Source organism: Dama dama, chromosome 9 (assembly GCF_033118175.1).
Source record: "Dama dama isolate Ldn47 chromosome 9, ASM3311817v1, whole genome shotgun sequence".
In the NCBI taxonomy this organism is placed as follows: domain Eukaryota; kingdom Metazoa; phylum Chordata; class Mammalia; order Artiodactyla; family Cervidae; genus Dama; species Dama dama.
This window is the reverse complement of record NC_083689.1, coordinates 62,431,606-62,719,963: the sequence shown is the minus strand read 5'-3', so window position 1 is coordinate 62,719,963 and position 288,358 is coordinate 62,431,606. Positions and strand designations below refer to the sequence as shown.

General features: G+C 42.5%; 2 protein-coding genes across 3 annotated transcripts; one reads left to right on the top strand and one right to left on the bottom strand.

Moving 5' to 3' along the window:
* Positions 1–36,503: 36,503 nt before the first annotated feature.
* SH3TC2 (SH3 domain and tetratricopeptide repeats 2) lies at positions 36,504–96,278 on the top strand. The gene is made up of 17 exons (XM_061151682.1): positions 36,504–36,627; positions 52,468–52,566; positions 56,278–56,405; positions 60,262–60,367; positions 62,023–62,166; positions 63,310–63,511; positions 64,292–64,365; positions 66,203–66,398; positions 75,066–75,199; positions 78,063–78,104; positions 78,229–79,926; positions 80,037–80,217; positions 87,374–87,524; positions 89,848–89,970; positions 91,186–91,336; positions 92,660–92,856; positions 94,516–96,278. The coding sequence occupies exons 1-17, from the start codon at positions 36,576–36,578 to the stop codon at positions 94,705–94,707; spliced, it is 3,870 nt and encodes a 1,289-aa protein (XP_061007665.1). The 5' UTR covers positions 36,504–36,575; the 3' UTR covers positions 94,708–96,278.
* Positions 96,279–165,815: 69,537 nt separating this feature from the next.
* ADRB2 (adrenoceptor beta 2) lies at positions 165,816–264,161 on the bottom strand. Of its 2 annotated transcripts, none has more exons than XM_061151681.1 (3): positions 262,749–264,161; positions 167,724–167,779; positions 165,816–165,869 (listed from the first exon to the last, which is right to left on the bottom strand). In XM_061151681.1, the coding sequence occupies exons 1-2, from the start codon at positions 263,935–263,937 to the stop codon at positions 167,760–167,762; spliced, it is 1,209 nt and encodes a 402-aa protein (XP_061007664.1). In that variant the 5' UTR covers positions 263,938–264,161; the 3' UTR covers positions 165,816–165,869; positions 167,724–167,759. The 2 variants fall into 2 exon arrangements, 1 of the variants encoding a protein (XP_061007664.1); XR_009694199.1 differs by lacking the exons at positions 165,816–165,869; positions 167,724–167,779 and adding exons at positions 229,364–229,392; positions 229,542–229,689.
* Positions 264,162–288,358: the final 24,197 nt, after the last annotated feature.

Genomic DNA, 288,358 nt, shown 5'->3' with positions numbered 1-288,358 from the left:
GAGTCATTAGTGGCCCTTTTCTCAAGAATTTCCAGTCGATAAAAGTCTAATTTAATACCTGTCACTTAGAGCTGAATGCATGGTCACGTCAGCCAGCCCAGAGTGCAGCAGGATTTACCATCTTGTTTTCTTACACAGCATGTCTCCTTGTGTAATCTAAATTGCATTAATGTTTGGTAGCCTCATTTACAGATAATTCTTGCTTGGAGACTGAGGGTAAGGCTCTGACATGTTTCTTCTTTGTGTTGTTTTTCGGTCATTTCCCTGCCTGTACTATGTCATTGTATTTTTGAGTGTACTTTGAGTTAAGATTTTTACATGTATTTTATTTGCTTGTTATCTTACTGTGCCATTTCCTTCAGACTTTTTCAGATAATGGTGAATTCTGATTCTGTTTCTGTTCGCTCTCTGTGCCCCCTCACCAATGGCTTTCACCAGCTCATGTGTAGGAGTTCCTCACCAAGTCCCTTGAACATCTCTCAATACTCTTCACTTGGTTCTCTATGGAGTACCCCAGTTTAGTTTGATCTTCATCCAGAAATGAAATGTTTATCCTGGCTGGTCACACACATCTAATTCCTACCTCCTCCAGTCCTTTCTCTAGCCTAAAGCCAGGCTAATCTCTACAAAACAGTTCATAACTTCCCAATGCTTGAAAAGTCAAAGTGTTAGTCGCTCAGCCATGGCTAACTCTTTGCAACCCCATGGACTGTAGCCTCTGTCTATGGAATTCTCCAGAAAAGAATACTGGAGTGGGTTGCTAGTCCCTTCTTCAGGGGTTCTTCCCAGCCCAGGCATCGAGCCTGGGTCGCCCAAATTGCAGGCAGATTCTTTCCAGTCTGAGCCACCAGGGAAGCCTCTACAAAACAACATCCCATTGCCTAAAAACCTACAAAATTTCTATTGTTCATCTCTCTTACATACTCATCAGCATCCATCTAGCCCTCCATTCATTCTCTCAATATTTCTCAGTACCTACTATGCAGTAGGCACAGCTCTAGGCACGGGGGATACAGCAGTGAGAAAAATAATACAAATCCTCTGCCCTCATGGGACTTATATTTCAGCAGATGGATGCAGGTCCTTATGGCTCCCACACCCTTGGCTTCCTGGCCTTTCATTCTTTCACCCTAGTCACACTGCCTCCTGGCACAGGGCCTTGGAGGGAGAGGCTAGTCCTTCTCTCTGGAACTCTTTTTCCTCTTGTCTTTGTAGCTCTTATGTATCTTTCAGATATTAACTTAAAAGGCACTTCTATAGGGCAGCGTTCCTTGATTCCCCCACCCGCCCTCAGATGAAACTCCCCTTTGATGTGCTGTCAGAGCACATTTCTATATAAATATAGAAATGAATTGCTGGGATTACATGACATGTTTGTTTAATGTTTTGAGACCATTTTCCAAAGAAGCTGTACCAATTTATACTTCTCTTAATAGTTTGTGAGGTTTCCAGTTTTCCACATCTCTGTTATTAACTGTCTTTGTCTTTGTGATGGTAGTCAACCTAGTGTGTGTAAAGTAATATCTCATGATCCTGACTTCCATTTCTCTGATGACTGATGCTGAACATTTTTATTTTTGCCTTTTGTAAACCTTCTTTAGAGAAATACCTACTTAAATCTCTTGTCTATTTTTGAGCTGTATTATTTAGCTGTTTATTATTGAGTTGTAGGTGTCCTTTATATGTTCTATGTATAAGTTATTTGCAAAAATTTTCTCTGTTCTTTTCCTTTCTTGATAGTGTCCTTTGCGGCACAGAGTTTTTAATTTTGATAAGGTCTAATTTATCTTTTATCTGTTTGTACCTTTGATGTTACAACCTGCTTTATTTTTATGTGAGCTTCCTCCCTGTCACAGCCCTTTCTGCACAGACATTTCTGTTTCACTCTGATTGACCTCTATGTCCTCGGTGGATGGTGGGTTCTGTGAGGGCAGGGGCTCTGCTTTCACTCAACAGTGCCATGAGTGCCCAGTACAGAGTAGGCATCCACTCAAATTATTTAAAGGAGTGAACTTGTGCCTTCATCCAAGAGTATTAAAATTTGGCCCGGAATGGAATGAGCTGCAACTAAGAACCTGCTCTGAAGAGAGCATCCAAGGAAGCATTAAGTAATTTATTAGTAGTCCTTAAATCAGTCATCAATCTGTCTAACCTTATTTGGATTCAGTCCATATTTTTTCCATCTCATTTGCAAGATCTCATGGGAGGCTTTTCTAAAGTTCAGCTCACTATGTCAACTGCATGCCCCTGCTCTGCTGACTGTCCAAAAAAGCAAATGAGGTTTATTTTATGCAGTTAGAATTCGTGCATAGCCTTAACATACTTGGTTCTCCATCCTCTCACCTGTAAGATGCTGGGCTACATCAGGCAATTTCCTGGATTCCTTCTGACCAAGACTTTGAGAGCCAGGGCTTGGGATTGGCTCACTGATGCTGCTGGGGGTGAGGTGAGATGCCATGCCCACAGCTCCAGCTTCACCCAGACAGCTAAGGGAGGTGTTTGCAGAGAGAGGCTGGGTGGCAAGCCCTTTCCCAGTGGCAGGCGAATCAGTGTGGGCCAAGCCGGTCAGGGAGGGAGCAAACTTTGGATCCTGGGATGCTGTCTGCCCCCCACCCCCCCATACCCTGGTGGCCCCCACTGGTACCAAACTGTGTATCTCAGTCCTAGAATGGGTGGAATGTGCCACAGCCTGATAGGCATGAAGCAATCTGCAGAGAGGCAGGGAGGCGCTCTGCTCCCCAGTCAGAGGCCCGACAGTGCAAGGACTATGGGTCCTGAGGGCTGGGCGGCCCATCCCATCCGCCCCAGGCCTGCTGCCGCAGCCAGGATACCAAAGGCTGCATAGCGCTTTGAGCAGGACTTTGGGTCCCTCATGTTTCTGGTGACCTAGAAGAGCCAACACATTGAAAGAGAATAGCAAAGTAGGAAGACTGACGTCACCTGACTTTAAGACTTACTATCACGCTACAGTAATCAAGATAGTGAGGTACTGGCTAAAGAAAAGACAAGTAGATTAGTGTCAGAGAATAGAGAGTCCAGGAAATAGACCCCCATAAATATGGTTAACTAATCTTTGACAAAGGAGCAAAGGCAGTACAACGGAGCAAAAATATCTCTCTTTTCAACAAATGATGCTGGAATTTCTAGACCTGTATGTGTTCTAGACACAGACCTTACATTCTTCATAATAATTAACTCAAAATGAATCACAAGCCTCAATGTAAAATGTGAAATTACAAAACTCCAGAAGATAACACCGGAGAAAACCTAGATGACCTTGGGTATAGCCATACGGTTTCAGATATAGTACTGAAGATATGATCTGAGAAGAAATAATTAACAAGCTAGAGTTCATTAAATTGAAAAACTTCTGCTTCTGCAAAAGACAACGTCAAGAGAATGAGAGGATGAGCCAAAGCCTAAGAGGAAATATTTGCAAAAGACACATCTAATAAAGGATTGTTATTCAAAATAGACAAATAACACTTAAAACTCAACAATGAGAATCAAACAACCCAATTAAAAAAATGGGCCAAAGACCTTCATGGACATCTTAACAAGGAGGAGATGCAAATAAGCATATGAAAAGATGCTGCACATCATATGTCATCAGGAAATGCAGTTCAGTATACCACTAAATACCTATTAGAATGGCCAAAACCCAGAACACTGACAAAACCAGATGGTGATAAGGGTATGGAGCCCAGGAACTCTCATACACTGATGAGAGTGCAGATAGTCCGACCACTATGGAAGACAGTTTGGCAATTCTTATACAAACTAAACATACTCTTCCTATCAATTACACTTCTGGGTTTTTACCCAAAGGAGTTAAAAGCTTATGTTCAAAAAAAAAAAAAAAGTACACAAAGATGTTCATAGCAGGTTTATTCATAATTGCCAAAACTTGGACACAAACTGGATGGCCTTGAGTAGGTGAATAAACTGTGGCACATCTAGACAACAGAGTGGTTTATTTGGTGCTAAAAAAGATACAAACTATTAGATCACAGAAAGACATGGAGGAATCTTAAATGCATATTACTAAGTGAAAGAAGTCAAATCTGAAAAGACTACATACTATATGATTCTGACCATATGACAGTCTGGAAAAGGCAAAACTAGGGGGACAAGAAAAAGATCAGTGGTTGCAGGGGTGGGGGTGGGGTGTGATAAACAGACAGCATAAAAGATTTTTAGAGTGGTGAAAATATTCTGTATATTTAATGATGGACATTTGTCATGACATGTTGTCTAAACACACAGAATGTATGACACCAAGAGTGAACCCTTGGATAAACTATGAACTTTAGATTATAAAAAATATTTTGATGTGTCAAAGTAGATTCATTCTTGGTAAAAAAATGTACCATTCTGGTGAGTGATGCTGAAAATGGGGGAGGCTATGCTTGTGTGTGGGCAGTGGATGTAATGTGAGAAATCTCTGTACCTTCCTCTCAATTTTGTTTTAAATCTAAAGCTACTCTGGAAAAAATAAATCGTTAAAAAAATGACATGGGGAATGATAACAAAAGGTCTAACATTGTGTAACTGGAGTCCCCAAATGAGAGGAGAGAGAGAATGGGGCAGAATCGTTCCTCAAAGACACAAATGCAAGAAGCTCAGTAAGAGAAACTAGAGAAAACTGTTTCTAATAATCAAACTGTTGAAAACCAAAGGTAAAGAGAAAATGTGGAAAGAGCTAGAGAAAAAGACACTACACATAGTGGAATATGACAGACTCTCTCCTTTGATCAAACTTGAATCAAGCTTCTCTGAGTCCTCTTTTTGACTAGACCCCACCTGTGGTCACTCTCCTGATCCACTTATTGCAGTATTAGTAAGAATCCTGCTGATTCAGTTTAGCAAAATCCCCCACTCAGTCTCTGATCACTCCCCATATCTGATCAAATTCCTCACCCCTTATCCCCAATATCTTATCACCCTAGTGTGGCTTCAGCAAGAATCCCCCCATCCCTGATTTCTCCTCTTAGTAATTTTCCTTTTACTGACCCCATCCTGTTCCTTGGGTATCAATCTCCACTTATCCTTGTTGTATTTGGAGTTCAGCCTGCCCTCTCTTCCCTGCTGCAACCCCCCTCTGTAGTAGTTCCTCCTTCCTGAATAAAGTCTTCCTTATCATCTCTAACAAGTGTCATGAATAATTAAAAAAAAAAAAAGACCTCTGACTTCTCATTACAAACCATGGGAGCCAGAAGACTGAAAAACAACACTACTTAAAAGAGAGAGATTGTTAGAATTGATTTGTAAAAAGTAAGATCCAATTGTATGCTATGCTCCAGATACATATTTTAAATTCAAAGATAGGTTAAAAGCAATTGGATCAAAAAAGATATCATGTAAGGTGTAAGCATAAGAAGGCTGAAATGGTGTATGAGAAGACATATAATCACTAATGTGTGTGCTGATAATTTTTGAAACAAAGAAGCAAGGTGAGAAACAGAAATTCTACAACCACAATTAGGGATTTTAACACTCTCTCTCAGCAATTAAAATGACAACAAAATAACATACAATTGAAAGAACACAAAAAAATCAGTAAAAATAAACATGACATGGAAAACAGTTGATCATTTTGACCTTGTGTTTGACAAACACAATATCCTATGACTAGAGAATAGACATTTTTCTCAAGTATGTAGTATATTTACCAAGACAGATCAAGTTTGTGGGAGAATATGACTCACGTTCAGACTCATACCTCATCTGAAGATGATCTAGACACCACGATCAAATACATCTTTGTAAGGACATTAATTTTCACTGTGACATTTACTTAATTACAAATCTTCCATCACTCTCTGTTGCCTACAAGGTTAATTTAAATCTCTTCAGGCTGACATACAAAAAGTTGCACAATCTGGCTACCATTTCCCCACTGTGTCATGACTCATTATACTCCACTTCATATCATTTATTTTTGGTCACAGTTGAGATGGACTCTGTATTATCTGCTAGACCTACATTGTATATTTGACTGCCAAGCCTTCATCCATTTTATTTCCACTACTTTTAAGCTCTCCCTCACACCTTCACGCAGGTTTGCCTGCATCCTCCAAGGTACAGCTCAGTTATCTTTTCCTTCATCGTGTCTCCTCTAATCAGAGGCTGGAGCTTCCCTCTCTCTCTCTCTGCTGAGCTCAATTCAATCTCAAACTGAATTGAGATTCTGTCACCTGTCACACTGGTTCAATTGGTTGTCTTGATAAAATGACCTGACCTTGAGGAAAAGTGACATTTGGACAATGGCTAGTTATAGTCAAAGTAGAATTCTGGGCAGACATGGAACAGGCAGGCAGAGACAGCCACTTCCCAACTCAGCCAATCTGCAGGACTTGACATTAAGGAATTAATCTGGCTCTAAACATTGTAAGAGGTAAATCCCTGAAGAGGACATTGCTGGTTGGCTTTTGAAACATCTCCACTTGTCTGTAAATAAATAGAAAGTAAATGTTAGCCATTCTTCTGAAATGCCATGTGAAGAATCTGGCTTCCTTGTCTCCAGGGAGATCCTTCTTTATTAGATAACCAGTTAAATCTGGCAAAGAGTTATTGATCACCTACTAAATGCAAGGTACTGAGATTGATGTGTGATTAATAGCTTCTTAAAAATGAGGAACTAGTTTTGAGCAAGAGCAAAGAAGCAGTTTGGAATATAAAAGTACCAGATACTCTACGCCACAGCTTTGGGTAGGAGACGGCACTTCTCTGCTTACAGCAGGCTCAGGCTATAAGGTTTTGCAGAAGCTAAATAAGGATACTGGGGTGGGAAATGGTTCACCTACCCTCTGCATGGAGAGCAACTCATGATAGGAGAGTTACAGTTACAAAGCAAAACGAAGCAAAGCAAGGGAATGCCACCTGATTTGATGCGTCTTTAATATCATCTAGAAAATACTGGCTTCATGCAGATTTACACAGGAAGCAACCTTGTGCAAAGGGTAGAGGGTCAGATGGCTCATGGTTGAAGGAATAAGGGAGAGATTTTTCCATTTGTAGTCTTGGAGATCTTTTGTTTTCCATGCTAAACATCTCTTCCAGTGAATATTACAGATCCTCACTATTCAAAGTGTGGCCCACTGACTAGAAACTGCAGCATTACCTAGGAGCCTGCTAGAAATGCAGAATTTCAGACCCCATTTCAGACCTACTGAAAACAGAACTTGCATTTAATGAGATTTTAGATAATTTTTTTGCATATTAATGTGCGCAAGCAGCATTGTCATAATACCTACCTGAGGGCCAAATCTGGGCTCAAAATAGACAGAACAGAAAAAAAAAGCAAAAATCACATATTTGTTTTTTAGAAATCAAGCCTAAGGGAAAATATCAATACAGATAAATCATGTTTATAACTGTGCTTAGAGGACTAGGGATTAATAGAATATCAGAATTTCATAGTTTTCAGTCTGCTTTTTACAAGAAAAAGCTTACTGGATATAGGATGAAAAGGAACACAGGGCAAGCAAGGATGTTAGAATAAATCCTGGCTCTTGTGTAAACTGTCTGTGATCCCCTTTATGCGAATTTGAGCCCAAGGCAGGAGAACGTTAAGGAAGGCACCAGGAGGCGGCACTCAACATTTTCAGTCTGGAGCACTCCCGTCCTGCATGTTTTAGAAGAAGCTGAATTTGTTTGGACATTTCACTAAGCGTTTAGAGAGACCCATAACATGTTAATGGGGCTTCCCAGGTTGCTCGAACGGTAAAGAATCTGCCTACAATGTGGGAGACCTGTGTTCGATCCCTGGGTCGGGAAGACCCCGAGGAGAAGGACATGGCAACCCACTCCAGTATTCTTGCCTGGAGAATTCCGTGGACAGTGGAGCCTGGCGGGCTACAGGCCATGGAGTCGCAAAGAGTCAGACATGTTACATGTGAGTAACACTTTCATAGCATGTTAATAATGTAAGATATTTTGATGTAAGATAAATGTAAGATGTTTTGAAAGATAATTTCAAAACAATTTATATTTCCAAACTAATGCATGGGAAAACAGATTCATTCTCGAAATTTTCTAGCTACCCACTCCCAGCCCTAACTTTCTCATGTTCTTCTGATCCCACCACCAGGTGGAGCTAGCGTGCAGCCAAGGTAAGAACCACTGTTCTAAACAACCCCCTGACTTTACTGCCTGGGAAAGTGAGGATTCCAGGAGTGAAAATGATGAACCCAAGACCTTGGGTATGGAACCCCAGCGTCCTGATGTTAAATTCAAGGAACTCTTCAACCAAGGTCCTCGTGAAAAGGAGAAAGAATAAAGAGAATGGAAAATAGGGTTGGTGGGGAAGAACCTTGGAGGATGCTTCTATTTACAGAGCAGAGGAAGTAAGCATAGCAAAAGAGACAGGAGCAGGCCAAGAGGGAAAGAACTGGAAAGACTAGAGATTGCTTCAAGAAAATTAGAGACACCAAGGGAACATTTCATACAAAGATGGGCACAATAAAGAATAGAAACAGCAAGAACCTAACAGAAGCAGAAAAGATTAAGAAGAGGTGGCAAGAATACACAAAAGAACTGTACAAAAAAGGCCTTAATGAACTGCATTAAGGATAACTGCAATGGTGTGGTCACTCACCTAGAGCCAGATATCCTGGAATGTGAAGTCAAGTGGACCTTAGGAAGCATTACTATGAACAAAGATAGTGGAGGTGATGGAATTCTAGCTGAGCTATTTCAAATCCTAAAAGATGATGCTGTGAAAGTGCTGCATTCAATACACCAAGAAATTTAGAAAATTCAGCAGTGGCCACAGGACTGGAAAATGTCAGTTTTCATTCCAATCCCAAAGAAGGGCAATGCCAAAGAATGTTCAAACTACCACACAATTCTGCTCATTCCACATAATAGCAAGGTAATGCTCAAAATCCTTCAAGCTAGGCTTCAACAGTATATGAATCAAGAACTTCCAGATGTACAAGATGGATTTAGAAAAGGCAGAGGAACCAGAGATCAAACTGCCAACATCTGCTGGATCATAGAAAAAGGAAGGGAGTTCCAGAAAAACACTACTTCTGCTTCATTGACTATGCTAAAGCCTTTGACTGTGTGAATCACAACAAACTGTGGAAAATTCTTAAAGAGATGGGAATACCAGATCACCTTTACCTGTCTCCTGAGAAATCTGTTTGCAGGTCAAGAAGCAATGGTTAGAACTAGACATGGAATAACAGGCTGGTTCAAAACTGGGAAAGAAGTACGTCAAGGCTGTATATTGTCACCCTGCTTATTTAACTTCTATGCAGAGTACACTATCCAAAATGTGGGGCTGGATGAAGCACAAGCTGGAATCAAGATTGCTGGGAGAAATATCAACAACCTCAGATATTCAGATGATACCACCCTACAGTAGAAAGCAAAAGAGGAATTAAACTAAAGAGCCTCTTGATGAAGATGAAAGAGGACAGTGAATAAACTGGGTAAAATTCAAAAAGCTAAGGACATTGCATCTAGTTCTATCACTTCATGGCAAATCGATGGGAAAAATGTGGAAACAGTGACAGAGTTCATTTTCTTGGGCTCCAAAATCACTGTGGATGGTGACTGAGGCCACAAAATTAAAAGATGTTTGCTCCTTGGAATAAAAGCTATGACAAAATTAGATAGTATATTAAAAAGCAGAGACATCACTTTGCTGACAAAGGTCTATCTAGTCAAAGCTATGGTTTTTCTAGTAGTTGTGTATGGATGTGAGAGTTGTACCATAAAGAAGGCTGAGTGCTGAAGAACTGATGCTTTTGAACTGTGGTGCTGGAGAAGACTCTTGAGAGTCCCTTGGACAGCAAGGAGATCAAACCAGTCACTCCTAAGGAAATCAACCCTGAATACTCATCGGAGGGACTGATGCTGAAGCTGAAGCTCCAATACTTTGGCTAACTTATGTGAAGAGTCGAATCACTGGAAAAGACTCTGATGCTGGGAAAGATTGAGGGCAAGAGGATAAGGGGGGTGACAGAGGATGAGATGGTTGTATGGCATCACTGACTCAACGGACATGAGTTTGAGCAAACTCAGGGAGATAGAAAGCACAGAGAAGCCTGGTGTGCTGCAGTTTACAGGGTCACAAAGAGTCAGACACAACTTAGCAACCGAACAACAACAACAACAAGGCTGAGAGGAAAGAACCAGCCACGGGAGGGGAAGGGATGGTTAACACTGCTGCAGATCTCAGAGAGGTAAAGCAGAGTGGACTAGGGGAGACCTTTGGGACTGGCCATTGGGAGGTCATTTGGATACAGAGCTGCTTAATGGTTGACAGAGTTCTAGAAACAGACTGCCTGAAAGGCACTCTGGGGTTACATGAGAACACCATGTGTCCCCATTAGCTTTCCAGCTCGGTGACTTTGGACACATTAATTTATCTTTCTATGCCTGAGTTTTCTCATCTGTGAAATATTAGTACTTGCCTAATAGGATTGTCATAAATTTAAAAGAGCTAATACATGTAAAGCACTTAGAAGGGTGGTACCTTGCACTGTGTGTGTGTGTGTGTGTGTGTGTGTCTTGTCAATATATACTAGTTTTGTTATTGTTGTGGCTATTGGTGGTGGATGATGGGGGAGGTGTCAGATTTTACAGTGTTGTTACAGTGTTTGCATCTTGGCCAGCATTTCTGCAGAATAATCTCCAAGCTGGCAGTTGCTAAAGAGTTTAGAAAGATAACTACAGCTCTGTTTGGAGAAGTGAGGGAGACCTAACCAGGCCTCACTGAGGTTTATTTGTGATATAATGGACTGTCCACACTGGCACTGCAGCATCTTATACCTCCACCTTGAATTTCAATACTACTACTAGTACTACCAGTACTACTAAATTCATCTGATCAACACATTTTAGCTGGCTGAGTTGTACAGGACACACTGACCCTGCAGAATATCATCCCCCGTGTCACAGAGGCAGTAGGAGACCTTCTCCTTACTGGCACAGAGTCACCTGTTGGCCTCCACCTGGTCCCCTGTGGGACCCCATGCACTGGAGATTGCATATTTGATAGGGAAGGAAGGGGAGACAAAGAGAGGTGGGAGAGGGGAGAGGAGAGGGGAACTGGTTCATTGCATACCCCCAAAGCACTCTCTTAGATTACAGACACTTTCAAAACACAGCAATTGGAGGAAAACCCCACAAACACCCTGCCGCCTGCAGTAGTCAGGGACCAGGAACCAGCATCCCTGTGTGCTGCGCAGTCCCTGTGATCAGGCCACTGGGTGTCACTCTTAGTCTGTGTTCCTTTGGGGTCAGATTTCTGAAGATGGCCCAGCATTTGCTGAAGTCTCCATCTTCTTCCCCCAGCTTCCCTCCCTGTGCTGGTGTGTCTGCTCTGGAAGGCTTTTCTGACCACATGGGCAGTAGACTGAGAGTAAAGCTGCCCTGGAAGCTGACTTCTGATCAGCATATGGGGGAACAGCCTGTCTGTCATGGAAGCAAGCAGAGCCCAGCGTAAGTAACTAAAACAGCAGCAGCAGCTTGAGAATGAGTTCTTAAAATATAGAAATATTTCATTGTTTTTGTCACTGTCATTGTTATTTCCTTCTTTCTATATTCTTTGTTTTTCATTTTATTAATTTCTAGTCTTACATTTTCATTTAACTGTTTCATTCTATAAAATTGAACACTTAGATGAAATGGAAATTAAACCCTGGAAGAAGGATTGGAAGGAAAAACAAGAACAGATAAAACCTTTAGAGAAATAGAAATCATGTTTAAAAAATCTTTTTATTGTTATTTACCCTCTTGAGAAATTAATGTGCTTTTTCAGCCTGAAGAGTCATGCCTTCATTCTGGAATATTATCAGTCATTTTCCCGGTGAATACTGACTCCCCTTCAGTAGTTGCTTCTGGAAGTTCTATTAAATTATGTTGGGATTCTCATTTTCTATTTTCTATTCTATATCTTGCTTAATTCTTTTGTAGTTTCTACGGGCTTCCCTTGTGGCTCAGCTGGTAAAGAACCTGCCTGTAATGTGGGAGACCTGGGTTCAATCCCTGGGCTGGGAAGATCCCCTGGAGAAGGGAAAGGCTACTCACGCCAGTATTCTGGCCTGGAGAATTCCATGGACTGTAAAGCCCATGGGGTTGCAAAGACTTGGACATGACGGAGTGGCTTTTACTTTCACCTTGTTTTTACAGCTATATTCTGGGTTTTTTCCATAGCTCTGTGTTCAGGTTCAAGGATTTTTTTCTTCTGCTATGCTGAATCTTTTGTTTAACCTATCCAGTGAGTCCTTAATTGCAGTGCCTTTTTATTTGTTTGCTTATAGGAGTTGTATTTGAAAATTTATCAAATGTGTTTTCTTTTTTTAAAATCAAATTTGTATTCTGTCAAATAAAATTTTATCAAAAAAATTTTTGGTTGTTCTACCTGGTTATTTATCAAATTTGTCTGTCCATAATGCTCTATTCTTTCATTATAGTTCCTAATTTAAAAATCGTTTAAATAACCTTAAACACTTATTTTAGGGGCCCTTCATTTTCAGTTCTTTTATTTCCCATTTTTTTTGCAATGCTAATTCACTGGCTGGTTACATCTGCTGGTATCCTCTCCAGATAGTTAATTTCCTTGTGAGATTTGTGTCTCTCTAACTGTGAACCACCCTGAACTAGTCTTCAACGTATGTACCCTGCACTGTGACAGTATCCTTATAGAGTAGTGTTTGCAGTTGTTTCTGTTGCCTTCCTAGAGAATCAACATTGAAGGGCCAGTTTTTATCACTTACTTCCCTGACTGGAATTCCTATAGAGCGCAGGGCAAATTCAAATCCTACACCTTCTCAAGTAGTGGTTCTGAGGGTTTGACTTTTCCTCACAGGTGTGTGGTTTTTTTCAGGGTGTCCTTGGAAGGTTGAAGTAAGTTTTCTAATGCCTTTTTGATGGAAAAGCAACACTTTTAGGCTTCAAGCTTCATGCAGGGAGCAAATGTCCAGCTCTCCTGCTTTACACAGCCCCAAGGTCATGTCTAATAAGGGAGGTGGTGGTGGACATTAGAAGACCAGCCCAGCTCTGAGGACCAGTGTTCAGGCTGAGAACCCCCAGGGTCTCCATGGCATCTGCACCCATGAACCCATAAGGCTTTGAATCATGTGCTTGCTTCTGGTTCCCACAGATTTGCCTTTCTTTCTCTAAAATTAAATATGAATTAAAATATTTACCTTTGTCACATTTTATCCTGCCTTGAACTTGAGTGATTCTTGATTTATCTTCAAGATAAACTTGAGTTTATCTTCCGGTTTTCTTATCAAAAGTTTTCAAACAGGGTTCTCTGAGCTGTGAGGGAGAAGAAAAAATGAGAGGGTTGTTGACACCTTCACCACTTGAAACCCTTCCCTCTTCTTGCTTTAAACAGGCAGCTCTTCTTGTACGCTGCTTTATGACAGCCTTGCAGTGTGACCCTGGCAAACAGTTAGCTGTTCTGTGCCTCTGTTTCTCCATCTGTAAAAAGGGAACAATTACAGTGCTGCTTCACTCGGCTGTTGTGAGGATTAAATGAGGTAATATACATGAAGCAGTTGTGTCAGTGCCTGGTTCAAAATAAGCACTCAGCAAGTGGTCTTTGTTAATTATTGAGCTTCAAGTTACATTTCTTTTTAAAAATGATTCTGAACTAAACAAACAAACAAACAAACAAACAAAAAAACCCAGAGTATTTTTACAGCTAAACGGGGTTTTCAAAACTATCCATATACATTCTAGACTGGGTATTTTCTAAAAGATCTTCTAGTTTGAAAATTTTTTACTTCTATATCAACACTATAGTAGGAAGGTTAGTTTTAGCCAAGCTCGGAAACCTAGCCGGGTGGGCATAAAGATCTCTATTGTTTATGATAACTTTCTTCCAGCCCCCTGACATTCCTTCAACCCCACTTCCCATCCCTAGCTATTCTATTTTAATGGTTCACAATGAACTTGTTGTAACAGTTGTACAAGCTTCCTTCTGAGTAGAGTCAGCTTTGCTTCACAGTCTCTAAATGTTGTGTCACCTATTCCTAGATTTTTTGCTAAAATCACCTAACTATAAAGAAATTCCATTTAATGATCTCTCTCTCTGATCTTTACGTATATGGTAACCCCTACTAAATTTCCTATGAAAGTGGGGACCATGTAGTCTCAAGGAATAGATAGGGTTAAGAGAAGAGCTTTGCTTTGTTTGATGAGAGAAGGTGAAATTAGGAGGGGTACTTTCATTCCTGCTCTGATCTACTCAGCGATTGTTCAGCTCAGTTCCACATTCGTGAGTCAGTAACAGCTTTTTTCACTTGGGAGCGTGACTACATTATGAACCAGTGAGATGGCGAGTCAGGGCTGAGCCAAAAGCAGTGAGGGTTGATGGTCTCCCACCACATCCCAGAGGAAAGTGCAGAAAGCAGCGGTTCTGTGGCCTAAGTCAGGGGTAAGAACTCTGCCATCTTCAGTGACAAGGTAGGTCCAGGGAAGAGACAGGAAATCAGAGTGTGCCAGCTCCTCTGCAGGTTGCTCATATTCATACAACATCTGCCTACCACATAACATCTGCCTACCACCTGACTGTACCTTCCTGGTCTCTTCTGAAGGTCCAAGCCCCTCAAGATCAATAGTCTTTTTAATTGTGAATAGGTTGTTCTAATGCTACCAAGAATTTGGAGCTATGGTCACAATTGAGGCTATCACTTAGGTAACAGTTGATGGGTACAGTTGATATAAAACAACCAGAGATACTTAGGGCATGCTGTCAAATGTCCAGTGGAAGTAGTGAGAATATTAAGCCAGGTGCACCTAATCTCTTAGTGCTCCTGTGGTTTGAGGATACAATGTGTTGAGAGTAGGACAGGGGTCTTAGTAACAGAAGGTTGTGATTATGTGAACTCAGACAGGAAACTGATCATATCAGTTTACCATGGAGTATCTCAGCTTACAGTCTCAGCAGTAAGTGTGACATTCTAAAACTTAGACAGGGTGGTCAGAGCCAGTCCTGGGATGTTGTAGATATCATGTCAAAGGCAGGACAGCAGGAAAAGTGGGGGCTCTTTCTTCCCAGCCTTTTATTTTTTTTTTTTTTTTAATTTTTTTTATTTTTTTATTATTATTATTATTATTATTATTTTTTTCCAGTGGGTTTTGTCATACATTGATATGAATCAGCCATGGATTTACATGTATTCCCAATCCCGATCCCCCCTCCCACCTCCCTCTCCACCCGATTCCTCTGGGTCTTCCCAGTGCACCAGGCCGGAGCACTTGTCTCATGCATCCCACTTCTGGGCATACACACTGAGGAAACCAGATCTGAAAGAGACACGTGCACCCCAATGTTCATCGCAGCACTGTTTATAATAGCCAGGACATGGAAGCAACCTAGATGCCCATCAGCAGATGAATGGATAAGGAAGCTGTGGTACATATACACCATGGAATATTACTCTTCCCAGCCTTTTAAACAGCCAAAGCCTGACACTCCTTTCAGAAGGTCAATAGCTGCCTCATTGCCAAATAAATCAGGGCCTCCTTGGTCAAAAGCAAGGCTATGATTCCATCACTGTCAGTTATCTTATACATACAATGTGAGGTAAGGACTCAAATTCATTCTTCTTCATGTGGCCATACAGTTCTCCCGGCACCATTTGCTGAAAGAGTATTCTTTCCTCCATTGATTTGGTATCTTTGTGGAAAATCAATTGATCATAGGTACATGGATTTATTTCTAGACTCTCAATTCTATTATGATGATTTATCTGTAGATAGCACCAAACTGTCTTGATTTCCACTGCTTTATAATAACTTTTGAATATTTATTTTCAAGACTATTTTGACTATTCTGGGTCCCTAAATCTCCATTTGAACTTCAGTATCAGCTAGTCAATTTCTTTTTTAAAAAAGGAAGCTGCTGAGATTTTGGTAGGGATTGTATTGAGTCCGCAGATTAATTTGGGGCATTGTCATTTTAACAATATTACATCTTCCAAATCCATGAACATGAGATGTTTTTCCATTTATTTTTCTCTTTAATTTCTCCGAACAACGTCTTATAGTTTCCAGAGTGAAGTTTTGCACTTCTTTTGTTAAATATATTTCTATGTGTTTTGTTATTATTGGTAACAAATTTGGCAAATTAAGTTGTTTTCTTATTTTCATCTTTGGATTGTTCATTGCTAGTGTATTGAAAACAACTGATTTTTTTAAAAAAAATTATTTACTTTTTATTGAGGGATAATTGCTTTACAGAATTTTGTTGTTTTCTGTCAAACCACAACATGAATCAGCCATAGGTATACATATATCCCCTCCCTTTTGAACCTCCCTCCCATCTCCCTCCCCATCCCACCCTTCTAGGTTGATACAGAGCCCCTGTTGGGAGTTTCCTGAGCCAGACAGCAAATTCCCTTTGGCTATCTATTTTACATATGGTAATGTGAGTTTCCATATTACTCTTTCATACATCTCACCCTCTCCCCATGTCCATAGTCTATTCTCTATATCTGTTTCTCCATTGCTGCCCTGTAAATAAATTCTTCAATACCATTTTTCTAGATTCCGTGTATATGCATTAGAATATGATATTTATCTTTCTCTTTCTGACTTACTTCACTCTGTATAATAGGGTCTAGGTTCATCCACCTCATTAAAACTGACTCAAATGTGTTCCTTTTTATGACTAATAATCCATTGTGTATATGTACCACACTTCTTTATTCAATCATGTGTCAATGGACATCTAGGTTGCTTCCATGTTCTAGCTATTGTAAATAGTGCCGCAATGAACAATGGAATATATGTGTCTTTTTCAATTTTGGTTTCCTCAGGGTACATGCCTAGGAGTGGGTTTGTTGGGTCATATGGTGGTTTTATTCTTAAGAAAACAACTGATTTTTGTATATTGTTCTTTTATTCTGCAAACTTACTAAACTTGTTTATCAGTTCTAATAGTTTTTATTTTTAAATTAGACTCCTTATGATTTTCCACTTAGAAGTTTATGTTACCTGGGACTAGGTATAGTTTTATTTCCTTTCCAACCTGAATGCCTTTAATCTCAGTTTTTGGCCCCAGTTTCCTTTAAATCTTCGGATCTTTCGACTTCACTCACCACCTGGGGGTGAAATAGTCCAGTGTTAGCTCTGTATCCTCAGGTGCCCTCTTGCTTTCTGCTGTCCCTCTCAGTCTGGGCTGTAGCCTCGGGCCTTGAAGGCGAGTGGGCTAATAGCTCGGGTGAGGGCAGGGAGGAGAAGGCGGCAGAGAGGACGCGGGCGCCTGGGTCCGTCCGCTCCTGGGACCTGACTGCCCGGCAGAAGCGAGGCCGGCAGCGCCTGTTGGCGCGCACCCCGACTATTGCAGCCCAGCGGCTCGGGAGCCCAAAGGGGGTGTGGACCACAGGGAGGCAGGGCGGGGGCAGCGCGCTGGGCGCCGGGCTCCGCTGGGCAGCGCGTCCCCGCCCGGCGTCCACGAGCAACGACCCGCCCCGGGACCCACGTCTCGGCCAGCGTCGGGAGCCAGAGGCCCCTGCCCGGGCCCCTGAGACCAGTTCATGAATCCTGGTCCTCGTCTGGAGTCTCGAATTCCAAGGCGAGCAAAGCGAAATAGGAGAGCTCGACATCCATGATGCGGGCTCGCCGGGTGGCTGCGCGGGGGGCGCGGCTGCTCGCTGCTGCCACCTGCTGGACGCGCCGGCGCGCGTCCAGGCCCCGCCCCGCCCGGGCTTCTCTCTGGGTCCTGGGCTGTGAAGGGGAATGGATGGGACCCCGTGTCTTGGGGCGGATGAGGGGGTGCTTGAGTGCAGCTTCCCTCCCTCGATATTCGGGTCTAAGAACTAGACAATGACAGGAAAATAGACCCTCCATGAGAGGGGCTGTGAAGAAAGGATTGGCTTTGCAGGAAGACAGTGTTCACTTCCAACTCTGCTTCTAACCAGCTGGGTGTAGTCTGGTCTTTGAGGGGGTCGCTGCTGGCTTTGCCTCGTGTTCCTCAAGTGTAGAAGGTGGGGGCTGGATTAGGGGTTCCTCCAGTCTCCTAACTCTGTTCCTACCTCCCCCTTCATACCCTTTATCACTGACTCATTTGCTACAATTATTTATCATCTCTCTTTCCCATGAAAATGTTAACTCCATGAAAGAATAGACGTGTCTGCTGACTTTACCACTGTACTTACTTTCCCTCCTAAACTTGTATCAGTGAAGGGCTGCCCCACAGTTGGTGCTTAATCAGTACTTGTTTAATGAAGCCTCCAGGTCACCGTCAATATTTCTTCCACTCAAGGTTCTATAAATGTTGGTTGCATTATTCTTTGCCAAAACATTAATTAGGACAACTTTATGGTGTCCTAGTCAAGAGCCTAGCTCTGTATTCAGCCTGCCGGCTTCTAAGTCATGGCTCTATCACTTGCCAGATGTGTGACCTTTGGAAATTTATTCAGCCTCCCAGGCTTTCAAATTCTTCATCTGTAGATCAAGATAATGATTGTAACTACCTGATTGTATGGTGTGGTGTATTAAACAAGCAAACTAATTTAAAAAATTAGTATAGGGCATCCATATGAAGCACTCAATGTATGTTAGCTATCATATCATTATTTACTTAGACTAATTCATGTGACAAATCCACCATCTAGCTTTCTCTTCTGGCAGGCCTGCTAGACCTTTCCCTCATCCATTGCTGTCTGCACTTTCCTGCCTGGGAATGTGTGGTGAGCTCTGCTGCCATGGGGATTTCAGGGTGTGGTCCTTCCCCTGGGCCAATCACAACGTTGTTAAATGAGGCTGGCCCGTGTCCTTGTTTCCATTTCCTTGCAGAATAGTACTCAGACAGGGACCAGGGAGAGGCGAGCAGGTTATGGTTGCTTCCCTTCTCGGATTCCAGCCACTTTCTTGAAATGGCAGTAAGAATCTAACCCTGCCTCTTTATGTCACAGTCTGTGAGGATCTGACTGAAAGTGCTTTCAAAGCAGCATAAATTCACATACAAAGGTGACATGGTCCTGAGTCCTTTCTCTATATTCCAGGCTGAGACTAACTTCCTTCTCTAGGACTAAACATTTTCCCCAGTTGGGTGAGCTCAGCTTAATGAAACACACCTAGTGCTTCCCAGCACCTCACAACTAACAAAATGCTTCCCAGGATCTTTCTGATTTTCTCCTCCCAACTACTCTGTAAAGCCCACAAGGCAGGGATTACATCTGAAAGCCCAGGAGCCCCACCCTTGCATGGTCAGCTCAGCCTCCCACCAAGGCTCCACATTTGAATTTGATACCCCAATACCTCTTTGTCTATGGCACTTTTCATCTTACCTAGCTGGCTGTGATGAATTAGGCTGTTGAAACCTGGACAATTGTAAAACCCCAAATAACTTCTAATGGGAAAACAATCTTCTTCTCCCTAAATAATTATGAGGACATGAAGAAAGGGGTCAACAGAAATAAGATGCTTCAACCCCCATGAGGACATCCTTATCAGTTGGTGGCCACTGGGAAGGGGCAAGATGAAGCCTGTGCTGGGTTTCTCTGGGAGGCTTGGCTGGGAAAGTTGTCAGAAGACTTGTATCTTGGCTTATTCCTTTCAAGGGAATGAAATTGAGACCTGGGGGCAGAGGATCCTTTTGTTTAGAAGTTTGTTTTGATTCCAGGAAGGGTGAGAACAATTCTTACCCGGAAACAAGGAATTATTCCTAGATGTTGGAAAACCACCTGGAGAAAGCTTTGGCACACACTTCTTCTACCTTCAGCAAGGGAAAACAGGAAATCTCTCTCAACCAGCTTCACCCATGGCCATCACCTCCCCCTTCATGACTGCTGCCTGGGCTGCCCTCTCTAAGGCTCTCTACTCCTTGGAGAGCTCCTATCATTCCTATTTGAGGGGTCCAGTGAAAAGTCAGGTGCAACAGGCCAAGTCAGAGTTGTCATCCTCACAATAAGGGATGATTTCAGTATTGAGAGTGAAGCAGTAAGCAAACTGATGTATGGGATATTATCCTATTTAGGAACATTTATACATAATGTGTATATATAACATATGTATATATAATATTTCTCACAGAAATGGGATCATTTATACAAGTGTCTGGAATGCAGCGCCAGAGGTCTGGAAGGATGCTCAAAATCACCAGTGAAAGGGCAACCCACTGCAATATTCTTGCCTTGGGAATCCCATGGACAGAGGAGCCTGGCAGGCTACAGTCCATAGGGTCACAAAGAGTCAGACATGACTGAAGCAACTTAGCATGCGTGCATGCCTCCAGAGAGGGGACTGAACTTTGGTTAGGGATGAATTGGTTTAAAGGGGACTCACACTTTTACTTCATGTATAGTTTGAACCTTCCCATGCATGTATTACTACTGTAATGATGCCATTTTAAGCAGATTGTCAGTTTTCCTGTAGGACGATACTTGCCTGACTCCCCCCACCTTGCAGGCACTCCCTCTTGCCCTGCACCTTTATAAACACCTCTGAAACTTCCCTCTGTGCTCTCTGCCTTTCAGTTATTGCTCTCCCTGAATCCTCCCAAATATGCTGGAAATTCTTCTCTCATGTCATCCCTATTCTCATATCCCTTTCTACCCATCTTGGCCTCCTCATCCAGCCTGACTCTGAGGCACGCATTTTGGTGACTCTCTCCAGCCACTTATTTTTTCAGCCCAGTGTTTCCCTGCCAGGCCTGCTTTGCCAGCTGGGAACTGCCTGCTGTCCCTGCTTTGTTTGGAAGTTACTGGAAGGAAGACATAAGCTCTCATGACTAGACCCCTGCAAACTCCTAATAGCCAGCCCATCCCACCTCTCACTTTGCCAGCAACCCTCTTACTGCTTTCTAATGTTTCTTTTTTTTTTTTGTAAATTATTTAATTGGAGGCTAATTACTTTACAATATTGTAGAGGTTTTTGCCATACATTCACATGAATCAGCCATGGATGTACATGTGTCCCCCATCATGAAACCCCCCGCCACATCCCTCACCATCCCATCCCTCAGGGTTGTCCCAGTGCACTGGCCCTGAGTGCCCTGTCTCATGCATCGAATATGGACTGGCGATCTATTTCACTTATGGTAATATACTACAGTGGAAGTGAGAAACAGATATAAGGGACTAGATCTGATAGACAGAGTGCCTGATGAACTATGGATGGAGGTTTGTGACACTGCACAGGAGACAGGGATCAAGACCATCCCCATGGAAAAGAAATGCAAAAAGGCAAAATGGTTGTCTGAGGAGGCCTTACAAATAGCTGTGAAAAGAAGAGAAGCAAAAAGCAAAGCAGAAAAGGAAAGATATTCCCATTCAAATGCAGAGTTCCAAAGAATAGCAAGGAGAGATAAGAAAGCCTTCCTCAGTGATCAATGCAAAGAAATAGAGGAAAACAACAGAATGGGAAAGACTGGAGATCTCTTCAAGAAAATTAGAGATAACCCTATATGCAAAACAGAAAAAGAGACACAGATGTACAGAACAGACTTTTAGACTCTGTGGGAGAAGGCGAGGGTGGGATGTTCTGAGAGAATAACATTGAAACAAGTATACTATCAAGGGTGAAACAGATCACCAGCCCAGGTTGGATGCATGAGACAAGTGCTCAGGGCTGGTGCACTGGGAAGACCCAGAGGGATGGGATGGAGAGGGAGGTGGGAGGGGGGATCGGGATGGGGAACACATGTAAATCCATGGCTGATTCATGTCAATGTATGGCAAAAACCACTACAATATTGTAAAGTAATTAGCCCCCAACTAATAAAAATAAACGTAAAAAAAAAAAAAAAAAAAAAAAAACACAATGGGAAAGCACAGAAAAAGAAAAGAAAAGAAAATTAGAGATACCAAGGGAACATTTCATGCAAAGATGGGTTTGATAAAGGACAGAAATGGTAGGGACCTAACAGAAGCAGAAGATATTAAGAAGAGGTGGCAAGAATACACAGAAGAACTGTACAAAAAAGATCTTCATGACCCAGATAATCACGATGGTGTAATCTCTCACCTAGAATCAGACATCCTGGAATGTGAAGTCAGGTGGGCCTTAGAAAGCATCACTACGAACAAAGCTAGTGGAGGTGATGGAATTCCAGTTGAGCTATTCCAAATCCTGAAAGATGATGCTGTGAAAGTGCTGCACTCAACATGCCAGCAAGTTTGTAAAACTCAGCCGTGGCCACAGGACTGGAAAAGGTCAGTTTTCATTCCAATCCCAAAGAAAGGCAATGCCAAAGAATGCTCAAACTACTGCACAATTGCACTCATCTCACACGCTAGTAAATTAATGCTCAAAATTCTCCAAGCCAGGCTTCAGCCATACGTGAACCGTGAACTACCAGATGTTCAAGCTGGTTTTAGAAAAAGCAGAGGAACCAGAGATCAAATTGCCAACATCCGCTGGATCATCGAAAAAGCAAGAGAGTTCCAGAAAAACATCTATTTCTGCTTTATTAACTATGCTAAAGCCTTTGACTGTGTGGATCACAATAAACTGTGGACAATTCTTCAAGAGATGGGAATATCAGACCACCTGACCCACCTCTTGAGAAATCTATATGCAGGTCAGGAAGCAACAGTTAGAACTGGACATGGACCAACAGACTGGTTCCAAATAGGAAAAGGAGTACGTCAAGGCTGTATATTGTTACCCTGCTTATTTAACTTATATGCAGAGTACATCATGAGAAACGCTGGGCTGGAAGAAGCACAAGCTGGAATCAAGATTTCTGGGAGAAATATCAATAACCTCAGATATGCAGATGACATATGTCATATGCCATATTCCTTTATGGCAGAAAGTGTAGAGGAACTAAAAAGCCTCTTGACGAAAGTGAAAGAGGAGAGTGAAAAAGTTGGCTTAAAGCTTAACATTCAGAAAACTAAGATCATGGCATCTGGTCCCATCACTTCATGGGAAATAGATGGGGAAACAGTGGAAACAGTGTCAAACTTTATTTTTTGGGGCTCCAAAATCACTGCAGGTGGTGACTGCAGCCATGAAATTCAAAGACGCTTACTCCTGGGAAGGAAAGTTATGACCAACCTAGATAGCATATTAAAAAGCAGAGACATTACTTTGCCAACAAAGGTCCGTCGAGTCAAGGCTATGGTTTTTCCAGTGTATATATGGATGTGAGAGTTGGGCTGTGAAGAAAGCTGAGTGCCAAAAAATTAATGCTTTTGAACTGTGGTGTTGGAGAAGACTCTTGAGAGTCCCTTGGACTGCAAGGAGATGCAACCAGTCCATTCTAAAGGAGATCAGTCCTGGGTGTTCATTGGAAGGACTGATGCTGAAGCTGCAACTCCAATACTTTGGCCACCTCATGCGAAGAGTTGACTCATTGGAAAAGACCCTGATGCTGGGAGGGATTGGGGGCAGGAGGAGAAGGGGACGACAGAGGATGAGATGGCTGGATGGCATCACCAACTCAATGGACATGAATTTGAGTAAACTCCAGGAGTTGGTGATGGATAGGGATGCCTGGCGTGCTGCGATTCATGGGGTCGCAAAGAGTCAGACACGACTGAGCGACTGAACTGAACTGAACTGATGGTAATATACATGTTTCAGTGCTATTTTCTCAAATCATCCCACCCTCATCTTCTCCCACAGAGTCCAAAAGTCTGTTCTTTACATCTGTGTCTCTTTTGCTGTTTCACATATAGGGTCATCATTACCATCTTTCTAAATTCCATATATATGTGTTATTATACTATATTGGTGTTTTTCTTTCTGACTTACTTCACTCTGTTTAATAGGCTCCAGTTTCATCTACCTCATTAGAACCAATTCAAATGCATTCTTTTTAATAGCTGAGTAATATTCCATTGTGTTTATGTACCACAACTTTCTTATCCATTCATCTGCTGATGGACATCTAGGTTGCTTCCATGTCCTAGCTATTGTAAACAGTGCTGCAATAAACACTGGTATACATGTGTCTCTTTCAATTCTGGTTTCCTCAGTGTGTATGCCCAGCAGTGGGATTGCTGGGTTATATGGCAGTTCTATTTCCAGGTTTTTAAGGAATCTCCACAAAGTTCTCCATAGTAGCTGTACTAGTTTGCATTCACACCAACAGTGTAAGAGGGTTCCCTTTTCTCCACATCCTCTCCAGCATTTATTGTTTGTAGACTTTTTGATAGCAGCCATTCTGACTGGCGTGAGATGGTACCTCATTGTGTTTTTGATTTGCATTTCTCTGATAATGAATGATGTTGAGCATCTTTTCATGTGTTGGTTAGCCATCTGTATGTCTTCTTTGGAGAAATGTCTGTTTAGTTCTTTGGCCCATTTTTTGTTTGGGTCATTTACTTTTCTGGAATTGAGCTGCAGGAGCTGCTTGTATATTTTTGAGATTAATTCTTTGTCAGTTGCTTCATTTGCTATTACTTTCTCCCATTCTGAAGGCTGTCTTTTCACCTTGCTTATAGTTTCTTTCATTGTGCAAAAGCTTTTAAGTTTAATTAGGTCCCAATTGTTTATTTTTGCTTTTATTTCCATTACAGGGTCATAGTGGATCCTGCTGTGATTTATGTCAGAGAGTGTTTTGCCTATGTTTTCCTCTAGGATTTTTATAGTTTCTGGTTTTACATTTATATCTTTAATCCATTTTGAGTTTATTTTTGTGTATGGTGTTAGAAAGTATTCAAGTTTCATTCTTTTACAAGTGGTTGACCAGCTTTCCCAGCACCACTTGTTAAAGACATTGTCTTTTCTCCATTGTATATTCTTGCCTCCTTTGTCAAAGATAAGGTGGATTTATCTCTGGGCTTTCTATTTTGTTCCATTGATCTGTATTTCTGTCTTTGTGCCAGTACCATACTGTCTTGATGACTGTAGCTTTGTAGTATAGTCTGAAGTCAGGCAGGTTGATTCCTCCAGTTCCATTCTTCTTTCTCAAGATTGCTTTGGCTATTCGAGGTTTTTTTATTTCCATACAAATTGTGAAATTATTTATTCTAGTTCTCTGAAAAATACTGTTGGTAGCTTGATAGGGATTGCATTGAATCTATAGATTGCTTTGGGTTGTATACTCATTTTCATGATATTGATTCTTCCAATCCAAGAACATGGTATATTTCTCCATCTATTTGTGTCATCTTTGATTTCTTTCATCAGTGTTTTATAGTTTTCTATATATAGGTCTTCTGTTTCTTTAGGTAGATTTATTCCTAAGTATTTTATTCTTTTTGTTGCAATGGTGAATGGAATTGTTTCCTTAATTTCTCTTTCTGTTTTCTCATTGTTAGTGTATAGGAAAGCAAGGGATTTCTGTGTGTTAATTTTATATCCTGCAACTTTACTATATTCATTGATTAGCTCTGGTAATTTTCTGGTAGTGTCTTTAGGGTTTTCTAATCATTTTCTTATTCCACTGCCCCATATACCCTTCCCCCCATCCCTGTTTATACATGGCCCTACCTGTGACCTACCCCAAATGCCCACCTCTTTCCTCCATATTCTTAATGCCTTCACATATTACATTCTGCAGTTGGCCCATCTCAGAAGACCCCTGTCTCAACATAAACTCTTTGGGTACACCCTCAGGTCCACCTCAGTTTTCCTTCTCTAGACCTTCTGTGTCAGCAATCTTTCTCTTTCTTGAATCTTTAGTCTGTTCCTCTCTGGTTTGTATTGGTTTTACACAGAGCTTTATTCTGGCTTTTAATGGCTACTTTCCCCATAACAACTGATGAAATAAGGTGAGTGTTGTCAAGTCTTCTTAAATTCTCACCCATCACCACTGGCTCATTCCTGCCTTCAGTTCTGGGAAGATTTTGAGGTTGACAGCTCTTTGGGGCTTACAGAGAACTGAAGGCTGCCAACTTCAGGTTGTGCCCCCTTCTGAGGCAGCCTGCCCTCAATGACTGGTTTTCCCAAGAATGTAACCAGTCCCATGACTGGCTGTTACTGGGCACCCTTGGCCCAGTTAAGGACAAACCAGAAGGGCCATGCCTGCTTCTTGTATGAACTAGTGTCTACACTGCAGCCCATGCCTACCTCTCCACCTAGTCTTGTTTCCTTCATCTCCTTTCTGTATGGATCCTGTAAACATGTGCCCATAAGGTTCCTGCCTGAAAATCTTCCAGTTTCCTTTGCAGGAACTAACCTGCTATATATAGCAGGTTTTTCAAATTTGGGGAGAGATCTTGAGCATGGGTGAGAAAGATCAATATTCAGATTGATTTCATTTGCTTGAAACACAGATTCTGGTCTAAGAAGATAGAGCTCCTTGGATCAATGTAAACTTGTATTACATTGTAGCTTAAAAAACTTCAGTTGTACAAAACAAGATGTGAGAGATTCTGGTATTTATTTGAAAAAGAACTGAGTCATTAATTCTGTATTTCACTCATTCATTCACACAGGAGAGCCTGTTCTGTGCCAGGCACTGTGCTGCACAGTGAGGGTGGGGCAGCAAGATACAACATGAGGGAGACAATAAACAAACACCCAGATTTACGCTTACAGTCTGTGAGGCAAATATATGGGGGGCAGGGGGGCAGAAATAGAAGGTGAAAGGGGGTAGCTCTCAGAATAGGTGACATTAAGTAACAAGAATGACAAGGTACCTGTACCATTTTCAGAGGAAAGGAACTCAGGGGTCTGTGGGGTCAATGCTTCCATCCTCTGCCAAGGGCAGGCCTCCAGTCATTGGAGGAACAGTTCTATGGCATTTGCCTATGGCCTCACTGTTCAAAGTGTGGTCCAAGAACCAGCATAGGTACCACAGCACACTCCCAATAGAGTTTCCCACTCCTTCCTAGATGTGGGATTAGGATCTGCATTTGACCAGTTCCCAGGTGTATTCCTTTCCTAGGGCTGATGAACAAATTACAAACTTACTGGCTTAAAACAACAAAATTTTTCCCATCTTAAAGTTTTGATGTCAGAAGTCTGAAGTGGATCTTACTGGGCTAAGTAAAATCATGATGTTGGTTGAGCTGTGTTCATTTTGATGTTTTAGGGGAGAATCCATTCCTTGCTTTTTTCAGCTTTTAGAGGGTTCCCACATTCCTTAGCTTATGGTCCCTTCTTTCATCTAAAACCAGGGTCATGATAGCATATTCAGATGACTTTCTCTGATTCTGACTTCTGCTTCTAGTTCTGCCATCACATCTTCTTCTGACTCTGACCCCCTTCCACTTGCAAGGAACCATGTGATTACACTTGGACAACCCAAACAACCTCCCATTCTCAAATTCCATAAGTTAACTCATATCAACAAAGTCTCTTTAACCAGGAAAGGTAACATATTCACAGGTTTTGGGGGTTAGTGCATCTTTGGGGGCCACTGCTCTGTCTACCACACCAGATAATTCACATCTGTGTTAAAGTCTATGTGAAGCCCTGGCCACCTTATTTAAATGGTTTTTCTTTCCTACTTTCCCTGGGTGCTCACATATGGTTGAAACCTTTTAAGTTATAATGCACATATGACAAACTTGTTTTACTTGTTTGCTTGACCCTTGTACATATGCGGTTCTGTGTAGGTTAAAGTAATTCTAATCCTTTACTATTAGACAGGTGTTGCTTGAGAAAGGGGTTGGAGGTTGGGGCACTGTGTGTTATGTCTGGTTCATGTCTTCCTGGATGTCTTAAGTGGTGAAAGCTACTCTGTGCACTGGTGCTGGCTGGAACATTTGGGAAAGTCCATCTCTGCCAGTTACTAATAGTAAGACCCCAGAAAAGTCATTTATATCACTGACAAAATGGCAGGTCCAACCCCTGTGTCACAGATGGTGTGAGGATATAATGACATGGAGTAACTTGTCAGGAAGGAACTCTTGTACTCCTGTAAGTCGTTATTTGGTTATCTGTGGAGCTTGAGGAATATAAGGGACACTCTCAAGAGTCTTTTCCCTCTCAAAGTGTGTTGCCCCTGCTTGTGCTGCCCTCATATGGTCAAGGCTTTTAATTAACTTTGGCATGGATCAGAAGATTAGAAAGGAGAGATGGGTATGTACACCCCTGAAACACATACCTGCCTGTCCCTCATCCCTGCAAAAGAAACCAGTGGGGTATTGTTTACCAAAATCTCAATGCACAGTAGAATCATTTGGACTGGATCTAAAAGGAGACCTACAATCACTCTGTGTCCAGAGAAAATGATACACTGAGTCTGGGCAAAATCTAGGCATCTGAATTTTGATAACTCTTTCCAAGTGAATAGAATATGAGCTGTATCCTGACTCAGTAAGATAATATAAATGAGATTCATTAATACCAGTACAGTAAGTGAAACAAAGAAGGGAACAATGCCTCAGAGTCATATACGAATTATGAAGCCGTATTGGATGCTGGAGGGAGATCAGGGTACTCTACTTCCAGAGGAACTTGGGCAAAGTCTTCACAGGAGCAAGACCTAAGTGGTGTGGGGACTCAAGGCTACATTACATAAGGAAGAGGGAAAAGCACTGAAGGGGACATGGCTGACTGACTGTCACCCGATGAAATTTATCAGTGAAAACACCAGAAAAGAGAGAGAAAGAAGGAGAGAGACAGTCACATTTCTTTGTGCTTGCAAAGTATTTACTAGGTCACAAAGCCAAATATAATGATGAAAGTAGTACAGCATGAGATTTTGCTTTCTTTCTTAAGTAAACAGCTTGTAAAATTCCTTTCCATTGAAAATGTTAGCCAAGGGAGAGGTAAGGACCGAAATACAGCTAGGGTGGCCTAGGCTGGATGCTTTTGCCTGAAGTAACAGAAAGGAATCGTTCTGATTATCTCTGAAGACAGGCAGATCTGGTTTTACTTGGAACTGAAATTTGTCTCTGTCACAGCTGCCAGGCACATTCTGCTCACTTAGGATGTCCCTTTCTTCTCAGAGTCCTACCAGCTCCAGATGTATGGAGAAAATGCCCAGGACTAACAGGACTGTGATTGTGTGTGTGGATGTGCACATGTGCATGTGCGTGCACACGCACACACACAAAATTTGCATAAGTGAAAAACCAACACCTATAAACACTTTTCTATATCCTCACAACCACTCTGTGAGGGAGAATATTTTTGTTACCTCCATTTAATTATTATTACTATTATATATAATAATTATTGTTGTTGTTGCTATTTGCAAAGGAAGAAATATGCCAAAGAGTATACAGCTTGAAAATGGCAAGAGCCAGGATTCAAACTTAGGTTGTCTAACCACAAATCCAAGTTGATCACTGAGATATAAAAACACAGAGTGGTGGTGAAATTTCTGTTACCTTATTGGCCAATAGCTTGTTCCCCTAGCTCTTCTGCTCAGAGAAGACAAGCCCAGGACTGGGGTTGCTAAGGTGGGGAGGGGCATGCCCCTCTGGGTACCCATGTAACAGACTGTGCAATCTGCTCTCAGGTAAACTGAGTAGAGATGTGGCACCTTCAAGAAAAGAAGAGGCTTGCTCTGTTTCCTCTGTCATTAGTCATGGATCCCAGCACCAAGGAGGGCCCTCTAAATAGGTCGCTGGTCAGGTGGAAGCATGAGGAGGCAGGAGGAGGGAGGCTATGTCTGCAAGACTACATTCCCAGAAGACAGCGTAGCTATTAATATTTTCATGGCAACAGCCGCAGAAGATGATCCTCGGATTAAAAAGTTACCTCTTCTTGGAGCTATAAACAGCTACAGGCAGTGCTCTCTGAAGGCTGTCAGGAAACTGTGAGGAGTTACAGGACTTTGTTACTGGAATATGCCCTCTTACTTTGAAGATGCTGCGGACATTGTGTCCGGCATTCTCCAACTGATACTGTCCTTCCGTGGTGCTCAGTATGAGAGACCCTTCCTCAAGTCAGAGCCAGAGCGTCAACAGCTTTAAAGTCACCCTCTCACAACCTCCCCGACACACTGTGTTTACCTATGCATCTCCCCTCCTCCTTCTCTTTTTTCCCACCTCTATTTGTTCCTACGTTCTGTATTTATTATGACCATGAAACATTCTAGCTGGAAAACTTGCCTTAACACAGAAGTACATAAATAAAAAGACTTCATGTCCCTTGTCCCCTACCCCCACCTCTTCACCTGGCTACAGGAGGCAGGGATGTTGTCTGCCCTGCTCTCTGCTGATCCTCTCATCCAGCCTAGGGCCGGAGGCACAGGGAGACCCTCGGTGAGCATCTGTGGAATAAATGAATAAATCGTCATCATCAGGCTGATGTGACCCCTTTATACATACAATCACATATACGGTATGCTTCTATACATAAATGGGTCCACACCATATGTACTATATACAAGTTTCTTTAGTTTTTGCTTCATAATATATCTTAGAGGTCTTCCCTTGACCCTCTATCTAGACCTGCTTCATGCTTTTTCACTGCTGACTAGATGCACCATCATTATTTGACCACTTCCATATTGACAGGCATTCAGGTTCCTTCCATTTCTATTTCCAACCATGCACCTGGATAGGCTGTGGGTAGTTGGACACCCAAGAAAGACATCTGAAATGGACTCACTGAATGGATGGGGCTCCTCCTTCCTCTCCCATTTCCTGAAAACCTGAATTTTTCTTAAACTGGACAGAGGAGAAATTCTTTTCCTTGGGAGTGGTGGGGAGTGTCAGCCCTAGGGCTTGTACTTGGCATGCACAGTCCAAGTGTGCATACACACACACACACGCACACACACACCCCATTCTATCCTAGCCTGCTCACTAGGGAACTTAATTTTGAAACATGAACTGATTTATCTGTCATGTTCTGTGGAAGCATGAATTGAGAGTCCTGAAGTTTGAATTCTGATACACACTTTGCCACAAAATTGTCTAAAAGTATCAAACAAATGACTCAGCTTTTATGGGGCTCAGCTTCTTTACCTTTAACTGGGGTTGGGGAGTGGACATGTTACTGTAAGGACACTTTTCACTGCTATCCTTCCAGGGTGAGGCATCGGTTGCCTGCCCTTGACTCCGGGTTTGCTGTGGGAGCCAAGAAATAGGAAACTGATGTTTTGGAAAGAGCAGTCAGCAGTTCTGGGTGAGATCAGAGCTGGCAGCGTGGTGACCTCTGCCCTGGTCAGCAGCTCAGCAGCCAGTTCTCCTTCCTGAGCTGCGGGGCCAGTTGCTCAGCTGACCCCTGGCAAGGGCTCGCTTTCACCCCACGCAGAGGGAAGTCTGGGCATCACCTTGCCCATGGTGTGGTGGCCTATCTACACCTCTGACAGCCTCCTGGCTACACGGCACAGACAGGGATCGGTCCTCCTGGCAAAGCTTTGGGCACTAACCAGAGTGGTGAGGACCAGGGCCCTGAAGTCACCCTCCTGGGCCCAAGCCCTGATTCTGCTGTGCTCTGTCAGTGGTGAGCTGGGGTGACTCAACCAGACCTAGTTTGCTGATCTTTAAGTAGGGGGTGAAGGTTAAATGGGGACTTTTCACATGAGCATGAGTTCAGTAAGCATTTATTATTATTAATGTCCATGACAAAAATAGCTGTTAAAGTAGGTGACCAGTAATGTTCAATGAATAAATAGATAAGTGATGAAAGAATCAGAAGTTAAGAGGCTTATACTTGGCTCCCTGCATCAGTCCGGCTCATTCAAATGGAATGACTGTTTCCTAAACTTGTCCTCAGTGCCAACCCTAGCACCTTTGCTAATGGCTTTTCCTCATTCTGGGATTCTCTTCCCATTTAGGTCTGTCTGTCAAAATTCAATCCTTCAAGGCCCTCAGTCACACCACTTCCTCCATGAAGCTTTCTTTGCTTTAATCAATGGGATATGCTAACTTTCTCCTCATGTCTCCAGTATATCTCTGTATACTGATGATTGATTCCAGTAGAGGCCTTTACCTTGAACTCCAGACTTGTGTATCCTACTGCCTGTTCAAGGTCCTCAGGAAGATGGAGAACAGACTTTTCATCCTCACCCTGTCCACCCACCCACTCAGCCAAGCTTACTCCCCCTGCAGGACCCCATCTTTGGTCTTGGCTATCCTGCTTCTTACAGGAGCTTAGGCCCAAACATGGGGAGCATGATTTACCCTTCCTTCTCTCACAGCCTGCATCTCATCCACAGGTAGTTCTGCCTCTACCTTCAAAATAAGCTGGAATCTCACCACACTCGCTACCTTCACTGCTACCTCCTTGACCCAAACTGCCCTCTCCTCTTGCTTGGATTATTTCAGTAGCCTATGATAGCCCCTCTGATTCTTTCAGATCATAAGTCACTCCTCTGCTCAAAACTCTTCAATGGCTGCCATTTCACTCAGAGTGAAAGCCAACCTCCTTAAAGTGGTCCAGTAAGTCCTGCACCCTCAGGACAATGTTACCGCTCCCCTTGTATTGGATAATCTTCAGTTATCCTCTGGAATCCTCTCTCCACCCTTTTCTCCACTGCTCTGGGCCCCTTGGAGGCTGGCTTCTGCAGGTATCCTCAACTCAGCTCTCTCACACTTTGGCTTCCAGTTGTGTTCAGTCAGTGGAAGTTGGGAGGTGAGAGGATGGAGTATTATTCCTCTGGCCCACATGTGCACATGGCCTTGGCTAGGCCACAGCTGTGTTCCACTATTAATAACACAGCGCCTGTTGTCAACCTTGGCCTGCGGCCAGCTCTTGCTAGGTTCCAACAGCCACTTCTTCCTCTTGTCCTTTCAGGCTTCCCTTCAGGATGTTAATGGCTTCTTCATCTTTCTAGCCCTGCAGTGCCTCACCATCCTTGCTGGTTTTCTCTAACTCTGCCCACACTTTTGTAAATAGCTCCTTCTTTAAACTGTATTTAATTCCTCCTTTGGAGGTACCCTCTGCTTCTTGCCCCATGGTTACGCTGCTCAAGTTACACTCTCCCTGGCTCTTCCTCTAGCATGCTGGGTACTCTCTTGCCTCAGGGCCTTTGCACCAGCACTTCCCTTTTCTTGGCAGGCTCTTCTCCTGGATGCCCATGATCCCCTCCACCCCCCAAGTCACTCAGCTGTCACCTTCTCAGTGACCACTCTTTTTTAAAACTAGATACATTTTTTTAAACATTTTATTTTGTATTGGGGTATAGCCGATTAATAAACAATGTGATAGTTTCAGGTGAACAGAGAAGGGACTCAGCCATTTAGTGACCATTTCTTTCTCCACCCTTCTGAAAACTGCAGCTCCTATACTCTGATGGTTCCTTTTTTTTTTTCCTGTGACACTTTCCACTGTCCAACACACTGCATAAATTACTTATTTATTCTGTTTCTTGTCTTTATTCCCTTAGTAGAATGTATGCTACACAAGGGAGAGTCGTTTGTCTGTTTTGTTCACTGCTGTGTCCTTACAACTTAGATCACAACCTAGATTAGTGGGATGCTCTATAATTTTCCGTCCACTGAATAATGTGATTGAATAAGTGGCCTGTTGTTATCTCTCATGTAATCTGCATTTGTTTCCTTGGGCTGCCCTCACAAAGTACCACAAACTGAGCAGCTTAAAACAACAGAAACTTAATGTCTCATAATTCTGGAGGTTAGAGGCCCCAAATCAAGGTATTTGCATGGTCATGCTCCCTCTGCAACCTGCAGGGAGAATCCTTCCTTGCTTCCTCCTAGCTTCTGGTGGTTACTGACAATCCTTGGTGTCCCCTGGCCTGCAGCTGCAGAATGCTAACTTCTCTGTTCATTGTTACCGTCTGTGTATTGCTCCACAGAGTGTTTTTGTTTGTTCGTTTTTTAAAGAAGGTAACCAGTCTTATTGGATTAGGGGCCTATCCTACTCCAGTATGAACTTATTTGAACCTAAACAATTACATCTACAACAATCATATTTCCAAATAAAGTCACATTCTCATGTATTGGGGGCTAAGGCTTCAATATATCACATTTGGGGGCCATAATTCTACCTATAAGATGGTCTTTCAGTTCTTCCAGTGAATTTTAGTATCCAAATGCATATCTTATAACCCAACTAGATTGTAAATTTTATAAGAGAAAGATTCAATTTTTCATCTGATGTAGCAAACTGGCTGGTCTCAGGCTGGATGTGACCTGTAGGCATGTTTATTTGCCCTGAAGTATTGGCCCATGCAGTGATTTGGACCCTTTATAACCACAAGTCAGTCATGTGACACCTCTATTTAGTGTCCTCCCTTGGCTCCTATCTCTGTCAATGTAAAAGCTGAAGTCTTTAGATGGCCTTCAAAGTCCTACACAATTGGCCTTCAGTGACCTCATCTCTACAGCCTTCCCTGCCTCATGAGACTCCAACCACACACGCTTTTCCTTTAACTTTCTAGGCAAGTTCCAGCCTCAGGGCCTTTGTACCTGCTGCTCTCTGTCTGCAAAGCTCTTTGTTCTAGCTAATTCATCTGACTTCCCATAAGTAGAAGAACACTGCTTTCTTGTATCTCAAGAGAAGCAATGACTTTTTCCAAAATGGACCATTTAGTTCAGATTTGCCAAAATGTGTGTCTCAACCGACCACCTGAGGCTGTCCTCTCTGAGGTGGCCTGGGGTTCCTTCCATTGGTTGTTCTTGATCATTTATAATTTCTGACCTCCATCGTTGCACCTGTATAGAAATGGTGTTCAGCCAAGTCAAGGAGAAATGCTAAGTCTGAGCATTCAACATCATTTGCAAATTACACCATGGTTTCTCTTCACCAGTTCTCACATATCCCCCAAAGTTCTGAGTGGTTGCTTTGTAAAAAAAAAATCCTTGCCCTTTTATCTTAGGCCAAAGAAAACATCTGAATTCATACATAAAACACTGTGCTTTGGTGAGGGGAAAAGATATGAGACACATTATGGGAAGTGGATACTTTAAACTGATCTGTGCAGAGAAAACATCTTCCATGGTAGTTCTGTGATCAGAGAAACCCTGTGTCCCTGCATTCCTGGCCCCACCCCAGGCGGCCTCTCCTGGGCCCTCTGTTAAGTGGTCAGCTAAGCTCCAGAGGGCTCAGCATCAGATCACCAAATCCTTCCTCATTGTATTCGTGGAAAGACCCTGACTATTAGAAAAGAAAAGCTCCTGGACTGTGGAATCAACTAAATTTGGCTCAAGCCCTGAATCTAACATTCATAAATGGTGGGGCCTTCAGCAAGTTATACATGTGTTAGCTTCCTCACTTACAAAATAAAGATGATAATGCTAATATTATGAGGCTGTTATGGGACTTAAATTAAGTAATGTATGATGAGAGCCTAACCCGTAGTGAACATTCAGTCACTGGGAATCAAGATGGGTTAGCACTGAAACTGAAGCCAGACTTCGGAGACATGGTGGAGAACCTGTCACCTGGGACTGAGCTGGGGTGTGTGATGGACACCCCCGATCACTCCAGTGAGACTGATGCCTAGTTGCTCCTTCACGTTGTATTACCAGTGCTCCTCTCAGAATATAAAAGTGAACAGGCCACCTCCCTCTTTGAAGTGGTCGCGTGACTGGCTGCAAGCTCAACCTCCGCACAGCAGGACTACTTGCTTTCCCTAGGCTACACCTCCTCACTCTTTGGACTGTTCAGGAGTGACCTTTGCTCTAGGCATTAAGGAAACAATAAGTAACTTATGATCCTTCAGCTTGGTTGCTGGATCAGTCATGCCTCTGTCTAATGTTACTGGCATATGGCCATATTTTCTCCATCTCCCTTAGGAGATGCCATGGGAGGTTTTCTGAAATTCAGCCATACTGTCTCAACTGCATCCTACTGCTGTGCTTCTTATTGTTGTTAAATTGTGTCCAACTCTTTGTGACGCCATGGACTGCAGCATGCCAGGTTTCCCTGTCCTTCACCATCTCTGGGAGCTTGCTCAAACTCATGTCCATTGAGTTGGTGATGCTATCTAACCGTCTCATCCTCTGTAACCCGCCTTCTCCTTCTTCCCTCAATCTTTCCCAGCATCAGGGTCTTTTACAATGAGTTGGCTTTTTGCATCAGGTGGCCAAAGTGTTGGAGCTTCAGCCCCAATCCTTCCAATGAATATTCAGGGTTGATTTCCTTTAGGACTGACTGCTCCTTAAACAAGATGGAAAAGAGTTTGGTCTGGTGTGACCCATTTTGTGTGCATATTTGTAGCCTTAACATACTTACTTGGTCCTCCATCCTCTCACCTGTAAGATGTTGGGCTACATCGGGCAATTTCTTGGATTCCTTCTGACCTTCTGATTTTGGCAGCCAGGGCTGGGGATGAGGTGAAATGCCGTACCCGCAGCTCCAGCTTCACCCACATAGCTAAGGTGGGGTGTTTGCAGAGAGAGACTGGGTGGGGAGCGCTTTCCCAGCAGCAGGAGAATCCGTGTGGGCCAGGCCAGGCAGAGAGGGAGCAAGAACAGAAGCAGCCTTGATTCCTGAGATGCTCTCTGCCTCCTCCTCCCGTGCCACTCCCCCACACCGTCCACCCGCACAAGAACCAAACTGTGTATCTCAATCCTAGAATGTGTGGAATGTGCCACAGCCTGATAGGCATGAAGCAATCTGCAGAGAGGCAGGGAGGAGCTCTGCTCCCCAGTCAGAGGCCCGACAGTGCAAGGACTATGGGTCCTGAGGGCTGGGCGGCCCCTCCCACCCTCCCCAGGCCTGCTGCCGCAGCCAGGATATCAAAGGCTGCATTGTGCTGTGAGCGGGACTTGGTCCCTCGTGTGCCAGGGAGGAGGCGGGAGGAGGGACACCGCTGGGAGGCTGTCTCCTCCCAGTGCTCCTCTGGCTGGTGTTCCCAGGGGCCTCGGCCTGGGGAGGATGGTGCACACATGGGTGGCTGCTTCTGCATCCCTGGGGAGCCAAGTCTGTCCTGGGGCCCAGGTGAGTTTCCTGGGGGGAAGGGGACCCCGGCCTGTGGAATGCCTGAGGCGGTGGTGGGTCCACTGAAGGCTTAGGGATCTGCTGGGTTGTGGAGCTACTCTTCTCAAGATGGGGAGATGGTTGCACTTTCTGGCGTCTTCTCTTCCCTTCCTCTTCCTCACTTAGTATTTGTCATTCTGACATCGTGAAAAGGGGGTGAAACCTGGGAAGCATCTACTTTTCCTAAAGAAAGAGGCTTTGAGCTCACTCTATGAGGAGGAGAGAAGGCTGCTTTCGGCTGCCACTCCCAGGGAGTGACTAAGTCCTTCCTTCCTTTTTTCCCAAGATGCCCCAGTTCAGGAAGAAAGCTCAGGCAGTTGGTTCCTCTGGGGACCAGTGGTGGTCATAAACTTGGCCTTAGTCACTCAACCCTATTTTTGTCAGGGTTAATGTTACTGGAGGAAAACAGGCAGTTTCCTGCCTCCTACCTGCTACAGTGTGTGTGTGTGTGTGTGTGTACGTCAAACTGAGGTCACTCAGCGTTGTTGCTCTTAAGAAATTGTCAAGTCATCTGAGGCTTGACATATGGTGATCAACCCTGCCAGTTTTGCTGGGACCCAGGGCTTTCCCAGGATGCATTCAGTGCTAAAATCAAAACAGTCCCAGGCAGACTGGGGTCACTGATCCCTCTAATGCAAACTCCTTGCTTCTTTTCAGAGGGAAACCAAGGTGAGGCCCAGTGGTCTCACGTATGGCTTTCACCAGGATGAGCTGTGGCTTTGTGGGAAGAGTGTGGATTGCGGGAAGACTCTCTTGGAAGACAAATGAGCATTACACCAAGAAATCATTTCTAACACTTGTTAGGATTCCATGTCTTCCTGGAGCACCACCATGTTTTCTTGGAGGGGGAGCCCAGGAGAACCTCTAGCCAAGGTTTTCTACTCTCTGATAGACAACTTCCCCCTGTAGTTTTGTGACCTGGGCTCGATAAGGTGGAAGGCACCAGAGGTTCCTAAAGCAAATCTGAAGCAGCTATGTTCTGCTTCCTCTGCTTGAAGTTCCAGCCTAGGCACCTTGGTATCTCCAGCAGGGAGAGGCTCCCAGACTAAAACTACCCCAGACCTAAAAATCCCCCAAATAATGCCCTTGGCACTAAATGCATGACCTTTAGCTAGAAAACATTTTGCTTCTCCAAATTTCTTAAATGTACACACTTTTCAGACCCTCCCCCTAAATCTTGCTGTCCTTGTACCCCATGGGAGCAGACATTGCATGGGGGCTGCAAGAATATGAAGGACCACTGGTCTGTAAGGCAGGGACCTTAGTTCTAGATCTGACTTGGTTTATCTCCTCTTAGTCAGGCATCCTCACAGTTAATTGCTGTGTCTTTGAGGTTAGGTCTCATCTGGATTTGATCTCGGTTCTTTGATTTGCCTTGAGCAATTTGTTTATTAACCTTTCTGGCTTCAGTTTCCTCACCTGCAGATTTTATGATATAATTATGCTTTCCTTATAGAGTTGTGGTAGGGATTAAGTCTACACGAAAAACAGTTAAAACAACCTGACACAGTTAATTAAACACAGTAAAAAAAACAAGGTACATTAATCACATCTCTATGACTCTGGCATATCACGCTCTCTCTCTAGGTCTCCCTTTGCTCATCTATAAAATGAGGGGGTTGTAAACTCAGCCTGTGGAGGTAAATCAAGGAGCTCTGCTCCTAGTCCCTGACCCCCCAGGTCCAGCCTGAATATCCCTGCTTCTGTTTGACATCCTGTTGTTTAGCCCAAGATTTCATGTAAAGAATTCTGCAGATTGAAAGAAACAAACCAACACTGAAGAAAACAATCTTAAAGTTCTTATGACACTATCACTCAATTACCTCATTATTTCACCACATTTTTGCTGTTCAATTGGTTAGCATCCTGGATTCACTTTTTCACCAATAGTCAGCCTGATATTTATTTCTGTTGAGGCTTTCATGCCATCTCCCCAGTTTTCTGTACTTGTCAGGGCCTTTCCCTCGGGAGGATGATATGGCATTGTAGGTCTGAGGTCAGTTGTTATAAACATCCCCTTCTAGGTTCCCCTATTTATCCTAGAGAAATGGAACAAGGTATGAGACACATCCTAGGGTGACTTAATAGTATGTGAGTTTGGCAAGTCTCTTGTATTCTTTGAACCTCAGTTTTCCTGTCTCTAAAGTGAATATAATGATAGTATCTGTCACACAGAGCTTTTGTGAAGATTAAATCAGATAATTCATCTCATGGATTTAGCAGGGTCTGGCTTTTGATAGCCGCTCAATAATTGTGGGCTGTTTTGTTGATAACTAATAAGGACCACTGCAACATTCCTTCTCCTAAGCCTGACTCCACTGGAGTAGGAGTTGGTGCTCCTCTTTCTTCGGCTGCTTCTGCCATTGTGTCTGTTTCAGTGGGAGTAAACAGTGAGGATAGCACTAAGCCCTGGACTGCTGCCCAGCTGGTCTGCAGTGGAGTGACAAAATGAAAAACACTGTTCCTGACGCCCCCCAGGTGTGCTGTATTCTCACACACGGACTCTGCCTGCAGCATTTGTTCCCATGATACTTCTTACTTTGGACATGGGCAGGGGGTGCGTTTCTGGTAACTGCCATTATTTCTGACTTTTGGATTCCTGGAAATTCTTGCCACTGTTAAACCACAGTTGCTTAGTTAAGATCACAGGGCAAGTCATGTCAAGATTTGTTGGTCTAAAAGCTTCTAGCACTGCCGATTTATCTTTCAATACTATCTTGAAGAGATCTGGAAGATTTATACCCTTATACAGAGGATGTGGGAGAGATATATTTGCCTGCATTGATTGCTGTTGTTTGTAACTTTCCTTTCAACCTTTTTTGGTAAATATGAATCATCAGTAGAATTATAAGAGATGGAGGGATGAATGCTGACAATAGTAAATCATGATTCACATTTGAGCTTTAACAAACTTGTGAGATATTTTGAATATACTGATAATTGAGAATATGAGAACAATATGAAACTTTCTACTTTATGTCCTATTAGCTTCAGAACTTCTTTATTTCTTTCTTTTACTTTTTGGAAAAATAAAAGATTACAGATACAGTTAGGGTCCCCTGGTAGTTTTTCCCAATCTTACTCCTCACTCTCTCTCCCCCAAACTAATCACATTCATGAATTCAGGGGTTCTGTGCCTTCACTGCATATCTGTATACTCATGAGTGTTCATTAGAAGGACTGATGTTGAGGCTGAAACTCTAATACTTTGGCCACCTGATGCGAAGAGCTGACTCGCTGGAAAAGACCCTGATGCTGGGAAAGATTGAGGGCAGGAGGAGAAGGGGATGACAGAGGATGAGATGGTTGGATGGCATCATCGACTTAATGGACATGAGCTTGGGTAAACTCCGGGAGTTGGTGATGGACAGGGAGGCCTGGCGTGCTGCAGTCCATGGGGTTGCAAAGAGTTGGACACAACTGAACGACTGAAGTAAACTGAACTGAATCATTGTAAAGAATTTATTGTTAAGATTTTAAAACTTAAAGTGATATCATTCAGCAGCCTTTTTTTTTTTTTTAATAATTCAACACTATGATCTAAGATGGGCTTCCCTGGTGGCTCAGATGGTAAAAATCTGCCTGCAATGCAGAAGACTCAGGTTTGATCCCCAGGTCAGGAAGATCCCTGGGAGAAAGGGAATGGCAACCCACTCCAGTATTCTTGCCTGGAGAATCCCACGTACAGAGGAGCCTGGTGGGCTACAATCCACAGGGTCACAAAGAGTCGGACATGACTAAACAACTAACACTACTAAACTGTGATCTAAGATACATTCATGTAGATAAACATAGCTGTAATTCTAATCTGATATTTGTCCCAACAAGGACAATGTGGGTTCACATCATAAAAACTGCTGGTGGTATGATTATCAAGTCAAAGAAATAAAATGTGGGTGGAGAAAAAAAGCATGCAGGGAAATCTATACTGTTTAGTTTTCTTCTTGAATTTGGGAGTGGTGGTGAATAAGTGGGACCAAAGAGAGACTAAGAGAGAAGTGGGAGTATATTCTCATTTCCAGCAAGTTTCTGTGACTGAAATATCTCCTGAGTTGGAGACCTTAGACTTCAGTGTTCTGAAGTTAGGTTTAAATAGTGGAACCAGCAAGATCTACACCCATGATCTAGATGGTATCTGACTCTGTATGACTCTGGTAAAATCACTACTTCTCTCTGGGCCTTAGATTCTCAACAGTAAAATTAGGAGTGGAATTCAATGATCTCTATTTCCTTCAAATATTCATTTTCTGTAATTATTGCCTCTCCTCATTTTTATCTCTCATATTTAAAATGTTAAGATGCCATCTCTTTTCTAACTTTAAAATAGAGTGTCACTTTATTCCCTGTCTTCTCATTTGCCAAGATCACAGTCCACATTCTCACACTCACACTGTGGATTGTCATACAGTCTTCAGCTATCCTCCCTGCCTCTCTTTCTTGCCTCTTCCTGTCCTTTCAGTGCTATCCCAGGTAGAATTTCCACTTTTGCTTTGCCAAACCCACGCTCAAGAATGTTCCATAGCTCCATATTGCTTGCTATATCCATTCTAAATTCCTCCGACTTCTTTAAAATGTTCTTCTTATCCTGACCCTACCATATTTATCAATTTTAGCTTCATCATCCTGACCTCTCCAGTATGTTCTTTGTCAGCTCATGCACATGCAAACATTCGCTCCTGTCCTGCTGATCTCTTTACCAGTAATCCCACTTTTCTACCACCTATTTAAATCTACCAACAAAGAAAAGAGGAAGCCACAGACTGAGAGATAATATTTGCAAATTACATATCTAATACTTGTATCCAGAATAGAAGAAAAATCTTATAACTCAGTAATGAGAAGCTAAACAATCCAATAAAAATTTTCAGATACTTTCATTCAGAAAATATAAGGATGGAAATCATACATGTGAAAAATGCTCAGCATCATTAGCCGTGCTCAGTCACGTCTGACTCATGCGAACCCATGGATTGTAGTCCCACCAGTCTTCCCTGTCCATGGAATTTTACAGGTGAGAATACTGGAGTGGGTTGCCAAGTGGGTTCTCTCTTGGCAAATGAGAAGCCATTCTCTTCTCCAGGGAATCTTCCCAACCCAGGAATTGAACCCAAGTCTCTTGTATCTCCTGAATTGGTAGGCAGATTCTTTACCACTAGTGCCATCTGGGAATCCCTCATTAGTTATTAGGAAAGTGTAAATTAAAACAATGAGATAAAACCACACACCTACTAGAATGACTACAAATAAGAAGACTGATACTAAAGTGGTGTGGATGTGGAGAAACAGGAACTTTCATGTGTAGCTGATGGGAATGCAAAAGGTATAGCAACTTTGGAAAGCAGTTTGGCAGGTTTTTTTGAACTAAGTGTTAGTAATTTTCTGACCAATAATAAAAATAAAACTAGCTTCCAGAAAGTAATTTATTGATTCACAAATGAAAAGTCCAGGGATTGTTTGTTTCAAGTATGTCTGGATCAAAGTATTTAAATGATTTTAACTGATTCCAGGTGAGCTATTTGAAAACCTAAAAGATGATGCTGTTAAAGTGCTGCACCCAATATGCCAGCACATTTGAGAAACTCAGCAATGGCCACAGGACTGGAAAATGTCAGTTTTCATTCTAACCACAAAGAAAGGCAATGCCAAAGGATATTCAGCTGTTACGTTGATTCCAGATGCCTCCCATGTGATTTCATATGCTTCCTTGATTTTACCAGGGCCTTCCTGGTGGCTCAGCTGGTAAAGAATCCTCCTGCAATGTGGGATACCTGGGTTTGATCCCTGGGTTGGGAAGATCCCCTGGAGAAGGGAATGGGTACCCACTCCAGTATTTTGGCCTGGAGAATTCCATGGACTGTATAGTCCACGTGGTTGAAAAGAGTCGGACACGACTGAGTGGCTTCACTTTCACTTTCACATGCTAGCAAGGTAATGCTCAAAAACCTTCAAGATAGGCTTCAATGGTACATGAACCAAGAACTTCCAGATGTAAAAGCTGGATTTAGAAAAGGCAGAGGAACCAGAGATCAAAATTGCCAATATCTGTCGAAACATAGAAAAAGAAAGAGAATTCCAGAAAAAAATCTACTTCTGCTTCATTGACTATGCTAGAGTCTTTGACTGTGTGGATCAAACAAACTGTGGAAAATTCTTCAAGAGATGGAATACCAGACCACCTGACCTACCTCCTGAGAAACTTGTATGCAGGTCAAGAAGCAATAGTTAAAATTGGACATGGAACAACAGACTGGTTCAAAATTGGGAAAGGAGTACATCAAGGCTGTTTATTGTCACCCTGCTTATTTAACTTTATGCAGAGTACATTCAAAATACCGGGCTAGATGAAGCACAGGCTGGGATCAAGACTACCAGTAGAAATACCAACAACTTCAGATATGCAGATGACACCACCCTAATGGCAGAACGTGAAGAGGAACTAAAGAGCCTCTTGATGAAGGTGAAAGACCAGAGTGAAAAAGCTGGCCCTAAAACTCAACATTCACGAAAACTAAGATCATGGTATCCAGTCCCATCACTTCATGGCAAATAGATGGGGAAAAAGTGGAAACAGTAGCAGATTTTATTTTCTTGGGCTCCCAAATCACTGCGGACTGTGACTGCAGCCATGAAATTAAAAGACACTTGCTCCTTGGAAGTAAAGCTATAATAGACCTAGACAGCATATTAAAAGCAGAGATATCACTTTGCTGACAAAGGTCCATATAGTCAAAGCTATGTTTTTTCAGGTAGTCATGTATGGGTGTGAGAGTTGGACCATAAAGAAGGCTGAGCGCCAAAGAACTGATGCTTTTGAACTATGGTGCTGGAGAAGACTCTTTTTTTGGATAAGACTTGAGAGTCCCTTGGGCCGCAAGGAGATCAAACCAGTGAATCCTAAAGGAAATAAACCCTGAATCTTCTTTGGAGGGACTGATGCTGAAGATGAAGCTGCAATACTTTGGCCACCTGATGCGAAGAGCCAACTCATTGGAAAAGACCCTGATGCTGGGAAAGAATGAGGTCAGGAAAAGAAGGGAGCAACAGAGGATGAGATGGTTACAAGCATCACCAACTAAATGGACATGAACTGGGCAATACCCGGGAGATAATGTAGGTCAGGGAAGTGTGGTGTCCTGCAGTCCATGGGGTAACAAACAGTCCGACCCGGCTTAGCGACTGAACAATTCCAACAACCTTTCCCACTCTGTTTAGAAAATTGCTAGCTAGCCAAGTCATGCAAATACTCTTGTATATTTTGCTCCAAGTTTTTGGGTGTCTTTTAAAAAACAAGCACCTAAATAATTCTGATGCAGATGATCCACAAATCACATTTTACAAAACTGTGATTTTTCTTCTCTAAACCTCACATGTTTTTTTAAGAGCTGTGCGCCCTGCCTTCTCCCCCAAATTGAGGTCACCAGCCTGAACTTCCTTCTTCAAGATGGGATTATGCCACAGACCCTCACGGTCCTTAGGCAACTGTCTCTTCTCATGGACACACAAAGCTTGCCAGGACTAGATGTAAATAAGTGAGCTGGCATTCCTGGGGACCATGATGGCCAGAGAATAAATGCTCCTTAGAGGTGGCAGCAACCACTCAGTACCAGCTGACTGTTGCCAGATGAGCATGAAGGCCCCAGACTACAGTTCTTCCAGTTTTCAAAGCAAAGCCAAGCATCTGGGTTATGTAAAACATCCTGATTTCTAAATGATATAGAGCAATTTAAATCTTAAAAGTGCACAGTGTAGAGGGAAAAAAAAGAAAAGAAAAATGGTGGGTTTTTATGGCCCGTGGCCTCTGGTATACCAGTTTTCAAACTCTATCCTAGAGTAGGGAACCAGGCTGCCACTCAAAGTGATTCTAGGACCAGGATTATTACTTGGGAGCATATTAGAAATGCAGAATCTCAAGCTTTCAACTAGTGAGGCAGAATCTGCATTTTATCAATGAGTGTTGATAAGTGTTACTTGCTCAGTCGCATCTGACCCTTTGGGACTGTAGCCGGACAAGTTCCTCTGTCTATGGGATTCTCCAGGCAAGAATACCGGAGTGGGTAGTCATTCCATTCTCCAGAAAAATCTCCCTGACCCAGGGATGGAAAGAGGGTCTACTTCATGGTAGGCAGATTCTTCACCGTCTGAGGCACTAGGGCAGTTTATCAATAGCCCCAGGTGATTCATTAAAGTTTGAAAACCTTATGCAGATAATGTGGTTCTTACTGACTCAAATCAGAGTCATTTGGGAACTTAAGAAAAATACCTGCATCAATGTGGTGACGTCGCGCTCTTCTTGTCTAGGCTTAAGCAGCACCTGGCAAGGAACAGAAGTTCAAGGCAACAGGACCACTCTTCTCATTTGCCCGGGCCCCTCATCTCCCCTTCCTGCCTGTTGGTGGTGTGTGTAAGGCAGGTGCTGTGTGAATCACGTCCCATCTGGGTTTCCTGTCCCCTGTCTCAGGGCATCGGCGAGGCCGGTGGCTCAGACGCAGCAAGGACAGTCTCGCCTCGCTTTCCCGGAGGGTCTCGCGAGGCGTCGCGCCATGCTAGTCTCTCCGTGCGTAAACATCCCACCTGCCCTTGCGGTGCCCATGGAACGCTCGTTTTTCACTCAGCGGGTGAGGCTTCCAGTTCACAGCGAGTCCCTGGGGTTCCCCCTGAGGTGGTGCATCTCGTTGAGCAGCTCTCTCGGAGTGTCGAGATAAGATAAGGGAGGCCCGTGCCGCGTGGTGGTCGTCCTCACTGCGTGCTGTGAGGACTAACTTGGCCCTCGTATTCTCCCTTCGTCGGGGTTGCACGGGGGAGTTTGAGCGACCTTGGAGGGTCCGGCGAGGCGAAGCGGAGCCTCTGTGAGACATTTCAGCTTCTTGTGAGGTAAATGGAGGAAGAAAAGCGGGGGAGGATACAGGGTGGGGTAGAGGCCGGGGCCAACCTGGAGGGTCCCTTGTATCCTGAACAGCCTTGCGTGTCAGGTCTTTTCCTCATGACCTTGTCATGGATGGGATCCTGAATGGCCTTGCGTGTCAGGTATTTTTTTCATGACCTCGTCATGGGTGGGATCTCTGATAATGGCTCCCGGCATCTCCAAAAATGGCTCCCCCTTTTTTATTTTTTAAAACAGCCAGATGAATTTTAGCTGCAAGCTTCCGAGTGCTCTGCCGAAGAGCTCTGACGATACAAGGGAGGATAACAATAATAACAAGAATCAGTGTTATTACAGCAATGTAACTGAGAACAGTAGACAAAATATGTTTGGCAGAAATAAAGTTGGAGAAGGCTTTAAAGAAATCACTGGGAACTCCATCGGCAGTAAAATCCAGTCGGGAATGCTTGATTGTTCAAATCTGTCCATGCAATCTGTCTAAATCTAAACTTATGCTAGAGCTATTCTATACCCCTGAAATGTGATTTTTAATTTTTTCCCAATTGTAATCAGTCTCATTAACCTTTAAGGGTGTTACACAAATCCACCGGTAGTCTGCGTGGCAGGACAGTGCTAATTTTACTTTTAGGGCTTGCAGTTCTGTTCCGATATCCATCACCGCTTCCTCCAGAGCATCCACCTTCATCTCCAGTCCTCTGTCCATGACCTCTCGAGCAGCCAAAGCCAAGGAGACACCCTTTGACATAGTATGCAGTATACACCCACCGGGTTAATGCAACTGCCGCTGGCAAGAAAGTAAAGCAAGCATAGCAATAAAAACCCTTTTAGGAGAGGCTGAAGATCCCTGTAGAGAAGCTATTCTCTGTGCTTGATGGCAAAGCAACTCATTTTGTCCCCATGTGGGTATGGAGGCTTGTTGAGTTGTTTGCACAGAACATCCTGGTTGCAGGTCATGAGGCATCTGATCTTCATCCAAAAATAGATTACTGAGATAAGCTTTAGAAACAAACTTAGAGTGTCTTTTTAAATAACTTAATTAAATCTGTTAGCAATATAACATAACAAGGAACTATCTCAGAAGTGAGTCTTAGTAAACACTAAACCTTAATTAACAAAACTAGAAACTTAGTTTAACAATTTACAAAACTTAACATTTAGTGATTTTTTTAAAATTATGGATATATTAATCCTGTAGCCAGGGAAGGCTTTAACCCATCAAATAAAAATGAGGTTTGTCAGGGAGCTGGGAAAAGCCAAGCGGCCGTCTTGGATTTCCCATAGCTCCGACTCTTTGATTTTCAGCTATTGTTCACCCATTTTTAATTACCCAATTTAGGAGTAGACTGTTGCCATGTTTAAGACATGAGGATAGCACAAGTCTAACAGTGAGGGGTTATTTTTGGTAGAAGCAGAATGAGCTTCTACATGTACCATAGTCTTAAATAACACTTATTTGCTTTACTAAAGTAACAAAAGATTTTAAAAACAAATATAAATAACTGAAAGGCAAAGAAATTCATAATCTGTTATTGAAGATTCATTCTTAGAAAACTTTGTTCTCTTAACATAGAGAGTAGGCTAAATTTCAGTCTGTTACCAATTTACCAGATAGCAAACAAACAAAATTTTTCAGTTAATCTTATAAAAGTCTTTTTTATAAATCTTGAAGAACTAGCAGTATTTTTTTTTTTTTTAAGGCATGAGAGTGAAACCATACAAGGCATGTTTAAAATCTAATTAAATTATAATTAACAAAGTAGCCTGGTCATTGCTGTGACTTGTAACACTTTAACATGATAACTAAAATTATAACTGACAACATTTTACCAGGACATATCAGATTTTCATGAATGTCACATAATTTTTAGGATATCTATATAAGTAACATCAACCATACAATATATCCTGAGGAGATTTATCATTCCTCCAACAATATTTCCCATGCAATTTAACATTTCAAATGAACTCAGGTAGTTTAATAGCTCTTTGGGATGTCTCAGGGGCCCTCTGAAGCATCCCAAAGTCAGCTAGAAGTCTAGCTATTTAGGCAGTTTTGTCAGTAAATATCAAAAGGGTTTATAACACTCAGTCAGAGAGAGTCATATAGATCACTGTGAAATAATATATTCACTTAGCCAAAGTAACAAAGAAGATTTCAAAGGTAAACATAGAACAGATCACTTCAGAGGTAAAGAAACTTAAAATCCATTATCAAAGGCAGTTCAACATCTCAAGAAAACTTTTATTTATACACAAAACTCTTCCCTTGGGGTCTAGTTTCCATAAAACCTTTTAATCACTTTTTGTACCCATTTGTTCTCCCATCCTGGAACAGCCAACTGTAAGTCAGACTTACTTCCTTTTTTCTTCATAAAATGTAACTTCATTTTTCATACCTTCTTTACTGAACACACACATCATACTTTTTTTTTTAAGCAACCAAGAATTGACTTTCATATTAGCATTTTATAGATTGGTGAACATAAATACCAGTGATAATTAAAAAAAAATTCTAACGAACATCTCAGGATGGCATCAAACATTATTCATTTGTAGTCTCAAATCTCTTTAGTTTTTCTGTAAAAGAAAATCAGTGTTTAGTAGTAAATGTCTGAAAATCTTATTTTATTTGGAAATGACCTAATTATTTAATAGACTTACAATACTTAGTTTAGCACAACCCTTAGAAATTTAACTTACACCAATCTGGAGAGACTATTGTAGACAGATATTTTTAAAGAATAATTATTCTTAATAGAGTTTATATACAAACTCATATCTCACTTACATTTTTTAGAAGTTTTTTCACTTGAGGTAATTTCTTTGTTGACAAACTTGTAACAGATATAATATTTAACTTATATTAAACCTAGGCACAATGAAAATATTTTACTTGATGTTAATTACTCTAAGACATGTCTATATTAGATAGGTCAACAAACAAACATTAATATTAGGTATTTAATACTGAATATTTCCCAGTTTACCTGAACCTGGAATTTATTGTTTAATTTAGAATTATTTGATTTGTAAGAACTGCTTCCTTCTGGAAACCAAGGACATTGCTCTTGGACAAACGTAAAAAAGGACTGAACACTGGTCTTTTTAACTTTAATTCCTCTGCAGTTAAGGAGTTGCATATGACTCCAATAAAAAGCTGCCTTTCTTTTGACTAACTGTTGCGCATTTTTGTTAGTAATTAGAAGAAGAAAAAGGAGAGGATCTTAATCTTAGAAAAGAAGGAAGCTGAAACCTACCCACCTTTTTACCCTACCTTTCTTATGTAGGGGGGGCCTGTAGCACCCTAGTGGGGTCTTACCTGAAACCTACCCAGCTATTGGGGTCCTACCCACCCTCCTTACTCTACCTGTCTTATGCAGGGGGGCCGCGATGCCCCGGTGGGGTCCTAGCCGTTCCAAAAACTGGACAATGAGAGACTTACTTTTGGATCCCTGTTTGGGCACCACTTGCTGGGGCCTTTGCCCCAGCAGGATCCAGGGGTACCCTCAGGATGAATGGCGTCGACGAGTGAGAGAGAGAGAGAGAGAGAGAGAGAGAGAGAGAGGGACCCCGAGACCAGACCGGGTGTGCAGCAGAGTCTGGCAGTGTTTTATTTTTCATTGTAGCCTTTATACCCTAAGTTGGTACATTTCTAAGGGGGAGATAAGCATACAGACTTAGTTTAACATTACATCAGCTTGTCCTTCAGGAAACCAGGTGTTCTCTGTATATTTTTGTTTATGAGAGTCTTTTCCATAGATTTTTTTGTACATTACCTTCTGGCCTTGAGCTTAGCAGAAAACAGAAAAGTGGTGATCTCATGGTACAGCAGGTTGCAACATAGTAGAAATACAATCCTGTTAACACAAAGGTCAGTCTTTTTGTGGAAGTTCTCAGCTAAATTTATCTAAAAAGTTTAGCACACAAAGACTCTCCGGCTCTGGTGAGGGAGTCCCTGTTTAGCACTCCTGGTTAAAATGAACAATTATCTTATTGTTTTTACGCTAGGGCTAAACTCTTATTTTTCTGGATCTTTAACTATATTAACAATAGTTTCTACTGCCAACCTCAGCACATTAACAGCAATCAAACATTGATCCAATAACCACTTTTAAAATAATATTTTTTGTGTTCTCTAATAGGGCTTCCTCACCCCCCAAAGGGCTCTGTGCCTCTTAGGGACCTTTTTATGGATAATCTCTATGTATAAAATCTTTTGGCTTTCAGGCCTGTTGACAATTTATGGCTTGCACCTGGTGTAACTTTAAGCAACTTCAGTAGCCAACCCTGTCTTTTTTGTGGTTAATCTATTTTCTTTCTATTAGGTGTCATCTCCAAGGGAACTAGATAGGATTACATTTTTACAGAACAGAAATGTGAAGGATTGCAAAAACAGCAGATATAGCACAAAACAGGCTCTTAGTCTAAAAGTTAACTATCTGCAGGAAGTCACAAGCTAATCTGTATCTAAACTATTTTCTATTAGGCACATTTGTGGCTATTTTATTTGTGGAGCCTTTCTCACCCCGTGGAGGGACCTATGCTTAATGGTTTCTTTTGTTAGCATACTGTGCTTAGGATGTTTAGAACAATCATGAGCATTTTTTGCAATGAGAACAACATTTATCAAACAAGCCAGAATGCCAGCAAAAGGGTTTGAATTGAAGCATTTCCTTCATCCCTGGCCCCTTCATAGGGTACCAGCGTCCAGGGGATTTATTAGTTAGGGTTTTAAGTTGGTCCTCATTCAGTGAAAGAGGAGCAGGAGAGCTCTCAGCAGGCAACACAAGAATCTGCAGCAGGGCAAACAAGAACAACAGCAGAAAAGGGGGGAGGATACAGGGTGGGGTAGAGGCCGGGGCCAACCTGGAGGGTCCCTTGTATCCTGAACAGCCTTGCGTGTCAGGTCTTTTCCTCATGACCTTGTCATGGATGGGATCCTGAATGGCCTTGCGTGTCAGGTATTTTTTTCATGACCTCGTCATGGGTGGGATCTTCCATAATGGCTCCCGGCACTGGGAGAGGGGGAAGAAAAAAAGAGAAGAAAACAAAGGAAGAGAAAAGAAAAGAAAAATATGTGTGACTGGGTAGCATGATGAAGGACATAAATTAACATTTTTGGAGATGAGGCCTAGGCACTGATATTTTAAAAAGTCACTGCTTTTTCAGAAGCCTTTGGATAACTTGAATAGGCAGACAGAGTTGAAAAGCACTCAGATCAAGCCTTCAACTATAATCAGGAAAAGTGAAATCTGAAAAAAAAGGACAGATGAAATATCCTGACCAGTGTCACTTAACCTATGTATGGGAGAATCTGATTTGTGCAAACTCATATCTCATGATTCTCAAGCCAGAACCTTTTCTGCTACAGTTACTTTGGTTCCTGGGGGCAGAACTACAAAATGATCCTGGTAGACTATAGCTCATTACTGCTAGCTTCCAGGTAAGCTGCCTAATTTCAGCACTAACACGATTGCTACATGAAAAGCTGTGAGCTAATGACCCGTCCCACAGCACATTCAAGCCTAAATTCATTTCATTCTCCTAAATTCTGTTCATTACCCTAAAAAAGCGCTAACTGTTCCTGCTATGAAAAAATGGAAGATCCTCAGCTTTGGTCTCAAAATCCCACTGAACAGGCATGGAAGAAGGCAGACTTCTGGCAGCAATATGAGGGTTTGGGTTCAAGGTTAACCAGCCATGATTGGATGGTGCGTGATTACTTCATTCCTTATCACTCTTGGACTGCCTGTGCTTCAAAAGAAGCACAGGTCCAGAATGCATATCTAGTAGATCTGCTTGACTTTGATCCACCAGCATTTTACAAATGAAGAAGTTGGATGGATTAGATGACTGACTGACGATTAGTAGCTGAGCCAAGATTCCTAACCCCTATTTCCAGTATCAGGTATTGCTTACAATATTCTGACCCCATGGTAGAGTTCTTGAGCAGTGTCATGTTCAAAAGAACAGACTAACCAACAATAATGGGTTAAGAACCTGAGTTCTTTTGTTGTATTTTGAGGATACCATGAAAGAGGCCCACATTCCATGTCAATACTTTCAAATTTCCCTTCTGTTCTTTTTTCTATCTACTGCCTTGTGCTTTATAACTGCACTTTTCTTGTCTTTTCAACTCTTTGCCATCAAAATAGCCTCCTCCTTAACCCTAGTATGTGCTATGATCTTCTCTTTTTCACTCCAGTTTTACAGCTGCAAAGACAGGAACATCTTAGTGAGCTGGGGAGGAAAGAAATCCCATAAAGCAACGGTCCTCAGCCTTTTTGGCACTAGGGAGTGGTTTTGTGGAAGACAGTTTTTTGCAGTGACTGGGGGTAGGAAATGGTTTTGGGATGATTCCAGCATATTACATTTATTGTGCACTGTATTTCTATTATTATTACATCAACTCCACCTCAGATCAGTAGACATTAGATCCTAGAGGTTGAGGAATCCTGCCATACAGAAGTCTGTATAGTGGGCAGACAGAAGGATAGTTTGGGGCCAATCATAGATTTCAGGGCCATTACAACCATGCCCCAGTCACCTCCCTCAGGATGTTATTCTCAATTGCTCTGCTCCAGCATTTCCATTTTCCACCTTGCTGTAGTCAGATTTATTATGACCTCGTAGGCCCAGCATATATTGAACATGTAAGCCATGGGACTCACTCTGACCTGTAGGTAGGAAATCTGGTTTTTTTCCCCCTTTTTAAAATATAGTGGAGATACCCAGGCTGCTGTAGCATTGAGATAGCATGCTTTAGTTGAGAAAATAATTCTAAGGCAAAAGTGATAATAATTAGAATTCTTCTGGACCACCAGCCTGGAGAAAAGAATGATTGCTTGACAAAAACTTGTAACCCTTGCTTATGGCTTTCTTACACTCTCACAAATGATCTTTCATTTGATCTCCTCCAGGTAAAGACACTTCTTCCAAGGATCCAACCATATCCAGTGAATTTATATCCTCATCTGAAAACAAGGAAAAATGTTTCCTGCCACAGAACATGATTCCAGGTATCTAAACTCCAAAGACAAAACTTATTTAAAAATATTTTTCATGTAGAATGTTACAGTAACCCCCTTATCAGTCTCATCTATAATTTCCCTCCCTCTGATCCTTCCTAGGCACCACCATTAAATACATCTTTGTAAGCTTGACCTTGACTGTGATATTCACTTGCCCACAAATCTTCCAATGCTCTCCATTGCCTGTGTGATTAAAGCCAAACCATCTCAGCTGACTCTGAAAGCTTTTCACAATCTGGTACATATTAGGAATTCTATACATATTTGCTGTATTTAATAAAGTGTATATCACCAAATAGATTTTAAGGTGCTGAAGGACAGGTGCAATTTTTTGAATAATCAAGTATTCTACACAGTACCTAAAAGAGTTGTTTGTACATATGTAATGGTGCTCAGAAAATGTTTGGTAAATAAACACATGAATGATTGAATAAGTCCATGGAGGTCTTGTTTGTCTTCTATATACCACCTTATACAGAGGTTATTAAATATATAAGGGCATAAAGGGTTGAGTATGTGGGATGAGATTGGCTGAGCAGAAGAGTGTCTGTCTGATTCTTTCAGAATGAAAAAAAAGATTTTGAAATTAACGTAGAAAAAATCTTTTTCTTAATACGTATTTTTCACAATGTTATCTTTAAGAGACTTTAATGAAATTGGCAAAGAGAACCATCCAGAGAGAGAGGTACAACTGAGCTGAAACTTGTACTGGAAATTCTGAGGATAAACCTGGGGAAAACCCAGTTTCTATTATCCAGTAACAGGGACCATTTTTAATGGCAAATCACGTACCAAGCACATGCTAAGTCATGCCTGCATTTACTTTTCATCGTCACATACTCACTTCTAGGAGGTGGCACCACATTCTGCATTTCAAAGGTGGCAAACAGAGACTCACAGAGTGGGGTAAGTTCCCCAGTGCCACACAGTTAATACATGAGGAGAAAGGGATTCAATCCCCAGTCCTTGTTTGTAACCATGATGCCCTGTTGTCTCCCAAGTATGTATTTCTCTACAGCATACAAAATCAAGATTTGTGAAAAAAGATCTGCAGTATGAATGTTTCAAAGGATATGTACTATGTCAACAGATAGTGTATAATGTCATGCCACATTCTTTTTTTTCCCCATTTTAAATTCTGTCAAACTTCTTTGTTGACTATGAAAAAAGACTTGCCTTCTATTTTTTAGCTGTTCTGTCAATCTGCTTATCTGTCTGTCAGCTTGGGCCATCTCTGAAAAGGCTGAATCGCCAGCCATCTGTTGTTTCATGAACACAGTGGAGTCAGCATTTTATCCTATCAGTGAATGAACAAAGGGTACGTGTAGGCGAAACTTAACCTCCCAAGCCAGAACTTGTCTATCTTTCAGCATTTTCTGCTATGATGCTGTTTCCAAGAAGATCATAGTGTAGGAAGGGGAGACTCAGCTCCAACTGCCAACCTCTTCTTCATGAGAAAGAGTCACAGATAGTCAATCAGATACATTATCATGATTAAACCACTAGTTTTCAGAAGGATTAAAAAAAGTGACAAAACGTACTTTGCACTAAAAGTATAGTGAACTTGACTTATTCCCTTGTCCTCAGTGGGCACGGTAGGATCCCACGTTGGCCTGGAGGTGTTGCTCTGAGTATCAGCTCTCACTGGTTGAGATCCAAAAGCAGTCTGCTTGTTTAAATCCAGGTCTTTTGAGTTCCATAACCATGAACTCAAGTGCATGGCAAGGAGATTCACTTTGAAGGGGCCATCACTTATCAGGAGCTTTTCTAGGGGAGATTCTGGAGGGGAGTTTGGATCAGGCTTTGGAAGGACAAGAAGTTTAGTGAAAGGAAATCACAGAATCAGTTAGTGTCAAGGTTAATTACAGTGTAACATGATGAGGGCAGTGAGCAGAAACTGCTGGAGTACTAGGGTAGGGATAGGGGTTTGTGACGGACAACAGCTAACGCTTAATGTGTTTTTTGAATGTTTAGTATGCACCCAACATGGAACAGAATGCTTTATGCACATAATCTCATTTAGTAAGCCTCTTAAAAATTCTGTGGGATTGTACTGTAAAAGCTCTTCAGCTAATGAGAAAAGTCAAGTGTAGAGGGGTAATTAACTGCTCAGGGTGGTGCAGTTAACAAAGGCAGAGCCAAGCCTTGAGCCCAGGTCTGTGTGACTCCTCCTCCCTGGGCTTACCTCCTCCCAGAGATCAGTGTTCAGTGAGGCTACCAGATGAACATTGGACCTGGACTGCTGAAGATGGAGGACTTGCATGAGATTAGAACACAGGCCAGGGAGGAGCAGCGTGGAATAAACATCCACCTGAAGCTCTCACCGATGTCAGGTCAGTGGGTATTGTCATGTTGGAGCTGGCCTGCAGCCACAGCATTTCCGCAACTTCTGCATTAGAGACAAACCTTTTTAAAGATAGAAGTTCAGGCTGCCTGTGTGCTCAGGCGAGCATGACAAGGGCTGTCTTTAATGTGTTCAGGAATTTACAGAAGCCCTGGCAAGTTAAGACTAGAAGACAAACCTCTGTGCTTATCCAGTTGATGCCTTCATGGTTCATTGTGTTTGAAAATTGTTAATGGTATTGCTACTTATTGTCTAAAGAAGACACATGGCAAAGTGCAGTTATAATAATGAACCTCCTCAGCGTGGCCTTTCATGACAGCACTATCCACTCTCTAACAGCTCCATCACTCTGTCTCTTTACCCTATTAACATTTTTTTACTCATACCCCTTTTCTCCATCTGAAATTATTGTGTGCATGGAATTGGTTACTTGCCAAGAACACAAGCTCCATGAGAGCAGGACCATGTTTATTTTGTTCACACTGTATCCTAGCACCTAAAACAGCTTCTGTTCAGAGTGTTGGTTTGAATGAATGTGCATTTTGACGATATTAAAGATAAGCTATAATATATTAACCACTTATCCTGACAAACAATAAATGCATTATCAGAAAGAAGCGTATTAGAGGAAATACATGTGTATAAGTATAATGCATGGGCTTCCCTGGTGACTTAGTGGTAAAGAATCATCTTGCAATGTAAGAGATGTGGGTTCAATCCTTGGGTTGGGAAGATCCTCTGGACAAGGAAATGGCAGCCTATTCCAGTACTCTTGCCTGGGAAATGCCATGGACAGAGGAGCCTGGTGGGCTACAGGAGGCTGGTATGACTCCACGGAGTTGCAAGGGAGTCAGACACAACAATAGCAATGTATAATGCATAAAGTACATGATATTTATTACATATCATAAATCTGACATATAAATACTCTTCTGTAAATATGGATAAATTTCATATTCTTTGGAAACTTTCACAAATCACCCGCAGTAGGAAATATGTTTTAGCTGGTTCTGTGTGGTACTGTTCCTTCAAGGCCAGACAGCTAGGAATATACCATGTACAAACAGAAATAACCAACCCAACTGTAGCAGTTCCTGAGATTCTAGAACATTCTGGGCTTCAGCATATATATATACATAGATAGATAAATCTTTTTTTTTTTTTTTTTGAGAGGGGAGAAGTTTCAAGAATGTGTTCAGAGAATTGTTAAGATTACTTAACAATTACTTAACAATCTCTAATTGATGAGACCACCACTTTAGGGAATGGATGTGGGAATCATTGGGGGTTATCTAATTCTTTCTTCCCTATTAGTGCATTTCCATCCTGATCTTTCTCCCTTTGTTCTCTTTAAGATCTGACACTCTCCTTCAGTGTGAAGAGCCGCTCCAGAAGGTGTGTAAATGGCCCCTTGCAGGAAGCAGCCAGGAGGCGTCTCTGGGCACTGGAGAATGAGGACCAGGAGGTGCGTGCATTGTTTAAGGTGAGCTTCTGGGAGCAGTGCAACCTCATCTTTTGTCCTTCCACTACCTATACTCTCCCCAGAACCTAGGACAGTGCCAGGAACAAAATCCCTCAAGAAAACTTCTAAGTGAATGCACAATAATGTATAGGTTCTCTGCTCAGCAGGAATGGGTCAACCCTTGGAATCAGAGTCAGAGAAAGCTTCATTTTAAATCTATTAATTTTTGATTGCCTGCATACTTCTGTAGAATGGGAATCATATAATATCAAGTATACTTTTTAAAAAATGTTGTGAATTTCACTCTTAAAAATTGTGATAAAATATACATAACATTTTCAGTTTTAATGATTTTTACTGTACACATCAGTGATATTAAATGCATTTATATTATTGTGCAACCATCACCACTATCCATTCCGGAATTTCTCATCATCCTGAACTAAAACACTGTACCCACTAAACAGTAACTCTCCTCTATCCCCTTTCCTCAGTCACTGGTAACCTCTAAGTGTACTTTTTTTAAGTACCAAAGTTACCAATCAAAAATTAATAGCTATAAAATTTAGAATGAGAGGAGGAAAAGACAATAAGATAAGCCAGTTTCTCATCTTTCATAGTAGGTAGATAGTATCTTCAAGTTCTAGACCAAGGAAGGAGGGTATCATTAAATTATTTATATTTTAGGGGGTACTTCAGTCAGTTTAGTCGCTCAGTCGTGTCCGACTCTTTGCGATCCCATGAATCGCAGCACGCCAGGCCTCCCTGTCCATCACCAACTCCCGGAGTTCACCCAAACCCATGTCCATTGAGTCAGTGATGCCATCCAACCGTCTCATCCTCTGTCATCCCCTTCTCCTCCTGCCCTCAATCTTTCCCGGCATCAGGGTCTTTTCCAATGAGTCAGCTCTTCGCATCAGGTGGCCAAAGTATTGGAGTTTCAGCTTCAACATCAGTCCTTCCAATGAACACCCAGGACTGATCTCCTTTAGGATGGACTGGTTGGATCTCCTTGCAGGCCAAGGGACTCTCAAGAGTCTTCTCCAACACCACAGTTCAAAAGCATCAATTCTTTGGCTCTCAACTTTCTTCATAGTCCAACTCTCCCATCCATACATGACCACTGGAAAAACCATAGCCTTGACTAGACGGAACTTTGTTGACAAAGTAATGTCTCTGCTTTTTAATATGCTGTCATAACATAGGTTGGTCATGACTTTCCTTCCAAGGAGTAAGCGTCTTTTAATTTCATGGCTGCAATCACCATCTGCAGTGCATTTGGAGCCCAGAAAAATAAAGTCAGCCACTGTTTCCACTGTTTCCCCATCTATTTGTCATGAAGTGATGGGACCGGATTCCATGATCTTCATTTTCTGAATGTTGAGCTTTAAGCCAACTTTTTCACTCTCCTTTTTCACTTTCATCAAGAGGCTCTTTAGTTCTTCTTCACTTTCTTCCATAAGGGTGGTGTCATAGTTGCTAGGAGAATTAAAGGCAGAAATAGTTAAATGTTGCTGTAAGTTGTTAAAAGAGATGGGGGAAAGAGAACACTGCTTTACATATTAAACTAGCATGTTCTAGTTATTTTACAGTCTCTGTATGAATTTGATACAAATTTAAAAAAGGAACATACTCTCTTAATCAGCCTTATAATAAGAAAGATAGTGTTTGGTTTGTTGGGAGAAGTAAAGGAGATAGTATCTGTAGAGAGCTTGGTGTTGTGCTTGGGTGGTAGGATGTGCTCCAGAAATAGTAGATATATTATAAATAGCAGAATGGTTTTGTTTTTAAATCTCCAGAATTCAAGAATTTGGAGGGATTAGCTACTAACTGGCACCACTGAGTTTCTTTTAATTTGAGTCACTTTTGACATGGGCAAGAACTGGGTTTGGTGGTGTAAACTGGCCTGCTGGGGCTTGGAGTCAGTTGAATCTGAGATCCAGTTTGGGTGTCATGGCTCCCTTGACTTACCCTGTCTGCGCTCTGGCATCCTTGAGTATAAAACAGGAATAATACCATTTCCTATTAAGTCTGAAATGCCATTTGATTATAAATTTATTATTTTGAGAAGGAAAATAAGTGATGACGATTATTTATGATGTCACGCTTCCTCTTCTTTTATTTCAGAAATGGTTAAATGTGATATAAGTGTATTTGGAATGGGTTGACTCCTCTTTTCTAGGGTTATTGTGAAAGTTAAATGAAGCATTGCTCATCAAACTATTGCTGAAGTGCCTGGTGTGCAGTAAATTCCTTGTAAACCAATTTTTACTAAGGACCCTCTTCCCTGACTACCAGGATCCACATCTCCCAAGGACCTGAGGCCTTTTTGGGCCTGGGATGGGAGAATCTCAGAGTTGACTTTGCTGATGTAGGGGTTTTTTCTTTGATCCTTCTGTCTACTTTCTCCAAGGTTGGATTTCAGGGGTTGATAAAATCAACCTATCAGGATAGGATTTCAGGGGTTGATCTTTGATGATAGGACCTGGCCTGGAGGGAGAGGGACTTTCTGATCCTAACTTGTTATTATCAAGTCCAAAAGCTTGGACAAACAGAAGAGAAATGTTTTAGGGGAAAACCAAGTCTGGGCAGTGATTCAGGCCTTTTTATTCAGGTATTTAAAAAGAGGGGGTAAGTGTTGCAGGTCTCTTCTTGCTCTGCTGGTGGGTAAATTTACAGCCTTTTGGAGGGTAGCTTGGCTCCTGTACTTTAGGATTGAAAACATGTATTCCCAATTACACTTCTTGGAATTACTTGTGTCAAAACAATCAAGGATGCAGACAAAGGTTTAGATATGGACTGTTTATCACAGTACTGTTTAGGATGTTAAAAAATTAAAACAACTCAAATGTCTAATCATAATAAATCATTAATAATTAATTATCTTAGTGTGAGAATGGCATAAATAACCATTAAAAATAATGTAGATTATTTAATGACTTGGGAAATGGTTCATAAAACATTGTTTAGTGACAAACTAAATAGTTACATAGAAACTCACATTCAGGATAAAAGGTTCAAAGTTCATAGACAAAGTTGTTAACATTGATGATCTCTAGGAGGAGGGATTATGGATACTTTTTATTTTTGTATGCTTTTGTTTTTCTGTTTGCTAGTTTCATAAAAATAATTATTAAACAGAGATTCACAATTGAATTTACTTCCAAGGTGCCTTCTGTGATGCATTCTTCACCCTCTAACACGTACTTTTTTTTTTTAAACACAAAAGATAACATTTTCTGTGCATAGTTCTACACTTTGGTTTCTTTTTGTTGCTGCTGTTGTTTCATTCAGAGGGTAGATTTGGAGCCTGTATCAATTCACAAAGAGATTTTTTATGGATATATAATATTATAATTTTATAATATATAATGTATCTATTGAATGGATGAATCATAATTTATCTTAACCAGTATCTATTGATGAACATTTAAGTTATTTCCTTTTTCTTTTTCTGGTGATGTAAAAAATATACACCAGAATTGGTGAAAGTGGTTAAAAGGTACAAGCTTCCAGTTATTAGATAAATAAGTGCTGGGGATGTGACATATAGCATGGTGACTGTAGTTAACAATACTATATTGAATATTTGAAAGTTACTAAGAGAATAGATCTTAAAAGTTCTCATCACAAGAAAAAATGAATCTGTAATTATATGAGGTGGTGGATATTAACTAAACTTACTGTGGTCATCATTTCACTATATATATATATATATATATGTTATATCAATATATTGCACAGTAAAAATTAATACAATGTTATATGTCAATTACATCTCAAAATAAGAAGTTCATACACAGCATGTTGTCATATGTGAACTTGTTCACAGAACACTTCTGTCATCCCAGACTGATTCATTATTCTCTTTACTCAGGACCTCTCAGCCAGGTTGGTGGGTATCCAGTCCCAGAAAGCCCAGTTCCTCATCACCTTTAAGACTATGGAGGAAATCTGGAAGTTCTCCACCTACCTGAACTTAGGTATGACATGGAGCAGGCAGGTAAAGGAGCACCTGTGTCTCAGATCAGCCATTTTGTAGAGCTTGACATTAAGGAATTGGTGTGGCTCTGATAATTAAAAAAGATAGCACCTAATTGGATGTTCTAATAGAAATATCACAAACTTCCTGGAACTAAATCTAAAGCAGATACTGCACTGAAATGTCACATGCAGCACTTCTTTGTTTCAAGGAGTGATTATTAGATAATAAGTTAAAATTGCCCAACAGTTATTGTTCATCTACAAAATTCAAAATAGAGATAGATTCAAAATTTATGGTTAAAAAGAAAAAGAAACCAGCCTTAGGTAGAATATAAATAGCTGTTCAAAATAGTTCCAGATCCGTGTTCCATATTTTTGGAAGAGTCAAAGAAAGATATGGGGGAATTGTCTGCTAAAGAGGCCTCAGGATGAAGGGTTTTCTAGAAGGTAAAGAAGAATATTGGGGCACAGCACCAGTACCAGTGTGGGGGGAAATAGTTTACCTACCATCTCCATGGAGAGTAACTCATGATAGGGAAGTTACAATTGCAAAGCAAAACCAAGCAAAGCAGGAGGAGGCCTCTTGAATTGATGCACATGTTTTATTATCTCTTAGACAATGTTGGGCTCCATGCAAACCACAGGAAGTGATTTCATGTAGGGGAGGAGGGTCAAGATGGCTCTTCACTAGAAGCCATAAATTCTTCTCTTATAGTCAAGGTGATTTTCTACTCTCCACTCTACCCATTTGCTTCTGTGACCATTAGAGATCCTTATTATTCAAAGTGTGCTCCATGGACCAGCAGAATCAGCATCAAGTGGGGCTTGTTAGAAAAATGGAATCCTTAGCAAATGAACAACAATAGGCCCCACCCTAAACCTACTGAACCAGCATCTCTATTTTAATAATGTCCCAGGTGATTTTTGTGCACATTAAAGAATGATAGGCACTGTTACAGAAGATACACAGGGCCTAAATCAGTACAGTGGAGAGTCAGAATGGAAAAAGACAGGTTTTGCATCTTAAGAAAGTAAGGAAGTCTAGTGTAGAATCAAAATTTTAATACAAATTGTTTAAATTTATAGGAATGTTTAAAATACTATCCATTATCATTATAGTTTTGCAATTTGCATAGTTTTTAGTCTGGTTTTAACAAGTGAGATCTTACTGGGCATGAGGTAAGGGGAGGGTCAGAGGAATGTTAAAGTAAATCCTGACTCACTTATGGATCATAGAGAATCTCCCTGGCTACTGCATCATCAGGGATATAAGAATTTGGATTTGGTCAGGAGAACTTTAAGGGGGAACCAGGAACCCCCAGAGTCAACATTGTAATCTTGGAGATTCCTCTATGGGTATGTTATAAAAAGGTAGTTTGGTTTGATAATCTTGTTCTGCGTTTATGGAGACTCATAATATGTTGAAAATAAACATGATTTAAAAATGATTTATACTTCCCAATAGATGTTGAGAAGAACTAATCAGTTTTAGAAAATTTCTAGCTACCTCTCTATGCTCTTCTAATTCCAGTTAAATGTAGTCAGGTTAGGGATGAAGGTCTGGGGGAGAAATTCAGGTGGGAAATTGCTCACCCTAATGCTCAGCTAATGATAGGAATCATGTTGTTGAGGAATCCTGTTGGGCTTGACTTAGGCTACGTATCCACATGTCTGGAGCATCTCCTTTTTGACCACAAGTACTGGCTCAACTGCCGACTGGTGGAGGATACAGAGATCCACGTGTCAATAGATGATAAACACCTGGAAACTATATACCTGGGACTCCTGATCCAGGAAGGTGAGTATGGTGTAGGGGTGGGAATGAGGGTCTTACCTGGATATTTGTTATCAGAGTCCTTGCAATAGGATACAGAGGGAGGCAAAAGCCATTCAAACATGAAAATGTTCACAAACGAACCCATCTGTTATAGTATTATTTCAAGCATCTCAGTTTAACATCAATATCACATGAACAGCTGTGTTGGCCAGTCTTACTGATTGTCTGATGTTGGAACTACTTGAGAATTTTTAAGAAGATGCCCATGTCAGGGCTCCACTGGGGTCAGTTTATCTCCAGAAATGGGGGTCAGGCTTTGGTATTTTTCAAAAGTTGCAGATTATTCTAACATGCACCCAAGATTAAGAACCACTATTCCAAGCATGTGATATAATTTGATTGTAAAATAAAATTGCAGATCTTGCAAAACTTGCATAATTTCATGAAATTAAAGAAAGTGATATTAGAAAACTTCTTTGGTGGAACACCCACCAATCTGTTTACAAGAAAGGCTTGATCTAGGCTGCAACCAACTGGTTAACAACTGATGACATCATAGACACAGTGAAAGAGCCAGATTTCTGTAGAATATTTTGCAGAATAATTCTCTTTCTGATTGTATCACATGAATCATACATGAAAGAAAAACTTGCATACTGTATGACTATGAAGTTTAGTTGGAGAAATTATGTTCACCCAAATCAACTTAATTTATTCTTTTTTGATCTTAAGATTAAGCATGAAAGCATGAGGTTGCAATTATAACTGCTGCTGCTGCTGCTAAGTCACTTCAGTCGTGTCCAGCTCTATGTGACCCCACAGACGGCAGCCCAGTTATAACTGAGGTTGCCTTAAATATATTTTCACTAACTTTGTTTCATCTTTTCTCAAGGTGAAGTCCCAATTAAACCTCATTCTTGAAAATTATTTGGAATTTTTGGTGCTTATTTTAAGTGTATTCCCTCTCAGTGTTTTTTTTTTTTTTTTTTTGAACCTGGTACCAACTTCCTGGGGTCACAAAGACCTCCTGTAGCACCTCTCCCTGGACTGTATACTTCATTTTCAGAAAGAAAAGTATTTGAGCTCTGATGGAAATATACATAGTGGATACTCCCTTTTCATTTCCTGCTACTCCTTGGAAAGAGCTTGTCTCACTATCTACAGGTCACTTCTTCTGCAGAGCCATGTGCTCTGTGGATCAGCCAGCTGAGAAGGAAGGGGAGTACCTGACACTTTGCGAGAATGAGTTAATCTCGGTGAAGATGGCTGAAGGCGAGTCTAAGTGGGAAGGCGTGTCCTTGGTGACGGGTCAGCGGGGCCTGGTGCCAGTGTCAGCCTTGGAACCCCTGCTTCTCCCTTTCCACCAGTGAGTAGCCACTCAAATCCTGGGAGAGGGTCCCAGAGCACACTGAAGTCTGCATAGAACAGAGCAGGCACATTTGTAGATACGGACATCCGTGGTGCCAGGGAGGGGACAAACCTGGATGCTTTTTATCTTTTTTGTTCCTTTTTTTAACAGTCAAGATTTGCACAAAAGTTAGATGAAATGGAGGAAACCCAAAATTTCAAATGGACATTGCATAAAAGAAGAAATACACTGCCTGGTCTCCAATGCAGTGTTTGTGGGGACTGGGGACCATTTGTACCAGAGTCAGTTGGGGATTTTACTACAAGTTTATACCCCCTGGTTTTCCTCAGTCTCTCTTGGGGTTGGATCTAAAAATCTTCAATTTATGTAAGCTCCCCTTAAATATCAGGGGATGTTTTTCACACTAAAGTCTGAGAATCCTTGTTAGGAGGTAGTATAAATTCCAGCAGAGTGACAATAAACGTGATTCCAGGCCATGGGCCCTGTGTGTCAAAGAGTCTGACAGTAGAATGGAGTGGGATCTCTTTGTTAGTTATTTAACTGACAAACTAATTGCTGAGCTAGAAAATACCCCATGCCTGTTGAGCTTCCCTCTTTTTCATAATGCTTGATAAAAAGTAAGTTCTCAATGAATGTTTGCCACTATTAAAATAAGAGTAATCCAAATGGCAATAATACTTATCATTATTACCATCATTGTTATTTTAATGAATTATTCTGCTCACTTTTCAAATTTTTTGAAATCCATGTTTGCAAACCCTGTGTTTCCATTGGCAGATGGTTCCTAAAGAATTTTCCAGGAAGCTGTGGTCTTTCCAGGAAGAGAGATTGGACAGGCCCCTATCAGATAGGTATGGCTGAGTTGAAGACAGTATTAGTAGGGAGATAATATTGCTCTACCTCCTACTTTATCCACAGATTTGGAATCAGTTGATGTGAATTCTTGTCTCATCTCTGCTGTTGACTCCACTTGGGGAAGCCAGTTATACCATCCATAGACATTTCCTTGCCTGTGAAGTGAGAGGTCTCAGATCGGGGTTATACTTTAGATATAAATGCCTCCAAGGGCAGGCAGAACACACAGATGCTTGAAGGGCCTGAATGGAAGATGATGTTAGGAGATGGTGGGGACTGTAGGGTTTTAAAGATATGTGGGTGAAAAAGAAGCCCCATATAGGCCAGATGTGGCTTGCAGCCTGCCTGCTTTCAATCTCTAGTCAAAATGTTTTCTAATTTCCCTTAGAATTTTGTGCTTAGGAAGATTAAGAATGCTTGGCACATAGTGGGTGCTCAGTAAATATTTTTTGAATAATGAAATACATGCATACATGTATACATATAAATATATGCATACATTTTAGTTAATCTCTCTATGTATGTGTGGGTATATATGGGCTTCTCAGATGGCTCAGTGGTAAAGAATCCACCTGCCAATGCAGGAGACACAAGAAACGTGGGTTCAATCCCTGGGTTGGGAAGATCCCCTGGAGAAGGAAATGGCAGCCTACTCCAGTATTCTTGCCTGGAGAATCCCATGGATAAAGGAGCCTGGTGGGCTACAGTCCATAGGGTCACAAAGAGCTGGACTTGACTGAGCATGCATGTGATGCACATACTTATATATACATATACACACACAAATATATATACACACACACACATATATACATAAACACATACACATATATCTGTAAGTATATTTATATCTACTAGATAATAAAATTTAATGTTTTCATCTTCATCCTTGGAGCTGCCTTACCACACCTAGCACAAAGTGCAATTTTTAAAGTTCTGAGCTCAGATAACACTTAAAAATATACAGAGGGAATTATGAGATCCAGACATTAGATCTAATCAATAATCGACCATAAACAAGATTTTTAGCTATCTGAGGCAGTATGGCCTTATAGTTAGGAACATGGGGCTGTGAAGTATGTTCTGGGTTCAGATTCTAGCCCTACAACTTAAAAACAGTGTGACCTCAGCCTATTCGTGATGTGCCCTCACTATGCCACAAATTCCTCAATAGCAAATGAGGTTACTGTAAAACCAACTTCAGATTTGTCATGGAAACTAAACTCAGTGACATCTATAAATCACTTAGTACAATTTTGTCACATTGTGTTTAACACATGGTAGATACTATTAACCCCCAAAGCAGTGGGAACTTCTGATTTTGAAGACACAATCAATAGCTACGCAGCTGGACAGTCATAATGGCCAAAGGAGCCAGAAAGAAATGGAGAGATCCTACAGTGGTCCTCACCCTGGTCTGTGGATCTCTGCTAGCCATGATGAAGTGTTTGCATGGTAATGGCAAATAAGACAAAGTAGGACAATATAGTGAGCTTTCCAGTTTTACACAAGCTGCCTTTATTCTGGTTTAAGAAATACCTAGTATTCTGAGTTTATATTTCCTACATTTGTTAAAGTTTCTTTTATACAACAATGGTAAAAGTGGATGGTAGTTCCTTTTTTGAATTTCCTAGATTGGCCAAATGAAAAGCCAGTTGCCCTGGATCATTCCTGCCAATTTCTTTTTCTTTTTTTGAAGAGGGGGGAGAAATTTCACTGGTCCTTAAAGTTCTAAAGTCTTGGGAACACTTCATTTCATATTACATTGGAAGCTAGTGGGTGGCTCAGCTGTTTCTGCCTTATTTGGTTGACCTGTGTGCTGTTTTCCCACAGGCAGAGGAAAATGTAAGGCCTGGAAGGAATATGAGAGGGAAGAAAAGGATGAGCTGAATTTCCACCAGGGAGAAAGCATTGAGATCATCGGCTTTGTCATTCCTGGGCTTCAGTGGTTCATTGGGAAGTCAGCGCTCTCAGGAGAAGTGGGCTTTGTCCCTACCAGGATCATAGATCCTGATTCTTATTCCCCAATGTGAGTATGACAGATAGACCGTCTGGGATGTGCTGGAGCAGGGCCTCTTTTCCCAGTGGTCCTGTCCCATTCTGTGCAGGTTGCAGATGAGCTTCAGGGCTTCCTAGTAACACAAAAAACCCATAAGAGCACATTCTGACAACCTAGACAACATGAGGAGTGATAGGAAGGGAACAATGAGTGACCAGGGAAGGAGTCAGTTCATTTCAGCAGATGGTCACGGAGGCCTTCCTCTGTGCAAGGAGGGAAGCACAACCCTCCAAACTCAAGGCCCGCTCTTAGATCTGTCCACCCAATCAAGGGGCCCCATCAAGGGAGTGCATGCACAAAGACCTGCAGACTGCTGCTGCTGCTGCTAAGTCACTTCAGTCGTGTCTGACTCTGTGTGACCCCATAGATGGCAGCCCACCAGGCTCCCCTGTCCCTGGGATTCTCCAGTCAAGAACACTGGAGTGGGTTGCCATTTCCTTCTCCAATGCATGAAAGTGAAAAGTGAAAGTGAAGTCGCTCAGTCATGTCCAACTCTTAGCAACCCCATGGACTGCAGCCCACCAGGCCCCTCCATCCATGGGATTTTCCAGGCAAGAGTACTGGAGTGGGGTGCCATTGCTTTCTCCGGCCTGTAGACTACTGCTTCGTAAATGGAGAGTTCCCTCTCATGTAGGTCTATCTGCTGAAAGTTCAGTGTGGGACGTCAGTGTTGGCCAGGATGATGGAATGCCTCTTTTACTGTTTCCTGCCTTAAATCCAAAAGGCTTGGTTCTGAGGCACAGAGCTACCATGTGACCAGTCAGCAGCAGGTGGCAAGCCTGCTCCAGCCACCCTGTCAAGAGTCCTAGAATACGTCCACCTCTCTCTGGGTGAGCGTCCTGCACTGGGATAGGAAATAGTGAAAAGCCTGGGTCCAGGAAGTACTAGAGGAAACACAGAGTTGGTGGCTAAACTTGAGACACTGTAGCCCTCCATGTGGGGAAAACATGGCCCAAGCAACACCTTAAGCTCTGAACACTCAGACTGGAACTCCTTCCCTCACTGAAAGAGCCACTAAGGAGAGTGAGCCAAGAACAAGCTTTTTCCTTTGTAGGGAGAGAGGAGAGAAGGTGATTTTCCCCACACAAACGTGTAAGAACCCAGGTACCTCTATAAGAGGAATGACTGACCGAGCTCCTGGAGAGGTATGGACTACAATAGGAGTTTATAAGGAGGTGAACTCCTTCAAGAGAACTTTCCTCAAAAAGGTAACATGTGAGTTCAGCTTTGCATGATATGAGACAGTTCAACAGACATAAATAGGAAAGGAGGTCAAGGGAGATGTTGAATGATTCGTATTGTTAGGAGCAGGTCACGAGGTGGGCCCTAGTGTGGCAAAGGCTCATATGGGCCATGATGTGAAAGATGGGAAATGCCAATGCCAAGGACCTGTCCTTCACCTGGCAGGGAATGAGGAGCTACTGAATGTATCTGAGCAAGGGTGACATGATGTGACTGGGACTTCTGTCTAGGAAGCCAGCTCTGGCTTTGGGCGAGCTATGCATGGTCAGGGGAGAGCCTGGAGGCAAGGGACCAATAAGAAGGCTGAGTTTAGGGGCATTTAGGAAGGAGCAAGGGGACTGGAGAGGAGAGGGCACTGCTAGGACAAGTCAACAGACTTTAGAGATTGTGGGAGCTTTATAAATATGGATCCTTGTGTCCTGCCCCTAGAAGTTCATTCTCATTGGTCTGTTTGGGGCCTGGGCAGCTATGGTTTTAAAAGCTCCCCAGGAGGGGCTAGGGTACAGACTGGGTGAAAACTGCTGCTCTAACTATCCCCTCAGTTTACTGCAGGGGTAGATGAGGATCCCAGGAGTGAAACAGCTGAACCCTCAGCCTTGGTTCTGGAATCCTAGATTTCTGATGTTAAATCTGGGGTTCTCTTTCAACAGCAGAGTCCTGAGGCTCTGATGACAGGGAGAAAGAATAAAAAGAACAGAGACTTAGTGGGGAAGAACCATTTACAGAGCAGAGAAAGAATGTAGTGAAGGAGACAACTGAGAAGGAGGAACTACTAGCCATGTGGGAGATGGGGGGATGGTTAACACTGTGAAAGGCCTTTGAGATTGACCATTGAGAAGTCACTGGCCAGGAGGAGGTCCCTGGTCATTGGAAAGTAGCATAGCTTAGTAATAGTTTCAGAGCCAGATTTCCTGATAGGCATTTATAGCCACAGGAGCACATCCTGTGTCTCTGTTAGCTTACCAGTGGGTGACTTTGGGTATGTTAATTTGTCTCTCTAAGCTTGAGTTTTCTCATCTGCAAAATGCATACAGTGTTAGAATTTGCCCATAAGATTGTCTTGAGTTGAAATGATCTATGTGTAAATCCCTTAGAATGGTGTCTGGCATAGTGTGTATGTGTATGTATTACGATCAATATGCATTAACTCTTATTATTGCTGTTACTGTTGTGGGTGGTAATCTTTGAGAGGCCATTTAAATAGGCTGTTAAGGGTAGGTGTCAGATTTCATCAATTATATTGGACTTCTGTACCTCATACCATGGGCTTCCCTGGTGGCTCAGTGGTAAAGAATCTGCTTGTCAATGCAGGAGACACGGGTTCCAAGCCCGGGTTGGGAGGGAAGCTGCCCCAGAGAAGGAAATAGCAACCCACTCCAGTAGCCTGGCAGGCTACAGTCCATGGGATTGCAAAAGAGTCAGACATGACTTAACAACTAAACAACAACCTCATACCCTGCCTCAAATGACAATAACCCAGTACTACTAAATTAATCTGATCATCACATTTTAGCTGGCTTAGTTGCACAGGATATACTCATCCTGCAGAATATCATCCCCTGTATCACAGAGGTGGTAGGAGACCTTCTCCTTACTTGCACAGAGTTACCTGTTGGCCTCCACCTGGTCACCCGTGGGACGCCATGCACCAAAGATTGCACATTTGGTAGGGAAGGAAGGGAGAATGGACAGGAGACAGAGAAGGGCAGCGATGGGAGAGGGGAGAGGAACTTGTTCATTGCATACCCCCAAAGCACTCTCTAGATTACAGACACTCTCTGCTGCTGCTGCTACTGCTGCTAAGTCACTTCCTTCAGTCGTGTCCGACTCTGTGCAACCCCATAGACGGCAGCCCACCAGGCTCCCCTGTCCCTGGGATTCTCCAGGCAAGAACACTGGAGTGGGTTGCCATTTCCTTCTCCAATGCATGAAAGTGAAAAGTGAAAGTGAAGTCTCTCAGTCGTATCCGACTCTTAGCGACCCCATGGAGGACAGGCTCCTCCATCCGTGGGATTTTCCAGGCAAGAGTACTGGAGTGGGGTGCCATTGCCTTCTCTGACAGACACTCTCAAAACACAGCAATTAGATGAAAACCCCACAACCTGCCGCCTGCAGCAGCCATTGTGTGGACCAGGAACCAGCATCCCTGTGTGCTGTGCTGTCCCTGTGATCAGGCCACTGGGTGTCACTCTTAGTCTGTGTTCGTTTGGGGTCAGGTCTCTGAAGATGGCCCAGCATTTGCTGAAGTCTCCATCCTCTCCTCTCAGCTTCCCTCCCTTTGCTGGTTTTTTATTCTCTGAAGTGTTACTACAACATATGTATGCATCTATGCACACATATATTTTTTGATTTAACCAAATTGGCTGTGTATTGACAATGAAATTTCTCAGAAGCTGTTTTCTGAGTCAAATTTAGCTCATGCCTCTGACACGTGGGAACAGGATCTTGCTTATCCATGGAAGCAAATTTTTGTGGGTTTCTTTTTTTATAGCTCAGATTTCAACATCAGCTACCTAGTTTCACAGCAATAGTAGCTGGAAAACCCGTTCTTAAACCTTGGGCAGGTCTGTCTGAATAGATATAGTCTTTGTATTTGACCAGAGTGACTTTAAAGACTATCACCCTTTTGAGAGTGACAGAAGGTCACATTTGTGCTTTTTGTTTTTTTTTTTTAAATATTTAATGTGTTTGTGTTTGAGTTTGTGTGTGTTTTAAGTGAAAAAAAGTCTTTAGATATAATTGAAGATGCCTTTTACCCCCTCATACTTCCATCCTCTGATCCTGATTCCATCCTTTAGGCCAACACTGTTTGAAATTTCCAGTCCTTATTCTGATATATTTAAAAAATTGACATTTGTTTATAAATGAAAATACTATGGTTTTGTGTATTGAAATTTTATATAACTGTTTTTTCTACAACTGGCCTTTTCCGCAATTGGCATTATAAATTTAAGATTTATTCATGTTGTAAAAGATATAGTTCATTTTCATAAAGTGTTACTTACAAGAAATTTATATACTTAAATGCCTAAATTTAAAAATAAACAAGATTGAAAGATTAATGTACTTGAAACCAGATATAAGAGAATAGGAGAAAAGCCAATATTTCATGGTATTAAATGTTAAAAAAATTTCTTAATCCCTTCTTTTATTCTTATTGTTTGTCTGTTTCTTCTTTATAATTCCATTTCTTGTGGCATCTATTTTTGTCGATGAGAAGTTTGCTGTTTCATAACCATTTCTTTGCAGTAGGTAGCTTTTATCTTGTTTTTGTTAAGGTTTTGTTTTGTTATTGATGTTTTGCAATTGTAGCATAGTATATCTAGCTTTGATATATTCTATTATTTATAGCAAGTTGTCTTCTTCCTGCTCCATCATGTACACCTCAGTGGAGATCTGTGAATTGGTAAATGCTCTCCATCTCTTTAAGATACTTAAAATATACTCTTGAATGATCATTTACATAGGTGTAGAATAATATCTTCAAAGTGTAGAGTGAAAATTAATTATTAATATAAAATTTCAAATCCATTTTGCCAGAGTTTTGTCAATCTTATTAGTCTTTTCAGAAAACCAGTTTTTCTTTTGTTTACCATCTTTATTGTTTGTTTTCTATTTCATTAATTTTATATTTACCTTTATAATTTTTCTACTTTGCTTTTATTTCATTAATTTATGTTCTTATCCTTTATATTTAACTCTTTTATTCCATGATTTGAATAGTTAATTAATTGATAATTGAATCCAGAAAGAATGATTAGGAGAAATAGAAAATCCAAAAAGACTTATAACCTTAATGAAATGGAAATCATGTTTAAATTGTATTATTTTTATTTATTTTGCTTAGGACTTGGTGTGCTTCTTCAATTTGAAGACTCATGTCTTTCTTCAATTCTGGAAAATACTCAGTCATTCTTCCTTTGAATATTGCCTCTCTCTCATTCTCTTTAGTCTCTCTTCTGGAATTCCTGTTAGAGGTATGTTGGACTTGTCATTCTGTTCTCAATCTTGGTTAATCAGTTCCTTTATATTTTTCATCTTTTGTCATGCTAGGCTACATTCTGGATGATTTCCTCAGAACATTCTTCAGTTTCACCAATTTTCTTCTCCACTGTGACTAAACCTGTTGTTTAACTTTACTCATATGGTCCCAAATGTCCATGCTTTTATTTTCACTTCTAAAATTTGTATTTTACTATTTTTCACATATGCTCCTGCTCTTGTAGTCCCATATTTTCATTGTAGCTTCTATTCATTCTTTTTATTTCATTATTTTAACCATGCTTATTATAAATTATCTTCAGATTACTGTTAGTTCTATTGTAGTGTTGATCTACCTATTTGTGCACTTGCTGACTCTCTTTGTCAATAGTTCATTTTCTTGTGTGGTTTGTATTTTCAGTTATGTGAATGAACTTTCAACATTTTAAAAGATGGTCTTTGCCTTAAGCCTTGACTACAGAAAGCATTCCAGCAGAGCAGTTTTGGCCTTTGCTTTCCCTGGAAACTTAGAAACTCAGTGGTTCAGATCTGGTTCTCTGATAGGGTACCTACATTGTGCAGTGTAAATTCATATCCCACACCTTCTAATAATGTAAGCCTAGGTGTTTTATTTTTTCCAGGCACTCAGACAGACAGAAAGCATGTTCTTGGCAGGTTATGAGACGTTTCCAATCCCCTTTTATAGAAGTTGCAGCCCTTCTAGATTTTAGGCCATAGGGAACACAAAGCTATTTTGGGAGCTCCATTCAGCTTCCCTGCTTCACACAGGTCCAAAGTCACATTCTGTCCCTAAGTGGTATTAGCAGGTCAGCCCCACCTCTGAGGGCCAGTGTCCCAGCTGAGAACCGCCAGCATCTCTGGACCATCTGCTCTAACTTAGCAACTTGGCTTTGTTTTCTCCTTTTGTTTCTGGTTCCCAGGAATTTCCCTTTCTCTCTTTAAAGTTAAAGACTATATTAAAATGTTTATCTTTATCAGATTTTATCCATGCTTTGTCTGTGTATATGGTGGCAAGTAGCCCTGTGCTTCAGCCTGCTGTATTTCTAGAAGCCCTACCACACTCCTTCTAAGCCCATCTCCATGCTGGCAAACCCTAATGTAATTTGTCAAGCTTCTTGGACTCTCTCTAAGTATCTGGGACGCAGGGTATTAGCATATTAGCCATAGGCAATGACACAGAGGCAGAAGGCCTCAGCTTCGGTCTCAGCTTTACCACTTTCCAGCTGTGTAAGTTTGAGCATGTCACTAAACCTTCCTGAATCTTCATCTACAAATATGAGTAAAAATACCTATGTCATAGGATTGTTATGAAGAGTAAATGAAATAGTAAGTTCAGGAATGGGATCGTATCATTCTTTTTATCTCAAATGAGTTTAGATGTAGAATTCAATTACATGCTCTTTTAAGGATGGAATATCTTAAACTGCTGGGGAGAATCTGGAGGTCAAGCCAGAGAGATAGGGGTTCCATAAAACAGGGAGGCTTGGTGTACTACAGCCTATGGGGTTGCAAAGAGTTGGACATGACTGAGCCACTGAACTGACTGACTTAAGTATGGTGTCAAGAGCTGTAGATGTCAAGAGAAGCTTTAGTGCCAGTTCTGCCTCTAATCAGAGTTGTGACCTTGAGCAGTTCACATTAGTGGCTAGTTTTCTCAACTAGAATAGCATCTACTAAATTGGCTGACTTTCAAACTGCATTTATCTGAGCTATGGAGACAATGGATAAGTGGCAGACCATGGCACTGCATCCCAGCCCCTCCCTTAACCATGCTTGAAGTAAAGAAGCTCCGCTTACATACTGCTTTATGGTGACCTAACCACAGACTTTATTTTTCTGTACCTTAGTCTCTTCCTCTGTAAAAAGGGGATAAGAATAGTATGTGCATCATAGGGCAACTACATGCATTAAATGAGTATCTGATTCATAATAAACACCCCCCACAAAGTATTAGCTGGTATTAACAGTTGGGCTTCAAAGTTATTTTTGTTTTAAAACTGGATTCTGAAGTTAAAAATATATTGCGCCAGGACATGGAAGCAACCTAGATGCCCATCAGCAGACAAATGGATGAGGAAGCTGTGGTACATATACACCATGGAATATTACTCAGCTGTTAAAAAGAATTCATTTGAATCAGTTCTAATGAGATGGATGAAACTGGAGCCCATTATACAGAGTGAAGTAAGCCAGAAAGATAAAGAACATTACAGCATACTAACACATAGATATGGAGTTTAGAAAGATGGTAATGATAGCCCTATATGCAAAACAGAAAAAGAGACACAGATGTACAGAACAGACTTTTGGACTCTGTGGGAGAAGGCGAGAGTGGGATGTTTCGAAAGAACAGCATCAAAACATGTATATTATCTATGGTGAAACAGATCACCAGCCCAGGTGGGATGCATGAGACGAGTGCTCGGGCCTGGTGCACTGGGAAGACCCAGAGGAATCGGGTGGAGAGGGAGGTGGGAGGGGGGATCAGGATCGGGAATACATGTAACTTCATGGCTGATTCATGTCAATGTATGACAGAACCCACTTCAATATTGTAAAGTAATTAACCTCCAACTAATAAAAATAAATGAAAAAAAATATTGGGAACAAAGAGATATTAAATGTTGTTTAGATAGATACTGGACTGAATACTTTCCACAGCACTTCTGGTTTTCATGTTCTTTGATTTTATGACAGGTATCTAGCCAACAAATTGGTTTTAACAGTTAGTTTATACAGTAAAGTGAATATACAGAGCTCTATTATTTATAATCATTTCTTCTAGCCCCCTGGCCTTCCTTCTACCCATTTCCCATGCCTTCGCCTTCTTTCCCTCTCTTTATGGTGCATAACACTGTTGTGCTGTGTCATGGAATCTGATGTCAATATCAGCTGTGAAAGGTTTCTTCTGACTATAGTCAAGCTTTCTCCATTGTTCCTCTAAATTGTGTCATCAGTCCTGAGTGTTTTCATGAAATAATCTGTCAAAGAAACATCTTTTAATGGTCCTTTTCCAACCCTTGCATTTAAGACAGCCAGTTCCTGTTTCTTTCCTTAGAAATGGTCACCATGTGGTCTCACAGAGTGGGTAGGGGTTGAAGGAAGGGGTTTTGTTTTTCTTGAGAGATGGAGATTTAATTGGAGGGTTGTTTTCATGTGCCACTTCTTCAGCCACCACGTAGGTCGGTTCTGCACAGATGAGGTGCCTCCAGCTCTTCTTTGATGTATAAATAAAAGCATTATACAGCAGCGAGATGAGGAGTCTGATTTCAGCTCTGGCTGTGTAGGCTGATGGCTCCTCTGTGTGCTTCACTGCATTCTAGGGTGAAGAGAGAAGAGGTCGTGTCTGAAACCTTGCACTGATCTGTGTCCATGTTTTCTGCCTCAACACAGGAGCAAGAACTCCGCCTTTTTCAGTGATGAGGAAAAATGCTCTCTGGGGTTCCTGGGAAGTGACAGGAAAGCTGAGTGTGTCAGCTTCCTCCGCACACTTGCTCAGACTGACATAACATCTGTCTACCAGCTTAGTGAGTATTTGCTTCTCAACTGCCCCCCACCACCCCAAGAAAGCCCAAGCTCCTCAAGATTAAGGAATTGTTCCTAACCAAAAAGTACAGTATCTCTAAGTCTAATCACATGCATGTATGTGGGGCTGTGACCACAGTTCAGTTGATGACCTGGGTCATATACGATTAGCAGCATTTTCACTTTGGATTTCAGATGATCTAGAGTCACAAGGGACTTGGTGCCTATAAAGTATGAGATGTAATGAAATCAACTCAGCTACAGAATGGGAGGCTGGCCATATTGAACCTTCCATTATAAACTGGAGAAGAAAACTTCCTGGGTTGTGGCTGAACTTCCTCCTAGAGCTGAAGTAGGTCTGGCCCCACAATAATAAAGGTGGGGCCATAGACCATTATAACTGGAAAGACCTAAGAAATGACTTCTGTCATTTTATAGATTAGGAAGCTGAGGCCCAAGTGGAATTAGTGCCTGAGCCAGGATAAGAACTGCCCTCCCCTGTCCTCTAGTCAGGACAATTCCTACTTCACCACAGTGCCCCTGACGCAAAATGACTTTGGACTGTTGGATATGTCAGCCTTGGGTGAGTGAGGAGCCTCAGTACCTAGCACAGTTTTCAGCGGTGTCTGAATGACTGACTGAATGAATGAATGACATTCCTTTCCCTTACTTTGTGAGGGGTCCCTTGCTCTGTGTCAAGAAGTGCTTCATACATTGACAGAGTTTGAGGAAGGATTCCCGTTTCTCCTATCTCTTCAGTGATGGGGATGCTGCATCCACTCCTTAGTGGCCACATTAGATGGCACATATTTCATGGGTATGGCCAGAGATTCTGCAGAAGGACTCACAGGGTAGCCTATGGAGCAGAAGTGGGAGTTGAAAACTTTATCTAGGCACAGGAACATTTGTGATTAGCACCTTGCCCAGGTATCAGCACCAGCCCAGGTGGCACTTTCTTACTACAGGCAGATCACACTGCTGCACCCAGCTGAACCGTGAAGCTGAAGTTATGAATGCGGCTTGGTAGTCAGGAGCCAAGGTCTGAAAATCAAGGATTAGCGGCCTGCTCTGGAGGTAGGGGTGGCTGCAGACTTGGATCCAGGGTATCTGCCAACTGTTGACCCAGTGGTTGAGGGAGATCCAGGGACAGGTCTCAGGCAGCCCATTAGCTCTTATGTACAGACCAAGGGTGCATCTCTGCTGGGTGCTGGGCTGTACTTCATGGCTTCACAGGTTGTTCCTGGCACCAAGGCAACCAGCAGAAGGGGCATCCTGTTGGTAAGTTCCAACTCCCCCAAGGCCTATGCCCTGTAATTCTTTCTCTGAGAGGAAGCATTATTATTATTAATTTTTTTTGGTAATTCCTGCATTATTTGTGTTCTTGGGGGTCCTGGCCCCAAGAGAAATGGTTGCAGTAAGACAGGCAGGTGTCCCACAACGTCAGTGAGGGACAGGTGCAGGAACCTAGAGTCCAGCTCTCTAGTTCTGCTGTGTTTGGCTGTAGGACCTTTGGGGGTTGCAGATATAAAGTACCTTCAATGACACTCACAGAAGAAACCTTCTCCTGAGAATAGCAAGTGGAGGCTTGACTTGGTGAGGGACCTGCTACCCTCAAAGTTCACTGGAGAGCTCAGAGTTGGGGCACAGGTGGCTGGTTATTGCTTCTTTGCCAGGAAGAGGTAGAATCTTTTTTCTAGCAGCTCTGTTCTATGGAGCATGAACCTGGCCTTCACCTCCACCAGCTCCACTGTGGCTACTTTGGCCAAGGGGATCAACTTCTTTGCTGCCAAGCCCAAGGTCATCTTTTTGGTTCTCACCTTATCTTATTTCACTTTTGTTCACTTTTGAACACAGTGAAATGTGTTCACTTTTGTTATCTTGTCACTTTTGTTCACTTGTTTCACTTTTGTTTCACTTGTGTCACTTTTGTTAGATGGCTGCACCATAAACCACCCTGGTCTCCATGACTCTTCTTTTCTCTGTGCCTTTCCAGTCTCCTGGATTGGCTCTCATCTGCCAGTAAAATGCTGATGTTTTCCCAGCTCATTCGCAAATCCCCTCTAACCACTCCTCCCCCACCTGCTTTGCTTTTCCTTTCAAATCCTTCTTTTGGGACTTTGAGACATTCTTTGTGACCTAGTGTCAGTCACAAATCCATGTTTGCAAGTCTCCACTTTTCTTCTTGGCTGCAGATCTATTTCATTCACTGCTAGAGCTCCTGCAAGTACTACAAATTCAAAATGTCTAAAACTACTAGAGATTGTGCTTTCTCCCACCTCATCCCACCAAAGTACTTCAGGGAACAAGACTTAGGAACCTCAGATGCTTCTTTACCTTCTTTTCTTAATTATTGACATTTGGTCACCTCATCCTATCAAGTTTACAAAGCACATTGTGCACACTGAATCTGTCTGTTGAGTGGGTGGATGACAGAGGAAGGAAGAAGGAGGGTGGTATACATGGCAACGAGAAGCAATGCCACACGCCACAGGTGTGCTGCCCATGGAGTTTGGTTCACGGCTCTGTCATAAACTCACTGAAAGATCTGGGCCTTCAGATTCCATCATCACCCCTGCTCTGCACACTCACACCTCTTGGCATAGAGCTCCTGTTTCTGTCTTTTCTTCTCTGACTCTCTTCTCATTTCTGCCTCTGCTCAACTGTATGGTGAGTGGGTTAGACCAGATAATCTTTAGGTCCCCGCAGCACTGATGGTGAAAGGGAAGTGCTGTCTTGTACCTTAGGGACAGCAGATGGTCTGAAACACAAAATGTCTAAGGGGCCACTGGTCTAGGGAACACATGCAGGCATAGGCATGCCGGACCATTCTGACCTAACTCGGGTCTGTCCTTCATCTCTATCCAGGTGGGTTTGAATCCATCCAAAGTCTTCCAAACGATCTGAGCGGTGAGTAGAGATCATGCTGAACCAGACCTGCAGTCCTGTGGGACAGAATCTTGTCCTCTTGCCAAGAGCTGGCCACCATAGTTGCAGGTACTTAGTGTTGCTCAATTCTGCCTGTCCCTTACAGTGTCCCAGTCCGAAGGCTACAAGGAGACCCGGCCTGGTGGAGCCTGGGAGGAGCATCAGGCTGTGGGCTCCGGACACTCCAGCAGCTCTGAGGACTCCAGTCTGGAGGAAGAGCTCCTTTCAGCTGCCTCAGACACCTATCATCTGCCAGAGCCTGATAACCTTGATGACCCAGAATTGCTCATGAACCTGAACACCGCTCAGGAGGAGGAGGAGGCTGAGAACTTCGCCCCCCTGTTGGCTTTTCTGGATCACGAGGGTTATGCTGACCACTTTAAGAGCCTCTATGATTTTTCCTTCTCTTTCCTCACGTCTTCCTTTTATAGTTACTCTGAGGAGGATGAGCTCATGGCTTACCTGGAGGCCTCGAGGAAGTGGGCCAAGCGGAGCCACATGACCTGGGCCCACGCCCGGCTCTGCTTCCTCCTGGGTCGGCTAAGTGTCAGGAAGGTCAAGCTCTCTCAGGCCAGGGTGTACTTTGAGGAGGCCATCCACATTCTCAATGGGGCATTTAAGGATCTATCCTTGGTGGCTGCCCTGTACATCAATTTGGCAGCCATCTACCTGAGGCAGAGGCTGAGGCATAAAGGCTCATCCTTGCTGGAGAAGGCAGGTACCTTGTTGGCCTGCCTGCCTGACCGGGAGTATAGTGCCATGAGCGAGCTGGATGTGGTGGCTTATGTGCTGAGACAGGGCATCGTGTCAGGCAGCTGCCCCCTGGAGGCCAGGGCCTGCTTTCTGGCCATCCGATTGCTCCTAAGCCTTGGCCGGCATGACGAGGTCCTGCCCTTCGCTGAGCGCCTGCAGCTCCTCTCTGGACACCTTTCCACCTCAGATGCTGCAACCACCATCTTGAGTTTTCTCTATGACAAGAAATATCTGCCACACCTTGCAGTGGCTTCTGCCCGGCTGCGTGGAACTCAGAGTGTCCAAGGGATGACCCTTCCAATTTGGCAGGTCCACCTGGTCCTGCAGAACATCACCAAGCTCCTTGGCATCTCCTCCCCAAGCTGGGGTGAAGTTTCTTCCTTGGCTTGCCCGGCACTCAGGCAGGCACTGACTTACTGTGAGGAACAGGCGGATTGGAGCACCCAGAGGGTCCTGTGTCTCATCCTGTCCAAAGTGTACCTCCAACACAGGTCTCCTGATGGTGCCATCCACTACCTGAGCCAAGCTTTGAGGCTAGGCCAGCTGCTGAGTGAGCAGGAAGCTTTTGAGTCTTCCCTCTGCTTGGCATGGGCCTATCTCTTATCCAGCCAGCCAAAGAAGGCTTTGGACATCCTTGAGCCATTCTTATACTCCCTGAAGGAGACAGAGAGTGTTATCCACAAAGGAGTAGTCTATAACCTCATGGGACTTGCACTTCAAGGTGAAGGCCGGGTGTACAGGGCAGCCAAGAGCTATCTTCGGGCCTTGAACAGAGCCCAGGAGGTGGGGGATGTGCGCAACCAGGCAGTGGCTTTGGCCAATCTTGGCCATCTGACCCTTAAGTCCTGGCCTCAGCAGCCAGCCAGGAACTATCTTCTACAGTCTGTGAAACTCTATTCTACACTCCAGGCCAGCATGGAGACAGACATGGAATTAGTACAGGTGCTTCTCTGGCTGGCCCAGGTCCAGGTGTATGGACGCCAGCTGGCCAGTGGCCGCTTTTGTTATGAAATGGCACTGCTGTTTGGCTTAAGGCATCAACACCTGAAGAGTGAGTATGTCCTGTGCTGCTGAGATGCTTTAAGAGAAAAGTGTTAGAGGACGTTTTTTTCCTTTGTCCTATCTCCAGTCATCTCATCCATGTTCCTGCTTTATGTTCAGGTCAGCTTCAGGTCACCAAATCCCTCTGCCATTTCTACAGCTCTGTGTCCCCAAACCCCACGGCATGCATCACCTACCACGAGCACTGGCTGACACTGGCTCAGCAACTCAGAGACCGGGAGATGGAGGGGAGGCTGCTGGAGTCCCTTGGACAGCTCTATCGGAACCTAAATACATCCAGGTGAGTTCAGGCTCAAGGACGCTCTTAGAAACATGTTTTCTTCCTTAAGGAGAATCAGTATACTTTCCCTCGCAAAGTTAAGTACAAATGTACATGATGTGTTTATGGCATCATGGAAAAGAACATGGTCTTTGCAGCCACCACACATTGTAAACTCAGTGCCACCCATCACTTATTAGCTGTGTGACTTTGGGCAATTTTTATACTTGCCCATGCCTCCACTTCCTTACAAGTTAATGCACACGGGACACTTGGACAGTACCTGATAAGGCTCGATCACGTTGGCTGTGTTATAAGTAATTACCTGTGTGTTTCTCTAACAATTTATCAAATGGACGTGGCTGAGGGTGCATAATTCAGAGAGGTGGCAATTATTATACTGAGGACCATGGAACCCTCAGGAGGTCTTCATTACCTGAGGACAGTTGGTATTAGAGAAAGGACACAAAGTAAATAAATGCACAGGAAACAGGGGTGTAAAATTTCACAGTAAAAAATTTTGATTGGTAACTTACCTTTAAAATGAAACTGGAAATGATGAAACTAAGTTTATTTTCACTTTTTAGTTAAGAAGCTAAAGTTATAACTGCAGCTGTGCTCTAAGTCATAAACTAAACATAACAAAAGAAGTGTTTTATGATTGACTTTTTGGGACTCTCTTAGAAAGGCTCATTTTTCAAAAATATCCCAAAACGTAACTGTTTTACCCAAAGGCTTTTTTTCCCCCCACTCCTGATATTTAAATTATTCTCAAGTGAACTATCCTGCCATCTCTTGCTGATTTTCCTTTCTGTCTCTTCACTGATCAGATCTGCCTGATCCTCATTTGCCAGTGGCATGGCCTGCAGCTTTGCTCTCTAACAAGCCTTTAATTGATTCCATTAAACTCTGCATGGTTTATATTTAATTTCACTTTGCAATAGATTAGCATTGTAGCATTGTATTCAAAATTATGAATGACTTCTAACGTGGGGGAGAGATGATTGCCAGGGTTGAGCAAAGAGAAGTAATTGAGGAAAAAGCATTTAAATGATAATTTTTGCTTTTCTAGGCAATATGGTAACCTTGGGTACCTGATAAATCAGACCACTAATAATCAGATAATGAAATCTTTCTTTGTCTTTATTTCTCCCATTCTGTCTCCCTCTCCCTCATCTCTTCCCTTTCTCACAAGAATCAGGTATCCTCCAAATATCCCATTGTCTTTAGTCCCAGGAATGGAGTTTTGGATCATTGCACTCTGTGAGGGGCCAGGAAGCCTGGCCCCAGCCCCACTCTGTTTCTGTTCTGAACACCTTAGGAATCTGTATAGCTTGGGAGCAGATCCAGAAGGTAGGCTTAAATTAACCTTAGAGATGAGATAGTCATATATTCATGGTAACACATAGTGAGAATGGGCTTTGGGAAAGTTGACTTTTAAGGGACTGGAGTATGGGTGGCAAATATGTGTCAGGTTTATTGCCACCCTCCCCTGTGTGCAACTTCAGTCTCAGATTAATTGCTCTGCCGTGATTAATCACCTACCCAACTGCCATCCTTTGCTCACAGCCTTCCTCCTTCCTCCAGCTGTAAAAAACCACTGAAATTCTAAGGGAAAAGCCAGAGAAAAAGCCCTGGATGCTGTCAACAGAGTGCAGAGGCCTTTCTTAAGGCAATATGAAGGACCACTGGATTTCTTAGGTGTGGGGAGAGATAGAGAGAAGGGAAGGTGTGGAGCTGGAGCTGCTCCAAGGAGTGTCTGGAAGTCAGAGGCCACAGAGCAGTGAGAGAAGAGACTGAAACTGGATTGGGAGTCAGGAAAACTGAGCCTGCCATGAGCTTATAATATGTCCTTAAATAAGTCATTTCTCCTCTTGGTTGCCCCATTTATAAGGTTAAATTGAATAAGGTGCCTTCTAGTTCTAAAATGTTACGTCTAGGACGAGCCAGCTATGCTATGCTACACTGGTAATGGCCCTATTAGTATAAGAACTCCTGCTGCCTCCAAAGAGTCTTGAGTTTTGGAGGCAGATTCTTAAAGTTATGGGCCTTCTAGATCAGAGACCTAAACTTTTGGGGATTTTTAAAGACTCTGAAGTAGCTTCAGAAGGTCTTGATGTAGTGACTGTAAATTCCAAGTGGGCAGACCTAGTGTCTAGCGTAGAACAGAGAGACATACATATTTGCGTGGGCATGAGATGTCTACCCCTTTTCAGGATGCTCAGTTTGTCAGAGAGAATGTGCTATAATGCTCTATTTATTTAGCATGTATAAATCAACTACTCCTGCAAAGCCTTTGTGAAAAAGAATAGAACAAAGACCAGCTAACAGAAATAGATAAACAAGTGTTTCCATGCACCTGGAGGTGGTTACTGTAATTTAGCTCTAAGCTTCCTGGTAGCTGAGGTAAAAAGGGAAAAACCATACGAGGTTCCCACTGTCTGATAAAACAATGTATCTGTTGGAGCAAATTTTTTCCTGGCACTGACTTCTAGGAAGAATTTATTAAGTGGGTTTTGATGTAATGGATACATTTTTTCAACTAAATTCTCCCCATGGGATTTCCATTCTTACAAAGCTCAAAGCCATATCAGGCAAAGGCAGGAAGTGTTCATGGGTGAGATGGCAGGCATCTGCTGGGTCAGGTTTGGAGGGAAAGGAAACAACACTTTCAGCTAAGGGTTGGTGGATCACCTTCATGAAGGTGATAGCATTTAAAGATGCCTTTGAGGGATGAGAAAGATTTTGAAAACTGGAGAAGGGTAAGAGAAGACCTTTTGGGGCCAAGGGTCTAACTGTAGCAATGGAAAGGGGAGGGCACATTTGAAAAACATTCTGTAGATTTAATGGACCGAGTTTGATGTTTCTCTGGATATAGGTACTAAAGGAGAGAGAAGACTATAGCCTACCTCCCAGGGAGGGATGTGGAGGTTAGATGGGGGTGCAGGTGGGCCTCTGGACTGGCACAGTCATAATCCATATTGAAAATGGAGGTCATAATAGTAACAGAGCTTGCACTGATTACCAGCCAATGTGCAATCTCATGATGACCTTATGAGGAGGGAAGAGTGAGTGATTTTCACTACCCATACTGCTTTTCTGCTCATTTACATTCCTCCTATTTGAAAGGTTTTCTCTAGTGTTCAGTGATGGTGAGTAGGAAGGGAGGGCAATAGATGATGAAAACTTTGGTTCAGCCTTCAGAATTTTGTCTTGAGATACTTTGCTATCCCTTTGTTCAGTATATCTTTTGAGTCTTGCTTTCTTTGCCTTCATGGTAATGACTACAGAATCTAGTTTGATGAAGTCTTTCATTCTCTCAATGAGACAGGTCATTAGGGGTCTTGTCTTCTGTTTTAGGGTGACACAATATAGACTTTAGACTGTCTATAGACTCAGCTCTAGAGCTGAACCAGGTGGGTTCCTTGAGAACTTTATGGTTCTATTGGATCAGTTCGACTAATACTTGCTGAACATGTACTATGGCCCAGACCCTATGTTAAAAGCTGACAAATGTCAGCCCAGTCCCTGAGCTGATAATGCTTATCATCTAGTTCAGGAAGTAGATATTACACACATACTCACTGCAAGTATCACATAAATGGTGCTAAGAGACACAAAGAATGTGCATATTATTTTTCAGAAAGAAATGCCTTGCATGCAACAGGCCTTTTCAAAGTAATGATTCTTTGCATGTAATACAATCCCTAGATGCCTAGAAGTCATTTTTCATGGCTTTCATTCTTATTCTTGTGCATCTTACTCCTGTGGAACTGAAAAAAAAATGCTTCAATGTTTGGTTTTCAGTGTAGCTAATATGAGCAATCCCTAACATTTTTGGAATCATAAACAAGGAAAGAATTGCACTTGCTGACATGTTCTCCTTTTATCACAAGCCTAGGATGTACATCACCATCCATCTTTTTCCAATGGGGGCACTTTGTTCAAGGTTTGAGGTTGCTTTATGTCCTTCAAAATTTTGAAGTTGTTAAAGTGGCAAAAGAAACAAAAGTCTTTCCACAAGTTGGTTTCTGAGCCAGAAATTGAGCACTGTTCGAGGGTCTGTGGAGGGGCTCTGGAGTTTGATTCTCAGGGTTAGATCCTTGTTTAAACAGAGTTTATTACCTGGTCTTTATTGCCTACCCTTCAAAGCCTTATTTTTCCCATTTGCAAATGGATACGATAATAATACTGTTTTCTTAGTGCTGTTGTGATGATTAAATGAAATTATGCGTGTCAAGCCCCTAGTGCATGCTAAGGTCTCAATAAATCATAAGTAACAATTATAGTCCATGCTGTTATTAAAGACAAAACAGCAGAGAGCTACACATAAAGCTTTAGAAATGAGGAATGCAAACATGGACAAGTTTTTTAAAAGACCCCTGGGTTTCTTTATTTGCAAAATGAGCTAAGAACTTTCATGGCTGGGGATTTCTTGAGGGTTAAATGAGAGGATGTGTACTGAAAATTTGTATCCCAACACCTGGCCCAGGGTCAGCCCCTGGTGAGTGGCAGTTCTTATTATGGAAATTGGATAAGACCAATTAGTGGAAGCTGGGCTCTGGCCAGAGGTCCAGCATTCATCCAGGCAGGGCAGGGATCTGGAAAACCCCAGCAGGGCTTGGTAGGAGGAAGTCTGGGAATGCAGGTGTACTGAAGTCATCTCACCACAGACTCATGACTGATATCCACACAAGAAGGAAGAAACAAGGATTCAGACACAGAGATTGAATTTTGGGGGCAGAAAAAAATGAGAAAAGGAGATACTATGGCAGGGCCTGGGCATAGCTGGCCAGAATTCATGAGACTTGGGATCAAGACTGATTTCTTGTCTTCCACCAGCTGTTCTCCTTACTTCTTTGATTTGGGAGCTGAGCCACACCTGGAACCTGCAGGTGTTGACTAGAGGAATTGGCATGCTGGGACATTCCAGGCCAAGCTAGTGACTCATCTTGTGGGTGATACGGCGTAGCCACTGGTAGATATAAATACATGGGGTGGTGAGTGGTGGTAGGAAAGAACCAAGGAAGCTGGAGACCACTTCCCAACTTTAGACCATAAGGTGCTTGTCTTACACTGGAGTCATGAATCAGGTATAAGTCTTGGTGGAAGCAATGGTCTTTGGAAAATCCATGCACATAGAGTGTTGATAGAGTTATGTGAGCATCTGGGTCTCTCTAAGTCCTATCTTCCCCCTTGGAGTAATTTTTGAGGAATGCTGACCTCCTCTCTTTCACAGTCATAGTGAACTCAGAGAGAAAAATTCTAAGATCAAAATACCTTCTTGTGAGTTCATTTCTCTGTGATAACCCACATCTTGCTCCCTGGGGGTTTGGAGAAGATAACCATATCCCAAGAATCTCCCAGGATGAGATGTAGGGTCCTGTCTTCATTAATTGTTACAGTGGGAGTAGGGGAGCACTGGAGGCCAGGCTGTAGAACCTGTTATCCCTGCTGGCATTTAAGGGGTGCAGAGTGGGTGAGAAAAGGTCAGGGCTTCCTGTAGTGAAGGAGGCCTGTGGTTACCAGGCCAGGGAGGTTGGTGACCACCTCAGCATTGTGTGCAGCTTCTCGGCTCACAGCACAGTCTCAGGAGCAAGTCTGACATTCTGCTTCTTGACGGAGAGTGGCCACTGCCCATCCTTAATGTCAGTAAATGTCATATCAGAAGCAGGGCATCAGAGAACTAGAGTTCTTTCTTCTCAGGACTTACAAGGACCAAATGTCTAGCAGTTTCTCTGAAGGCTAATAGCCGCCTCGTTGCCAAGATGAATCAGGGCCTTATTAGTCACAAACAATACTTATTTCCATCACTGTGCACAAGGGGGCCTGGGGCCTGGGTTGCCTATCATGAGATGGAACAATGTTTGATAAGGACCTCCTAACTATTTACAGATTTAGTTGGTAATGGTCAGTGTTCCTAGAAGGATTTCCACGGTTTGGTGTTTCCCAAACTTCAGTGCACAGTAGTATAATCTGGGTGTGTCTTAGAAATTCAGATTCCTGGCTTGCTACTGTGATGATTCTGATTCAGTCAGTCTGAGAGATCTCTGGGAGTCTGTTTTTAATAAGCTCCCAGGTAATGTTGGTACAGGTGAGTCATGAGTCACACTATGAAGAATATGGGTATTGTGGGATGGGTCCTGGGCTGAGACTCAGGAGAATGGAGTTCTGGCCTTTGATTTTCCCCCAGTGTGGTGTACAGTCTTGTGCAAGTCACTTCCCATCTCTGGGCCTGTTTTCCCTATGAAATAAGGAGAGAGTCTCAACCCAAGTTGCACAATAGAGTCACAATAGTAACTGATAAGGAGCTTTGACAAAATGCTGCTACCTGAGCTAGAGTGTACCAGGCTAGCATGGTATGTCAACACATTGGGGTGATGACTTTGCCTGTGGATGCATGTTTAAAGAGTTTCTAGGTGATTCTAGTTACTGCTGAAGTTGGTGATGCCCAGTGTTCCTTCTTGTTCTGGAATTCTGAACATGTGCAACACTGTATTACCTATGCCTTGTTTCTTCATTAATCCCTGACGTGAGGGGAAGAGTTTTCTACATGAACAATTTCCAAATAACTGAAGAGTAGTCCGTTAAACACCAAGACTTTCCTCCTTCTTTGATTTTTCTTATTATACAAACATCAAAATCTTTCTAATGATTTACAGTTACCACTATGGTCATTCTTTTGTACATTTACTCAATAAGTATGCATTTATCATTCACTGTGTTAAGTTCTTATGAAAAATGTTATAGTGTCATGGAAAGATGGTTGGATCATGGGCCAGTAATCATAAAAATGATAACTAACATTTAACGTTTATCAAGTGCCTACTCTATGGTAGGCACTGTTCTAAACACTCTATCTCATTTAATTCTCATAACCATCCTCTGAGGCAGGTACAATTATATCCCCATTTTGTAGATGGGGAAGCCAAGGCACAGCGAGATTCTATACTTTCTCAAGGTCTCACAGTTGGTTTAGGCAGATCCAGATCACAGCTGGTTTGGAATGAGGTCACAGCTGGTTTAGATAGATCCAGATCACAGCTGGTTTAGGCAGATCTCCCTGTGTGATCTGAAATAATGTTGTCCACCCACCAGAGCTTCAGTGTCCTCCTGTGCTGAATGACTCTGGGTCTCTTTGAGCCCTCATACCTTATGAGTCCATGTTCATCCCCAGGTCCCTCAGGAGGTCCCTCACCTGCATCAAGGAGAGCCTGCGTATCTTCACTGACCTGGGGGAGAGAGACAAGGCTGCCGAGGCCTGGCTTGGGGCTGGGCGACTCCACTACCTCATGCAGGAAGATGAACTGGTGGAGCTGTACCTGCAGGTAGGTCTCCAGCAGAGCTTATCTGCTGGCCTGGACCATGGGAATGGGGGCAGCTGTACCCTCCAAAGTGGTGAGCTGGAACTAGGGAGAGGTGATGTTCTTGTCAAGCTCTTAGGGGGACAGTCAACTCTGGGTTGCTCCCTGGACTAAAGGTGGAAACCAGGGCAGTCTGATAGGCTGAAAACAAGCAGCTGTGGGCTAGTCCCTGAATTCCATATGCATGTGTGAGCTCTCAACATGATGGGAGACTTGCTCATCTGTCTTGGCACTTTTATCCGTCTTTCTAAAGCTCAACACACAGCTTGACTTCAGGGAGGTAAGGAAGGTTGATGTTTGCAGTATATTAACATTATTATTTTCTTATGATTTTTTTTGTTGTTTCTACACCTTTAACATCTGTAGTATATCATAGTATAGATTAAGTACCTCCGCTTTAAAGGAAGAGGGACCTGGAATCAAATCACAGGGCCATTGATTATGAACTGTGTGACTTATCTGAGCTCTCTGAGCCTCAGTTTCTTCATGAGGGGATCTGTCTTTAGTAAATATTAAGTATAACATTTGCATAGTAAACACATGTACTTAAACATTTACTAAGTACATGGGAATTAGTAAATGCTTAATAAATGGTATTTCATCATCATCATTATCACTGTCTGCACAATACTGACATTATGATGGTAGATAAGAAGATGTACTCTATCAAAAATATGCCTTTTAATCTTCACTTCCTTCCCATTTTTCATTTTCTTCCCCTTTACCCAACTCCCTTACTCTATTACTTATACTCACACAAATTTGCTTCCACTGAGTCTTAATAATGATTGTATAACATGTTTGAAGTCTTACTTTGCATGGGATACTTTGTTAAACACTTCACATGCACGATGTTGTTTCATCCTCATTACAAACTGTGGCAGGAGTTTCTATTGAAATTTACATTTTAAGACAGTACTCAGTGAGGCTGAGTAACTTGCCTAAAGTGATACAGCTAGTAAGTGGTTAAAACTGCTCTCCAGCAGTATGACTTAAAAAGTTTTTTCGTTCAAACTCTATTCTCTAGCCTTGGGATTTTAGAGGTGGAAGAATTATCAGAGAACAGATAATTCGGTCTTGTCTTTCTCTCTCCAGGAGACAAAGGCCCAGAGGGGGCTATTGGGGTTGTTCATTGCTTGGTAGTAGAACTCCTGACTCCAGGATTGCATCTCACTGCCTCTATTTTTGTGTATCTGTATATGCAATAAAAATAACTGAGGGACCTTGGCCCTGTAATTCACAGACCAGAATTGGTCCCAGACACCCCTAACCCTAGACTGCCACCTGACTTGATGTTCTGCAGTCTTTCCCATTGAGGTAAATCATTCTCTACCTAAGGATCTTTGAGATACAGTAGTTGTGCTGCAGTTGTGGTACATGCTTCTCTTCTGTGTCTTCATCACATTTTGTTTAGGTGCAAAATTAAATAGCTTGTTCGAGATAAAGAGATCATAGGGGCCAGGAGAAGGGTAATGGGACCAAAGACACTAGCATTTGTTTGCCACTAACTATTGATGTAAACTTGAAAACTCCTTATTCTGAGCCTGTTTCTCCATCTGGAAACTGTACGTGTTGAATGAAATCACTTTTTCCAAACTTCAGTCATTTATACATCAGGTTTATAGTTTTGCCATATCCATGACCTCTGTACCATTATTTATTTATTTTTCTTTGACTCAACTTCATATCAGCTTAACTTTTTACATTAAACAGTGCTATCTAAAATCAGAGATTTTGATGTATTATTTTTTTAATTTTTAAAATTTTTAATTGGAGGATAATCGCTTTACAATATTGTGTTGGTTTCTGCTGTACAACATTGTGAATCAGCTGTAATACACATATCCCCTCCCTCTTAAGCCTCCCTCCAACCACGTTCCCCATTCCACCCATCTAGGTTGTTACGGAACACTGAGCTGAGCTCCCTGTGTTGTACAAATTTCCCTCTAGCTATCTATTGATGTATTATTAATATTCTTTCTCTGAACACATTAAAATAAATATTCAACTATTACAAGATGTTTGTGCTGCTGAAAACCATTTCTAGGGCTGTCAAAGTAAACTCATCATCTCATCAAATGATCTCATCTCCATGTCATCAAAGGGGAAATGCAGAACTAGGGAATTCTGAAGGCTTCTTACCAGCCTTATGAGTACGGAAGACAATTTAAGGTTCCGGGGACTTAATAGAGGGTTAGCTAGATGGTCAGGATGTCCTTCTTGCCAGGCCTGTGGACATTTCGATGTGCTTCTCTCCGCCTTTGACAGAAGTCTCTGTCCTACCCAGACAGCCATCCAGAAAGCCCTGAAGTCAGAGGAGCCCTCCTTGGCTCTCAAGCTGTATGAGGAAGCGGGTGATGTGTTCTTCAATGGGACTCGCCACAGGCATCGTGCGGTGGAGTATTACCGAGTGAGTCATGGGCTACATAGTCAGCAGTATCTCCAGCCAGGCTGTGGCACAAATGTAGGCAGGTTCACTTGGACTTTGGCCTGAGGCCCCATTCTCCTCTCTTGATGGTGTTTCTTTGTCTGCCCACAAGCTCTCCCTCTCTTAAGTCCAGCAGGCTCTCAAAGAAGGAGCTGATAAACTCTATCACTTTTGGGCTTGATAAATAAAGTATTCTTCCTGAGAGAACATACCATAATAATTACAACTTTTAGCTGCATGGTACCTTACAGTTTGTAGCACGTCTTTGTTGACCAGAATGTTTCTATATACATGGCATGGTGGGAGATGACTGGTCTATGGATCAACACTTTTGCTTTACTATGTTTTATTACGTATTAAAATATACTTTTAAAATTAAAAATGTATAATACCAGTTTATCAAACTCATGATTTCACAGATATTATTGCAAAGAATGAGGCAAGAAAATAAAAGACAGTTAATTTAAGAAATAATATTAATTAAATAAATGTCCATATGTTAAGTAGATATGTAAAAAACCATAATTGCTCATTACAGACTGAAGTTTGGGAAACTTTGTTATCTTATTTGATCCTAAAATTTCGCTTATTCCAATACTTACTCATTTGCTTGTTCAATTGTTTATTCAGTCATCAAACATTCATCAAGCCTGCAATATGTGCCAGGCACTGTGCTAGGAGCGAATGAAAGACATGTCTCTGATTTTTGAGGTTCTCCTGGTCATATACATTTTATAGATGAGAAACCTGAGGCTCAGAGAGATGAAGTGACCTGCCCAACATTCATAATAAAAATAATAGAAATGACTATTTCCTGGGGACTCTCAGACACTATGCACATACTCCATGTATGTACTTAGTAGATTAGCACTGGGTGCGAAGGGACTGCATAACTGGAAGGTGAGTAACTTCCCATGTGGCCTTGAGGAAAGTTGTCTTCTCTTTCCTGCTCTCAGTTTCAGGGTAGCCTGATGACCCTCTAGTTCCTCCACCTCTGAGGGCTTGGGAGAGCAACCAAGAGCAAGGATCAGGAGAGAGAGCTGAGAAAAGCCATGCATGGGAAGTGCCATCTCCCCCTCGGCTTCAGTCATTGCCATCCCTCAGTCCCTGGCAGTAAGATATAATATAACCTCCTAGAATATGGTATATGTTAATGATTCTCGGCTAGACTAAGTTTCCTTGTGCCTCTGTTCTCAGACTGGGGCTGTTCCCTTAGCAAGGAGGATGAAGGCAGTGAGAACCGAGCTCCGGATTTTCAACAAGTTGGCAGAGCTGCAGATCAGCCTGGAAGGCTATGAGAAGGCTTTGGAATTTGCTACCTTGGCAGCCAGACTCAGCACAGTTGCAGGTAGGTGGTCCTAATTGTCTGGGGTACTGAATGGGAGGGGGTGACACTCCCTGAGGGACAACAAAGATGTAAGAGCATACCCTTGGAGTCAGACTCCATAGGTTCAAACTTTAGGTCAAAGTGTCAAGGAGCCCCCAGGTAAGCAAGTTACCTAATTTAATATCTATAAGCCTCAAGTTTGTCATTGGCAAATCAGGATTAAAAATAACATCCACAGCATGCAGTTGTTATGAAGACCGATGATAATCCAGCTGAAACCCACAGCACAGTGCTTGGTATATAATAAGTCCTTGATAAGTGTTACTTGTGCACACTATTATAGTTAGTATCATTGGTATTATTCTGAGTCCAGGGTAAATGGTATTTTATCCTATGCACATATGGTATCCTATCCTATCCTATGCACTAATGGCCTATTACAAAAGCACTGTGCCTTAACTTTTTAATTAGTTGATTATTAGTCAGGTGCATATTTTCGTATGGTATTGAAATGTAAATGAAAGTCAGATTCCCATTAACCTAACTCACTCAGTAGCTGAAATAGCTTGCATTTACAACAAAAGCTAATGAGAAACAATGTAAGTCACTAAAACAGAAAAAAAATGCAGAATATAAAAAGATAAACTCATCTCAAATATTGGTGCTTGAGGAAAAGCAGATTTTATTAAAGGATGCTTGATTAGATGTAAGGGCAAATGGAGTCTTCTGTGATGATTCTAGAAGGGACTTCTGGGCATTCTCAAGGGCATGAGATGTGGACGGTACTGGACTTTATTGTGTTTAATTGCACTTCAGAGCTCTCTCTTCTTTTCCTAGCTCTTCCTTTACTGCAGAAAACCTTATTTGTGCAACTGTCTGCTGGTCTTAGGAAGACCTTGAGGGCCCAGGCAGCTCCCTCTGGAGCATTTTTATCCTTCCTTGGATGGAAGCTGAAAGGAGGATATATTCACCCTTTCATGAGATTCCGCATCACTGGATATTTCCATATCAGAGAGTTGGATTCTTCTCTTTTAGCTTTGGCTTTTGGCTTTTTGAAGCTTAAAAGTGATGTTTTTAGATTACATCAAACAGCCACCTTGTAAATATTCCAAAAATACAATTGGAAGCCTTTGTTCTCTTTTAAAGTCTGTTTTGTGTTAAAGGAGTTAGTTATTGAAACAATAAATCCACCAAAGGCAAAACCAGTCATAGACCCATTAGACCCCAAGATTCTAAAGCATAAGTTAAAAGTGAAAGGGTCTCTAACTTGTACAGAATGAATGAGTGAACTAATGATGCAAGGTGTTGGCTGTAGGATATCTCTCTCAGTCTTCCAATTTCTAGAAGATCAGCGGCAGGAGCTGGTGGCCTTCCACCGTCTGGCCACTGTGTACTATTCCCTGCACATGTATGAGATGGCTGAGGACTGCTACCTGAAGACTCTGTCCCTCTGTCCACCCTGGCTACAGACCCCCAAGGAGGCCTTATACTATGCCAAGGTGTATTATCGTCTGGGCCAACTCACCTTCTACCAGCTGAAGGTAAGAAACAGGCTTGCGAGGCTGTCTGAGAGCTGCTGTCCAGTTATATTCTTCCCTGACCCTGAGCCTTCAGGGTAAAGTAGAGAGGGGTAAACTGGGGAGTGTTGTCTCATAGGGTGGGGAGGGGCTCCTCTGGGAACACAATGACAGTCTCCACTTAGCCCCACTTGGAGACCTCAAAGAGGCTCCCATCTCTGCTAAGGAGACATGTTCCTCTCTTTCCTTGCCCTGCTGGGATTTCTGGGCCCATTTCATTTATCAGATACTATGGGCACATGTTCTAGTGCCTGTGAGCTCCTCCAGGGCCTGTGAAAATATATGAGACCTAAACAATACACGAGACCCCCAAACAAAAGAACTATAAGCTTCAAAATTAAAATTAATTCCTAACTGTATGTCTGAAAAATGTTATAGATGAACTAGTCAGTTGCAACTCACTTCTTAAGAAGTTTTATAAATTATATTTTAGATGAAATCTAGGTACATGTTGGCATGTTTGAGATAATAACATGCAGGGTCTTAGATTGTAAGCATGCCTAGGTCCTGAGAAGATCTTAGCCCTGATCTCCTGTTTGCTCTTCTGGAGTTGAATCCAGAACTTCTTATTTTTCCAGTGACTTCTATTAATAGAACTATGTGTGTGGTCTATAATTCTCAGTTGCATTCTGGCTGTCGAACTTTGTCCCTAGACATTGGCTTCCCTTACCAGATGTCTCTCTCTGCTTCAGCAGAATCCTTACTCTTTTCACACAGAAACAGTGGCTTCTGTTTGCAGACCCTTAGGGCAGCTCTGCTGTCTTTTTCTTATTTGCCAGAATGTTTCTGGTCTGAATTTATTATTGCCTTATGAGGGTTAATGAGAACCAGACATATCTTTTTGAGTCTCACCAGAAGAACCATATTTTCTGCATCCCAACCATGTAGGGAGGGACGATGGGGTAGTGAAGAACTCCCCTCAGCGATCTTGCCTTTGATCCACAGCTCCCAGGAAGTAGGACAAAGTGTGTATGATTTGGTTTCATCAACCAAGGACTCTAGGCATTGCAACGGAAAGAGCTCAACTCAAACTAGCTTAAGCAAATAAGGAGATTTATTGGCTCAAGGAACTGGGAAATTCAGGTATAAGTTTAATTTCAGGTAGTGCTGGAAGCTGGTAGCCAGAAGCCATCATGGATCTGAGAGAGAGGTGGGGACCTCTCTCTGTATTTCTTGGCTTAGAATGTTTCTACTTCTCTCTGTTACTTGGCCTTTTCTCCTCCTATTATTCGCAGCTTCAAGCCCCCATCTAAAAGGGTGAGGGACCATTTTCTCTCTTAGGTCACACTTGAAAGGTCCCAGGGAGTGACTTGGGACAAGTCAGCTTGAGTCATATTCTTATACCTAAAGCTCTGTGCCCAGGGTGGTGCTGCTTCATGATTGTCTGTGTCTGGGTAAGACGCCATCCCTGTGCCTGGGGAGGAGGGCCACCGGGGTTAGCAATGTCACAGAGCTGACGTGGACTTGGTGAGGGAACTCCCCCAAGGAACCAGGAGAAAGAGGTAGGAAAGGATGTCAAACAGGCAAAAGCTAGTTTTCTTAGATTTCCTGGCATTGCCTCCAAGCCTCTCCTGGAAATGTCTGCTAATGCTGTCTCTTTTCTGCCCCCATGCTGGGGGTTAGGATGCCCACGATGCCACCGAGTACTTCTGGCTGGCCCTGGCGGCTGCGGTCCTGCTTGGTGACGAGGAGCTGCAGGACGTCATTAGGACCAGGCTGGACAACATCTGCCAGAGCCCCCTGTGGCACAGCTGTCCCTCTGGGCGCTCCTCAGAGAGGGCACGCTGGCTGAGTGGTGGGGGCCTGTTCCTCTGAGGACAGCTGTCCCATCTCCGACCAGTTGCCATGGTCAGAAGCTACCTCTCTTCTTAGCCTCTTAGACACTAATTTGGGGAGTTCAAGCCATGACCTGGCCCATCGTCTCATCTCAGAATGGGAAGAGCACAGTCCAGAGGGAGAGGGCTCATCTCAGTCACACAAAGAATGGATGGTGGACCAGGGATTAGGGTCCTGACTTTGTGTCTAGAGCCTTTCCAGTAGACTGTGGCCCTTCCACACATGCAGCCCCTGAAATGTACTTTCTAGACACACAGTTCTAGAGAAAATGAGAATTTTTGCCCCTAGAAAAGCTGTCCCCTTCCATCAGTGAAGAAATCAGGCAGTGCACTGGAGAGAAGGCAAGCAGATTGGACTTTGTTCCCTTTACTGACTTTTCTCAGGGAAAGACCCCTCCCCTTGCCAGCAGTGAAACTAGTCATTTCTTTCTTCTCTTTCTTCAGCCAGTCGAGGTGCTACTCCTCCTGTCACGAGGACTGGTGGGTGAGAATTCACCATGCTCTTAGTGCAAAAGACAGCCTCAGAATGGCCAGGTGGAGTGCACAGAGGGTGAGGTCTGATGTGGATGCACCATCCCCATCCTGCCCTGAGGCTCTGCTCCCCCACAACCTCCCTAAAACCCAAGGGAAGCCTCTCCAGGGCCATGGCTTAAAAATTGAGCACTAAGAACATTATGACGTAAATTACGTGTAAACAGTGTGTATTATTAAATATTGCTCATTTATGTTTATCACACATTTGTCTCCTTAATAATAAGGAAGATGAGATGAGGGACTTGAAGGATGGGTTAAATACCAAGGGATCATACCGACTCCAGGGTTGCTCATGTACAAAGCATCTCTATTATCTATCATTGCATAACACATCTAGTGACTTGGAACATTGATTATTTCATAGCTTCTGTGAGAAGGCAGGAATCCAAACTTGACTTTTCTGGGTCCTCTGGCTCAGAGTAGCTCACAGGGCTTCCATCAAGGCATCAACTACACCTGTAGTCTTCTTCTCAGGCTCAGCTAGGGAAGGATATGTTTCCAAACGCACTCACATTGCTATTAGTAGGAATTAGTGCCTTGCTTGCTGTTGGCCAGAGGCTACCCACAGGTTCTTGCCTTGTGGGCCTTGCCATTGCACAGCTCATAGCATGGCAGCCTCTTCATCAGCGAGCATGTGAGAATAAGAGCAAGGGTGAGAGTGGGTGGTCACTGTCTTCTCATAACTAGTCTCAGAGGTGGCATCCAACTAGTTTTGCATATTTTGTTCATTATATGTCCAGCCCACACAAAAGGGAAGGATTTACCAAGGATATGGATTCCAGAAGGTGGGGAGTCAGCTGGGGCTACCACAGTGTCTTGAGTTCTTTGATGACAGAATCAGGAATTCTAAGGCAGTGAGCTCCAAGTATGACCCACTGACTGGACGAGCAATATCAGTGTCACCCGTGAGATCGTATGAAATGTGAATTTCAGGGCTCTACCTAAGACATCTGAAGCACAGTCTCTGGGGCCAAGGAGCCCTGACTTTCCCTGTTTTTGAGGTGATTCTAATGCACAGTAAAGCTTGAGAAGCAATGCTCTGGAACCATGGTTCTTGGAGAATGTGAAAAGAAGTTACCCGAGAAACTTGCAGAAAATGAACTTTCTGGTTCTTACTCCAATAATTTTGATTCAGTAGGTCTGGAAGATACCCCAGGAACATGGATTTTTAATGAGCATCTGAAATACCCCAGATGTTGGTGGTTCACTATTGTTCTGAAATGTGGAAACATGCAAGATCTAGCTACAGGTCTCACCATCTGATCACAGACAGCTTAGATTTACTGTAAGATGCTCTGCCCTTTCTTTCTAGCTTCTTGGGGCTACTGGATGATTGGTGGTGTGGAGGGGTAGGATAGAGGTGGTGAGTTGAGTCAGCAGTGCATCTTCTAGTCAGGAATATTGTGCACATATTGGTACATCTTATTTTCTCTTAGGAGCTTGATTGGTTGTTAAAATGCTCTCTACTCTAGAGTATTCTTCTTTAGGAAGGAAATGAAGTGACCTAGTCCACTACCATGTAAGACAGATGTGGTTTTGCCCCCACCACAAACCATAAAATCCCCCAAGGGAGGGATGTTGAAGTTGAGTCTAACCTCCCATACAGAAGCCTTTCAACAACATTCCTGGGAGGCACATGCATTCCAGAATGGTTACGAATCTTGTATTTGAAGAAGACTTGGTTGGCTCTGGGATCCAAGCCATGAACCATTCCCCACTTGTCTCAGGTTACAGACCCTCTCCTTTTCCCCTTTTCCCCACTGACCTATTATTCTCCTCTGGCCAGACGCCAATTCCTGTCCCTTTGATAGTGTGGTTCTTATAACTGGTATTGGCTGGTGAGTAGAGAGTACTGAGGGTCATTACTGCACTTTCCCTGCTTCTTCAGTTGTGTCCAACTCTTTGCACCCCCATGGGTTGTAGCCATTCCCACCCCCCCTCAGGTTCATCTGTCCATGGGATTATCCAGGCAAGAATACTGGAGTGGGTTGCACTTCCTTCTCCAGGGGATCTTCCTGACCTAGAGGTCCAACTCGGGTCTCCCGTATTGCAGGCAGACTCTTTACTATCTGAGCCACCACAGAATCCCATTTACTTAATGTGGTTTAATATCGTATTTTAACATTGCATTAAGATTTTTATTCTCCCCAACAGCTACATCTTATCATTGGCTCACATTGAGTTTATCATTTGCAGTCTCTGCTCATATGAGTTTCTGTTTGGCCAAGTATTTTTCAGTTGTTACAAATATATATATCTGTATACATAAATACATACACATATATACACATAAATACCTACACACATGGGCTTCTCAGGTGGCTCAATGGTAAAGAATCTGCCTGCAATGCATGAGACATGAGTTCAGCCCCTGGGTTGGGAAGATCCCCTGGAGAAGAAAATGGCAACCCCCTCTAGTATTCTTGCCAAGGAAATCCCATGGACGGAGAAACCTGGTGGATTACAGTCCGTGCGGTTGCAAAAGAATCGGACACGACTCAGCGACTAAACAGCAACAACATTCCCCGCCCCCCCAACACACATATATTTAAGTGAAGAGCATTATAGCTACCCACCCATTTTACACTTCACTGAGAAATTTGGTTAGACTTTCTGATTCTGCATACTTTTAAAAATTGAATTATAGTTGATTTACAATGTTGTGTTAATTTCTGCTGTACAGGAAAGTGATTCAGTTATATACACACACAAATATATATTCTTTTAAAAATTCCTTTCCATTATGATTTATCACAGGATATTGAACATACTGTCCTATTCCCTGTGCTGCACAGTAGGACCTTGCTGTTTATTCATTCTATATGTAATGGTTTGCATCTCCTAACCCCAAACTCTCAACCCATCCCTCGCCTGACCCCCTTCCTCTTGGTAAGCCCAAGTCTGTTCTCTATGTCTGTGAGTCTGTTTTTGTTTCCTAGATAGGTTCATTTCTGTCATATATTAGATTCAACATATAAGTGATATCATATGGTATTTGTCTTTTTGACTTACTTCACCTAGTATGATAAGTATGATTTACTTCACTTAGTATAATAAATATGATCATCTCCAGGTCCATCCATGTTGCTGCAAATGGCATTATTTCATTTGTGTTTGTTTATGGCTGAATAGTATTCTATTGTGTATACATACCACATCTTTTTTTCCATTCATCTGTTGATGGACATTTGTTTCCTAGTTTTGGCTACTGTGAATAGTGCTGCTATGTTTGTATGGGTGCATTTATCTTTTTAACTTGTGCTTTTGCCTGGGTATATGCTCAAGAATGGGATTGCTGAATCATATGGCAACTCTATTTTTAGTTTTTTGAGGAACCTCCATACTGTTTTCCATACTGCACCAACTTACATTCCTACCAATATTGTAGAAGGGTTCCCTTTTCTCCACACCCTATCCACTATTTGTTATTTGTAGACATTTTAATGATGGCCATTCTGACTGATATGAGGTGGTACCTCATTGTAGTTTTGATTTGCATTTCTCTCATAAATAGCAATGATGGGCATCTTTTTATGTGCCTATTGGTCATCTGTCTGTCTTCTTTGGAAAAATATCTGTTTAGATTTTCTGCCCATTTTTCACTTGGGTTGTTTGTTTTTTATGTTGTTGAGTTGTACAAGCTGTTTGTATATTTTGGAAATTGAGCTCTTGTCAGTCACAGCATTTGCAAATATTTTCTCCCAGTCTACAGGTTGTCTTTTTGTTTTATTTATGGTTTCCTTTGCTGTACGAAAGGTTGTCAATTTGATTAGGTCCCATTTGCTTATATTTGTTTTTATTTCTTTGGGAGGTGGACCTGAGAAGACATTGGTACGATTTATGTCAGAGAATGTTTTGCCTGTATTTTCTTCTAGGAGTTTTATGGTATCACGTCTTAATTTAAATCTTTAAATCATTTTGAGTTTATTTTTGTGTGTGGTGTGAGAGTATGTTCTAACTTCACTGATTTCTGTGAGGCTGTCTAACTTTCCCAGCACCACTTACTGAAGAAACTGTATTTTTTCTATCGTATATTCTTGCCTCCTTTGTCAAAGATTAATTGACTGTAGGTGTGTGGTTTTATTTCTGGGCTCTCTATTCTGTTCCATTGATCCATATGTCTGTTTTTGTGCCAATGCCACTGTTTCAATTACTGTAGCTTTGAAGTATTGTCTGAAGACTGTGAGGGTTATGCCTCCTGCTTTTGTTCTTTTTCCCCAGGATTGCTTTGGCAATTCTGTCTTTTATGGTTCCATATAAATTTTAGGATTGTTTGTTCTAGTTCTGTGAAAAATGTCATGGGCAATTTGATAAGAATCTCATGAAATCTGTAGGTTGCTTTGGATAGTATGGCCATTTAACAATATTAATTCTTCCAATCCAAGAGCATGGGATATCTTTCCATTTCTTTGTGATTCTGTGTACTTCGGTTCACCTGTAAATCTGATAAATTTGCCTTTAACCAGGTCAATTATAAAAATGTTCAGCACATTTCCAAAGACGAGGATAAGGCTGTTTTTCTTAAATGAGAAGAAACATTGCACTGTATCATTGCAGTGACTACACTGTATATGCAAATTACACTGCTAAGATAGTCTTTAAAAGTGTCTGAAAATTCCATTTTAAAAATGTTCGTGAACTATTACCCCTGGAATCATGTTCATGCACTTTTTCATGATCCATAGAAAGTGAGTAAAGTGGTGTTTGGGTCTGGTTTCTATTTATGCAGGTTTTATTATTCATAGGTAGTAGCTAAAGATGAATCAATTACCTGCTTTATCCTAATCCTCCCCCAAAACTTAGCGACATGCCTGGCTCCTGGCTCTGGGCTCCTTCCATCTAATCTAAATAAATAATAAGGAGGGAATTACAACATTGTGGAAAACCCATAACATATTTTCTCAGCTTTCAGGTACATTACTTCCCTATTCAATCATACTAATGCTTTAAAATCTAATATTGCCTTTATTCTTTTCTTATTTACTTTGCCATAATTTTAAGATGTCTTTATATTATGTCTGTTTGTGTTTGCTTGTAATTTGTAAATAAAATGTAATTCTTTTGACAAGTTTATCTGGGGAAAGAACTAGGGGTGCAGGGTTTCAGAAATGAAGAGAGAAACAGTTCACTGGGGGTTGAGGAGACTTGGCTTTTGGTCTTGAATTTGACATTAAATTGCAATGTGACCTTGGGTATGTCACTTAACTTCTATACACTTTGAATCTCTGATCTCTAATAGAAAAAGTATGATGCTTCAGGTTCCTTTTCAGCAATGTTATTTCTATGCCATATGAACAGGAAGAGAGATGTATCTGGGAGATGAACTCCTATATTTTTATGGCCCATTTTTTTCCTCTTCCTCCCAGGTGTCACAATGGTAAAGAATCCACCTGCCAATGCAGGAGACACAAAAGATGTAGGCTTGATTCCTAGGTCAGAAAGATCCCCTGAAGTAGGAAATGGCAACCCACTCCAGTATGCTTGCCTGGAAGATTCTATGGACAGAGGAGCCTGGCAGGCTATAGTCCATGGGGTTGCAAAGAGTTGGAGACCAGTGAGCACCTACATACACAAACTGAAAAACAGAAAAGTAATTTTTCTCCCTGCCACAAAGGTAGTTGTGGCCAAGAGCAGTACCCTGGATCCAAGGACTTAGCTACACAAATGATTACTTCAGGGCTATGTTCACAGTTAAATGCACGTGTGCATATGTGCATGTTTGTGTTCATATGTGCTCATGCATATGCACAGGTGCTTTTACCACCATACGTGCCCCCTTAAAAACCACTTACCAGTTCTTTTCTAAATTGACTTACTTCTTTACTCATGTAAACTAATTTTATAAAGGATGACTGGTCTGTGCAGAAGAGAAACTTCTGTATTGCTTTCTGTAAACAGAATTTCATAAATAAAAATAAATATGGTGATGGAGAAGGAAATGGCATCCCACTCTAGTACTCTTGCCTGGAAAATTCCATGGACAGAGAAGCCTGGCAGGCTACAGTCCATGGGGGTTGCAAAGAATTGGACACAACTGAGCGACTTCACTTTGACTTTTCTATTTACAGAGCACTGAAACTTATACTTTTTAATCTTCACAATAACCTGGTTAAGATAGGTGAATCTGATGCTCTTTTCCTTTTTTTTACAGATAAAGATACAGCCCATTGTAGGGTTAAGAGTAAAATCTTAATGACAGGAAATATCTTTACATCAAATTATTTCTGCAGCTGTGAACAATGCAAATATCAATAGGCCTTACTTTTCTAGCCTGGTTTATAGTTAAAGCAAAATTTTATTTAAAAAATTGTAATATAAGAGGGATGGGATGGGGAGAGAGGCGGGAGGGGGGGTCGGGATGGGGAACACATGTAAATCCATGGCTGATTCATGCCAATGTATGGCAAAAACCACTACAATATTGTAAAGTAATTAGCCTCCAACTAATAAAAATAAATGAAAAAAAAAATAAAAAATAAATACAGTGAAAACAGTGTACCAAATTCAAGTTAGATCCTGTTGCTTATGGCAAGTGCTGAGCCTAGGCTTGATCTAGCATTATTTGAAAATAAAGAGATTAACAATTGGCAGGGAGTGTTGAAGACAAACTAACACAATTCTCCTTGCAATCAGGAAAACAGCAAACAACTGGCCTCCTCACACTGGGAGTCAATGCTATTTAATGCCATGCCTGAGTGCATGCTTCCCACTTCAGTTGTATAAGAGGAAAAGGGCATATATATGTATGATCCAGGATAGACCGCACTGTGATGGGAGCTAATTACTGGGTGCAATGAGAACTCAGGGGATACGACTTAACCAAGGCATAGGAGTGAGGGCATCAGGGAGTGGTCCCCAGAGGAAGTGACATCTAAACTGAATCTGGAGAAAGAGAGAGATTTCTATTCTAACTGATGCCTGGCGGGGGTGGGGGGGGGGTGTTGACCGACAGGGTATGTGTCAAGAAAGGTCCAGAGGGTGGAGAGGGCTTGTTTTCTGAGGACAGCAGTGAGTTGAACAAAGCTGGAGCAAAGTCAAGGAGGTAGGGAGGGGAAGTGAGAGAAGACTCTGGAAACAGGAGTTGGAGACAGACCCTGAGGTGAGGGTGAGCCACAAAAAAGTTCTAAGCAGGAGAGACAGCATGCTCAGATTTGTGCTTTGGAAAGATGAATCTGGAAGCAGCATGAGAAGGGATTACAGGGCAGCAGGAGGGAAAGCAGGAAACCCATTAGCTGGATATTGCAACAATGGCACTTCAGCTTTTATTTGGATTTCACCAGTTTTCCCCCCTTAAGTCCTTTTTGTGATCCAGGATCCAGGATATCACATTTCATTTAAGTTGTCATGTTTCCCTAGTCATCTCTGATCTGTGATAGTTTCTCAGTCTTTCCTTGTTTTTCATGATCTTGACTTCCTTTCCTTTTGATAGTTGCTGCCATTGATATGTGTGGATGAGGAGATGGGAGGAATTCAAGGGGATAAAGAATTCAAAATTTCAAAATTTTGAAAAAATTCAAAAATTCAAGGGGATAAACCCTGCACTCACTGAGTTCTTAGTTGGAGGCAAGGAAGTCAGGGATACTTGGGTTAGAATCTCTCTTACTAGCTGTGTGACCTTCAGCAAATTAATTTCTCTGAGCCCAAAGTTGTAATAATTATATGAGACAGCACACGTAAAAGTACCAAGCACACTCAATGCCTGGCACATAGTGTAGACACTAGATGAAATGACACACTTATTTACATTCTTTATTTTATAGATGATGAAATGACTGAGGCTCATCTGTCTTGGTGGCAGGCTTTTACCTGAGGAAGAAAGAAGTCTGATCCCAGACTTAAAACAAATGAGGCTATTTTTAAAGCAAATTAATAGTTTATGTTCTTAAAAAATGCCGATTATGACCCAGCCATTAGTTTATTTATTTTAAAGTTAAGATTAAACTCTTTTTTCATACTGGGTTTTATTTGCCAATCTGCAATTCAGTCAATTTTTTCTGTTTTTGGTGTAAGCTCTGAAGTTCTGAAGTGCAGCCAGACTTAGCGCAGTGGCTAGGAAAGCTGGTCCTGCACTCAAGAGGGTCTGGGTCTCACGCTGGCTGAGTGACTGGGCAAGTTACTCTACATTCTTTAGCCTCAGTTTTAATGGCTTCAAGTTTTACTTGAGACCTCAAGTGTGGATGACTAGGTATGAGCCTTCAATTCATAGTAGCTCTCATACTGAAGCAGGACTAGATAGATTCTTAGTAAGTGTATCTGGTTTTCTGGGCTTTAACATCTTAAGACAGGGGTGTGTATTAGGGGTGCTGTTCTCTTAGGGTCTTTACCTCTTGGTGCAGGCTTACCTCTGGAGTGGGACAGCATATCTTTCCAAGTCTGTGCCCCTCTGGTCTTCCAACCCTAGTGAGTTACTTTAGAATTCAGGAGCATTAGAGGTTGGAGGCTGCTGGCAGTCCCAGCTCTGAGAACACACAGTCCGTTCACCTTCCTCTGAGGGGTGTCGTCTGCCCAGAGAAGCAGAGACATGGCCCTAAGCAGGGAAGGCTCTGCCAGGCTGTGATGTATGACAGGGCAGAGGTGAGACCTAGGATAACTCAGTTATGGTGCTGCTCAGCTTAGTTTCTGGGAGAGACTGGGAGGCAGGTGGAAGGGAGGGACACTGTGCTTTCAAAATTATTTTAAAGGTGAGGACTCTGGCTCCCACTTCTAGTGCTGCCTTGGACTCATTGCTCAGGGTGTCAGGATAGCTCAAGGGGTGCATTCCCCCCAGGCAAGCTTCCAAACAAGGTTCTGGTAGGATGGATGAGGTCATGGTCTAGGAGAAGCAAGGCCTCTACCGTTTTACGGTTGTTCTTCTCCATGAGAAATAAAGAGTTCCAGCAGAGGGCAGTAATGTCTCTCTTAAATTGTATCTCATTACCAGAGTGTGTTTGGGAGTTCTTGATCAGCCTACAGCAATGCCTTTCAAAACTCATTTTTTTTTTTTTAAAAACCATGACACACAACAAGAAATGCATTTACATTGTATCTCAGTATGCATATGCACAAAAATACATATAATATTTGACAAAACATCATTTAGTGCTTACAATATGAAATGTACTTTAATATAGTCTATTCCGTTCATTTTAAAGAACATTCTATTCTAATTAAAAATATTCAGATTATGACCTCCTAAATTGATTTCTAGACTTACTAACCTACCATTTGAAAAGCACTGACCTTGAGGGCTCTGGCTTTTGTTCTTTCATATACATCATTTGCTGGGACAACTTTATTGAGACCAGAGAATATGTACATTTCAAAATAAAGACAATGGTTGACATTGTGAATGAGTATTATGTGCTATCCCCTATGTAAAACTTTTTGAGAACTATCTCATATAATTCAACAGCATTTTGAGGAAGATACTATTGTTGTTATCTCAGTTGAGGTTTAGAGAATGATATGTCTGAAGTTAGTATGTGGTTGAGGTGAGATTTGTCTCCCAGATACTGGAACTAGAATGGAGAAACTATTATGTTATATTGTGCATCTAAGTCAGGTGACACATCTTTGGAACAGATACCATTACTAATATGATCATGAAGAGAAGCAAGGTTAAAACTTGTTTCAGCAGCCTGGAATGCTAGACTGAAATCAATATGGTGATTCTGGTGGGTCAAGCAATTCTGGTGGGTCTAGAAACAGGGTTGGAGAGAACTGATTTTCTATGGGATCTTGAGAAAATTTGGAGATTTTCATGGATTACAGTCTAGTAACTCAGTTGGTAAAGAATCCACCTGCAATGTGGGAGACCTAGCTTTGATCCCTGGGTTGGAAAGATCCTCTGGAAAAGGGAAAGGCTACCCATTCCAGTATTCTGGCCTGGAGAATTCCATGGACTGTATAGTCTATGGGGTCGCAAAGAGTAGGACACGACTGAGCCACTTTCACTTTCACCCACTTTCAGTAGTCCAGAAGAAATGATAGAACATCTTTTCCAGATAGAAAATGAGAGGAGAAATAGAAAGCTTATAGTCACACAATGGTGATACATCAGAACAAATTATAAATTCAATTTTAAAGATTCCAGGTGAGGAGGAATGGGATGAATTTGCAGGAGACCCCAGAGTCAATAGTAGAAGACTGTGGATACCTGAGTAAGTGAAGCGGTAAGGTAGATGGAAGTTGTGGTACTTGAAAAGGCAGCGCAGAAAGGAGGTCACAGATGTGAGAGAGTTTACCTACTTTTGATATGGAAAGCTGGTGGGGATGCCCTCATCTTCCAGATGTGTCTTATGAAACAAATAGCCAGAGTGAAGCCTATGTTCATGTTGAGATGCTTTAATTCATATGCATGAAGACTGTTAGGAACAAGGTTGTTGTTTTTTAAGACTCACAATATTTAGGAACACATTTATTCTCTTAAACTTCTATTTTATATTTATTTGGGATCGCAGATTTTTGCCTATGCAAATTTTTACCTACTGCAAACTCTTTATCTATGGAAAGAATTTTAAGCAGGTGATCTCTTCTGTTTTTGATTCTAACATTTTAGATCTAGAATATGATTTTTAAACATGATTTATACGACTCAATTACTTTACCTTTCTTGCATGGGCCAAATATTATGTGTGAAGGTGACATTTTTGTTTTTGAACTTTTTTGTAAATTGAGAGCTTTGATGTTTGTTCATCTGGGAGTATACTGGGCATCTGCTTCGTAGAGATGCTCATAGGAACACCCCTTATGTATGCACATTGCCGCAGACAGCAGTGACACTAGCCACATCTGCTTTCTTCCCCAGGGGAACTGCCAAGGGCCAGGCTGAAAGAACAGCTGCACGGTAATCCTGACAACCAATTACTTATTCATGAAACAAACAAAACAGATTTTTGTCTATCCTAGAACATGTAGCTTTGGGACTCTACTGAGCAGAGAAAAGGATAGCCAAACAGAGAGATGACATGGAGGATCTGCATTTTTTGGTAGTTTTAAAGTTCTAAGGGATTATTCAGATTTATAACCTGACCCTCTTCCAAGTGCCATGGCATTCCTTTCTTTTCTTCCCAGTTATATAAAGTCTGTGTCTTTCTTTGTTCTTGTATCTTTACATTAAGCTATCCCTCTTTCATGTGCTCATAGATCCCTGCACTTTTCCATTAGGGCATTTATCACAGTTTATAGTTATACTGTCTGTGTGACTTTAAAAAAAATTCCTGTGCACCATCTAGACTGGAAGCTCCATGAGAGCAGGGACTTTGTTTCAGTCACTCACTTCTATATTCGCAGAGTCATTACCAGTGTCTGACATATGTTAGAACCTCAATAAAGGTTCAGTGAATGGGTCAATAAAAAAATGAATGAAACTTTCGATTCAGGTTGTGGCCCCTTCTTATTAATTATGAGATGGAGAAAGTATTAAGACCATAATCTACATGCTTTTTGCTCATGAGAAACATAAGGAATTAGGAGATAAGACTGCTCACATTCATAGCAGGTGCTCAGTAAAAGTTTATTGAGAATAATAAACATAATTTTCATTTGTTTAGGATGTATCACTATAGATGTGCTAGTCTCTTCCTGATTTTCAACTCACTACCAGTTATGATCAGGGATGATCACAGTCTTTTGCTGAGTCCCTGCCCTGTACTAGGCATGGTGTTAAGTAATATACTTATGGTATTTGACGTGATCCTTCAAATGACCGTACAAAGAATGTGTTATTATTCCCACTTTCCAGATAAAAGAGTACAGGTTCAAAGAAGTTAAGACACTTGCAGAGATTCAAAAACAGTTCTATCTGATCTTAAAAGCAGTGCTTTCAATAACCATGCAATTCTGGTTTCACATTTTCTATTTAGAACTTAGTATCCTAAAGAGAATGATTTCCCTTGTGAACACTTGATGGTTCCCCTTTGTCTTAAGGAAGTGAATGACCAGGAAAATCAGTTTATATAAGCATTAATTTACCAAGCATTGCAGGAAATCCCTTTAGTTCTGAAAGTTCTTTGGAAGTAAGGGCAGCAGGGATCAGGTGAAATTTTAGGATGTCTTGAAGCCTGAGTGGGCAGTGTTGTTTCAGACTTCCAAGGCTACTTCCTAGGTGAATCATAAATTGGGGCTGTGGTGAGATATAGGACAAAAGACCTGCCTTTGAGTATCTATTGATCTTCTTGAGGGAGAATGGATTCATGTATGAGAAACTCGTGGAAGGAGAGTCTGAATTGGGGCTAGCTCCTGTGGGACAATGGAAACAGAGCCATCCATCTATCCATCCAACTGACCAACCAATCACTCAACCAACCAATATTCAACATCTTTTATGTGCTAGGCTCACATTCCAGTGAGCACGGTAATCAAGGTCCATGACCTCAAGGAGTCTATGGACTCTTGGGTGGGCCAAGGTCCCAGATGTGAGGCCCCATTATATCACTGACTCCTCATAATGGTCTCATCCTACCCAGGAAGTAACTGCATAGTATAATTGTTCATATAGAACACATGAGGAAACAAGTTCAGAGAGGTTAAGTAAGAAATTAACTCTTGCCCAAAGTCCTTCAGGTGGAAAGTGGCAGAGTCAGGATACCATCTGAGCCTCATCCAGACTGCAGGTATTACATAAAAACTGAAGCTCGACGTTTGCTAAATTTCATGGAATTTCAGCTGGATTGATCTTGTTTACCTGAACATCCTGCCCAAGGTGAATGGTGGTACCATTGAACAATTTCACTGCTTATCAGACAAGCTTTTAAGCTCTTGGTAAAATGAGGGTGATAATAGTATTAATAATTCTTTGTGGGATTTTTGTGAGGAATAAGTGAGTTAATGTATGTAAAGTCTTTAGATTAGTGCCTGGCACATGTCATATAAGTAGTGGCTATGATTGCTGTGGTTCTATTGACAGGCATTTGAGAAGAGTATTTATGTGAAGAAAATAATGAATTTCAGCTTGGAACATGTGGAGCAAGCACTTAGAGTTTGCATCCAACTGGATGTGAAAACAGTTTAATGTCCATATTGTCCACTTGACATTATGCGCCATGGGGTCAGAGATTGCCGGGGCAGAGATTGCCTGGGTCACCCTTGTACCTACAGCATGAGAACAGTGCCTGACTCACAAAAGGTACTCAATATTGATTTATTGGATAAATGATTGAATGACTATGTGATTGCATGGTAGGGATTATTTAGGATATAAGTTATACATGGGTAAAATAATGAAATAACTAAGTATGGTCCCCCTCTCCCAAAAAGGACACCAGCAAATGAGAAATAGAGAGGAATGCGATTGAGTGTGGCCCTCCTACAGAGACTCCAAACAGTGTATTGCCTAAAGGAAGAAGTGGGGTCGTTCTCTTCCCAATTCTTGAGCGAGCTGTCCTTCCAGAGCCCTGAGATGTCCTGGGCCAGGGCTTCCCAGTGTTCTCTTCCCCGGTGTTCTCTGCCAGCCAAACTATGTTGCCAATAGTCATGAAAGTAAAGAATCTTTCTTCCTGTCCTTTGACTTCAAACTGGGGTCAAAGGCCTTAGGCTGGTGTGAAAATAAATAAAGGCCCAGAGCAGACAAAGGCCATTCTGCAGCCAGCCGTCACTGTAAACACTGGCCTTCCTTTCCTCTAGTCTGAAGCTTCCAGTACTTCCCTGGGCCCATCATGACCTCAGTTGGCCTAGTGGCCTGGTGGCTGCAGCAGGTCCTGGTGGTCTCATGGTAAGAGATGGGAGGCTTCTGAGGGACGTCAGAGGTAAGTGACAACTCTGGAAATGTGTGTGTGAATGCATACTCAAGGTTATGATATGTTTTACTTTTATGAAGGATGTACAACACTCAATTTACAAATAATAAAATGTAAATGCTAAGGTAAATTCCATATTGATTTTCAGACAATGCATTCCTTGATTTATTCAGAACTCTTGTATATAGAGTCAATCATGGTTGCAGTTGGATAACAAGAACAGTTTTGACATGAATGTTCATTGATATTTTCATTAACAAGTAAGACAAAAGTGAAACAACAAAGAGCTTGGAAACCACTCATTTGTCAATAGTGTGACTTTTTTGCTGAGTTTGAAAGAATATTGCCTGTTTTTTGTGCTTATCACTGTGAAACAGCTATAGACTTATCAGCTTTAAGTATAATCTACATTATTAGTTTCACTTTCTTCAATCTAGACAATCAACAGAACCATCATTAAGTCTGTATTTGTAGCATTTGCAATTTTATGTGGTATAACTACTCCTACTGTGGCTAATTTTGATCTACTAGTGTGATGTTACTGAATATAGGGCTGGGAAAGATATGCATACCACCATATAGTGAATACCATACAGATGTGATAGATGTGATAGAACGACCTTAGGAGCAGATTCTACTAAACTAATCAGGAAGTGATGTTTTGAATATTTATACCTCTTTTTAAGGTGGTATATTTGATCATAAGTTTGCATTCTTTATATAATTTCACTTTTAATAATGGCTGTATTTAACACCCAGCTCATCAAATTCTTAAAATTTAATACTTGGCTTTCAGGAGTGGGTTTGAGCCAGCTCTGGCATACCACTGACTCCAGCCTTGTTAAAGAAGATAAGAGATTGCACAGGCATGAGGCTCAGAGGTCTGGTGGATAAGCCAGAGCCTAGCACTGGAGATGACCTGGTGCAAGTAACTCCTGGGACCACCAGAAAAGGAAGACAAAGAGAAAAGAGAACTCTCTTGTTCAGGAAGAAAAGTAAATTCTCCTGGAACCTCCTTGCAGGTTTGAGAAATTCTTCACTCACTCCACCCATAAAGATAACATCTACTCCTTGATGTTTGTGTCTTCATGGAACTTGTAGGATTAAAGCATGCCTAAATAATATAGTCTGTGCTAGTTGTTTGGCTTTTCAAGTGAGCTTTGCAAAGGCAGTGGCCATGTCAGTTTCTCTGCCACATCAGAGCATTGCCTGCAAATGATTGCAAATCCTCACAAAAGACTACAGGAAGTTTTGATCTCCCTATATTAGCACTTTCCTTTTGACATGTGTTTAACATGGCAGACATTTAGACCTCTGTCCTTTGGCACCGAGGATGCTTTGAGTCCATGTTTATAACTAGCACCAACATGGTTGAATTTTTGTCAAGAACGTATTTTTCTTAATTAGTCTCATTAAGCCATTTTAATTTCAAAATCGATGTTCAGTATAGTGCAGTGAAATGATTTCTATTTTTTGTCATTTCTTATTTTATCAAAATCAATTTTACAAGAATTCACTGCTTTATGTGAATTTTTACAAGGAAGGTTTAATTATCAGTTGTGATTTATCTGTATCAAATGTAATTGTATCAAATTTTAGCTTCTTCCAGAGTGAATTTTCTACTGTGGCTTTACTTCTACTAAGTCCAGTTTTCCTGAAACACATTTGGTTGATCTGAACTTTGTCAGGACAATGTGATTCAATGTTTAGTCATTAATATATTTTGCTTTGTGTAGTTTAGCTATTTCAGTTTTCTTTTGAACTGATTTTTTTAAACATAACAATGAGACAGAAATTCCCAACTACTTTAGGCATCTATAGAGGTCAGGAGTGAAGCTAGTAAAGGCAGACTGGACCAGATATGAATGAGATACCATTGGCTAAGTTTTCATGAATAGCAGACAGGCAGATCAGTGGTAATTATCAATGATAATAACTTTAGAGAAACAATGAAATGCCATTTTGCATTAAGCATGAAGCACGACGATTTTCTAAAACTACCCAGTGTGTGAGCTGTGTGTGTAATCCCCATTAAGGTGTCTTGACCCTGGCAGGCCCTTGATGCATGTTGAAGAGAATTGAGTTGAATGGGCATGATGTAGTCAAAGAGCCCAGGCTCTGGGTCAGGTGATCTGGGGTCTGAACCCAGCTCTGTCCCTCCTTGCCGTGTGTACCTGGTCAGGTCCATTTTCATCTGGTGGTCTCAGCTGTATCGACTGTCAGAACACGCGTCGATCTCTAAAAGTTTTCGGACCTTGGAAATCTGAAGAAATCTATGACATCTGTCTTCACAATTACACACACCCTTATTTTGCGTATAACTTTAGAGAGTTTATGTGCTCTTTAACGGCTGCTCAAGGATAATGAGTTAAGAACACCCAACCCAGATGATCTGTTAGGACCTGTCTGGTGTTGACATGCCAGTACCTAGGTAGGTGATATGTATGTACATCTGCCAGATGATGCCTGAGAGCTGACACACACACTGTTGATGGCATAGAAATGGAGAAATCCTGAAAAGAAGCATCTGGAACCCTTAGTTTGCATGACTGGTTCATTAGTATATTCATTAATAATATTAATGGTTAAGAGCATAGGCCTATGGGTTGAGCTGCCTGGGTTAAAATCCCAGCTCTGCACAAGTGTCGCGGGTAAAACACTTAACTAGTCTGGGCCCCGATTTCTGCATCTGTAATATGGGAATATTAATAGTACCGACTTCATAGGGTTGTTGTATGAAACAGTTAGATATTAAATTATTACTTCTTACTACCTCTTAAAGGAACCAATGCTCAGAGAATATTATATCATAACATGGGGTAATATGACAGTCCATGGGCTTCAGAAACCATCTAGTTCAACCCTTCATTTTACCAAAGGAGAATCAGAAAGGGAAAAGCTTTCTCCAAGGTCACCGAACTCACTGGAGTCTGTGTTGCTCTCTGAAACTACTAAAAATGTCAACTCACATGATGTCATTGGCATGCCACTTTTCAAGGCAAGAGAAGGCCCGTCTCCCTGGATCAAATCCCATGTGTTCCTGTGATGTATTTATCAAGTTCTCTGATGCCAGCTGTTTCTGCTTTGAGTGTAGAGTGATTCAGGGCAGATTGGACATTTAAGGGTATGATTTCTACAAAAGCAATTTGTAAGAGCCTCTGATTCTACCTGGAAATTAGTCACCCCAATTCTAATAACAAGGCTGTTATGACCCTGGCTTTTGTGACTGGCCACCCCTCCCAGAGCAGGCATTTCAACCAGCTGTCTGCAACACCTAGGGTTTGCTTAATGTCACCACTACTCAAAGAACTGGAGCTTCTGGGGGAAACTTTTCTGACCTAATCACTTTAGTATCTGACTCAAAGTGAAAACTAAGGTGGAAGCCCAGCCATGACATTTCTCAGTTCTACTGGGCACCCAACAATACAGGATGGTCCCTGAAGACTGAGGTTAACTTTGCTGTTGAGGAACTGTAGATTATAGAACTGGTAACGGCTTGTGTTACTACTCTCTCAAAAGAAGTGGACTTCTTCCTCAGAGCCCACCCATTAGCACATTACCCACCCATGAGTACTTCACTGCCCTGCTGATTTAGCAGCTGGTAGGAGGTTGTGAGAACACTGCCAGCCCCTAAGGGGTCCTGAGTATGGCACCCAGGCTCTCCAAGTCTTGGTATCCTTGTTTCTATGGTATAACTGTTTTGAGAATTAAATATTAATAATAATTACAAATAACATTTTTGAACACTTAACAATCACAGTATTATTATTAAGAGTATTAACCAAGGACTTCCCATTTGTCTTGCACTGTGTCATGTGCTTCACAGGGATGACCTCATTTAACCTTCAGAAACATCCTCTGGGGAGAGGTGTGTCCTGTTACCTATAGAGATGAGGAAGCAGGCTCGCAGAGGTGAAATGAGCTGCCCAAAGCTGATGAAGGACAGACAGAGGGCTTGAAAGCAGGGTAGTCTGACTCCAAGCTCTGAGCAGGTGTACATCGTGCTCTCTCGCCGCCTCACCTGCTCTCTGCCATGTTCACCGTGTGTCAGGACTTGCAGCATCTTGAAAGCATTTATAATAAATACATTTATCCTCACACCAAATATAGAGTGTGGGTGTGAAAGCTCATAGAGAAGAAAGAGTCCTCTACACATGCTCGTTTTTGCCACATGTGAAGTTCTCTGACTTCAACCGTGGATACCCCTGGTATTTTAAAGGGCCATAAAGGTTTTGGGGAGTTCAGGGGGATTGGAGTCCTGAAAGGCTTATGGAAAGTGTTGACAGATGTTCAAAGAAACTCTGTTCTGGGTTTTAGGAAGGTAATTTTGTTTGAGACTTGGCTAGGACCTCAGACTTGAAGTCGGATCAACTGTGCTGTGATTTTTAGTAACACTGGGACCTTGTAGACATGACTTATTTGCATCTCAGTTTTCTCATTTGGAAAAGGGGATATTCTAGAACAGGGCTTATAGGGTTGCTCTGAAGATTGAGAGAGATAGTGTATTTAAATAGCCTACAGTCTTGTATGTAGAAAATATTCAATAACTAATAGGTATTATAAATTTTATTCTGTGTACTATATAGTAAATAACAACAGCTAATATTTACTGAGCATTTTCTGTGTATCAGTCATTGGGTTAAGTATTTGGCATGTATTGACTTATTTCATGTTCAAAACAACTTTGAGGGTAGGTACTATTAATATCTCCATTTTACTGATGGGAAGCCAGGGCTTTGAGAATTTCAATACTTTGCCTAAGATCTCACACTTTGTGAGTCATAGGGGTGGGGTTTGCAGTGGGCTGGTCTGACCTCAGGGCCCATGTGCTTTCCAGCCTGTCCTGATAACATTTGCTCCTGAATTGGCTTCTTTGCAGTCTTGTCTCCAGGTAACCCTAGTCATCCACTCAAGTCTCTTTTCAGTTAATTGACAATACAATGTAGTGTGTTTGTGTGTGTGTGTGTGTGTGTGTGTGTGTGTGTGTGTGTTGACCAAGGCCAACTTATCTGGGAGGAGAAGTATGGACATTTACTCACAGGGAAACTGAGGCTCAGAGTCACACGTTTGCATTTCCATAGAGGAGCTATTGATTATTGTAATATAAATATACTGTATTTACTTATTTTTGAATATATTTTAAATGGCAAATGTCCTAGAGGGAAAGAGGGACTGCAAGTATGACTAGAGATAGGAATAAGAGAAAAAGAACAAATATAGCAACCCACCCCACCCCTGCACATTCTACTATGAAATCTCATCTGAGGCTGTCTCAGTTTCTCCAGGATGGTTTGGCTATAAAAGAATGCAGAGAAAATTGGTTTGAAGGGGCACAGATGGAATGAGAGGAAAGGTTGTTTGGAAACAACTCATGGAGGAAAAGCAGCCCCTACCCTTTCAACATGCACACACACACACACACACACACACACACACAAATGTGTGCACACATGTATACCATTCCCTCCCCTCCAAGAACCCATTTTTTTCTGTTGTGTATCCCATTCTCTCCCCAGTGCATATGGACTGATCCATAGGAACGGTTCCTAAATGTCCTGGTTGCTATTCAGTTCATGCCAGCAGCCTCTGAGTTCCTGATTATTGAATCTCCTGGGTCCCTGTGATTGCCCTTTGTGTCCCTGCCCAAAGTCTTCTGAATGGATAATCCCCAATGTCCATGCACATGAAAGTGAAAGTGAAAGTGAAGTCGCTCAGTTGTGTCCGACTCTTTGCTACACCCCATCTGTGGAATTTTCCAGGCAAGAGTACTGGAGAGGGTTGCCATTGCCTTCTCCAGGGGATCTTCCTGACCCAGGGATCAAACCCCGGTCTCCCGCATTGCAGGCAGGCTCTTTTACCATCTGAGCCACCAGTTTCCCAAACTCAGATTCAAATTGTCTCTTCAGGGTGATCCACAAGAATACATAGTTATTTTGGCCAAGCTATGGTTCCTGCTTAATGATTCAATAATTGAGGTGTGATTTCTGGATGTGTGGGAATTCAGAGGTGTTCCAGTTATGTTTCTATTGCTTGAGAGGTAGACCTAGGTTCATAGCTCAGAGTACTTAATATCTGTGAAACTTTAGCAAATCACTTAACTTTTCTGAGCCATGGTTCTTTCAGCTGTAAAGTGGGGATAATAAATAACAAACCTTGTATTTATAATAATAATAATAAACAACCTTGTATCACACAGTTAATGAGTAAATGTATCTAAAACATTTAGCACAGTGCCTGGAATACAGGAGCCATAATTTAACAAACGACTCATAAGTGGAATTCAATGACTCCAAAAGGAACGGAGAGAATTTTAAAGAAAATAAATTACAAAACAATGACAACATCAAATTCTTCCATGATCCAAGATATTTGTTTTCTGTGTATTTGTGTGTGTTTCTATGAGTGTGTGTTTGAAGTTTTTCATTTCTGTCATGATTGGGTTCAGTAGGGCACAACTAGACCAGATAAATCAGCATCCCAAATCCAAAAAAGAAAGCAAGGCTAGTACCCTAGACAATGAGTCATGGGGATTATGTTTTTTGAAACATGAGAAGGAATATGTGACTTGACCTCAGGTTTCTGTGCTTGTCTTTGGTGTGAGATGCAGCTTGCAAGATGCAGATTTGACACAATATTTCAACTTCCTCCCAATTCCTGTAATTTATTTGAAATCGGGATAATTTTGAAGAACATAATTGTGAGAGCTATAGACCATAATTACAGACATGTATTTGGAGCCAAATTTATAAAACTAGTTTTGTATTATATTTTTAAAAACTCAACCTCATTGTTTTGCATTCAGTGCAAATCTTTTCAAATTCAATAGGAGAAAATCCTAACTTCAGAATTTAATTTGGAAGTATTTAAAATAACTCAGCTATTTGTAAACTTCTATTAGGAAGGGGCAGAGTCTTGCATATATGAGCATAAATGACTGATGAGAGCAACTCAAGGTCATAGAAACTTGTAAAGGAATTTGAGGCACTGTTCCAGTTACTTCTGGAGAAGGAAATGGCAACCAACTTGAGTATTTCTTGCCTGGAAAATTCCATGGACAGAGGAGCCTGGTGAGCTATAATCCATGTGGTCTCAAAGAATCAGATATGACTGAGTACTTACACATGACATCCAGTTACTTATTGTTGTTACAAAACTTTGTGACTTCAGTTCAGTTCAGTCGCTCAGTCATGTCTGACTCTTTGCAACCCCATGAACCGCAGCACGCCAGGCCTCCCTGTCCATCACCAACTCCCAGAGTCTACCCAAACCCATGTCTATCGAGTCGGTGATGCCATCCAACCATCTCATCCTCCGTCGTCCCCTTCTCCTCCTGCCTTCAATCTTTCCCAGCATCAGGGTTTTTTCAAATGAGTCAGCTCTTTGCATCAGGTGGCCAAAGTATTGGAGTTTCAGCTTCAACATCAGTCCTTCCAATGAACACCCAGGACTGATCTCCTTTAGGATGGACTGGTTGGATCTCCTTGCAGTCCAAGGGACTCTCAAGAGTCTTCTCCAACATCACAGTTCAAAAGCATCAATTCTTCGGTGCTCAGCTTTCTTTATAGTCCAACTCTCACATCCACACATGACCACTGGAAACATCATAGCCTTGACTAGTCGGACCTTTGTTGACAAAGTAATGTCTCTTCTTTTTAATATGCTGTCGAGGTTGGTCATAACTTTCCTTCCAAGGAGTAAGCATCTTTTAATTTCATGGCTGCAATCACCATCTACAGTGATTTTGGAGCCCAGAAAAATAAAGTCAGCCATTGTTTCCGCATCTATCTGCCATGAAGTGATGGGACTGGATGACATGATCTTAGTTTTCTGAATGTTGAGCTTTAAGCCAATTTTTTCACTCTCTTCTTTCACTTTCATCAAGAGGCTCTTTAGTTCTTCACTTTCTGCCATAAGGGTGGTGTTATCTGCATATCTAAGGTTATTGATATTTCGCCTGGCAATCTTGATTCCAGCTTATGCTTCCTCCAGCCCAGCGTTTCTCATGATGCACTCTGCATATAAGTTAAATAAGCAGGGTGACAATATACAGCCTTGACATACTCCTTTTCCTATTTGGAGCCAGTCTGTTGTTCCATGTCCAGTTCTAGCTGTTGCTTCTTGACCTGCATACAGGTTTCTCAGGAGGCAAGTCAGGTGGTCTGCTATTCCCATCTCTTTCAGAATTTTCCACAGTTTATTGTGATCCACATAGTCAAAGGCTTTGGCATAGTCAATAAAACAGAAATAGATGTTTTTCTGGAACTCTCTTGCTTTTTAGATGATCCATCGGATGTTGGCAATTTGATCTCTAGTTCCTCTGCCTTTTCTAAAACCAGCTTGAACTTTTGAAAGTTCACATATTGCTGACGCCTGGCTTGGGAATTTTAAGCATTACTTTACTAGCATATGAGATGAGTGCAATTGTGTGGTAGTTTGAGCATTCTTTGGCATTGCCTTTCTTTGGGATTGGAATGAAAACTGACCTTTTCCAGTCCTGTGGCCACTGTTGAGTTTTCCAAATTTGCTGGCATATTGAGTGCAGCACTTTCACAGCGTCATCTTTCAGGATTTGAAAGAGCTCAACTGGAATTCCATCACCTCCACTAGCTTTGTTTTTAGTGACGCTTCCTAAGGCCCACTTGACTTCACATTCCAGGATGTCTGGCTCTTGGTGAGTGATCACACCATCATGATTATCTGGGTCGTGAAGATCTTTTTTGTACAGTTCTTCTGTGTAGTCTTGCATACAAGATTCTTAATATCTTGTATTAAGATATTCTTAATATCTTCTGCTTCTGTTATGTCCCTACCATTTCTGTCCTTTATTGAGCCCATCTTTGCATGAAATGTTCTCTTGGCATCTCTAATTTTCTCGAAGAGATCTCTAGTCTTTCCCATTCTATTGTTTTCCTCTATTTCTTTGCATTGATCTCTGAGAAAGGCTTTCCAATCTCTCCTTGCTATTCTTTGGAACTCTGCATTCAAATGGGTATATCTTTCCTTTTCCCCTTTGCTTTTCACTTCCCTTCTTTTCACAGCTATTTGTAAGGCCTCCTCAGACAACCATTTTGCTTTTTTGCATTTCTTTTTCTTGAGGCTGGTCTTGATTCCTGTCTCCTGTACAATGTCACGTACCTCCATCCATAGTTACTCTATCAAATCTAGTTCCTTAAATACCTTATTATTTCTCTTGGCCTGGTGGATTTACTAGGTTCAACCAGGAAGTTCTCTCTTGAGGAGTGTTATGTAGTTGCAGTCAGAATGTGACTGGGACTAGAGTAATCCAAAGACTCTACTGGGCAGGACATCCACAATGGCTACCTTGTAAGCTAGGGGTGGATGCCAGCTGCTAGCTGGGAGCCCAGTTGTGACTGTGGTGTGCGGAGACGTGGCCTTTTCATGGAGCTTGGGCTTCTTACAGCATCTGAAAGAGAGCGTTCCAGGAACTAGCTTTCCAGGAGTCTAAAGTGGGAACCACAAGACTTCTTATGACTTAGCTTTATACGTTACACAGTGTTACTTCTGCTGCATCCTGTTGGTTGTACAGGTCTGGCTTAGATTTGGTAAGGGAGGGGACTACATGGTGGCATAAATACTGGGATGTGTGGTTCACTGGGGGACATCTTTGAAGATGAGATAGATCCTACAGGGGCTTTATGAGATCAGGTGGTATTCCCATCTAGGGGAGGATTTTTGAAAATTACTTTCATTTCCATAGAAAAAAGAGAAAGGTGCTTTGTTGTCCACTGTCCACAAAATCCAGCATTTTCCTTGAACCTTCCACCATGGAGCTCCTAGCACACATGCACAGGTTTTTATTATCTAGTGAGGTTGGAATAATCAACCTTATCTCTAAGAGATGCAGCAATGATAATAAACAAATCGCCTTTTGTACCCGTATATGGGGCAGGCATGATTCTGCCCCTGGCCAGAGGCAGGTGATACAGCAACCTCAGGCTTTTCTTGTGGGCATCCGCAGGAGTGGTGAAAGTAAGAGATGGGTTCACCTTTAAGTGCACTCTGTATAAAAACTTACTTGGTCCATAGAGTGATTTTGAGATGAGAAAACCCATGTTCTAAAGAACCTCCTCAGTTTTTGGATGAGGTCTAGCATGAGGATGTGACTTGGTGGCATTTATATACTAGTTAAGTGATGTGGGAGTGAGCAGAACTTTGTTCCAAGTTTTAATCTGATGATCCTCACTGAGTCACTCCACTGCCTTCCTTGTAAGGTTTCCCTTTGTTTCTGTACTGATTCCTGGGACCTCGTTTTTTTCCCAGAGTTTGTATGTAGTGAGGCTCTCAGAAAAGTACCATAAGGTAGCTTGAGTAGGAAACCCAGTCGAATTCATGGGATTTATGTGAAATGTGCCTGAGAACATGGATGTAAAGACCACATAGGTCTCTTCTGGAATGGTGCTGGGAGCTAGAGGCCCAGGCTTATCTCTCCTTGAAAAAACTATGGGAGGGTTTTGACTTGGGTAAAGAACACCACAGTTTTTAATGCACTCAGTAAATAGTTATTAGATTTCTTCTATGAGCCTCATACTATCCCAGGTTCTAGAAATAGACCAGTGAGCAAAACTCACAGAATCCCTGACCTCCAGAGAGAATATTCCTAAAAATTCCCAGTGGTGGCAAATGGAGCCAATTTTTGTTCAGAACAAATAAGGTTGGAAATTATGTGTTTTTTTCTCCACATGGATGAGTTACAATGGTTAAAATTCTAATTAAATTTAGAAGCATTTGCTTACACATTTCTTCTAAAAAGTTAGACTAATAAGATGACTGTGGAATGGATATAAAATTAAGAATTTAAAATGTGAGAACTAAGCACAATGAATTCCCATGAAAGAGATTAGTTACTGAGTTAATTCTTCATTTTCCAAAAATCTTTTCATAAACAATAGCTCCCTGGCACGGAACTAGAGTACTTAAAAACACTGCCTCTCCTCAGAATTCTTGATATTACCTCATCTTGTTGCATTGTTAAATAATCTCAACCCTTTTGGGTGTAACTGATTTAACAAGTTAACACTTGATGCTGTTTAGACAATGTGTCCCTTACAGGAGCAAGATGGAGCAGGACTGGGCAATGACGGGATGGAATGGGATTTAGGCCCCTTGAGTCTGGTTCCCTGAGCAATTATCTTTCTCCCGTTGGGCTTGTGATGCCTTCAAGTCACCCAAACAAACGACTTAAAAAGTTGTCAGAGAAGATACCTGTCGTTTAGTCAAAACTATTGTGAGCATGAATGATTTGATTAATGTCTGTTTTTCTAAACATCATTCAACAAAAGTTTATTTAGGAGTTACTGTGTGTCAGATAATGTAGTTAATAGAGGTTCCTACCCTGGCAGAATTTAACTTCCACTGGGGCAGAGAGACAGTACAACAAATGGGTGAAGGTGGGAATTAGTACCAGGTGAGAATAAGACAAGGGCATGTGATAGGGAGCAGCTTGGTGTTAGTATAAGCTTGGTGGTTATTCCATTGTGGTGGGGATTAGCCTAAAATTTCAGTTCAGGTCAATTCAGTCACTCAGTTGTGTCCAGCTCTTTGCAACCCCATGGACTGCAGCACATCAGGCTTCCCTGTCCATCACCAACTCCTGGAGCTTACTCAAACTCATTGTCCATTGAGCCTCTGATGCCATTCAACCATCTCATCCTCTGTCATACCCTTCTCCTCCTGCCTTCAATCTTTTCCAGCATCAGGATCTTTTCAATGAGTTGGTTCTTCGCATCAGGTGGCCAAAGTATTGGAGTTTCAGCTTCAGCATCAGTCCTTCCAATGAATATTCAGGACTAATTTCCTTTAGGATGGACTGGTTGGATCTCCTTGCAGTGCAAGGGACTCTCAAGTGTCTTCTCCAATACCAGAGATCAAAAGCATCAATTCTTCAGAGCTCAGCTTTCTTCATAGTCCAACTCTCACATCCATATATGACTACAGGAAAAATCATAGCCTTGACTAGATGGATCTTTGTTGGCAAAGTAATATCTCTGCTTTTTAATGTGCTGTCTACTTTGGTCATAACTTTTATTTCAAGGAGCAAGCGTCTTTTAATTTCATGGCTGCCATCACCATCTGTAGTGATTTTGGAGCCCCCCAAAATGAAGTCTCTCACTGTTTTCCCATCTATTTGCCATGAAATGATGGGACTGGATGACATGATCTTAGTTTTCTGAAAGCTGAGTTTTAAGCCAACTTTTTCACTCTCCTCTTTCACTTTCATCAAGAGGCTCTTTAGCTCTTCTTCACTTTCTGCCATAAGTGTGGTGTCATCTGTATATCTGAGGTTATTGATAGTTCTCCCAGCAATCTTGATTCCAGCTTGTGCTTCATCCAGCCCAGCATTTCTCATGATGTACTCTTCATATAAATTAAATAAGCAGGGTGACAATATACAGCCTTGATGTACTCCATTCCTTATTTGGAATCAGTCTATTGTTCCATGTCCAATTCTAACTGTTGCTTCTTGATCTGCATACAGATTTCTCAGGAGGCAGGTAAGGTGGTCTGATATTCTCATCTCTTGAAGAATTTTCCAGTTTTTTGTGATCCACACAGTCAAAGGCTTTGGCATAGTCAATAAAGCAGAAGTAGATGTTTTTCTGGAACTCTCTTGCATTTCCAGTGACCCAACGGATGTTGGCAATTTGATCTCTAGTTCCTCTGCCTTTTCTAAGTCCAGCATGAACATCTGGAAGTTCATGGTTCATGTACTGTTGAAACCTGGCTTGGAGAATTTTGAGCATTACTTTGCTAGTGAGTGAGATGAGTGCAATTGTGTGGTATTTTGAACATTCTTTGGCATTGCCTTTCTTTGGGATTGGACTGAAAACTGACCTTTTCCAGTCCTGTGGCCACTGCTCAGTTTTCCAAATTTTGGAATACCAGACCACCTGATCTTCCTCCTGGGAATCTGTATGCAGGTCAAGAAGCAACAGGTAGAACTGGACATGGAACAACTGACTGGTTCCAAATTGGGAAAGGAGTACATCAAGGCTGTATATTGTCACACTGATTATTTAATTTATATGAAGAGTACATCATGAGAAATGCTGGGCTGGATGAAGCACAAGCTGGAATCAAGATTGCTGGGAGAAATACCAATAACCTCAGATATGCAGATGACACCACCCTTATGGCAGAAAGTGAAGAAGAACTAAAGAGCCTCTTGATGAAAGTGAAAGAGGAGAGTGAAAAAGTTGGCTTAAAACTCAGCTTTCAGAAAACTAAGATCATGTCATCCATTCCCATCACTTCATGGGAAATAGATGGGGAAACAGTGCAAACAGTGACAGACTTTATTTTTTTGGGCTCAGAAATCACTACAGATGGTGATGGCAGCCATGAAATTAAAAGACGCTTGCTCCTTGAAAGAAAAGTTATGACCAGACTAGACAGCTTATTAAGAAGCAGAGGCATTACTTTGCCAACAAAGGCCCATCTAGTCAAAGCTATGATTTTTCCAGTAGTCATGTATGGATGTGAGAGTTGGACTATAAAGAAAGCTGAAAAAAAAAAAAAAAGAAAGAAAAAGAAAGCTGAGCACTGAAGAATTGATGTTTTTTACCTGTGGTATTGGAGAAGATTCTTGAGAGTCCTTTGGACAGCAAGGAGATCCAACCAGTCCATCCTAAAGGAAATCAGTCCTGAATATTCATTGGAAGGACTGATGCTGAAGCTGAAACTCCAATACTTTGGCCACCTGATGCAAAGAACTGACTCATTGGAAAAGACCCTGATGCTGGGAAAGATTGAAGGCAGGAGAAGGGGATGACAGAGGATGAGACGGACGGATGGCATCACCGACTCAATGGACATGAGTTTAAGTAAACTCTGGGAGTTGGTGATGGACAGGGAGGCCTGGTGTGCTACAGTCCATGGGGTCTCAAAGAATTGGACACCCCTGAGAGACCAAACTGAACTGACTGAGTGCAGCACTTTCAGAGCATCACCTTTTAGGACACAACCTAAAACTTGGTTGTGTCTAATTGCTGTTCAAAGCAGTCTTGAGAAGACAGTTGGGCAGAATAATGAGAGAATTGGACATTGGGTCAGAAGTTTCTGAATTCTCTAACTAGCTTTGCAACTAGTAACTTTGTGTGATCTCAACTTTTTTGGGCCTCCATTTCTTCACTATCATTAAGAGCTAGGACTTGGTGGAAGATCTTGAAGGTTCTTTTAGTTCTAACTTTTGAAAATCATGTTATCTGGGCTAACATTTAATAATCATATGGTCCATGCTTTAGGTTTTAAGCCTACCTGGGTTTGGTAAGATTGCCCATAGAAAGCAAAACACTAACAATATCTGTTTTTTAAATTTTTTATTAATGCTTAGTATTTAACTAGTTTTTGATTCCAGAGTTCCTTCCCATACATTTTTCTCTTGATTCTCACAAAAACCCTTTAGAGATGAAGAAGCGAGCTTAAAGCATCTAAAGAACATGTGCAATTTCACATGGGCAGTAAACATGGGGTCTGTTGAACAGGGTCTGAAAGAGAGACAGTCTATTATGATTGAGTCAAAACAGCCCTACTCAAATGGCAAGATTGCTTTCTTTTTTTAAAGCTGGATAATATTCCACTGTGTGTTTATATATGTATAATCTCACATTTTCTCTCTCTATTCAGTTGGTGATGGACACTTAGGTTGTCTCCATACCTTGGCTATTGTGACTAATGCTGCAATGAGCAATAAAGAAAATCCTGCCATTGTCACAACATGGATGAACCTCGAGGGTGTTATGCTAAGTGAGATAATTCAGACACAGAAAGACAAATACTGCATGATATCACTTGTGTGCAATCTAGAAAAATCAAACTCTTAGAGGCAGAGAGAACATAGTTACCAGGGGACTGGAAGTATGGGGAATGGAGAAATGTTGGTTAAAGTTTCATATATGCAGAATGGGTAAGTGCTGGTAATCTAATGTATAGCTCGGTGACTATAGTTAACAGTGTTGTATTGTATACTTGGAAGTTGCTAAGAGGGTAAATCTTAATTGTTACTCCCCTCCCTGCACACACGCATACAAAGAAAACTATGTGAGGTGATGGATATGTTAATTAGCTTGACTGTGGTAAACAGTTCACAATGTGTATATGTATAATAATCATATTGCACAAAATTGTACATACAATTTTTATTTGCCAGTCATACCTCAAGAAAGCTAAAAAAAAAAAAAAAGAAAAAACCAGCCCTACTCAAAAATATTGAAGCAGTGAACTTTAATTTCCTTTCAAATATCACAGTTCTACATTTGCGTCTTTTTCAAAAATCACACTTGAGCTAGGGCTCTTGAGTCTCATGTCACAAAAATGATTGAGTGATATCTGTAGGTTACTGTGCTCTTACCAAGGACACAAAGCCCCCTAAGACTTAATGGAGATATGATGATATAGCTAAACCTATATAAAATGACATTCAACTTATTTATGAATGAAGGTGACTACATTGCTGCAGGGAATGCAAAATGAAACAGTCACTGTGGAAAACGCTTTGACAGTTTCTTATACGTTAAACATACACTCAACCCGCATTTGTCCTCCTAGGTATTTGTACTAGAGAAACAAAAACTTATGCAGACAAAAACATGTAAAAAAATGTTTATAGTGGCTTTATTCATAGTTGCCAAAACAGGAACACCCAAATGTCCTTTCTTTGGCGAATAGATAAACAAACTATAATACATACACACAATGTAGTACTACTCAATAAAAAAGAGGAACAGATTCCTGATAGATGCAACAGCTTGGATGGATCTCAAATGCATTATGCCTGTTAAAGTGAGTCAGATTTCAAAGGTTACTTACTGTGTGATTCCCCTGTCATGGCATTTTGGGAAATAAAGTTCAGAAAACAGATCTATGGTTGCAGGTGCTGGGACTGGGGACAGGGACTGGTTATCAAGGGACACAAGGGAATTGCTTGAAGTGATGAGACTGTTTTGTATCTTGATTGGGGTAGTGATAGTGCAACGGGAATGCATTTGTCCAAATTCATAGAACTCTGTAACTAAAAAGAATGAATTTAATTGTATGTCTTAAACCCTGAATGCCTCAAAAAAGTAGCAATATGTATCTGTGTGCTTTGATTTTAAAATGTTTTGAATGAATAGCTTTCTGTCAGAAAAACACCCCATTACTATGCAGCAGTGTCTATTTTTTGAGGATGTCAAATTGGGTCAGAATTAATAAAATTTCCAGAAAGAAGCATCTCAGTTAAACATATCAACTTGCCCAAATTCGGAAATCATGATAGCCAGTTTAGAAATAATCAATGAATAATCTTTCATTGCTTCAGTCTCCAGGACTCACTTCTTATCTTCTGTTTTTGTAAACTTTTAAAATGCGACCTCTGTAATCCATTATGCTTTTAATATCATTGCTCATTTTGACCACATACAAGATTGCAGACTCTTTGTGGTCAAAGAAGTGAGTGGAGCATAAGGCACGCCAGGTCATATAGGAAGGAGGTTTTTCTTTCAGAGTATGTTTTGAGGTTAGGTACAACAGCACATTAAATTAAATTAAAAGATACTTGCTCCTTGGAAGGAAAGCTATGACCAACCTAGACAGCATATTAAAAAGCAGAGACATTACTTAGCTGACAAAGGTCCGTCTAGTCAAAGCTATGGTTTTTCCAGTAGTCATGTATGGATGTGAGAGTTTATGGACTATAAAGAAAGCTGAACGCTGAAGAATTGATGCTTTTGAACTGTGGTATTGGAGAAGACTCTTGAGAGTCCCTTGGCCTGCAAGGAGATCCAACCAGTTCATCCTAAAGGAAATCAGTCCTGAATATTCATTGGAAGGACTGATGCTGAAGCTGAAACTCCAATACTTTGGCCACCTGATGCGAAGAACTGACTAAATGGAAAAGACCCTGATGCTGGGAAAGATTGAAGGCAGGAGGAGAAGGGGATGACAGAGGATGAGATGGTTGGATGGCATCACTGACTCGATGGACATGAGTTTGGGCAAGCTCTGGGAGTTGGTGATGGACAGGGAAGCCTGGCATGCTGCAGTCCATGGGTTTCAAAGAGTCGGACATGACTGAGTGACTGAACTGAATTGAACAACAACACAAGAGACGACTTTACACATGGACATCACCAAATGGTCAATACAGAAATCAGATTGATTACATTTTTTTGCAGCCAAAGATGGAGAAGCTGTATATTGTCAGCAAAAATAAGACCTGGAGCTGACTGTGGCTCAGGTCATCAACTTCTCATAACAAAATTCAGGCTTAAACTAAAGAAAGTGGTGAAAACCACTAGGGAAGTCAGGTACAATTTAAATCAAATCCTGTATGAATATACAGTGGTGGTGATAAATAGCTTCAAGGCATTAGATCTACTAAACAGAATGCCTGAAGAAATATGGACAGAGGTTCATAATATTGTACAGGAGGCAGTAGACAAAATCATCCCAAAGAAAAAGAAATACAAGAAAGCGAAAGCAGTCATCTGAGGCAGCTTTATGAATAGCTGAGGAAAGAAGAGAAGCAAAAAGCAAGGGAGAAAGGGAAAGGTACACCCAACTAAATGCAGAGTCCCGGAGAATAGCAAGGAGAGACAAGAAGGCCTTCTTCAATGAACAGTGCAAAGAAATAGGGGAAAACAACAGAAGGGGAAAGACAAGAGATCTCTTTAAGAAAATTGGAAATATTGAAGGAACATTTCATCCAAAGATGGGCACAATAAAGGCCAGAAACAGTAAAGACCTGATAAAAGCAGAAGAGATCATGAAGAGATGGCAAGAATACACAGAAGAACTGTACAAAAAAGATCCTAATGACCTGGACAACCACAATGGTGTGATCACTCACCCAGAGCCAGACAGTCTGGAGTGTGAAGTCAAGTGGGTCTTAGGAAGAATTGATGTCAATAAAGCTAGTGGAGGTGATAGAATTCCAGCAGAGCTGTTTAAAATCCTAAAAGATGATGCTATTGCTATTTAAGTGCTGCACTCAGTATGTCAGCAAATTTGGAAAACCCAGCAGTGGCCACAGGACTGGAAAACTTCAATCCGCATCCCAATTCCTAAGAAGAGCATTACTAAAGAATGTTCAAACCACTAGACAATTGCACTCATCTCCCGTGCTAGTGAGGTAAGGCTTAAAATCCTTCAAGCTAAGTTTCAGCATTATGTGGACTGAGAACTTCCAGATGTCCAAGCTGGGTTTAGAAGAGGCAGAAGAGCCAGAAATCAAATTGCCAACATTCGCTGGATCCTAGAGAAAGCAAGGGAATTTCAAAAACAACAACAACAACAGAAAATGCATCTACCTCTGTTTCATTGACTACACTTAAGTCTTTGACTGTGTGGGTCATAAAAAACTGTGGAAAACTGAAAGAGATGGGAATACCAGATCATCTTATCTGTCTCCTGAGAAACCTGTATGCAGGTCAAGAAGCAACAGTTAGAACCTTGTATGGAACAAAATGACTGGTTCAGGATTGAGAAAGGAGTATGGCAAGGCTGTTTATTGTCACCCTGTTTATTTAACTGATATGCAGAGCACATCATGCAAAATGCTGGGCTGGATGAGTGGCAAACTGGAATCAAGATTGCTGAGAGAAATATCAACAACCCCAGACATGTAGATGATGCCACTCTAATAGCAGAAAGCAAAGAGGAGCTAAAGAGCCTCTTGATAAGGTTGAAGGAGGAGAGTGACAAAGCCAGCTTAAAACTGAGTATTAAAAATGAAGATCATGACATCTGGTGCCATCACTTCATGGCAAATAGAGGGGGAAAATGTGGAAGCAGTAACAGATTTCCTCTTCTTAGGCTCTAAAATCACTGCAGATGGTGACTGCAGCCATGACATTAGAAGACAGTTGCTTATTGGAAGGAAAGCTGTGACAAACCTAGGCAGTGTGTTAAAGGCAAAGACATGAGTTTTCCAACAAAGGTCCATATAGTCAAGGCTATGGTCTTTGCAGTAGTCATGTGCGGATGTGAGAGCTGGACCATAAAGAAGACTGAGTGCAGAAAAATTGATGCTTTCAAACTGTGGTGCTGGAGGAGACTCTTGAGAGTCTCTTGGACAGCAAGGAGATCAAAGCAGTCAGTCTTAAAGGAAATCAGTCCTGAGTAGTCATTGGAAGGACTGATGCTGAAGCTCCAATACTTTGGCCTCCTGATGCAAAGAGTTGACTCATTGGAAAAGACCCAGATGCTGGGAAAAATTGAAGGCAGAAGGAGAAGAGGGTGACAGAAGATGAAATGGTTAGATGGCATCACTGATTCAATGGACATGAACTTGGGCAAACTCGGGGAGATGGTGAGGGATAGGGAAGCCTGGTGTGCTGCAGTCCGTGGGGTTTTGAAGAATCAGATGTGACTTGGCAGCTGAAAAACAACAACAACAACTAGGAAGAGATTTGCTTACGGCACCAAGTTTCTTTGAAAGTAGGTACCCCCACTAAACCCCTAGGTAAATGTGGACATCTACCTTTCTGGGGACACATGCTAACAAATTTCTTCCCATATCCCAACCTTAAAGACTATGCCTTGAAAAAAAATGAAGTATCGCCCAGTCCAGAGTGAGGCAGAGGATGAGTCAGGGGTTTCATCTTAGTCAAAAAGATGTACCATTTTCCATCTTCCTCTTCTTCTCTCTCTGTGGCATAGCATTCTCATGAGTCTTGAGCCCAGATAAGGCCCTCAAGGTTCTTCTCAATATAATTCTTCAGGCAGTCATTTTCTATCTGCTGGAGCTGGCATTTATATGTAGGTCCTTTGACTGCAAGAAATAGAGGTGAAGTAAACTGGCTTAAATAATTTTAAAAAATGTATTGGTCCATGTGACTTAAAAACCAACAAGATTTCAGGAGCATGTTAACAATGTGTCAAAGCTGTTGCCATCTCTTGTTTCTGCTTTCTTCTATTCCCAAGCTTTACGCAATTTCATCATGGTGACCAGCAGCTCCCTTACATCGCTCTTCCCCAAGTTTTGATAGTTAACAGTAAAGAAAGCATTTTATTTCACAATGCGTTGGACAAAAGCCCTGGGTCTAACGATCACTGCGGCAGGGTAGAATTCTACTGTTTGGCCACCTGGGGACACCTGGACCTAGGGATGAAGCACAAGGGAAGGGGCAGAAACCGCCCCCCCCCCCCACCCCCGCACCAGAAATAGGAATGTAGAATATTGTTATTAGAAGGGGAACATTTCAGTTTGGTGAGGTGAACCAGTGTGTCTTACTTCATTTAAAATCTTACCACTCAGAGCAACTCAGCTCCCAGTTATGCAGAAGTGGGAGAAAGGGAGCTGCATTTGGTTTCCTAGAATATCCGTCTGGATGAACTGAGTCTCTTGGTTCAGTATGAATTTATGGGCTGCTTCCACCCCACTGAATCTTGTTTCTTGGTGGCTCCTACTCTCCCTTTCTGGGTCATCTTCTACTCAGGACCTGGCCTGTCCTCTACTGCCGTATCCCAGGCCATAGTCATCTTTATGACCATGTAACCTTAGCAGAGGCAAGATGAGAGCTTCTCAAAACTAACTGTAAAAAGGCAGTTTTAAAAAAGAACAGCCATGAAGCAAAGTGAAAAAAAGTATGCAAAATGCCTTAAGGACATATTTTATAAAGGATGTAGTTTAATTCAAATTAAATAAAGCTTAGTCGTTGAATACATCCCAGAATGTCAGAGCAATAGGGGACCTTTAAAAAGTTTCCAGTTCACTCTTATTATCTTATAGGTGGGGGCACTGAAGCCCTGGGAGGGAACAACTTCCCCAAACGTCAGCATCAATGTCAATGTCAATGTCAATATCCGAGCAGGCCCAGGATCAGCGACTTTCCCTGCTTCAGTTCTTTTCCCAAACATGATGCTTCTGCTGGTCCAACCTACTAAAATGATCTTTCATAAGACCAAGATATGTTGTAACAGCTCATTTTTTTTAGCAATCCCTATGCAAGCAAATATTTTTAAAGAAAACTACATAAACATATAATGCATTCTCACAGTTCCCAAGTAAAAGATTAATATGGAATGGCATACAAATCCTGTCTCCTTCCCTTACCCCTGTTTCATCTATCCATAGCAATGCTTTTTATTAGTTTCTTGTGTATTCTTCCAGAAATATTTTGTCCATAAATAAGGAATTTAATGACATACTCTCCATTTTTTAAACACAAATTATAGCATGCTATATACTTGGCTTTTTCACTCAAGTTGTTATCTTGGAAAACTTTCCATATGAGTATATAGAGAGCATCCTCATTCATCTTTACAGATGCAAAGTTTTCCATTGCAAATGTGGACCCTAATTTATATAGCTGGGTCTCTAATGATATCAATTTTGATGGTTTCCAGCATTTTGCCATTGTAAACAATACTGCAACAAAAAAACTTTATATAAATCTCATTTCATGTTTTTTTATTTTATATATATATATATATATATATATATACTATTATATATTAGTTCTAAAAGGTCTTGTAGGTCTTGATAGAACTGTTCAACTTCAGCTTCTTCAGTGTTACTGGTTGGGGCAGAGACTTGGATTACCGTGATATTGAATGGTTTGCCTTGGAAATGAACAGAGATCATTCTGTCATTTTTGAGATTGCATCCAAGCACTGCATTTCAGACTCTTTTGTTGACTATGATGGCTACTCCATTTCTTCTAAGGGATTCCTGCCCACAGTAGTAGATATAATGGTCATCTGAGTTAAATTCACCCATTCCAGTCCATTTTAGTTCACTGATTCCTAGAATGTTGACATTCACTCTTGCCATCTCCTGTTTGACTACTTCCAATTTGCCTTGATTCATGGACCTAACATTCCAGGTGCCTATGCAATATTGCTCTTTACAGCATCAGACCTTGCTTCTATCACCAGTCCCAACCACAACTGGGTATTGTTTTTGCTTTGTCTCCATCACTTCATTCTTTCTGGAGTTATTTCTCCACTGATCTCCACTAGCATATTGGGCACCTACCGACCTGGGGAGTTCCTCTTTCAGTATCCTATCATTTTGCCTTTTCATATTGTTCATGGGGTTCTCAAGGCAAGAGTACTGAAGTGGTTTGCCATTCCCTTCTCCAGTGGACCACATTCTGTCAGACCTCTCCACCATGATTGTCCGTCTTAGGTGGCCCCACACGGCATGGCTTAGTTTCATTGAGTTAGACAAGACTGTAGTCCTGTGATCAGATTGGCTAGTTTTCTGTGATTATGGTTTCAGTGTGTCTGCCCTCTGATTACCTCTTGCAACACTTACCATCTTACTTGGGTTTCTCTTACCTTGGACATGGGGTATCTTTTCACAGCTGCTCCAGCAAAGCGCAGTCGCTGCTCCTTACCTTGGACGAGGGGTATCTCCTCATAGCTGCCCCTCTTGACCTTGAACGTGGACTAGCACCTCTGGGCCCTCCTGCATCCGTGCAGCTGCCACTCCTTGGAAGTGGGGTAGCTCCTCTCGGCCACCACTCCTGGCCTCGGGCATGGGGTAGCTCGTCTCGGCCGCTGCCCAATTCTGAAAGAGATGGGCATACCAGACCATCTGACCTGCCTCTTGAGAAACCTATATGCAGGTCAGGAAACAACAGTTAGAACTGGACATGGAACAACAGACTGGTTCCAAATAGGAAAAGGAGTACGTCAAGGCTCTATATTGTCAACCTGCTTATTTAACTTATAGGCAGAGTACATCATGAGAAACGCTGGGCTAGATGAAGCACAAGCTGGAATCAAGATTGCTGGGAGAAATATCAATAATCTCAAATATGTAGATGACACAACCCTTATGGCAGAAAGTGAAGAGGAAATAAAAAGCCTCTTGATGAACGTGAAAGAGGAGAGTGAAAAAATTGGCTTAAAGCTCAACATTCAGAAAACTAAGATCATGGCATCTGGTCCCATCACTTCATGGGAAATAGATGGGGAACCAGTGGAAACAGTGGCTGACTTTATTTTTCTGGGCTCCAAAATCACTGCAGATGGTGATTGCAGCCATGAAATTAAAAGACGCTTACTCCTTGGAAGGAAAGTTATGACCAACCTAGATAGCATATTAAAAAGCAGAGACATTACTTTGCCAACAAAAGTCCGTCTGGTCAAGGCTATGGTTTTTCCCAGTGGTCATGTATGGATGGATGTGACAGTTGGACTGTGAAGAAAGCTGAGTGCCGAAGAATTGATGCTTTTGAACTGTGGTGTTGAAGAAGACTCTTGAGAGTCCCTTGGACTGCAAGGAGATCCAGTCCATCCTAAAGGAGATCAGTCCTGGGTGTTCATTGGTAGGACTGATGCTGAGGCTGAAACTCCAATACTTTGGCCACCTCATGCGAAGAGTTGACTCATTGGAAAAGACCCTGATGATGGGAGGGATTGGGGGCAGGAGGAGAAGGGGACGACAGAGGATGAGATGACTGGATGGCATCACTGACTCGATGGGCGTGACTTTGAGTAAACTCCGGGAGTTTGTGATGGACAGGGAGGCCTGGCATGCTGCAATTCATGGGGTTGCAAAGAGTCGGACACAACTGAGTGACTGAACTATTATATATATATATAAAAAAAACATAAATTTCACAAAAATAAAATAGAATCTTAAGGGTATGTGCATTTGTTGTTTTGATAGATGTTGTCAAATTGCCCCCAGTAATAGTCTGCTATAAGGTAGACTATTATAATACTTGAGAGTGCCTTTTTCTCCATGTCTTCTCCAACACACCCTGTTACCAAAATTTGTATCTTTGCATATTTGATAGTACTAATATAGTATCTCAGTATTTTAAAACTCAAATTATAGAAATGCAAACATTAATAACCGTCTCCCTTCCTCACTTCTGAATTCCTTTTCAGATACTTCCAGGATACTTTCTATGAGCATTTTGACAATAGGATCTCATTAGGTAACTTTTCTTTTTTACTCAAAGTACATCATTAGTTTTATTCAAAACATACAGATCTGCCTCATTCATTCATACAACAATTATTTCCTGAGCATTTATCATGTTTTAGGCCCTGGAGATAAAGCCCTAAACAAGACAGATACATTCCCTGTCTCAAGGGGCTTGTATTCTGGTTGGGAAGACATGTAGCAGTTGATAAACCAAATAGACTATTATTTAAGTGAATGTTAAGTCCCTTGAAGAATACACAGGGTGATTGGCAGAGGGGCTAAGCTGGGGATACAGCCTGACCCACCTCCTGCGTCTAAGGTTGTTAAGAACAAATAGGACAACAGCTACTAAGGGAGCAAACATTATTAATGGTAGGAATTTATTTGATCTTATACTTTTTTATTGGAGTATAGTCGATTTATAATGTGCCAATCCCTGTTGTACAGCAAAGTGACTCAGTGATACATTCTTTTCTTTCTATATATTCTTTTCCATGATAGTTTATCAAAGGATATTGAGTGTACTTTCCTGTGCTATACATAGGATCTTGTTGTTAATCCAGTGTGTGTGTTAGTGGCTCAGGCGTGTCTGACTTTTTGTAAACTCATGGACTATATCCTGCCAGGCTCCTCTGTCCATGGGATTTTCCAGGCAAGAATACTGGAGTGGGTTGCCATTTCCTTCTCCAGGTGATCTTTCCAACCAAGGAATCAAACCCAGGTCTCCTGCACTGCCGGCAGATTCTTTACTTTCTGAGCCACCGGGGAAGCCCTGTTAATCTGGTAGTGATTTCTTATTTGTTAGTTTTGGCCTGGACTGACCTGTTGCTTTGGTATTATGTAGACAAAATTCAGATCAGCCTTAAGATGGCTTCAGAGGTGCTGAGCTAGAGACAGAAAAAGCCCTTCCAGTTTTCCTAGTGGGCTAAAAACACAAATATCAGTCTAATTCCTGAGGACACGAGCCAGAACTCAGTTAAAAGAAAATGATCTCCTCATTTTCACCAAGCAATAAACAATTCATTGTCTCGAGGTTTAGAAAATCCCATTTGGATTTGGAGTCTAGCCCAGGGAGCATCACGTGGATTAGGTACTGGAAAGAGTCCTGCTCAGCGGATCAGGTACAGGGAGCTGTGTTTCTGATTCCTACCCCTTGCTGGCCATGTGACTTTGGACAAGTCTTAGTGTGAGACTTAAAGTCTTCTGGGCAGGAAGCGTGATCCCAAGTAGAGTCAATTCTGACTCTTACTTTTGCTGTGAGTCACGGTTCCTCCTTCATAAACCAGCCAAATCCCCACCTCGGATTTCAGTTCTGGCGTAAGTCTTGTAAGTATTTAAGTCCTAGTTTTTCCCGGGGAGGGACCTTATTTAGTTCCCACTTCCCTTTCACTGAGGCCCTCGTCCTCTGACCTGCTCGCAGACCTCCCAGAAAATTCTTTGGTCATAATCAGCTATCAGGCATGTAGTTTAACACCCCTAAGAGCTGGAGAGTGCTGGTTTCTACTTCGTCTTGTTGACCTCTATAAGGCTGCTCTTTCCCTGGCTCACCCCCATTTCTTCATTCCCTCATGCACTGCCTTCCCAGAGTGTTTTCCCAGCAGCTACTGCTGCGTTGGACCTGAAAAGCATGTCTAGTTTCTACCTTCTTCCCCTCTGGCCCCTACCATGGCCAGAATGAGGGGTGGACTAAAAGTGGTAGCTTCCAAACAACTTTTTCATTAACAGTGAGTTTACTTTATACATCAACTTTTAGGTGGAACCCCCAAACAGAAAAGAAAATAAAAGCTTGCTTAGGCTAATTAAATCTTTCTTAAGAGAAACACATCATTGTTTGCTGGACCCAGCAAGCACCACAGAATCCTAGAATCCCTCAAAATTTAGTCCAAAATTATGAACTAGGTGATCTGTCTATCCCCTTCAATTTTCTAGGCTGCTTACAATATTCAGTGGCTTGCTAAGGTCACACAGTAAGACTGGCCAAATCTAGCCTCTAGAACAGGATGTGAATTCTATAGTTGAGAGGGTGGAGACCTTCACTGCCCTGTGTAATTCTTGCATCCTCCGTGTAGAAATGCAGTGCCTGGCATGACCTAGATGCTTCATCAGTAGTGGTGGAAGAATGAATGAGTCTTACTGAAGAGCTTTTATGTTACAGGCTTCTTCCGGCCCTTAGCTCTCAGAACAGAACTATGAATAAGGCTGACCAACATGGGTCCTTCTTTTATGGAGCTCAGAGTTAAAACAGGGACTTGAACCTGAAACTGATGATCACAGGGAGTTAATGAATAATTACAACTATCTGGCCCTACACAGGCAAGAGGACAGAAGTCAGGCAGGTCTTAAAGTGGCCCACTGGAGTCAGGTGTGGGGTGGGGTGGAGGTGGGTCCTGATTCCTGGGCCCTGCCTTTTCCTCATGCCTCGTTTTGCACCAGAGATCTGGCCTTCATCATCTTGGCTAAGGGGGTGACTGAGGACTGCCTGAGGGGAGGCAGTGACCTCGGCTGCTCAGCTGCAGGAGTCCTGCTACGCTTTGTCACAGCTACAGTGACTGCTGTCTCTGCCTGGAGCCCTGAGCTGGGCAAGGCTCCACTCATCAGCTGAATGCTCTGTTCCCTCCTCCCACACCATCTTCCCAAACTGTTCTTCCTGCTTAGGGTAGCCACTTCTTCCTCTCATTGCCCACCAAAATCCTTTCCATACTTCAAGGTGAAGTTGAAATACCACCTCCTTCAGGGAGCCTGCCTTGATTACCACCCCCACTTCCTTACCCTGGGAGGAAGTGATCATTTCCTCTGCTGGCCTCATGTAGTGCTCATTTTCTACCTCTCTTGCTGCAACGACAGAAGCAGATTATGGTGTGTATTAGATCATTTATCCATTTATTCCACAACTATTTACAGCACCTACTATGGACTGGGGGTTGTAGACAAGGTCCCTGCTTTCTTGAAGTTTGCTTTCTTTTAGGAGAATCAGGACAGAAAAGTGAATAAACAAATGAAATATTTTCAGGTTGATAAGGGCTAAGAAAAAAATTTAGAACAGAGAGTTTGGGGGTGGATTGTGTGTATGCTGGGACAGACAGGTCAGTCAGGGTGGGCCTTGCTGAGGAAGTGAAATTTGAGCTGAGCTATGAATGACAAGAAGCAGCTAGCTATGGAAAGAGCTGGAGGAAGGGCATTCCAGGTCGAGGGGAGAGCATGTGCCAAGATCCTGAGGCAGGCAAAAGCTTGGTGTGTTTGAGAAATAGGAAAAAGGCTAGTGTGGTGGTCATGAGTGGGATGAGAGAGGTAAGAAGGCATCAAGGAGGTGGGCAGGACCAAGGTCAGCTTGGGCCTCATGGAGTTTGTTAAACATAAGGAACCACATTGGTAAGCAGGGGAGAGGTGAGAACTGACTGATGTTTATTCATTCATTCAGCGATGACACATCTCCTTTGTGATAATACAAAAGGAGGTGCTAGAACACAGGGACCAGAGATGCTGCCTGCCCTCTAGGTGTACCGGGGAAACAGAGGGGCCTCTGCTGAGTGAAGTCATCCTAAGTGCATGGTCTGGTTTTCTGCTTTGCAAATTCAGACTCTTGATCTGTCAGGTTCCTTTTGCCTTTGTTATTGGGAGAGTGGTACATGAGCCTCTGCTGCCATTAGCTGGGAGTATGTTAGAAATACAGACTCCAGGGGCCCACTAGACCCACTGACTCAGAATCTCTTCCCTGCATTGATTTGTGCTTACATTAAAGTTTGAGGAGGACTCCATCCAGTGAAGGTATGGAATAATAGACTCTTCCTAACCAAACTGAGATGGAGAAGGAAATGGCAACCCACTGCAGTATTCTTGCCTGGAGAATTTCTTGTACAGGGAAACCGGGTCGGCCATAGTCTACAGGGTCACAGTCAGACCTGACTGAAGCAACTTAGCATGCACATACAACCAAACTGAGAGGATGGTAATGAGTCAGATGCCAGCATAACAATTCACTGCTACTAACCTCTTACATCAATGCATCTCAAAAGTTTAAAGTGCATGCATATCACCTGGGAATCTTGTTAAAATGTAGGTTCTGATTCAACAGTTTTGGAATGGGACCCCATGTCTTGTGTATCTCTCAAGCTTTAAGGTGATGCTGAAGCTATTGTTCTAAGGAGCACAGAGCTTTGCATAAACTGAATGAAGGTCACAGAAGCCAAAGCCGGGTGAGGAGGGTAGGAGTGCTGTGGGCCAAGCTGGAGAGACAGATAGGGGCTTGCTTGTGCTGCTTCTCTCTATGACTCCCACAATGTTATGATAGTAACTCTGTGAAATACTTTCCATGTTGGAGCATAATCTGGGCATCAGAGACTGGGTTTGTTTGTTTGTTTGTTTTCCTTGTCTGTAGCCCCAGCACAGTGTCTGGTTCATAGTCAGGATTCACTACATATAGACTGAATGAGGGTTGATTTGAGACAGGATGGAAAGTCTGAGGAATGGTCTTTTTGATGCAGCATGTCCGATGCAATCTTTGCTGAACCAGGACCCTTGGTACACTTTTCTCCAACTAATTCTGGTAGCAGCTGGGCATATTCCCCAGATTTGAAAACAGCTCCAAAAAAAGTCCTGCCTCTGGTTGAGATAAATATAAATCACCATCTCTCCTATATGGCGCAGAGGTGGACAGAAGGTGTTCTGCAAACCAACAGGAGTGTTTGACCAAGACCTAGTCAACTTCAAAATAGAAACTGGAACTGAGTGTAAATGACATAAGAAGAAGGACAGGGGCATGGCCCCAGGAAATCAAATAGGCTGGCAGGACAACAAGCACAGGCAAAGAGGGAATCTGGCTGTTGAGCCTGGTGACTGTAAAAAAGTCAGACCCAACCAGGATGAGCAGGCACCCAGGAGTGAGGGTCTGAGTCACCGCTAATGAGACATCAAGCCACACTCGGCTTTTCCTGCCCGCCTAGTGAAAACCGTTTGCTCAAATCCTGTTCTATTTCAGGAAACACCAGCTGTATCATAGGAAGTCCTGCTCTTTCCATATTAGAAAAAAAAGTCACTTCTCTTTGCTTTTTGGATGCTCAATGACACTTGTCCTAGAGGGCACAAGGCTACTGTGCTGTTCATGTAAGATAGATAGGCACAGTCTACCCCAGGAGGTTAGGCAGGCAAGGAGAAGCTGAATTTGAGAGTCTTCACCATAAAGCATGGATTTCAGTCCCTCTGAGAAGCCTTAAAATGTCCTGTGCCAGCTTCCAAGTAAAGAGAAAAAAATCAGCTAGATTTCGTGCACTGTCACACCCCTCTTTCCCTCCTTCTTGTCCTGTGAGAGGTGCTTTGAAACCTTCGCCTCATCTTCCCAGAAGGGAGTAGAGATGCTGGAATGTACCCTCCTTGACAGGCAGATGGTTACTGTGTCTCTGGCATCAGTGATTTTCCCTGGGACCATTGCCAAGAGCTGCTCTTTGAGATGGGTTGGGGGCAGGCAAAATGAAGGTGACCTCAGAAGACAAGAGAGGATTTCCCCCACATCTGTCTCCTAGACTTGATTTAAAGTGTTACCATCAATATGTGGTGATGGCTGCTGAGAATAGGATGCACACACTGAGAGTTTAGGGGACAAAATGTCCTTAAGGAGCAGGGTTACGTATTTTTTTCCTCACAGAATACCTTACCACAGCAAGTTAGCTAAGGGTGTAGGATATTCAGAAGTTTCTACAAACTTGCTAGGTTTCATTTGGGATCTTGGTGGATATTTCCACCAAAAGAACTTCTATAACATGTGGAAAACGAGTGGATGGAGAAAACAGAAAGAGGAAAAATTTGATTTTTGTTAATGAGAGGCATCACCACGTCTGCCAGTTTGAGATAGATTTTGGTTTCTTCCCATCCAAAAGTGAGGTGGATCAAGACTGGTCTTCAGTCATGATGAAGAGCAAATGTACAAATTTATTTAGTTGTTTGCTGATCTGCAGCTCACTGTAGTAGAACATACTGGTCTGGATAGAAACATAGGGAGTTGGGGTTTGGTTTCAGCTCTGCCATTCAGGTGCTGTTCACCTTGGTCTAGTTGCCACCCATTTCTGGGCCCCAGCTCCTTCTGCAAAATGAGAGGGCTGGATTAGACATGATTTCCCAAATCCTGTAACTGATTATTACAATAATTAAAAACAATTAAGTCACATAGTAGATGACTGCAAAATTTCATTATCCTTGAATCCTCTTGCTTAAGGAAAGGAGAACATCTCAGAGTAGTGTTAATATATATTTAGTTCTAACACCTTCTGAATTCTTCCTGATCCTACTTTTTTAGATTGTGAGATCCGACTTCAGGTTCAGTCTTCCTAAGACTGTATGTATGTATCCAGATGAGACTCTAATTACATTGTTTTATTTTTGTTTCATTTATTTTTATGGTTACTTTTGTTTTTAAGACAAGTGATCCCAGTTTTCCATTTACAGCAATGATACTGAGTTTTCTCTTAAAATAAGTGTTTATGTAGTTGAGACCATCTAAAGAAGTCTATGAAGGTGATACTTGCATATGCAAAAACCATGAGGTTGGTACTTGAATGATCGCACTTGGGAAAAATCCATCTAGATGACCTCTAAGTACCTTTCCATATCTTGGGACAGTGGATGTGAATGCCCTGGTTTCAGCACAGAACATACTTTGTTGGCCTCCAACTGCTTTAAATGTAAGCTTTGTGTGTGCAGTGATTGTATGTGGCTTTTTGGGCTCTGTATTCAAAACATCTGTAACCACTGTATCCATTCAGTGGGCAGCACATGGTTGGACTTCACTATATAATTCTGAAGGAATGAATGCATGACTCGGGTGGAAAATACTGCATGTGGTATCTTTCTATGTTTTGTTGCAAAAGAGAAAGAACCTCCTGCATTTCAGACTCTGTGGAGCTGTGACAGTCACAGGTGGACACACACACATGCAAACACGCTCTATACTTTGACTGTTGAACTTTAACCTAAGTTGAACTTTTGTGATCCCTTTGACATGTGCAGGACAAATTTAATACTATTTTTGTTTTTAAATAATTTGGCTTGTGACATCTTAGATCTTCTCTCGAAAAAGGCAAGATTTAAATAGTGAATGAGAGAATAAGTGTGTGTGTGTATGTGTGTGTGTGTATTTGCTTTTGATTTTTGGTTTTCCTTGTTTTCAAATCTCATTGGCTCTCTGCTTGGAGTATTTTTAAATTGACTGGCTGGTTCAAACTGTGCTTGAAAACAGTTTTGGCATGGTCTATAGACCTGATGTGTCTGCTGGGTTACTGTTTGGGCGTGCCACCAAGCTGCTTTGGCTGGATGACAGTTTAAATACAGCCAAACAGCTGGTCCTGCCGGGGGAGACACTGGTGAGAAGATTCCACAGAAACAATGCCTTGGCCTGGGTACCCCTGCTCCCACAGGGGCATCTGAGGGTCCAAGGAGACCAGTGGATTCAGGGGAGCCATCACGGGCCCTCATTCACCTCTGTGTTCTTTTCCCTTTTCCCCTCAGAGCTGTAGATGGTTCTGACTTTCAGTCATTGGGAACTGCTGCTTCTGCAACCAGAGTTAGTGCAACAGAGAGCAGAGATTGGATTTTCTCATCAGCCCCACCTCATGTTTCAGGTGAAGGCTTTTCCCTACATGGGGGAAGGTAAGGAAGTGTGAGGTCATCTTTTAGACAGCGCCATCTCTGCTCCCTCAGCCAAGCTTCAGCTGTTTGGTTTCATTTGTTAGTCTTCTCTGAGGGCAAAGGAACATCGAGGGTGAGGTAAGTGGAAGCAGAATTATTGAAATGTAATGAAAAACTTCCTAGTTACTTAAACCGTGAAAATAGTTATTACAAAAGAACAAAGTGATGTTCTCCACAGGGCTGTTGTGATGAATTGAGATGCTATAAGTAAAGCATGGCAGTTGTGTCCAGCCCATCAGATGCACTCCATAAATAATAGTTATGATTATTATTTAACTCCTTCCACAGTAACTGGCTGCTAGTGGGCCTCAGTAGATGTTTGCTGAGGGAACAAAGGCTGGAACTGGCTGCCTTAGAGGGAGGAAACTAGAGATGTCCAAGCGGAAGATATATATTACCAAGTTATGGTATTGATACGCCCATCAAATATCAAAATAAAAAATGGAAATGAGTTTGGAGGCAGCACTTTAGACCTGTCACCCATCAGCCCAGTTGTTGTCCTTTAAGGTAAAGTGGCTTCGACTGGCCAGACAAAGATGACTTTCCATGTACTCTCCTCTTTCTGCATGACTGAGGTTGAAGTGAGCATATGCCTCAAATTAAGCCAACATGCCTTTAGATGCTAGAGTTTTGCAGCAGCTCTTTGATAGGGCAATGGTTGGGGGCAGTGAAGCAGGTGGGTATCCCCTTTCTCACAAGTGCTTTTCGAGTTTTTGAGGTTTGATGTGACGTTCCAAGGAGTCTGCTCTTGACTTAGTGGAACATTAAGGAGTTAAGGTCTCTGAGTCATGTCTTCTGATAAGGGTTTCTGTTTCTATTTTCCTGACCTAACAGTGTGATGAAAGTAAGCTGCCAGAACTCAACACTTGACGCAGGTTGACTGGATTAGAGAGAGATGACATATAGGACATTACTGAGATAATGAAGAGAATAAAATCCATGTGAAAGTCTCTTTCTGAGCCACAGTTGGTCTCACCCCAGATATTATTGGACTCCTAGTGGCATGGACTATATCTTGTGGTCAGCAAAATTTTTTCAAGTTCCCCAGTCAAGTGGTCTTTACATTCAAAAGGTAATTAGGGAGCCATGATTCCAAAGAGGAAAAGGTCTCAGTTAGAGGTAATTGTATGATAGGCACATTGTGGAGGGGGCTCTGGCTTCACAAGAAGCATAAGATGTCACAAAAGATGCTAATGGCTAAAGGACAGCTTACTGTGTACCAGGCGACATGCTCAGCCCTTCACGTGGATTGTCTCTGTCAATCCTCTGAGCAGCCCTCTGGCAGGTGTGTGATGGTATTATTAGATGCTCATGGTTTGTGGTCCCAGGCAGCACTCATACTCTGCTCATGAGTCCTGGTTTCTCTCTGGGAGTTATATTCCTCTCTGTTTCTGGTCTTGTTGGAATGGTAAATCAGCTGTCTCTCTCTCTCACTGTGGTACCCGAGGTTTCTTCAAATCACACTGTGAAGGCAAGGGAAAGTCCAGTTGGAATTTCCCTCTTCCAGAACTTGGAATCCTGAGCTTATCATTTGAGAGCAGAAGAATTCCTAGGACTGGATGATAGCTCCATTTCCTGGTGGAGATTGCCAGGGAACTTCTGTTCCTGCTATGCAGTTGTCTCGAGCCTTCTCTTCTCTTCCCTTTTGTGAGCAGCCCCACACCCTCCAGTGAATGTGAGTGGTCTTGAGTTCCAGTCTGTTTGCCTCTAGAGCCCAGGAATTTAACCGTTATACAATATTGGAGAGAACCTCTCTGTTTCCTTGAAGGCCAGAAGTTCTAAGAGGCTCTGATTCTTAAAGCCTGAGAATGTACGATTCTAAAATATGATTAATGCCTTTTCTGTTCTTTTGGAGCTGGTCAGTATTCACAACTGTAGGTCCTCCTCCCAAGGTAGCTGTTGGTCTGAGCTGTCTGCTGAGTTAGCAGCAGAGTGGGTGTGTGAGGGCTTTTAGACTCTAGCATAGCTGACAGAACACATCCCTTTACTCACTCTGGCTTCTGCCCACAGGCTCCTTGCAGTTGGCTCTGCCTTCCTGATCTGCCTGCTTGTTCACAGACCTGGGGTTTATGATTCTTGTAGGATAAATCTGCAGGCCACACGGGAAAAATCTGAACTTGAGCAAAAAGGGGAAGAAAACAGCACCTTGGACACTACTTCAGAGTTTCTGCCCTGTTGACAATCCCCAGAGAAACCTAGGGATGGCCTATCCACTAAGCAGTAATGACTGGGATCTCATGGCAGCTTTGAGAAGCACTTCACAACCCATCTGCAAATGAAAAGTTAGAAATGTTCCACCATATCACCACTAAGTAGATATAAACAAATATTCACCTTAAGTGGTCATTCATTTCCTCAATGCTATTCTTCATTCAGTGACATAGATAATTTGAATTGTGTGTGAACAGATACATTTTCCCCATTTGAGAATCAATAAAATTGTTTTAATTTTGGACAAAAATTTAGCCCAATATTCCCCGAGTTGCCTTTTGCCAAAAAACTACTGCTTACCTTTGGGTATCCTATAGGATTCTTCAGTATAGGAGCCTGAGATTCTCCATGTGATCTAGCTACAGTGGCTAGCTTGGGAATTTTCAAACTTTTTTTAAAGGAATGGAATCATTTTTTTCAATCATAGTTTTATTTAGAATTATAATATACCGAACAGGTATGATAGAACTTCTCTCTTGAAATGACCCCTGACCAGTGACATCCCCCTTACTTTTCCTACCTGGGTCCCTAAGGCAGCTCAGAAGAGTCACAGGTGCTGAGGAATCACTGGAAAACTACTGACCTAGTTTGAACCAAAGTGAGCGTGGGGCACGTGGGCATCTGAACAGGATCTGGGCTAGAACGTTCTCATTGTTCTTTTTCTCTCTGTCTCTCTGTCCCTGCCTGGTGCACCCTTCCTTGTCCCAAGATTGGCTGAGGGGAACAAGGGAGGGGTTTTGAGAGATGAGAAAGGCAGGCCGGTATATCCTTTAAAGCTGAGACTCCAGGCAGAAGGTGGGAAGACGGAGTGCTGAGCTGGGCGAGAAGAGGCTCCCAGCAAATTCTCAGGCTCCCTCAGGTGGACAGAAACTAGGAGAAGGGTAAAGAAGTTAAGAATAGGTGAGGGCAGCAGCTAAAAGACAGTCAAGGACAGGGTGTCACATGCTGAGCTGTCCACAGCCCAGGGTATTTACGTGATTCCCGGGCTTCCTCAGACTGGGGTCAGACACAGCATAAGGGCATTTGTACCAGAAGTGCCTGGTTCCTTTTGCTTTGTGTCTGTCCTCCTTGCCTTACTTCTAGGGGCCTCTAGAGAATATACCCATGATTGGAGCCTCTGAATTTGGGTCAGTGAAAGTCAGAAACTGGCCAAGCCAATGTAGCTATGATTTTATAGTTTGCAAAATACCTTTCTATACATGACCTCATTGCTTCTCTGAGGTATGTCGGGAAGGTGTGTAAGAGGAATGCTACACAGCATCCGACGTCACAGAACACTGCAGATGCCACCCCCATGAGAAGGCAGAGCATTAATGAGGTAGGGAGAGGAAAATGGTACAGACAGGCTAATTGCTGACTCTCCTGCATACGGCCTCCCACTTAGGCTTGGCCACCCGGCAGGATGGTAGTGGTTATACATTCCATTCCCAATAGGTCAGAATGGCTTTGTGCTAAGTTTCCTGGATCGTGTCACTCAAATGGGTCATGTGTACTTGGTAGTCATAGCACGTTGCTCAAGAGGGATGATCTTCTAAGCCAGAGGTCACACACTGTCTGCACCCAGTGGGTTTGGTTTGGTCTGCATCAGATTAAAAATTTTGAATTAGTTCCCAACACTAAAAAAAATTAGAGGATATAAACATCTGCATTTCTGGTTTTCTTGAAAAACTGGAGGATCTGACTATGTTGGTTTTTTACAACAGCCCTCTTTCCATGAGTCATGTATTCTCCACACCACCAGAGACCCCACCAGCCTGCTTGCTTCTTTATGTGCCTTGAGTAGGCCCATGCACATTTGAGTTTGAGACCCTTGGCCTAGGTTTGTATCTTATGTAACTTGGCATAGAGAGCAGGGGTTGCAAACTATGGTCTGTGAGCCAAATCTGGCCCTCCACATGTTTTTATAAATGAAGTTTTATTGGGTCATATTGGCTGCTTTCATAGTACTCAATGCAGTGGTTACTTGCTAAAGAGATCATAGTGTCTGCAAATCCTAAAATACTTTCTATCTGGCCCTACAGAGACCCTATCTGATCCCTGATCTAGACCATGTTTTCTAAACAAAAGTTTTCACCTATCAGGAATTCTTACCAGTGTTCGAAACTGACTTCACTTTCTCTCTCTCCAGACTCTATTTATAACCTACTAAACTGACAGGGGAATTTGGTGACTGGGTGTTCCCTGGGTCTGGGGTATTAAGAAGTCATGCAATGTCAGTTTCAGTGTCTGGCCATGAGGCAGTTGGCTTCCTTTTATTTTCCCCTCATCTGTCATGGACTCGGAAAAAGAATAGCACTACCCAGAATTACTGACATCCTGCTTTTTTGCAGACTCTAATTATCCTTGCAATTATTAATTATGAGAATGTTAGCTTACAAGTGTGTAGTGAAAGTGATCAACTCCACAGGATTCCTGCACCTTTTCTCACATTTCCTTCTCAAGACTCTCCTGCTAGGCAGGTCAGTTGCCCACTCAGCAGCTCTTCTTCCTCCTGTCTTCCTTGCTCTAGAGCCCAGCTCTAGGTAGTGACTGAAAATGCCAGAATCTTGCCTTTTGACCTTCTACAGTGGCTGAGAGGATCACACGCTCCTATTCTGGCTAATATCAGACAAGGGAAGTCTTCCTAGAGGCTCTGAGGGAATACTTTCCTTCCTCATAAGAAAGTGACACGTGCAAGAGAGATTTCCATGTCCCTTTGTTCTGTTTGTGGGTGTGGCTCTGTGAAGATGTGATGCTTGGAGCTGCCGTAGCCATCTCTGGATATGAGGATAGGTGTCGGTGATATGTGGAAGATGTTGGGAGGAAAAATGAGACAATCCTGAGTTCCTGGGGACATCCTTGAGCCTGGAATCATTGTCTTCCAGATGGTTCTCATTGTGAGAGATACTAACAAAAGCTTCTTGTTAAAGCCACTTTTGGTCAGATACTCTGTTATTATATAGACCAAAGTATCTTAATTTGAATGATCAGCTATTACCTCTAGTTTACATAATTTTTTAAAACTAGCTAATATATATTTAGTTCTTACTATGTGTTAGGTATTATTTTGAGTTCTAAATAGTGGCTCATTTAGTCTTTATAATGACACTAGAAAATAGATATTATTCCATATGATATCACTTGTATCTGGAATCTAAAATATGGCACAAATGAACCTATGTACAAAACAGAAACTGACTCACAGACGTAGAGGACAGACTTGTGGTTGCCGATGGCGGCTGGGAGAGGGATGGACTGGGAGTTTGGGGTTGGTAGATGCAACTACTATATACAGAATGGATAAACAGCAAGATCCTGATGTACAGCACAGGAAACTATATTCAGTATTCTATGATAAACCATAATGGAAAAGAATAAGAAAAGATTATATATGTATAACTGAGTCACTTTTGCTGCATAGCAGAGTAAATCAACTAGACTTCAATTTTTAAAAGTACATATTATTATCTCAGTTTTATAGAGCAAAAAAATGACACTTAATAAATGCTAATATTGCATGAGGTCACATACCTGGTAAGAGACAGAGCTGGAAATTAACCCAGTCTGGCTCTGGAGCCCATGGGCTTAATACTCTATTGTGCTCTCTCTCTAGAAGAAAAGAAAATGGTCTGCTATCTCACAGCATCTGGTGTATCCCTCAGCTTGGGTCAGACACTGGAACAGACCTTATACTTGTCCATCCTCATCAGACAGTGAGTGCTCCATCACTCTCCATCCTCATCACTTGTTACAGCCTGGATCTTAGTGGGTGCTCAGCCCTCGGACTGGATTTCAAGCCCCTTTGCTGCTCACCTGCTGCTCTTTCTTTCCCCTCTCAGCTGTAGGCATCAAATCATTGCCAGCCTAGAAAAGTGCAGGAAGGCACCTTGTGTCCTGTATCCTAATGAGGGACATTTCATGGTAGCCATGGATACATGGATACTGGATTTGAAGCCAGGCAGAGTCAAGTTCAGTTATGGCTCTGCAACGTCTAGCTGTGTTACCATAGGAAAATCCTTTCCCCTCTCTGAACCTCAGTGTCCTTTCTTTTAAATGGAGTAACAATGACCTATCCAACGTGGTTGTTTTGAGTATTAAAATGATAGCAGTATAAAATGCTTAACAAAATACCTGGCATCAGGTAATTATCCAGTTAATGGTAGATACTATTAATTAGTAAGTTTGCTTTTTTATTCTTTTTTTAAAAGTCATTTTATAAGAGCTGTCTTTAAAAAAGAAAATCTACTTGTTTATTGGGTGTGCTGGATCTTCTTTGCTGTACGTGGGCTTTCGACAGCTGTGGTGAGAGGGGGCTACTCTCTAGTCGCGGTGCACAGGCTTCTCATTGTGGCTTCTCTTGTTGGGGAGAACAGGCTCTAGAATGAGTGGGCTTCAGGAGTTGTGGCGCCCAGGTTTAGCTGCCCCATGGCGCATGGACTCTTTCCAGACCAGGAATCAGACCCGTGTCCCCTGTATTGGTAGGCAGATTCTTAACCACTGGACCCCTAAGGAAGTCCTGCCTTTTTATTCTTATTGTCACTATGAGGCTGTTTGTGGAACAGCATGTCTATATGAGGTAGACCTGAAACCCTGGGAATAAAGGAGGGGACTCACTCTGGTGGTGACGTAGACATCAGGAGAGCAGGATGCTAGCCTGGTTAGGGGATATCAGGGCCTTCCCTTTCTCTCTCTGGGCTTAGGTTTTCCCACCTGTCAAATGCATGTATTTGCTGAGATGACCTCTAAGGACCAGATAGGACACACTGTGAGATGCACCAAACACATGGGCCTGCTTCCTCTCCAGGACTCTGCACAGCTCAGGAGCTGTTACCGTCTCTGAGAGCCCTGATTCAGTCTTCTCCAAAATCAGCCAAGGGTGTATATGGGTTTCCAACCCATCAGCCACCAGCATGGCCCAGTGCCTGGCCCAAGGTGCATGGTCAACAATTCTGAGCTGGATGAATGAATGAACTCCATTGAGTGAGTGAGTGGCACCTATGACCCCTGAAGTTTGGGCCAGTTTGGTTTCTTGTAATATATTTAGAATATAACCATTTTTATGGTTTTTGGCAAGGGTGAATCACTTAGTCATGGTCATGGCCTTGAACTGAACCAAACTGTGAGCCAGCACCAGAATAAACTGCATTTAACCACTGACCTCAGAGCCAAAGGGAAGCTGACTTTCCATTGACCCACGAGCCAGGTTTGGTTTTGCAAGAAAAAAAAGATTATGAACAATCCAATATTTAGCAAACCCTGTCTCCTTCCTTGAATTTTCTTCTAAACCCTCAAACTGGGACAAAATTAGACCCTAAATAATCCCTGCTTATATTATTGCACAATATACTCAAATAATAATAATGTTACCCAACACTTGCAGGGCAATTACTTTGTGCTAAGTGCATTATCTCATTTAGTCCTGAAACAAACCTATAAAGTAGGTACTATTTTTATTCTTCTTTTACAAGTGAAGAGAATTTGACAGCTAAGTAACTTTTGCTTATGTCACATGGCTATTAGGAGGCATGGTGGACATTTCAATAGAGGTCCACTGGATTCCTCGGCATCAGTGACAGTACATTTAATGAGCATATGCTAGGAGGCAGTCACTGGACTGAGCGTTTTGCATGCATATGCTCAGTTAATCCCTACAGTAATGCTGTCTGCAGTGCATTATCATCTCCATTTTAGCAATGAAGAATCAGAGCTTTTGGGAGATACATAACCATCCTATAATTTGTGTGTGGTGGAACCAAGTTATCATTGTACAATGGCAGAGTTCAGAAAACTCAAGGGTAATAAAGAGGGAGAGACGTTTCCAAAGTCATCATGAATCAGTGGTTGAACTGGGTCTGGGTTTCATTGAAGATGTTTTCCATTCATTGCTGGGAGGGTGTTGTTCAGTAACAGTGGCAGGGGACCTGCCATATGGCCAATCCACCATGTCTCCTGCCCTCACAACAGGCAAGAGAGTTCAGTGGAATAGAGCACGTGCTTTGGAGTCAGACCTGTGTTCACATCACAGCTCCCAAACTAACTTGCTGGATGACCTTGGGAATAACACTTCCTTTCTCTGAGTCTCTGTTTCCTCTTCTACAAAATGGAACAATAGCCAGGCCTGCTCCTGAGCTTGCAGAAGGAGTAAATTAGAAAAGGAACATAAATTATGTGGCACTGAGACCATCACAGTTAACGTGGATTAGCTGTTTTTTGTTTTTTTTTTTTAAGTGGTTTTATTTATTTTTGTGGGGGGGGTTTGTCATACATTGACATGAATCAGCCATGGAGTTACATGTATTCCCCATCCCGATCCCCCCTCCCATCTCCCTCTCCACCTGATTCCTCTGGGTCTTCCCAGTGTACCAGGCACGAGCACTTGTCTCATGCATCCCACCTGGGCTGGTGATCTGTTTCACTATAGATAATATACATGCTGTTCTCTCGAAACATCCCACCCTCACCTTCTCCCACAGAGTCCAAAAGTCTATTCTGTATATCTGTGTCTCTTTTTCTGTTTTGCATATAGGGTTATCATTACCATCTTCCTAAATCCCATATATATGTGTTAGTATGCTGTAATGTTCTTTATCTTTCTGGCTTACCTCACTCTGTATAATGGGCTCCAGTTTCATCCATCTCATTAGAACTGATTCAAATGAATTCTTTTTAACAGCTGAGTAATATTCCATGGTGTATATGTACCACGGCTTCCTTATCCATTCATCTGCTGATGGGCATCTAGGTTGCTTCCATGTCCTGGCTATTATAAACAGTGCTGCGATGAACATTGGGGTGCATGTGTCTCTTTCAGATCTGGTTTCCTCAGTGTGTATGCCCAGAAGTGGGATTGCTGGGTCATATGGCAGTCCTATTTCCAGTTTTTTAAGAAATCTCCACACTGTTCTCCATAGTGGCTGTATTAATTTGCATTCCCACCAACAGTGTAAGAGGGTTCCCTTTTCTCCACACCCTCTCCAGCATTTATTGCTTGTAGACTTTTGGATAGCAGCCATCCTGACTGGCGTGTAATGGTACCTCATTGTGGTTTTGATTTGCATTTCTCTGATAATGAGTGATGTTGAGCGTCTTTTCATGTGTTTGTTAGCCATCTGTATGTCTTCTTTGGAGAAGTGTCTGTTTAGTTCTTTGGCCCATTTTTTGATTGGGTCATTTATTTTTCTGGAATTGAGCTGCAGGAGTTGCTTGTATATTTTTGAGATTAATCCTTTGTCTGTTTCTTCATTTGCTATTATTTTCTCCCAATCTGAGGGCTGTCTTTTCACCTTACTTATAGTTTCCTTTGTTGTGCAAAAGCTTTTAAGTTTCATTAGGTCCCATTTGTTTATTTTTGCTTTTATTTCCAATATTCTGGGAGGTGGGTCATAGAGGATCCTGCTGTGATTCATGTTGGAGTGTTTTGCCTATGTTCTCCTCTAGGAGTTTTATAGTTTCTGGTCTTACATTTAGATCTTTAATCCATTTTGAGTTTATTTTTGTGTATGGTGTTAGAAAGTGTTCTAGTTTCATTCTTTTACAAGTGGTTGACCAGTTTTCCCAGCACCACTTGTTAAAGAGGTTGTCTTTTTTCCATTGTATATCCTTGCTTCCTTTGTCGAAGATAAGGTGTCCATAGGTTCGTGGATTTATCTCTCGGCTTTCTATTCTGTTCCATTGATCTATATTTCTGTCTTTGTGCCAGTACCAAACTGTCTTGATGACTGTGGCTTTGTAGTAGAGTCTGAAGTCAGGCAGGTTGATTCCTCCAGTTCCATTCTTCTTTCTCAAGATTACTTTGGCTATTCGAGGTTTTTTCTATTTCCATACAAATTGTGAGATTATTTGTTCTAGTTCTGTGAAAAATACCGTTGGTAGCTTGATAGGGATTGCATTGAATCTATAGATTGCTTTGGGTAGAATAGCCATTTTGACAATATTGATTCTTTCAATCCATGAACACGATATGTTTCTCCATCTGTTTGTGTCCTCTTTGTTTCATCAGTGTTTTATAGTTTTCTATGTATAGGTCTTTTGTTTCTTTAGGTAGATATACTCCTAAGTATTTTATTCTTTTTGTTGCAGTGGTGAATGGTATTGTTTCCTTAATTTCTCTTTCTGTTTTCTCATTGTTAGTGTATAGGAATGCAAGGGATTTCTGTGTGTTAATTTTATATCCTGCAACTTTACTATATTCATTGATTAGCTCTAGTAATTTTCTGGTAGAGTGTTTAGGGTTTTCTATGTAGAGGATCATGTCATCTGCAAACAGCGAGAGTTTCACTTCTTCTTTTCCTATCTGGATTCTTTTTACTTCTTTTTCTGCTCTGATTGCTGTGGCCAAAACTTCCAAAACTATGTTGAATAGTAGTGGTGAGAGTGGGCACCCTTGTCTTGTTCCTGATTTCAGGGGAAATGCTTTCAATTTTTCACCATTGAGGGTAATGCTTGCTGTGGGTTTGTCATATATAGCTTTTATTATGTTGAGGTATGTTCCTTCTATTCCTGCTTTCTGGAGAGTTTTAATCATAAATGGGTGTTGAATTTTGTCAAAGGCTTTCTCTGCGTCTATTGAGATAATCATATGGTTTTTATCTTTCAATTTGTTAATGTGGTGTATTACATTGATTGATTTGTGGATATTAAAGAATCCTTGCATTCCTGGGATAAAGCCCACTTGGTCATGGTGTATGATTTTTTTAATATGTTGTTGGATTCTGTTTGCTAGAATTTTGTTAAGGATTTTTGCATCTATGTTCATCAGTGATATTGGCCTGTAGTTTTCTTTTTTTGTGGCATCTTTGTCTGGTTTTGGAATTAGGGTGATGGTGGCCTCATAGAATGAGTTTGGAAGTTTACCTTCTTCTGCAATTTTCTGGAAGAGTTTGAGTAAGATAGGTGTTAGCTCTTCTCTAAATTTTTGGTAGAATTCAGCTGTGAAGCCATCTGGCCCTGGGCTTTTGTTTGCTGGAAGATTTCTGATTACAGTTTCAATTTCCTTGCTTGTGATGGCTCTGGTAAGATCTTCTATTTCTTCCTGGTTCAGTTTTGGAAAGTTATACTTTTCTAAGAATTGGTCCATTTCTTACAAGTTGTCCATTTTATTGGCATAGAGCTGCTGGTAGTAGTCTCTTATGATCCTTTGTATTTCAGTGCTGTCTGTTGTGATCTCTCCATTTTCATTTCTAATTTTGTTAATTTGGTTCTTCTCTCTTTGTTTCTTAATGAGTCTTGCTAATGGTTTGTCAATTTTGTTTATTTTTTCAAAAAATCAGCTTTTAGCTTTGTTGATTTTTGCTATGGTCTCTTTAGTTTCTTTTGCATTTATTTCTGCCCTAATTTTTAAGATTTCTTTCCTTCTGCTAATCCTGGGCTTCTTCATTTCTTCCTTCTCTAATTGCTTTAGGTGTAGAATTAGGTTATTTATTTGACTTTTTTCTTGTTTCTTGAGGTAAGCCTGTAATGCTATGAACCTTCCCCTTAGCACTGCTTTTACAGTGTCCCATAGGTTTTGGGTTGTTGTGTTTTCATTTTCATTCATTTCTATGCATATTTTGATTTCTTTTTTGATTTCTTCTATGATTTGTTGGTTATTCAGAAGCGTGTTATTTAGCCTCCATATGTTTGAAGTTTTAGCAATTTTTTCCCTGTAACTGAGATCTAATCTTACTGCATTGTGGTCAGAAAAGATGACTGGAATGATTTCAATTTTTTTCAATTTTCCAAGACCAGATTTATGGCCCAGGATGTGATCTATTCTGGAGAAGATTCCGTGTGCACTTGAGAAAAAGGTGAAGTTGATTGTTTTGGGGTGAAATGTCCTATAGATATCAATTAAGTCTAGCTGGTCCATTGTGTCATTTAAGGTTTGTGTTTCCTTGTTCATTTTCTGTTTAGTTGATCTATCCATAGTTGTGAGTAGGGTATTAAAGTCTCCCACTATTATTGTGTTAGTATTAATTTCCTCTTTCATACTCATTAGCACTTGCCGTACATATTGAGGTGCTCCTATGTTGGATGCATATATATTTATAATTGTTATATCTTCTTCTTGGATTGATCCTTTGATCATTATGTAGTGTCCTTCTTTGTCTCTTTTCACATCCTTTATTTAAAAGGCTATTTTATCTGATATGAGTATTGCGACTCCTGCTTTTTGTCTCCGTTTGTGTGAAATATTTTTTTCCAGCCCTTCACTTTTAGTCTGTATGCGTCTCTTGTTTTGAGATGGGTCTCTTGTAGACAGCATATATAGGGGTCTTGTTTTTGTATCCATTCAGCCAATCTTTGTCTTTTGGTTGGGGCATTCAATCCATTTACATTTAAGGTAATTATTGATAGGTGTGGTCCCATTGCCATTTACTTTGTTGTTTTGGGTTCAGGTTTATACAACCTTTCTGCATTTCCTGTCTAGAGAAGATCCTTTAGCATTTGTTGAAGAGCTGGTTTGGTGGTGCTGAATTCTCTCAGCTTTTGCTTATCTGTAAAGCTTTTGAATTCTCCTTCATGTCTGAATGAGATCCTTGCTGGGTACAGTAATCTAGATTGTAGGTTATTCTCTTTCATTACTTTAAGTATGTCCTGCCATTCCCTTCTGGCCTGGAGGGTTTCTATTGATAGATCAGCTGTTATCCTTATGGGAATCCCTTTGTGTGTTATTTGTTGTTTCTCCCTTGCTGCTTTTAATATTTGTTCTTTGTGTTTGATCTTTGTTAATTTGATTAGTATGTGTCTTGGGGTGTTTCGCCTTGGGTTTATCCTGTTTGGGACTTTCTGGGTTTCTTGGACTTGGGTGGCTATTTCCTTCCCCATTTTAGGGAAGTTTTCAGCTATTATCTCCTCGAGTATTTTCTCATGGCCTTTCTTTTTGTCTTCTTCTTCTGGGACTCCTATGATTCGAATGTTGGGGCGTTTCACATTGTCCCAGAGGTCCCTGAGGTTGTCCTCATTTGTTTTGATTCTTTTTTCTTTTTTCCTCTCTGCTTCATTTATTTCCACCATTTTATCTTCTACCTCACTTATCCTATCTTCTGTCTCCGTTATTCTACTCTTGGTTCCCTCCAGAGTGTTTATGATCTCATTTATTGCATTATTCATTTTTAATTGACTCTTCTAGGTCTTTATTAAACATTTCTTGCATCTTCTCAATCTTTGTCTCCAGGCTATTTATCTGTAACGCCATTTTGTTTTCAAGATTTTGGATCATTTTTATTATCATTATTCTAAATTCTTTTTCAGGTAGATTCCCTATCTCCTCCTCTTTTGTTTGACTTGGTGGGCATTTTTCATGTTCCTTTACCTGTTGGGTATTTCTCTGCCTTTTCATCTTGTTTAGATTGCTGTGTCTGGAGTGGGCTTTCTGTATGTATTCTGGAGGTCTGTGGTTCCTTTTTATTGTGGAGGTTTTACCCAGTGGGTGGGGTTGGACGATTGGCTTGTCAAAGTTTCCTGGTTAAGGAAGCTTGTGTCGGTGTTCTGATGCGTGGAACTAGATTTCTTCTCTCTGGCGTGCAATGGAGTGCCCAGTAATAAGTTTTGAGATGGGTCTATGTGTTAGGTATGACCTTGGGCAGCCTGCATGTTGACGTTTAGGGCTATGTTCCTGCGTTGCTGGAGAATTTGCGTGGTATGTTTTGCTCTAAAACTTATTGGCTCTTGGGTGGTGGTTGGTTTCAGTGTAGGTATGGAGGCTTTTGGACGGTCTCTTATTACTTAAAGTTCCATGTAGTCAGGAGTTTTCTGGTGTTCTCAGGTTTTGGGCTTAAGTCTCTTGCCTCTGGATTTCAGTTTTATTCTTCCAGTAGTCTCAAGACTTCTCCAACTATACAGCACTGATAATAAAACTTCTAGGTTAATGGTGAAAAGATTCTCCCCCATGAGGGACACCCAGAGAGGTTCACAGAGTTACATGAAGAAGAGGAGAGGGAGGAGGGAGATAGAGATGAGCAGGAGAAAAAGGGGGACTCAAGAGGAGAGAGACAGATCTATGCAGTTGTCTGTTCCCAGAGTGTTCTCTGTAGCCCAGACACCCACCAAGATTCACAGAATTGGATTGGGAAGAGAAGGGGAAAGGAGGAAATAGAGGTGTTCTGAGGTGGAAAACAGAGAGTCAAGATTGGGAGACAATAATCAACACACTCCTGAGTAAAAATGGGTACTGAATATTGGATTCTTAAATGTTCACAGTTTATATCATATACTGAAAAACAAAGATTAAAAATCTAGCGTAGAGGTTAGACTCTTAAAAATACAATATTAAAAACAAAAGCCAAAACACAAAAAAATTTTAGAAATATATATGAAGTTCAGTTTAAAAATAGGACTTCTCTTTTTTTTTAAGGTTATAGTGTAATGAAAATGAAAATTAAGGAGTAGTAGAGGAGTAATAGAGGACTTTAAAAGGAAATAAGAGAAAAAGAAAAATAGAAAAAAGAAGAGAAAAAGGAAAAGAAAAAAAAAGTAAAAAAAATTTTTTTCCTATTTAAAAAAATCATAAAAATCTATGAAAATGAAAGTTAAGGCGTAATGGGGGAGTAATAGGGAATTTTAAAAGAAAATAAAAGAGAAAAAATAAAAAAGAAAAAAGAAAAAATTTTTTTACAAAAAAAAAAAAGTAAAAATATATCTAGGAATTTCTCTGGAGCTGTTGCGGTCAGTGTGGGTTCAGTTCAGTTTCAGATAGCGCCTCGTTCCAGCTTACACTTCTCGATATCTACAGGCCCCTTCCAGTGTAGTCGGTGTTATCTACAGGGATTTTAATCTGTTGCACTGGTCCCTTCTGAAGCGGTTCCCTTTGTTTATTTGGCTTCTGTTTGCTGGTCTTTTCAGTGCCTAATTTCCGCCCTGACACAGGCGGGCGGAGGTGGTCTCTTATTCAGGTTGCTAGTTCCATCGCGCTGCGGGGAGGGGCTGGCGCTGCTTTCCCCGTCTACGCTGCTCAGGCTCCCGGCTGTTCTAGATGGAGCGTGCCCTGCGCTGCGCGTGGTTCCAGCCCTCGGGTGTTCCATAAAAGCGCAGAACAAAAAGCTGCGCCTGCTTTTTGTGCCTAACCCGTCCGAGCGGCTCAGGCAGCCAGGAGCTTGACAGGCGCACTCTCCCCGCGTGCGGCGCGCCTTCTCCCCTCCGTGGTCCCAGTCTCAGTTTCCGCCTGCACCAGTCGGTGCGTGCGCCCTCTGCCCTCCACGTCCCCAGCCCCAGTCCCCACCCGCGCCGGTCGGGTGCCTGCGCTCTGTGTCTCCCCATGACCCTCCTGGCGGATGTCGACCATCCAGCATCTCAGGAGGTCTTTGATTAGAAACTGGAGGCCTGTTTGCAGTGTGGTAGGGGATGCAGTCCTAGGGGCCGAGCCTGCCCCTTTCCCCTCCCCCCTGCCTCCTGCCTCCGGCGGGGCTGGGCCGGTCCGCAGCCGGCTAGCTCCTCTGGACTTGCTCAGACCCTTTGTTCTGCGAACAGCCGGCAGTGTGTTAGGGCCGGTTAATTTTCTCTCTCTCTTTTGCTGTCCCACAGTTTAAGTTGGTAACTCACAAAAGCTCCCTCTGATTGTCCTCAGGGCACTCAGGCCCCGTCCTTACCCTAAGCAATGCCGCCCGCTCCTCTCCGTTCCGCCCCCACTTGCTGGTGGCGGATGTGGGCGTCTGGGGTACTTTTCTGCTGGGAGTTGCTTTTAGGCACGTAATCTGTGGGTTTTATTTATTCTTCCCCTCCCAGTCAGGTTGCCCTCCGAGATTCAAAAACTTCCCCCAGACCCGCCAGTGCGAGGGTTTCCCGGTGTTTGGAAACTTCCTCTATTAAGACTCCCTTCCCGGGATGGATCTCTGTCCCTAGCTCTTTTGTCTCTCTTTTTATCTTTTATATTTTGTCCTACCTCCTTTTGAAGACAATGGGCTGCTTTTCTGGGCGCCTGATGACCTCAGCTAGCGATCAGAAGTTGTTTTGTGAAGTTTGCTTTGCGTTCAATTATTCTTTCCATGAATTTGTAGGAGAGAACGTGGTCTCCCCGTCCTATTCCTCTGCCATCTTGGCTCCTCCCCCTAGCTGTTGTTATTGTCATTGAAATGATCCACAGCTGAAAGAGGTTTGAGAACCGCAGTTCCACATGGAGAAGCCCTGAAATCTGCTTCACAAGGATGATTTCTTATGGTGGAAAAGAGGCCCAGAAGCTGAAGAGTGTCTGACTCTATAAGAGACACATATGTGTTTGGGACACACACACACACACACACATATATGCACCTGCATGCCTTCACACTTGGACACACATCCTTTTGGCGTATGTGTGTGCACATTTGTGCATGCAAGCACATGCATACATGTATACACACAATATGTGGGCTTTCCTGGTGACTCAGAGGTATAGAATCTGTCTGCAATGCAGGAAATGCAAGTTCAATCCCTGGGTCGGGAAGATCCCCTGGAGAAGGAAATGGCAACCCATTCCAGTATTCTTGCCTAGGAAATCCCAGGGACAGAAGAGCCTGGTGGGCTACAGTTCATGGTGCTGCAAAAGATTCAAACTGACTTAGTGACTAAACAACAGCGAACACAGAAAACATATATGGCACATACATGTTCATACATACACACACTACACCTATGGCTGTACATGCTTATACATGTTTGCATGTACCCACATGTGTGCATGCACATACATCACATGTACACACACTCCCACTCTACTTTGCCTACTTAACACCTACTCCTTTAGCTTTCAACCCAAAGGTCACAGCCATGGGGCAGCTGCCCTGACCTACCAGGTAAGGTTGGGCCACTCAGGCTGTGTTCTTAGCACTGTGCATTTTTCCTCTTTAGTTTGCATCATAATTGTCATTGAACAATTGTGTAATAAGTTGCTTAATTCTGGATTTCTTACCAGAAGTTGTTCTGCAGAGGGAAGGGACAAAGTCTGACTATTTTCCACTGGTGAAAAGCTGCTAACATAGCCTGGCTCATAGCAGGCTTTCAACAGACACACACCATTGATTGAACAGGACCACCAGGTTCCATTTTGCATGTAAGCTGGAGGATAGCTGATTCACTGTGAGCTACCTTGGATGAGTTTTTGGCTTTGGGTCCATGATGGTTTGTAGGCTCACCCAGTGAAACCCAAGCCTCAGAATGCTGTGGAAGCTGGTTAGAAAGAAAACTCACCTTTCAAATGTGTTCTGAGTCACCAGGAAAACAAGTGTTGGCGGTGGATGGAATGCTAAGTCTGAAAGGTAGACATCTCCTTGCTACTTCTCGCTCCGTTTTCCCTGGGAGGTGAGGGGACACCAGCAGCTGCCACAAGTAATAAGGTTGATGAATCACTGCCTGGGCTGGGTCAGAGCTGTTTTCTTTCTCTCAGGCTAGACGATAGCAGTGAACAGGCCCAATTAGACATAAAGAGGGCAGAGGATGATGGGCTGATGGAAATGAAGAATGTAGAGCTGGGAGGTTTGAATAATTTATTTTCCTTCCTTTATTTATTAAAGGAATAGTTCTGGGCACCTTCTAAGTGCCTGGCACTGGGCTAGTTGCTGGAAATTGGAGAATTAGGAGAAAATGAGATCTATGTGGTCTTTGGCCTCTGGGTATTCAAGCCTACTTGAGAGATGGACAAGACAACAGGCAATCAGAAGGTAGTGTGATCAGTGCTCCACTAGGGAAGTTTGATAGAGGGGGGTTCCAGGGAGAATGAGGATGGCTTCTGCAGTGGAAGATCTCTGAGCTAAGCCCTGGAGAAGGACCACAGTTATCCAGGCTGGGAGAAGAGGAAAGAGTAGTGTGAGTGGAAAGAAGTGTTTGCGGGCAGGCCCCAAAGGGAGAGAGGGCAAGAGAGATGGCAGGAACTCAGTGCTGCAATAGCTGGTTGGTCCTGCTGTGGGGGCCTGCGGGCAGGGTCCATGGGATGCAGAGTTCATCCGTGTGGACTCGGAAGCCCCTGCCCCCAGGGTGTGGCAGATGTATCCTAGGACTGAAGTACTCATAGGCTGGAAGAGGACCAGTCTGGGGACAAGTGGAGTCCATCAAAGGGGACCAGAGCACCTGGGGCAGGGATCTCCTGCAGACCTGAGGATTCAGGGTGTGGGGGGAAGGAGCTTTCCCTTCCACTGGCTACGTGACTGACCATCCTCTGGGCCTGTTTACTCACCTGTCACCAGGGAGGCCTAGGTGACCTTTCAAGTACCTTCCAGCAGCTACTGCCTAAGCTTTCATTAGGTTGAATGAGCTGTGTGCTACACCACCCCCCCATCCCCCACAGCCACTCTCTGCCTCACCTCCCATCCCCATAGCTCTTTCTACCCTTTAGTGTCCACCCTGGCCACCTGGGCCTCGTATTCTTTATCACTACTCAGAAGCTGTGTCTTACAGGCAACTCACATCACATCTCTTGGCTTCAGTTTCCACACTAACAGGAAAGTGATGGGGGTGATAATACCACCTACTTTTTCCTCCTCATCTGGTGCCCTTCTCCACCCAGGCCACCTGGCCTTCTCTCTCCAGTTATTTCTTGCCTGGAATTCTTTGCCTCTTTCTCTCCCAGTCCCCACCTCCCTCACTTTTGTCATGCTAATTCTTCCTTCTCTTTCAAATAGCTTATGCAAGATTCCTTCACAGAAGCCTTCCTTAAGAGGGTCCATCGCTTGCTGTATTCCACTTTAACACTCTGTATACTTCCTTCTTAACACTCATCACATTGGTCCTTCACCCAGTTGTGTGTGATAACTGAGTATTTCCCTTTCTGAGGTACAAGCAGGGGCAGGGAATATATCTGACACCTGTCCTGGGTGTATAGTAGGCCCTGGGTGTGAGTTGTGAACAGTTATCCACTGTTCAGTGGATAAATGAATATCTTGATGGATTTAATATATTTCATACATATGTAAATTATTAATTATACTCAGCCAGGACTACAAATTGGCTGAGTATAATAAATTCAGTTTTCAAAAAAAAAAAAAAAAAATCACAAAGTTTAGTAACATGTTCTAGCCACTAGAGGGCGGTGTGAAACCATAAAGCTGGGGGGTGGGGGCCTCAGGGACCCCAGCCCTTTTATGGGTTGGTATGGGGCTTCTAAGATGGCACTAGAGGTAAAAAATTGGACTGCCAATGCAGAAGATGTAAGAGATGAGGGTTCGATACCTGGGTTGGGAAGATCTCCTGGAGAAAGGCATGGCAACCCATACCAGTATTCTTGCCTGGAGAGTTATGGACAGAAGAGCCTGGTGGGCTACAGTCCATAAGGTCGCGAAGAGTCTACATGACTGAAGTGACTTAGCACGCATGCATGCATAATGTTCAGTCACTTTGTGTTCTATTCATATCCTGGACTCATTACATAAAATTCAAAATATACATAGACCATAATGAGTTGGAAGGCTTGTCAAAGCCAGTTTGGTCCAAGCCTGGACACTGAGGCCTGAGGGAGAGTGAGGTCCCCCTGCCTTCACTGGGCTTATGGCACAGACTTGTTCCTGACTGTGGGCAAACCCCTCTCTTTCCAGTATTCCTATTTTCTATTATGTGGGAGATATCATTGTAAATCCTATCTGTCCAACCATCCAGTACATATTTATTGACTTTCCACTATATGCTGAACACTGTTAGGTGCTAGAAATTTCGGTTGTACCATGAGACAGGTCCCTGTCTCATGGAGGGCACTGTCTAGTTGGAAAGAGGGACATTGAGAAATCATATATCATTACAAACTGTGATTAGTGCGATGGAAAAAGTCAGAGCCTGTTTAGGGATACCAAATTCTTTCTTGAGCTCATTCAAGGAACGGTCATTTAGCAGAAACCAGAGGCTGAGCAGCCACTGGCAGAGGGATCAGAAGATCAGGCTTTTGTGCACAGGTCCATCTGAGCTGCCAGGTGCTATTGGGCAAGTCCTTTCCCCTCTTTGTCTTCTGTTTTTTCATCTGTATAATTATAGAAGTATTTCATAAAACTTTTGATTAGGAGGGGCTTGTACCTTAAATACCTGGAGTGCCTTCTCAGTCCAGGAGCCCGAACTTTTGGAGTTCAAATTATATCCTCAATATACATAGGGATCTGACTTTAAAGAGTCAACCATTTGTGATGTGAATTTTCAGTCCAGTGGAGTTTTTTTTTTTTTTTTTTTTTTAGTTTGAGGCTAATTACTTTACAGCCGGCTAGCTCCTCTGGACTTGCTCAGACCCTTTGTTCTGCGAACGGCCGGCAGTGTGTTTGGGCCGGTTAATTTTCTCTCTCTCTTTTGCTATCCCACAGTTTAAGTTGGTAACTCACAAAAGCTCCCTCTGATTGTCCTCAGGGCACTCAGGCCCCGTCCTTACCCTAAGCAATGCTGCCCGCTCCTCTCCGTTCTGTCCCCACTTGCTAGTGGCGGATGCGGGCGTCTGGGGTACTTTTCTGCTGGGAGTTGCTTTTAGGCACGTAATCTGTGGGGTTTATTTATTTTTCCCCTTCCAGTTAGGTTGCCCTCCGAGATTCAAAAACTTCCCCCAGACCCGCCAGTGCGAGGGTTTCCTGGTGTTTGGAAACTTCCTCTATTAAGACTCCCTTCCCGGGATGGATCTCTGTCCCTAGCTCTTTTGTCTCTCTTTTTATCTTTTATATTTTGTCCTACCTCCTTTTGAAGACAATGGGCTGCTTTTCTGGGTGCCTGATGACCTCAGCTAGCGATCAGAAGTTGTTTTGTGAAGTTTGCTCTGCGTTAAATTGTTCTTTCGATGAATTTGTAGGGGAGAAAGTGGTCTCCCCGTCCTATTCCTCCGCCATCTTCCAGTGGAGTTTTTTTCATGTGTTAATTTCTGTAAGTGAGGATCACACCTATTGATGTCTCACAGACTAACTTGCTGCTTAGTCAGTCAGTCATGTCAGACTCTGTGACCCCACAGACTGCAGCACACCAGGCTTCCCTGTCCTTCACCATCTCCCAGACTAACTAATTAATTGAAAACACCAAGAATTTAGCTTTGCAGAAGATTTTCAGTCTGAATTTCCAGAAGGTGGGCAGGTGGGAAAGACATGTAGCAGGAGGCAAAAAGAAATAAATTTCAAAACCTAGAGTTAAGCTCCTCCAGGTAAAGCACTTATTTATTGTTAAATTTTTAATCACTGTCCATCTGGGACAAGAGAGCCCTGGCTGAGGGTCTCTTGAATACAGCTAAGAACCTGATGCCCTTGAGTTTGCTGTTGCTAAGGAGGCTACGGTTCCATGGCTCCTGCCTCCAACAACTACTTGTGGGATCAGGGAAGCTCTGACCCGCTTGCTCTGGGCTGAAGAAGGGCACACTCAGGCATGTCTTGCATCATGCAAATATCTTCACTCTTGATAAGGAATATTTTAATCAGAATATTTATCTCTTTGATCTGCTGCTCCAGGACCTGGCTTGTCCATTAAATTTCTGAAATTTGTGGGGCAGTTACAGTAGGTGGTAGGCTGGCCTGGAGCAGAGCTGAGGGCAGTAGTTCTCAGGGATGGGGCCACCTTCATGTGGTTGCCTCACCTGAGAGCTTGTGAGCATAGAGGATGAATAATGGAGATCGTGACCCAATCAGCTTTTGCCTGTCCCAGGATGGCCAGAAATCTCTAAGGAAGGTACAGGGAGGTGATGAGGGCCAAGACAATGTAAAGGAGCACAGAGGTGGCAGGTCTGTTTAAGCTGGTGTCTACTCTGGGTCATGCCAAATCAGCAGTCCAGCTTGTTGGATCAGAGACAACAGTCAGTTGGATTTAGGACCCAAAGACCTATAATTTGCACTGATGCAGAGGGAGGAGATGGCATCTGGAGGACCCGGGAAGATGAAATGAAAATGGCATGAACAGGAGATCAGCATTAATGGGAACCAGGATCCATGGAAGGGAAAAAGGGAAAAGAGTTTTTTCAAATGCTAGAGAGAGAGAGACACATTGCTTTTAACCATAATTCTTCACATGGGTTTGCTTACCTGTACACCTCATGCATACTTCACGTGCACAATATTGTCCACTGTCTCTCCTTGGGTCCCCAACTAGTACTGTAAGACAGGTTGTTTATTTTCATATTACCAATGAGGAGAACTGCAGCCCAGAGATAGCTGCTTAGTGGCCTAGCCAGAAGAAAGTCTGGGTCTTTGCATTCTTTACCCAGGGCCATTCTGTTAGTAGTTTCCTGAGTTTAGCCTTGTTCGACCGATGCAATGCAGGGAGTAATTGTATAATAAAGATGAAGCTGACCTACCCTTTCAGGTGCTCTCTCCTTGAGTTCCCACCATGGAACTCTGTTTAGAAGCCACCAGATTCACTGGTGCTTTGCTTCAGAGCCACTGTCACTCCTTGGCGAGGGAGGGGCACTCGATGGCTTCCTGCAACACGTTGAGGACCACAAACTTTAATCTGGTGATGCTCGTAGGAAGGATCAGAAAGTGAAAGAAAGGAAGAGGGACAGCTCAGAAGGAAATTGAGTTACAGAAGAGATAAGACACATGCTGCTGTGTCCTCTCAGGAATCAATCACATGCAACTGGTCACAGGACGAGCAGCGTCTGGAAGGGAGCAGGTGGTCAGCTTGGGGCCTGGAGGAGGCGTGACCACGGTGCCTAGTACCAGAACTGTGCTACCTGGGGCTACAGCATGGGGTCTCAAGTTATGTAGACTCAAGTTCAAGTCCCTCTTCTGCCACTTACTGGTTGTGTTCTTGGACCACACATGTAGTCTCTCTCTTAATTTCTTTGTCTGAAAAGTGAGAATAAAATGTCCAATATGCTACTGGGGTAGAGCAGAGGGCAATTCAAACTCTGGAAGATAGTAGAGGACAGAGGAGCCTGGCGTGCTGCTCCATGGGGTCGCAAAGAATCAGACACCACTAAGCAATTGAACAACAAAAGTGGTAATAATAGTAGTTGTGGAAATTAGATGAAATCATGCATAAGAGGTACTTGGCACAATAGTAACCACTAAATAACTATCAGTTATGGTCATAATAGTTGTAACAAATAATGTGAATGGAGTGAATTATGTTGAATAATGTAGATTATATTGAATAATATAAGCATTCTCCTATCTCCTCCAATTGATAGATTATTCCCTTGATTTCAACTCTTCTGGGCTACCTTAAGTCTCTTCTGCCTTTCTCACCCAAATTATTTTTAACTTTTTTTTTTCAGATTCCATTCACTGAAGAAAAAAATAAACCTCCTTCTGTGGCTAAAGAAGCTGAGTCTTAGATAAGGTAAGGTAACACTGTTAAGTAAGGTGACCAAGCTGATACATGTAGCAATGCGCACTGGAGCCAATACCCTCAGCCACCCCTTTTAGCAGGGAAGACAGACTTCTGTGAACGACAGAGAAGCACAATGAATGACTCCATAGGGACTTGCAGAGGGAACTAGCCTAATGCAGGGGTTCAGGAAGGCTTCCCTGGGAGTTAGCAGTGCTGAAAGTAATCAATGTTTTTCGTTGGTGGAATGGCAGACTGGGGGCGAGTGACCCCCAGAGGGAGTGTGAGGAATGCTTTCAGGAATCTGGCATGTGAGAATTTTAAAAATTGTAATAATTATGTATTCATTGCAAATTATTAATGCAAAAGACTCTGTTTTTACATTTATGAAGTGATAGCATGTTTCCTTCCTTTTAAAATATACAAATACATGTACCTACCCCAGTATTCTTGCCTGAAGAATTCTTGTATGGACAGAGGAGCCTGGTGGGCTACAGTCCACGGGGTGGCAAAGAATCAGATATGACTGGGTGACTAATACTTTCCCTTTTCACTTTCAGAGAACAATAGCTGGCAAACATTAGCTGTGTGATGACAAAAATCATAATTCCAAAAGTCTAATGTCTAAAGTTTGGGAAACTAATTTTGTACCACTTTGAGTTTTTTTAAGAAGAGAAAACTGAGACTCAGAGATACTAAATGACTTGTTTAATGTCACAGAGTGAGTTGGTGACCAAGCTTAGTCATATGAAAATCTGTTCCATTTCCCCAAAATTCTAAGATAACAGGGAAAGCGATTTATCAGGTTTGAGTTCCAGGAGACATTTGATGAATGATTCTTGGTTCTTCTGGCACCCCAATTCTTGGATTAGAATCTTGCTGGCAGTTTCTCTATTATTTTTTTTTCAAATTAATTTCTTTTTCCAGAACTCATCTGTCTCCCAGATTCTCCTCCGTGGTGAGAGGGCCTTGGCTTTAGAAGGAGGATTTGTGACTGAGTCACTTTGTTCTCCTGGCCCCTGAATCACTAGGTTAAGTTCTATCAGCTTACCTTACCTGGAGCTGGGGAGGGAGAGACCCTGGATTTCAAATCTAGATGGGGCTGCAGCCAAGCCAGGTCTCGTCCCTGGTGTGCGACCATGAGTGTAACCTCTTCCTCCCCGGGCTGCCTAGCTGATGGGGCCATTAGGAAGAGAACATGAGGCTAAGTATTTGGAGCTTGAAATGCCTGCCACTGAAGGGGCTGTTATGACCATTCATGCCCTCCCTATCAGTAGCAGTGAGGCACGTGAGCAGTGACCATCAACCACCCCGGCCAACTGACTCCAGAGCACTACCCAGAGCTGACCCTGCTCTGATACGCTGACATTTACTCAACAACCAGACTGCTTTCTAGGGACTCCCTTGTGGCTTAGACGGTAAAGAATCTGGCTGCAACGCAGGAGACCTGGGTTTGATCCCTGGGTCGGGAAGATCCCCTGGAGAAGGGAATGGCAATCCACTCCAGTATTCTTGCCTGGAGAATTTCATATACAGAGGAGCTACATGGTGGGCTACAGTCTATGGGGTCACATGGAATTGAAGTCACATGGGGTCTTGAACACAACAGAATGACTAACACACGGGCTGCTTTCTGAGAGAGAAAATCTGCTCTTCATGAAATAGTGTCACAAATAGGATTTCATGTTGATTTCTGCAGTCACCCTCAGATTAATCATTATCACTACTGTTGTGGTAAGGAGGAAACTAAAGCCGGGACCTGTGAAAGAGATCTGTCCCAGGTGACCAGGCTGGTGAGTGGTGACCTTGGGCCCAGCCCACGGAATTTCTGGCTGCCGGACAGGGGCTCTTTCTTCAGCACCTGCACTGACAGTCCCCATCCCCACACTGAGCTTGGGGGGCAGGGGAGAGGGCAAAGGAAGGACCTGACCTTTCAGCGGGCTTGCCTGTTCATTTCTGCAGTTGTCATTTTATTGATGGAAAAGAGGCCTGGAGGGAGGAGAGAATGAGAAGAGCTACCATTAATCTCTAATTAATTTCTAACCAAATTAGGAAAACCAGCTTTTCACATAAGTGGAGACGATTGTGACTTGTAGGCTGTATTCTTCATTAGGAGCTAGATTTCTAGAAGAATTTGGGCAGTTTGAATTCTTTGCCTCTCATATAGACCTTTCCAGATTGTATCTGCTCATCTGATTATTTCATTATTTTATATATCTCTGGGCTTCCCTGGTGGCTGAGATGAAGAATCTGCCTGCAATGCAGGACACCTGGGTTCAATCCCTGGGTCAGGAAGATCCCCCAGAGAAGGAAATGGCAATCCCCTCCAGTATAGTAGTCAAACTTCTCCAGAGAAATAGAAACAGTAGTATATATATCATGGATATCTATACCTATATCTATATCTATATATATATAAATATTGATTGATTTTAAGGGATTAGCTCATGTGATTGTGGAGGTTGCCAAGTCCAAAATCTTCAGGATAGGTCAGCAGGATGAAGACCTAGGGAAGAGTTGACATTGCAGCTTGAGTCTGAAGCCTGTCTGGAGGTAGAATTTGCTCTTCCTTTGGGCAGGACAGTCTTTTTCCTTCACGTTCTTCAAGTGATTAGATGAAGCCCATCCACATTATGGGGGGTCGTTAATCTGCTTTACTCACAGTCAACAGATTTATATGTTAACTTAATCTAGAAATGCCTTCACAGCAATATCCAGCTGTGTCTGGCCAAATATCTGGGCACTGTGGCTTTGCCAAGTTGACACATAAAATTAACCATCACAGTGTATAAACATATAATATGTAGGATAACATAAGCTAATATTTACTGACCATTTATTATGAACCAGGCAACATTATCTCCTTGAATGATTTTTTTCTGATGATTACAGTACAGTACCTCACACATAGACAGAAATAAATGGTGGTTTTAACAATCAGAAGGCAATTCAGAGTAGAGGTGAAGAAAGATGATTTTAGCACTGGGCAGACCTGAGTTCAAGTTCTAATATCCAACTTGGGCAAGTTACTCAATTTTTTCAAGTCTCTTTTTCCTCATCTGTAAAAGAGAATTAAAGAGTACTTACTTCCTCAACATAAGCAGTGACTTGAGAAACAGTTATTTACAAAATGAAGGTTGAAGTTACCTCCAGAGTTATTATGAGAATTAAAGGAGATAATTTATCTAAAGCCCCTGCCTCACACCTGGCAAATGGCAAGAACATGATGGATTTCATTGCCTTATACTATGATTATTTTTCTTCTTGACATTGGCAGCTGTTGGGATCCACCTCACAGGACTCAGTAAGGTGTGGCTTCCAGGAAGGTCTTGCCTCTAAAGGCCAGGTCAGAACAGAACAGAAATCTCCCTGGCCTGACTCAGAAGCTGGTTTCTCTTACTTTCTTGGCATAGTCCTTGGGGCAGTCAGTTCTCAGCTGCTCCCAAAACTCCTTTCTCGGAGCTCTGGCTGTGACTGGGTTTGGCAGGGAGCGTCCTCCAGGTAACATGGTCTGGAGCCCAGTGAGCTTCCCACGTCTCTGCCAGCACACCCTTCTCCTTGTCTGCAGCCCAGCCATCAGACCCGTCTCATGAAGCTTGAGTTACTGCCTCTTAATGGAAAACAGCTGCCTGTCCTCTTAACGTCTACGACCTCCCTGCACATACTCACTCTATTGATTAGGCTAATCATTCTCATTTATTCTAAGGCAAATTGCACTACTTGTACTTGGAATATAAGGACATCAGGAAGACCACAAACCATTATCGTGTTAACGAATGCATTCATCATTCAATAAAATATTTGTGGTGCACTAAAGAATGGAATCTCAGCTCTGACACTTACCGGCTGTGTGATCTTAGTCAAATTTCTTAATCTCGCTTATGTCTCAGTTTCTTCACCTGTAAAATGAGGGCAATGTTAATGCCTACTCAAAATGGTTATTAGAACATTTAAATGAGTTAGTACGTGTAAAACGTAAATAGTAGCTATTATGATTATTATTATTATCACATTGCTACTTCTAACTCTACTTTGTGCCAGCAACTCCACTGGGTGTTGAGGGAACAGTAGTGAACACAAACACTCTGTCCTTGCCTTGTGAAGTTTATATACTTGTGAGTGGAGGAGAAAAAGAATAAACACGTAATACAAACAAAACTCCCCAGTGATGTGATTACAAACTGTGATGTGTCCTAAAGAAAACCAACAGGCTGCTTTGACAAACCCACAGTGGACTGGGGGAAACAACTTAGAGAGGCAGGTATGGTAGATGTTACTGAACTGCTACTATTTAGGCAGAACTCCCTGGTAGCTCAGCTGGTAAAGAATCTGCCTGCAATGCAGGAGACCCCAGTTTGATTCTTGGGTCGGGAAGATTCCCCGGAAAAGGGAGAGGCTACCCACTCCTGTATTCTTGTCTGGAGAGTCCCATGGACAGAGGAGCCTGGCGGGCTACAGTCCTTAGGGTTGCAAAGACTCGGACGTGACTGAGGGACTAACACTTTTCATGTAGAAAGTACATATAATAGTTTTGTGTTTTAATAAATAGGACAATCTGTTGAATTTGTTTCATCGAATGCTTGAATCATTCCTCCACAGTCCATTGGCCAGAACCACCAGGAGGCTCCACCCACATCAGGGCAGTGAAGGACGGGGAGGTGCTGGGATTACCATCTTCCCGCAGGCCTGGAAAGAGGAGCAGTGAAAAGGGTGAGTTCCGGAGGGTTTTACCACAGAGAGCGATTTTTTAAATGTCCTTTAAAAAGTAAATTTCCTGAAGGAAAAAAAGAACTCATTTAAATAAATTAAAGAATGGTATAGAAGACATGGACTTACAGCAAAAATGGAGAATGTGATGTGAAACGGACCTTGCCGCCTGGAAGGCCTGTCATCCCCGTGCTCCTGTGGAACTGTCAGGTTTAGTGACAAGGCTACAGGCATCATCCTGCAGAGATCTTCAAGCCCACTGCAGCTGCCAGGTGCCCCAACCAAGCTTTCCAGAATGCCCGGCCTGGAAGGATGCTGGCCTCATGTCCCTTCCCCTCTCTGCTCAGAAACCTCAGTAGCCCAGCACCCTGCCTGCAGCCCTCCTCCAGTTATTCATCTTAAGACCCACTGCTCCTTGGCCCCAGATAATGGCCTCTTGCTAGTCACCAACATCGTCCACACGTGCTGACTCCTTCTCACGTAGATCCCTACGGTTCCTGAAAACAGGGTATGGGACCATGCTCTGAGGAGGACCGTGTGTTGTTTGGCAGGGTTCTGTTTTAAGAAGTTTTGGAATGTAGCCAGAATGTGGAACAGCTGCAGGTGAAGGGGAGAGAGAGAAAGCTGAAGGTAGGGGGCGGGGAATAGGGGATGGGAAAGGTGGGGTCGTGGTGGTGACAGAACCCCTGCCTCTCACTCTCAATTCTTCATATTTCTTTTCATTCTTCATCTTTTAAAATAAGTGGCCACTTTGGACTGATGTCTGTCAAGCAGCACAAACAAGTCAGTTTTGCAGGGACTAAAGGTGTGAGGACCAAAGCATTGTTTTTAGCACCCAGCTTCCAATAAAAGCTATCCTTTAGTATGATTTAGAATATAATGTCATGCTTGATTCTCATAAGACCTTGTGAGCACAACGTGTCAGGTACTCTCATGGACATTTTACAGGCATGGAAACTGAAGCTGAGAGAGTTAAAATGACTAGAGTGTGGTCCTTTAGCAAGTCTGTGATGGTAACTAGGCTCAGGAACAAGGTCTATGGACTTCACATCCTACGCTCTTTAAGCTGATACCCTACTACTATGCTTTGTTGTTGTTTAGTTGCTAAGTTGTGTCCAATTCTTTTGCAATCACATGGACTGTAGCCTGCCAGGCATCCTCTGTCCATGGGATTTCCCAGGCAAGAACACTGAAGTGGATTTCCATTTCATCCTCCAGGGGATCTTCCCAACCCAGGCATTGAACCTGTGTCTCCTGCATTGCAGGCGGATTCTTTATTGCTGAGCCATCAGGGAAGCCCACCACGCTGCTTACCTTTTAGTCATTGATTGGAAAAAGATGCTCATCTGATTTGTTGCTTGTTTTTTCTCATACATTAGAGGAAAAGACACTTTAACCTTTTTAGAAAGTTCTGTGGTCCTCACACTCAGAATATTTGGCCAGATTCCTAACACAAAATACTCTGAAGTTTTCATTGGCTTGTCCCTTATGTAAGTATGCTGTGGCTCACCACTAAGGCAATATTATGCAATTGGAAGCAGAATTTAAATTGAAGCTTCTGTCCATCATCCCTGGTGTGTGCAGGTGGAGCCCTCCGCTGACTTATACCATCACAATTCCTCTTGGTGGCATTGTATCTTTTAGGTAGATTAAAATGCATTTATTTGATCATTTATTTACTTTACATGGCAGTTATTGATATTCTTTGAGTGCCGAGAAACTAATGCATTTTAAACCTTTGGATTAGGAGTGTTGGCGTATTTTAGAGGGCTTGGAAAATAGCATCCCTCTTCCCTGCCTGAGCTGAGAACTGTCAGGAAGATGAAGATTGCGATGTCAGCATTATTACTGACTGAAGCTGGGTTGGGGGTTCTCCTTAGCTGTGGAGTCAAATGGGTGTGCTGTTGTGTCTCACCAGTGCCTGGCAGGATAGGACCACCAAAGGCTTTCCAGCAGGTGCAGAACTGGCCCCAAGCTTCCTGCATGGCATCAGGCACAGATTGATAGCAGTCCCCTTTCTGCTAGAACCTGTCCCAGAAGTAAGGGTGTACCCAGAACCCTGAATCTCTTCTACACTGAGCAGTCAGATAAATCCCCTTTTCCTACTGTAAGGAGAGCTGCGGGAAGAAAGATGGCAGAAGTGTTTTCAAGATGAAGTTCTTTTACATGGAAATATGAGTAACGAGGGCTTCCCAGGTGGCACTAGTGGTAAAGAACCTGCCTGTCAGTGCAGGAGACATAAGAGACGCAGGTTCCATTCCTGGGTCAGGAAGATCCTCTGGAGAGGGGAATGGCAGCCCACTCCAGTATTCTCACCTGAAGAATCCCATGGACAGAGGAGCCTGGTGGACTATAGTCCATACGGTTGTGCTACAAAGAGTTGGATATGACTGAATCGAATTAGCATGCATGCATGCATGGGTGATGAGGAAGATTTTCACCTTAACAGTGAGAAAGGAGTGAAGGAATTTATAACTAGTTCCAGCCAATTCTCCGGGAATTCTTCACAAGTTATGAACCAGGTATCCTATATACATTGAAGAATGTTAGAATCTGTGTAAACCTCTACCTGGATTGTCTGTGTTTCAAAGGAAAAATGATTGAATGCTATGGTGGTGGAATATTGTCCAATCTCTAGTTTGTCATTGTAGGCTAAAGCAGGCTGTGTTTCCTGGAACCAGATGTGGGGATGGAGTTTGGGGTGTGAGATGTTGATACAGGATCTATACCTGTGAAAAGAAAGGGGAGGACGTAGGAGTGGACAGAGGAAGAAGTCAAAGCAGGCCTGACAAAACCTGAGACAACTGGGTAGGGAGCTTGGGAGTGAATGTCACCCTTCAGTGTCACCCCACAGTGGCCAAAGTGCTCCTGCCTCCTCTGTTGCTGGGTGGGACTCAGGTGCCATGGCTCTCTGTGACCATGGAGGCAGACCCTGCAGGAGCTGTGGACTGGGCAGCAGGATCTGGGCAGCTTGTGTGCACGTCCGCCACGAGGGCCCTTCATTTCCCAGTCCTGACTCTGACTGCTGTCTCATTCTCTACTGTTGCTGCTGCTAAGTCGCTTCAGTCGTCTCCGACTCTGTGCCACCCCATAGATGGGCCCATTAGGCTCCTCTGTCCCTGGGATTCTCCAGGCAAGAATACTGGAGTGGGTTGCCATTTCCTTCGCCGATGCATGAAAGTGAAAAGTGAAAGTGAAGTCGCCCGACTCTTAGCGATCCCATGGACTGCAGCCTACGTCCATGGGATTTTCCAGGCAAGAGTACTGGATTGGGTCGCCATTGCCTTCTCTGCTACTACCTGCCTTTTTTTCTTGACACTTTAGTGAAGCCCAGTTGCTTTACTTCCCACCAGCCCTCATGCCTCTGGTTGTCATCTAAAATATCTATTCTGATCTATCATTTTCATTTCTCATGACTCAGTGTGGGTATCATTTCCTCCAGGAAGGTTTCTCTGACCCCCAGGCTTGGCCGAGCACTACTCCTCCAGTATTCATAGCCTTCTCCTTTGCTGTTGTTCATCACTCGATCATGTCTGACTCTTTGTGACCTCGTGAACTGCAGCATGCCAGGCTTCCCTGTCCTTTACTACCTCCTGGAGTTTGCTGAAACTCATATCCATTAAATCAATGATGCCATCCAACTGTCTCATCCTATGTTGCCCCCTCCTCCTGCTGCCCTCAATCTTACCCAGCATCAGTCTTTTCTAGTGAGTTGGCTCTTTGCATCAGGTGGCCAAAGTATTGGGGCTTCAGCTTCAGCATCAGCCTTTCCAATGAAAATTCAGGGTTGATTTCCTTTAGGATTGACTGATTTGATCTCCTTGCTGTCCAAGAGACTCTCACGAGTCTTCTCCAGCCCTAGCACTTACCAAATGACATTACATTTGCTGTGGACCGACCTGTCTCTGGCAGGTCTAAGTTTGTTTCCAGGATTGTCTCTTGTTTGCCTTCGGACCAAGAGTGCCCAGAAAGGTCCTGGTATATGGCAGGTGTTCAACAGGCACCCGTCCTCTTATCCCCGCTGCCCCCTTGAGAGAGCCACGCCCTCACCCAATGAACATTCATTGAGCACTTTTGTGCAGCCATAACAGGGCATCGCAGAGCACTGGGCCGAACTCATTACTGCAACCACCACAGTGCTCAGAATAGAATCTTGTATATTATCGTTTTTCGGGAAACACTGTTTTTTTTTTAATCAGGCCCTATTTTCTCTTGCCAAAATTGCTTCAACACAGGATCTGGAAGCTGTGAAGGACTTGAGCAAGCATTGCCAAGCACAGGGACAAAAAAGGCCTCGGAGCATATTTGAAATAATTTCTTAGGGGATGAAACTGCTAAGATAAATGCACTTGTTATTCTTTTGTTGTTATTGGAGCATAACTGCTTTACAATGTTGTGTTGATTTCTACTGTACAAACAAGTGAATCAGCTATACGTATACATCTATCCCCTCCTTCTTGGACCTCCCTCCCACATCCACTCCCATCCCACACCTGTAGGTCACCACAGAGTGCTGAGCTGAGCTCTCTTTGTTATGCAGCAGCTTCCCACTAGCTATCTGTTTTACACACGGTAGTGTATATATGTCAATCCCAACCTCCCAGTTCATCTCACTCCCTTCTCCCCTCTTCATAGCCACTTGTCCGTTCTCTGTCTGCGTCTCATTGCTGCCTTGCAAATACGATCATCTGTACTATTTTTCTAGATTCCCTACGTATGCATTAATATATGATATTTGCTTTTCTTTTTCTGACTTACTTCACTCAGTAAATGCCCTTCTTGATTTGCTTTTATCTATGTCAAGGAGGAGGGCTTCCCTGATGATTCAATGGTAAAGAATCCTCCTGCCAATGCAGGAGATGTGGGTTCCATCCCTGGGTTGGGAAGGTCCCCTGGAGGAGGGCATGGCACCCCACTCCAGTATTCTTGCCTGGAGAATCCCATGAACAGAGGAGCTTGGCATGCTACAGTCCATGGGGTCGCAAAGAGTTAGACACGACTGAGTGGCTAACACTATGAAGATGAATGAATCCTGGATGATTAGATCTGTAAAGAGTTTCAGGATGATGAGGTGAGGATGGGTGTGAAGTTTGCACAAAGTGCCTGCAATCACACATTCCCCAACAAACAGGAAGAATGAGGAAGCTGAAGAAAGTTTGACCTTGTCCCTCCCCTCAAGTCCAGTTCTGTGGAATGCTCAAGAACAGCCCACAAGATGCTAGCCCGCTCACCCCAGATTGGCATGGAAGTCTGAAAACAAATGCTTTTCAGTCTGGCTGAGCCTCAAATCCTGCGCAGAGGCAAGATCTGACATGCAGAAACATATCAGGGGCTTCAAACCAGCCAAACGGGAAAAGGAAAGGCCCCTTCAATTGTTTGAGGGAGAAGAGGAAGACCAGAGGCAATATTATCTTTCATCAGCCACTCCCCATGAGGGAATGAGCTTTCCAAAGTGTACAGACTACACTTAGCAGGGCAGGGAGGAGCCGCCTCTTTCTTCACTAAAAAAGCCTGATTCTGACCAGATATCAAGTCATCGAGAAATGGGACTACCGGAGGTCCAATCAGAGCCAGTCACTGGTTGGCATTGATTATCTCTTCTGTACTATGTATGTGGGTGGGTGGGAGGGGGGACTGTGAGATTTATGATTCAGAGCTTCACCAGGTTTGCCAGGAGTCCTGGCTTCTGACCTGTGGGCTGGGGACACAGACAGGGTTGTGAGCCAGTTCCTGTCCCCCAGGGGCCAGAGGCCAGTCGAAGAGACACACATGCAATGTTAGTGATCGCAGCAGCAACTGCTACGTTACTGAGGGCTTTCTGTGAACTGTTAACCTCATTTCTTCCTCATAAAGGTGCCAAGAGACGTTACTCCTCACAGCAACTCTCCTTTACATGCACAAGGAAACAGACTCACCGAGCTTAGTTACCTATCCCAAGTCACTGTGGCAAATAGATGGCAGAAGAAAGACTCAAAGACTCAAGTCTGTGTGACTCACACGCTAAGCCGTGGTTCTCAGCTGGGAGTAATTTTGGTCCCTTTCTTCCGCTCCCCAGGGGAGCGGCAATGTCTCGGGGGGCATTTTTGTGGTCACAATGTGAGAGACGGCCACTGGCATCTAGTGGGTAGAGGCCACCAACGCTGTTTTTAAGCATCCCACGGTGCTCAGGTCAGCCTCACCCCCACCCTAACAAGGACATGTTGGGCCCAAAATGTTAATAGAGCTGAGGCTGAGAACTGCTGCTCTAGGCTGTCTCTGTCCACTTCATTAAAACAGGGCTTGCCTGATGGCTCAGATGGTAAAGAATCCACCTGCATTGCGGGAGACCTGGGTTGGAAAGATCCCCTGGAGAAGGGCATGGCAACCCACTCCAGTATTCTTGCCTGGAGAATGCCCATGGACAGAAGTGCCTGGCGGACTATATTCCACGGGGTTGCAAAGAGTCGGACACGACTGAGCGACTAAACACACCACCCTTCCCACCCAGTTATGTTTCGCTTAGTTCCTCAATGTTTCATTTATGGGACTCAGCCCAGTGTGTTATTTTTACTGTTGGTGATTTCTGTTGCATCTGTCTCCTTCACTGTGGGCTGCTTGAGGGCAAAGACTGCCTTCCTCCTTCAGTCCTCTGTCTCCAACACCTGGTACAGTGCCTGGGACATAGTAGGTGCTCAATGAATATTTGTTGAATGGGTAAATGAGCAAATAGAGAATTTAACACTTGGTACAGGGTCATAAGAACAAACTGGCAAACATAGTATTAAATCCTAGGTCTGTCCGATTCCAAGTGTGCTCCTCACCCACATGCACAAGACTAAAACAATTTAGTGTCACAGGACAGAGGATTGTGCTTTAGGAGCTCTGAGTCCCATAGAGGAGAGAGGACAAGTCAGCAGGTGTCAGAGTCTGATGCCAAATTCAAACTGGGAGATAAATAAGGGGTGGAAGGAGATGGAAAGAGGCGCAGAGCTCAGCCAAGGTCCCTGGCACTTACAGATGGAGAGAGAACTTAGTGGAGAGTTTCCCAGATATTAAAAGAATGGTTTAAAATGACCAGAATCATTCATTCTCCCCTTTACGCAAAGATGGGTGATACAACATTTCTCTTCTCCCAGGCTTCAGGGACTCTGGTCCTCTTTCAGTCCCCCCAAATAATGGCTGGTGGCACCACAGATGCTTGTTCACGTCCTAGAATGTCCCTAAAGTCAAGTTCCAGGCTGGCTCCATCTGGCGAATGCAAGCCTGGCAGCAGTTGTCTCCTGCCCCAGGCTTGTGTCTCCTCTGCAGCCTGCCAGCCTGCCAGGGACAGCCTTCCGGGAGCCAGTGTGGGGGCAAACTCCCATGACTCATGGCTGGGAAGCTGTCAGGGTGAGGGGAGGCGAGGACACTCGGGGCAAGGGCAGGCAGACAGGGGAAGGCAGGAGGAAGTGGGGAGTGCAGGGGAAGGAGGGACCCAAGTTAGTGACAGAACAGGGAAGAAGGAAGCAAGAGAGGGATGGAAGGAGGGAAGGAAACACTATCAGTAATAATAATGATAGCAAACACTTTGAGTATTGACAGTAGTCTCAAACTGTGTAAAATCCTCACAATGCATGATCGCCTTTAATCCTGAAAACAATTCATGGGGTAGTTTTCCTTTATCTGTCCTTTTTATGGATAGACAACAACAAAAACAAAAAAAACCCTAAAAATCATAGAGACCTTAACCAGTGTAAGAACACACAGGTTGTTTTTTGGTGGATTCAGATGGGACAAAAAGAAGGAAAGAGTTGATATTGTAGATGGTGATGAATAAACTCAAGGTTGCATGGTGTGTGGGGGGGCAGATGGCAGAGTCCTGGAAGCTGGACTCTGGCTCAGAATCTTAATGAACGTCTGTCTTTAACAGTCCTACTTGTGTAGTATTTTAGGATCAGCCTCAGAAGGTTCTTTGCTTGAATGGGCTTCACTGACAGATCATATTGGAGAATGCTTGGTGACATGTGAGCCCAAGACAATTCCAATGCCATTGTTAGATATTGATTCTTCCTTCCTAATACAAAGCAATCAGGGGTCACAAAAATAATCTGATCTTATGATGCTTGTGGCAAGGAAAACAAAGGAAGTTAAAATAAAATAAATACAAATAGCTTTTATATGCTTTAACATCTATGGGTCACTTTCACATCTGTTATCTCTTGTGTTATTTTCATTCTGTGGTAGCTGTCAGGCTCTACATTTCACCAAAGATGAAATAGGTTCAGAGAGAAGAATTCAATTAGTAAAAATTGAGGATTCAAATTTGAGTCTTCTTCAAATTTCTAGCTCCTTCCTGAATACAAAACTTGGGCACTGCATTGAAAGTCATGCTCAATGTCTCTTAAATGAAGTTATTTACTTTCTTTTCAAACTAACTTCCCAGAATGAAAAGTTCTGTGAAACAAGACCTTAGCCAATTTCTCATGAAAACAAGACTAATGCTAGGTTCTAATTAAAATTATATTTCTTGTATCAAATGTCCTTTCAATAATTGTTTATAAAAGAGCTCATTTAAAATAAAAACATGAGTTCCCCCCAAAGTAATATGCGTCCTTCTAGGAACAAATTAATAGAAGCAAACAGTAGTGTTCTTGGAAATTCCTTGGATAAATAATTTTGTACACAGTCTTCCCTTTAGCCCCGCCTTATCTGGGGCTACACCCTTGCTCCTCTCTTGAATCAACGCAGCCAAAGTCCTCTTATTCTCTGCACTCAGGTTGCCTTTCCTTCCCTCCACGCCACCTCCCACACCCTATGGCTCTTTCTTTCCATGTAATTTCTTAGCCCTTGCTATCCACACCCCTTAGAAATGAAAACCCCACAGGGCTGAGTCCTGATTTTTCGTCACTGTCACTGTGTCCTCAGCGTGCTGCCTGGCTCATAGTAGTTGCACAATAAATATTTGTTGGGTGAATGAATGCATGGGTCACTAGCCATTTGACACAGCCCGGCTAGCATTGTTAATGTGATTCTCTCTTTCTTTACTTGTCTCTTCTATCTATATCCCTAATACCAATCCTGGCACACGAAATGGGAGCTTTGTAAATGTTTGTCAAGTGAATCAAGGAATGAAAGAAATATTGAAATATTGTTTTATAAAAGCTACTTTCAATAGAAACAGAATTTATCCATTTTGTGAAATAATATCATATCTCTCCTGTGTCTTGAAAAGAGTGGAGATTGTAGGTTGGGTGGTGGCAGGCAACTCACTTCAGTATTCTTGCCTGGAGAATCCTATGGACAGACCAGCCTGGTAGGCTACAGTCCATGGGGTTGCAAAGAGTCAGATATAACTGAAGTGACTTAGCATGCATGAATAGGTATGTGAGTGCATGTTTATGGTGCATCTGCATGATCACAGATTCCTAATGCTTCTGGTTGATGGAGACCTTAACAATCAAGTGGCAGTAATGATAATACTGATGTTTAACAGTTACTGGATACTTTAGTCCAGGCTCTGTGCCAAGACTTTTTTGTATTAACTTACTTAGAAAAGGCAGAGGAACAAGAGATCAAATTGCCAACATCTGCTGGATCATTGAAAAAGCAAGAGAGTTCCAGAGAAACATCTATTTCTGCTTTATCAACTATGCCAAAGCCTTTGACTATGTAGCTCACAATAAACTGTGGAAAATTCTGAAAGAGATGGGAACACCAGACCACCTGACCTGCCTCTTGAGAAACCTGTATGCAGGTCAAGAAGCAACAGTTAAGACTGGTTCCAAATAGGAAAAGGAGTATGTCAAGGCTGTATATTGTCACCCTGCTTATTTAACTTATATGCAGAGTACATCATGAGAAACGCTGGGCTGGAGGAAGCACAAGCTGGAATCAAGATTGCCAGGCGAAATATCAATAACCACAGATATGCAGACGACACCACCCTTATGGCAGAAAGTGAAGAAGAACTAAAGAGCCTCTTGATGAAAGTGAAAAAGGAGGGTGAAAAAGTTGACTTAAAGCTCAATGTTCAGAAAACTAAGATCATGGCATCCAGCCCCATCACTTCATGGCAAATAGATGGGGAAACAGTGGAAACAGTGGCTGACTTTATTTTTCTGGGCTCCAAAATCACTGCAGATGGTGATTGCAGCCAACAAAGGTCCGTCTGGTCAAGGCTATGGTTTTTCCAGTGGTTATGTATAGATGTGAGAGTTGGACTATAAAGAAAGCTGAGTGCCCAAGAATTGATGCTTTTTAACTGTGTTGTTGGAGAAGACTCTTGAGAGTCCCTTGGACTGCAAGGAGATCCAACCAGTCCATCCTAAAGAAGATCAGTCCTGGGTGTTCATTGGAAGGACTGATGTTGACGCTGAAACTCCAACACTTTGGCCACCTGATGCAAAGAGCTGACTCATTTGAAAAGACCCTGATGCTGGGAAGGATTGAGGGCAGGAGGAGAAAGGGATGACAGAGGATGAGATGGTTGGATGGCATCAGCAACTCAATGGACATGGGTTTGGGTGGACTCCGGGAGTTGGTGATGGACAGGGAGGCCTGGAGTGCTGCAGTTCATGGGGTCGCAAAGAGTCGGACATGACTGAGTGACTGAACTGAACTGAATTGAACTAAATTCTTATAACCTATGCTGTGGGGGTATTTATTATTCCCATTCAACAGTTGAGGAAACCGAGGTACAAAGAGCTACATCAATAGGACTCTCTGAAGCCTTCTGGGTATATACATGGGTGCTTCAAGGCTGCTCTGGGAATGAGGGAAGGTGCAAGATCATGTGAAGGCAAGGAAGGTCATCAGGCAAGAGCCCGCCCTCCTCTCCTGTATCCAGAGCTGTTGTTCTGTTAAATGTTTTACATATCAGGCTTCTGCAAAAATATTTCTTAGAGAAACAAGCTTTTATATAGCTAGGAAAAAAAGATATTTTAGTTTTGCAGATAGAATACAAAGATTTTAGGGACGTTAAATCCCTTGGCATTTGTCATCAGTGGCTAAGCCTGGTCTAAAAATCTCAACTCCAAACAGTCTAGAATCTAATTCCTAGGCCAAGTTACTTGGGTGGTTGGGTGTTTCCATAATGGCCCTTAAATTTGGTATAACTCATTGACCACGACTTCTTTGTCCAAAGTTTCCAGATGTATGTTCTGAGCAATACTGAGTAAAATAAGGTCAGTTATATGGTAAATTTAGAAGTATTTGTCTTGAAGAGTTGTTAGAGGGAAACAGGTAGGACGAGGCAAAACTAAACAAGGCAGGAAGTAGAAAGAGTACTCAGGACATTTGGAGAAGACCAGTGTGTGTGTGTGGGTGTGCGTAGATGTCTGTGGGTGGGTGGAGTACTGTGTATACCCAAGGAGGCAGGCTTCTGACCCTGGAGTAAAAATGGCAACAGCAATGACAATAGCAACGATGCTATATTTTGAATGGCTAACATGTGACATGTTCACAAGCTCAATGCTTCACATGCAGCATCATTTTAATATTGAGGTCAATCAGCTCTTCTCATTTCCTTGAAGAGGAAACAGAAACTTATAGAGCTGGTAAGTGGCAGAGAGGAAACCAGTGTCTGTCAGGCATCAAAGTGCATGCTCTGAATCCTTCAGCTACACTGAATCACTGGGACTCAGGCATTTCTGTACCCACTGGCAGCTCTTGGGGCTGGGTCTGCCTCAGAGCAAGGGCCCCTGACCTCGACTCAGGGACACCACAAGAAGCTTGAATTAGATCTCCCTTTACAGCAAGCTAAGCCAGTCCAGGGTGATTCAACCACCTGCTACTTGGGTGCCTGAGATTCTTTGACCTGGGGACCAAGTCTTCCATTCCCCAGTTAGAGAAAAAATACTGAAATTCTTGGTGGCTGTCTTTTAGTCAATGAGCAAGTCAGAAAAAAATGGCCAAAAGTAATCCCTGAATTTTTATAGCCTTTCAAGATTTTCAAAGCATTTCCCCTCTGTGTGTTTTAAAGGTCGTTAGAACCTTGTGTCAACTCCTATTTGACAGATCAGATCAGAATGAAGGAAAAATTTATGGAGAGTTACACACATCTCAGAAGTGGTTGACCAAGAACTCAATCCCTTGTCTTTTTAGGTCACTTCCTCTTTGCCAGGAACTAGAACGGTGAAGGTCCTAGAAGGAGTGAGAAGTCTTAAGGTCAGGAGAGAAGCTCTGCTGAGGGGCCCAGTGTGGAAAAAACCCGGTAAGTGACTCTTCAGAGGGTACAGCGCTGGCTGGCCCTGCTTCCCTTTAGCTGGGTGGGGGCCCAGAAGAGCTGTGCCCGGAGGTATTTTTGTCTTGTTGCTTCAGCTCAGAAAGCTCCACTTGGAATGATTTATGATGATTTCTTGGGTTTGTTTTGTAAACACAGCCCATACCACAGGAGGGAGTTACATTCCCAGGGTCTTCCTTCACGAGTGGTATTGCTCTAAAATTATTTTGCTTTGGGCTGATGTTCTCAAGTTTTTGAATCTAGAACATAAGGATGGTGAGAAGCCTCAGAAGTTATCCAGCCCATCTGTCTTACTTTATTGTTGGTGAAACTGAGGCCTAGAGATGGGGAGGGAGTTTCCTGAAGCATACAGCCAGCTATAGGCAACAGCTGGGCTAGAACATCTGCATACCTTTAGATGTTTCTTCCATGATTACTGTGGCTCTGGGGGGAGGAATGTGAGCACAACGGATACAGTCTCCTGCTTCATGGAGCTCAGATTTTATAGGGGATATCGACTAAACAGGTCATTAAAAACCACTTTCATATATCACTTCACATTTGTCAGAATGGCTGTTATCAAAAAGACAAGAAATAAATGTTGGAGAGGGTATGGAGAAAAGGGAATCCTTGTATATTGTTGGTAGGAATGTAAATTGGTACAACCACTATGGAAAACAGTATGGAGGTTCCTCAAAAAATTTAAACTATAACTACTATGTGACTTGGAAATTTTATTTCTGGGTATTGTCTGAATACCCAGAAACTAGAAAAGATATGTGCACTCAGTGTTCATTGCAACATTATCTACAATAGGCAAGATATGGAAGCAACCTAAGTGCCCCTCAATAGATGAATGGATAAAGAAGATGTGGGACATATAACTAGTGGGATATTACTTAATCATAAAGAAGAATGAAATCCTGCTATTATGACAAAATTAAAGGACCTAGAGAGTATTATGCTAAGTAGAAATAAGGCACAGAAAGACAAATACCGTATGATTTCCCTTATATGGGAAATTTTTTTTAAAAAAGGAATTGAACAAACATAAAAAAACAGAAACAGACTTTCAGATACAGAAAACAGACGGTGGTTGCCAAAGTAGAGGAAATAGGGGGATGGGTAAAACAGATTGTGAAGGGGATTAAAAAGTACAAACTTCTGGTTATAAAATAAACAAAGTCACAGGGATGTAATATAGGGAATACAACCAATAATATTATAATAACTTTCTATGGTAACAGATGGTAACTAGACTTGTTATGGTGATCATTTCATAATGTATAAAGATACTGAATCACTATGTTGTACCCCTGGAACTGATATAATCTTTTTAGCTACTTATACTACAAACACACACACACACACACACACACACACAAGATAATTAAAAGTGTTGCAGGAAAGGAGTGCAGGTACTCTGAGGCCTTATAACAAGAGGGCCTAACCTGGCCTAGGGTTGAGTGATGGTTGCCTTGAGGGCGTGAGATTTAGAAGGAGGAGGAAGAGTTGGTCCATGGGACAGTAGGAGAGAATTAGTTCTGGGAAGAGGGAACAGCACTAACTCTAGGCAGGTGGAAGCATGAATCTGAGGCTCTGAAAACTGGCTAGTGCCTGAGCCAGGGGCCACAAGGCAAGGTTAGGAACAGGGGCAGGGGAATCTAGCGGGTCTTATGGGAATTTAATTTGTACTCTAAACACAGTGGAGAGCCACAGGAGTTTCAAGCAAAGGAGCAGGAAAGTGATGAGGTTTGGCTTGATTTTCCAGTCAGGCTGCATTGAGAGGAATGGGCTGGGGAGCGCTGATACAGAGACCGGCTCCTTCCCCTGTGCACAGGGGCTCTCAAGCCTCAGAATTCCCCGTCAGCCTATGCTCTGCTAGGAGAGTGGACTTCAGTTTTGTGGTTGGTTTTTTTTTTTTTTTTTTTTTTAGGGCAGGTGTTAAGCACAAAACTGGGCACAGGACACATTCCTTGTAAAACCTTTGTGGACTGAGTTGGGGTAAAAGCCAGATAATGGGGTTTTTGCTGGCATTTGAGGGACACAGTAGAAGCTGGCAGGGCCTGGAGGAAATGCCTGGGGTGGAGGAGGTGATGCCAAGGGGCCAGGGTGCAAGCTGATGGACCTTGATGGCAGGCTTGGCCTCAGCCTCTTGACTTGGATGGGACCCAAACCATTCTTGCCAACTTGCAGCTAGAGAAGGAAATGCATGTCTTCAAGGGTCTGTGAATGCAGGGAGCTCCAGAGCTATGGAAACAGCCCCACAACAGCCTCTGCATGCCAGGCAGGGCCATCAGAATCTGGAATTTTCCACCTCTGATTTCCACCTCTGGATATGATGGATCTAGAAAGCAACCTTCTCTCACACATGTCTCAAAGCTCCCTCTTACAGAGAGTTTTATAGTTCAAAAGCTAATTTCAATGCTTTTTCCTTTTCCTGTCTCTCTGTTGTTCTGCTTCTCCATCTTTCTTTCATTTTTGTCTTAGGAGGGTATTAGGTGGTTAAAAGCAACAGGCTTTAGAGATCAGCAGGTCTGGGTTTGAATTGTGGCTTTTCCACTTGCTGGGTGAGTCACTTTGGGTACGTTTCTTAACCTCTTGGATTCTCAGTTTCCTCATTAGCCAAATGGGTATATTACTTTATTAAAATGGAGTTGCAAGTTTGAATCAGGTAATATGCATAATATACATAAGAACTCAGCACATGGTAGGTGCATAATAATCTGCTATTGCTAGTCATTTGTTCGGTGTTTATCTGGTAGTTACTGTGGGCCAGGCCCTGGGCTAGGCACCAGGATCATAATGCTGATCCCTAAAATGCCCCTTTTAAGTGTTGGGCAGAGATCAGTGTTCCCAAAGCCCAGTGGCAGCATGTGAAGAAAATGAACTCCCTAGGCAGGATCTGGAAAATGGCCCCAGATCTAGAAATGGATCTAGTTGCTGTCTGAATGATGCTGTCAAGGACCTAGGCTCTCACTTTTTACCATATTTTCCCTTTGCAGTTTCCTTGTTCCATTTTGTTCAAATTAAAAATCACATTGTGTCTACTACCATGTGGCAGGCCCTGGGCTAGGTACTGCAAAGGACTCCAAGGTGAGTAAGCTGTGGCCTCAGTCAGTCAGATAGTGCCCACAGAATGGCAACTGGGATGGTCATGACACTAGAATTGCCCCGTGAGGAATGTCTGCAGGACCAGTCTCTTTAGCTTGATGGTAAAGGACTCAGTGAACCTTCCAATTTCTGAAGGCCATCATAGGAAAGGGGGGTGGGCCACATGTTATCTTGGAGTCCCTCAGAGGCAGAACCAGGGCCCATGGCAGAAATCACCATAAGACATATTTTGTCTCATTAGAAGGCATGGGTCTTTCTAATATCTTTGGGTGTCTAGCAATTGGAAAAGGCGGTCTGGTAAGCAGAGCAAGCTCCATCTCTAGGAATGCTTGGCATAAACACCCACCAGCTTGTTGTAAAGGGAACGCATGATTCGGGCGGGAGCTTTGGTAGGGTGACCTGTAAGCTGCCTAGTAGCTCTTCTCAACGCAAGGATTCTAAGTTTCCATTGTCTAACTCACACTACCTTCCCCTGGATGCCTGCCAGCTTCCTCCCTCTGGGGCTCACCCTGCAGCTTACCTCACTCCTTCCTGAACCTAGCTCCGGAACCTTGCCATGGCAACTCATCAACCCGGGTCCAACGTGTCAGGCCACTGGGGCATATGTGAAATAGATTTCAGTCTGTGTTTTGGCTGGAAATTTTAGTTTTGTTATCATATCAGCCCCTTTTAGAAATCTTCACCCTTTAGGTATTTGGGTTTTATTTCCTAAATTTATATTTTACACACATTTCACATAGAAAGATACACCAGCATGTTACTACATTTTTAAGCTTGATATTTTGGAAAAATCAACATCATAGTCACTCTAGAGTCAAGATGCTGAATTCAAATCTTATCTCTACTACTTGCTATCAGTGTTGTCCTGGCCAAGCCTTTTAATGTCTGTAAGAGATTAATATCTTAATATCTGTAAAACAAGGTAATAATGGCATATAACTCACAGCAATGTTGTAAGTCTAAATATATAATAACATGCAAAAAAATAATAAAATAAAATAAATAAATATATAATAACATGCAAAAAACTTGGAACAATGCTAGTACATTGTTTTCAATAAATGTTTATGGTAAATAAATAATCATTCAATAATAATGTCATCCATATACTTCAATTATTGTTTATGTATTATTTTTAGAACTATTTCCTGTGCATTCCAGAAGTCAGAATAATATCAGCTTTGAAAGTATTCTAGAAGTTACCGAATTCAACCCACCTTTTTACTGCTAAGGAAATTGAGCCTCAGAGGAGTGAAGCTACTTGCTTATCTAAGGCAGAGGCAGGAGGAGGGTGCAGAGGTCGTCACTCTTTTCTGACGTTTTTTCACATATCCCTATCCCCTAATGAGAATTAATTAAGGGTTACCATATTTTCCTGGTAGGGTGCTTTAAGAAAACAACACGTCACAAGCATGTAGCTAACTAAACAGATACGAAAACTCTTCCAGGGAAATTTATAGTTTTAAGAACTGGAAACAGGAAAATGGGATTTATATACTACTTTCTGTCTCTGTGTTTGGGAGGACCTTGGACCCTAGCTCCCAGGGATCCAGCAGCCCGGCATCCCCCCTCCAACCACCCATGCCTCTTGAGGAGCGAGTGTTATCCTCGAGATAACCTTGCACAAATTCCTCTTTGCAACAGCCCTTCTAGTTTCTTCTTGGAATACCAGTTCCAGGGCTGGTGCTTTCGGCCTGTGTGGTTTAAATTATTTACAGATATGCTGCCAAACTTTTTTTAATGTGTGTAAAATTTATTTTTGCTTCAGCTGCACATCACACTGTTGCAAGGGTGCCTGCTGATGGAGTGACGTGCTGCAGAGCCAGGTCAACTGGTTGTAAAGAGGTGTTGTGTAAAGCTGAGGCATTCCAAGGAAGACTTTCGAAGACTTTACTGGAATAGGTGGCAACTTGGTTTTGGAGTTCATGAGAAAGCATGATCAGGGCAAAGCAAAGTTCAAGTCAGCCTTCAACTCAGGACTGAGGGGCACTGAGTGAACCATGCATTTCTGATGTTCCTGTGGAGACCTTAAACATTGGACCTGCCCCTGCCCATTGCCTGCATTACTGATTTCAAGTGTGCTGCCCCGAATTCCAGAATTTGAAAGTGTGCTATGAACAAAACATCTGAAAACTATTGTCCTAAGCCTAATATGGAACAAAGTGTCCCCTGGTGACATACTTTTGTGCAATACTGGGTTGAACAAAATTCAACCTTATTCCTCACTACAGGATTTCTCAGTGGCTTTGAGGTGCTAATGTATGTGATGACTCCCCCAGAGCAGGTGTAGAATGCAGCATTTATCCATCTTTTTTGGTCACAGAACCATGTTTTTCTTTCAAAAACATATATGGGGACCAGTGTTTTGAGGAAACACTTCGGCAGATACTGTTTTGAAGGACTTCATCTTCTTTCTTTTGTTTGAGAGTGTTCTGAAGGCTGTCATATGAAGGCTTGATTCAAAGTCTGAGCCCTGGTAATGGCTCAGTGAGTAAAGAATCCTCCTGCAATGCAGGAGGCACAGAGGACTGGGGTTAGATCCCTGGGTCAGGAAGTTTTGATCCCTGGAGAAGGGAATGGCTAAGCACTCCAATATTCTTACCTGGGAAATCCCCCGGACAGAAGAACCTGGTGGACTATAGTCCATGGGGTCGCAAAGAGTCTGACACGATTGAGCACACACAGACGGAGTCCCTTACACACAACTCAGCAACCCACTTGGACACCTAACTCTACTTAAGGTACTTTTTAAACACATCTGAGGAGGTTTGAAGGACTGCTTACTCTCCTTGGAGGAAGATGGGTTCACTTCTTAATGCAAAACGAAAGATGGTAACTTGGATACTCTACCTTAGGGGTAGAGTATCTTTGGAGGATCTGGCCTCCTTAGTCAGATACTCCTATAAATCACTTTTGTTTACAAGGCTGCTTCCATGATGTGGCTGCCAGGCTGCCCCTGCTCAGGACACACTGTGTGTTGGAGCTGCTTTCTCTCCATCTTGCTGCACCCTGTAGAAAGCCTTCATGTTTTGGCCTGAATGCTACAGGCTGGAGCTAATCCTTTGGCCAGCATGTCATTAGCCTGCTCAAGTTAATAGCTTGGAATGTCTTTCCAGTTTTTTTGGACTCATTTTTTTCTCACCAATAAAAGCAGCAAGCACACACAAACGTTCGCTGAATCTACCTCAGGGTAGATGCCATGGTTTGGCAACGTCACAGTGAATACAACAGGGTTTTTTGGGTAGATGCTTGACAATATATTAAAAATACAGCATGCATCGCTTCTTGGCCTTTTGGCTAAGATCAAGTGTAGTAAAAATACAGCATGCTACCTGCAAGAAGCACTGTAGAGACCAAGAGGAGGAAGTGATCACTTCTGTCTGGATAATCTTTAAGGTTCCTCCCAGCTTTTAAGGTACTCTTAGATACCATCTTCTTAGATATGGTATACCATATGGTATACCATATCTTAAATACCATATCTATCTCTGCTGCAGTTGGCCCAGAGCCTTCTGATCCTCCACACAGCAGAGGAGGTTGAGGAACTCTGTTGCTGAGTGCTAGATGACTGTTAGCTGATCTCCTCTGGACTAAACCTCACCTGGTGCAGACCCTGACTCAGCCCTGGCCGGCAGGATCATCCTGTCCCACTCCCCCAAGCAGGGGTGTGTGCCTGTCCTGAACCCAGTCTACCTTAGACATTTGGGCTGGAGTGGAGCAGGAACTGTGTGCATCTCATTCAGTCTCTGGAACAGCCTCCTAGTTTGAGAGGGGGAGGATGGGTTCTCACATGGAACAGCCCAAAGAAAACATCTAAAATTCTTCACCCAAGACCCCAAACCCTCTCGGTTCAGTTGCAGGGCACCCATTTATCACCAACCCCTTTTTACTTCTTTCTGAGACATGGAGACTCACATTTTTCCCTGTTCCCATTTCTTTTCTCCTACTATTTTTCCTCTTTCTTCTCTCCTTCCACATTTCCAAGTACCAAGAGCCGGGGGTGATTTCAGCAATAGTGAAATCGTCAGTGCTAATGAATTGCTGGTTATAGTTTCAAGTAGAAAAATCAGGACACATGTCTGCTAATCCCCAGGTGACCCAGGGTGTGAGGAAAGACTTTGGCTCTGAGCACCTTCAGGCACTTCTAATATACTCTAGAGAGCTTGTCCCAGTCTCCTTTCCTTAACAACAACAAAACGTTTTATTCCACTAGGGACAAAATACCTGGAAGCAGCATTGTTAGTAGTTGTAGTCACAGGCCACCCACCCTCTGCCCTTCCTCATTATGTCCCCAGGGGTACTACAGCAAACAAAGAGTTGTGTCTGGAGAAAGCCAAGGGTGGGCTGGCACAAGGAAGCCTGGAAACCTGGAATGGGGAGTCCGGGAATGGGAATGCCTTAGCTGGGAGTAATGAGGAGGAGCTCCATCCCATCCCCTCTGAGTAGTCAGAAATCAGGTCCACTAATCTCAAGAGCTGACTCATTGGGAAAGAGTCTGATGCTGCGAAAGATAGAAGGCAGGAGGAGAAGAGGATGACAGAGCACGAGATGGTTGGAAGGCATCACTAACTCAATAGACATGAGTTTGAACAAACTCCAGAAGATGGTGAAGGACAGGGAAGCCTGGCGTGCTGCAGTCCATGGGGTCGAAAAGAATTTGACACAACTGAGCTACTGAACAGCAATCTCCTCAAGCCTCTAACCTGAGGTCACCGTCTCACCACCCCACCCACCTAATCAGGAAACCACCTCCCACCTACCTTACTGATAAGCCTGAGACTACCCTCCATTTTCTTGGAACTCAGGATTGTCAACCACCATCTCCCTCCCTCCAACTTTCCTTCTTTTCTTCCCCACTAAATGTACTCCTGTCACCTGTTTCATCTTATTCTTCCCTGGTCCCACCCTGGACCTTCCTTCAAGACTTCTGCAGCACCCCTACTTTCTGCTCTTCTCTGGCTGCTTGTTCTCTGTCTGACATGTGGGCAAAGAAGAGCTGCCACTGCTGATTCCACTTTTCACCCCACTCCTCTGTTAATCTCTGTGTCACTACTCCGCCACTGAACCTGCTTTTTGATGAGTAACAAATGACCTCTGAATAAATCCTTTTTTTCAAAAAAATCTATTCAACTCTTTCAAGGTATTAAAATTTAAATTAAAACATTTATTATAAAAATACCCCCAATAATGCTCATTTTATAAAGAATTCAAATACTGAAGAAGTATGTAGAGTAGAAAACGAACATCACCTTGGGAATTCCCTGGTGGTCCAGTGGTTAGGACTCTATGGCTAAGCCAACACTCCCCCACCCCCAACTTCAAGCCATTCCCCAGAAGCAACCATTATAAAATAGTTTGGTAAAACTTCCTCTATGCTATTGCTTACAAATTTGGGATTATTTTAGTACCCTTCTACAATTGGTATTTTCACTTAATGCTATGCTGCAGATGTCTTTCCATGTAAGTATATACAGACATATATAATTTTTAAAATGTCCAAACAGTGTTCCATTTCATAACTATATCAGACTTCATTTAGCCAATCTTCTTGTGATAAATACTGAGGTTTAGAAATACCATTTATTTATTTATTCATTCATTCACTCGTCTATTCACCAGTCTTCCTTTGACGGCTGTTGAGGTTGTTTCAATTTATTTGTTTACTTATATATTTGTGTATATTTGTGTGTTTACTCATCCATAATCCCATTACAAAAAATTCCTTGTACCTGTGTCTTTGCACACTTGTGCCCAGAGTACTGGACACTGCTAACTGCTCTCCTTTTGGCCTTAGTAAACCACTCTTTTGCCTGAGCACACAACGTATGTTTACCCCTTTCGTTTCTTTCCAAAGTCTCTTCTCCTGAAATGACCACATTCAGCTCACTCTTCTTGCCCCAGGCTTATGTAGAATCATACCTGACTCCCTAGACGAGTCCTCCCTAATGGCTTCCATTTATATAGCATATACTATGTGCTAGGTCGTGTGCTGGAGCAGGCGTTGTATCATTTCATCGTGTAGCAGTGGGATGAGGCACGAATTATACTGCTGTCAGCATTTAAAGGTGATTAAAAACTGAAGCTCAGAAAGTTACGGAACTTGTCCAGGTCATTCAACTCATTACATGGAGGAGCCAGGATTCAATCTCAGGCTTCTCCTGCTGTGTATCCATGAATTCACATAACGCATTGCATTCACTGCATCTTCTGTTCTGCTATTCGTAGGACCTCACACATGCACTGACTACAGCGCTTACCAGATGGAGTGGTGGTAACTGACTCACAGGTTTGCTTCCCTTCCCTAGACTGGGAACTCCCTGAGGGCAGACCCTGTGTCTCTTCTTTCAGCGTTTCCCATATTGAATACAGAACCTGGTTTTATCTTAGGTGCAGATATGGATTTGAATGAATGAACCTAGGTTTGCTGAATGAGGAACTCCAACACTCCCTGAACCAGGTCAAGAGTCACACTTCAGCGCTCAATAGCACATGCTGAACTTGAAGTTTATTTTCTGCTAATTAATGAAAATAAAATACTCTACTCCCAGGGCCCTAATTAATGAAATTACAAAAAGCTCTGTAGATTGGCAGGTGGTAGAACATAATGGTTTAAGACACAGGCTCTGAAATGAGATGACCTGTGTTCTGATTCCAGCTCTGCCATGTATTAGACAAGTTATTCAACTTCCATAATCCTAAGTTACCCAAACAGTGAAAAGGATATAATGACAGTTATTTAGAGCTAGATGAAGAAGTTGATAGGAAACACTCTATGTTAGTGCCTGGCACGGAGAAGGCACTCAATAAGTGTTAGTTGTGATGTTGTTATAAGGACCAGTATTAACCCTTGTCAGTCTTTGCTCAAAATGAAATAGATCAAGCACTCATTTCTCTTACCACTCTCCAAAGTAAAAAAATTTTTTTTACTTCCAATCTATAAAAATTCTCTTTCTGGCTCTTACTTATAAAACAAACATTTATTGAGTGCCTTCTGTTTACCAGACTCCTCTCTGATTGGTCCTTCAGTTATCAGGGAGAATCTGCAGTCTACAGAGAGACGATAAGCCTTGCCTGGGCTAGTGGCCCCGAGGAGGATAAAATTTTCCTGCTTTTTACTGTTGAGAACATTACTTGATTCTTTGGAAAACACACCTTTTTCTCAAATTTCAGGGATTGTTTTAAAGTATTTTCTCATCAAAGTCTGAAGGTATTATACAGTGATACATGAAGGAACAGATACTTTTTAAGGTCTGATTCATAGAGGTACCTGTGCTGTCTTTGTTCTCTTAGGCAAAAAGCTTTCAGAAGGTCTCAAAGATGACTTTAGGAATCAACATTTGTTTTCTGATTCTGTGCATAGTTCTTACTTGTGACCTAGTATTTGTTTTTCAGAGGGATTGTTAACTTGCTTGGGCTTAACTGGGTCTTTCTAAGTACTGTATTTGAGAATGACCCCACTTACCCCTGGCAACCAAAAACAAAAGTGAAAGAAAATCCCCAGCCCTAAACTCAGATCCCATCAAAAACGAATGACTCTGGACAAGCAAGCTTTCTAGATTATTCAGTTCTAGAACTATATATTCCCAGAGAACCATGCCTACTGTTTTGATTAAATTACCTCAAAAGGAGGAAATATTTCTTAGGAATGTGGCTTAGCTTTGAAACTAGGAATTATCTTTCCTTGCATGTAAATTACACATCTCTTACCACAAACGAAGGGGGTCCCTTTTCCAAGTGATGCTTGTTTAGGAAATCCAGCTTTAGGGATGAAAGGAGAAGTGAAAGGGAATACCTGTGCAGTCAGGAACAGGCCTCCTGGACTGCCAAGTGCTCCTAGAAGCTCCTAGGGCTGGGTGCTTCTTCTTGCTCCTTGCTTCCCTGGAGCCCTGGCTTCTTGGTAAGATACTCAGTTATCTGAACTGCTCAGGCCACCACGCAGGAAGGAAATTGTGGGACAAATGACCAAAGCACTCACCTTGAGCCCAAAGTGTGACTCTTTTCTGAGCCTCAGTTCCCTTAGCTGAGAGCTAAGGAATTTCCTCTTAGTGTTCCTGAACTCTAATATTCTGGGGTTCCAGAATCTTTTCCCCTGCTAGGCCAGTGACCTAGTTGTGAAGGACAGTGAGAATGAAGCCGTTGTTTGGATTTCATGGGTGGGGTGGGTGGGGCACCTCCTAATAAACTTGACAAGGAATTGGAGCAACCTGTTTCCCCAAGACTCCGGTGAGGGCTGAACAAGGCGTGTCCCTGCTTTGGCATCACTGCAGAGACATTCGGAATGCACTTATCAGAGTGTATCGGGCTCACCTTCTGAAATACTGAAAAGGTGAAATTGCCCAAGACGTGGAGCCCAGGTGATCTGTGGATCGAATCAATATTTCAGCTCAATTTCTCTTCAGAGCCCCTGTCTGAGGGAACACCTCCTCTGCCATCTCAAAAGGTTTTTTAATACTGTTTACCCGTGAGTGATTTTGTCCTGAGGAGGAACTGTGGGAGGGCCCATGGGGATTTCGAAAGCTTAGTGCTGGACTGATTCTGTGCCCTAATGATTTTGAAAGTCTGTGTTTTTAGGGAGGTGGTGGCAGGGAGTCTGGGGCGAGAAGCTTGAACTCGAGTCCTGGTTTTGCCACAGCATGGCTGTGCAGTCTTGATCAAGCTGCTCATCTTTCTGGGCCTCCATGTTCTAACCAAACAGCATCTCTCTCTGGTCCCTTCCTGCCCTGGCACACCACGACTCTAAGCCCTAAGGCAGAAATGGCCCATCTTGGGTGTAGAATGAGGCCAGATCTACCCAACTATTTTTGCTCGTCCACTGTGGGGACATACCTCTGGTATGGAGGTTATACTCCCTTCCCAAACTCCTCCTTTTGGAAGGTCTTTGTAATGTGTCCAAGGAAACAGGTGAGAGGTATGGATGTTTGAGGCTGGGAAGGGGCTTCAAGGAGAACTACCCAACTCTTTCAAGAGTGCCTCCTACCCTCACTGTCTGGTGGGAGGTGTTTGGCAAGTTTGGGCATCAGCATTTCATAAAAAGTTAAAAGCCCTGGCTGCAGAGTCAGCCAGCTCTTTTTTTCATATCCCAGCCTTGCCAATCATTTCAGCTCATTATTCAGCAAATATTTATCAAGTGCCCATTTTTTGCAATGGCAGCCCACTCCAGTACTCTTGCCTGGAAAATCCCATGGATGGAGGAGCCTGGTAGGCTGCAGTCCATGGGGTCACCAAGAATCGGACACGACTGAGTGACTTCACTTTCCCTTTTCACTTTCATGCATTGGAGAAGGAAATGGCAACCCACTCCAGTGTTCTTGCCTGGACAATCCCAGAGGGATGGTGGAGCCTGGTGGGCTGCCATCTGTGGGGTCGCACAGAATTGGACACGACTGAAGCGACTTAGCAGCAGCATCTTTTGCTAAGCTATTTTGCATACATTCTCACATTTAATCCTCACAGCCCTATGTAGCAGGTACTGATTTTATCCACACTTCAGGAAAATGAAACTCACAGAGGTGATATGACATATCCAAGGTCACACAGCTAGTAAGTGGCAAACCTGGGGCTTGAATCCAGGTCCAGAAGCTCCAGAGTGACGGCTCTCAGCCAGGACACTCTGCTGTTTCCCAAACCTTATTTTATTTAATCCTCGTTTAAATCCTCATTTGCTTTACTGCAAAACTTCCACCTCAATGCTTCAGAAAAGGCTCTGTGATTTTGCCAATCCACATAATGGATTAAAGAGCAGATCCACTTCTAAAAGGGGATGGAGTAGACAGACATTGGATGGTGCAGTGGGAAAAACTCTGAAGCATGTTCACCTCCAATAACTCAGCTTCTAGACCTGCCTGGCCCTTACCAGTCATCTGATCTGAGGCATTTCCACCCTCTGAACTTCACCAGCCATGCTTTCCTCACCAAGATATTTTAAGAATCCACTGAGGGAGTGGCTAGGAAGGGACTTTACAAATTAGAAAGTGATAGAAATGGACTCATTCTTATTGTGGTCCTACGTCTCTGTTTTTGTTACTCACTGAACTGGACAGCAAATTGCATGTTATCTTCAAGAATCTTGAAATACACCACCCAGTGATCCAAGCCTTGGAGTCCCACGATGAAGCAGTATGAGGCAGGTTTACGCCAGGCACTCCTGCCTGACTCATTCAGAAGTACCTCTTTCTGGACTATGTGGCATTACGATGGCTGCCGCTGTGACTCATGGTCAGCCCAGAAAGGCTGGAATGTGACATTCCTGAACAGACTCAGGCATGAGAAGAGAGAAGAAGAAAACACAACATTTGTAAACAGACAGTCTGGGGCTCATTTTCTGTTTGCTTGTTTGAAACCCTGTGTAAGTACAGCTATCCACCCATCCATGGATCTTACATCTCTTGGGAAGCATGCACTGCCACACGTGTGCGGACTGCGTCACCCAGGGCCTCACACTCTCGGACCACTGATTCTGAGAGGGTTGGGCAGGGGAATCATTTTCTAACTTAACCACACAGCCCTCCAAGGAATAAGAAGAGATGAAAACTGAAGGTCCCATTTACAGCAGGTTGGAGACGCCCTGCACCATCGGTTGCTGAGTTTCCCCAGATGTGCATTTATTGACTGTCTGCCCTCTCCCCCAGCTGTGCTAAGGGTGGCACAGGAAGAGGGTTTTATTTCTTTTGAGGCTTTGTGTATAATTTGGGGCCCAGGGATGAAGAGAGAAGCAGAGTCACTGGTCCAGGCTTGGGTAAGAGCATTTCTTTCATTAGAGGATAGAGGTTGCCAGAGAACAAGCCAGAGAGCTCCCAGGGCACATCAGTATCCCTCCTGTCCAACAATTAGCAGGTAATCAGCTGTCGAAAGATACTCTGTTTGGGGTAGTACCAAGGAAAGAGCTGCAGTCATGGAAGTGAAAAAGTGAGGGTTCAGAGGATGCTGAAAGCAAACACAATTGAGGGAAAGGCCTGCAGGACTAGTTGGAGACCTGGGCTCCAGTCTCAACACTGTTAATTAGCCTCTGTGTGAACTTGGCAACTAAAAAACAACTACAAGGCTATGATCTCTTAGGTAACTTCCAATCATCTCAGTTTGCCCAGGACTGTCCTGGTTTTACTACTGACTGTTTCTCATCCAGGAATCCCTGCTTCCAACTGAAAACTCCCCTTTCTGATTGTTCTAGTATCTTCCCTCCAGGGTCTCAATCCCTTTCCTCTTCTCTGGATCAGAAAATTCCTGGGATGATTGCTCCTGCTGAAGGGATGTCAAAGCATGTCACCTCCTATATGGCCAGGGCATCAACCCATCAGGAAAGACCTGACCATAAACTCCAGGCTATTCCCTGCCCCCCAGGCATGGGCAGCCTCGTATCAAAAGTGGGCTTCCATCTCCAGATCTGTGATAATTCCACTTCTTTGTATAGTCACACCAGTGACTTCAGGACGGTAGAGCTAAAGGGTGACCCAGTTTCTCTCTTTCATATTTACTTAAATATTTTTATTTATTTATTTGACTGCATCGGGGTTTTAGTTGCTGCATTCAGAATCTTTCATTGCCACATGCCCACAGCATGTGGAATCTCAGTTCCCTGACCAGGGATCGAACCCATATGCCCTGCATTGCAAGATGGATTCTTAACCACTGGACCACCAAGGAAGTCCTAGCCCAGCTTCTCTTTTGATCTTTGTTCTCAGACTGAAGGTATGACTCCCCAGTTTACTGGTCAGATCAGCTTCAGCCCAGCTTCTTACAGTCTTTGAAGCAGAGACTGCTCTGGGCACTGCTGACTAAATCCAGAGTATAGTTTCTACCTAGGCTGCCAGTTTTTTTTTTTTTTTTTTTTTTCCATTCAGAGAGGAGCCCCTAAAGTATTTGGGGTTGAAGAAATTTCAAGTTTCAGAAAATGGTTGTCATACCTCTATCAAGAGCAGAGGAAAGAAATCTCATGTGACTTCTGGCCCTTGTTCACCTCCACGCTTGTTGAGCACATTTCACATGGCCTCCCTGCCTATTCTGTTCCTTCCTCTGGTGTCTCGCTCATCCATTTATGTTTCATCTTGAGCGCAGTCATCTGCATTAGGCATTGTGCTACAGGTTGGTGAAGCTTAAGTTGGATGTGACCCTTACAGTGACGCTGCAACGGGGCAGGGCAGCCTGACATCAGCAGCTGTGCTGGGATGTGGTTTTTGTGCTCTGACACATTGGAGAGCCATAGCAGCTTAACTGAGGGTGAGTCATTCAGCCCCAGGGTGACATCTGGGTGGGGCCTAGAAGATGAGGAGAAGCTGGAAGTGGGCATGTTGTTGTTTAGTTGCTAAGTCATGTCTGACTATTTGTGACCCCCTGGATGGTGGTCCACCAGGCTCCTCTGTCCATGGATTTCTCAGGCAAGAATACTGGAGTAGGTTGCCATTTCCTTCTCCGGGGGATCTTCCCGACCCAGAGATCGAAACTGCATCTCCTGCATCTCCTTCCTTTGTAGGCAGATTCTTTTTCACTGAGCCACCTGGGAAGCAGGCATGCCAGGCATGAAAAGTGGCATACAGAAAGGCTCTCTCCCACCCTGTCTGATGGTCTCCCCTTGTCACCCACTGTGAGTGGTACCGTGGGTGGCAGTGGGTCAGGGGTTCTTGGGCCAGAAGCCAAGACAAACAGATCAGCCCTCAGGAAACTGCTGGGCCTAGGGAGCCCCTGCATACCCAGGAGCCTCGTTCTTATTTCCCAGAGCAAGTGGAGGCTGCAGACACAAATTTGTTCCCCTCCCTTCTTATTCCTCAGACTCCCAGCGTCCTCCTGTATCAAAGGACCTCCTCTGACCCGGCTTCACCCTGGGCCCCTCTCCACTCCATCACCAGTTGCTGTGAACCCCTTCCTAGCCCTCTGGCCTACACTTGATCCTGTCCAGTCCCCCGGCCACCATCAAGGTTCAAATCCCAGTCATCTCCCACTTAGTAACTTGCAACAATGGCCACATCAGTCCTGTGATTAAGGCCTCTCCATTGCTTACTGTCCTGTGTGTGCTGCCAGATGAAACTTTTCAAAACAGTGTTTTGTTGACCTTGTGCACCTGTTTTGAAATCTTTGTGAGCACATTTCCTCAGACCTCACTGTCCACTGTGTACAAACAAGGCCACATTCATATTCACAACCCAATTGTCTTTGGCTTCTGCCTCTCTGCTGATACGGGACCTGACCCCAGGCAATTCTGGGAAGCCCCCGGCTAGTGCTCTGAGCATCCGGACCAGTCTGTGCATGTTTGCTAATGGTCTGCGCACAGGCCAGACATCACTGAGAAGATGTATTTGGAGACACATGCTGTGACCTCTAGAATATATGACTTTTTATTTTACAAAACGAACAAGCCACTGCCCCAGCACAAAGCGCCTGGTCCTTTGCCACAGATGATTTGAGAAGCTCTGCCCTAGGGAAGGCTCATGCACAAGTAAGTCTGGTTCCTCTGTGCATTCCCTCATTTGCTCTCTGTTACCTGCTGGCAGTCCCAGAGTTGCTTTTTCATGAAATAAATTCTTTCAGCTTCTCTTAGAGCACAGCTATCCAGCATTTTCATGCAAGAAGTAGCTTGCTTCAAAAAAAAAAAAAAGAAACAAACAAACAAAGAAAAAATACTGGCAATTCAGAACATTTGCTCCTTTAACATTAAATTTGGGATTTCCATTTCAAATCACTATTTGCCTTCTTTCTCCAAGGCATTTCTTTTTTCCCCAGTTAGCACAGTACCTTAAAAAACACTTTAAAATCAACTTTATTGAAAGTGAAGTTCTGTATCATAAAGTGCACTTATTTTCAGTGTACAGTTTGATGAATTTTGACCAATGAATATACTTATTAGATCACTGCCCTAGTTAAGATATAAAATGATCTCATCACCTTAGGAAATTCACTTGCATTCCTTTGCACTTCTACCTGCAGTCAGAGGCAATAACTCATCTGATGCCTGTTACTTCTGTGACTAGTCTGGTTTCTGCTAGAATAGCATGTAAATGGGATCATCCAGAATGTGCTCTTTGATGTCTGACTACTTTCACTCACCATAATAATTTTGAGATCATCTATGATGTTGTATGTATCATAGTTGCTGAGAAGCATTCCATTGTATGTATCACATTGGGTTTATCTATTCTGTTGTTAGCACTTCCCTGGTGGCTCAGAGGTTAAAGCATCTGCCTGCAATGCGGGAGACCTGGGTTCGATCCCTGGGTTGGGAAGATCCCCTGGAGAAGGAAATGGCAACCCACTCCAGTATTCTTGCCTGGAGAATCCTAAGGACAGAGGAGCCTGGTGGGCTACAGTTTACGGGGTTGCAAAGAGTCGGACACGACTGAGCGACTTCACTTCATTCTGTTGTTAATGGACATTTTCAGTTTTTGGCTATTTGCATAAGTTCTGAACATTCATATGCAAGTCTTTACTTGGGCAATTGTTTTCATTTCCCTCAGGCAAATACCTACTTGTGGGATTGCTGGGTCATATAGTAAGATCTCTGTCTAACTTTGAGAGAAACCAGCACTAATCCACAGGTTCTGTCTCTTTTGATGGGAATTGTGTGATTTCTAGTGAGATCCCAGCTCCAGCTGCTCTTTTGTGAGTATATCACAAAAGATATCATTTGGGCCCTGCTCCAAGGACTCATCAAATCAAATTTCATTTGGAGTCCTCTATCTTAGTGTCATGAGGCTAATGCTGTTATGATCCTTTGTGAGTCATTTTGCAAATACTAACCTGTGATAAAAAAATATTTTAAAAAGTACTGGTATTTTTTAAAGATTTGTCTTAAGAAATATAATGATATATAGACTCTATGTGTATGTGGAATATATCTAGGGTTCCAGGTTTTCTTTGTAATACCCAGATTTTCATTCACTTGCATATCATCCTTGCTACAACTTGGTCTATGTTATCCACTGCTACAACCTATAGTCAGTGGCTATATTAGTTAGCATCCAGCCTGAGTTGTATATAACAAAGACCCACAAAAACAGCAGCTAAATTAAATGAGTGTGTGTGTGTACACGTGCTCAGTTACTAAGTTGTGTCCAACTCTTTGGGACCCCATGAACTGCAGCCCCCAGGCTTCCCTCTCCATGGATTTTCCAGGCAAGAATACTGGAGTGGGTAACCATTTCCTTCTCCAGGGGATCTTCCTGACCCAGGGATTGAAGGCATGTACCCTGCATTGGTAGGTGGATTCTTCATCACTGAGCCACCTAGGAAGCCTGGGCCACCTGGGAAGCCCTAAATTAAACAACAGAGAAGTCTATTTCTCAGTCATGTAAAACACCAAAGGGACAGCCTAGTCATTTGGGGCCCAGGCTTCTTTCTGCTCACCACCCCCAGGGGTGAACCCTGTCCTCAAGATCCAGGATGGAAACCCAGCTGTCATATCTTCAATCCATACAGCAGGGGGAGAGGGAAGGGAAGGACACACTCCCTTTCCTAGGGACACATTTCCAGAGCCTGACTTATCTACTTGGGCTTACATCCCATTGGCCAGTATTTAATCACATGGCCAGGCCTCACTTCAGGGAATCCTGGGAAGTGTAGTGTTACTCCTACCTAAAACTGGGTGGCTGTATTAGAGGTTGTTCAGTGGTAAAGAATCCACCTGCCAATCAGGAGATGCAGGTTCAATCTCATGGATAGAGGTGCCTGGTGGACTGCAGTCTATGGGGGTCACAAGAGAATTGCACACAACTGAATACTCTCAGACAGACCTATTACCTTAAACTGGTTTTAATCTTGTAAAATTCCACATTTAGGCAAATACTGTCCCACAGTTTTGCAAACTCCTTGGAAACAAGAACCAGTGACCTTTTTATACCTCTTCACCCCAGCAGTCTGGGTTTCCTTAGACCAATTTTCCTGACTATTCTATTCTAGGAATATTAATAAGCATTACAAGAAAACTGGATTCTGTAATTCAGATTCCTTAAAGTTTGGTTAGGACTAAGACAAACTTTAAAAGTCTTTTTTTTAATTGCAGAACTTTACAAGGATTTTAACATGCTAAGTCATGCTATGAATTTCCATGAGGGGAAATAAAATAGTCAGCATTGTTTAAACTTATTTGGACATTGAACCCTCCATGGTCTTTAATTCAATATCTCATATGCCCTAAGATGGTAAAGAATCTGCCTACAATGCGGGAGACCTGGGTTCGACCCCTGAGTTGGGAAGATCTTCTGGAGAAGGGAATGGCAACCCACTCCAGTATTCTTGCCTGGAGAATCCCATGGACAAAGAAGCCTGGTGGACTACAGTCCATAGGGTCACAAAAGGTCGGACATGACTGAGCAACTAACACACAAGTGTTTAATCGTACAGACTTCCTTTTCCTCTAGTTTTCTTTCTGTTCTTCTCTTCTGCCTCCTTACTTCCTTACCTACTTTTACTCCAGTCAATGTCTGTGTTAAAACTCACTTACAAGTGGCCTTGACACTGAACTCTCATTAGTGGTATGCAGAGCACAGGTATAATTGCTCAGCCATACAAAGACCCACAGATCTCTGGATCTTATTTTCCACCCAGAGGATTTAGAAATTGAGACAATAATGGATGCTTTTCTGACAAATGATTTTGGGGAGATGCCATTTACATCTCAGACCATTGGCAGGGTCCATTTCCAGATTGGGAGATGGAACTGGTGATCAATCATGATCTGTGAGCAGGGTGTGAACTTGCTCCATCCGGTTGGTGTAAGCAACAGGGTCTCAGACAGCTCTGGGAGCCTTCTTCAGCACTGAACACTTTAATAGAAGTAAGTGTCTGACACTCCTGAGATGTGAGCGGCTGATCTGACTGATGAGAAATGTGTTCTGGGTTACTAGCTGCATGAGGTATGGACTACACTGGTAGTAACAAGATAAACAAATTAACAACAACAATAACAACCACAAACCGAACAAACAAATAAAAGACCACCCACATTTACCAGGGAATGCCAAACAGCTTTCAGAAGACTTATTCTACATGACGGAATCCCATAATAGCAGAGTCAAGAATTTAGAGAAAGCATTGTATGCATGGCAAAACTGAGGTCAAGTTGAAGTGTCTGCCCAAGGTCACATGATTCAGACTGTGACTGAGCAGAGATCAGCATCTGGAACTCTTGATTCTTAAGCTGGTGCCCTTCTAATTTTCTCCAGTGTCTTAGTAAAGGATATTTTTAGTACACTGTACTTATTAAACAAAGTTTTATGCTCTCTGATGCTCTCTTACAAGACTGGGAGCCAAATGATTTATAAGAAACACAAACTAAATAGAATAACCTATGTACCCATTAATTGATTTCACAGGACTATTTGGGGGCTCAACTCAGTGGAGAAAGAGTGCTGTAAGATAACTATAAAGCACTCTGAAGAAGGAAGCATTGCTGTTGTCAAGTTCCTTTGAGCTTTGTTTTGAAGGTAGTCAGGGACCACCTTCAAAGTTATCATAGGATCTGAGATCATTAGAGCCAGAGAACTGTGGGAAAGCACCCCCATTTCATAAATAAGGAAACTGAGGCCCAGCAATAGTATCAAGAGGTTAGATTATATGAGCTAATTCATGTAAAATGATTATCACAGTGCCTGACATAGTCAAGCTTCAATAAATGCTAGCTAGCTGCTGTTACTGTAATCATTTTCCTTATCATCATTATCAATGTCATCACGTTTTCAGAGGACCCTTTCTGCTCTGATGATCTATGTTCTTTCTGCGCTTGGTTTCAACTTCAGCAGGAGAAGGAAGCCTTCCTAACTATATTCCTAGCAGCAGGGGTGGGTTTCCTGCTAATTGGGTCTCCTGGCCTGTTCCAGCCTGGATGCCAGAAATAAACCAACCCAGGTTTAAATGCCTGGGAAATGGTCATGCCGTTTCCCAGCCAGACTCCATTTCTTGAGAAGAAGGAAGGAAAAGAGAATACTCTATCTCAGTTAAGCTCCTCAAGTACATTATGAACCTGACACTCTTAAGGTATTCAGGTTCTGAACCCAGTGGGATTCTCCATAAAGGGCAGTAGACAGATACCAAGCTCCAGTTTCATTTCTAAGTCCATCACAACTTGGCCAGGTTTTTTCATCATCACAGGGATACACTGACCTCCTCTGTCCTTGCTTAGAGTTTCCTGGGTGGAGTGAAGTGGTGTCATATGTCCATAGGTGGGGGGGTGGGCGGGATGGGGGAGCTGGCTGAAAAAGCGCCTGATATAGATACAGATGTTAGGTGCGAAGGTGGGCTTTGTTTGGTATTACTCTTGAGGCACTGAGGTCCACAGGGCAGTCTCAAGGCATGAAGGGAGCATGCTAGGATACAGAGAGCAATCCAGGACCCGCGCCCCGGGCTGCTGGAGAAGCAGGTAGAGCCATTGTCAGCTGCTCTGGTGCTTGGCTTGCTACCTGCCTTGGAAAATCTTTCACCCTCTCTGCTTTCTCTCAGTTGCTGGCTTCAAATAAACAATTTGGTGAGGCTGTGCCATCAGAAGACAAGACACACTGGTTTGCTGTGCTCATTTAAAACACTGATGTACTTACTGCTTAGGACTTTGGGCTTCTTGCCATGATGCAGGTGGTGGTGGGACAGTGGTGGTGAAGAATTAAACTGTTTATTATAAGAGCAGTTTCCCTTTGGTACTGTGAGGCATACAACATTCGTCAGAAATGCAGGATCCCGTGTGCATCATGTTTTATTTGCCTCTGCCTGGGAGGGCCGCTATAGGATTTGGACTAGACATTAAAACAATGTGTCATGTATCTCTAAGTAGACACAATACTATTGTACAGCCCACCTAAAAAATGACTAAGTCTGTATTTGAATCCAGAACTACCCCTTCAGCTCTACCTGCTTATTCAAGGAACTCCTAATCTTGGCTCTGCCGCCCGTAGCTCTTGAGCAAGTTCTTATACTTTAGTTTCTTCATTTGTAAATCAGGGATAATAGTGCCTACCTCAGGGTTTTTTTTGTGAGTTTTAAGTGAGATGACATGTAAGAATGTTTAATACAGTGTCTGGCACAGAGCAAGCACTCACTGCATGTTAATTAGTCCTGCTGCCACTACTAGTAGTTGGGAAACAGGAATAGGAAAAATGGGGAGATGGGAATTGAGTTCAAGCATTTAACCCAGCCAGAAATTTGTCACCAAACTATGAAATTCACACCCTGCAACATGGCTGGCAGATCACATCCCGTTCCTTGCTCAAGTGCTCTAACATGGAGACCACAGTACCTAACACAATGTCTCAAACCTTTTTGATCATGCCCTCTATCAGTAAGATAATTTTGAGCACTATTACATAATATGAGCATTTTCACCAATATATATACCAATATATTATCAGGTATACTACAAAACATGCAAAATAAAAAAAGTTAAAACTGAGGTTAAAATGAGTATCAAGAGAAGCTCTAATATTTTCTCCCTCTTTCAAGACTTCTGTGCTGCTAGTCTGTGGGTAGGACTGGGGACTTGAGAGAGGATGTTCTATCAAGCTCCCTGTTGCAAGGATTAGATGAAATAGCCTCCTTCATAAAGCAGTTATAGGATTTTAGTTTGCTTATCATTAACCCATGTATGCACATAAGCAATAATAATGATAAAGTCTTCCTGAAGTTATGGTTCAATGATAGCAATAGAGCTGTAATTTGAAGGGTCCTCAAAACCTTACTGAAAAATGCCATACCACATACCAAATGCCATTGCAAGAACTGGGAGTAAAGATGATGAGTAAGACCAAATCCTGGCCACCCATCATCTGGACTTTTAGGAATACAAACACAGTGAGTAAACACAGCACCATGTAACATATACAGTGGAAGAAAGTACAAACTTATATACAGTGGAAGAAAGTACAAACTTACATACAGTGGAAGAAAGTACAAACTCAGAATGAGAAGGAGTAGGGGCTGTCAAGGAAAGCTTCCTAGAAGAAGTCATGCCTGGCTATGATTTTAAAAGATAAATAAATATTTAACAGATAGACAGAGAAGGAAGGTGTTTGGGCTGAAGGCAATAGATGTGAAATAGCCTCCACATTCAGCATCTCGATTGGACTGTGGCGAGTGTGGGGGCTGTGCAGAAAGGTGGCCAGAGATGACGCTGGACAGGTGATCAAGTACCAGGTCCTTGTGCCTCTTGATGAAGTTTGGGTTGAAACCAAAGAAGAGGGGATCCATTAAAAGCCAAAGACAGGAGAATGACATGGTTGGATTTGCATGTTAGAAGGATCTTTCTGAAGACTCTGTGAATGGAGAGCTATAACATGAATCTGGAAGGCTCCTGAGGCTCCAGAAGAGAAGGTAAGGGAGCCTGATCTGACTCTACAGGGGAGACAGTAAGTTTGATGAAGATGTGAAGAAATTGGAATTGAGGAATTCAGAGCTGGAATTTGCATCGCCCTCTCAGCAACTTCAGTCAATCAGTTCTAGGACATCAGAGGAGGCCCTTCATTCTTGAGAGGCAGTGAAACTTGAGTAGAAAGCTTCCAAGCGTCAGGTCTAGGGACCCCAATGCCTTAGACTTATTCCCAGTAAGACTCTCGTAAGTTCACTGAAACAAGTCCTACAAGGCAATCTACAATCCTAGCAGGTATCCTCACTGATCAGACCACCAAGGCTACAGTGATACCATTCCAACCCCTTTGGTTTCCAACTACAGACCCCAGCATAGCATGGGGTTTCACCTTTAGAGAGGTCAGGGGGCTACTTCACTAGACTGGTCTGGCTTTGCTCTAGTCAGGGAAGCCTCAACATTGAGTTCCCCAGTGCTAAGAACAGGCGCAGCTTAATAAGTGAAGACTGAAGACCACCCTGTTCTAGGTTAATTTAGTCCCTCCCATTTCTGGGGTTCTTGTTATGCCCAATGTCCGAGTCCCTGAGCGGGAAGAGAGAAGGCTTCCAAGACAATGCAACTCGCAAAAAGGGAAGTTTATTGCTGACTCGAGTCAGGGCTCCTGCTGCATCCAACGCAGTGGTGCAGGGTCAGAGAGCCCCCGAGCCCGAGCTGTTACACAAATTTATAGGGTGGGCATAAGCAGTTGGTAGCTGGCTTAAGCGGATTGGTTACATGTTTGCAAAGCAATTTTATTGGTCCAAACTTTTGCGGGCCTTTTTTCAAACTTGGGCGTTCGCGGGCTTTTCAGCTTTCCCTTGATAGATTCCCTTTTTCTTACTGGGCGCATGTTGATTGGCTGGCTCCAGGCGGCCTGATGGGGGTAGGGAATCTTACCATTTCAGGGGAAACTGAAACTTAGGTCTGGGCCGCCTGTCATGGTGTTAGCCCTGGCAGCCTCACAGTTCTAAGACTTGGAGACACTAGACATGAAACCAATTATGTCACCCACTTTCAGATCTCCAGCCTCCTTTCCAACTTTACTGGAAATATACTCCATCATTTATGACTCCTTGTATCTACACTTTTTTTAAAACTTTTTTTTTTTTAAACTTTTAAGCAGAGTATAGCAAATAAAGAGAAAAGTGCATAAATTGTTAAGTGAATTTTCACAAAGTGAAAGGTTACACAAGGTTACACAACCTTGTGTAACCAGCATCCAGATGAAGAAATAGAAAATTGTCAGCATCCCAGAAGGCCCCCCTTGCTCCTTGCAGTCATTACCCTCCATTCTGACTTTCAGCTTGCCATAAATTTGTTCTGCGTGGTTTTGAGCTTTGTAGTTCACTTATTTCCCTTATGGTATAGTATTTTATTGAGAAGATATACCATGGTATTTTCTGTGGTTAAAGGGGATTGAGTAGTTTCTGGTTTAAAGCTATTATAAGCAGAGAGTATGACCATTCCTTTACATGCCCTATGGTGAGATAAGCACCCATTTTTGTTAATTTGCAAAGTGGTTCCATAGATTTACATCCCCACTAGCTGTTTATGAGAGTTCCAATGGTTACGCATCCTTGTCAATACTTGAAATTGCCTATTTTTTTAATTTTAGTCATTCTGGTGTATGTGTGTGTGTGTGTGTGTGTGTGTGTGTGTGTGTTTGTGATGGCATCACATTGGTTCTAATTTGATTTCTCTGATGATTAGTAAAGTTGGGAATGACCACACTTTTTCACCAGTCTAGGTTTTAATGTATCAGTTTGGGCTCCTTCAGATGTAACTGTCAATAAACCCAAAGCAAAGTGGCTTACATGAAAGAAAAAAGAAGGAAATTCTTAGGTTTACATAACTGAAAGGTATTGTCATGTACTTCAGGTACAGTTTGATTCAGCACTCAGATACTCTCATCTCTGGCTCTGCCACCACTGTGTTGGCTCTTCATGAGGGAGACAGCTGCAGTAGTTCCAGTTTATACAGTTACAAGTTCAACGTCCAAAGTAAAGATACAACTCCTCCAAAGACAAAGGAACAAGAAGCCCTAAAATCGAGTCTCAGTGCATATGCAAATCCTGGAACTACTTACATGGGAAATGAGCTTAGGCCTAGGTAACATGTCTAATGTGGGGGAGGTGGAGTAGATCAGCCCTGCTCAAAATAAATGGATTGAGAGTGGAGGCAGGTTGATTTCTCAGAAGGAAGTTAGGGTAAAATTACTTGGATAGTGAAAAGATTCTGAAAAATAAATTCAGCAGTTGTCTGCTACACTTGTTGACCTGGTTCTAAGGCCAGAAACCTTGCAACTATTCTTGAGGTTTTTTCCTTTTTCATTCTTTACATACATCAATTATGACTGTCCATCAATTCTACATCCTAAATAGTTTTCTAATCTACCTACTTCATCCCTCCTGTCACCATTTTAAATTAAGTAAACATTAACACGAACCTTCATTGGAAGGACTGATGTTGAAGCTGAAACTCTAATACTTTGGCCACCTGATACGAAGAACTGACTTTGAAAAGACCCTGATGCTGGGAAAGATTGAAGGCAGGAGGAAAAGGGGATGACAGAGAATGAGATGGTTGGATGGCATCACGACTCAATGGACACGAGTTTGAGTAAACTCCAGGAGTTGGTGATGGACAGGGAGGCCTGGTGTGCTGCAGTCCATGGGGTCGCAAAGAGTTGAACATGACTGAGTGACTGAAAGGAACTGAACTGAACACAAATCTTTGATTCGTGTAATAGTTTTTATTACATTCTCTTTCTTTTCTCTAAACTCAAAAAATAACAACAATAGTAAACTAACTGTTTAGGGTTTATTAAATATGCAACTCAGTAAAACACTTTACTTTCACTGTCTCATTCAGTTCTCAGAGCAACTCTATGAAGTAAATAATTGTGATGTGGTGTGTGTGTGTGTGTGTGTGTGTGTGTGTGTGTATGCGTGAGTACGTGCCTGCACTTGCATTTAGTTGTGTCTGACTCTTTGCAGTCCCATAGACTGTAGCCCACCAGGCTCCTCTGTCCATGGAATTTCCCAGGCAAGAATACTGGAATGGGTTGCCATTTCCTTCTAAAGGGGATCTTCCCAACCCAGGGATTGAATCTGCGTCTCTTGCTCTCCTGTATCGGCAGGTGGATTCTTTACCACTCGTGCCACCTGGGAAGCCTCAATAACTGTGATATTCCCCAGCAAATGGAAGGGGAAGCTTTAATTAAAAGCAAAATTTTTAATACTCAAATTTCTTCAATGGCTTCCCATTTCCCTACACTCCTGATATCTATTATTATGTAATGAAGTACTCCAAACTTTACTGTCTTGGAAACAATAATGATTATTTATTTACAGTAATAATCTACCATTTTGGCAGAGCTCAGTAAGAGAGGGTCATCTCTCTTCCTTTCAGCATCAACTGAAGTGGCTTGAATGGGGTTGGAAAATGGCTGGCAAGTTATTGCTGGCTGTTGTCTATAAGCTCAGCCAGGGCCAAGGGTCAGGGTCCTCAGTTCCTGTCCACATGGTCTCTCTATGTTAGCCTCCCTATAATCTGCTTGGGCTTCCTTGCAACATGGTGGCTGGATTTCAAGTGTCCAAAAAGACAGGAAGTAGAAGTTGCCATTTCTTAAGACCTGAATGAAGAATCTAGCATAGCATTGCAGAACCCAGTGGGAGGAATATCAAAAGAATTTGGGGGCTAAGTTTTAACTTGCCACAGCAACTATAAAAATCCATAAAATAACTAAAGGACTTTATATAATTTGGTACTTGTTAACCAACCCATTACTCATTTCATGATAATATGTCTTTGTGAACAATAAATAGCCTTCTTTTAGTTTCTCTGATGTCTTAGGATTCTCTTTCACCTTCTTATACCTGCTATTTTCACCTACCTGGAATGTTTTCCCTGACTTTATCCAGTCTCCTAGCTTCAGATCTTAGCATAAATGTCCTCATTCAGTACTGTTCTAGATTAGGCTCCTTTGTTTTAAGCTCTCATACCATTCCTGGCTCACAGTAAGTGCATCTTAAGTATATATTAAAAGCAAAATGATTGAATGAATGAGAAAATTCACTTCCCCTTAAGTCTGAGACACTTTCCCATCTCCATGTCTTCTCGTGATGCACCTGTGCTCCACCCATTGTTCAGTTTCTGGTTGGATGGACTCCATATCTTGAAGTATTTCAACTTTTCTTAAAATTCCATCTCCTTCATAAAGGTGAGAATTTCCACATGCAGCCTTCAGAACTCATTGACTCCGTTGCTTGTATGAATGGAAAGTTTTAAGTGTTTGTTTTCATGGAACCTTTGTCTACTGCTCGCAGTATTCCTATCAATATTGTCGCTATTTATTTTGAAGCTCCTGGAAGGCAGGCATGCTATCTTTCTGACTCACACTTCTCTGTATTCTTAGTAAACAGGAAACAGATGGCTTGAGGACCAGCATAGTAAAGTTGAATTTTAGTAGGCAGAAGGTACAGAATGAGCAAAGGCTAAGTGTGCTGGTTGTTCTTCCTGTCTTCCAGTAGTGAGGACATGGTTCTCATCATTCCACAGTCTAGGATCAATTTCTAGTCAGGGAAGGAGACAATTCTTATAATGGAAAGCAACTGATAGCAAGCCAGAGGTCCAGTTTACCACCATCAGCGGCTGTCTTTAACCTTCCTGGGAATTACCTCCTTACCTGTAAAGCAAAGGCCCTTACACAGTAGGATAACTAAGGGCTGCTGCAGCTACAGTGATGGTGATTCTGGCAATGGTTAGCTGGATGAGAAAATAGTTATTGAGAACCACGTAGAGGAGGATGTGGTGCAGTGGAGTGCTTATAATTTTTAAAAATTAGTTTATTTACTTAATTTTGGCTGTGCTGGGTCTTTGTTCCTGCATGCAGGTTTTCTGTAGCTGCAGTGAGTGGGGGCTACTCTCTAGTTGTGGTTGCAGGCTTCTAAGTGTGGCGGCTTCTTTTGTTGCAGAGCATGGGCTCTAGGCACACCGGCTTCAGTAGTTGCAGCCTGCAGGCTCTAGAATGCAGGTTCAGTAGTGGTGGTTCACAGGCTTAGTTGCCACATGAGATGTTGTATCTTCCTGGACCAGGAATTGGACCCATGTCCCCTGCATTGGCAGTTGGATTCTTAACCACTGTACCATCTGGGAGGTACAGAGTACTTATAATCTTGATTTTGGAGCAAGATAATATGTTAGCTTAAATACTGGTTTCATCATTTGCTAGCTATGTGACCTGGGCAAGAACCAGGGTGATGGCTGTGGTAACAGAGAAGAGGGGATAAATGAGTGTGTCATTGCATAGATAAAAGCTACAGAATATGACAACAAACTGGGGTGACTGTTATATGGATGACAGTGACTGTAATATGACAACCTTCACCCATGTTGGTGAACCCTTAACTTAGTTTGCTCTTTACTTTTCAAGTGTGCTGGATTTGGCTATGTCAACTTAATTCATTTGGAAACTATGTATGTTTCCCTTTTTGGTCCCAGACCAGAGTTGTGCAAAAGAGGAAGTTGTATAAGATTTGGAAGGAGGAAGTGAGGCAGCAGCCGTTGATACTGTCTGGAGGTCACTGTGATCAGATGTGGTGACAGGCACAGAGGTACCTAGTAGGGTTCAGCTCAGTCAGCTCTTCCTCTCGATAACTAGCAGCTCCAGGATCACTACCTTACCTTGGTACCCCCCAAAGTAGTAGCCTCTGAGAGATAACGGTCTTTCAGACCTCTTCATGCATTATCCCTTTGTGAGCCTACTTTGGTGGTTAGACATGCTTGACTTTTAAAATTTACTATGGCTCCCTTTTTAATCCTTCAAATATGCTTTCAAGACTTTCACTCTCCCCAGCATCACTCACAGTTGTGTAAAGTCTAATTTTTATAGTAACTCTCTTATTCTGTAACACTCATAATGAATATACCCCTAACTGAATACTGACTGATTCAGCCCACCCTAAGTAGCTTGGGTTTTACTTATCCTTCAGTATTTCTGGTGTAACCAGGCTGCCAAGGATGGACTGATATTGATATTTCTTCTCTTTAAGAAGAGACATACATAGACAATAATCTCATTTGGTTCAGAACCAAAGACAATTATCCCCTCATTTGGTTCAATAAACCAAGGCATAGAAAATAAGCTAAAAGACCAAGCAATAACATGAGAAAAGGGGAGAGGAGAAAGAATGTTCTAAGAGGGGACAGGATGTGCAAAGGCCCAGAGGTCACAACTGCTCTTTAACTACTTTGGGCTTGTTGTGAAAATTAAATGAGTTGATGAGTGTAAAGGTTAGCAGATATGGAATCAAACTGGGTTTTCTAAGAAAACCTTTTTGCTTTTGCTCTTTAGTAGTCCTCTGGAATCTTCAATTCACCTATGTGCTCCAGCCATCTGACAACTAGAATTTCAAATAACCTAATTTTGTGGTTAGAGCCAGCAGGGCCTAAAGCAGTTGGCTCAGGGAAAAACCATTGTCTGCTCCTGAGCCACTAGGAAAAAGGAACTGAGAGTGTCTAAAGGCCGGTTTGTTCTCCTTTCATGCCTGGACTTTTCTGGAATGGAAGTGTACTGGCAACCTCAGAATTACTTCACTTTTCTTGCCCAGGGCTCTTTCAGTTTATTTTTTCTCCTCTGTCCCTGGGACAAGTAAGGGAGAAACACCCTTAAAGAATCTTGACTCCAACACTTGCTTGTTGTGTGAATGTGAACAGGTTACTTTAACTGCCTCTCAGTTTCTGCATCTGGCAAATGGGGATAATTACTTATCTCATGGGATTGTAGTGAAGACTAAATTACTTATATGTGTCTAGTCTTTAAAACAATGCACAATACATAATGAGTGATCAACAAATGTTAACTAATATTATATTAAAATAATTTTTATTAGTAGTACAGAATCAAAAGGTCAGGTATAACCTCCTCCATGTCTGAATTAAATATTATGATATTCTCTATAATTTTATTTCAGGCTTCCCAGGTGGCTCAGTGGTAAAGAATCCACCTGGCAATGCAGAGGCTCAAGTTCGGTCCCTTGGTTGGGAAGATTCCTCTGGAGGAGGAAATGGCGACCCACTCCAGTATTCTTGCTGGGAGAATCCCATGGACATTGGAGCTTGGTGGGCTACAGTCCAAGGGGTCACATAGAGTTGGACATGCCAGAGCATGCAGGCATAATTTTATTTCTGGCATTTTCTACCTTCTGGAATTATTCTCCTTGCAGAATTCCAGGACACCACGCTTCTCCTTTGTAGGCATTTTCCTTACTACCTTTCTGTGTGCTACTCACTCTCTAGGCATTTTTATTCTTTTCATTCTTTTGCCCAACCCTTACATGTTGGTATTCTTTAGGTTCTCTCCTAGTCCTTCCTGTCCTCTCACTACACACTCCTCCCAAGAAAATCTCATCCATTCCCCAGGTTCAATCATTAGATATACAGAACTCTAGCCCAGCTCCTCCTGAGCTTCACACTCAATCTTCTCACTGGGCATTGCCACCTAGATGTCACAAATGTGCTTCAAACTTGGCTTGCCCTAAAGTGAACTCATTACCTCCTCCCACAAAATGGCATCCTCCTTCTCCTGTGTTCCCTCTATCAGCAAATGGTACCTCAATTGGCAGATTACTTGATCTGCCTACACTTGAGAATCATCCTTGCATCCCACTTCTGCCTTTCTGTCTTACCTCCGCATACTCAATTAGTCTCTGTATCTGTCAACTTTCCTTTCAGTGTATTTCTGGGAACAGACATCTTTTCTCTCCTTTTGGTTCTCTCTCTCTCTCTCTTTTTTAATAAAGGTATATGTATTTTTATTTATGTTTTTGACCACACTGTGCAGTGTGTGGAACTTCCCTGGCCAGGGATTGAGCTCTAACTCCCTGCAATGGAAGTGTGGAGTCTTAACCACTGGACCGCCAGGGATGTCCTCTCCTTGATCCTTTTCTTTTTAGTTCTTATCATCATCATCATCTGTCTACAGATTGATTGCTATAGCCTCCTAATTGGCCTCTGGGTCTTCGCTTTTTCTTTTTTTCAGAAGCAAAGGTAAGCTGTATTCTTTTTTTTTTTTTTTAAGTCATTTTTGAATTTGTTACAATAGTGCCTCTGTTTCATGTTTTGGTTTTTTGGCTGAGAGGCATGTGAGATCTTAGCTCCCCAACAGGGGTCAAACCCGCATCCTCCTGCATTGAAAGGCCAAGTCTTAACCAGCAGACGGCCAGCGAAGTCCTGAAAGCTGTATTCTTTGATGAAAGAATGGAGAGGTGCGAGCTCTTGCTCTAGAGCACACGTTTTCGTCCTGGCAAAGGCCATAGGGCAGGGCTGCTTATAGGGCACTTGTAAATTCTAGTGGGTTTGGTGAAGTCGGGCCACTCGTGGCTCTGGGTGGTTGTGGTGCCTGGCGCAGTGTCTCCGCACACAGCCTACCACTGCTGCTGCCTTGCTTTGCAGTGTTCTGCACAGACCTTCTGTGCACGGCCCACCACCGCCACCTTAAATTGAGGTGCTGTGGGCAGTGCTTCTACACATGGCCCGCCAGGCAGGCGGAGGTGTCTAGCCACCACTTTCACACAAAGGACTCTGGTCTGACGTGCTGGGTGTGAGGCAACTCTACGTAGCCCTCCAAGAGTGAGTGAAACTAGACCAAGCATAAAGGAGAAAAGGTTAGATTTCATTTTATTGCCCAAACTGTATTTTTATTTCCCAAGAATTGTTAATGAGCTTTGTAGGTTGGGCCTTTGTTCTTGACTCATTCGAATTATTCTCCACCAAGTTGCTAGAATTCTGTTTTGTGAATGGAAAACTGACCCTGATGCTTTTCTGTTTAGAAAACTACCAATAGTTTTAAGGATAAATTTAAATGTTTTAACTGAGCTTTCCCCAGTTCCCTGCTTACCCTTCTGGCCTCATTCCTACCTCCCCTAGCCCCGTCAGTATTACACACACAATTTTCCCGGTCTTTCAGTTCTCAGACTGTCTGCAGGTCCTTGTCTGGAAGCCTCTTCATAAATAACTATAGCCCATTCTTGAGGTTGCTTCGTCTGGAAAGTTTTTCCTTATATACAGGTCTGGGCTAGGTCCTCTCCCTGGCGGGGCCTCGGATGGCTCTTCTGGTAGCTCTGTCCCCTCCCTGTGATTTATTTACAGTTTGGGCTTTGGAGTCATGTCATAGGAGTCTGAATTCTAGCTCTGCCATCTACTAGCTTCTATTTAGCCCAGCAAGCCTCATTTTTAAAATCTGTGAGTGAGTGAGTGAAAGTTGCTCAGTCATGTCCGACTTTTTGTGACCCCATGGACAGTATGGTCCATGGAATTCTCCAGGCCAGAATACTAGAGTGGGTAACCTTTCCCTTCTCCAGGGTTTTAAATAGAAACTGTTTTATACACTTGCATGTTTATTGAAATAGGGCTTAAATGACATTTAATTAATTGTGTAATTAATTGTTTAAAATCTATATTTTTAATTTGGATTTAAGTTGTAAGGGCAGGGGCTATGCTACCACTGAATGCCCAGTGTCTGCTGTAGGATAGCAGCTCAACAAAAAGAAATTTAATAAGTTGTTAAACATAACTTGATATTTTGATTATTTAAAAAAATCTAACATAATCTTGGTGACTTAATAGTCTATTCATAAGTGTTCCAGAAATGATTTAACTCTGCACTTATTATTGGACATTTAGGGTATTTCAGTTCTTCATCATTTTAAGTAATATTGAGACAAATATTTTCATGCATAGTTTTATGTCTTTATCTTTAAATTACCTTGCCAGAAGAGGAATCTTCTTATTATGTCTTATTTTGAAAATGTTTCAGAGCTCTCTATTCTATTTATTTTTTTATTGCCTATAAAATATGTTTTTGTGACTTTTTCTTTCTCTTTGATAGCTTTGGGATAAATAGTATCCAAAGCCCAGGCCTGAGTATTCCTCAACTGTCCTGCTCTCCATGCTAGGGTGGATGTTCTTGCTCTTACACTGGAAGCTACCAACATTTAAACCTTTGACTTGTTAAATGTATCAGGTTACAGAGGGGGAATAAAAGCAGATTTTTAAAATTATTATTATTCTTTCTCTTCCTACCCCTCTCCTTTGTCTTCCCCTCTTGCATCCTTCTCCTCCTTTTCTTCTTCTTTTTCTTCTTTTCATACTCACCATTTTGAAGAAGGAAACTCTTCAAAAAAAAAAAAAAAACCACAAAAATATGTTTGTCATATATTATTGGGTAATTAAGGGAGAAAACTAATGAAAAAAGGGAAAGAGAGAAAGGAGAGAGTGTGAAAAAGAAGTAAAACTGGGAAAAGAAAGAAAAAAGAGAAGGGAATGAAAAGAGACCAGAAACAAGATTTTAGGATAAAAAGAATAATAGAGAACAAGAGAGGAGACAACAGGGGAGAAAAATACTGATGCAGCAAAATACACATTTGGGGGCATTCTTTTACATCCCTTTGATTTAAATTTTACCTGATACTGTTTCAAAGATTTGAGGAAGCTATTCAGATTCCATAAGATTCCTTTTTATCTTTGTTTTTGCTTTTCTCCAGGGTAAATTTTCCTGCTTATTTTCACCATTCCTCTGGGGACATAGTTTTCATACTCCTCTGTGGTCTATTTACCCTTTTTGGGTAGTAGTCAGTTGGTGAGCTTCCCTATTGCAGAGTTGGACAGGATATTCCCGGGTGTTCCTGGTGTGGGGTGATGTACAGAGAGCTCGACAGGACACTTACTCCCTGTGCTTGGCACACGGAACTTCTGTTTACCCTTCTGCTGTCTCTTTCTCAAACACTTACATAAGTGATTCTAAAACTTCTTGGTTTTAGATCATTTTACTCTCATGAAAAATGATTGAGGACCGCAAAGGGATTTTGTTTATGCTGTTAATATCTACTAATATCTACCATGTAAGGAATTAATACACATAGTTTTAAAAATATTGATTTTATTAATTTGTTAAAAAATAACAGAAATAATGAAAATAAACCCATTACATGTTAACATAATTAACATATCTTTATGAAAAAATTTTAAACCAAGATATAATATTGATAAAAATGGCATTTTATATCTTTGCATATCTTTTTAGCATCTAGCTTAGTAGACAACTTGATTTTTATATTTGATTCTGCATTTAATCTGTTGCAATGTGCTATTTTGTTGAAGTGTTTAAATAAAGTCTGGCTTTGCTCAGAGGCATAGTTGGAAAATGGAGAAATATTTTAATTGTTTTTTAGATAATTATAAGTGTGCTTGATATTACATTAAAACTTGACATGTGGAATAGGGAAGCATATCAATGAACTTTTCATATTTTATTACATGTAACTCATTTGGTCTAACTTACATTAAATGGATCTTTTACCCATGCATGATTTTGTAGCATCATCATACATTGCTCTCTGGAAAAAAAATTAGGTCACTGAGTTATGCTGACCTTCCAAATGTTAGCACATTACATTCTATAATATAAAAGTTGCATTAATTAATTTTACCTCAACGCCTTTAGAAAAATCTTTAAGTATTGGGAAGCTGATGAGTTTGTGGTAGCTAATATAAGTCTTCCAAAATTCACTTGAAAGCTTGAATTTTATTATTAGCAACAAACATTGGTGGTGATTTTCCTTGATGTGACAGACTCACTTCATTTATTTTTGAGGAGATGTCTGCCAAATGCCTTTGTTATCTTAATAACAAAGTTTGTTAGGCAGTCCATCCTTCTTTCAAGTAAAAATGTTCTTTTGTGACAAAAGCAGCTGATTCATACTGTAAATCCAACATCTGCAGTACTTTTCCTTGAGAGAGCTATTATATTGCACAGTCCAGCAGAAGTACTTTATGCCTGTCTTGATTTTACCACAGAAATATTAACAAGAAGTATACTCAAGGGTCAGGATTTAATAAAATCAACAATATTTATTGCTTAGTAAAACACAGTGTTAAGTGAAACAGCCTTTTTTCTTTCGTTCTGTTGCCTAGCAGTAAAGAATACAGTGATGAAATGTTCAATTGGGAATCTCTATTTCAATCCAGGCTAAGGCACCAGCAGTTTTTCCTGCTGTTGCTTTTGCATCATTGGTGTAAAAATCGCTGCGGTGAAAAAGGCCAGGTAGTATTACCCTAAAAATAGTTTTGGTGTTGGGGATCCCTTGAAAGTGTCTTGAGATTTCTCCAAGGTCTGTGAACCATACTTTGTGAACTCACTATTTTCAGGATGCCTAGTATAGTAGTTTCATTAGTTAGGTCAGGTCTTACACTGATCCTATCTGTAATGACCAGGCTGTCATCAACAGTTTGGCGGGGGGGGGGGGGGGGGGGGGGGGGTCTTTAAAGAGAGAACACCAACCACAACAGGAACTCACATATCTTGGGTGCTGCGTCAGATGCTTTTTTAATACACTGTCTCACAGCAACACTTGAGGTAGTTTCTATTTTATCCTCACTTTCAAATGAGGAAACTGAAGATCAGAGAGGTAAGTTAATTTGCTGAAGATCACACAGATGGTAACAGGCGAGCTGGTATGAAAATCCAGGCAGTCTGACTCCAGAGCCCATGCTCAAATGGCATTGTTATTGCCGGAGAGACTAACAGGATGGGCACAGCAAGGGACTAGCACGTCAGAGGGTCAGAAGGTCAGAGCAGTGGCTGAGAGTCTTGGACCCAAGGGTCTAAGCAGCAATTCAAAGGTTTCCTCTGAATCTATTTTTCCAACTGATTCTCACAAAACCCTCTGAGTTGGCTGGTCAGAGTTCTAATTCCCATTTCATAGTTCAGGAAATTGATGCTGCTTAGCAGAGAAGGAACCCCTTGAAGCCCCAGAGTCATACACTCGGAGAGCTCCACCTTCTCACTCAAAGCCAAGGACTCAGGGTCCTTTCTGGTAGTTTTTTCCCCTTGATGTGTCCCACTGTCACAAGCAATGGTGGGGAACATGGCAAAGCAGGTAGTGTTGCCACTGATTCTAGAGAAAGAAAAAGGAAGGACAAGCCTGTTAGTCCTGGTGCCATAGAGGAAAATTGGCCCAAGGCCGGGCAGCCGTGAGAGCTCACCTCAGCCTGGGTGTCTGTGACTGAGACTCAGACGGGTTCCCCATTCTGGAGAGGCAATACCCCATCAAGCAGGAAGCAATTTATCTGCCAATGATAAAGAAGATATAGAGGGGTCCGGGGAGGGAGCAAGCCAGAAAAGTACACTGAAGACTTTGAAACTACTGACAAGGAGGTTTGAAAGAACAGAGAAAAAGTTGCCCAAATGCAGCCCAGATCTCTTTCCATGGAAGGAGTAACTGAGTCCTGCAGAGAGGAGGGAATTTGCCAAAAGTCATACATACTGTAAAGTGACAAGGCTGTGCTGACCCCTAGGCTCCTGATGTTTGCTTCACAGTTCTCCCCGAAAGAGACCATGTTTGATAAATAAACAAGCCTGCCTGGATCTCCCTTCTGCTCTCTGAGAGCAGGCGGAGGCGCAGCTGGCAGGAGAAGCTCAAGCTCTGGGGGCACGTGCCCCTCCTGTGAAATTCTTGTGAACACAGACTGAGATCTAAGATAGAATTTTGTTGTTTTGTCTGGACCCCTCCCCGGTGGGGTGTGTGTGTTGTGCTGGTATTCCTTCTGCATGCCACTCTGAGTGGTGTTTCCATTCCAAGCATGTTTCATATTCCGTGTGCTCTGAGATTCCTTTCCTTCCAACGTGTCGATTTTGCCTTTGTTCTTTTGTTTATATTCCCTAGACAATCAGGTTCCTGAAAATTACAGGGCTCCTGGATGCGGAAGGGGGGAAATTTCAGGACAGTTCCTGAATGTCCAAACCTTCAAAGCCCCATGCAAGGCCAGCAAACAGTCTCCACAATCAAGGGGGAGAGCCTCCCCAAGTCAGGGTCTGCTCCAGGTGGAATGTCTATTTTCAAGTCTGCATTCTCCTGAGGCCTCTCTGCCCTGGGGCAGTGGCTCCACTGCCCTCTACACGGGGCTCCATTGGCTCCATATAGAGAAACCTTCGTAGGAACGAGGGGGGTGATTGCCACCCGCCCAGTTCCTTTCCTCATTAGGAGGCTGAGTTCTGAATCTTAACAACTAGAAGTTAATTGTTTAACTTCAGATTTTGTTCACCTGGACGAAAGAGAATGTTATACGTAGAATTACTTTCCCTCTTATTCTTCTTCCTCCTCTTTTCCTGCTCCTCCTCCTTCTTCTTTTCTATCCCTGAATATTTGTTGAGAATTTACTATGTTCAAGGCCTTGTTTTAAAATCTGGGGATTCAGCAATGAAAGAAGCAGCCATTCTCTGCCCCAGTGGAGGTGGAGTTGATGGCCCTTTGAGGGAATCAGATGATATATAATGTGACGCTCGTTGTAGGTTAAGGGCCTTAAGGGTGACAGAAATGACACTTTAGACTGGGTAATTAGAAATAAACTTAGAGTCAGGAACAGAGTTAGGAGGAGACCCTGAGGAGGGGGCATTTGAGTAGAGATCAGAATGAAGTGAGAGACCATGCCCTAAAGCCACCTGGGGGATGCCTCCTCCTTGTGAGAATGGTTCCCCAGGAAATGGGGCAGGGTCTGCTATCCACCTATGGACAGCGCAGGACCATCTTAATTTTGTTTCTAGGTGTGATGTTCTCCTCTACATTCTTGAAGACTATTCCTAGGTCCTAATTAAATCATCTTATAACAGCAAAATTGGGTGTTATTTCAGCCTAACGTTACCTTTCAGAGTAAATTCCCCTTAAAAAACATCTGTTTCGGAATCTCAAGTTATTTGACTAAATCTCTGTTTTTTCTTCTTTCATTTTTGATCCTCACAAGATCCCAGTGTTTTAGAGTGGGGAGTGCCCTATGGGGTCATTTTAGAAATGGAGAAAGTAAGGCCGAGGCATAGGAAGGGCCTTGCTTGTGGGTGGTCCCAGGGTTAGGCCCAGAGCAGGAGAGAGAGGCCCAGACCCTGGTGTCCCGGTGCAGTGCCTTCCCCTTCCACCCACCCCCCACATCACATACAGATGCCCTCTGATCCACATTTATTTTCTATACTGCAGAATAGCAATAGTAGCTCATATTTCTGCAGAACTTGGGTTTTCTCTTGCAGTATTGTTCTGTTCTTCTCTGAGAATGTTTTCTGAGAAGAGAAACTCTCTGTAGGTTTCTTTTTTTTCCCTTTTAAACTAAATATTATCTTTTGCTCTATGCCAGGCTCTGTGCTAAAGGCTTTACACTCAAGATTTTACTTAACCCTCACAAACCCTTTTGGAGGTACTATTATAATCCTTCTTATTAGAAGACTGGGAAACTCAAGTTTGGAGAGAGTGACTTACCCAAGGTCACACAGCTAGAGAATAGTGAAGCTGGAATAAGAACCCAAGTAGTATGACTCCAGAGACTGTGCCCTTCCCCACTAGGCTGGTCTCTGTTTGTGTGTAGTATCTGGCACCAGCCAGTACTGAAAGCACTCCTGTTGGAGCATCTGTCCCTCAGACTCATAGAGCCTCTATCTCTTTGGCCGTTTTGAATGCTTTCCTCACCTGTATTATCAAAGTAGGTGGTCCAGGCAAGGAGCCTACTGCTCCCTAACATTCCTCTGGGAGGTTCCTGACACATTGATTGGTGTTCTTAGCATCACCTGACCTTGGTTACCCTGACTATAGGTGACAATATAGAATGGGGCAGTGGCCCAAAGACATAATAGTGTGTATGCTCTGTCCAAAGGGGCACTGTGCCTTGGTTGGGGACTGGATGAACCCACCAGACCTTGTTTCTTAGAGAGCAGTAAGACAGGGGTCAGGTACAGAACAGTGCTTCTACCCAGAGAGCAGTGTCAGATGCCCAGTGCTCATGGAGAGTGTTTCACCAAGAGTGAAAACAGTCCAGGGGCTGAACAATATTTTTGCCTCCGTCTGATTTGGCTTTGTGGCTTAGATGGTTTCTTATCTTTTTTACTTCTCTGTGAATTCTTAAACACCCGGTGAATGAGTGAGTCTCTGTCCATGCTCCATGCAAGAGGCAGATAACTGTCCTTGGTCTGTGTCCCTTCAGTTATAGCAGTCAATTCGTCTGCTCACCCTGCATTGTCAAGTACCCATGTCAACCAGGACTTCTACAGTTGTCCATTTTATTGGCCCCTGGCTGGACAAAGGGAGGTCTAGCTACCATCTATCTGGGCAGATTCCTGAGGCCCACCTCAGACCTGCTAAATCAGTTTCTGCAGGTGGTGCCTAAGGGATTCATGTATCCAAACTCCTAGGCTGCTTTTATTCCCAAGTGATTTTTATGAATCCTAAAGTTTGAGAACAATGGCCACAGAGAGCTGCTTTTCAATCAGAAGCTCTTCCTAGGTTCCACCATATGTAATGAGCATGCATTCTCTGGAGTACTTGCCCAAGTTCTGTTGGGGGACTGGAGATGAGGAGTATTGAACCACAGCAGCCAAAACCTGCTGTTATGTTTTAGAAACTGATTATACTTGAAATTGCAAAATGCCCTCCATGAGCTCAAGTGACAATGAAGAAGTATTGTATTTAAAAGATTTTTAATTGTTTGCCAACTGAAAATTTCACACAAAAACATACTGGTTTCCAACTTTTGAACATCTGGAGGCTCCAGTAGCACCAAACCTTCATTCTGTTTGGCAACAATTGACTGTTGCTAACAGATGCCACCTTAAGGTGGGGCTTAAGCCCTACCTTGATTTACCCTTCTTCCCCTCTAGTCTCTTCAAATTTGAGGCTGCATCAGTGGTTCAAGCTGTGTCAGCATCCCTGGTATCTCAGCTGGTAAAGAATCCCCCTGCAATGCAGGAGACCCCAGTTCGATTCCTGGGTTGGGAAGATCCACTGGAGAAGGGATAGGCTACCCACTCCAGTACTCTTAGGCTTCTCTGGTGGCTCAGCTGGTAAAGAATCCACGTGCAGTGCAGGAGACCAGGGTTTGATCTCTGGGTTGGGAAGATCCCCTGGAGAAGGGAATGGCTACACACTCCAGTATGCTGGCCTGGAGAATTCTGTGGACTGTATAGTCTGTGGGTTCACAAAGAGTTGGACAGGACTGAGTGACTTTCACTTTTTTTCAGTGGTTCAAGAGAAATGGGAGTGAGCACGTTTCTTGGTAGATGTGAAGAATATTCCTTTGTGTTTAATGGGTCAGTTTTGTGACTGCATGGAAAACAACATAATTCACAATGGCTCATTTCACTCATGCCTAATGTGCACCTGATCCCAAAGGCATTTAGTTGGAACTGTGGACATTGACTCCTAGATTGTTCTGTGAGTCTGTAACTAGAAGCTGAAAGTCTCTCAAAAACCTAGAGACTATTAGAATCCAGTTGTGGAGTGCAACACCCTCTTTGTACAGATGAACAGCAACCCAGAAAGAGGAAGAGCCCTTCTGGAGGTCACTCAGGAAGTAGGTATGGCCAGGTTGCCAAGCTAGGTCCTCACTCCAGGGCATCTTCCAGTCTCTCCCATCTTCATCTATAGCTAGCACTATTTCCTCCAAATTTTCCTTACACTTGGTCATATCATTCCCCGCCCTGGATGTTTACTGTATTCTAAGTACTATGCTAATTATAGTGTTTTACAAACATGTCTGATTTGATTGTTATCTTTGTTTGACAAATGAGAAAGCTAAGGTTTACAGAGTCACTTTGCTTATCAGTAGAAGAGATGGAATCTGAACCCAGGTCTGGCTGCAATCTGAGCCCTCCCCACTGTACAGCCTCATACTGACCAGCCCAGCAACCCTGCCAGGGAGGCACCATGCTGTTCCCATTTTACAGATCAGGAAAGCAAGAGGGTGAGCATCTTGGCCAGGAACCTACAGAGAGTAACTAATGCAGTCATGGCTGACATCTAGGTCTGGCTTCAGGGCCGGGTGTGTAATTGCATCTTTCTTTGCTGTGCTTCTGCACCTCCTGGGACCACTTGAGATGGTCCAAAAGTTCATTTGCATTGCTTGGTCTGTGGTCACCCTACAGAGCTCATTGTCATATGTAAATTTGGATGTATAGAGGAGCTACATCCATTCTGTGCCACACTTAGTGTCCCTGTGTGGTTTTGCAATTGTGCAGCCTGCTGTGCCAAATGTGGTGAGTGGCAGCCACAGCCTAGACCCTCATGGAAAGTGGCCTCCATGACTGGGGACTCAGAGTCCAAAGACAGGAAAGGACTTCTCAGGTGTCGCCCAGTGTGTGCTAACTCTGCAAAGACTAGAGCCAAAACTCTTCAGGGTCCACAGTAAAACACAGGGCCCAGACCTTCCTCTTTCCAACACATAATGCTAGTTCCCTCCTATCCCAGTTTAACCATTGAAAATGCGGTGAGATGCTATTATGCCCTTGCGTTGTCTTTCTCTCTCTTTATGAGACATGATAGCAGTGACCTTGTGTTTTTAATTTCACTTTGTGAAAGATGAGATAGTGACTTTTGATCACCCCAGAAAAGGGAGGAGGACTTGATCAGTGGTTTTCACTCCATGCTTTAAAGAAGCTTACAGTCTCCTGTAGGTACTTCTGAAATTTTGAAAATAATATCTTTGCTACCAAAAAAAAATAAATATTCAAACTAAGGAACACATCAATCACCCACTTAAAAATATATTTTATATATTGGGATTTAGTGCAAGATGTCATTTTGAAGAAAGAGTTCTGTTGCTAAAAAAGATTACAAATCTGTTTTTCTAAAATACGGATCCCAGAGCTATGGGTTACGTCTGCTCAGAGGTAGAAAGCAATCATGAAACAGTCAAGCACCCCCCTGCCCCAGCAACGTGGAGGAAATGAAATCTTCACCTTGGGCTAACCAGACACTTTGATGAAAGGTGATCCTGCCTTCCCAGCATTCCCACCTCAGTCTGCTGGAATAACAGCAACATGTCCCCTGTCCCCGCTAGACATGCAGTGACCTGCCCTGTCTTTGCAATGCAAGCCCTGGGTTGCCCAGCTTTCCCTTGGTACAAGGATCCGAGCTTGTCAGAAGGCCTTGGTATGTAGGCTGACCTATAGGATTCTTCACTCTGGGTCCTACAACCCAGAGACCTGGCTGCAGATTCTGGTCCTGGAAACCTGGGGACAAGGGTGGCCAGGGAGAGGGGTGCTATGACGGTTTCTGGAAACAGAGCTATGGCTGGTATTTCCTTCTCTGTGAGCACAGGGATTAGAAAGGTCTGTTCACACCGGAACAAACTTGAGAAAAGTAAACAGATGAAGGACATATACACTCAGGCCTGTTCTCCCTGTGCCTCCCCAGCTCAGGCAGGTGAGTGCATACACACACACACACACACACACACACACACACACACACTCACACACACACACACTCTCTCTCTCTGATTCAGACTTGGTTCAGTTCAGCAGTGGTTCTTAGTAAAGTGGTTTAACTAGTCAGGTCAGATCTCCTGCCTCTCTCCTCTCCCTCCAGCCTCACCACATCTTCTGCTAGTCTTTATTGCACAGTGGGTAAATAAACATAGGCTTCTCCCCTGACATCCCTGGCAGCTCACCAAGCCCTGGCCCCCTCCCAGTGCTTATCTTTTCAGCACCATCTAGACTCCCAGCCCCTTCTGCTGCTCCTCCTGACTTCTTTTTCTACTCAGGCTGCTCCCATTTCAACTCACCGCAAAGGCACTTAAACTTCATCTCAGACACTCCCTTCACTGCTCAGTCAACATTCAATGTTCTCTGTCTCTGGCTTCAGGTCTTTGTTTTCTGTCTCCCTCCCACCTCACATACACTCTGCAAGACACTCCCAAGTTATTCTTTTTAAAGTATTGGTCAGATCATATCACAGTTCAGTTCAGTTCAGTTGCTCAGTTGTGTCTGACTCTTTGCAACCCCATGGAATGCAGTATGACAGGCTTCCCTGTCCATCACCAATACCCGGAGCTTGCTCAAACTCATGTCCATTGAGTCGGTGATGCCATCCAACCATCTCATCCTCTGTTGTCACCTTTTCCTCCTGCCTATAATCTTTCTCAGCATCAGGGTCCTTTCCAATCAGTCAGTTCTTTGCATCAGATGACCAAAGTATTGGAGCTTCAGCTTCAGCATCAGTCCTTCCAATGAATATTCAATGAATCAGTCCTTTCAATGAATATTTCCTTTAAGATGGACTGGTTAGATCTCCTTGCAGTCCAAGGGACTCTGAAGAGTCTTCTCCAACACCACAGTTCAAAAGCATCAATTCTTCAGCACTCAGCTTTCTTTATGGTCCAATTCTCACATTAATACATGACTACTGGAAAAACCGTAGTTTTGACTATATGGACCTTTGTTGGCAAAGTAATGTCTCTGCTTTTTAGTATGCTGTCTAGGTTGGTCATAGCTTTTCTTCCAAGGATCAAGTGTCTTTTAATTTCATGGCTACAGTCTTCATCTGCAGTGATTTGGAGCCCAAGAAAATAAAGTCTGTCACTGTTTCCATTGTTTCCCCATCTATTTGCCCTGAAGTGATGTGACTGGATGCCATCTTTGTTTTTTGAATGTTGAGTTTTAAGCTTTTTCACTCTTCTCTTTCACTTTCATCAAGAGTCTCTTTAGTTCATCTTTGCTTTCTGCCATAAGTGTGGTGTCATCTGCATATCTGAGGTTATTGATATTTCTCCTGGCAATCTTGATTCCAGCTTGTGCTTCATCCAGCCCAGCATTTCGCGTGATGTACTTTGCATATAAGTTAAACAAGCAGGGTGACAATATACAGCCTTGACGTACTCCTTTCCCAATTTGGAACCAGTCCGTTGTTCCATGTCCAGTTCTAACTGTTGCTTCTTGACCTGCATACAGATTTCTCAGGAGGCAGGTCAGGTGGTCTGGTATTCCCATCTCTTGAAGAATTTTTCACAGTTTGTTGTGATCCACACAGTCAAAGGCTTTGGCATAGTCAATAAAGCAGAAGTAGATGTTTTTCTGGAACTCTGTTGCTTTTTCAATGATCCAATGGATGTTGGCAATTCAATCTCTCATTCCTCTGCCTTTTCTGAATCAAGCTTGAACATCTAGAAGTTCTCGTTTCACATACTGTTGAAACCTCACTTGGATAATTTTGAGCATTACTTTGCTAGCGTGTGAGATGAGTGTTGTAGTTTGAACATTTATTGGCATTGCTTTTCTTTGAGATTGGAATGAAAACTGTGGTTTCCAATTCTGTGACCACTGCTGAGTTTTCCAAATTTGCTGGCATATTAAGTGTAGCATTTTCATAGCATCATCTTTTAGAACTTGAAATAGCTCACCTGGAATTCCATCACCTCCACTAGCTTTGTTCATAGTGATGTTTCCTAAGGCCCACTAGACTTCAGACCCCAGGATGTCTGGCTCTAGGTGAGTGATTACATCATTGTGGTTTTCTGGGTCATTAAGATCTATTTTGTATAGTTCTTCTGTGTATTCTTGCCACCTTTTCTTAATATCTTCTGCTTCTGTTAGGTTCATACCATTTCTGTCCTTTATTGTGCCCATCTTTGTGGGAGATGTTCCCTTGGTATCTCTAATACTCTTGAAATCTCTAGTTTTTCCCATATTATAGTTAAAGACGATCACTGGCTTTCTATTGCCAGATGGAGATAGACTCCTCTTCTTTAGCATGGTCTTTAAGATGCTCTATGGTACTGGGGAAACTTCTCCACGTGTAGCTTCCTATAATTCCTTTTTAGCTTTCTAGCCTTTCTGCCAAGCCAAACTATTCCCAATTTCTCAACTGTCCCCAATACTTATCCTAACTACTTCTACCTTTTGTTTGGAATGCTCTACTTCTCAGCCTTCCTTTTGGGCCTCTGTTCCATCTTTAAAGGTCTAGCTCAATAGCCACCTCTAAGAAGCCTTCTCTGAATACAATTCTCTCCCTCCAATATCATCTTCAGGCTTCCCTTGTAGCTCAGTTGGTAAAGAATCTGCCTGCAGTGCAGGAGACCTGGGTTCAATCCCTGGTTTGGGAAGATCCCCTGGAGAAGGAAATGGCAACCCACTCCAGTATCCTTGCCTGGAAAGTCTCATGGACAGAGGAGCCTGGTGGGCTGCAGTCCTTGGGATCGCAAAGAGTCGGGCACGATTGAGAGACTAACACTTACTTACTCAATACCATCTTCATTCCTGTTCCCCAGCCAGGGAGGCAAATTCTCACCATTTGATAACTGTTTATGGATCATCTACCATGTGCCAGGTACTGTGGATACTCATTCATTCATTCTTCCAAATTTTGGCAAATACTAATGGAGTGCTTAGTATGTGGCCAGCACTATCCTGATACAAGAGATATAACACTTCCTGCCATGATATAATATCAGTGTAATGAAGAAAAGAGAAAGCAGCTAGGTCGGATACATAGGAGATAATAATAAACATGTGAGTAATGAACAGGATCTACCAGGACCCAAGGCACCGAGAGACACCTGCTCCAGACATGTACAGGCCTAGTTGGACCTGCCTAAATCAAAGTTCAGCATCAGCATCTGGCAATTCTATGACTCTCCCTGCATCTTGACTCCTTTGATGCTGATTGACACTGTGGCTGCTGGGCCTCCTTGTTTAGTTCTCTCCAAAGGAAATGCGACCACAAGAAGGGTCTGTTTCTGAGGCCTTCAGGTATAGAAGTCCCCATGGCTGGACCCTAGAGGTTCTGTTCTGATGCCAAGCACCCCGTAGTCAGAAGAGGAAATGCATAGTAGACCACTGGACAGCATAGGGCAATGCAGCCAATTGGAGCCAAGCCTGAAAAGAAGGGTGAGTGGGTTGATCATTCCTTCTATGTGCCCCTCTGAAGTCTTTGAGCAGGATGGCAAGCTTCAGCCTAGAGTAGCTCTGGTGGGCTGATCACACTGGATATGATAGACATCATAGGCAAATTGGCTGCTTCTTCTGTGCTCCAATCAAGTTCCACTCCATGGAATACCCACCCTGCTTTCCTCTGTGATGTGGGCTGCTGACAATGCTAACATTCGCTAAGGCTCTCTGCTAAGTGTGCTAGGTGGTTTTTCTCATTTCATGCTCAGGTAGTCTTTATCCCTGTTTTCTAACTGAGAACTCTCAGAACTCTCTTAACCTCTTAGAGAGGTTAAGAAGTTTGCACAAGGATACACAAGGCACATGGGAGCATCCGAATTCAAAACCAATCAGAGGCCAGATTCCAGAACCCCTTTGTTTAATCACATCATAGCATCTTCCTGTGCTATTAAAATTATACCCAATCCCAAGGCCTCATTCCAGTATCACCTCTACTATGAAGATTTCCTTGATAACCTTTTCCATCCTTGCATATGGCACATATAATCGCCCTGAGTCGTAGCTGTCATTCATTCATTCAACGTTTATTGCACGTCCACTAGTTGCTCTTTGATGAGTAACTCTGACTCTCCTCTTGGGAAACTCCCTGTCCAGTGACTCCAGGGCAGGATCAAGGTTACTATGTGATATATTTGGTCTGTTTGGAGCAGTACACTCACTTACAGAGCCTGAGAAAGTCATGGGTCTTTTCCTATAACCAGACCATCAAAGCCACTTAACAATTCAGGTCAGACATATGGAAATTTGGCAAGCTGCAAAACAAGCAGGTGGAGAAATAGCAGGGAGTTCCGCCAGGCAAAGCAGTGCTGGAGGGAGAGCCTTTTAAATTCTTGCTACTTTCCCTGCAATAAACCGTAGAACTGAACATCCTCCAAAGAGGAAAGAGTGATCTGCTGAAGCTGAGTGTGCTCACTGTGATTCTGGTTTTGCAGGCTTTCACCAAGTGTTTACAGAGTCACTTTAAGCAAAGCCCTGCTTCTTTCTCCAGGGTGCTGTCACTCCAGCACCCACCCAGAACTTTGAAGGAGCCAGGATTAGGCTGCACTCTGTCAAATTCCCAGGCTCAGGTCCAAGAGAAGCCCTCCTGCTCCCACCACACCAAGGAACTGATTTGTAGTTCCTCAATCAATTAGAAGATATTTAAAAGGGAGGATGGGAGGAAACTTGCTGAAAAGAGCTCCAGGCAGGCTATTTAGAAACTGCTGTCCTTTGGCCCAGTCCCTGCTCCAGAACTGACAGGTTCTTAGGGATCCAACTGGAGGCAATAGTTCTCAGCTTTTCTACAGGACGGACAGAACTTTGAGCATCACACCAAATTTATGCAATCTCTCCCAACAAAAATCCCCCCTCTCCCACATACAGTGTAGTATACAGTTTTTGGGTTTTCAAGGGATTCCTGAAGTATACTCATGAACCCAAAGTTTGATGTTCCCAGAGTGTTGTATGCAAATAAGATAATTTTAGGTGGTATGTAGACAAATCTTGTTTTAAGTTTTCGTTCCTGAGTATTTTAATATGCATTAGGATCATAGTTAACACATCACGCCTATGATATTGTAAATGCTCTAGGATGAGGATAAGCTAAAAAATTATGACTAGGGTTGAAGTCAGTTTTAAAGGGAGTGTTAAGTAAATGATCACCATTCCAGGAAAGTCCCCAGAGTAAGGCTAGTGTTTCTCCTACAAGCACCATTAGTCTTCTTGCTTCCTACCCATGCAGCTTTAACCTCAGAGGGCAAAAGGAGTCTACCCAGGTTCACTCTGAGAGCAGAGAGAACCAGCAGTAGCCTCAGATAGCCAGTCAGATCACTGTCATTTTACAAGGGCTTTTACAATTATTTTCCTTAGATTCTTCTCAGTGCTTATATTTACAAATGAAAAATTGTTTCAAGATGCTTGTCCTTCCTCCCACATTGTTCCAGGTATGCCCACATAGTGTCTCAGGAAATGATTTGATGTTCTTCCCCCAGGGGTTTTTCTGTTTAGCTGAAGTCTTAAGAGAGAGTCAGCTTTGCTTGTTGAAGGCTACTTTCAATTTTAAGTTGACATACTCTTGTTGGTCTGTTTGCCAGAATAAAAATGAGTGGTATGTAATATAAAAAGTTCCTTTAAATCCTCTGCTTGGGTCAGCCCCACACCCTAGGGAACATTGTTCTGAATGCATTCCTTTAAGAGGGACGCTGACCAAGGGAGTGTGGTCAGAGAGAGTAACAGGACAGGGAGGAGACTACTGCCAGAAGCAAAGGAGGGACAACTGAAGGAACTGGTGTTGAGAGTTTCAGGTGCGGGCAGAGGACTTGAGGGGCGATTCCAAGGTCACTGTCTGCAGCTCTTTGAAGGGTCGTTGTGGGACTCTGCAGGGCAGGTTAGGGCAGGTGCATGGCGCTGCAGGTCAGCTGAGCTCGGGTCCGCAGAGTAGATGGATGGAACAAAGTGGCCAAGTGGTCACCTGCAGAAAGTGAGGAGGTGTATGCAGTAGTTCCAGGTAATTGTTGTTATGCAGGTTAAAAATCTGAATCTTATATGAAACCTAAGTTTAAATGGTGGCAATATATTTCAAAAACATATGAAAGCATTTCTTGGCCAATCAAAACATACCTGTGAGTCAGATCCCAGTTGTGGGCAACTATTTTGTAACTTCTGCTTCTGTGTTCATGAGTTATTTAGGGGTTCCTGGTTCCTGATCCAGTACTTGAGCCCAAGCATGAACTCGTCTTTTGTTGGATATCATTCCTGTGGCATGGTCCTGTGAACAGTGTTCAGGGTACACATGGACTTAGTCCAGCATCTTCACCACTCTTTAGGGCAAAGTGGGAAGTTCCAAGAGCTGGGGGACTCCTTCTGCCAGGGAACCTGAAGGAGATGTTATTGTACCTTGAAACATCATTAACTCAGAGGCAAGATATCTGAGTTCTCACATCACCTGTGTGATCACCCTAATTGTCCTGGAACAAGTTACTTCTCTGGGTCTGCTTCTTACTTTAGAAAATGGGAGGTGGTATTGCATGACGTTCTATGATTTTTATCACAGTCACTCCTCCTCACTCTCAATCCACCCTTATAGGACTTCCGAGTCCCTGCACCCTGTGTCCCTTTCTGCCGTGAGCTTCTGCCAACCCTGGGAAATCCCTCTGCAGAGCCAGCCTGGGTCATGTTGCCCCTTCCTGTCACCTTAGGGATCTCTCTGCTTGTAACATTTTCCTTTTCACTTTACCCACTAACTACTACTCATCCACTCTGCACAAGCTTATGCTGACCCCAGACCAGGTCTCCTCCCTAGTTAACATGCACCTTTCCATCTGAGTCCTCCCTGTAGTTGTCCTACTCATTTATTTGCACAATTATCAGGTTACTATCTCATTAGATTTATTATCCTGATGGTCTGTTTCAACCCTGATAGTCAGTGATTCTGGTAACAACAAGAGGAAGAAAACAGAGGAGTGCTTCTGAAGCTTTATTTCTGCCCCACTCACCTAAGAGATTACAGCATGCACCCAGCATGAACTGGACCCATTGGTTAGAAACACTTATATGAATGTGAAGAACACAAATCCGGCCTTGACATTTTCCCTGCTGCTTGTTAGCTGTGTGACTTTTTAGACAAGCTACACTGAGCCTCAATCTCTCCTTCTGTAATGTGGGGGGGAGAAAATAACTGCCCCACAGGATTCTTGTGAAGATTGAGTGTGCTAACTCACTTAGCTTCTATTGGGCACAACACATGCAACGCATGGAAGTCATAAGAATATTTTCATATTGCAGGTTAGAGCTCAACAGTGTAAATCCTAGCTGAAGTTTTGGATAGTTGCTCTCTTCACCAGTTAGCATCCCTCTCTCTACCACAGGACTAAAGGAGACAGGATACTGAATCAGTGGTTCTTAACCAGGGCACACTTTTCTGCCATGTCTGCAATGTCTGGTAATATTTCTGGTTGTCACAGTGGGGGGCAGGGAGACGCTATTGGCATCTCATGGACACAGGCCAGGGATGCTGTTAAACATCCTAGTGTGCAGAGCAATTCCCCCAACAAAGAGTTATCTGGTATAAAATGTCGATAGTGAGCTAAACAATAACCCAGGGACACAGACTACAGTGAAAGAAAATAATTTCATGAGGTTTTATATATGTGTGTTTTATATATATATATATATATATATATATATATATATATATGGATATATATATATATATATAGAAAACATGTATATGGTCAAGCAGGAAATGGCAAGAGTGAATTTTGAATCTTTAGGAATCAGTGAACTAAAATGGACAGGAATGGGCGAGTTTAATTCAGTTGACCATTGTATCTACTACTGAGGGCGAGAATCCATAGGAGAAATGGAGTAGCCTTCTTAATTAACAAAAGAGTCTGAAATGCAGTACTTGTATGCAATCTTAAAAATGACAGGATATATGTATATAAAATATACATACATGCATATACACACATTATGTCTCAATAGACACTATCTGTATATGGACTGTATACTGTATATAAAGTCCATATACATACAGTTATACATAAGGTTAACGACAGCCAACACAAAGACTGGGCATAGACTCCCGCCACAAACCAGACTGACTCACACTCTGGAGGCTGACTTACTGGAATGGGAAAGCAAGCATTTGATCTACACACAACTTTTCAGGAAAATAAAGCTTCAGGGAGGCTGGGTGGTTTCCTATGCAGAGTGATCACAGGGCATGACATACCTTTGTGTCCACACCCTCTTCCTGCTTAAGTGTTCCAATACCAAGCAATTCCTGTACCCGGAAAACTCTTTAGGAAGGTAAGAGGCAGAGAAGTTGCAGGCAGCACGGGAAATGGCGAGTGCTGGCTATTGTGCTGTGCTACCAACTGGCTGGCCGGGGCACCTCAGTTGACTGACTTTGCCCTCTTTGGCTTTAATTCCCTCATCAGTGAGATGACACTGAGGGTTCTTTCTGTTCAGACAATGCTGATTCTTAGAAAGGCAAGGTTGGAATTCCCTCATTGAGGGTCCATTTTCCCAACTGTTCTGTTAGCAGAAAAGCCTAAAAGTTGGGAACACCAGCTTGGGAATTAAAGAATTTAGGATAAACCTATGTTGAAAATCCTGGGTCTTCCTTTTACTTCTACGTTATCCTTGGTGCGTGTGTGCCTAGTTGCTTCAGTTGTGTCTGACTCTTTGCGACCCTATGGACTGTAGCCCTCCAGGCTTCTCTGTCCATGGGATTCTCCAGGCAAGAATAATGGAGTGGGTTGTCATGCCCTCCTCCAGGGGATCTTCCTGATCCAGGGATCGAACCAGCATTTCCTGTGCCTCCTGCGTTACAGGCGGATTCTTTACCACTGAGTCACTTGGGAAGCCCCCATAATCCTTGAATAATTACTTAAATGAGAATAGTAATATTACTTACCTCAGCAGGCTGATGCAAAATGAAATTAGAGATTATTTGACTAGTCTCAGACACAGAATAAGCATTTGATAAATAGAAGCTGGTATTATTATTATCAATATTTTTATTTTATTTATTTATTTTTTTGGCTGTGCTGGATCTTCGTTGCTGCACAGGCTTTTCTTTAGTTTCGGTGAGTGGAGGCTACCCTCTAGTTGTGATACACGGGTTCCAGAGTGCTTGGGTTTCAACAGTTGCAGCACATGGGCTCAATGGTTGCGGCCCCCAGGTTTTAGAGCACAGCCTCAATAGTCATGACACGTGGGCTTAGTTGTCTCATGGCCTGTGGGATAGTCCTGGACCAAGGATCAAACTCACATCTTCTGCACTGGCAGGTGGGTTCTTTACCACTGGATCACCAGGGAAGCCCTATCAATATTGTTATTAGGTATTGGGTAATGGTGCTGGTGGTAGTGTGATTAGGAAGTGGTCTTTATACTGGAAGAATTTATAATCTACCAAGAGAATTAGATAAGTGATACAGTGAATGATGAAGTGCTAAATAGAAGTCATGGTCACTGAGATTTTAGGTGGGGTTTGCATTTAGGATGAAGAAGTTCATTCCAGCTAGAGAGGTCAGAGAAATCTTTATTTGGTGGAAAAAGCAGGGTAGGGGCTAGGAATGTTTCAGGATATGCTGGGAAATTGTCTCATCTAAAAAATGTTTTTTGGATTCTAAGCACCCTCATCTTTACTCTCCTAAGTGGCAGTCACATGGGACAAACAAGTTAACTCTGTGGTCCACACTTAGCCCAGGTATCTGTAGAACTGATGGATTTCACAAATACTTTACCTTCTCTCCACTCTGCCAAAATGAACTAGAAAGAAAGGAAACACATACACACAGCCTGTGTCCCAAAAGAATGTTTGGTGGTAGGATACGCGTGCACAAAAGAGAAAAAAAAAGAGCAGGAAAATTTGTGATGGCTCTTCTAACATGGGACTCAGATGCGGAGTTTAAAGGCTGAATGTCTCCTGCATAACTCTGGTTGCAATGCGAGGCTCACATCACACAAACTGGGCATGCCCAGCCACACCAATGGCTCTCAGGTAGCAAAACAGCTTCTCATAGGAGAGAGGGGCAGCGAGAAGTAGGGGAGAGGCCAAGGCAATGAAGCAGTCATGCACAGTGGAACAGAGCCCTTGACTTGATGCCTCAGCCTAGCCTCCTCCTTTGAATGAAAAAGCCATTTGCCACATCATGGACTGGATCTTGAGGGTATTATGCTAAGTCAGACAGAGAAGGACAGACACTATCAATTTCACTCATATGTAGAATATATAAAAAATAAATAAATAAATGAACAAACCAAACCAGACAAGAACAAGCATATAGATACGGAGCACAGAGTACTGGTTACCAGAGAAGAGGGAGGGGCTGGGAAGAGGGCGAAGTGGGTAAATGGTATCAATTGTTTGGTGATGAAAGGATGCTAAACTTTTGGTAGTGAGCACACTGGCATGTATACAGAAATTGAAATATAATATTGTATAAAAATAAAGTTTTAGTTTAAATAATAAAGTTTTATTTTAAAAAAGCCAGCTGGGAGTAGGGCAAAAATTCTGGACTTGGGGTCCAGACCTGGGGTGCAGTCCACTTGTCACAGGTCTCTCTGTCACAGGTTGCAGTGCAATTAAACAGGAAACCACAGGTAAAGAGACTGATGTAAAATGCACAATGTCCCATGTGAAACCAAGACATCATTCCTCAGAGAGGGGGAAACTGAGGCACAGAGGGGAAGGTCTTTGCCTGGGACCCAGAGCAGTAAATGAACGGCAGAACTGAGAGGAAGGTTCCATGTCCTCAGGACAGAGGGGCAGATTGCAGGCAGACCAGGGTCACCTGAACAGCCAGGCCCTTTGCTCCAGCCACAGGGGCCAGGCTAGAGCTGATAAACAAAAGACAGACGCATATCCGGTGCACATTTCAGCAGCCCCAACCTTCGCCACCGCCCAAGCACATAGGTTTGTTGTGGGAAGCCCTGGGGAGGCAAGAGGAAGAGCTTAGGAGAACATGTGGGAAATTAAGCCCGCCAAGAGAAATGGAAAACACCTTAGCTGGTGTGAAGGGAAGAGCATACAGAGACATAATCCATAGCTTCAATGTTTTTATCATCTGTAGCAGAATGGTGAAGGCAACTTTCTGCATGGTCAGTCCCAGTCTAAAGCCCAGACGACTTAAGCAAAATGCCTTTGGACTTCTCTGTTAAAATTTTTGCATATAAAGTGACAATGACAAAATCACTGCAATGCAAATATGCAAAATTTCCACAGCTTGGCTTCCAGGTTGGTCTGTGGAAACCAACTTGTGCATACTTCGAGATTAGGAGTGGGGATGGGGAGACTGTAGTCTAGTGACAAATTTCCAGACCTTTTGAGTCAAGAGGCAAGGATGCAGATGGCTTCCATGTCAATTGGCTGTGGTTTGCCTGGCGAACCAACTGCCCTAGTTGAATCTTTTGTTCTCCAGCAAGACATCTATATGGGAAGAGTTATGGGGTCTTTTCTAGGTCTGAAAATGTGAGGCATATGGGGGAGGAAAGGGAGAGCATGAACATTCATTATCACTAGTTGCTGAGGAGCACTAGCTTATATTTTATATGTGTATATATACATATATGTATATATATATATAATCTATATCTTATATCCTGTAGCCTTTAAGGTTTCCCTATGAAGAATGTGTTATTGTTCCGAGTTTAGGTACGAGGAATCTGAGATCTGGAGAGGTTTCAGGCTCCTCCAGGGTCACACAGCCAATCACAAAATTGGGATTCAAAGTCATGTCTATTGTCCTTCAAAGACTGTGGTAAAATAGTGGGAGCAATATTCTTGCCACTGAAAATGATGCTGTCATTGAATATACATTCCTTGTTTTCCGCATGGACCTGTCCCATGTCCTAGCTCTAAATATTTTAGGGGAGATTCCCCAGCTTTGGAGATGGAACATAGAAATGTGTGCTGCAGCTGTCTCACACTGTCTCGAACAGTCGGTTGTGTGCATCTCAACTGGCCATGGTAGGAGTATTTCCCCCTGGAAACAGGTGGTGCACTACAAACCAAGGACTCTCCTCTCAACAAGAGTCAGCTTGCTAACACACCACTGGATGTTGTCTCATCTCCATCATCAGCTGACTAACTAAACATTTAGAAACCCGTATAGTAATTGTGGTGTTGCTGTGACATTAAAGTACATGAAAAGTGAAATTGTCTCACTGAGCTGGCTTAGACTGGTTTGGTGTTGGTGAGTAGGTGTGCTGAGAGAGAGAACAGAGGCCCAAATTTCTAGAAATAGAATAGGGCTTACTGTGTTTTTACCAAGTTTCCCCATGATTCTGATACCCTCACAGTTTGAAAACTTATGGTCTAAAGACTGGGAATAGGAATCCCTCCCCGACCTTCCCCACAAGACCGATTATTGGAGCATGAACAAGCAAAATCACATTTTTAAAAGGAAGGCATCATATAAGCACCACTGAGGCACCCCATCTCCTTGGCTATAAAATGTGGGTAAGTCTGCCTTTACCATTTGTTTTTGAGAAGGTAATTCTGCAGTAATGATCTTATAAGTGGGAAAACTGTGTAACATGTGGCATTATGATGACAAAAATAGAGGATGAACTCTCTTTTGGCTCTACTTTCCTTGGAGTGCTGGGGAACACCCTTCTTTCACCTTCTGCTCCCACATCCTATTTTTGAACCTGGCATATTTTGGCCTAGGGATTAAATGACCACTGGGGCCAGCAAACCTGCATGACTGCCCTGCCTCCAGCATTTCCCGGCACCTCTGCTTCTTGCAGCAGCTGACCTGCCTCCTCCTAGTGGTGACCGCTGGCCTCCAGCCCAGATAGCTGCATCTCCTTTCCCAGAGTCAAAGTCTGACACTTAGCTTTTTATGTAGTAGCTACTACTTAATCTGAGGAGGTCACTTTGTTTTAACTTTTAAAATATCCCTTTCTCCTTTGTGTTTTGGAGTAAGGCCAGCCTGACCCCAGACAGTGACCTCTCCTTATTGGTACAACTGAAAGTCCCAAACTTGTAGGGCAAGGGCATGTGCATTTGCCATGATCTTGCCAGCTGGTGTTCCTTCTCTGGATCTCTGCTTTGTTACCCAGAAGGCAAACTGTTGGCATTTTGTGTGGGATGATTTCTGAAAATTGCAGGAAGTTTAGCATTCCTGGTCCCCAGACACCAAAGGCCAGTGTCTGCATTTATCACAGTGACAACTTTAAGTACCACACATTTTCAAATGGGCCCATACGGCTGGTTCTGCTTAGGAACTGTGTTCTGAAGGGCCTCGATTTCTTCATCTGGTAAATGAACAAGAGAGGGTCTCCAGAACCAGAGGGCCCTCACTCTGAAGCTATAAGAACTGACTGGGCCTGGAAAGAAAGGCTATATCTCTCCCCTGATCTGTCCAAAGCTCTGCTTGGATTTATTTAATCTATAACTTATTTGGAGAAAACCTGTGTCTTAGAAACTTTTTTTAAAAAAGCATGAAAACCACTGGATCTGGACTAGATGTTCCCAAATGATAGTCAAGGGTCCAATGCACTCTGCATACATGTGTGGTTCGGCATGGGATTTTAAAATATTTGGAAACAACATTGAAAAAAAAAATCTAGATTTTAGGCTTATTGGGAAAAAAAAATAATAAAAGCAGAAAAGAAGACAGGGGGATTTGGCAACAATAAGCCCAGATTTCTACAAGGCAACAGTGGGCTGCAGCCAAGCACAGGCTACCCACTGAAGTGGAGCCTGTCCTGTCCCTCTTTTCCCTTACTCGCCTGGCCTTGGAGGCATCGTGGTGTGCAATGTTTGCTCTCAACCCAGAATACCTGGAAGAGTTTTCTAAAATTCCAGTACTAAGGCCCTAAGCCAGAGTAATTTAATAACTTCTCCGGGTGAGGAGCCTAGGTACGAGTCCTTTTAAAACCTCCCCCGGTACTGTCCTGGGGCAGAACCAGCAGACTCTAGAGCATCTCAGGTTTGGAAACCACCTGTGCGTGAGTGCTCAGTCGTTCAGTTGTGTCTGACTCTTTGTGACCCCGTGGATTGTAGTCCGCCAGGCTCCTCCATCTGTGGAATTTTCCAGGCAAGAACAGTGGAGTGGCTCACCATTTCCTACTCTTCCTGACCCAGGAATTGGACCTCCATTTCTTGTGTCTCTTGCATTGACAGATCCTGTACCACTGTACCACCTGGGAAACCCGGAAACCACCTATAAGAAGTCTAAATTCATGGTGTGTGTGTGTTGGGGGGGTGGTGTCTGGTTCCTGCTCCCTACCTTTCTACTTCTTTTAGGGTCCCCAGCCTCTTTCTCTTCCTCTGGAAACCTTTGATTTCTCCAAGACTCAACTCCATCAATTTTCTTTTTTTTTTTGGCCTTCCTGACAGTACCTGGTGAAGTTTTAAAATTACTCATATGCATAGGCCCCTCGCCCAGAGACAGTTATTAAATTAGTCTGGCTTAGGGCCTTTTTTTTTTTTTTTTTTTTTGGCCCCAGCTTGTGGCATGTGGGATAGAACCTGCACCCCTTGCAGTGGAAGCATGAAGTCTTAACTGCTGCATCAAAAAGGAAGTCTCCCTGTCAATCTTCCTACTTGGTCAGAGTTCTCACTTGGCAGAACATCCACCTGGCCTCTCCCTGGGTGCAGTGATTTTGTTGAATTCAATCAATGCTTTGTTCTTACCAGGCCCCCAGGGTTCAGAACCCTCTCCTAGGGACCCAACCCCATCCCCAGGGAAACTCTGAAAGCCTCAAACTCACCAGCTCCTGTCCGCCTCTGCCACAGCAGCAAGTCCAGGCTCCTTCCTAACAGTTCTTCTGGACTGACAAATATGGGACCCTCTTCCCTGGACATTCATTTACATAAATTAAAAAAAAAAGCAACTGGTGAAGCAGGGTTTTCAAGCTCAGCATTGTTGATATTTTGGTCCAGATAAATCTTTGTTATGGGGACTATCTTGTGTGTTGAAGCGTGTTTAGTAGCATCCATGACCTCTACCCATTAAATGCCATAAGGACCTCAATCTGCTGCTCCCCCAGTCCAAATCATGAAAACCAAAAGTCTTTCCAGGCATTGCAAATGTCCATTAGAGGCAAAAATCACACCCATTGAATACCACTGCTATAAAGTAATTCAAGGTCTCATTTTCTCTTAAGGCATAGATGACATTTGCTAATATTCCAATTCTTGTGCCATTCATATACCTGTACACTCTCCAAGCTGTGTCCCCTAGAGCCCCATTTCCTTTTGCAGTAAATAGGTCTCTGTAGTCCCAACCACCTCTAACGTTCCTTTACTACATCAATAAGAGAACATCAATTCACCCAGCTGCTCAAAAGCCTAGAAATTTTCTTTGGGTCCTCTGATCTTAGTTTCCATATCCAGGCCATCAGCAAGTCTTAACAGGATCTATGTTTAGACATACCCCAAATCCTTCCACTTCATTCCATCTCCATTGTTACTAGTTTTGTCTATAATTTTTTTTTTTTTTTGGTCTGGGCTGTTTAAATGGCCTCATTTTGCCTTTTACAATACATTCTCCTTCCTGCAGTCAAAGGGGTCTTTAAGAAACAGAAATTGGAGATCAAGTTGCTTACCCGCTTAAGAGCCTTCAGTTCAGTCACTCAGTTAGTTGTGTCCGACTCTTTGTGACCCCATGGGACTGTAGCATGCCAGGCTTCTCTGTCCATCACCAACTCCTGGAGCCTACTCAAACTAATGTCCATCGAGTTGATGATGCCATTACAAGGGCCTTACAAGGGCCCATGAGACCAACCTGGTCCCAGGCACTCCTCATATTACTTTTCCCTTATTACATTCCAGCCATACTGGTCCCCTTTCTGCTCCTTAAAGCCTTCTCCCGAGTCTTTCCTGCCTCAGGGCCTTTGTACACACTATTCCTTCTGCCTATAACTTTTTTACATCCTGGTTTCTACAGCTGCTTTCTTCTCAAGTTTCAGATTCTATGTTACTTGCTGCTTCTGCAGAGTCACTCCCCCATCTCAAATTATTCAATAGCCATTAAATAAAATGAATGAATCCATGATATATTTTTACTAACTTTCAAGCAGTTACTACAAACTGTAATTATCTTGCTTGTTTTTTAGTTTCCTTGTTATCACACCTCCTGCCTCACTAGCATATTTGAGTAAAGATACCTCATCTGTCTTATTGGTTTCTGTACCCTAGGATCTAGTACAGTGCTTGACACAGAGCACAGGCACAACAAACTTCTGTTAAAGGAATCAGTGAATGGATATCCACAACCTTCAGGTCCCAGACTCCTCAATGCACCCGTAGTGAATGATGATGACCGACACTATTCCAGCTCTGACATTTTAAGATGCCACAAACTCTGCACCATTAAAACGTCAATTCACACTGGGCCACTGGGAATTCCATGAGTCACTCAGGGGATTATTACTATCTTAGTGCCTCTGTTACCATAATAGGCCTTCTTCGGTAGAGGGATACTGATTTGTTAAATGTCAGCACCAGAAAGGAACTTACAGACAATGAAAGCACAATCTCTTCATTTGTCAGTGAGAAATAAACCCTTAAACTTTCATCCACTGACACACATACATCCACAATTGAGATACATTAACTGTTACAAAACACAGGACCATTCTTGCCAAGAGAGTCACACCGCCTTTTGCCTTTGGTAAAAACTAATGCCTTTCTCTTGAGCCTGGTGAGAGTGCTTTGATGCTTAGACAGATGCTCTGGCCATGACCTCTACTTTATGGTTACAAAAGAAGCAGAAAGGAAGGGATCATACCTTATGATTTTCCCCAGAAGCCTTGAGGTTGGCAGAAAGGCTGATGTCAAACAATTTGTGATGATACTCTCTTACGCCTGATATCAAAGGGAAATTGAGTTATTTAGACAAGTTTACACCCTCTCAACTTAAAATAGGTATGGCTTAGAGCTCAGCTTTTGTTGTCCATCAGCAGAGTACAGAGGAAGAAGTCCATAAAATTGAGTTGTCAGTGATTATTATGAAGGAGATTTAAGACTTAATCTTAATCTTTAATTTAAGATTTAATTTAAGATTAAATCTCCTTTAAAGACTTAAAAAGAAGAAGGAAAAGTTGAAAGTACAAGCTGCCATCTGAGATTAATTTGAAACCCGAAGTTTCAAGGAAGGGAGGATGTGTAAAAGAAGGAGTGAGTCTCCTCTTGGGTGCCATCCCTCTCTCTGCCAAGAATTTGTCATGTGACAATGTGCAAGCCCCATCTTTCTCTGGTCCCATGTAAAATGAAAATGGTGAAACAAATGATCTTGCTGTAATTTCTAGAGTCCTATCTATTTGTCACTTTTTGTTTCAAAACCACAGAGAGATCCCCAAATAGAACTGAGAGCAGGCTCTGATACCCTTTCGGTTATGTGCCAGCTTATTCAAAATCAGTTAGAGATTTCAAAGGCTGATGGACCAGAGTGACAGACTGAAATAGCCAGCAGTAAAAAGCAGAGCTGCTTCCTTCTACTTAGGGTGGTTAACTAGGCATTATGAAGTTCCTAATGACACCTGAACACCATCCCATTCCCACCCCCCACCCTGAGCCTAAAGTCCAAGACACTTGGGATTAAAAAACCAATAATAAAAGTTCTTACATTTGTACACATGCCTTTTGAAGCTTATAAAGTGCTTTCACAGATTTTATTTCATGTAAGCTTCGGAAACAAATGTGAGAGGAATTATTCTTCTCGAATTGCCAATGAGGAAACGAAGACTCTGAGAGATGAAGTGACTTGCCCAAGGTCACCGGGGGTGCCCATCAGCCCCTGTTTGCTTTCCACTTCTTTCTGCATATTTCCCTGTCTCTGCTCTGCATCACAGGGATCTCCACCCTGAAGGATCCCTCCGCTGTTGCTTCAAGGAAATTTTGGCTAATGGGAATCTATGACGGAAAAAGAGGTGCGGAGGGGAAGAAGTGGCTCTTTTTCCTCTCTTTCTGCCTCCGGTGTTATCTTTGACAAATGGCTTCATGTACTCTGTGCCTCAAGTTCCTGCCAAATAAGTGCCCTGGCTTCTGGGATCTTGTAACACCACATTCTCCTGTGTCCCTCCAAACCGAGGAGCAGCAGCATCTTCCTGCTGTTGCTAATCCCTAATTCCTCAGCATCCCCTGTTTGGCTTTGCAGCTCTTCTATCACCTGTGCATCCAGTTCCTTATATTAAATTTCTTATTTTGAAAGATCTAGGGTGGTTTCCATTTCTTGATTGGACCCAGTCTGACTCCCCTGGCTGGGTAATTACTACTCTGAGGAGCTGTAAGCAGGGCAGAAATAGCTTGAGACTGTGTATTATACTTGTATGTGTGTGCACTTCATCATTAAATGGTGAGAGCCTTTTCATCTGGGAACTGAGTTTATACAGCTTTGGGTCTTAAGGTTCTAGCACGACGCCTGGCACCCAGCAGGCACAAGTAAATGTTTGTTAACCTAACATATTTGTTTGGTAAAACAAACCCAGCCAGAGTGGCTGTTTAGTTTATCTCTATATGTCTATTTAGACATAAGAATACAGGTCCTTTTAGTCTATAAGTTGTACCAGTGAGCCATCCGGCCACACTCTGTAAAGCTACACAGGAAGCTGTTATTTGTAATTTCTATGGGATATTTCTGACTTTGAACCTCAGTAGTCATTCCAGATGGTAAAATATTAATGAGTTGAAACTTGGAAAAATACGTAATTGACCAAAAAAGAAAGTGGATGAAAACTGGATGGAAATCATGGAAAAAAACAGGAAAAAAATGTTTTTTTCTAATTATGTTAGTTTTCATATGCTTATATAGGCAGAGTTTAACAGAGTATAAAAGGGCTGGGATTGGAAGAGTTGCTGTTTGTGTCCTCTCTGCCACTAACCTAGGCAAGTCGTTTCTCTCTGGCCCTTGGTTTCCTTCTTAGTAAAATGAAAAAATAAGATTAGTTAATCTTATTTAATTAGTTAATCTCTTGCTAAAATATCCAAGAGCTTGTCAGTGGTTGGAGAATCAAGGTCAATTTTATGATCATATAAAACAAGACCTCGCCTGGTCTGACCCCAGCTTACCTTCTAGCCTCACTCAGCCCTCTATGCTGCCTGCTCAGTCAGCTCCTTCTAGCCCTTGACTTTTAATCCCATTTTCTCTATTTGCATTCTTTTCTCTGCTCTCTTCACCTCACTATGGTGACATGAGCCAGCTTAAATTTTCCTCCTGTTCTTCGCAGTGATCTGATGCTTCCCCTCATGTTGGGATAAAAAGAATATTATCGCTTGTCATGAAGAGGCAACATGGGCTGCTGGTTAAAAGGTGGACTCAGTGGCCAGATTAAGTGTGTTTGAGCTCTGGGCCTGCAATTTGCTAGGTATGTGACATGTGGAAAGCCAAGTGCTGACTATGCTTTAGTGTTTTCATATCATGACAGTACCCGTATGAAATTTCTTATGTGCAAAGACTAAAGTGATTCCCATTTTCCTGGTTAGGCACAGACTAAATTACCTGACTGGTGAATAATAACTAGTATGGGAGCTATAAACATGGCAGAAATGGACTAAGAGAGTATCTAGACATACGAGGGTGTGCATTTCCTTTTTAAGCAGCATGAGTATGTCCACTGTGATCTTAATTTATATATAATTTAGACCTCTAGGCTGAAGCATAGAGATTGACATGGCAGGCATTAATGAAAGTTTTCTGAATTTTATCCTGACAAGTATTAAATTAATACATTCTATGCTTGGAAGTGTACATGGTACACAGAGATGCTTGGTGATGCAGCTATTATGAATATTAACCATTATCCATGTTCCACAGTGCTTCTAATTTCCTGTATTACAGCAGATATTGCATTGTATTTTATCATTCCATTTTTGGGCAAGTCCATCCCTTTCATTAAACTCTGAGCTGATCAAGGGTGAGAGGTCTATTATTGACTGAACTGTGTACTCCCCAAACTCATATGCTGAAGTCTAAACACTCTTATTTCAGAATGTGGCCATATGTGGAGATGAAGCCCTTCATGAGGTAGTTAAGTCAGATTGGACCCTAATCCAATCTGACTGGTATCCTTCTAAAAAAAAAATTCAGGACACACAAGAGGCACCAGGGCTGTGGGTACACAAAGGAAAGATCATGTGGTAAGGTAGGGGGTACCTCAGAGGAAGCCAACTCTGCTGACACCTTGATCATGGATGTCCAGTCTCCAAAACTATGAGAAAATATTTGCTTAAAGCACTTAGTCTGTGGTATTTGTTATGGCAGCTCGGGCAAACTAACACAGAGACTATGTTTTTATTCATTCATTCAATAGATATTTATGGAGCATCTATTACATACCAGGCACTGATCTGTGAAATAGGGTATGAGAGTGCTGAGAAAAAGAAAGAAAGACAAAGAGCCTCTGCTCTTATGAAGCCTAGTAGGGGAGAGGGACCATCAAAAGGTCACATGAGTAGTGTGCTAAGAATGCGGGAGAGCTCAGAGTGCTCTGAGGGTGCATGAGGCTGGATAGGGTGCGGATGGCAGGAGAGGGATGTCTAGTTGCATGCACATTTTATCCTTAGTACAGTTGCTGCAGTGCTACACTTACAGTGTTCGGTAAATCTTGGTTGGCTTTTACTGAAGGCTCTGATCTCTCAATTCTTCATGCAGAATAATAGGATTTTTTAGCACTCAAGTTAAAAACCTACAGGCAGATGCTGCCAAGTGTGACTGTTTATAGGGCCCCACAAAGCTGGGGCAGAGGAAGTCCTGAGGGATGAGAAGGAAGAGGAAGTGGTTCTCATCTTAGCCCAGCCACAAGCTGTTGATCTGGGGACCTGCTACAACGCCCTTCACTCATCTAGACCTCCATTTCCTCATCCTCAGCAGTGACAAGGCTGGAGCAGTTCATCTCTAAGATCCTTCCCAACTCTGTAATCTTTTCTGAAATCTAGTTAATGAAAGACTAATGTCAATACTGAAAAGAGGAAGGAAGGGACAGAGGAAGGCAGGAAAAGGGGAGAGAGAAGGGGAAAGAAGCTCCACCATTATTTGCTCTGGGACCCTGGGTAAAGAGTTGTCCCCAGTTTGAACTTTAATTTCCTTTCCTTTAAAATGAGGAAGTTTTATCTTCAATATTCCTTTCAATTCACGCAGACTTTATAAGTCTATAAATTGAATCTTCTGTCCCTGAGTGTTAATTTCAATAGGAAAACACCCCTGGGTTAAGAGTCTGCCTTTAATGGACCCTGTTTGTCTCCATTTCTCCATTACTCCATTCAATTGTGAACACTTATATCAGCTTATCTTTCAAACAGGAAGGGGTAGAAACACCACTCTTTAGTTTACTAACCACAAATCTCACTAAATAGATTACCAACTAAGTCAATCCCTACTGAAAGAGGTCACAAAAAACAGACAAGACTGAGAGTTGGTCTGTAGACATTTCCTGTTCCTTGCCAACTACTCATGGCAAGGAACAGTTACCACAAGTACCTTAAAGGCCAAGTTCTATCAGAATGGCTTGGACAGAAAGAGATCAGTTAGAAAAAATTAAATTATCATTGTCCAACAATAGGGAGATGCTTAAATTACTTTTGATACATTCATATGAGATACAAAATAGAGGTAAGTTTAAAAGCAGGATATAAACTACAACTTAGTATAATCTTAAATTTTAAATATATACTATTTATTATATATATATATATATACACACACACATATAAAAAAAACCAATAAAATAATCTAATATATTAACAGAAGTCCAGAAGAGGGAAATATGAGTGATTTTTATTTACTTTTTTATACTATTCTGCATTTTCAAATTTCCTTCAATATGTTTTCATTTGTTAGTTTAGTTATTTGGCAAATATTTCTTATATATCAATTATGAGCCAATTCTGCTAAAGACAGGAGCAAATATAAGCTCCCCTGCAGCAAACCCTCTAGTGAGTAGACACAGATAATAAAGAAAAATAAGTAAACATGCAAGATGATGCAGATGGTGGTCCATGCTGTGAATGTGCCCAGTCAGGGGGATGGGAAGGAGGATGACTGGAATCATGCATCAGTCCTGCATGTATGGTCAGGGAGGGCACCCCTGAGGTGGTGTCTTTAGAGTTGAGACTGAATTGCACAAAGAAGCCTGACGATCTGGGAGAAGAGCATTCCAGTCAGAGGGGACAGCCAGTCAGGTTGCACGGACCAGTCCACACATAGGCCTGGGAAGAAATTCGGCTTCTATTTTAGCTGCAGTGGGGGCCACAGAGAGCTTTCCCATGGAGGGACAAGGTTGCATGTCCCTCAGAAAGATGACTTTGGCTGCAGAATGATTCCTGGTGACAGAGGCAGAATAGATACAGGGAGACCTATTGCAAGACACATTTTCTTATAATTTGCCAGTTCTGTGACATTTTAGTTTCCACTACTGTAAATATGAGGCAGTAGGGCAAGATGAGTGATTTCTAAGAGCACTTCCAGTACTTAAAAATCTAAAAACATTATTGTTTTCCATACCTTTCCGCAAAATGCATAGGCTTCTTAAACCCAGGGCCCAGGTCTTACTCCTCTATTTATTCCCAGCCTGCGGAACCTCCCAGGACTGAAGGAAGGGGCACACTGTGGGCTGTATCATTACTTCCCCGTGTGAGCTTCTACTGTGCTTCCTGTGGGCTCACCTGCTGAAGCCTTGATCCTGAGAGGAATAAGGAACCATTGAAGGATTTCTAGAAGAGACTGAGTTCTCTGTGGTAGAAGGTTCATTCAGACAGTGATGAAGTGGGTCTGCAGGAGGCCACAAGCAAGAGAAGCACAGAGACAGAGACACATTATTTCTTAGAGAATCCCTCCTGGCTCTGATGTTCAGACCTGCCAGTGGGAAAGGGAGACCTCCTCTCACCAGACCACCTCCATGGGGGCCTCACGCACCGGTAGACGAGAAAGTGCAGAAGACTCCACCTATTTATAGTTGGGGGAAATGAGGCACAAAGAGACAAAGTGACTCATGTGCCAAGGATTTCTGACTCCAGGGCCTCCACTCAGCTAATGTGAAAACCAGACTGCACTTAGCGTGTCATCCAGGGACGGGGAGGGCTTTTGCTTGTGCAGAAGAAAAGGGAGCGTCAGGGGGTGGAGCAGGGTGGGGAAGGAGGAAGACAGAGATCCTAGGCAGAAACTGTGACAAATGCTGAAATACCTTCACTTCGACACTCCCATAATCCAAGAAGGGCTAAAATTGGCTGGAGAGCTTGTGTTATAAAACCAGAGCAGGTCAAACAAAAGAAATAAGCAAAACTTGAGTCAGTCAGATGATAATCCTTGTGGAGAACATGCAAATCCAAGCAAAAATAGATCAGAGACATTTTCCCAAGAGACACAAAGCTTGGAGATCCTGGAAACAAACCTCTCACGTGAAAGATGGGGAGGAAGAGGTGGGAAGGAAGGTTGGCATCACACCCTGTAGGTGGAGACAAGCTTTACTGGCAGAGTCAGGCTGGAACTCGGACCCGGCTCTCCCTATTCTGAGGTTAGAGCTCATATCACTGCTTCAAAACTAATTCTAGGTCTAACTTTTTATTTCCCAAATCTACTGACAGGCACAAGAGCAGGCAGCTCTTAAAGTGATTTCAAAGCACCCTGTGTGGCCATGTGCAAACACACATGGGCTTGTGTACACACACACACACACACACACCCCTTTAGTTTCATTAGTACTATGGACCAATTAAATATCTGCATTCACTGCCCCAAATCAAAGGCACAGCTAATGGAACCTAGAAACTATCCTAGTCCAACCCCTTTCTTTATTTTATAGACAAGAACTGGAATCCAGAATGGATGAAGTTGCAGTCACTTAAACCAAGAACCAGGGCAACCTGCCCCTGAGTTCAGTGCTCTTTCTAGCCCTGGCCCTAGCTCCACAGGCGGGGAAAGTGTAATCTTTCATATAAATGCGTTACTTTATGTCCTTAAGCATGGATTCTCAAAAGGAAGGCGTCGGAGACAATTTCCAGTGTGTCATTTTGGCTGGGGCCTGAAATCTTGGCACGCTGATTAGTGAATTTCTAGAGAAGTCTTTTAACTTACTTGGAAGTTTTTACCATGATAGTAACAATCACAGTCATCCATTATATAAACATTTGCTCAACGTCCACTGTGTAGTGGGCATTCTGCTGGGTCATTTACGCACTTTTAATCTCTTTTAATTTTCATAGTGTTATGATACAGGTGTCATCATTTCTGTTTTTTTTTTTTCCCCACAGATGGGAATACCATTTGGAGAGGTTAAGCATTTTGACCAGGTCATAGACTCAGGAAGGGGTGGAGCTGGGATCTGACCCTTTGTTGTCTTTTATTATGCCGAGTGCCTTAGATATGAAGTGATCTGTACTGGACCATGGACACTGCATAGGGCAGTCTCATAGTCCTAGAGCTAAGTTGGGCTGGGTTTCTCCAGATCCCACGTTTTTCTGGACTGCTAAGTTCAACTGTGAGTTCTATGCTACATCTCAGATTTATAAGGCCCTCCCAGAGGCTCAGAGCAGAGTTCCCAAAAGCCAGGACCCAAGGTAGCTGGGCTAGACTATGAACATGCCCTGATCACAGCAAAGATCATAAACTTGTGAGGACCAGTCTCATTGAAGGTTGTGGCTCACAGATATGAAAGGAACAGAGAAAGTGTGGTTCCAAGGTGGATGGACTCAGAAACAGAAACGGTATAATATACATCGTGGGACAAAGTTTTAAAGACAGTTTGCTTCTCTGTGTTTTATGTAAATATGCCTTTCATAGCCGACCCAGAGAATTTCCTACATATAGCAAGAATTTCCTCTACTATCCCTGATGGAAGTTTTGTTTCTGCTTTAATTTCTCCAAGAACAGGTAGCTTATTACCTTTCAGACTCTTGTAATTGTTAGAAAATTCTAGCCTTCAAACTGGGTCAAAAATCTGTTGCCCAAATGTGTTCATGCACTGGGACCAGATTTGCCCTTTGGTTTACAAAGACTGAATCTGCTTCCCTCTTACTCAGCAAGACTCTTGGATATTTGAAGACGATGTTTGTATTTTATACCAACATTCTCCAAAGTGTGCTGAGCAGAGTAGTTAGTTTGCACAGTGTTAATGGGTGTCCTCTATAAAACAAACATATCAAAACAAACAGACAAAAGCCCATAAATAGCATTCTGTGGACATGCTAGGTTAAATCAGGTCAACCAGATATGTTTCCTGCAAGGCTGCTCAGAATGTTTACTATGCTGATGCAGAGTATGGATTCCAAAATGGAAATACTGGGCATGCAATGTTTCCCAAACTCTCAACCTCCCAAATTTTTTTTAATCTGAAAATCTTTTTTTCCCCTCCTAGTATATACTTTAACTATTTTCCATGTATACTTTTAGAAACACTTTTTGGAAAATGCTTCCCTACACAGGTCTAGATTCTTACTATTGTCTCTGAGCTAAACAGTCAGTCTCCTTCAACTATTCATTTTGAGACAGGATGTTGGGTTTCTTCACATTCTTCCCTCTGGTTCTGTAACAGGGTTGTCAGTGTGAAATACAGGGTGCCCAGTTAAATTTGAATTTCAGATAACTAGTGAATAACTTTCGGTATCAGATGTTCTCTGCAATATTTGGGACATACTTATATGAAAAAGAACTCATTGTTTATTTGAAACTGGATGTCCTGTATTTTTATCTGTTGAATCTGGCAAACCTCGAAAGGCTCCAAATGTTCCCTTGAAAATGTGTGACCATCAGAACTGGGCACAGTATTTCAGAGGTGGATCAAGATAGCGACAGTTGATAACTTTGTGAGACACCATCAACTCCAGTTTTCCCAGAGACATTTTTAAAGAGGTGATAGTAATATTTTTACGCATTTTTAGAGGCCAGTCTGAGATTGACAGATAGCAGATAACTTTCTGAATGTACTGGCAAAATTCAGAAGCCAATTTCCCAGCCCTTATTCCTGTTCATTAGTATGCTGAAGTTTTTCTGGTGTGAGTATCTGGAACTTGATCCAAACATCACTTATAATTCCCTTCTCATTGTCTGTTTTCTCCATTAGACTGTAAGAAACTAAAACAACAGTAGCAACCATGTCTACCTCAGTCACTGCCATATCCTTGGTAGTTAGCACAGGTTCTGGCATATAGAAGTGTTCAAACATCTTTTGAATGAATGAATGAACAAATTAGTCACACATTGCTTAGAAAGCTAAGTAAACCAGATAAGCTTATACTTTGATGTGGAGAAGAGATGGCCAATGGGCGCTTTCCTTGTGGTTAGATTTGTCATTCACGCCAAGCTTGCCCAGATGCATTAAATAGAGTTCACCTGTGCTGAAGGCAATTCTGTTGGAAGATGTGTGTGTAAAACAAGAACACTTAATTGATCTGACTGAAATAATTTCAACCCAACACAAGCCATTTTTAAGAAATTGAAATACGTCCTGGAGCCTGCAATTTTTATCAAGGTGTGGAACTTGGCCCTTAAAAACAGGCTAGACTGTGGCCCAGTGGATGTGGGATTGGGGCAGCAAATCACACTGGGCCTTCCCATAGGAACATCCTGATCCAAGAGGAATTAGGCAGAGTGAACAAGGACAGCCTCAGTGGATCCCTAAGTTGCCAGCAAGGCATGTATGTAAAGCAGGACATGTGATTCTTTAGTTCTGACATGGTGAAAGTGCATCTGGTGACTGACGTGAGGAACCCAGAAGGCTTGGAGCTTCTGCTTTAAGTCATAGTTGATAGAGCGAGGCCCTGCCTACACCTAGCATGTGCTCACACAAGCTCAGGGCTTGTCAGTATTGAAAGCATCCTGGGGACTGTCCCCGGAGCTGGTAATCACTTATCTGCAGCTCAGCAGCTGTGGTTTCTGTGCTGGGGAGTGTTAACTCTAAAATTTTAAGTTAAATTCCAGCAGAAAACAGGAAAATACAGCAAGAAGAGCCCTGGGTCCTAGGAGGATAGCAGAGTGTGAAAACATTTGTATTTTTTTCTGCGTAGGAGAATGAAGACTGAGTATGAAGACCCTGCTATGTCTTAGTGCCATGCCCTTAAGCAAGTTTTGAACCTCAGTCTTTTAATCTGTGAAATGGGAACAACCATGTTGACCTCAGAGTTAAGAGGAGTAGATAAGATGACGTATAAAAAAGCTCTTTGTAAACTGCCAAGTGCTAGATAAATATGAGGAATTGCTACACCATAGCCCCACGGGCACAGTGCTGTGGTCTTCAGTCAGTCCTTGATGCATATGGTACATTGGGCTTGTTGTTCAGTCGCTCAGTCATATCCAACTCTGCAACCCCATGGACTGCAGCATGCCAGGCTTCCTTATCCTTCCGTCTCTTCCAGATTTTGCTCAAACTCATGTCCACTGAGTCAACGATGGCATCCAAGCATCTCATCCTCTGTGGCCCCCTTCTCTTCTTGCCCTCAGTCTTTCCCAGCATCAGGGTCTTTTCCAGTGAGTCACCTCTTCACATCAAGTGGCCAAAGTATTGGAGCTTCAGCTTCAGCATCAGTCCTTCCAATGAATATTCAGAGTTGATTTCCTTTAGGATTGACTGGTTTGATTTCCTTGCTTTCCAAGGGACTCTCTAGAATCTTCTCTAGCACCACAGTTCAAAGGCATCAGTTCTTCAGTGTCAGCCTTCGTTATGGTCCAACTCTTACATTCATACATGACTACTGGAAAAACCATAGCTTGGACTATATGGACCTTTATTGGCAAAGTAATAGTTTGCTTTTGTAATAGCATAAAAGAATACCTGACTGAAAGAAAAGAAGACTGTTCCTTACATAGCCTGAAGCAAACAAAAAGAGCTTCAAATTACACTATATAATTCCTTTTAATTGTGGAGGAAAACATTTTGCAAGCACGTATTTGAAAATATAAAATCTCAGTGTGTATGAGTCTTTAGAATATAAAACAAAAATCACTTGGGAACATCCTTAAGAGTCCAAGTATAAGGCTCTAGTAGTAGTTTAGTTGCCAAGTTGTGTCCGACTCTTGCGACCCCATGGACTGTAGCCCGCCAGGCTCCTCTGTCCATGGGATTCTCCAGGTAAGAATACTGGCTCTAGATGAGTCTTTAATTCTGCATGAATGTTTCTATTGATCTCCCTGGAGGCTGTCACTGCCTTTGGTCAAGGGCTTTGTTGGCTTTGCTGCTAAACAGGAGCAAAATGTGCATAAGTGTACTTCTAGTACTTCTAGTTCTTTGGAAAATAATGCAGGGTGTTGTGGCAGATAAATTACTTGCTGTGAGATAGTATACCTGCTTGAGGAAAATTTGTATGTGTAAATATGTATTTACATGCATTTTCTGTGCCAGGGGCAATGAGGGTCACAGACATCTGCCTTGAAAAGGCTTTCTTGCCAGGCTTTCTCTTTTTCTTCCTCCATGTCCCATTTCACACAGTGGTTACTGATGGAACACACTACTTTGAGTCCCATTATGATCCTTGGATTGTGGATCCTTGTGTTTATATCAGATTGCTGACTCTATGCAAAGATTACTTCATGCTTGGAGCTGGGCAGAGGCTCTGCTTACAGTTCTGGGAGGGCACAAGGCAATCTTTATGCAACCCGACCTGCCCTTCCTCCCCTCCTGGCCTGGGCCTAGAATAGTGAATTACCCTGTTCTGGAAGAAACCCCACCTTGTCACTGAGTGCTCTGAGCCAAGAAGAGGGGGAGCAGAGCTGCAAGTACAGTCATGAAGCCAGGCCACAAAGCCCAGAGCTCCAAAGTCAGAGGGGTTGGATCTGATACACCACTTCCCTTGTCCCTGCACCAGGGGCCAGCTTAGTTAGAACTGGTGGTACCCAGCAAGGAAGGTGTTTGTCTGCCTCCTAATGCCCACTGGATTTCTATATACCATGCATACAAATACACAGGGGTGTGTTCACAGAGGCAGAGTTTGCAAGTGAATACTTACATGTAAATATGCATTTTAGGAAAATGTACAAGTGTAGATAGGAACCTATGTACATAGGATTGTGTACATAGGAAACCATATGTGTGCACTTACCTGTATTGAGAATGCTTTTGTGTGGGTAGTCATATCTTCAGAGATACAAATCTGATCTCTCAAAATACAAAATCTGATCTCTGCTGTAAACATATAAGTGGCTTTTAAATGCTTTTAGGATAAAGAACTAAATCCGAATGCAGCTTAAAAGGCCTTCTATGTGTAGTCCTGTTACATTCCACCTCTTTGCACACCTTCTCCACATTGACCTTTGCTTAGTCCTTCTTAGGCATGAGATTTCCTTTCACTACAGGATTTAGTACATGCTTTTCTCCCTGAGTGGAGTGTTCTGCCCTCCTCTCCTTTTCCAGAAATTATCTAGACCTCCTTCAGCTCTCAGCTGAAACTGTACTTCTTTGGGGGAACATTTACTAATCTCTCAGAATTAGATTCCTTCAAAACACTCTGAGTCTCTTCATAGAAACTGTTATGGTTAAAAAATCTGCATGCATTAAAAAAAAATCCCTCAACACAAACTCAGTAAGGGCAAAGATTTTTGTTCACTCACTGATCTTCAGCACCTAACAATGCCTGCCACTTGTTAGGACTCAACAGATGTGTATTGAATCAGGGGTATATATAAACTTACGCAGGAAGCAGGGCCAGCAGAGGAACCTGTGTGTTCGTAGGTAGCAGTGGGACCATGACTATATGACACGACATATTTTCTCACTTGGAGCATGCAAAAGTGTGCTTATGAATCACTAGATGTATTTATCTAAGGGAGAATGTTTGGGTTAAGCATGTCTATGTCCTAGTACCTGTGTGCATATTCCTATGGGAGTATACACAGAAGAACAGAGATGTGTCCACACATCTAAGTGAAGATGCATGTGTATGTGTTTGTGCAGATATGGGTGTAGTCCTAGTACCTGTGTACATATTCATATGGGCGTATACACAGAAGAACAGAGACGTGTCCATACATCTAAGTGAAATTGCATGTGTATGTGTTTGTACTGATACAGGTGCAGGCATCAGTGTAAAAGTCCATGTGTATTATATGTATTTATTTGGGTGTGTGCATCCATGGAGGTGTATGTATGTGTATGAATCACCCTCTTCTCTGCAGCTGTATGGGTTCCTCTTCAGACTGCTAAGTAGGAGGGTTTATGTGAATTAGGCAAACTGATTCAGATAGACCTCAGTATGATTTGACTTAATCATAGCAGAGTGTCCAGGAGGAAGGAGCACTGGACAAAGAGTCCATCCCTGCAGCAAGATCCTTTTTTATTTCTGTGCTGCTGTTTCTTGGTCTACATGCCAAGGGTCTGGACAGCGATGCTATTATGGGGCATAACTATGTCGATGCCATGTTGGCACAAACACATTTTTAACCAAGTGCCTAATTGCTCAATGCACTTTATTATCACTGCCATCTTTCATAGTAACTTTTTTTTATCATTTATAAATTATTTTCAACTACATTGTTTTACTTGATAACACAGGGAAATTAGGATTCTGTTTATTTGACAGAATGATTACTTTTGTCAATGTATGCAGCTGTATAGAATAAATTTTTACATCTCTACTTTGTGCTCTTGAGCAGGAGGAGTGGGGAGAGGAAGACAGTGTGATTCCTAGGTCCCCAAACTGCAATCCTAGGAGCACCTGCATCACAGTCCTCTGGGGAAGTAGTGATAAAATGCAGGTCCCTGGCCCCCAACTATAGTCCTGTTAGAATCTCAGGGATGAGGGTCAGGAATGTGCATTTTCTCAGCCCAAATCATTTTGGGACTCTCTAAGGTTTGGGACCCACTGCAATAACATAAAATAATGTCAAAAGGCTCACTACCTAAACCAACACCACCAACTCTTCCACAGTTTCATAGAAAGTTATTTCTAAGGCTGCTCACCACACACCCTCAAGACTGAACCTTCTATTCTCTTGGAGAGGAGGCTAGGTGAGCGTTTGGATTTATAAAAAGACACTGTGGGAACTGAAAGAAGAAAGGAAGTCTGAATATTTGTGAGCAGAACAGACTTACTGTTGCAATACATTCTGTGAGAACTGTGAACTGCTCTTAAACATAACAATAAAAACCTGGCAGATTGTCAGGGTTGACTGTCGTATTTTGAGACATCTACTATAATTTTTATAAAGAGAAACACTAGGCAGTAGTGTAGAGACAGAATTGTCTAATAATGAAGGAAACTCCCCAACAGCACTTGTGGCTTCTGGGCACAAGTCCTGAGGCTGCAAAGCCAACATGGTATGATCGAAAGAAAGCAGGGATTACCTAGGAATCCAATTCTGCTTTGCCATGGGTGTTGCTGTTGTGATTTCAAAAACCTGTTTTCTCTTCCTGGAGAAATGAACACATTCAGAAACTCCAGTCTTTTCCTTATGCGTGCGTGCGTGCTCCGTCACTTTAGTCATGTCTTTGCGACCCCACCAGGCTCCTCTGTCCACAGGGTTTTCCTGGCGAGAATACTGGAGTGGGTTGCCATGCACACTCTAGGTGATCTTCCCAATACAGAGATTGAACCCACTTTGCCTATGTCTCCTGCATTGCAGGTGGATTCTTTACTGCTGAGCTACCAGGGAGCCCCCTTTCCCTCATAGCACTAGAAAAATAATAAGACAAGCCAGGAGAGATGGTCATCTCCTGGCCCCTGTATTACTTTGATACTGAGCTTGCCTCTTGGAGTCTAGGGTTTCTTAGCACACTAAGAGGGTATGCATTCTCTCATTACCCATACTTCCCTGATATTCTCTACTGTGGAGACTCTGATGCAGACACAGACCTGGGCAGAGAAATGGGAAGGGCACCGCTTTTGCAGATGTCAGGGGCTCCCTGCCCCTAAAGTGATTGGACTCACACAAATCCATGTGCTGTTAGTGAGCGCCACCCTCTGCCTCCTCCCTGGCCCTGGTGGGGGAAGATCACTCAAACCGTGCTTGAATAATGGCGAAAGAGTGTGCTGCCAACTTTCAGGCAATCTGGTTTCCTAGTCTACATTTAGCCACTGCTTACCTAGAGGATATAGGCTTGCCCCTTAGTTTCAAGGCTCAGAAATTGATCAGACCTCTCTGAAAATAATCCCCAGGGAATAAAAACACAAATGCTGCTGCTGCTGCTAAGTCGCTTCAGTCGTGTCCGACTCTGTGCGATCCCATAGATGGCAGCCCACCAGACTCCGCCATCCCTGGGATTCTCCAGGCAAAAACACAAATAAAACACCCATTAAAAATTTCGTCTTAGCATTGTCTCTCTCCTCTCTTACCTGATCCCCTCCCTACAGGGAGAATGATCGCCTATCCTAGTGGTAAAACACTAGGCTCTGGTTCAGGATATGTGGGTTTTATTTCAATATGGTCTGTAATCTTCAGCAACTTAGTTGACCCCTTTGAGTTTCACTTTCCTAATTCATAAAATGGGGACAAAGATAATATTACCTCTTTTGTAGGTTTGCTGTGAGTACTAAACAAGATCATGCAGGAGAATTGCCAAGTGCAAGGCCTGGCTCCCAGTAAACACACTGTAGTTATTAGCCATCATGATCACAACAGGTGCTCTGTGGTGAGCACCTTTTCAAACGGTAGGTATGGGTCACTATATAACTTGAATAGACTGATTTTAACACAAGTCAACTGGGTGGGTCAGAGACACTTAACAATGCAGATAAAGCCCTGCCCTGGCATTTCATGGTTAGTTTCCCACACTCTGAAAGCAGATCAGAGGCCAGGTGCAGAAAGCATGCTTTCAAAGAGACAAGTATAGTACAGAAACATATTTTTCATCCACTAGCAATAAGAGAGGAGGCATTCTGCTTGATGTACAAAATTTATCTCTGTAACCTTGTTCCTAAAAATATGGTTTGGAAAAATCCATGAGATCATGCTAAAATGCAGATTCTTAGGCTCTAACTCAGATCTCTTGATCTAGATGTTCTGGAAATGATGCTTCTTTGTACTCCAAAGTCGAAAAGCTACTAAATACTCTATTGCCAGGCCAGTAGCAATTGTGATATCTAGATCATATTATACATAAAACATATTCAAGGAGGCATCTATTGAAGTATTATCAATGGGCCCAAAATTGTATGAATAATCTAATTCTGTTTTTTATTTTAAAATATCTTGCAGCCCATTTGTATAGCCATGCTTAGGACAAAGATGGAAAGCATAACATCACATTTAACAATGTGATGTATCTCTAGGTGATAATGTTATGTGTGATTTATCTCATTTTGTAGGGCTTCGCACGTGGGTGCTAGTGGTAAAGAAACTGCCTGCCAATGCAGGAGGTATAAGAGACATGGGTTTGATCCCTAGGTCGGGAAGATCCCCTGGAGCAGAAAATGGCAACCCATTTTCCATTCTTGCCTGGAAAATTCCATGGACAGAGGAGCCTGGTGGGCTATAGTCTATGGGGCTGCAAGGAGTACAACACGACTGAGCGTGTGCACACACATCTCATTTTGTGCTTTAATAGATTTTTAAAAGTTTCAGAATGAGTTCTATTACTTTTTTAACAAGATAAAAATGTACTTTTAAAATAAGAGCCATACAACCAGATGTGTAGCACTGAATACTTCCTGAAATCTTACAGAATTTTGGAGAAAGAAGGAAAGGTGAGACTTACACAAACCAAACTCTCTCTGCTAAGAGATGATGAAACAGGTCTAGAGAAAGGAAGTGATCTGCCTGAGGCTGCTCAGTGGTTAGGGGTATACTACACAGTTCCCAGGTCCTCAGAATCTTGGGCCAGAGGGCTTTGAAGTGCTCCCTGTGCTGGCCAGCAACCTGCCTCCCTTCCTTCCTGTCCTGTGAGGGTGACGGAAAGACCACAGGAAGTGCAATGATTCCAAGGGTGGAGAAGGATGTAATAGCCTTTGCAGAGAGGACTTTGCAGCTCTCAGTATTTTCTCTCTGGGAGTTAGTAGGTCATTTGCAAAAGGCATGGGAAGAGCAGCTGATGAAAAGGTCTAATAGTTTGGAAAACTGCTTAACCTTATTGTTCTATTTCTGGATTTTCCCCCATGGCCAAGGACTTTTGAGATCCTGATTTCCCCCGGAGGTTTCCTGGTTAGGAATGCAGTGAAACCTCTGAAGTGCAGAGGAATTGGGGAGAAGGCCGGCTGGAATTAGGGAACGGTCTGAATATTTTTTTTAAGAACATTTAGGTCTATTGTTTTCAGGGACAAAGAATCACAGATTTGGAAGGGTCTTAGTCCAAGCCCTGCTCAGTGTAGGAACTTTTTGTGCTTCATCCCACACAGAGCTTTATTTGCACTTCTCTTGAATGCTTCCAATGACAGGAGACTCACTATTCTGATAGAGAACCTGTTTCACTCTCAGAAAAGTTTTCCTTTCCCTGAACATGAATCTATCTTCCTGTAAGGTTCTACTTGCCTTCTGGTAGTCATATAAAACAGACATGCTCCTCTTCCCCAGATGGTCCTTAAATATTTGAAGGCAATGATCATGCACCAAATTGTGCTTCGTGGCATTCTCTTCTGCAAGCTGACCACTCCTGGTATATTAAACCATTCTTTATATGACAAATATCATCAGCTCTAATTAGAAACAAACTGCTGTCTCTAATTAGCCTCTTAATTAATGGCTATATAAATTCAGAGCTGAGCAGAGCTTAGAGACCACCTGCACAAACCTCACTATTCTACAGATGAGCAAAGTGAGGTCCACTGAGAAAACAGGAAAACTACCTTACCCAACTTGAGAGAAAGAGACAGGCAAACAGCAGAATCTGAGTTGAGACCTGAAATCTAGTTGCATGAATCCCAGTTCAGGCCTCTTTTCACCTCACCCTGCCTCCTATTATTCATAAGACATAAGAATTTCTCAAGTTCTTGAAAGTGGTTGGGAAGTTTGTTCTCTTAGGTATTTCAAAAATTCCTCCTTCAAATTGTATTTGCACTGTGTGAAGTAGGGGTTAGCATAGGGCTGAATTTAGTGGAGGCTATACTGTCAATAGAAAGCATCCTTCCAGGTGTGTTAACCCTCATTGCTCTCTGTTGTCAGAAGTTCATCTCCATTGACCTAGAATCCTAGCTCAAAATGGCCAGCACATGCAGAGGGCCACCAAGGCAGGTCATATTTCCCATGATGTCCAGCTACCTGCTCGATGTAGCCGACCTTCCCAACTTTGGAACCAGAAAATGAATTTTCCAGGATGTGAGGCTGTGTTCCTGCTTTACCTTGTGCTTGTTTTAAAGTTTCATATCCTCTTTTCAATCTGGCCTGATTCTCTGACAAGAAGACAAAACAGAGACTCAGGAAAGCAAACCAGGTACTTCAGTGATTGGTTTCCCGTCCCAGTTCTCAACAAACTCTGCAGTCACATGCTTCCAAGGGAACATTCCTCCCTGCCCCAACCCACAGTAATCACCCTCTTCTCTCAGCAAGGTATTGCATTTCCAGTTCTTACACTTGCTCTGGCATGGACTATAAACTGGCACATGCTGCTCCCTGGTTTCCGTGTGTTCAGGAATCACACGGACCTGGGTTCCAGTCCTAACCCTGCAACTAGCTGGCTATGTGACTTTGGAAAGTGACTTCACCTTTCTGAAACTCAGTTACTTCATTTGTTAGATGAACACAATTTTGCTACCTACCTCATGAGACTGTCAAGGTCACACAATGCCTAAAAGGTGCCTAAAGTGAAAGAAGTGAAAGTGTTAGTCACTCAGTCCTGTCTGACTCTTTGCAACCCCATGGACTGTAGCCTGCCAGGCTCCTTTGTTCATGAAGTTCACCAGCAAGAATACTGGAGGTGAGTTGCCATTCCCTTCTCCAGGGGATCTTTCCAACCCAGGGGTCGAACCCGAGTCTCCTACATTGCAGGTGGATTCTTTAGCATCTGAGCCACCAGGGAAGCCCCCAAAAGTGTCGAACACAGTCCCTAATATTTAGTAAGATTTCATAGAAGATATATATATAGTGTTATTAATAGTATGCTCCAGAATTCAGAGACTAAAGCCTATATTTTTCTCCTGCTGCATACAGTAATTGTAAATACCCTCTGACTGATACTGGTCTATGCTTCTTTAGGCAGTAGGTACATCAGAAACATTCTCAGCATCGTGTAAGGACAGTTCCTATTTCCCAGCTCCCTTTTCCCCAGATTCCCTCTTCCAATAATGATCTCAGCAAGGAGGCCCACCCTGGCCTGCCACTTTGCACACCTGTCAGCTCACATCTCAGGATAAGGTTCTCATTTGACAGACTTCGAGAACTTGCTGTCCAGGCAAAGACAACTTTATGATGATGAATCCAACACAAACCTTATGTAACCAACCTGTCAGCAAACAGAGGGACAGAGAGACACTAACAAATGACAAATGCCTGCCTCCACAAAGAAACAAAGCAGAACAAAAGGAGATAGAAAGCAAGGAACTGAGATAGGCTTAAAATGCTCTTGCTTGTCCAAACTGTTACAACAGATCAATGTTCTTATATAAAGTACTTCTAAATGAACTTGAATTAGGCTAAACTCTATTTTAGCTGGGACTTTATGAACTAACATTCATAGCAGAGTTTTTCATTGAAATTACATTGTATGCTCCTCTAGTCAAACAAGGATGTATGTAACATTGTTTATTAATAATATTTATTGTCCATGGGACTTACAAATGGTGATAGAAAAGTTTCCACCTTTTTTTTCTTCTAAATAAGACTATGGAAATTTCTACCTGGAGTGGCTTGAAATCCCTTCAGGTCATAAACAGTCAAGGAATCTTCTAATTTCCCTAAATGCTGAGGATATCCTAGTGAACACTTGCTGAGAGAAAGGAATAATTCTTTCACTTGTCCCTTTTGCAGATTATTTGTGTATTGCCTGTGTTCTTTATTAAGGACTCAAAAGAAATAAAAACATCTGCTTAAATGAATTTGTTAATGTGACAGCCCCAGGGAAAAGATTCCCTGATTGAGGGTGAGGGCAGAATTCAATGACAATGTGGTGGAGATACGCCAGTTCCTGGTATGACAGCCGGGTTCCCTGGCTTTAGCTCTGACTCTGACATCCTCGGCTTCTTACCTTAGGCAGGTCATCCCCCCTTGCAGGCTTTCAGTCTCTTTGGATGTCAAATGCTTTTTCTGCTTTCTCTTCCAAGTCTGAGATCCCATGAGGCTATGAGGAGTGTGAAGATTAACTGGAGAAGCTGCCTGCGTCTCTGAGTGCAGGGGCCAGAGCAGGAGAAGAATGTGATAATAGGTATGAAAGCCCTTGGAGAAAGAGCAGAAGTGCTGAATGGCACACACTCTCCAAAGCCTGATGGCATGTTCTAGAAACACGGGCAGCTAACTTTCTCTTGAGACGTCAGGGCTCACCGGGAGACACCCCATCACTGAACTGATGGGAAGCAGAGGAGACTAATGCTTTTCTGGTTGGGCACCCTGGCTGGGATAGAAGAGAAGAAAGAAGTAGAGTCAGCTTTGTAAGTGAGTGAAATGGCAACGAAGCCTGCAGGCTGAACCTCTCTTGGCTGGTGCTGCCAAGGAGGACGATCCACTCCGTCAAACCTGGGCCAAGCTCTGGCTCAAACACACAGGCAAAAATAGAAAGGGGGTGGGAAAAGAAATGTGTTTACTTTCATGATTTTCCCTTACATGCCTCTTAACAGTATTATAATCTCTCCATAAACAGGCAGTGATGGCTCAGAGGCCTCGCATTCATTGATAAACCCTCCCAAACGATTCATGTCTCACAGTCAGTCTGTGGGCAGCTTGAGAATAAGCTTGGAAGACAGTGTGATGGAGTAGAACACTGGCTCAGGGTCTGGCACTAACTGGGTAAACTGAGAAAAATCCCTCTCTGGTGCTCTGCAAAATAAAGTGGTTATATTAGGCAGAATCTAAACATCTGCTTAGAGTTTTGAAGTTTATAACTGGTTCTCAACCAGGGGCAATTTCATCCCTCAAGGTAGGGGTATGTGGCAGTGACTGGAGACATTTCTGGTTGTCACAGCTCAGGGGATGCTCCTGGCATCTCGTGGGTAGAGACCAGGGCTGCTGCTGAACATTCGACAATGTGGAGGACTGTCCTCCACAGCGGAGAATTATCTGGCTGAAAATGTTAAAAGTATGAGGTTGAGAAATCTTGATTTATCCTGAAGTGACTAGAGTCACAGGGAGAGGGGGCAAAAAAGGACAGCAGTTCAAAAGGAGGAGGGTTCAAACCCTGTTTCTAGATCATGAGGTATTCACCAGTGACGTGTTTTCCAGCTTTTCTCCCTATAACCCATGACTTTTTCATTTCCCTTGGAATTTCGGGGCTATGTTTGAGCAGCTTTTCACAAGAACTTCCTTATCCTCAAAATGCCAAGCCCTGGTGCAGTACGAAGATCTCTACTATAAGAAAAGACAAAGATAAAAATATAAGCAGTTGCAAAGCAAGGAGAACCGGGAGGTGGGCAGCAGAGGCACACAACAGATGCCCATAACTCCAGTTCTATGAGTCAGTGTTTCTGACGTGACAACACAGGAATAATACTCATAGGGAGAGCAAGATGAGCTATGCTGGATGAGCACACAGTGAAAGAACTGATGTGGGAGCAGCAGCGTTAGAAGAGATGCAGGTTTACAGTGGCAGATTCAAAGGCAAACGAAAGGGTTAAGCAATCAGCGCGTGTCACTCCTGTGTCATTCCACATTAAGTCACTGGGCAGTTATTACAAATAGTTACCTGCAGTTTCCAGTGGGGGAGGCAAGCATACTCCAGTCAAGGGGTTTTGGAGAAACAGGTGCAATGAAGTCATGGTCAAACAATTTATTTACTGTAAACTTTAGACTTTGCTCAGGAAAACAACCAAAGCTGCCCCTCAAGTCCCTGCCTACAACACCCCGTTTGAGCAAATAAGAGGGGCGAGGAGAGTCCATGTTCACAGCGAAAGGTCCGAGAGACTCAATATCTTCCAGTCCAAGGGTGCAGGAAGGAAGGTCTCCTTCAGATACAAATTACCAGCAGCAATATATTACCCCTAATACTTGATCAATGAGGTAGATATGCAGGAAAAGTCATCAAAACATAGCAGCCCCAGGTCCTTTGAGACTGAAGCCCTTCAGACATAAACTTAACAAGTTCCAGGCAAAGAGGAACTGAACTGTACAAGAAACAGTTACTCAAATATATTTTCTTACAACTTAAAAAAATAAAAAATAAAAAGGCAGAAGGATATCTTTCCTCCTGCACATCTCTGTACAATTTTATTCTAAATTTATTACACTCAAGTTAAATAGTCTGTTTAGTGTTTTGTTGCGGGGAATTGGGGAGAAGGGGTGTCTTAAAAAGTAGAAAACCTGCATTACAGCAGTGAGTCATTTGTACTACAATTCCTCCCTTGTGAATCAATGCTATCACTGGGCACAGTACCTTGCTGGTTCACAAAGTCTTCCGTGCCTGGGGGGTCTTCACACAGCAGTTCACTGTCTTTCTCCTCCCCCAGGTGATATCCACTCTGTTCCCCTGTGTAGTCAGTCCTGTCATTGCTGTTGCTGGAGCAGCCATTCCCATAGGCCTTCAATGAAGACCTGCGCAGGCAGAGAAGCTCCTGGAAGGCAATCCTGAAATCTGGGCTGCGGCAGTAGATAAGGGGATTGAAAGCGGAGTTGATGTAGCCCAACCAGTTTAGAAGGATGTAAATTTCCTTAGGGATGAGGTTATCCTGGATCACGTGCACGATGTTGACAATGAAGAAGGGCAGCCAGCACAGGGTGAAAGTGCCCATGATAATGCCTAAAGTCTTGAGGGCTTTGTGTTCCTTCAAGTAGAACTTGGAGGTCCTGCGTTGTCCTAGACCGCTCCGCCCATCCTGCTCCGCTGAACTGATGTTTTGGGCGTGGAAGCGGCCCTCGGATCTGTCGATCTTCTGGAGCTGCCTTTTGGCTACCTGGAACACCCTGGAGTAGACGAACACCATGACCACCAGGGGCAGGTAGAAGGACACAATGGAGGAGGCAATGGCGTAGGGCTGGTTCGTGAAGAAGTCACAGCAGGTTTCCTTAGCATAGCAGCTGATGGCTTCCTTGTGGCTGGCTCGGTACCAGTGCATCTGAATGGGTAAGAAGGAGGTAAGGCCAGACACGATCCAAACCATCAGAATGACCACCCGGGCCTTATTCTTGGTCAGCAGGCACTGATACTTGAAGGGTGACGTGATGGCAAAGTAGCGATCCACAGCGATCACGCACAGGGTCTCAATGCTGGCCGTGACGCACAACACGTCAATGGAAGTCCAAAACTCACACCAGAAGTTGCCAAAAGTCCACATTTTCATGAGGATGTGGCAGGCCCCAAAGGGCACCACTGCCAGGCCCATGACCAGGTCAGCACAGGCCAGGGAGGTGATGAAGTAGTTGGTGACCGTCTGCAGACGCTCAAACTTGGCAATGGCTGTGATGACCAGCACGTTTCCAAACACGATAGCCAGGACAATAAGCGACATGAGGATGCCCATGCCCACCACCCAGGCCTCGTCCCGCTCCAGCGTGACGTCTTGGTCTGGCGCGTGGCTTGCGTTGGGCGCCAGCAAAAAGACGCTGCGGTTCCCGGGCTGCCCCATGGCGCGCAGGCTGGCAGGTGAGCGCACAGGCTGCCGGCGCACCAGCCGCCCTCAGCGAGCGGACCTCCGGCGGGGCGCTGCGGGCAGCAAGCGAGCACCTGGAAGACTCATTCAGCGGCCGTGGGTGTGGGTGTGGTAGGGGTGCGTGGTGCACTCAGCTACGGAGGTGCTCTGGGCTCGCAGTGCCCGTCAGTTCCAGCCAGTTCCAGCTTGCGCTCTGGAGAAGCCGTCTCTGAGTGCGCGCTGTCCGTTATGTGCCCGGGACTTTAGGGGAACTGCCCTCCCCGTGACGTGCTAGAACTTTCAACCAATAGAACGCGGGAAGCCCCAAAGGGGCGAGGCCCACGCCCTCTCCCGCCCCTTCCCTCCCCTCTCCTGCCTGCTCCTGGCGCTGGCCGGGGCGGGACCCAACTGCGCTAGGAGGGCGGGTCGGCCGCCACCCACTCGGGGCTCCCTCGGCTGGCCCCGGAGGCTGAAGCCTACCAGCCAACTAGAAGGTGCCGGTTCTTTCGTGGCTGCTACCTGTCTGCCTGGGGCACCCCTGCGGCTTGAGGTCTCAGGGCAGATGGCAATACTCCGGCACTCCCTAGCATTCGGAAATAGATGAGAGTGCCCACCGAGACACGCACAGACAGGCACACTGTACCCCGACATACATGCTCAGACTTATACGGAACCACAGACACTCAGACACACCCTTCCAGCGCATCAACGAGCGCGCAGGCACAGAAGCCCATAGGCACAAAGTCACCCCTCTCCAACACAAGAGACATGGCCAGGAGCAAACCAGGAGCACCCAGAAGCATGAAGACACGGACATACGGACAAAAAGAAGTAAACAAATAGCATACAAACGCCCACTTGGAGGCAAGCAGGGTGCCACAGAGAAGGACTTCTCCATCAGGGTATTCCAAACTCTTTACCCTTGCCCCCTGGACATCCACCCCATCTTCCCCAACACACAGGACTCATGGCATATTCCCTTTCAGACATTAGGCAAGACCACAGGTGGTGACTTTAACAACAGCCAATTTCCTCAACATGCTTGCTCTCCAGTACTTTTGGTGCCCTCCTAGGGAAATTGCAGGGGTTGAGATCTAATTTTACTCTTGGGATTTTATTTGGAGCTGGGGTATACATGTATGTGCTTGGGGACAGGAAGAGAAGCTTGTATGCTTTAATTCTTAATTCTAGGGAGTGTGGCATCATTCCTTCCTTATCTGTTAAAATGAGAATATGTTGAAAATGAAATAATTTTCAAGTTCAACTTCTTCAATAATCCCTTTGCAACTAGAAAAATCTCCTGTTGGGTAGTTTGTTGATCTGTTGGGCTGAGCCATATGAAATTGCCACTTTTCTGTAGTATCTGACTTTAAATAGATGACAATTTCATATGGCTCAGATTATTAAGAAGGTATTAACATTAAGAAATGTTTTGAAACCACAGAAAGCAAAAGATAACTTCTCTTAAAAAACTAGAGTCTTTGTCCATGAAATATTATCCTTTGCATCTGGCATATGAATTTACTGTTTAAAAAATTAATTTTCAGGGTTTGATTTCACATGTATCATTTGTGTCTTTGAAAAATGGAAAGTATTTCACGCAGTGTAACTGAACATATTTTCTGGATTACATAATAACATAACAATGGCTAACATTTATGGAACGTTCTGCTATGTGCTTTTCATGCATTATTCCATTTAATCCTTCCCACAGTCCCATGGTGTGTGTTGTTAGGGTGGGGTGGGATATAACTATTTTTAACTTAATTTACAAATGGGTCTCAAAGAAGAAAATAGCTTGCCCATGGGCACAGGACCAGGCAGTGCCAGTAGCAGGAGTTGAACCCAGTTCTGTTTGACTCTAAAATCCATCTTTTAATCCTTTCAATGTACTGTGTCACCACAGTGCAGAAGGGAATAGAGGATGGGGAAGAAGGACCACAACTGGAATAGGAATACCAGGTTTCAAATTCTCATCTTAGAACTTTCTAGCTCATATTCCTTAGGCAAATAAAAAATGTGGAGCCTAATTTCCTCCATGTCTAAATGAGGAATAAAGTCACTTCCATTGTGCTGAATGAGAATCAGATGATATAATGACAAATGTAATTATGATTTGCACTTATCAATGCCACACAAATAAAGGTTATACATGAAATTTATATAAATTACTTAGTTGTTTAGAAGATATTGTTAGTATTCTCTAATAGAACACTAAAATGCTTTAGGACAAAAGTAACTGGTTCATTTACATGAGAAGCATAATTCAGAAACAAAATTTAAACTACATGCTCTTTTTAACTCTCTTCACTAGCAGAAATTGTTTTTGCATGACAGATGCCTTAAAATAACAAATATTTCCCATAAAAGCCACACATATTAATTAAGAATCTATTATGTTCACATAGTTTTCAAAATATACCCACCCCATATTTGTGTTTTCCAAAATTGGCTCTGGTATGATGCATTTTAGGAAGAGGCAGTGTGCATTATGCAATTATGCAATATTTCTTTAAATATATATCTACCCCAAATTGTGAAACTGAGCCATTTAAAGCCTCCTTCCTGTTTGTGAAGCTATGAAATAAATAAGCATATTGTTTAACCTTTTTATAACAATAAAAGAGCAAAGAAAGCCCTTATAGGACAAACATTAATTGATCATCTAGATATACACATAAGTCACTTAAAATTTTAATGTTGACTATTTTGGGAAGCACCTTTTAAAAAACCCACAAACACTAAACCCAGAAGGGAGGCTGCTTATGTCAACAAAGTACCAGGCCTTTGCCTCATCAGCTTTGCCAAATGGGCACCCCTCTCTCAATCTCTTCCCGTTTCTTTTTCTTGTATCACTGTGGCTGATAGAAATTTCAAAATGTCTTCATGCCAGGAGTCTTTTACATGACCTCCCTTTTAGAATTGTAGGATTAAAGACAGTTAGAATGGAAAAGAGTTTAGTAGATCATTTATTCTCTCCACGCTTCCAGTTTGAAAATTAGGAAAGTGTCTGGTTGAAGGTGGCAGGGAAGATTGGGAGTCCAGGTCTGTTCCTAGTCTCACATGTTTTCACTGCCCAACATAGTAGCTTCATTTCCCAGTGGAGGAATGTGACTAGCACTGCTTACTGGGCTTATGGTCTTAGAGAGTTAATGTTTTAGTTGAACTGGAAAGTTCTAAATGTACCTTTGTCTGATATAAGGAAAAGCAGGCTCTTTTATGGTGATTGATAGTGTCTAACTACATATTTTGTCAGTCCCTTAAGACCTTGATTTGTCGTTTCCTGCCTGCCAAACAAGAAAAAAAAAAGTCACATTTTGATTTACCAAACAAATGTTTAAAGAGGAGTAAGGCTCTGTGAGCCAGGGAATGCTCTCACATGAATATCTGGACGCTTTAGGACAATCTTAGACTGGTCTTGGCTTAGGCAAGATTATTTCCATCTTTTAAAACACTTATTTTTGTTGTTGAGGTGTAATTGATATGTAACACATCAGTTTCAAGTGTACAATGTAATGATTCAGTAGTTGTATTCATTGTGAAGTGATCACCTCAATAAGTCTTGTTACCATCCATCACCATGCATTAAAAGTTAACTTTTAGGATTTGTTCTCTTGGCAACTTTCAAGTATGCTCTACAATATTACAGACTGAAGTCACCATGCTATACATTACATCCCCATGACTTATTTATTTTATAATTAGAAGTTTGTACCTCTTGACCCTCTTCACCTGTTTTACCCTCTCCCTATCACCCTTCCCCTCTGGCAAACACCATTTTGTTCTCTGTATCTATGACTTCTGTTTTGTTTTCCTTTGCTGTTCACTTGTATTATTTTTTAGATTTCACGTGCAAATGAAATCATATGCATTTGTCTTTCTTTGTCTGACATTTCATTTAGCATCATTCCCTTAAGGTTCATCCATATTGTTGTAAATGGCAAGATTTCATTCATTTTTATGGTGGAGTGGTATTCCATTTATGTGTGCATATCAGATCTCCTTTATCTACTCTTCTATCAGTGTATATTTATGTTGCTTCCTTATCTTGGCTATTGTAAATAATGCTATAAAGAACATGGAGGTACATACAGCTTTTTGATTTAGTGTCTTTGTTTTCTTCAGATAGACACCCAGAAGTGGAATAATTGCATCATATGTTAGATCTACTTTTAATTTTTTGAGGAAATCAACCCCATACTGTTTTTCATAGTGGTTGCACCAGTTTACATTTCCTCCCACAGTGCGTGAGAGTTCCCTTTGGTCCACATCCTTATCAACGGTTTTTTTTTTTTTTTTGGTAATGGCTATTCTAACTGATGTTAGGTGATAGCTCATTGTGGTTTTGATTTGCCTTTCCCTGATGATTAGTGATGTTGAGCTTCTTTTCATGTGTCTGTTGACTATCTGTATGCTTTCTTTAGAAAAATATATATTCATACCCTCTGCTCATTTTTTGAAATCAAATTGTTTGCTTGTTTACTATTGAATTTTATGAGCTCTTTATATATTTTGGATATTAATCTCTTATCAGATACATGATTTGAAAATATTTTCTCCCATTCAGTAGGTTGCCTTTCCATTTTGTTGATTGTTTCATTTGCTGTGCAGAAGCTTTCTAGTTTGATGTAGTCCCACTTGTTTGGTTTTCATTTTATTGCCTGTCTTTTGGATTCAGATTCACAGATTTTTTGCCAAGATCACTGTCAAGTAGCTTACCACTTATGTTTTCTTCTAGGAGGGTTGTACAAAGTGGATACAGAGGGAATGTACTTCAACCTAATCAAGGCCACATATGACAAGCTCACAACAAACATACTAAATGGTGAAAGGTTGAAAATTTTTCCTCTAAAATCAGGGACAAGATGACAAAGATGTCCATTCTTTGGGTAATATGGTCATTTTAATGATATGAATTCTTCCACTCCATGAGCACAGAATATTTTCCCATTTCTTTGTGTCTTCTTGAATTTCTATCATCATTGACATCATTTTTGGTGTACAGGTCTTTCACCTCCTTGGTCAAATTTATTCCCAGGTATGTTATTCTTTTTGATGCAGTTGTGAATGGGGTTTTCTTAATTCCTCTTTCTGATAGTTTGTCGGGATATAGAAATGCAATTAATTGTTCTAACAATGACATGACTTTATGTAGAAAACCTTAAAGATGCCACCCAAAACCTGTTAGAACAGTTGAAGTCAGTAAAGTGGCAGGGTACAAAATAACATACAAAAATTAATTGTGTTTCTATATCCTTAACAACAAACTATCAGAAAATGATGTCAATGATGACAGAAATTCAAGAAGACACAAAGAAATGGGAATGCAATTCCTATCAAGGTCCCAATGGCATTTTTCATAGAAATAGAACAAAAAATCCTAAAATGTGTTTGGAACCACAAAGACCCCAAATAGCCAAAGCAATCTTGAGAAAGAAGAATAGATTGGGAGTCATCAAGCTCTCTGGTTTCAAGCTATATTATATAGTTGTAGTAATCAAAACAAGCACATAATTAATGGGACAGGGTAGAAGACCCAGAAATAAACCCTTGCATATATGGTCAATTAATTGACAACAAAAGAAGGAATAATATACAGTGGAGGAGAGGACAGCTTCTTCAATAAATAGCATTGGGAAAACTGGACAGACACATGCAAAAGAATGAAACTATGATACACCATATGCAAGAATTAACTTAAAATGGAGAAAAGACTTGAATGTTTCCTAGAAGAAAACAGGTGGTAAGCTACTTGACATAAGTCTTTTTTTCTTCTTTAAAAAATTTATTTATAGTTGGGGGATGTGCCCAGTTGCGTCAGTCATGTCTGACTCTTTGTGAACTATCGACTGTAGCCCACCAGGCTCCTCTGTCCATGGGGATTCTCCAGGCAGGAATACTGGAGCGGGTTGCCATGCCCTCCTGCCGGGGGTCTTCCCAATTGGAGGATAATTGCTTACAATATTTTTGACCTCCACCTTGAAGACTCTTTCCATCTTTATGATCCTCTAAACTGTGAAAATCTATAGTTTTTTTTTTCTAAATGATGATCTCAAATGTTTGTCTTCAGTATGATCTCTGTATAGTATTACCTCATTAAGCTTACATTAAATGAGACTAAATGCATGCAAAGCTTAGCATATTGCCTTGGAAAAGAGATAGCTATTATTGAAATCTAGTTTTTGAATCAAAACGTGTATAAAGAAGGCATGTCTTATCAGATCACATTGTGAAAGGCCACTTTGAATATAAATAATGAGTAATTTATTTTTAATTTGAATTTTTGTGAAAAAAGACTTTGAAAGGAATAAAACTTGATTCCTTAGTAAGAAAAATGATGGTGAAAATGACTTTCATCATTGAGTTATGTAGCTGGATGGGATGTGATTTTTGAATGAAGCATCTCGTAGCCTAGGCAGCTCCTTACATAGTGCATCCGCCAGAACTCTTTGACAGCTATCTCTAGTGAAAGCAAGCACACCAGTTCTTTTCATTGGTGTACGTTTCTCCAACTATCCAGATATTGAACTGAAATCCATCTTCTGATAATTTCTACCTATGGATCTTAAGTCTGCCCCCTTGAGGCCACTTGAACAAGTCTACTCTCTTTAAAGATTGTCCTTGAGATTTTGGTAGAATCCCTTAGAGTTCACCTGAGTCTCCTATTCTGCAGGTTAAATATTTCTGTTCCATTGGGTCTAGAATCTTCTTCACCATCAGGTATCTTACTAGTCATACTTGGGCTTGTCAGTGTCTCATCATCAATACCTAGAGTGATCCTAGAGCAAGTCATCAAACAATCAATTTACATTTACCTTGGCAACCATAAAGCAAGCAGAGCAACCAGCAAAGCTTTCAGAGCAGCTAATTGTATCAGATTAATTTAATTTCCTGCCATACTGGTGTTTTATGAGGTACATGCTAATAAATTCTCTGCATCTCAGGGGGATGGAACAAAAAGAGATGACATTAAATTAAAACAGGAAGAACTTCAAATGGTCATATGAAGGACTTCTTAGCCTGAGGACAGTCAGTCATCCAAAGGGGCTAGCCTCTAGCAGCTCTCCTCCACTGGGGTTTTACAAGAGAATTAAATCCCACAGAAAAGTGTTTGAGTGGCTGTTCTTCCTAGTTTTCCCAAGGGTGGTACATAAGTATTACCCTCCTAAGAACTTGCAGTGTAACAGCTGCTTTAGGGAATGGGGCTTAATTTCCCCTACTGAATCCAACCAGAATTTCTGGGAGTCTCCTTTAGATGTGGGAATGAACAGGGTGTGATGGTAAATGAAAGTCATCATCGGTTTGATGCAGAGGAGAGGGCTTGAATTGGGCATAAGGAGATCTAGGTTCTGACCCCAGAACAGCTATAATACTATCAGTCAGTCAGTCAGTTCAGTTGCTCAGTCATGTCTGACTCTTTGCAACCCCATGAACTGCAGCATGCCAGGCCTCCTTGTCCATCACCAACTCCCAGAGTTTACTCAAACTCATTTCCATTGAGTCAGTGATACCATCCAACCATCGCATCCTCTGTTGTCCCCTTCTCCTCCCAAATTCAATCTTTCCCAGCATCAGGGTCTTTTCAAATGAGTCAGTTCTTCGCATCAGGTGGCCAAAATATTGGAGTTTCAGCTTTAGCATCAGTCCTTCCAATGAATATTCAGGACTGATTTCCTTTAGGATGGACTGGTTGAATCTCCTTGTGGTCCAAGGGACTCTTAAGAATCTTCTCCAACACCACAGTTCAAAAGCATCAATTCTTTGGTGCTCAGCTTTCTTTATAGTCCAACTCTCCCATCCATATATGACTACTGGAAAAACCATAGCTTTGACTAGATGAACTTTGTCAGCAAACTAATGTCTCTGCTTTTTAATATGCTGTCTAGGTTGGTCATAACTTTTCTTCCAAGGAGCAAGCATCTTTTAATATCATGGCTACAGTCACCATTTGCAGTGATTTTGGAGCCCCCCAGAATAGTCTGTCACTCTTTCCACTGTTTCCCCATCTATTTGCCCTGAAGTGATGGGACCGGATGCCATGATCTTAGTTTTCTGAATATTGAGTTTTAAGCCAACTTTTTCACTCTCCTCTCCCACTTTCATCAAGAGACTCTAGTTCTTCTTCATTTTTTTCCATAAGGATGATGTCCTCTGTATATCTGATGTTATTGACATTTCTCCCAGCAGTCTTGATTCCAACTTGTGGTTCATCCAGTCCAACATTTCTCATGATGTACACTGCATATGAGTTAAATAAGCAGAGTGACAATATACGGCCTTGACATATTCCTTTCTCGATTTGAAAGCAGTCTGTTGTTCCATGTCCAGTTCTAACTGTTGCTTCTTGACTTGCATACAGATTTCTCAGGAGGCAGGTCAGGTGGTCTGGTATTCCCATCTCTTGAAGAATTTTCCACAGTTTGTTGTGATCCATACAGTCAAAGGTTTTGGCATGGTCAATAAAGCAGATGTAGATGTTTTTTCTGAACTGTCTTGCTTTTTCGATGATCCAACAGATGTTGGCAATTTGATCTCTGGTTCCTCTGCCTTTTCTAAATCCAGCTTGAACATCTGGAATTTCTCGATTCATGTACTGTTGAAGCCTGGCTTGGATAATTTTGAGCATTACTTTGCTAGCATGTGAAATGAGTGCAATTGTGTGGTAGTTTGAGCGTTCTTTGGCATTGCCTTTCTTTGGGATTGGATAACTTTAAAAAAGTCACCTTCTTTCTTAGAGCTGTAGTCTTTGGCCATAAAATGGGAAGTAGGGATAGATGACATCTAAGGGCCTTCCTATTCTAAATTGAACAAGCCTGTAGTGGGAAGGAAGCATGTTGAGGGTCATTGAGGAGATGAGTTCCTGCTCTGAAGAGCTACCAAACAGTTGGCAAGCAAAAACTGTCACTATCCCACAAAGCAACTTGGTTACGTTTGTTTGGCTTCTTTTTGGCATATTTCACCATTGATATTCCTGCTATTCTGAGCAGGAGGTGTACTATTACTTACTGAATACTTTTTTTGATGCTGACTTATTTCTAAAACTCAAATACATTTATTTTTAAAGAAAATTTTGTATTATTGCCACTACTGCATGTGGAAAACCAGTGTCACCAGCCATAAATAGAAGGTAACCATGAAAACAGAGCAATGTTAATAAATTCTAGCTAGATTTTGTTGCCTTCCAAGTTCTAAGCCTGAAGCCTGCTTTCATGTTATTGAAAAGGAAGATTAGCAAGTTCCAGGGAGAACTTAATGGTATTCTAGCATTCAGTAGGACCTTCTCCATCTATTTTAAAAGATAGAAAATTGAAAAGGGAAAAAATTATTCCTACACTGTTATTAAGTGTAGTGTTACTGAAGTGTTTAAAATAATTTCTTATCACACCTAAACGTATCTCAGCCCTAGGCCACACTAATGGAACACACAGCTGTCATGCAAAGAACCTGGCCTTTGGAGCCAAGTGGACCTGGATTCCAGTCCTGATTCTGCTCTTAACAGAGTGCTGCAGGTAATACACTTGAGGTCTCTGGACCTCAGAATGTTTGTATATAAAATGAGGCTAAAAATCTCTTGGCTGACTGTTAAGGGAATAGAAAGAATGTATGAAAAACTGGGTTTGGAAAGGGAGGGAGAGAAGCAAGAGACCAGACAGCAGAAAAAATCAGCAAAGTTGGATTGCTGGAGGTTGAGGAGATGAGTCAAAGGATGGGGGCCAGTGCTAAGCAGAGGTGAGGAGAGCAGCTTGACCCAAGTATCTGTAGGACGGGAAGGCGTGATGAATTCTGTTATAGCCATATTGAGTTGGAGGTTTTGATTGGACATCAAAATGAAAGTTAAAATGTTTAGGGACTTCCCTGATGGTCTGGTGGTTAAGACTTTGCACTTCCAATGCAGGTGGTGTAGGTTTGATCCCTGGTCGGAACAAAGATCCCACATGCTGCATGGTCAAAAGAAAAATAATAATGTTTGACAGATGAGTAGATTTGGGATGATGTGTCTGTTGGTGGTTGTCATTACAGTGGAAGCATTCCCTGAATAGCGGTACTCTCAGAGGATGCTTTTGATGGTTAAAGGAAATAATACATTTAAGGAACTTAGCACAGTGCTTCAAAAAAGTGTATATCATTGTCATCATCATCACTGTTGTCCTTATTGTCATCTTACATTTTCTAGTGCAGTTTCAGTTTCACGACATATTTCTCTAAAGGCAGCCCTTTAAATGAAAATAAATTTATCCAACAAGTACAAAAAATCCTTCATTCATATCAAACTACTAATAGTGGTAACTTTTGGAGTGGGTTGCTGGAAGAAGTCTCAGGTTGGATTTCCTAGCAGCAGCTGCTGAGATAAGGGTTTGTGTGCAAACAATTGATGAAGGATGGGCTCCCAAGAGAAACCAGTCAGGGAGTGGCAGAAGCAAAGCCAGTCAGTAATGGTTTCAGACAAAAGCCCAAGCATGACTTGATCCTGTGAGATACTCTAGAGCATCTCTGGAGCCAACTGTTTGGTTTGAAGCCCTGCTTCTTCCAATTCTTAGCTGTCAAATGCCAAGCAAGTTACTTAATCTCCCTGTGTCTCAACTTCCTCATCTGTAAATTGGGCCTATTTGATAATAATATCTTACAACCCCTTGTGGCTGGTTAGAGGAACAAATACATTAAAATCTGAAAAATGGTTAGAACTGCCCTGATACATAGTAAGTGCTGAATTAATTATTGACATTAAACCTAGAGAATGATCTGTTAGCCATAGCACTCAGGAAACGTCTCACAGGAAAGAGATTGTGCATGAAGTCTCTTGGGCTGAAGATCCCCTAATTGCAAACAGCCTAGTGCTGGAGCCCAAGGAAAGAAAGTGCAATTGTGTGCCCGGCAGGAAAGTAGAGATGAAATGATTGGAGAGATCAAGAAGTATCTGCTTGAAGAAAGGAAGGCAAGAAGTAGGGGTGACAGTGAAACTGTGGGAGGAGGTAAAGCCAACTGCAGCTGGGGAGGATGGGCAAAGAAGGAGAAATGCCTTCAGGAGCTGGAGAGGGAGCAGGTCTGGCCTCCCTCCAAATATGCCTTTTGCTGGTGCCACAGCAGAAAGACTTCCCTGGTTCAAGAGGAGGAGGTGCAGGTGCTCAGTGGAGTCTAATCACCGTGGGGGGTGAAACACATGCTGGCCCAGAGGAAGAGAGGCTATCCTGAACCTCGCATTGTGCAATTGCCCCTCACTGGACCTCAGTTTCCTCATCTGTAAAATGGGAGGGTTGAATCAAGTGATCTCTTTCTAGTCATTTATTTGGTGATTGTTAAGGGATCTGAAAGACAGCAGGCATAGTTTTCATTTATTATGTGTGTACTCTACATACCAGGAGCTGGCCATAGGCACCTTACATACATACTCTCAACTTTTATCTCATTTCATATAGCATTATGAGGTGGCATAGTTATTCCCATTTCACAGATGAGAAAACTAAGGTTTAAAGAAATTAAGCAGCCTGCCACAGATTACACCATAGGTAGATGGAGGACTAGAAGTGCTTCCGACCCAGCTCTGTCTGATCAAAAGCCTGTTTCTGAACGACTTACTCAGGATTCAGACTCAGTGAAAGGACTGCACATTCAGGCTGCTGAGGTGGAATCACCCTGGCTGTCAGGGTCTCAGAGCTAGACTCTATCCTGCCGCTGCAGGCTGCAGTGATGAGGCAGCACTGTGCTACAGCAGTAGGGAGACTGGTTGGACGTTGTCTGCGCTGAGCCTCTGGGCTTCATCCAGCCTCTTTCCTCCACTCATGGCAGCCTCCTATGACTATTACACTTCCTTCCCTTCTCGCCTCATCTACTGCACGGTCCCCACTCCCAGCATCCACTCACACATTTACCCATACTTTGTCAGCTTCCTCCAGGAAGACCTGCTAACTCTGAAAGCAGGCTAGATGTCTCTGGTATTTGCTTTTGTGTCTCCCCAGACTGTAGCACCTACCCTATATTAGCATCATTCCTCATTGCTTTCTAATACTAATTTATCCATCTTTGTACCCCCAATATCCTAACACAGGGTCCAGAATACAGAGGGCAGATACCTTACATATATGTGTGTGCACGCGCACACACACACACACACACACACACACACACACACACAGAGGCCCATTTACTTAGACATCCTTAAAGTATAGGTTTGGAGAATATAAAGAAATGAAAAAGGCAAGGTTCTTGCAATTAAGAAACTTACAGCGTAGTAGTGGATATTAGTATATAAGCTTCACTTCCATGTAGTTGAAGAAAGTACTATGAGCTAGGAACTTGATATTATGAACAAAAGAGGACTAATTCAGCTCTCCATCACCTCAGATAAACACTGGGGAGAAAGAATGGGGAAGTCTTCCAAAAGAGCAAAGAGCATTGAGTAATAGAGTCTTTAGCCAAGGGACTAATAGGATTTTTTTAAAAAGAAAATAAATTGACACAGTGATTTGGAGAGTAATTTGGTAGAATTTATTAAAATCCCTTCACTTAGCAATTCTGTTGCTGGAAATTTGTTCCTTAAATGTCAGCTGTTTATGTAAAGATACTGTTTCACTTGTGATGAAAATGAAACTAATTGTTCAGAAAGGGGAAATTGTTCACTAAATTAGAAGAAACATATTATGAATTGTAGTTATTAAACAGAATGAAGCAACCAAAACTTGCAGACTCAGAAGGTTGTTCATGCTTTATCACTGAGGTGTAAAAGCAAATTGTATGAAATGATTACATTCTGCTCATGTTAAAAACATACATATGGGAGTTTTGGTGCCTGCCTTATTATAACTTCCAGGTACTGCTGAAAGCTCTGGGGGACACAGCTGCCTCCTAAAGATTTACAGTGAAGTTAAGTAGGAAAATTATTATATGATGGACTGTGTGACAAAAGCTATCAAAGAGGTATAAAGGAGATCTGAATTCAACAGAGGGCTGGTCTTGTTTGTTATGTGGATGAAGATAAAGAGAAATTATAATGTGTCATTCAGTTGGTGGCCATGGAGTTTGGCTTGAGGATGGATGTGATCTGGGTCATCAGGGAGCAGAAAGAGAGAATACTGTAGAGGAGATACAATGTGAACGAATGTGGAAGTGGGAAACCTTGAACTATGTTTGAGGAACATATTGCAGGAGAATAACTTTTGCAGGACAGCTGTTAACACCTGATATATCAGGAAAGAAAGAGTAAGATGTGAGTCATGCTATGTATTTTGAAAGCCCCTGAATGCTGGGATAAGCAGTTGAAGTTTAAGAGAAATTAAAGAAGGAGGCAGGCAGGCCATGAAAAGGTAAAATCTAGAAAAAAAAAGTTGATAGTGGGATAAATGAGGCTATTTCACAGAAATGTGCCTAGCAGCGCTGTGCCCAAGAGGCAGATGAGGAAAGAAACCATGGTGCTGCTCCCGTGGGTCTTAGGGTAACAGATCTTTGTTTCCATATTTGTAAAGCAATTTTACTCCTCTCCCACCTACCCTCAGACCGTGGTGGTGAGATCAAATGCACTATGTGTATGCAGTTGTGGGGCTGGGTGCCTACAAGGGGCTGATTTCCTATAGAGGATTGTGATTAACGCTGTGAAAAAGTACAGTACAGACCTCACAAGCAGAGAATTCAGGTTGACACAGTGAGAGGGACGTGTGACAAGCTGTGGGAGCATATGGTGTGGTCATCTGGGCAATGAGGGAGGAAAGGAAGTGAGTGGATTGACATGCAAAATCCAGAAACAACAGCAAAACCCTTTTTTTAAATCTACCACACTGCAAAATTGAATGCTTTGCAAAAACTCAGGGTTGGAACCAAACTCAGGTAGACACTGTTATTGTCTCATTGAAATTTAAAATGCACATATCCTTTGACTCAGAAATTGCATTGCTAGGAATCGAGAAATTTCTCTTGGAGATATATGCACATGGATATGCAAAGGATATATATAAAGAGTTTTTTTTGCAGTGTTGTTTAGCATAATTAAAAAAGCTGCCAAACTGGAAATAACCTAAATGTTTGTAAAAAGAAAGTGGCTTAATAAATTTGTATGCTGACATTCAATGGATTAGTATGCAAACATGGATGTTTGTAGCAGCCATATTCATATTTGCCAAACTTGGAAGCAACCAAGATGTCCTTCAGTAGGTAAGTGGAATAAATATACTGTGATACTTTAGACAAAGGAATATTATTCAGCACTAAAAAAAAATTAGCTATTAAGCCATGAAAAGACATGGAAGAAATATAATGCATACTACCAAGTGAAAGAAGCCAATTTTAAAAGGCTACATATAACTCCAACTCTATGACATTCTGGAAAAGGCAAAATTGTGGAGACAGTAAAAAGATCAGTGGTTCCTGGGGTTAAGGGTGAGAGAAAGATGAATGGGCAGAACACAGGATTTTTTAGGACAGTGGAATTACTCCATATGTTACTACAATGTTGGATACATGTCATTCTACATTTGTCAAAGTCCTTAGAATGAACTGTGTAAGAGTGAACCCTAAACTGTGGATTTTGGGTGATGATGCTTTATCAGTGTAGGTTTATCAGCTATTAACAAATGTAGCACTTGGGTGGGGGAGGCTGTGTGTGTCCAGGGCTGGGGGCACATAAGAAGTCTTTGTGCTTGCCTCTCAATTTTGCTATGAACCTAAAATTGCTCTAGAAAATAAAAACTTTATCACAAAAAGGTAGCTCTGTACCAGTTGATATGAAGCAATATCCAAAATATATCATAAAGTAAAAAAGCCAATAGAACAACAGTGTTAACATGTCCCCATTTATATAAGCAAACTGTCATATGTGGCATCTTCCCCAAAACACAAATATATATCAGTAAGAAGATGTGTAAATTGATTAAACAAATTAGTGTAACTTTACAGTGAATTTTATACTGCAGTTCAAAAGAATGGGATAGAGAAATGTGATAAAGATTTCCAAGATATTAAATGAAAAGAGTTGAAACAAAACAGTATGAGTATCACCTTTTTGTATATATAACATGTGTCTCTATTTTCACAAACATTTTTGGAAAGACACTTAGAAACAATTAACTGTATCTAGTATATAGAGGGCCAGGGACTGGGAGATGGGGCTGATGGGGAAGGCAGGATGTATAATTTTGCTTTCATTTTTTTTTTACTCATTTGCTCTATTTGAATGTTCATTCTGGGTACTATTAGAAAGTGTGTGTGTGTATATGTTAGTCACTCAGTTGCATCTGACTCTTTGCTGTCCTATGGACTATAGCCGGCCAGGCTCCTCTGTCCATGGCATTCTCCAAGCAAGAAAACTGGAATGGGTAGCCATCCCCTTCTCCAGGGGATCTTCCCAACCCAGGGATTGTACTCGGGTCTTCCTCATTGTGGGCAGATTCTTTGCTGTCTGAGCCACCAGGAAAGCCCATTAAAATGTGTAGTTTTTTTTTTAATTGTAATACCCACAGAATTCTGGTATATACTCTCATGGCCATAAGAGTCTTTCCCTTTGACTAACTTTTGCTGGTAAAGAAATTGAGATACAATTTAAGCAAAAGTTAGTGAATTCTCTGTAATTTTGGATACTGAGGGTGGGTGTGGGGAGGGGAGGTACAATAGATAACAGCAAAGGAGTAAAAGTAGAAATGATTAGAATTTTTTAGGAACTTCTTTGGAGGGGAAGAGGAAGGATGCGAGAAAAACCAGGAAATGAAAATAAAGATGGCAAAAAAATTTGAACTAATGAGGAAGGAAAAAGAGAGAAGCCAAAGCTCATTAAAGCAGTTTCTGGCGCCAGCCTGTTTTCTATTTGGTGTGTACATGAGTGTGTATCTGGGGCTTCCCTGGTAGCTCAGCTGGTAAAGAATCCAGCTGCAATGCAGGAGACCCCAGTTAGATTCCTGGGTCAGGAAGATCCGCTGCAGAGGGGATAGGCTACCCACTTTAGTATTCTTGGGCTTTCCTGGTGGCTCAGCTGGTAAAGAATCTGCCTGCAATGTGGGAGACCTGGGTTTGATCCCTGGGTTGGGAAGATTCCCCTGGAGAAGGGAACAGCTATCCACTCCAGTATTCTAGCCTGGAGAATTCCATGGACTGTATAGTCCATGGGGTTGCAAAGAGTCTGACACTACTGAGTGACTTTCACTCACACTCACTGAGTATGTATCTCTACTGATGTGGCCGTTTTTGACAGTACGATGAGTTAACAGGGCTATGAATCATTCCACCTTGCAACTGGAGTGCCCTTAGGATGGCCTGGATCAATGGAGCCCCTACTTCAGTAGAGCACCTTCAGAGGCAGCCACAGACACAGGGAGGTGGTGGGAGGTCCTGGGTCCCCACCCCAACCAGTGCTGCTCCCCTTGTAGTTGCTTTTCTATATCCTGCCTCTGCAGAGCTTCCCTGGTAGCTCAGATGGCAAAAAGTCTGCCTGCAGTTGCAGGAGGCCCAGATTCAATCTCTGGCTTGGGAAGATCCCCTGGAGAAGGGAATGGCTACCCACTCCAGTATTCTTGCCTGAAGAATTCCATGAACAGAGGAGCCTTGTGGTCTACAGTCCATGGGGTCACAAAGAGTTGGACATGGCTGAGCGACTAACACTTTCACTTTTTTACTTCATCCTGCCTCTGCATACAATTAGATTTGTACAAACCTTCCATTGCTAAAAAGATACCCATTAAAAAGCTATTCCAACCTCTTATAGTATGAGTGGGGAGACTAAGACCTATGATAAGAAAGAAAGTTGAGAAATATTGTAAAGGTAGTTGGAGGAATGGGTTGGAAGCCAGGGCTTTTGATTCTCAATCTTCCTTCTCACTTTTTATTCTTATGTTTTAGTGGAAACTGAACAGGAGAGGAACAGGCACATAGGCTAGCTTAAATTTCAGTGGCTTAAGTTGAAAAGGAATATTCTTAGGGGAAGAAAAAAACAAAAACAGAACTAGACTCACAAAAACCAAAAAGAAGAGAAAAAAAATCAGAATGACAGAGGAGAGTAGACAAAGAAGGGAAACTTAAGCCTAAATATGTTTGAGGATGAATTGGACCATGAAGTGGAAACTTACAGAATTGAAGAGCAGGGATTAAAAAATATGTTAGCTGGTGCAACCAACAAATAAGTTTTGATTACCCACTCTGGCCCAGTTTCTTTTTATAGCTGATATAATGATGAATAAATCAGCTGCAGTTCCTGTCCTCAATGAATCTGCTGTCTCATATACAGCTTGGCAGTTTGCACAAAACAAGACCATGGGTTCATTTATGCAAGCTTTGATTTGACATATCCTTGTGACCTACTGATTATTTGCAAAGAGCTGCAAAGTGTGCTGAGTTGTCTGGCATAAAAAAGATATTGGCTTCAGCCTCTATGAAGTCCCTTGTCAAGAGAAACTAGCCCTTAAGGGTGGCTGTTGAAGGGGAGAGACCTCAGGCATTGCTTACTGGTCATGGTTGCTACAGGAAAGTGGAGGCAGGGCTGGGTAAACCGAGCAGCTAGGAGAGCAAAGCAGAGTGTTGCTAAGAGGAGAGGCAAGGAGGGTCAACAGAGGCTCCTGCCTGGCTGTGGAGATGACAGGCTGATGGGCTAAGTGGGAGAAGGAGCCAGTTGGTGCCCACCCAGCTCAGGGGAAGCAGTACAGATTCTCAGACACTCAGAATCCTAGAGTCACCTGGCTCTCACTGCATAGAGGAGGAGCCTGAGGCCCATGGCGGGAAGGAGTTTGTCTATGTCCCATAGCAAGTCAGAGGCCATACTGGGAGCAGAACGCAGGGTTTTCCTTATTGCTCCATCCTGCCCCTAAAAGAATGTCTCAGGGCTTAAATGCAGGATGTTTTGGGGTCATGTAGACCTGGGTCTGCATCCTACTGCTCCCACTTGCTGCTGGCTTTGTGATCTTGGCAGCTTTCTTTCTTGGCTCCAGTCCCTTCATCTGTACAGTAGTTTTGTGGTGGTTTATCTCCAACACAGTCATCATTGATTCCTTCCCTCCTTTATCCACATGCATTGCCCCATCAGAAGATGGGCTTTATTCTTTCATCCATTTAAATCTGGTCTGACTTGTGACTGCTGTGACCTGTGACACTGTGGCATATTAGGGGCTAGTCTTCATAAAGACTGGCAACTTCTGCCTGTCTCTCCTGAACGACTTACTCTGGAGGAAAACCTCTGCTCTGTAACTACCTGGCGACCTCATGTGAAGAGGCAGTCCAAGCTAACCATGAGGTAGAGAAGCCCCTTGGAGAGATATGCCCCTTGCTCTTCCAGCCATTCTAGCTCAGCCCCAGCCACCAGCTGGCTGAAAATGCATGACAAGCCCCAAGGAAGATCCACCCAGCTGAGCCCCGTTCATACTCACGAGAGGGGGTGATAAAATGATTGCTGTTTAAGCCCCTGAGTTTGGCAGGTGTTTGTTACACAGCAGTGGTAAAGGGCACATGTACTTTCTGAGGCTATTGTGTAGATTCATGAGACAGCTATTTAGAACAGGATCTGGGACATGTGAAATGAACTGAATTTTTATCTTAGCTAAAAGCAAACAACAAATCCTAAGTGCCCTCATCAGTTTCTTACAGAAAATGTGTCTGTGGTACCCCTAATGGATGCATTTGCAGACTGCATAGAACACACCTTGTCTTTATTCCACTCAGCAGCCCCGTGGGCCTTTGAAGACAGCCCCCATGTCCCTCATCAGGTGCTCCCACCACACTGGCCTCCTCAGTCCTTCCTGTGAGTTAGGTATTTGCACGTGCTGTTCCTGAAGCCTATAAGCCTTTCCTCCCTGATGCTTGTATAATTAGCACTTACTCATCTCTTAGCTCTCAGATGAATCATCATTTCCTATGGAAGTATAGGTCCCCACCCTCTGGGACACACCCTCAGAACACTATACCCCTCTCCTTCCCATCACTCATTGTTTGTGAGATTATTCAATCAATATCTTTCCAGAAGACTCCCTTAAGCACAACATCAATTTTATTTGTTTTTGTTTATCACTGTCACCCCAAAACATCAGCACCAGCTGGAACCCTGACACAGGTAGATGCTCAGTAAATACTTTTTTTGTCAGCAAACCAGCCAATTACTGTTTCTTTTGTGCCTTTTCTTCTTCAGACTAAGCATCCCCAGTCCCTTCAAGGTACAGGACTTGGTTCTGACTTTGTTCCTCCTTTCTTCTCTTGATCTCTGATCCAGACCACTCAGCCCACAAGCCCTTCCCCCTCTGCTACCTTCTCGGCTCTTCCCTCAACCCCACAAATGGGTGGCTTATTTAGTCGTTTTGCTATTTTGGGAGGCGACGTCTCCCAATACTAAGCAGTTCCTCCTCTAGTCGTCTGTTATCAAACAAGGCGTTTCCTTCCTCAAACTTGAACAGTGGGTCCCCAGGGCTCTAGGCAAAACTGCAACATTGGCGCCCCTCTTGGCATCCCAACCCTTCCCTGCCTCAGTTCTCTTGAAACTACCGACCATCCCCTGCCAGCTTCCGCTGCCCCAGTAAAGGCACCAGTCATTACTCACCTGGAATATGGTCTTTCTTATACCTCTAGTTTTTTCCCATTCTAATCTCTCCTTCATACCAGCTGCCTCAGAAATTTTCTGTTCCTGTTACTTCCCTGGCTAAGACCTTCAATGAACCCACCTCTACGCTCTTTGTCTTTAGCAGAGGTTTCAAATTGAAAGCTATAGACCACATTTGATTTGCATATGTCTTTGGTTTGGCTTAGAGAGTTAACACATTATTTAGGCACTAACATTTGAAAATTGGGAGCTTTCACATATTTATACACGCAACTTGTCTGGAAATATGGAAGAATGAGCTTGAGCTAAGTGGCCCTTGGGGTACATGGTCTGAGTTTGCCACAGCCTACACCACTTCCCAATAGTCCCCTCCTTTCAGGGACTATTGGTGTTCTGCTGCCATTTATCATCGCACTTGTAATGGTGTTTCACTTGCTATCCCACCTTTGATTTTTCTATAGGCCTTTGCATTGCCACCTGGCTTACAAGAATTTTTGATTCCTGAATCTGTTAAGAAGTATCAATAGAAAAGAGGGAAAAGAATAAACAACACTGTCACCAGTCAGACCTTCCTGGTCCAGTAGCATTTGTAATTCACAGAGAAATCTTAATTTTGTGTATATGGGGGTGACATTATAATTAATTTTTATTTTCTTCTCTGTGCATTCCTATGGTTCCCAAGTTTTCTGCACTAAACATTCATCCTTTTTGTAAAGCTAGAATAAAGTAAATGATCTACCTACAAAATTTTAGCTATGTCTATAAAATCTAGAGTATTTAGCTCTGCTTTATAGACTTACACTATAGGCCTTGTTGGGGCTTCCCTGGTAGCTCAGTTGGTAAAAAAATCTGCCTGCAATGCAGGAGACTCTGGTTTGATTCCTGGGTCAGGAAGATCCCCTGGAGAAGGGATAGGCTACCCACTCCAGTATTCTTGGACTTCCCTGGTGGCTCAGATGGTAAAGAATCCACCTGCTAAGGGAGACCTGGGTTCGGTCCCTGGGTTGGGGAGATCCCCTGGAGGAGGGCATGGCAACCCACTCCATTATTCTTGCCTGGAGAATCCCCATGGATAGAGGAGCCTGGCAGGCTGCAGTCCATGGGGTCTCAAAGAGTCGGACACGACTAAGCACAGTACAGTATTGACTTTGTTATCTAAGTAGATAATTTCTTAGCACACAATACTATTTAATTCATAAACTTAATTTAAACCACCTTTTACTTCTTACAGTTTTACTTTTTTGGGTAATTGTTTTATTGAAGTAAAAAGCATACATGTAAGTGCAAAAATCTTAAGTATACTTAGTACATTTTTACAAATTCATTTTAATGCTTTATGTGTTTTTTTAAAACAACTATACTTCTATAAACAGCACCCACAGTAAGCAGACTCTTCCACACAGTTTAGCTCATTTGATCCTTACTATCATGAGAGGCAGGCAGAATTGCAGGCGAGGAAAATAAGGCTCACAGAAGGCAAAAATAAATGCCTTGCTTTAGGTCTCCTGACCAGTGTGTGGCTGTGCTGAGACTTGAACTGAATCTTCTGCATCATGGTTGAACTCCCAGCAAGACCATGGGAGGCAGAGAGCAAGGCCAGGCGGAGAGGACTGGAGAAATATTGTTACTGTGGATCAGACACACAGTAGACTCAGACTCCTGGTGCACAGAAAACGTTTGCCCTTTTCACTTGCCTCCTCCCACTTGCTCCTCCCTACCCTGACCTCCCCACCCTGCATTTCAGTTACTTGATCACTGAACTAAATGGGAAACGTTCCCTTTAACGGCTATTTTGGGATCGGTTTGTCTAAGAGAGTCACCATATTGGAGAAATGCAGCCCCAGCTTCCTTCCTCTGCCTTCTTTGGATCATGTAAACAGTAGCTGCAGAATGGGAAAAAGGAAATGTCATATTTATGTGATGGCTAAAGCCTGAGATTGGATCCTCTAGAGTGACAACACCATTCAGAAACCCCCTAGAACTCCCTGGTGCTTCTGCTATCAAATCCCTGCTCTTACTTAGAAAGGCCCTAGGGGATCATCAAGTTCCTTCCCCCTGCCATGGGTGGGGAGCCTGAAGCTCAGCAGAGGGAAGCTGCTTGCCAAAGGACACAGTCAACTTGTGACAGAGCTGGGATTTGAAACCCGTTGGCAGGAAATCTTTTGTAATTATGTGAAATCTGTTTATCTTTATATCAGGTTCTTGGTTTGTGCTTTTTATGTATCCATTTGCTCTCAGTTCCTATCCTACCTTCTTATCCCTGCTCTGTGATGCTGGGGCTAGGAGTCTGCAAACTACATTACCTGGACTTCCTTGTTGAGTATCTTGATGTTTTCGTCTGACAGCAGAGGACAGTCATGGCTCTGTCTCCAGCAACCTTTAGCACATCCTATATCTATCACCCATGCTGCTGCTGCTAAGTCACTTCAGTCCTGTCCGACTGTGTGACCCCATCCCTGGGATTCTCCAGGCAAGAACACTGGAGAGGGTTGCCATTTCCTTCTTCAATGCATAAAAGTGAAAAGCGAAAGTAAAGTCGCTCAGTCATGTCTGACTCTTTGCGACCCCATGGACTGCAGCCTACCAGGCTCCTCCATCCATGGGATTTTCCAGGCAAGAGTACTGGAGTGGGGTGCCATTGCTCTATCACCCATGGTGTTCTCCAAATCAGAGGTCCAAGCTACAGCCACAAAGATCCCGATATCTAAGCCATGCTTGACACCCTCCTCTAACTCTGAGTTTTGGGTAACATCTCCATTTCCCTTCTATTCCCTCAGCCCTATTGGTGGTAGCTGCTTCTTGCGGTCATTAATATCTGAATTTTCTCTGCATTCTCTTTTTGCCTTCCTTTCCTTCCAAAAACTGTGCAACTAAGTCCCTATATTAAATACCTTTTACTGGAAATAACTATCATGGATACCGATCTTCAAATTAAATTTGAACTGATATGCTGCTTTAAAATTTTTGCTTTCTATTTTTTTTTTTTTTTTTGCAACTTTCTTCCTTTAAACATCCACAGAAACAAAATAGGTGATGCCCAGAATCTGGAAAGAGATCTTAACATTCATTAATTCAACAAAAAATTGTGTTCTGAGAAATAATTTTAGGGAATTTTTGTTGAGAAGATTCTTGAAGTCTTGTAGTGAGATGAGCAGTAAACAGGCAAGTCCAGTTCAAAGAGATAAGGTTTGTGGGAGTCATAAGCACAGGGACACTAGAAGAATATGAAAAAAGCTCTACTATAATTGATGGACTTGCAAAATGTTAGGGAGGAATTCTCCAAGAAAGCACTATCTAACTGAAACTTGAGGGATGAGTAAGAGTTTGCCAAACAATTTGGTGACTGTTGTAGTTTGTTGGAAGAGAGATTATGGGCAAAAATGGTAAGAGAACATGTCAGGGCCTGTTATAGATTGAATTTTATCTCCCCAAAATTTATATGTTGAAGTTCCAATCTCACAATGTGACCTTATTTGGAAATAGGATTGCTGTAGATGCAATTAGTTAAGTTAAAATGAGGTCATACTGGAATAAGGTAGATCCCTACAATATGAATGCTTAGCCACTCAGTCATCTCCATCTCTTTGCGACCCCATGAACAGCAGCCCACCAGGCTCCTCTGTCCATGGGATTCTCCAGGCAAGAATACTGGAGTGGGTTGCCATTTCCTTCTCCAAAAAAATATAGCATATCAAATGCAAAAATAACAGGGTGATTTAAGAACAGGTTACATATTGCAGAAATAAAAGATTAGTAACCACGAAGACATAGTAATAGAAACCACATGACCACACGGAAGCACAGAAAGAAAACGACTGAGAAGGGGGGAAAAAAAAAGCTGTCTTATTTGCTTGTGGGAAAATATTAAGCCTCCAGACACACATGTAATAGGAGTAAGAAAAGGAAAAAATAAATGTAGACAGAAATAAAAAAAAAATTCTCACAAATTTTCCATACTTGAGGAAATTTTAGATCTATACATCCAAGAATGTAAAAGGAAGAAAAAAGCAAGAAGAACAAACAAACAAAAAAACTTGCACTAAAACATATCAAAATCCAATTGCTGAGCACCAGTGATAAAGAAAAATCTGAACTGAAAAGAAGCCAGAGTGTATATATATATATACACACACCAGAGTGTGTGTGTGTGATATAAAACAATTAGATAAACCCCAGAGTCTGTATCAGAAATTAGACATGAAAATGGGACAGCGCCATTAAAATACCAAAGGGCAAATATTAAGGTGAAACTAAAATGCTATCTCCATCAAGGGAGAGAAGTGGCCAAGATGGCAGAGTAGAAAGACCCCGAGTGATGTAGCATCCTTATAAAAAGGGAGAAATTTGGAGACAGCAAAAATGCCATGAAAAGATGAAGGCAGATATCGAGGTGATGTATTGGTAAGCCAAGGAATGACAGAGTGCCAGAAAACCCCAGAATTTAAGAGAGAGGCCTGCGACAGATTCTCCCTCCCAGCTCTCAGGAGGAACCAACATCTTGATCTTGCCAACATCTTGGCAACACCTTGCCAACGTCTTGATCTTGAACTTCTAGCCCCCAGAACTGTGAGGCAAAAATTTCTGTTGCTTAAGCCACTGAGTCCATGGTGCTTTGTTATGGCAACCCTTTCAAACTAATACAGGTTCTAATCTTGAAGAGTATTATAAGGTTTGTTAGCAGTACTGTATATTTAACAGAGCCTGTTCTAAGTGCTTTATAGGAGTTAGTTCATTTAAACTTCATGACAACTCTAAGATGTAGGTAGTATTATTACCTCATTTTGACAAATAAGGGGTTTAAGATTACACAGTTAGTAAGTGATATTATGAGGCTGGACTTTGAATCCAGGCTGAGAAGGAATATCTAACCTACTATGTAATACCATCACCCTGTGAAAAGTTCAATTTTTACCTGGAGAGCAATGCCTA

Excerpts from the sequence above, each read along its gene's own strand:
- SH3TC2 (XM_061151682.1), top strand. The coding sequence starts at position 36,576 with ATGGGTGGCTGCTTCTGCATCCCTGGGGAGCCAAGTCTGTCCTGGGGC. Across the intron at positions 52,567-56,277 it reads GCCACAGAACATGATTCCAG|ATCTGACACTCTCCTTCAGT; the intron begins GTATCTAAACTC and ends GTTCTCTTTAAG. Across the intron at positions 89,971-91,185 it reads GTGCGGTGGAGTATTACCGA|ACTGGGGCTGTTCCCTTAGC; the intron begins GTGAGTCATGGG and ends CTCTGTTCTCAG.
- ADRB2 (XM_061151681.1), bottom strand. The coding sequence starts at position 263,937 with ATGGGGCAGCCCGGGAACCGCAGCGTCTTTTTGCTGGCGCCCAACGCA. Across the intron at positions 167,780-262,748 it reads AGACTTTGTGAACCAGCAAG|GTGAAGAAACTGAGACATAA; the intron begins GTACTGTGCCCA and ends CTCATTTTACAG.